The sequence below is a fragment of the Bombyx mori genome, chromosome 9 (genome assembly GCF_030269925.1).
Source record: "Bombyx mori chromosome 9, ASM3026992v2".
NCBI classification, from domain to species: Eukaryota; Metazoa; Arthropoda; class Insecta; order Lepidoptera; family Bombycidae; genus Bombyx; species Bombyx mori.
Window position 1 is genome coordinate 13752852 of NC_085115.1, and position 288358 is coordinate 14041209.

General features: G+C 37.7%; 5 protein-coding genes, 2 long non-coding RNA genes and 1 other non-coding gene across 14 annotated transcripts; 5 read left to right on the forward strand and 3 right to left on the reverse strand.

The window, feature by feature from the left end:
• The first annotated feature begins 11928 nt into the window (after positions 1-11928).
• LOC101736902 (tolloid-like protein 1) lies at positions 11929-150836 on the forward strand. 3 transcript variants are annotated; one of them, XM_038012762.2, is made up of 21 exons: positions 46924-47050; positions 58570-58765; positions 68194-68453; positions 108027-108268; positions 108643-109190; positions 113873-114173; positions 115707-115930; positions 117509-117687; positions 124592-124822; positions 125217-125357; positions 136707-136910; positions 137242-137354; positions 137968-138116; positions 139084-139289; positions 140121-140293; positions 140807-140935; positions 141557-141783; positions 142289-142403; positions 143634-143814; positions 144642-144892; positions 145838-150836. In XM_038012762.2, exons 3-21 carry the CDS (start codon positions 68261-68263, stop codon positions 146078-146080), a joined length of 4050 nt encoding a protein of 1349 aa, XP_037868690.1. In that variant the 5' UTR covers positions 46924-47050; positions 58570-58765; positions 68194-68260; the 3' UTR covers positions 146081-150836. The 3 variants fall into 3 exon arrangements, with proteins under 3 accessions (XP_021206905.2, XP_012550225.2, XP_037868690.1); XM_021351230.3 differs by lacking the exons at positions 46924-47050; positions 58570-58765 and adding an exon at positions 11929-12026; XM_012694771.4 differs by lacking the exon at positions 58570-58765 and having other exon boundaries at positions 46917-47050.
• Positions 150837-151840: 1004 nt separating this feature from the next.
• On the forward strand, positions 151841-156964 carry LOC733039 (cysteine-type peptidase). 2 transcript variants are annotated; one of them, XM_012694654.3, is made up of 4 exons: positions 151841-152430; positions 153428-153600; positions 154945-155103; positions 156585-156964. In XM_012694654.3, exons 1-4 carry the CDS (start codon positions 152043-152045, stop codon positions 156792-156794), a joined length of 930 nt encoding a protein of 309 aa, XP_012550108.1. In that variant the 5' UTR covers positions 151841-152042; the 3' UTR covers positions 156795-156964.
• Positions 156965-162856: 5892 nt separating this feature from the next.
• Positions 162857-193288, reverse strand: LOC101739472 (calcium-binding mitochondrial carrier protein Aralar1). 2 transcript variants are annotated; one of them, XM_004931136.5, is made up of 14 exons: positions 192722-193288; positions 186856-186994; positions 184990-185166; positions 180900-181186; positions 180136-180374; positions 177337-177427; positions 175257-175332; positions 170660-170868; positions 169266-169346; positions 168856-169068; positions 167469-167591; positions 166879-166981; positions 165605-165695; positions 162857-165048 (listed from the first exon to the last, which is right to left on the reverse strand). In XM_004931136.5, the coding sequence occupies exons 1-14, from the start codon at positions 192770-192772 to the stop codon at positions 164880-164882; spliced, it is 2049 nt and encodes a 682-aa protein (XP_004931193.1). In that variant the 5' UTR covers positions 192773-193288; the 3' UTR covers positions 162857-164879. The 2 variants fall into 2 exon arrangements, with proteins under 2 accessions (XP_004931193.1, XP_012550190.1); XM_012694736.4 differs by lacking the exon at positions 192722-193288 and adding an exon at positions 192119-192208.
• On the reverse strand, positions 170896-175248 carry LOC134199403 (uncharacterized). Its single transcript, XR_009973893.1, has 2 exons — positions 174347-175248; positions 170896-174148 (listed from the first exon to the last, which is right to left on the reverse strand). It is a non-coding gene; the product is annotated as an uncharacterized LOC134199403 (long non-coding RNA).
• LOC134199404 (uncharacterized) lies at positions 189457-191710 on the forward strand. The gene is made up of 2 exons (XR_009973894.1): positions 189457-190015; positions 191285-191710. It is a non-coding gene; the product is annotated as an uncharacterized LOC134199404 (long non-coding RNA).
• LOC100329145 (gamma-glutamyltransferase) lies at positions 192186-209155 on the forward strand. 3 transcript variants are annotated; one of them, XM_012694646.4, is made up of 3 exons: positions 192252-192316; positions 205644-205811; positions 207321-209155. In XM_012694646.4, exon 3 carries the CDS (start codon positions 207388-207390, stop codon positions 208966-208968), a length of 1581 nt encoding a protein of 526 aa, XP_012550100.2. In that variant the 5' UTR covers positions 192252-192316; positions 205644-205811; positions 207321-207387; the 3' UTR covers positions 208969-209155.
• Positions 209156-246110: 36955 nt separating this feature from the next.
• On the reverse strand, positions 246111-246229 carry LOC119628951 (5S ribosomal RNA). The gene has a single exon (XR_005245056.1). It is a non-coding gene; the product is annotated as a 5S ribosomal RNA (ribosomal RNA).
• Positions 246230-267297: 21068 nt separating this feature from the next.
• Positions 267298-275764, forward strand: LOC105842327 (uncharacterized). Its single transcript, XM_038013076.2, has 5 exons — positions 267298-268110; positions 270098-270197; positions 271122-271211; positions 272605-272760; positions 274700-275764. The coding sequence occupies exons 1-5, from the start codon at positions 267338-267340 to the stop codon at positions 274751-274753; spliced, it is 1173 nt and encodes a 390-aa protein (XP_037869004.1). The 5' UTR covers positions 267298-267337; the 3' UTR covers positions 274754-275764.
• Positions 275765-288358: the final 12594 nt, after the last annotated feature.

Below are 288358 nucleotides of genomic sequence, written 5' to 3' on the forward strand. Positions count from 1 at the left end.
GATACAATGATTTTTTATACAACAGATATGATATCTTCATAGTAACTGACTCTTCAAATCTGATCGCGCCATATATATCTACATACCTACCGATATAGTGCACACACATGTTGACAAGTAGCATTAATGAAAAGTACAAAAGATGGGATAAGCGCGTGAGTAAAAAAGATAGCTATAATTGGAACGATTGCACTTGTTATATTATTATTGCATTTGCTTAGACGCGACCAATAGACGAAACGTCCCAATGGGGTTGGCCGGTTAAAGCTTTTCTCAGATGTCGCCAGCGTAGCTTGTTCCCTTGTCACAGAGAGCTGCCATTTTGTGTGTTTTGCGTTCATGCTATTTCGGCATTTTGTGACTTTGATACGGTTCTTATTACTTTCTAAGTAGTGCTAAACAGTTTTACAACATGTATTCCAACTGGATAGTTAAAGAATTAAAGGAGGAGTTGAGAAAACGTGGTGCATCTTTACGAGGAAAAAAACTGGATTTTGTCGAAAGGTACAATGTTGATGTTTTATTTTAACTTAGAAAACTTCTCTCAAACTGTTTCCGGTAGCTATTATAATAATAATATTAAATTGTGTACCTTAGGAACTTTATTCCTTGTAGCATGTGCAAAAAGAATTGCTCATATTACACACATTACCTACCAATTAATGTATTATTTAACTTTTTTCAGATTAGAGCTATATGACCAAAATTTTAATTTTGAAACAAAATGAAAAAATTGCTCTAGCAAAATATGTTAATATATATGATTTGCTAGTGGAGCCATGTGGCATTTTCATTAGCCAAGAGCGCCCATATCTTGCTGCATCTCCTGATGGTGTGTTGGGCGAAGAAACTATAATTGAAGTGAAATGTCCATACGCTAGCAGAAAACATGAAATAAATATAACAACGGTGCCTTACTTAGAACAATGTAACGGGATATTGTCTCTAAAAAAACCTGGCCATATTATTATCAAATCCAAGGGCAGTTATACTGCTCAGGCAAAACATACTGCAAGTTGGTCATTTACACCTGCAAGGACACCAAAGTGATTTATGTTGAAAAAGACAATAACTTTATAAATAATATGTTAAATAAATTAGATATCTTTTATGAAAATATTTTCAAAGAAGCATTGTATGAAAAATATCTGTATTATAACTAATACACACTTGTCGAAAAAAAAAAATCAGGAATATTTTTAATTATTTTTATTGACAATTCCTTCTCTAAAATTACATAACATTACACATATGAAATTAATCGTTCTATGTGAACCCTCTGACTAACTAATTTTTGGTCTATCTTTAACTGAACACCTGGGATTTGTGATTTACCTTTTAAAAAAGATGGAATATTTATACTAATTCCTTTAGAGGCAAACAGATCCTGTACATTAAAACCTGTCTGTCAATACTATCTCCAGAATCACAAATCTGCAGCAGCTTACTTCGTTCTACTATCTGTCGATCACTTGCGGAACCAGCGTAGCCATTTGAAACATATGATAATAATCCCCCTGGTGAAGCTCCTACCAAAAATTTCAAGGTATTTTTATGTTTATAAGAACTAAATGACGCTTTTTGAGCATCAGGTTGACTAGGCTTCTGTATGCCTATTTCAGTCCCATCTATAATCACCCTTGTGGAGGGATAATGTGTTCTAAAACAATTAGGCATATAATAATTTACTAAGCTAACTAGGCCAAATGTCAATTAGGCTCTAGATATCACTGACAAAATTTATCCATGTTACAACAATATTAGACACTTGAGTTTTACTTACACCAAAAATTTTACTTAACTCAAAATCTGTTGTGTTTCTTCTAAGCTTAATTAGTAACATTAAAAATTGATCTTCTATTGATATGCCGACCACTCTACTCCAGCGATACCTTATATCATTTGCCATTGGCAAAAGTGTGATTAAAACTAATGAAAACTTAGATGCTGTTTCCAACCCGGTGTAGTATTGCACTGTCTCATCGTCTGCAAGTAATAGCTCTGTAGAGAACAATCTTAATATATTGGATGTTTGAGTTCCAATAGTAATATGATGCCTTGTAATTGTTTCATCTATACTAGAGTTATTATTTTCTATTAGAATTTCTTGAGAGACATTTGAATCAAAATGCACATTGCTGTGTTCTTCAAGGGGTACTATATCTTCACAGTATTGGGAAGTGTTGGGCAGGCTAAAAAGTTGTTTTTTAAGGTTACGAGTTTGTAACCTTTGTTCTCTACTTTTTGTTTCTTCAGAAACTGGTTTCATATTCCATGAAAATATATATGGTACAGCACCTTTCTTCAGATACTTATGTTAATGTTTGACACCTACAACACAATGAATAACATTTAAATATACTATAACAAGGAAACCTGACCATAGTTTCAAAATATTTGTTATTACAATGGATGCAGCGATTTAGATGGAACTTTCAATAGTAACAGCTGATAATGAACAACAGCTCATGAGGAATGTGTTTCCTCCAGTCTGATTTTGTGTTTGTTAAAAGGTTCCTTACAGCATAAATCTACTTGCAAAATATGTTAGCAACTAATAGTGTGCCTAATTAATTATTATTGGATTTTTTTAATAAGAGAACAAAGATGTTTGCTAAACCTAGTCATGCATTATAAATATTTGACAGAAAGAAGCATACCTGTGTATTTACCAATGTTTTCATAGTCAGATTCCACAAAGTGTTTACGACATAACCTCGAACTTTTTGTGGGAGTACTTTTTTCGCGTCAAATGGCCTTTAACCACAATCTTCCAATTTTCTTGTCCTTCGGGCATTGATGTACTCCAATTTCTGAGCATATTGGCACAAAGCAACGCGTCATTGTGTTTAAAATAATTTTTAATCAAAAATTCCAATACAAATATTGAATGTTATGGGAACAATGCACACCAGCGCCACTTTGACAGTTGCCAACCCCATTGGCCTGTTTTCGAGTCTTCACTTGACGTGCGCTTGTAACATATCTGATTCTTTTTACATATAAAATATCATTGGTTAGATATAATTTAAATTGCACTCAAAAAATAAATTTGAATATACAATTTCAATTTCAACTTTATCGTCTCCTTGTAGAGGGATTAAAAAATGGCGTTAGGACTTTCTACTGAAACTGAAATAAAATTAGATAAACCCATTTCGTGATTCTGTATAATAATAATATATAGGTACGTGGGTTTTCTTTGAATTCTAGTGTGGACTGGAACTCGTTCGTTTATTTCACTCCACACATAATTCTTATACAGGAAGAATTTAATGCCACTACCTCGGAACGTGTTATTTTTGACGCCAAAGTCAAAACATGATTAAATTCGAAATTTTATTCAAAATTAGTTATAGGTTTATATATTTCATATCGTTGATCGTATGAATTTGAAGAACATCGATATCATTGTGACCTTCCGATTTAATCTAAATAGATTATTACATTAATTAGATAGTAAATACACTGAGTATCTCTGAATCCCGCTGGCAGGTACCATTTTAACTACGCTTTTATTAGCTAAACGTAAGTATGTTAATATGTAACGGAATTTTTGAACATGATTTTGACCCCCTTCAAAATGTCGGATTAACTCGAAATTCGGTATACTTATTAAGGACCGATAACAATTAAATAAAAAATAAAAAAAAATAAAAATCAACTAAAAAATGAAAAATAAATAATAGTTTAATAAAACTAACAAAACACGCTTTTATAGAAAATCCAACTAAAAATAGAAAACAAATTTGAATTAAAAATAGTGTAAGAAAAAATGATTTTATTATAAAAAAGCGTCTTGGATTAAAGCGTATTTTGTTAGCTTTTTTTAAACTATTATTTATTTGTAATGATATACATACTTAACAAATATTCACAAATGACTGCCGGGCTAGGAATAGCATCGGGTAATAAAAGTGTTTAACATTGCAAAAAATATAAGATAGTCTGTGTAATTACTGGTGCTAAGGCGTTTTGTGAGGCAACATACAAAGTGAACTGTTTCGAATGGAACAACTTATATTCTAATGCATTTTAATGCATTTTCGGAAGTAGATGCTAAAACACAAAGAGACAAAGAGAGAGAATAATTTAATGCAAATCAAAACACAATTTACATTATACACCGTCAATAGCCAGTCTTCTCTGTAAATGCGATCTCTTGCAGAGAGTCGTTTTCACGAGTGTTGCGCTATACCAAACAATTTTCAGATAGATCAATCAAAATGGACGATACGATTAATAATATTAATAAAAGTATATGATTTATTAAATAAATACCTAAACAGCTGTGGATTGCCACATGCACTGAAATAATAATAAATAATAAACGCCTATGTAGTCCAATTACTTAGCAACTAAGGGACGCATTACATAATATTTTTTGCATGTATACAATTTGATCAATACCATTCAAGGTATGAACATAATTTTGTTTTCATCGTAAAATTCGAGTACCTACAACCTTAAAATCACTCGTCAAGGGGATTAATTGTGAAAGGCGAAGCGAATGAACCCAAATGAATTTATTGTTCAATGAATAAGACAATTTAATTTACTCGGTTGCTTTAGAAATACTTAAGAGTTTACGAGAGATGAAATTTTGTGAGAAATTTGTTTAAATTAGCATCGTTTCATTTTAAATGTGATGTTCTCTTTCAAATAGATAAATAGAATTAGGGACGAATAGTTAAGTATACTTTTGCATATTATAATTCTTGACTAACTTTTTTTTTGTGAAAATATTCGTGGCTTAGTGTATGTAGCTAGTACAAAGCCAGTTTCAACCTCTTGGCTTGCTAGCTTAGTCGATATTATTTCTTGTTATTTTGGTAAGATACTAGATCAAAGTCGTCGTGGCCTAAGGGATAAGACGTCCGGTGCATTCGTGTTGAGCGATGCACCGGTATTCGAATCTCAGGCGGGTACCAATTTTTCTAATGAATTACGTACTCAACAAATGTTCACGATTGACTTCCACGGTGAAGGAATAACATCGTGTAATAAAAATGAAACCCGCAAAATTATAATTTGCGTAATTACTGGTGGTAGAGCCTCTTGTGAGTCCGCGCGCGTAGGTACCACCACCCTGCCTATTTTCTGCCGTGAAGCAGTAATTTCGGTTTGAAGGGTGGGGCAGCCGTTATAACTATACTGAGATTTTAGAACTTATATCTCAAGGTAGGTGGCGTATTTACGTTGTAGATGTATATGGGCTCCAGTAACCACTTAACACCAGGTAGGCTGTGAGCTCGCCCACCTATCTAAGCAATAAAAAAATTCAAAGCATCAATTATCATTACAGCTGTATCTTTTATAGAACTAATCTGTATTTTAGATCCAAAATACGTACCTACTATTAAAATCTTCATATCTATGGAGGCTAGAAGTGAAGAGCACCATCTCAGTGTATCTATTAAAAAACCGCCGAAAGGGAGCCAATTAAAGTGGCGCTGAAGGATCAATTGGAAATATTTTAAAAACAGCGCCATAAACTACCAAACTTCACTTGAATCCAGCACGATTCACTCTGTTTAAAACTATTATAATCATATAATTTCCCCTTCATACACTAGCGATATTATCTTGCTGGATACCGCTGGGCACTTTTTTTAACTAATCCCCTGTGCAAGATACTGCTTACCTCTAGCCTCCATAGTCATATCGCAATATAATAACACAATAATTGTAATAACAAAATTAAAACTTGTAAAATTACGATAGTCTTCCACACGAAATTCGTAATTAAATCTTCAATTAAATGTCACGAAATAATCTCACTATCCACAGAACGGATGGCGGGACTTACGTAACAGACAGGACATTAGCTCATAATCCATTGGGATTAACAATATTTATTGTTCGTTTTCTTCTTTTGTTAATCCGGAGACATTTTCTGGGCTCGTTGTGGCCATTCTAGGTGGTTATTCAGTAAAATCTGTATTTGAACGACCATCGTTCGTTTATCGCTACAAAGTCGCTGTAGTTCAACTTGATTACATTTTGGTACCGTCAACAGATTAATCGTGTTCTAGGTTTTACCGGCAGTCGTGCTTGCCTTAATATTGAAAACATCTATTCTATGGGAATCGTACTTCTAAGTTAAAGGTGCTCTATGTACAACATGTATACAGGGTTTAATGTAATCTGTTGACTAATTATGAAAGTATAACAAAAAACAAACTTCCGTAGAATCATGCTACGTATTTTAAAATACGACTTAGAACTGACATTATTCATAACCTAATCGATAATTAACATAGTATATTTCCTCAACAATGAATGGATACATATGTTTCTAGCTTCAGAGCTGAAGACTGGCTGTCGTCTAATTCCACTTTTAACTTCCACTTGGTGATGCTTTGTAGTTTGTTTTAGTGGGTATGACATATTATAATTATGTACTTTAAACGCCATGATAATCTGGAGCCGTTAAGATATTCCACGAGATTGGCAATGCCAATATTTTTCCGCCGAGAATTTTCGTATTTCTGAATATTAAGTCCATCATTTTGAATGAGCTTCATATTTTTTAATTATTTAATAATATATTAACTAACGAACACTGTAGTAGTAAATGTTTCATTTAATCGAATAAAACATAAAAAATAATTATGGCATGAAAATATTTCTAGCAAGCGACGCTGTCGATAAATAAATCTAAATTGAATTATAGTTCAATTCTAGGAACTCTTTCAATTTTCAATTTGAGCTCTCACTCGATTAAGCGTGGGGATCGCGTCCCGGATTTTTTCTGGATAACAGTCGAGTATTCCGGCTTGTAGAAGCATCACCGCTATGACGTCAACCACTTGCCACCAGGTTGTGCATTCGTCTGCTCATCTGTGCAAGAAAAGGCCTGATATTTTTCATCATTTATCTCATACTTACACATTCCACATTAAGTGGAACATTTACTAGTGGTAGAACCTCTTGTGAGTCCGCGCGGGTAGGTACCACCACCCTGCCTATTTCTGCCGTGAAGCAGTGATGCGTTTCGGTTTGAAGGGTGGGGCAGCCGTTGTAACTATACTTGAGACCTTAGAACTTATATCTCAAGGTGGGTGACATCTACGTTGTAGATGTCTATGGGCTCCAGTAACCACTTAACACCAGGTGGACTGCGAGCTCGTCCACCCATCTAAGAAACAAACAAAAAAATTAAGTAAATATATATCGATTTTTCGATTGCAAAATGATTTTATCAATTACACGAGGCGGTCGCGATTATCTAATACCCTTAACAAATAATGCCGGCCCCTTTGTCGAGATAATTGTAAGGATTATCGCGGAGATGCATAGAAGACTAAAGAAAATTATGGCTATCGTACAATTTCGAAAAATCCCTTTGAGAAGGAAGAGCTCTGCTTTATCCACGTTAATAATGTTTTCTAAGACGGATTTCGTGGTTCGATCATTCGAATTAATCATACTGGTTCTTTTACAAATTGCTGCCTTCGGAAGAGGAAAAAAGATGTGAAGATTGAAACTGAAACCATCCCAGTATGATAAAAAGGCGATTAAAAGTGCATTATTTTCTTAAAATATGTGGGAGATAAAGTAGGTGAAAGTATTAATAGTATATTGTCCCACATACCCCAGGTTCTTTTTATTGCCTTTACAGGCAAACGAGCATACGGCCCACCGAGCATACGATAGTAAGTGGTTAAGTCGTCGTGGCCTAAGGGATAAGACGTCCGGTGCATTCGTGTTGAGCGATGCACCGGTGTTCGAATCCCAGGCGGGTATAAATTTTTCTAATGAAATACGTACTTAACAGTTGTTCACGATTGACTTCCACGGTGAAGGAATAACATCGTGTAATAAAAATCAAACCCGCAAAAGTATAATTTGCGTAATTACTGGTGGTAGGACCTCTTGTGAGTCCGCACGGGTAGGTACCACCGTACTTAGTGTCATGCAGTCATCGACGCACACACTGATCGCAAATGCGTTAAATTTTATTCTCGCCTATTTCATGCTAATAGCAACCGTGCTTGCCTATTTAAAAGTTAAAGGCGTTGTACCAACACGACTGTTACTTCCTCTATTATCTCAAGTTGAACAGCGGTTTCTAACCTTTTGTAACCTTTTAACATCTAGTACGTGTGAGCTACTTCCTCTTCCTTGGGTCGATAATCCTCAAGGCTGAGGGTCGTGGCCTCCTCTAATAACTTTCTCCTGGATTATCCTGCGCTACTCCTGCCTATCCTTGGCTGTGTAGAGAGCAAAGTGAGCTACTTAGCCAAAAATAATTAGAGTACGCACGTTCGTAAATAATGCTTAGAGCAGAGCGTCACAAAAAATTACTATCCTGAATTTTGTTCAAGAAGACTATAGAACAAAAAAGCATATTCAGTTATTTATTCGATACGAAAAATATATTTTCGATAAATCGATGAATCACATCCGAAGTATTCTATTAAAGTCTACAACAAAAGTACTAGATCTCACGAAAATTCAAGAAAATCACGCTGAAAAGGCGCCCATTCACGGCCTTCTGAAGGACGGGAACAATCACCGATAAATATAAAAACGCCTTTCACTTTCTCGTAATGACACCTTTTCAAAGGTAGATGACAATGGCTGTCTGCGCTTCGAAGCACCTGTTTTTATTTTGTCACAGAATTAAAAAAAAACGTAGACGGTTTTTCGAATTCTCGGATACACATTAGCCAGTACCCAGTAAGTACCCTTTGCTTTTTACAAAATATATTTTTTATTTTTCGTTACACAATGTCATTCCAGACTAATCTGTGGAAATAATAATTACCGTACCTATTTGGTTTTTTATACCTGTTGCAGTATTGCAGAGATTAGTTTGGAGTTTTCACAGGAACATTGATATCAAATTTCAATTTTAGTCTACGTAACACAGGATAAATTCATGACATTACCAAGTTCAGAAGTACTATAATGTGAATATATTAGTAAATTATTAGGCATGCCCTTAATTAATGTATCTGTCATAGTTATTCTCCTGCCCTTCTCCCAATCACCAGGGGTTGGCGCGACAAGTTTTCTTCTTCCATACTCCTGTATCATATACTATTTCTTCGCTCACTCCCCTCTTACACATATCGCCTTTCATGCAATCCATCCAAAAAAATTTCTTATGTCTATCTGTGTACTATTTTAAAGTTTGACCATCAACCTGACATTAAATAAGCAATTTTGAGGCTTGGCTTCGCGAAGCAGGATATGAATTGATAGTAGGGCTTTACTGTCCAAAAGGACAATAAGATTTTCATTTTCTAACAGCATTATTATACCGCATGGAAAATTGATTGCCAATTAGTGGTAGCTTGAAAAGGCTGATCAAATATCCATATTATATTACAACAATAGCTGGATATTAATTGGGTGCAAAGAACTTTTGACGTTTCAAACGAAAACTGCCGTTCTGCGAATAATTCTAAATTTAATTCATCACTATGGACGGAGGCTTTCAATTTAGTTGATATCAGAAAGGCGAAAATTCTTTAACCCTCATAAATAAGTTATTGTAGATAAAATACTGTGATACCATAGATGTTAGTTATGAGTTTTTCTTTAACCCTTTGACTGCCATGTAGGGCACGGGTGCCCTACGTGGCGCACTGAAGTAATTATGTCGATTTCTGTTGCTAAATTTTAATGTAGGTATGTCTCTTAGGAATAGATTCGTCTTTCACAGAGTCTACTAGATATTCCGGCGCCTTAGTAAGAAGATCTAATGGAGAAATCGACAGACTAGCATACGATAGCCTTATCGTTGCCGCCGCTGACTACTCCCTAATCCTGATCATGCAGGAGCAAGTCACCGTCATCGCCCTGGACACGTCCTTACGGATCCATCAGATCCAATAACTTTTGCATTAGACACCTTCAGCTCTAACATTAGGAGCAGGCTTAGGGACCCCGGTAATCGTACTCGTCAAACTCGGCAAAGAGTTCGACGTGCAACCCATGCATCAGCCCGGTGAGTTTCTCGGCGGATCTTCTCGGGGGGTCGTGATTCCGATCTAGTAGTAGATGCATTCACGAAGCAGCTGCTCTTGAGTTCTTAGGTCTTCTTCAGAGGCGCTCGGGCAGCCGTTAGCAAATCCCACCCCCCCTGGCTGAGCCTTTGCTCGCCCACCTGTTCTGATGAAACTGGAAAGGCCTTCGGGCCACCAGTAATTCTTCAAATATAAAAATAAAATAAAACTAGCATACGGATCACATGAGAGTAATGGATTACTATCGCTCATGGATGTCTGCAATACTAGGGGCAAAGTCAAGCCGATGCCTACCGTACTAAGCCGCTGTCTGGAAGAATTCGCTCTCAGAGATAAGACTGCCCATCGTACTTTTGTATTTAGTATTTATGTATTTATTTGGTGTGCAATCAAGTATACTCTAATCTCCACTCCCTTCGCTGACTTTTGCTGATTGCTTTTCAGGGTCACTACTCAGTCCAAGGCATCTTTGATTTTCAAATTGTCGTTAGAATACTCAACAATCAGTAATACAGCATGACATTATAAAAAAAAATTGTTTAAAAAAAACAAAAAAACACGCTTTATATAAAATTCAACTAAAAAATAGAAAATAAATTTTAATAGTGAAAATAGTGTAAATACGAAAATATGTATATTTTATTGTAAAAAAGCGTGTTTTTTTAAAGTATTATTTATATTTCATTTTTTAGTTGAATTTCAATTTTTTCAATTTTTTTTTCATTTTTTTTAAATATTGCTTTGTCATCGATAAATTTACAAAGTTTGAATGAAATTTGGCCGTTCAAAGTGGGCCAAAATCGCGTCTAAAGGAGTCAGTTACAAACATACAAACATACATACAAGTGAAGCTAATATAAAGCGTGTAAAAAGTAAAATGACATTATCTATATTTTTTTATTGCTATTTTTTTTTTATCTTTTAGGTAGACAGACATACAGCCTACCCGATAGTAAGTGGTCACTGTTGCTCATCGATTTCAGCAATGCGAGGAACACAACCAAGGTGACCTCCACTGCAAAAAAACTAAATGAAAGTAAATTTCCAAACAAACTCAAAGTTTTCAAAATCAGCGTAAAATATGCAAATAAAGTTTTATTGTTGAGAAAAGTGACAATCAATCCGCTATAAATATTATGAGGTACTATCCGCCCACGCGCTTTCACCAACTTAAAGCTCCGCAAGCATGGTTGGGGCGGGAAAAATTCGCTGGGTTGCAAGACTTAGAGACAATGCGAGAATATGTGAATTTAATGACTCTACAGGAGTGTATATAAATACTGTTAAATACGTATAAATTATTTGAGAGAAGACAGCTACTAAAAATAATGTTTATAGCAAGTACTAGAGTTCGTCAGTAGGTACTAAGAAGAAAAGAAAATCGGTTTAAAAACACAGGATTTTTTTATTTTTTTTATTGCTTAGATGAGTGGACGAGCTCACAGCCCATCTGATGTTGAGTGGTTACTGGAGCCCATAGACATCTACAACGTAAATGCGCCACACACCTCGAGATAATATAAGTTCTAAGGTCTCAAGTATAGTTACAACGGCTGCCCCAGCCTTCAAGCCGAAACGCATTACTGTTTCACGGCAGAAATAGGCAAGGTGGTGGTACCTACCCGTGCGGACTCACAAGAGGTCCTACCACCACCAGTGTTAACTAAAGCCCTATTAATAAATAAACGAAGAGAATAAAGGGGAAAGAAAAAGGAAGAAAGAGGAGCATAAAAGAAGTAGAAAGATGAAAAAAAGCATGTTCCGTTTTTCATCCTTACCTCAATAGGCAATTCCATCGGCCCATAGCTTAAGCAGAGGGGATTGTCCCGAGGTCCGATCCGTACCCCATAAGTAGACAAGACGACCCAGCGGATGTAATAAATACTCGATTAAGCATAGAGGATGCTTTCATCTGGCAACTTTTACTACATTCAATCGCCCTCAGTCAGACGGCGGGCAGTGTTGGCGGGGTGCGCGCGTGCCGCCCCAAAGCTACCGAAATAACTTCATTCGTGTTTCGAGCTCCTGCATCATTGTATTAAATAGGTAAGTTTTGTTTTAATTATCGTAATGATAATGTTTAGTTCGATTACGAATGCTTTCGGTGTGTCTAAATAAATTTGACGTTAATTTATCTTTATTTTTAAAGTAGTTTTTACACTTAAAAAACCTGTAAGTTATTATTTTTAAGGGCCGACTTATTTAATATTTTAATTGAAAATAAATATATTTTAATCTAAGTATGAAACTAATAATTTTGTTCGACTCTTTAATTAGCAAATGATAATTAATTTTAAATTCTAAAAAAGTCCGTAATACAATAATTTCTAAGTCTTTCACGAGTCGTAGACTTTTGCGGCTTATCTCCTGTTTTTTATTCGCATCCGCCAACCATACTGTGAGAAGTATTTGAAACGCCGATAACAATAATAAAAAAGGAAATAAGGACTATAAAAACGAGAGATCCAATCGTAAATGCAGTTTTAAATGTAATAAAGAGCGTGATATGCGTCTTCAGTACTGGCGTATTAAGAAGGTACGAGCGTCATGTCGATTCCAGCCCCAAATCGTGCACGTGGTTATATTTTAAGAATTAATGAATTGTTAGACGCTCTTCCGGTTCGCTTGTTGTTAGACCTATGGACATCACAGCGGGAATATCACTGCCCACCTCGAGATATTAGAGAAAATTCTTAATTGCATTAAAATAATTGTTATCCTATAATAATTGGTACCTACTTAAATGTATGCGTGGAAGTATAGAAAAAAGACGTTTATTTGAACTTAGGTAACTTGACATTTCTGATCATGATGGTAGGGCGTATTGTGAGTCCGCACGGGTAAATACCATCGCCATGCCTATTTCAATCGCGAAGCGTCGTGGTCTAAAGGATAAGACGTCCGGTGCATTCGTATCTAACGATGCCCGGTGCATTCGTTCCCGCAGGCGGGTACCAATTTTACTAATGAAATACGTATTCAACAAATATTCACGATTGGTATCACCACCCTGCTATTTCTGCCGTGAAGCAGTAACGCGTTTTGGTTTGAAGGATAATGCAACGGTTGTACTATGAAACAGAGGCTTAGAATTCATGTCTCTGTGATGGCTCCGGTAACCACTAAACACTGTGCGAGCCGTGAGCTCATATTCTTCCTTCTCTTCTTAGTAGCATACTTCATTTCTGAAGTCTTTGACAGGTCTTTCTGGCTCTTTGTAAAATCATTTTCCACTTCGTTTGGTTTTCGGCTTCCCTTAGGGATTGGATGGAGGGACGAGCTCACGACCCACCTGATCTTAAGTGCTTACGGAGCCCATAAACATCTACAATGTAAATGCCGCCACCCACCTTGAGACATGAGTTGTAAGGTATCACGTTTAACAGTTCGATCTCCCGTTCGCTTCTTCCTTGATCAGTCAGTAAGCAATCCGAGGTAGATAAACTCGCCAACAAATTCTACATCTAGCTCGTATCCATCCAACGCAATGAAAAATGTTTGTATTTTTTTTTCCGTTTAATTACAAATTATATAAAGAAACAGTAAATCGGATCATCAGTCACCATTGTTTAACGTGTAAATAACTATATTAATACACGTCAGACGTGATGTCAAGAAGGGGCTTACTTAAAAAACTATATTGATGCACGGCAGAGATGTGAAGAAGGTGCTTCCTTAAAGGACTTAAATGACCTTGTGAAAGAGAAGAATGCCAAATGCCGGGATGATGTATAATAGGCCTGAATGAAAAAAGAGAATATCCTGCGCCGAAATCACATTAATATAAGAACTCGAAGAAGAAATCTATTGGTACAATGCATATTGGGATAGCCCACGTTGGGTTACTCCATTCGAAGCGTGTTTGCACTTTCATAACGACATTGCTCATAGCCAGTATGCTCTGTCTTCAAGTGTGTTCTATCCCGGATCGACATTGAGGGGACCTGAATGATTTAGAGGCAGTTAGATTATAGAGAATCCACTTGGTGGTAACTATCCGGCTATGGAATGAGCTCCCCTCCACGGTGTTTCCCGAGCGCTATGACATGTCCATCTTCAAACGAGGCTTGTGGAGAGTATTAAGCGGTAGGCAGCGGCTTGGCTCTGCCCCTGGCATTGCTGAAGTCCATGGGCGACGGTAGCCACTCACCATCAGGTGGGCTCGTCTGCCTACAGGGGCAATAAAAAAAAACTGCACAAAAAGTCCTGTTGAAAATATGTGTGCACTACACAGCTCTCTGGTTTGTCTTTGTGCTTAATTCAGAATTATTACATGAATTATTATTTAACGGAAGTTATCACGATTTTCACTCTCTGGTCTATGGACGAGCCGGGACCGTTCCGATCCAAACTAAACAGAGCTTTCTACGTATATACGCGCGGACGAATTCGCAAGCTCAGCCGGCTCTTAAATAATATCTCTTTGAACCTAACTGAAATTCACACAAAGTAATCAAGTTATAAAAACGTTATAAACCCAAGCAAGGGGGGCGGCAAAACGTTTTAAATATTGAATAATTTCCATTTATCTGAAGACCTCTCACTCGAAGGCGAGATTTCTTTAAATAACCGGTCAAGTGTGACCCGGCAGTCTGTTGTAAGATTCTGTATTGTTAAGAGAATAATCGAATTTTGAATCGGATCACTTCGCTTACAGATTTATTTGACAGTCAATTTTGAAGTATGCACCGCAGTCACAATACCGTGGATTCCGTTGCCTATGCTAAATAAACGAACAATCTAGTCACATAGCTTCAAATAAGTTTCATTGTTACATAACATTCGAACTTGACGAAAAGTTCAGTATCTTAAGCGATGCAATGTTTTTGCTACGATAGATGTTAACAGGTTTTTGAGGTTTAGCCCCGTGGAATTGCCCATCAGTCATGGTGAAGCCATTATCGCCCCTCGAGGCTATTGCCAGAAAAGTAGACCAGATCGTTACATGTCATTAAAATTAGGATTTTAAGCAATTAATATTTCTTTTTATTTTTTATTCAGTTTCTGAAATAAAACGCAATTAAATCGCATAATGCGATAGTAATTGCGTTTTTTAATTTAATTTAATTAAAAATAATTTAATAATAGCAACGAATCTTGTTTTAAATTTCAATTCAAAATGGTCGCTGCACTAAAACGATAACTTCACACATTAACCTCCATTAGGATAAAGCGGCTTTGTTATCCAGTTCATCATTAAGGTCATCATTATTAATTAATTCAACCAAATACGCAGAATTATAGAAACACAACAGAAACTGGTAGGACCTCTTGTGAGTCCGCACGGGTAGGTACCACCACCCCGTCTATTTCTGCCGTGAAGCAGTAATGCGTTTCGGAGTGAAGGGTGGGGCAGCCGTTGTAACTGTACTGAGATCTTAGAACTTATATCTCAAGGTGCAACTAAGCAATAAAAAATAAAAAAACGCAGTCACAGAAAAAAAAGAAACCCTCAATATTAATTTAATTGGTTTTCCTTGATGCTCTCAATTTAAACCAATTTTTGTATGCGACATTTATTTTTAAAAATGTATACTGAATCCGGATTATCTTGGACACCTTTCGGACTTTTCAATTCTACTAACGAGGGTTTCATCCAATGAAGCTCTTAAGGCGGAACCCGTAAAAATTAAAATGTACCCTATTAAATTCTAATCTAGGACGAGTCTTGGCCTGTCATCATTCTGTAATGGGAAGGGAGAGAGAAAAAAAAACCCGATCGTATCTCTAGAAGATTCAATTTTCCGAGACTTGTGGGATTGCCTTCGAGTTGAAATTAAAGAGATCTGTAATCCAAATGGTCGGCACGAGTCTTTGATTCGTTTTAGTTAATTCATTCGGATGCTGCGATATTTCTGTGCTCATCATCTGACACCATAGATTTTTTTTTATTGCTTATATGTGTGGACGAGCTCACAGCCCACCTCTGGTGGTAGGACCTCTTGTGAGTCCGCACTGATAGGTACCACCGCCCCGCCTATTTCTGCCGTGAAGCAGTAATGCGTTTCGGTTTGAAGGGTGGGGCAGCCGTTGTTACTATACTGAGACCTTAGAACTATATCTCAAGGTGTGTGGCGCATTTACGTTGTAGATGTCTATGGGCTCCAGTAACCACTTAACACCAGGTGGGCTGTGAGCTCGTCCACACATCTAAGCAATAAAAAAAAAACCTGGTGTTAAGTGGTTACTGGAGCCCATAGACATCTAAAACGTAAATGTGCCACCCACCTTGAGACATAAGTTCTAAGGTCTCAGTATAGTTACAACGACTGCCCCGCCCTTCAATCCGAAACGCATTACCGCTGCACGGTAGAAATAGGCAGGTTGGTGGTACCTACCCGCGTGGACTCACAAGAGGTCCTACCACCAGTAAGAAGAAATACGCAAACAGATAGATTACTTAGTTCGGTATTTAGCCTGGGATGGTAATCGTCATCTTAAGAGAGGGAAAATAACTCAAGGATCGACTCATGATAGACCGTTACAGCCTTCATCTCCAAGACTCAATTGTGTTACATAAAGGCCCTTCCACCCAAAAACCAAAAACTAAGAAAATAGGTAGGATAGCCATACCTGCATATTAACAATATACCCGAAAATATGCCTATAAATATCGACTACAAACTACAACAAATCTTCTATATGCTGAGAGATAAATAAGTGATCGCAACGCTGAAACCCAAATAAATTACTACCCTAACGTAGGCGGAAAACATAATTAATTTACCAAGCTGATTATAAGAACTGTTTCTACTTTTTTAAATGCGTGGAATCGTAACTGAGCTTATGGTCCGAAGCCCCTAAGCTCTGAGAACTATACATTTTTAACTTTTATTGTCCTTCACGAGTCTCAGACATAATTAAAACTTATTTTATGGATTAATCACGCGTTTATTATTCTAATTTTATTATCACCGACATTCTGATTATTGTCATATTTTTGGAACGAAGTTCCTTAATGGGACGATGCGGAGGGGTACCCTAAAAGGGAAAAAACGTCCATTGCGTAAGATTTTTATTATTTATGTATAGTCTTAGTATGATGGCTATACAGTGTCTAATGTATAGTCTACGTGATGACGGTTATTATTATTATCTTTTATCTGGACATTATTCAAGTGTCGACTTGTATCAACTTAATGACCAGAAAATTGTTACTGTATCCGAATCGCACAAAAAAGATAAATGAATATTTTAAACCGGAGAATGAACCGTAAAAATAGTTTTAATTTAATTAATAGCTAAAGCTATTTGTTGGTTCATCTCTAAAAAAAATCCATTGTAATTTCCTTGCACTGTATACAAATTGGATACGTTAATCTTCCAACTAATCTAAAGTTCGCACGATCTCGACACAAGGAAACTTATTTAGTGGCAGAAAATTAAGGTGGATTGGCTAAATAAAAAGTGCCTCGTCTTAAATTGAGTGTTTTGTTCAGTGGAACAGGCTAGAGAAATTCAATCTTAGCGAAACGGCTGTTCTCCGTTACAGCCCCGATGTAAGGAGTAGGGTCCAACGAGCTGGAAATTTAGCAGGATCATAAACAATTTTGAACGTTTAACGCTAAGACGAGAGATGTCTTTGTGCGAATATATATTTTAGATTAACTTAAACGGAATAAATAAATGACTAAACCTTTTTTTGGGATACGTTCGGTTCTACGACTCTTTTTTTTTTTATTGCCCTTGTAGGCAGACGAGCATAGGGTCCACCTGATGGTTTTTTTTTTATTTCCTAGATGTGTGGACGAGCTCACAGCCCACCTGGTGTTAAGTGGTTACTGGAACCCATAGACATCTACAAAGTAAATGCGCCACACACCTTGAGATATAAGTTCTAAGGTCTCAGTATAGTTACAACGGCTGTTCCACCCTTCAAACCGAAACGCATTACTGATTCACTGCAGAAATAGGCGGGGCGGTGGTACCTACCCGTGCGGACTCACAAGAGGTCCTACCACCAGTAAAAGTGAGTGGTGAGTGGTCATCGTCGCCCATGGACCTCAGCAATGCCAGGGGCAGAATCAAGCCGCTGCCCACCGTTAAACGACTTCAGGATGTTATTATGACAAAGATACTTTAAAGGCCGTCGTTGGTTAAATGATTGCTCTTGAATTGTTAATATGTTTTCTTAAAAAAAAAACTATGTCCTGGTTAATTGAATCAGTTATTTCCCAAAGCACCAGTTTTATAAGCCGAGATTTATACAGTATATACCTAAAATTACATACAAATATGTATAGGTATTATACCGAGGCATCTTTTTTATTTTACTTTTTTTTATTGCTTAGATTGTGCGGTATTAAGTGGTTACCGGAGCTCATAGACATCTACAACGTGAACTTCGCCGCCCGATTTGATACAAGAGTTATAAGGTCTCAGTTTTTATAGTGCAATTGCTGGCGAACGCTTCAAATCGAAAATATTATTTTATTGCTTCACGGCCGAAATAGGCAGGATGGTGGTATCTACCGTGCGGACTCACAAGACGTTCTATGACCAGTAATTAGGCCGTTTATATAATTTTGAGGGTTTGATTTTTATTACACGATGTTATTTCTTCACCGTGGAATTCAATCGTAAACATTTATTGCTAAATACGTATTTCATTAGAAAAATTGGTACTTGCCTGCGGGATTCGAACATAGCGGCATCGCTCGATACTAATGCACCAAGCATCTTATCATTTAAGTCACAACAACTTCACTTTCATAATCAAGATCAAAATAATATGATTGTTGATTCGTGAACTAGTCAACTTCTGATTCCACCACGGTGGGAGCTGAACTACAGGTACTAAAATGAATTTAGAGCCTAGAGAGTAAAATAGAATAGCAATAATGTCCCAACAATTTTAGAAAATTACTGTTCTAAAATGTAAAGTAAAATCATGTAAAGGTCTTTCAAAATTCTAGCCAAATACATACAATGTATTGCATTGAGTTTTAGGGATTGTGCCTTGTAACAACAATATTTGGCAAAAGATGTTGAACTAACATGATTTACTGTCTATTTGGCCTATCTAGTACCCAAATCTCTATCTAGTACCCAAAAATATTATGTGAGCATATTTAAAATGCACCGTAGCATCCGCAAAAACACACATTTAATACACTGTATGCACACTTCTAATGTAATTTATTTACCTCTATATTTCTCCACTCCTACGTAGGTATTCTAGTGAACTTAACTATATTTACTTTGTTCAAAATTTAAAATCGAAATTATTTTCGGACTAACGAGAGAATACGTAACGCTTCTGAAATAATGTAGCTGTGGTTACCTATTTGATAAATATTTAAATATTTACTCAACGTGAGGGTGACACGCAGTTTCGGGTATACAAATATTACATTACACTTCGCATTTACATTTTACATGACAAGTTCCCTACGGATAACATCAACTAAGTGTAGTCTCGCCCTTATTCGGTCCACAGTTTATTGGTTTAGGTCAACATTCCGCTGGGATTCACAAAGAATACTAAATCCTATTGAAGGCGACACTCCTTTGTGCAACGTAATTAACATATCAGAAGTTTTCTATCGCTATTTTAAGGATTTCTTTAACTTACCGAAATCTTACAGATGAAACTTATAAATAATTAAACTTGTAATAATAATATTTAAATATTTATACAATTGAAGATGTTTCTTTATAAAGTAAGCATTAGTAAAAATAATCACAGCATCTTTAATTATTTATTTTTTGTGCCGAAGAGGTTTTCCACCTTTACAGCTTTTTTTTTTTTTTATTCCTTATGTGTGTGGACGAGCTCACAGCCCACCTGGTGTTAAGTGGTTACTGGAGCCCATAGACATCTACAACGTAAATGCGCCACACACCTTGAGATATAGTTCTAAGGTCTCAGTATAGTCACAACGGCTGCCCCACCCGGTTTTACTGGTGGTAGGACCTCTTGTGAGTCCGCGCGGGTAGGTACCACCGCCCTGCCTATTTCTGCCGTGAAGCAGTAATGCGTTTCGGTTTGAAGGGTGGAGCAGCCGTCGTAACTATACTGAGATCTTAGAACTTATATCTCAAGGTGGGTGGCGCATTTACGTTGTAGATGCCTATGGGCTCCAGTAACCACTTAACACTAGGTGGGCTGTGAGCTCGTCCACCCACCAGAGCAATAAAAAAAATAAAAAAAAAAACCCTTCAAACCGAAACGCATTACTGCTTCACGGCAGAAATAAGCAGGGCGGTGGTACCTACCCGCGCGGACTCACAAGAGGTCCTACCACCAAAAGCTACTGAGAATACCACTCCCCTCTGAAATAATATAAGATAAAAGTGTATGGGTTAAGCGGTTACACGCTTTCAATGGTTCTTACCATCCGCAAAAACCTTGTAGGTTGCTTACGTCACTTGCATAAGCTAATTTCCAGGAACATTTTTCGTGACAAATTCGATCTGTGTTACAAATTCGATAAAATAAATTTCAATTGAAATCCACTGATCTGATAAACATACTTAATTTTGTTTTAGATTAATCTATTCTACTGTAACTAAGTGTTGAAGGCCTAAATTTAAACAACACCAAAACATTGTTTGACAAGATATAAACTCAAGAATGAAGCGAGCCCTGGGTTGGAATTTGTCAGACGCGTCGATCGCTACAAAACTGTCCCGGATTATCTTGGTAGAGGAATTCCAATAATATTTCACTAGCCGCCCACTGCGGGGTTGTGCGTGGCCTGTTTGTCAGGAAATAGCGATTTTGAATTAAGTAACTTTACTAAGAACTGAATTATTTCTCTTTATGTACGTGAGCATGTCACTGAGCTCCTAAACGTCTGGACCGATTTGAATTTTTTTTTGTATGTGTTCGGGTGGCCCCCTGCACGGTTTAGATTCACAAATCAGCCCGGCAGATGGCACCGCAGTCGGTATGTAGGTTATTTATTTATACTGCAACTAAACAGGACAGCAAAACGGCTGGATCAACTTTAATTAATTATTGTGTATGCATTCACAGGACGATGTCTGTCGGATCCACTAATTTGGATGTAAGTTTCTAAGACAACACCCAATTGCACGGGAACATAGCTTCTTCATGCAAAGCTGGAAGCATATATTTGAAATGTTAAGCATATAAAATTAACGGGTAAAACTTAAATTAAATTTTATCATTAATTTATAAATTGATGAACTAGAGAATTGAAATTTTTAACATATATATAAATAATCCACAGAGAAAGACCCAGAAAAGTAAAAAATAAAACAATATAATAATAAATAAATAAAATAATAAATAATACTTAGATCTTTGGATTTGTTTTCGAGATATGATAGTCCTGGAGAAGTTTAGTGACAAACAACAATGTAAGTCATGGAGGTAATCGGAAAACGCTATCGCTTACATTTTGCCGCTAGCAGGGCGCCTCGCCTATCCACAGTGGGTCCTTTGCATTCGGAAATCTGGCTGCCACTGGCGTACCATTAATTTGTGTTCAACTACCGCCCATTCCGTTTTCCAACAAAGGTTTTCATTTGGCAGTTACTAAAGCGTACTTCGTGAATTTCGAAATTCAATTAATATATTTCTCGAGCTGAGAAATCAATCAGGCTCTACAAGATATTAAAAGATTTCGGAGAAATCTTGAAAAATATTTTTTGTAAAATTTTACCTCCACAACTTGAAGTCCACAACTTAATAACAGTAAGACGGTATTCGACTCATCTTTTTTATAATACTATATTTTCTTTTGCTCGCTTTTGAACAACGACTATTTTGAGAAGAATTTTGTAAGTTTCCGAAGAGCTGAAGATGTGTGAGATTTTGAACAAAGCTCCGAAGAATCTATTCGTTTTGAAAACATGTCAAATTATACACTTTTCATAGATCAAATTATTCATTACTAAGATAGCTAGGTACCTAATAATAGTTACTAGTGGCCCCCGGTAGTCGAAATTCAACTATAATTAATTGAAATTATAAGTTTATACAATATTAAGGTACTATTGTCAAATACTGTTATAATTCTTTAATCACAGATCTCGCCAAGACTACACTTTAGACAAATAATGTTAAAGACAAACAATATTTAATCTATTCTCCATTTAACAACAGACTTTAAGCAATAAGAAAAGTTTGACAATAAACAAATTGCGTGTGTGTGTCGAATACATGGTAGTGTGTGTAATGTTTTTTTATTGATTTAATGTATTATTTATGCATAATTTAAAAAATATATTAATACTCTGCACTCCTTCTCTATATTCTCTATAAGTGTGGGAAATTTTATACTCCTCCGTCCGCGTAATTTACGTAAAAATGGGTACAAAGTTTTTGCTTCACGTATTAATATATAGATATGGTTTCAATGTTAAAAACTGTTCTTATTATTATTATGTTACGTACATATTTGTTCGTACATCATAAATCAAACACATATTAATATTTGAGCCCTGTCTATAAATACACATTTTTTCAATGAAACTATTCAATTTTACCATTTAGTTAAATCATAACTAGCCTCACTCGCCCGCTTCGGTGGGCATTTAAAATTAACATTATTAATTATTGTCATTATTATTAGGGAGTCCAACACTCATATAAATATTAGCCTATCCATTAAATACATGTATTTTCTACATGGGGACCAAATTTCAAGTCAATCAGATGCATGGTTCAGTAGTTATAACGGAACATCCGTAAAAACCACTGTAGATTTATACTTATAGATATAGATTGGCATGCAATAAAGCTTACCATATTCTACGTTTAAAACGCAACCGTCACCCGTGCTATTAAGAGTGAAATTAAAGTACTAAGAAACTGCAAACTGCGAGCATATCCTCTGAATTTTATACTGTATGTTTCCCTGAGGATTTGCCTGAGACGCTCTTGCTTTTTTTTACAATAGTGCCGCTCAATACCGTAGCAAAGTATACCCATGCCACTTAGAGCCATTGCGTTTGACCACAGTGCAGATTCCAGAGGTCTATCTCGCCACGTGTCGTACAGTTTTGGGATGAATTTCGCCTTCACGTGTTTCCTGTTTTATACCATGTTAAACGGTAGGGCCAACGGTAAAAACCTCGTGGCCCAAATTCCATGCGCTGCACTGATCAAGTAAAAAACCTTACCACTTAACTAGTGCGCCAAGCCTCAGTTCGCGAATTATTATTTGAAGTCGTCGTGGCCTAAAGGAAAAGACGTTCGGTGCATTCGTATCTAACGATGCACCGGTGTTCGAATCCCGCCGGCGGGTACCAATTTTTCTAATGAAATACGTACTCAACAAATGTTCACGATTGACTTCCACGATGAACGAATAACATCGTGTAATAAAAACCAAACCCGCAAAATTATAATTTGCATAACTACTGGTGGTAGGACCTCTTGTGAGCCCGCATGGGTAGGTACAACAACCCTGCCTATATCTGCCGTGAAGCAGTAATGCGTTTTGGATTCGGTTTGATGGGTGGGGCAGCCGTTGTAACTGTACTCAGACCTTAGATCTCTTATCTCTCAAGGTGGGTGGCGGCATTTACATTGTAGATATCTATGGGCTCCGGTAACCACTTAACATCAGGTGGGCCATGAGCTCGTCCACCCAACTAAGGAATAAAAAAAAATGAAGAACAGCTGTCAAGGCTTTAATAAACAAGGGTTCCACATGACCACGACTGCTCGGCCAAGAGTTAGCTAATATGATGATGATGATGATGATCATGTTCTTATTAAAACCGATTTGAAGATAGTTCTCAGCAGTAGATTGGCTGAGCTCTCGTCATTATCACATCGATCACTCACTATCAATATACTCGACTACCAACTAATGACAATATAATAAACTTCACGTAACAAACATATTTCGTGAAAGTTTAAGAAAACTGAAGACACGAAAACCGAAAACGTAGTCAAAAATGAAAACCAATTAATCCGCTTAAACCAGAAATACAATACAATATTTGCATTTTCTCAAACCAGGTAGATTTTGAAGTTTTTACTGTTATAGGTTATAGGTGGATAGAGACGAAACCCGCTCATTCATTTTTACTGGTGGTAGGACCTCTTGTGAACCCGCACGGGTAGGTACCCCCACCCCGCCTATTTCTGCCGTGAAGCAATAATGCGTTTCGGCTTGAAGGGCGGGACAGCCGTTGTAACTATCGCATTTACGTCGTAGATGTCTATGGGCTCCAGTAATCACTTAACACCAGGTCGTCCACCCATCTAAGCAATAAAAATAAAAAAATGCAATCGAATGAGGTATTCTACACCATTTAGAGGATTCAGTGGCCAGTGGCCAGTGGCAGGATTCAATGGCCAGTGAAACGGTTGATCACTTCACACAAACTTGATTCTTTATTTCGTCTTTTTTTTTTTTTTCCTACCTATGCTGATAGCCTTGAGAGGCTATTTCAGCTTCGCCCTAACGTTTGTAGGTGAGCTCGCGGGGCTCAACCGGAGAGTTGCTAACACTGACCCTAGCAAGAGCAGTGCTTCGCAAAATCTACCACTGGATCGGAAACGCGACCTACTGAGAAGATCCGGCGAGAAACTCAGTGGGCTGTGTCTATGGGTTAGTTCGCTCGTCGAGCCATTCGTCGCAAGCGACGGGTTCGACGAAGACGGTGACCGGTAATTCGTCTTAATCTATGTAACTCAAATACAAACGTCTTTCGTCTTCAGGGTTACACCGCGTCTGTCTGCGGTCGCGTCTGCCAACTACCCTCTTCTCGCTTAAAAAATAAAACTAAGCGTTCCGCATTCATTCGCCGTCTTTCTTACTTCCTAACACGATATCTCCTATCTCTCTCACTCAGTCATGCTCCATATCTGTCATCCATTCATACTGTTCCGTTCCATTCCTACATACATTTAGATAAATAATCACTACTACTTGAATGCAAGTTAATAACGGTAGACAGTGGCTTGGCTCTGCTCCTGGCATTGCTGACGTCCATGGGCAACGGTAACCAATCCCCATCGGGTAGGCCGTATGCTCGTTTACATACAAGAGCAATAAAATAATAATAATAATAATAAAATGAAAAGTAAATGACTTGGTTGGTGGTAATAATATAAAATTGATTTAGTTGGTGGCTTTATGAACTAGAGGACATATAATATATACCGATCCGGTTATAATCTAGTAATTTTTTTTACCTAACTACAGTTTCGTTCTAAATTCTATGCTTACCGTCGCAAAACATATTTTTCATCTAAATAATGTTATATATTTACCATTCCCATCTTATATATATAAATATGAATTGCTGTTCGTTAGTCTCGCTAAAACTCGAGAACGCCTGGACTGATTTGGCTAATTTTGGTCTTGAATTATTTGTGAAGTCCAGAGAAGGTTTAAATGGTAGATAAATGCTGCGGAATGAAATAATAATAACAGTTTTGTTTTTCCCGGATTCCTTTTGTTTGTTTTAAGTTTATTTTATATAAAAGTTTAGGACTTTTATTTATCGATTGAGGCACTACGAAGTCTGCCAGGTCTGCTAGTTTACAAATACAGTAAATTAATTAGATATATCAATTTCAGATGGCGTTTTAAATGGTTTTCTTACTGTCGTATCCATGCACTTTGACGCGTTCAATTAAAATTCTTATTTTTGTTTAATTTTTTCGACTTATCAAATACAATTCGCACATTTCCATATTATTCTGATTTCAAAGGTATCTGGCACATTTAATATGTAATAAGATTTTTATTCTTCAATAACACAAATGTTCTGTGACGGATTCTCCCTGTGTCGTTGGAAACAGGGCTTACTAGTGAGTAAGCTAGTACAAGTGTCGAAATAAGATCCCGTGGGAACGGTGCAGATTGAACGAAACTTTTATCTTTGTATCCGATGACAAAGAGGAATTACGATGCTAGAACTGTTTTTCTGATGTAAATAATATCACGTGTAGTACGTAGATACGTCTCGGATTCACAGGGTGTTGTTTGAATAATTTAAATTTATACTTGTACAGACAGTAATCCACAAAAAAATACTGGTGGGGTAAAATTGAGTGTAATGTGCTCACGCAGGCGACTTTTCACTGACCCAGTCCATTTTAGACGCGAAGCAGTAATTTGTTAGCGTTTGGAGGATGAATGCCATTGAAGTAGTATTTTTTATTTTATTGTTTAGATGGGTGGACGAGTTCACAGCCCACCTGGTGTTTAGAGGTTACTGGAGCCCGTAGACATCCACAACGTAAATGCGCCACCCACCTTGAGATATAAGTTGTAAGGTCTCAGTATAGTTACAACGGCTGCCCCACCCTTCAAACCGAAACGCATTACAGTTCTCGGCAGAAATAGGCGGGGTGGTGGTACCTACCCGCGCGGACTCACAGGAGGTCCTATTCACCAGTAATTACGCAAATTAAAATTTTGCGGGTTTGATTTTTATTACACGATGTTATTCCTTCACCGTGGAAGTCAATCGTGAACATTTGTTGAGTACGTATTTCATTAGAAAAATTGGTACCCGCCTGCCGGATTCGAACACCGGTGCATCGCTACACACGAATGCACCGGACGTCTTATCCTTTAAGCCACGACGACTACACGAACTGTTGACATTGTAAATTTGAAGTGACTCACGAAATAATAATATTAATGTAAAGGTTTTGTCTTGCTTACGGCGATGAAAGAAAGAAAGAAAGAAAGAAAGAAAGAAATCATTTATTCGCCAAGCATAGTGAAAATGAGATATATGTATCTTATTATTGATGTAGTAAGGTATATTATCATTTCCAGTCTAATCTAACCTGTGTGCTTAGTGCGAGTTTCTAAACGTTCTCGATAGCGTAAAAGTTAAGCCAATTTTGTATGCAGTTGGAACAGCGCCCCTAGCGGCAAACGCAGGCAAATGTTTCAACTCCATACAAATATGAGGTAACTTTCACGCTATCGAGAACGTTAAAAAACTCGCACTAAGCGCTCTGAATACGAATATTTTTGCCACGCACGTTCCGTCTCTAAACTGAATTCCCCTCTACGGTATTCGCAGAGCCCCCCATGCCAAAGTTTGAAGAGTGTTCTTAAAAAGCGGTATTAAATTAAATTACGTAACGGTGTCGCGCAAAAAAAAAAAATACATCTCCAAACATAAAGTTTGTACCATATGCAAATAATTAGAGTTTTCCCGTTTGAAGAGTAATACAGATAATTAGAACAAGTTTCGCAATTTGTTTGACTCGGTGTGTAGCGTCACTGACTGCATTTGCATCGAGGTTCGTGGGTTCGATTCCCACATCTGGAAAACATTGTGTGATAAAGAAGTTTGTTTGCTTTTGAAATGAAACTACTAATGTGACTTCCAACGTTTAACACTACTTTGCTTAGATTGGTAGACGAGCTCACAGCCCACCTGGTGTTAAGTGGTTACTGGAACCCATAGACATCCACAACGTAAATGTGCCACTCACATTGAGATTTTAAGTTCTAAGGGGGAACGGGAGAGGGAGAACTCTTCTTCCCTCTCGGCGCTGTGCCGCCGCTACCGAGCCGGGTGTCGGAGGAGGGCGTTTGTCCAGCTCCGGCCCCTATGAGGAGGCAGTCTCCTCCCGGTGATGGTCACGGGGCGACCTAAGGGGGTTAAGGCTGCGCCGCACGCTACCGTCACTCTAGCGTGCTGGCATCAGGAGAACGGGACGACGCGTCGACGGCTGCGGACTGCGATGTGGTCCGCATTTTCGTAGTCGCTGTCGTCGCCGAACATACTGTGGAAGAGCAACCCGGTCGGCGGTGATTCGCGTTCTGACCCGGCAGGCTGGTTCTGGCCCAGCGGGGTATCCCGGAACACCAGCGGCGTAGCCCGGGCGGCCTGGTAGGGCTGCCGTACCGCGGAGACCGACGTCGTTGGTCGTCGACTATCGCCTCGACGACCCGTCGGTCGGGCGTCCTCGGGGTGGCGCCGCGTGTCTGGTTGCAGTGTTGACCGCGGGAACCCCCCTACTCTGAAAGGGTCTTGACCCCGGACGGAGATCGGACGTCGGGTGTAAGAGTGCAGGGGAGTCGTTTTGTGGGTCGGCCCTAAAATTCCTTGGGCCCGCGGTCTGCTCCCAACACCTTGCAGATCGTCAAGTCTCACATACCCCGCACGCCCCATAGGCGCGGGGACCTCGTAGGAGGTTCGGCCCCGGGCCTCGGTTGTAAATTATGTTAGCAGTTCTTTTAAGCAAAGGTATTATTTTTCAATAAATTTTTAAATAAATAAATAATCGTTAAATTTATAATATATTTATAATGAAGCCCTTAACATTACATTCCATTCAGACCGCTATTGCAAGTGTACATAGTCAGAAATTTCATTAAAACTTTTCACTTTGACTGAACAGTTAAACCATTGGTAGGATAAACGATTGAAGTGGTTTTTTTTATATGTCAGAAATTTATTTTTACATAATAAATAATGAAAATTAGTGTTTCAAATAATTTGGATATTGTTTATGAATTAAAGACATTACCTACGTGAATTTTTACCAAGTCCTGAAAGCATTACCTATTTTTTTTTAATTCACTAAATACATTTCACATTGCTATCTTACTTACTAATAACTTTACCAATAATGAAAATTAGTGTTTCAAATAATTTGGATATTGTTTATGAATTAAAGACATTACCTACGTGAATTTTTACCAAGTCCTGAAAGCATTACCTATTTTTTTTTAATTCACTAAATACATTTCACATTGCTATCTTACTTACTAATAACTTTACCAATAATGAAAATTAGTGTTTCAAATAATTTGGATATTGTTTATGAATTAAAGACATTACCTACGTGAATTTTTACCAAGTCCTGAAAGCATTACCTATTTTTTTTAATTCACTAAATACATTTCACATTGCTATCTTACTCACTAATAACTTTACCTCTTGTATTTGGAGTTGAGAATTTAATGATAAAAGATTAACGTTCCTACTATTTTTAATCGATTTCAAAACTTCACAATTTGACACCTCGTGCCCTCAGAACCTATTTCTAGATGAACCGGTTTTGATGAATTTTTTTTAAAGTTGAAATATTTAACTTCACCGTTTTTCTATTTATTAAAATTTCGTGATAAGTTACAATTTCTTTTATGACATGAACTGAATTGAATGATTCTTGGCTCTGCACGGATAGTTTGAAGTTTAATCGTCGTCGCTGACGCCAGGAGTAATCGTGTCGAGTGAAATGTACCTATACGGATCAAATCCTGTAGACAGATTACACGCATGCTCACGAATTACTTTCAAAATGAAGAATAACGTCATTTAATTAAATAAATTACTCGTATCGTGAGCCCCTGCTAGCTATTTTTACACTATACTGCCTATTTCTATCGGAAAGTAGTGATATGTCCCACATTGAAGCGTGAAACGACCCCAATTGAGACCTCAATCTCTCCTTATATCTCAATATAGACCGGACAACAATCAAGCTATGATATACATGACACAGTACACACATATATCAACGGATTTGTCGTGAGATCTTTTTTTTATCTATACTGGTAACCTGAGAGGGTAATGCCAGCGTAATCCGGCGAGTAAACCACACGTCATTTCGGATCCTCCCAATCCACTAACGGTGCTTTTAGGTACCTCAAGCACCGGTCATCGTTCTCGTCGAACTCGTAGCTTGCGATGAAGGACTCGACGAGTAAATCAGCCCTCAGACACAGCCCACTGAGTTTCTCGCCGGATCTTCTCAGTGGGTCGCGTTTCCGATCCGGTGGTAGATTCTGCGAAGCACGGTTCTTGCTAGGGTCAGTGTTAGCAACGTCATCAGGTTTGAGCCCCGTAAGCTCACCTACTAGTTAAGGTTACGCTGAAATAGCCTCTCAAGGCTCTCAGCTAACTAGGAAAAAAAAGGCGACTAGGTGAGCTCACGGGGCTGTAACCTATTACTAGCTAGCGCTTGTTAACACTAGCCCTAGCAAGAGTGAGATCGTCTTTCCCAAGCCCAAAAAAAATTCTAATATCCCACATTAATTTAATTTCACTCAGTAATCCTTTTAGAGGTTAACCCAAAATTAATAATTCGTGAATAGCATTCTAAAGGCATGACCACATTATATGTATTTAGGTATCGTTACACGCGAACCGCGAACCCGCCTGCATTTGACAGACCATTAATTTATATCGATACAACAGCATATCGATAAATAATATCGATAACAAACAATTTAGGAATTGTAACGGAACTATTGAGCTGCTTTTGAGGGGTTTATTACGATAATTTAGTATAGAACGTTGCAATGTTTTAATATTAATTTAGTTTAATAATAATAAAATGGTAATAATTATATCATATACTCCAGACAATAAAATAATTGCGTTTTCTGGAATATAAATACGAAAACAACATTTAAAACCCTTAAATATCTCCACGTAAATTATTATTTTAAACAATATTATTTCAATTATGTAAATTTAAATTATTCTCTTCATTCAATGAGAGGTGAATGAACTTGTGTAAGAAAAATCTTTTTAAAACTAAATAACTTTATCTTTACGTATATACGTAAATAGTTTAGATCAGTCTTTCCCAAAGTGGGCGATAACGCCCCCTTGTGGGCGCTGCAGACCTAATGGGGGGCGGTAAGAGACCCAGAAAAAAATGGGGGTCTTGTGTAGAGGCTTGGGAGCCGATTTTTAATTTCATCTAGAAGGATTCTTAGACACGACTGAGCTCTCGCTATAGTGGTTTTTAAGTAGGTAGAAAAAATTGGGGGCGCTAAAAAAGAATTTATTCTTAAAGTGGGCAGTAGACAAAATAAGTTTGGGAACCACTGGTTTAGATGGACCAGCCGTGTTTTGTACAGCCCAAGATCCTAAACTTTGTAGACAATCGTTCGAGTCGCGTTCCGAAGTTCTATTCTTGTTACTTTATAATGTTCTTTACAAATAAACTTTCTTCGAGGAAAATCCAACGCCTTTAGCTGTTCAACGTGATATGAAAATGTTTGTATTTTTTGTTTTTATTTTCAAATACAGACATGATGCGTCCTATAAGTCCATAAAGATTAGTTACAGCTCGACCAAGCTAAGTTTGCACCTCGCATCGATTACGTCACACTGCCGCTTAGGTACGGTCTAAAACAAAAGATTCGCTACGACTTTAAAAATGTAAAACAATATTTGTTAGATTTTACTGTGCATTTATTGTTTTTAACAATATATAGGTACATATGTACATAGGTACATTAGAATATGGCGATATCGAGTTTTTGTATTAAGACCAGCCGGGCGTTCTTGCACTTCTTAAATTTGTATCCCAATTGCTCAGTAATCATTTTCCTTTATGTTCCTTTTTCCTACCTACACTACCTACCTACACTGATCGATTGAAGTTTCTACGCTTTTCGTTATTTCTTTTACTGGTGGTAGGATGTCTTATGAGTCCGCACGGGTAGGTACCACCGCCCGGCTTACTTCAGCCGTGAAGTAATACGTTTCGGTTTGAAGGGTGGGACAGCCGTTGAACTATACTGAGACTTTAGAACTCATATCTCAAGGTGGGTGGCGGTAATCACGTAATACTTGTCTATGGACTTCAGAGAATATATAGAGCAGACAAGGTTGTATGGGCTTAGATCCCCTTGTCTTTCCTAACAAGGAAAAATTGTACCAAAAAAAAATAATGTCTATGGACTCTCGTAACCACTTAACACTAGGTGGGCTGTAACGTTATCCACCCATCTACGCAAAAAAAAAGGACAAGGTACTTTTTATGGTCAGTGTCGTTGGCGGAAATAAGCAAAAACAACCAAAACCGTTGCATATAGCCGAGAATTGTTTTCAAACTCGGCTCAAAAGAAGTACGTCCTAACACTCAAGAAAATACCGTGGAGGGAAGTCATTACGGAGTCGGGTCTGTGATTGGGAACAGCTCTGACTATCAAATAGACCTGAATGAACGCTTTGCGGTAGAAATAGTTGGTAAGTAGTAACTAACGGTGCTAACATTTTTACTGGTGGTAGGACCTCTTGTGAGTCCGCGCGGGTAGGTACCACCACCCTGCCTATTTCTGCCGTGAAGCAGTAATGCGTTTCGGTTTGAAGGGTAGGGCAGCCGTTGTAACTATACTGAGACCTTAGATCTCATATCTCAAGGTGGGTGGCGCATTTACATTGTAGATGTCTATGGGCTTCAGTAACCACTTAACACCAGGTGGGCTGTGGGCTCGTCCACCCATCTAAGGAATAAAAAAATAAACTCACTAAAATTAGGGGCTGTGGAGTTAACTTGGAGAATATGGTGGTGAGGGCAGCACTGAAACAGTAACTGGGATAAGACGGCGTTAAATAGCCGGTTCTTTTTTTATGATAGTAATCCGGATACCCGGTCTATGGGTATCAGGCCGGGCTATGTCAAGCGGCCAGACCTTCTTTCTGGTTATATCATCATTATTATTATCCTGCCCTTCTCTCAGCTATCTGGGGTCGGTGCCATATGTTTTCTCCTTCCACACTCCTTTATCATATGCTATTTCTTCGCTCACTCCCCTCACACATATGTTCTTTCTAGTTAATGGCCAGAAAAAGTATTCACCAACACATAATTAAAGCTACTTTTACGGTTTAGCCTCGGTGATCTGCAATCACGAGCACTGTAAAGTGTTTAATGTGTTATGTTACTATATATAGTATATATTATGTACATAGTAGTATATACAAGGCGAGATTAAATCGTATAAGTAGCTTTAATTTTGTTTACGAATAACTAAAACCGAAGAAAATACTAAACCTTTAACACAGTTACTAATACTGTACTATACTGAGACCTTAGAACTCATATCTCAAGGTGGATGGCGCATTTACGTTGCAGATGTCTATGGGCTCCAGTACCACTTAACACCAGGCGGGCTGCGAGCTCGTCCACCTATACAAGCAATAAAAAAAAAGTTACTACTGTTATTTATACTGTAAGAAACGATAATTCATATCTACATTATTTGTCGGACGTGACTGTGGTTATTAAGTCTGTATCTCAAAGGAATGTTATCGTTGACATCCTCAAGCTTGAAAATGATGACAGGTAATGCAGCAAGGCAGTTTTTCGGTTAAATTAACAACAGGCCCTAATCAGATCTGCCGTCATACGTACGTCAATAAAATGATGCCTGAGTTCGGAGTGCAAACGGGGTCGATGGATGGGCGTTTATGGCCGCACGTGTCGTATCTTCATCATCGATGCTGCAAGACCACTAGATGATTGATCTGGATCGAATTAAATGAAAGAATCAATCAAATCTTTAGAAATAAACAAGAATCAACGTAATCAGTAAATATGCAGCTAAGATGTTCACGAAGGTTCACCCTCCAAAGTTACAAAACTCAAGCCCAACCTTAAAAACTTCGAAAAATCTCACAAAGCAAAGTCGCGAATTAAAAATTATAACATACAATGTTAGAACCCTATCATCATACGACCGACTACGAGTATTGCAACTAGAAGAATGTTTAAATAAAATTAACAATAATAACATGGGGCTTTTGGAAGTTAGACAACAGGGTAACAAAATAGAGGAACACAACACTTTTATATTTTGCTACATTGGAATTTCATCTGGAATATGTAGGTTGGGATTCTTAATACGTAAGTTTTTGGAGGAGGCCTTTAAGCTATATTGATTACAAAAGTCGTATTTGTTGTTTAATGTAATACAAGTATTATAATCCACCTAAGCTTGTAAAACAAGAAATAAAAAGGCTTATTATTATTATGTTCACGGAGGAGTTTTTGAGCAGCGTCGTTTTAAAAAATATAATCTTTCTATTTACAAAATTGTTTTTTCATACACATTCTTAGGAGTACAGAAAAGGAGATAATATGTAGGTACTTTTCATTGTTTTTTTTCTAAAATGGTAAAAAAGCACTTACTTAAATATTTAGTAGAACTTTTTTTGTGCTCAGTAAAAATATCTACTAGTTAACAGTAATAGAATAGAGAAGGCCTCACATTGCATCTGCTAACACTTGAATATCCGAAGATATCGTTCAGTTTGATCTTCGTTCTTAATTGAGCGAAAAAAAATACGTTTCACATCTCCATTCGGAGTTCTGCTGACGTATCGTTCGCGTACTAATGATATAGGTACATTCAAGTTTTTTGTTTCATTATTAGGTATTTTCTTTTGGTTTTAAGCGCTTATCATTTGTATTTCCTTTGGTTTTAAGCGCTTATCATTTTCGAAGTTTCAGAAACTTTGAAGTTTACGTGGTCCCGGACTATTTGCGGTAGTATTCGTCGACATTTGAATATCGTACCGACTACCGTCATATTTCTTTTTAAAATGTTCTCTGACATCTACTTTTCTTTTCGGACTAAAAAAAGGGTCAGTAATAATTAACGCTAGTGTAAACCATCAGGACTGCGATACTTTAAGATAATTTTTTTTGTATGGAAACTAGCGACATCTTTTAGCGGATGCCCTTAAACTTATATGTTGCTAAATATATGGCATTTAATTATTGTATGACACTGAAAATAATAAATAAATAAAATAAAATAAAAAATAATATAAATTCCCTCAGACTATCTACCAATATAACTAAAAAAGCATTCCCCTAGAATCAAACAATGGCATGGTTTATACGTTTACTTGGAGCATCTAATAAATTAAGTCACGGGATTCCGACCTAAACGAGCTTGAAACACCTTGATTAAATTACGGAAAGGAGGCGGAAAATAGTTCATTTTTATACAAAGGTGTGTGAAAACATCCGAATTAAATATTGATGTGATATCTATTTATAAATTAAACAAAGGAATATCTGTTATCAATCTACGACAGATGATGTCATATTTCGATTTACATTACCTAAGTCCTTTTGTTTATTTCAAACAAACGACGCAGTTAAGATTTTCGCTAAGTATTTTCCAACGATAGAACATAGAACGTCTGCCGGAAACGAGGCTAGTTTTGTTATATTGCAGTGATTACGTCACTGCTGTGACGTCATCAATCCCGAGACGAACAATGAAACAAGCGTAATGGAAATTAACATGAATGCACCTTCTGAGGACTTAGAATTAAGAGATTTTGTAAAGAAATTCTTGTGACTTAAAATTATGTACTATTGAATCATTGTTAACACAATTGTCTGTTTTATTTTGTACTTAGTAAGGTTCGAAATCCATGAAATATAGATTAAGGCAGTAGGTACATATAAATGATAGGAAAGATGAATTGGCTTTTTTCCGCATTGGAATAGATTTCTAAAAAAGTATTCTTTGAGACGTTAGCTCTTGAGACACGAGACACATCGGAATCATATTCTTGTCCCTGCACATTTTCTAGTACTCCTGTCCAAATAATATTACGCTGTGACAATTACGAAATCGGACTTTAAGCATTTATTTTTTTATCAAGATTCTGTTAGTTTATGTTTTTTATGTATGCAACGCAATCATCGAACGATATTTACACCCACGCATTACTGTTTCACGGCAGAAATAGGCAGGATGTTGGTGTGTGGACTCGCAAGACATTCTACCACCAGTACAAGACGTAGATTACTGGGGGTAGGACGTCTTGTACTCGTGTGTGTGTGTGGTGTGTGGTGGTTTGTATTTCTTCAGAGTATTTTTATTGTCTATAAAAGCAAAAACCCAATTTTATTCTCTTCACAATCACTGTCCTGATCACAGGACCTTTATTTCTATTACGTTATAGTTAATTTTCTCTTCGTGAATATCAGAAATCTCAAAAGTTTTAATTAAAAACGTATTTGTTGATTTTTTCAATCGGGTTTCTTCTTAGGCGATCCACATCGCCCACTCGTGGCGGAGCTAAAATCTCTTTTAATCTTATTGAGCAGTTTGGCATAATTTAAAAATTGATCGGAGAAAAATTTAGAAGACTTTTATAAAGGGGCTCGAAGTAATGAAAATGTTTACTTAATAGATAAAGACAAAGTTTTTATTTTGTTGTTGTGTGCAATGAAGAGTATTTTGTACTATGACCAAAAATATTAATTAATTAAAATAGGTGATAATTACAATTTATTATGGTGGTAGAGCGTTTTGTGACCTCCATGGATACCACCACCACCAGGTACCAGCCCCCTCCCTGTTTATGCCGCGAAGCAGTAATGCGTTCCGGTTTGAATAGTGGCAACCGTTGTACTATAGAACTTATATTCACAACTCATGTCTCAAGGTGTCATTACGTTGCTGATGCCTATGGGCTCCGGTAAGTATTTAACACGAGGTAAGCCGTAACCTTGTTTAAAACGTTAGCGTCTGTCTTCATTATGAACACTTTAATTAACAGATTCTCATCACGATTTTCATTTTAATTTACCCGATATTTACAAACACTAATACTGGATTCCATCTCAAAAAAAAAATCAATCAATCAAAACTATTTGTTTATTGTCAAGCTTTTGTTATTGCTTATAGTCTGTGGTCAAATTGAGAATAGATTAAATATTGGTTGTCTTTATTAATATTTGTCTAAAGTGTAGTCTTGGCGAAATCTGTGATCATAGAAGTAGGTATAGTCTTCTATACTTCTATACTAATATTATAAAGAGGAAAGATTTGTTTGTTTGTTTGTATTGAATAGGCTCCGAAACTACTGAACCGATTTGAATAATTATTTCACTGTTTAGAAGCTACACTATGCCCGAGTGACATGGGCTATAATCTTTTTTGAAAAAAAAATAAGGATCCTTACTAAAACCCCAATAATGTAAACCAAGGTGAAAAAAATTACATAAAATATTCTTTCGCGTGCCCTGCGAAAACTATTGATGATAGAATAGAATGTACTACGACTTTGTAGAACACATTATTATTTACAAAAAGTGTCGCCACAGCATATTTCTAACTATTATAGTTATGCCGCAATAAGTGTTCTTTTATTTAAAAAAATAAAACTACGTCAAGTATCGTTGGAAATTTCGTTAAAGACCCGAGCGGAGCCGGAGCGGGCCGCTAGTTGATAATAAAACCATAATAATGTCCAAACTTATAATTTCAATTCATTATAGTCGAATTTCAACTACTGGGGGACCACTAGTTTTTATAATTGGTCTATCAAATAGCCCATTAGAACCCAGGGAGGTACATAAGTGAGTACACAGTTACTACGGACGAATAGAAACAAATATGTTTTTTTTATTGCTCTTAGGCAGACGAGCATACGGCCCACCTGATGGTGAGTGGTTACCGTCGCCCATGGACTTCAGCAATGCCAGGGGCAGAGCCAAGTCGCTGCCTACCATATGTAATCTGTTTTGATGTCAGTTGTTGAGCTCTGGCCCAAAACATCACAGACGATGAACATAATGAAATATTCTCACGTTTATAAGAATTACGTGTTGATTAATAACGCAATTAACGTTCGTCACTTCAATTATCCTTGCCCTTAGCGTCGACGCGTTCTTCGGGACGGTTTTACGAGTTCCCGAACAACTTCCGTCATAGGGCACCGCCGTTTATAAGAATGTATTTTTTTTTTATTAGATACTTTTATGTGTAAAGCGTTTGTAAATGTTCGAGATGTTTTTTTTCTTTAACCTTTTTTTTTATTGCTTAGGTTGGTGGACGAGCTCACAGCCCACCAGGTGTTAAGTGCTTACTAGAGCCCATAGGCATCTACAATGTAAATGCGCCACCCACCTTGAGATATAAGTTCTAAGGTCTCAGTATAGTTACAACGGCTACCCCACCCTTCAAACCGAAACGCATTACTGCTTCACGGCAGAAATAGGCGGGGTGGTGGTACCTACCCGTGCGGACTCACAAGAGATCCTACCACCAGTGATTACGCAAATTATAATTTTGCGGGTTTGATTTTTATTACACGATGTTATTCCTTCACCGTGGAAGTGAACATTTGTGAAGTACGTATTTCATTAGAAAAATTGGTACCCGCCTGCGGGATTCGAACACCGGTGCATCGCTACATACGAATGCACCGGACGTCTTATCCTTTAGGCCACGACGACTTCGACAAATCGGTGAGGTATTTAATTACTAAGAGGTCAAAGCGCTGAATGTTTTCAACTATAGATTATCATTTAACCTTAAGTAGGTAAGCATAACAGATTGAATCTATATATTAATACGTGTCGCAAAAACTTTGCACCCCTTTTTACGAAAAATGAGAAAAAACAAATACATTAAATAATATAAAAAAACATTACACACACTACCATATATTTGATACAACACATAAAAATAACTCTGTGTTTATTATCAAGCTTTTTGTATTACGGGTAGTCTGTGGTCAAATTGAGAATAGATTAAATATTTTTTGTCTTTACTATTATTTAATTTTGTCTACTCGTATAGTGTACCTGGTCTAGTCTTGGCGAAATCTGTGATTAGTAGTATAATAAATAGTCTTTGACAATAGAACCATAATAATGTGAAACTTATAATTTCAATTAATTATTATAATAGTCGAATTTCGACTACTGGGCGGCCATTAGTAGATATAAACAGTTGTCCCACATCACGTCATCTCGGATCCTCCCGATCCACTAACGGTGCTTCTAGGTACTTCAAGCACCGGTCACCGTTCTCGTCGAACCCGTCGCTTGCGACGAAGGGCTCGACGAGTAAATTAACTCCCAGACACAGCCCACTGAGTTTCTCGCCGGATCTTCTCAGTGGGACGCGTTTCCGATCCGGTGGTAGATTCTGCGAAGCACGACTCTTGCTAGGGTTCGTGTTAGCATCGTCGTCAGGTTTGAGCCCCGTGAGCTCACCTACAAACGTTAGGGTTACGCTGAAATAGCCTCTCAAGGCTCTCAGCACAGGTAGGAAAAAAAAAAAAAAAGAGTCCCACATTATATTTATTCTATTCGGTTTTCACTAGTCGCAGACATAACGGGAATTGCTTTTACGGTTTAATTACACATTTTCTATTATGATTATCTTTAATCCGTTGTCATGAACACAAAAACCGTAAAATATCCGACACTTCGAAAACAATATTATTATGATGACAGTAAAAAAGAACGCAAGATTAAACTTCAAAAATAGTTTTGATAATGTTGTCCTACACTTTAAGGCGTAAGAAGTAGTTGTGGAAATATAACTGTTTATTTATCTATCTATGAGTGCAGAGACTTCCACATAAGACATGGGCCTGAACATAGGTCTCTCCTAAGTCTCGCCACAACGATTGTTCCTGCGTTGCTTGCATCCAGCGTAACCCCGCGATCCTCAATAGGTCGTCGGTCCAATTTGTGGGAGACCTACGCTTTATTCTAATAGAGGTTGAAGTGTGAATCGGTTTTAGTCCAGCGGCCATTTTGAATTGAAATTTAAAACAAGATTCGTTGCGATGTATAATATAACGCATATAAATAACGCGTATATAAATATAACGCACTATGCGATATTAATTTCGTTTTACTTCAGAAATACCAAGAAAAATGAAAGAATGAATGAATGAATAAAAATACCAAGAAAATTTAGCCGCGAACTTCAATAGGTCATCGGTCTGCCTGGTAGAAACAGCCCACTGAGTTTCTCTCCCGTTCTTCTCAGTGGGTCGCGTTTCCGATCCGTTGGTAGATTCTGCGAAGTACTGTTCTTGCTATGGCCAGTGCTAGCAACACTCCGGCTTGAGCCCCGTAAGCTCACCTACACGTTAAGGTGAAGCTGAAATAGCCTCTCAAGGCTAGGTAGCATAGGTCAAGCATAGGTAGAATAAAAAAAAATGGTGGGAGGCCTTCTCAAGTCAAGTTTTTCATTACGCGATCGCCACTAGAGAACTTTTCGGCCCTTTAAGAATAAAATTATCAGATCAACGATATGCCGCTTAAATTTTACATAGCTCAGTTTTATGTGATGACATATAACTAAACTATGTCCAGTCGAGAATATTAGATTTTTAGCCCGAAAAACACGCGGTGGCATGCGTTGACAACTAATCTTCTAATATAAATCACATAGTGATTTTCATATATAGCGGTACTTAATTATATAATATATTGTATGTATGTATGTTCTTCAATAATGTAGGTATGATTAATAGTACACCGCAACATACCTGCTTTTTTAGAATTTCTGTTAATTAAACGGTTGTGTGGAGGAAATCGCTTTTAGCGATAATACCGCCTATTGTACTAACGTATCTGCTTGTTTACTGTTGTTTACTGTCTTCTAATGTTAATTGTATTTTAGTGTGTAATATAGTTTGTTCTCTCTCTCTCTTTCTCTCTCTCTCTCTCTCCTCTGAACCTCAAGAGGAGCGAAACCGGTCTTATTTGACGAAAAAAAATCATGTGATTTAAAAAAAAAATCGTCACGAAACGCTCATATAATTCGGGCCCTATCATTTCCGATCTCGAATGACACGGGTCGCCTATTATTCAGTATTAATATTGAATTTTACAAGCACTTATCACTGTTCCTGCGAAATTCGTTATTTATTGTGACGTAAGTATCTGGGACGGAGATGGGGATTTTAAACATACCTACATACCTAATGGGTTGGGGAAAAATGTGTGATTTTTGTTTATTTTTCGTACTGTCAAGATGAGTGAATCTAATGAATAAATTCGTACATTTTAAAATTTGACTAGAAAAAAGGTAAAAATGCAACTCAAGCCGCGAAAAAAAATTGCGATGTTTATGGACCTAGTGCAGTGTGTGTGAAAGTACCTACCGGATAAACTTAATTGAATTAAATTTAACGTTTTAAGTGAATTAAACTCAATTTAAAACATCGAATTGTGGATACTAATACCAAATAAAACGGACCTTAAATTACAAAGATAAATGTGGCGTATTAAGAGAAATGTCGCTTAAGCCAAATAGCCTGTCACCCCTCGATATAGTATATCAAAATATACCAAAGGCATTTCTTCGTAGATTCTTGATATTTGACTGAAATATTTTTACAGTTACAGTTATTATACCTCTAAAACTGTCGTTCAAAATTTGGGTTACATACAAACAAACATACATCTGCACCTACCTAATGAAAGCATGTTAAAAAGATCACAAACCAGATATAGGCCATATTTACTGGTGGTAGGACCTCTTGAGAGTCCGCGCGGGTGGGTGCTACCACCCTGCCTATTTCTGCCGTGAAGCAGTAATGCGTTTCGGTTTGAAGGGCGGGGCAGCGGTTATAACTATACTTGAGACCTCAGAACTTATATCTCAAGGTGGGTGCCGCATTTACGTTGTGGATGTCTACGGGCTCCAGTAACCACTTAACACCAGGTGGGATGCGAGCTCGTCCACCCAACTAAGCAATAAAAAAAAATTAAAAAAAAATCCCGAGACGTTTCAACAGAAAGTTTTGATCCGTCTTTCAATTTATTTGTTCCCTTCGAATCAAATGTCAGAGAAGCTTCGTGTAATCTCCGAGTTTATTTTTGGCGCTGCCAGTATATTGATTGACAGATGACAGTTGGTTGGGTGGATCTGTGCTCTCCGAATTATTGAATGATGAAAATCTTCGGCTGTCTCGTCATTCTTCAATTTCATTTCATTAGTCCAATTGGCCCAAAGACGAAATACTTCTAAAAAAAAATTTTTTTTTTTGCCCTTATAGGCAGACGAGTATACGGCGCACCTGATGGTGAAAGGTTACCGTCGTCCATGGACTTCAGCAATGCCAGGGACGGAGCCATGCCGCTGCCTACCGTTAAATCAATTTAATTTATTTCATCAAACATAACATTTATTATTATAATTATCTATAAGTATACTAATATATAAATCTACAGTAATCTACAAAAAATATACAGTGGTTTTTGTTACGGATGTTCCGTTATAACTACTGAACCATGCATCTGATTGACTTGAAACTTGGTATCCATGTAGAAAATACATCTACTTAATGGATAGGCTAATATTTATTGAGTGTTGGACTCCCTACACCAGTTGCGGGGGCGTTAATGATGAAAATCTTTGTGGGGGTGAGAAATAATAATGTTAATTTTAAATGCCTAGCGAAGCGGGCGGATACAGCTAGTAGTGTATAAGATCATCAATATAAATATATATATCGTAGTAAAACAGCAGAATCCGGTGTCTTTACATGAAGAAAGGCAATAAAAATATATAGAAAGTGAACTATAAAAGAGAGATGGATCAAAATTGACCGATTTAATAGCTGTTTTCTGTCTTTTTATTTGTTCGCGCACACCGTCCGAACTATTCAATGGACTTACTTGTCTTAATTACTTACTTGTAATTGTTACTTGTTGGACTTATAGTTTTAAAATATTTTTAGAATTTGCCTTCAGTAGGTGTTAAAAGTTACATATTAAAATAATTAATATTATTCTATAAACTAAATAAAAATTGTTATGCTTCCAAGTTCAAAACACTAAACCGATTTGTAAAAAAATCAGTATTTAAACATTACGCATTCTAGAAAAAAATGTATGCTCCTGTTGATCATGGGTTTCAGCCTACGCGATATAAACTGTAATTCACGCAAGCGAAGTCGTGGACAAAAAGTAATAAGTCATTTTCATACAATTACATTCACGGAAATTACCTACCAGAAGTAAGATAGGAATTACTTATGATATAGGCATATTAATCAGCAAACAAAAAAATAGCCCACAAGTTTTCACAATACCATTATGACCATCACAATTGATTTCATTTTGCTCGGATTTTATTTTTAGTATTTTATTAATGAAACTAAGAAGTAAAAGTGTGTTTTAAATTTTACTGTATTTCACCTTTCTTCTACTAAAAGGGTCTGTAAGGTTTCCTTGTACATTGCGGATAAAGGAGTTAGTAGGCTGGTCTATCTTTAAGAAATCTAGGGTCTACGCAATTTACATTCGTATGGTAAAGTAACTTGGGTTATCGTTTTACGACCATCTTCTAGGTTGTCGTCCATGTACCTAACGGTTAGATTTGCTAATAAGGGTTGGAAATACTGGAAGATTTGTGTTTGTAAAAGACGACGTTGTTGGACGAATCAAACATTTATTGTTTTTTTTTTTATTGCCCTTGTAGGCAGACGAGCATACGACCCACCTGATGGTGAGTGGTTACCGTCGCCCATGGACTTCAGCAATGCCAGGAGCAGAGCCAAGCCGCTGCCTAAAAAGATTTAAAGTAAAGCTTCAGTAACAAAGTCTAGCCGAACTATCTACAATATTACATTATATTAATTAATTAATGTTTGTTACCAAGCCAATATAATTAGATGTATCTCTTCCTAGCGTCAATTAAGTTTGTTTACAATTTGAGAACAAGATAAACTTTAACATGATAAATGTGTTGTTCTGTGTGTTTGATGGACGCTCGAATAAGGCCGCTCCGGGTACTGTCGTGTAGAAAAGTGTTTCACGCAATAACGCGATTCTTAATACCTTTTTTTTTGTGGCAAAAACATTTCTAGTTAAATACGAAATTTTGATATTTTTCAATTAAATATATAATTTTATTATGCAAGATGAAATGCAGTACTAAAAATTGTTATTGCAAAGCTTAACGAAATGCAGTAGCAAAAATTGTAACTGTGAAGTTTTTTGAGGTGACAACGTCTTATAATTCGATGGAGCCGGCTGCACGCACGAAAAAACATGACTCATGCGGCGTTAGCTCGCTCTGAGGCGTACATGTTTTCGTCAAGAATGAAGTTCAGTGGAAAGTGAATGTGGTGTCAATTGTTTATAGCAACGTTAATTGCGATAATTGATAAATGAAACCATTCCATCAGTATTTTCTTATGACGTTGTCACGTTCAACTATCGTCAGTAAACCGACTTTACAGACAACCGTTTTTTTTTTTAAATGCACATGACATTTTTTGTAGGAGGAATGAAATTATAGAAAGTGCACGTTTCTTTAATAGATTTATTTTTTGTAGTCTACAAAATGTAATGGTTTTCAAATGACAATTTTTTATGTTTAGTTTTATATTAGCACTTAACAATTGTTATTTAGACAAATTGGTGTGGAATAAAGACAGGAACAAGCTAATCCCAATGGTAGTGAGGTCACACGATAAATAGATTGTTTCTGACGTAATCAATAAATTCATTCATTACGTCATCTGTCACTACTTTAGAGGCGTTAGCTGAAAGTTAGTTCCTATTTAATTTTAGTTCTCTTCTTATCTGAATACTCATAATAACCAACTTCTTTGTAAAAAAAGTACTATCTTAAAATTATTGAATCTTCGAACCATCAGAAACAACGATGCTCTAAATTGATGGCATAGGTTTTTATATAAGTTTTAATTCAATATTTTTGGTTTGTATATTTGTTTACGCTGTGAAAAAAGACACAGAGTATTATCATTTGATTAGCAATTGTATATCAATTTTATAATACGTATATTATCACAGGTATTCTGAAAATAAAATTCGCTCTTGTGAGTCCGCACGGGTAGGTACCACCACCCTGTCTATTTCCGTGAAGCAGTAATGCGTTTCGGTTTGAAGGGTGAGGCAGCCGTTGCACTATACTGAGACCTTAGAACTTATATCTCAAGGTGGGTGGTGGCATTTACGCTGTAGATGTCTATGGGTTCCAGTAACCACTTAACACCAGGCGGGCTGTAAGCTGCTCCATCCATATATGCAATTAAAAAAAGGCTAAACAAAAATCAGACCTTTTAGATTACATAAAACTGTAGATGTACGAAAACGGCGCGTCGAATTTCGGTTATTAGGGGACCGGTGGACGGACATTTAACGTCATGATGATTCTGTAATTTGAGATCTCGGTTGTTACCTTATTTCGCACGCCCATGTGATTACCCAATAAAGCGAGGTGAACCGAACAAAGACTTTTGTAAAAGAGATTTGAATGTTTATGGGACGACGAGACGATCAATTATGAAGGTTTTTCGGTCATTTGAGAACAGGAGTAAGATGTCTTGAGAAATAAATTAGTCATTTGGGAACAGGAGTACAATGTCTTGAGAAAAAAAATACACTTCTCTAATTGAAACTGTATTCGATGATGATGATCGAATTTATTCTTTTATTAGTGGTTATTCAAAAGATAATGATGACATAGTTGGCAGGTTCATACTTTAAGCACAAGTTTAGTAACACGAAATAAAATACACGAGCTTGTTCTTTTTTTGTTTTTTTACCTTTTCCATGTGCTTTGATTATTATCAATAATCTTTATTAGTCTTGTACTTACTAGATTTGTGGATTCCAGTTTCAACGCGTTTTAACTCTTCAACATATAGGGAATAAGAAATCAACTGTCTGAATCTTGTTTTACTGAGCATGTGAATATGTAAATTAAATTATAATTGTCATTAGCGCGATTTGGGTTTTTGTTGAATATTTTCTTATGTGTGACAACCCTTGTAAAAGTCTAACCGTAAAATCTTGAGTTTTAATTAGTACTTTTATTATTTTGATAGCTTTTTTCCCCACCTATTCGCTGGTAACCTAAGAGGCTATTCCAGCCACGCTCGGACGGCTAGGTGGGCTCAACCTGAGAGAATTTGCTAATACTAGCTCTAGCAAGAGCAGTGGGTCGCAGAATCTACCACAGACTCTGAATCTACCACAGGCGAGAAACGCAGTGGGTGATTTTGATAGCATAGTTTGGCATGATGTATCACCGCTCACTGTCCGCTATCTACTTCCAACATATTCTCACGTACCTACTTCAGTCATGTCGCTCGTAGAGACCCTGATAACTTAGAGAAGGTGATGGTCGTTAATCAGGTTGACGGGAGAAGATCACACAGACGCTCAAATACCCGCTGGTCTGATCTGGTAAAGACGCTCACCGGCCTGCCAATAGCAGAGGCTAGAAAGACCGCCAAAGACAGGAAGACGTGGGGAAGCATGGTGCATCGAGTGGTCAATATTTCAAACTAGACACGACCTTCAGCAATGAAGAGACTGACTCTGAAGAAGATCACCGCTCACCTGGTGTGATATGATTGCTAGAACCAATAGTCACTATAATACCACCGCATAGAGATATGAGATCGAAATCTAAGTGGCAGAAAAATAAAGTGTGGGTGTTATTAGATACTATGAGATCACGAAGCAGTAGTAATAATATACCGAAGAAGGCAACATCGTATACATATTTGTATCTTCGGATTAATAGTTAGACAAATAGTATCATGTTTTTTTTCTGTTCTAGAGCTATTGAGGGACTTCAGTGCTATCAATAATAAAAATTGAAGATGGTTTTTCTCCCATCTGATTATTTGAAACCATCTTGGCTTTTAGCATACTAATGTTTTTCAAAAATAAATAATTTGCATTTATAACATCTGAATTCGAGTAGTACGTCTGGAATATTGAGTGATGCGACTATAGGTATTGGGAATCCTTTCAAATAAAAGTTCATATCCAACAGCAGTAGAAAAAAAGTTGTTCTAAGAAAATACGAACTCAACACGTGTTCACAAATGACCTCCACAAAATAACGTCGAGTAGAAAATTTTTAACTCGCTAAAATATAAAATGCATACTTAACTAGCACTAGTATTGTGGACCCGGATGGGTACCAACATTCTGCCTATTTCTAAGGAAAAGCAGATATACATAATAATATGTTACAATTTGAAGGGTGCGAAAGTTGTAAAATAATACAATCAATTAATCTTAAAAAAATATATGGATAAAAGTCACTCTGATATTTTTTTTAACAACAGTCTGTGTTTGAAATCTGTTCGCTATTTTATTATTTAAGGATTTTATTTTAATTAAAAACCCGTCTAAAAATGAAAATTCAGGTTACATCATAAAACTAAACAAATATCATTCCTTTTATGGTTTAAAATCGCGTTTTTGTTGTCACTATGTTTTTTCACACGTTTTGTATAATTCACAGTTTTCACATATTGGCACAACATTAAAAAATATCCATGAATAACACTTTAATCGTCCGTGACCATGAAAATTGTAAAATACAAAAATATTCAGATTCAGAAAAATCGTAGACAAAAATTAAATAGAATAAGGTTAAAATGTTTTTAATGAAACGCTTTTCTACTCGTCAATACCCAAGAGTCCTGATTGCAATCGTTTTCGCTCAGTGCTCCAAGGGAACTCATCGTAACTGACCGTGTCACTTATTTTTATACGTCACAAAACTGCATATTCGTGTTGTTTTTAATAAAAAATCACTGTTTTTATCGGGGTGCCTTCCAAATAAATATAAAATTAGGTGAGTTTTCTTTGTTTATTAATAGGGAATAACATATTATTAAGTTATAAAATTATTAGTTACTTTTTTTATGATTAGTGATCAAGACTATTTAATGAGTTTTTTTTAGACTTGTATTATAATACTTCAATTACTTGATTCGATTATTTTTTTTAGTTTAATATTATTTTTCTATACTAGAAAATAAATTGAAACTGAACTTAAAATGAAAGTAATTATTTATTTATTTCAATTTTTATTATTTATTTCATAAACAGTTCGGGGCTTGTAACTAAATAGAAACGTTGTTGTATTATTTATCATTTCTTTGTGTTTCGTATTTGTTCGTTGAAGAATCACGCAAATACTACTGAGCCGAATAAAATAAAATAATCTGTATTTAAGAGCAATTATTTGACCGAAGAATTGGTTTATATATTATCTTGCAACGACTCGTCATCACAAATAAGTATGGACGAATTTAAGGCATTTACATCAACCAAATAAATAGATAAAATCTTCGTAGGAGATATTACTCGATGCAATTTCCTATTGCGTAATTAATATTATCAATTAGTACTATAATATACGCCACAAAACAACGGGGCTTATTTGAAGCTTTTTTTTTGGTAAATCTAATTATTGTGGGATCGAGCTTGCAATCCGGCTGGTGTTAAGAGGTTAACAGATATCGATTCAATTCCAAGCATTTTTTTTTTTATAATTACGGACCAGGTTCGTAAATAATTACATTTTTATTACAATACTCTATAGTATTGTGGTTTTACTTTGTATTATTTTTCATGGCTTAGATGGATGGACGAGCTCACGCCCCACCTGGAGTTAAATGGCAACCAGAGCCTATAGACATCTACAACGTAAATGCCGCCACCCACTTTGAGTCATGGGTTCTAAAGTGACACTTTTTACTGTACAACTACTGCCCCACCCGCATCCAAACCGAAACGCATTGCTGCTTCAAGTCAAGAATAAGCAGGGTGGTGATACCTACTTGTGTGGACTCACAAGATGTCCTACCAGCAGTAAATTTTAACAGATCTATATCGACCCATGACATTTGCATAGTGTTATTGCATTTGTATAAGCATACATACATACATACATAAATACTGTGTGGTGACTAGATTCAGTGAAGACCTGCTTTTGCTTGGGCCAAGGTTAGCAAATTTTCTCAGGTCGAGCCCGTGAGCTCACCTACCGGTCTGGGCGTAGCTGAAATAAACCCTTAGACTACCAGCAATTAGGTAGGGAAAATAAAAAAAATACAGTTATGCAATACGATTGAGGATTCGGCCTCATCTCTTAAAGTGGCGGCATTAACGTCTATGGGCTTCAGTATTTTTTATTTTTTTTTATTGAATAAGTGGGCGAATGAGCTCACAGCCCACTTGGTGTTAAATGGTTACTGAAGCCCATAGACATCTACAACGTAAATGCCGCCACCTTGAGATATAAGTCCTAAGGTCTCAGAATAGTTACAACGGCTGCCCCACCCTTCAAACCGAAACGCATTACTGCTTCACGGCAGAAATAGGCAAATAGTATCTTCGATACACCAGACGGACCGCAAGCTCGTTCACTCATCAAAGCAATGAACGGTTCATACACCAATATTTAAGGTTGAAAACTTCAACGAAAAGCACACTTGTGCAAACAAACCGCTTAAGTCCCCGAATTTAATTTTAAACAAGCACGAGCTTTTAAAGGCTGAAGCGAGAGTTAATTGTGATTAATTTACACCCGGAGATGCGAAAATTGTTCATAATATGCTAATGAACGTAGTCTGTGGTAACGGATGCGGTGGTGGCGTTTCCGTTTGCAATTTTCTATAAAAAAAAAGAAGCTGGGAATTTAGGGTGCTAGTTTATTGTTAGCTCTCTCGCTTAAGGAGACGGCGGGGTGCGGGGTGCGTGAGAGACGTACAAGCTCGCCGCCGCCGAGGGGGGCCAGGGAGGCAGATCGCGCCCAAGCCCTCTCTAAGTGTTTCGGGTCCCCCTCATATGTCGATCGGTGCAAGCTGCCTTGCACGCGTTTTACGCAAGAGCATCCGGGTGATGAAAGGCTGGCTATCCTCGACCCGCGCCGGTTCTAACTCAGCGGGGTATTCCGTAGCACAACCTATTCTAACCGGCGTCATCTAGGCGGGCTTCGGATAGCCTGCCGACCGAGAGGACTGGTAGTCGTGGCGCTCACTTGTGTGGTGGTCACTTTCCCCCCTTTGCCTTTTTATGAGTTCTGACTCATGCGAGATTCAGACGCGGGTGGTTGAGCGACAGGAGGTTTTAGTCAGTTAGACTCCGACATGCCCCGCCCCCATCCCTAGTGGAGGATGGAAGACCGGTGGTTCCCTCTAGGCAAAAAAAGCTCTCTCGCTTGTTCTTAATATGGATCTCGTATAACAACGTCGATGCCATTAACTTTGAGACATGATTTCAAAATGTCAGTGGTAGGATAATCATGCGGTCTTCGAGACGTGAATTAGAGAAACTTATAATTTATGGATCGCTTAGAAGGCAAGCGTGCCGTGGGCAGAGCACCGGCTAGATGGTCAGATCCGGTTAAGAAAGTGGCTGGTGGTAGTCTATATCGTACGATCTATGCCACCCATGACCCAACACTATGGATGAATGTTCCATGTGGTCGCGATCCACAGTGAGGGAACGATGAAGAAGAAGGAAAAACATTGTCCGATATTTCGTCAAGGACCACTTGGATGGGAAACTTGAGCACACATTACACTCCTACACAAAAAAAAGGAGTACCGTAAATTTTTATACATGTTACTTGTTTGATTTTTATAATTTAATATTCATTGCGATCGAAAACTTTTTGAATCAGCCGGTGTGCTTAGTGTGAGTTTTTTAACGTTCTCGAAAGCGTAAAAGTTAAATTTGTATGCAGTTGGTACAATTTTTTTTTTAATGAATCACGTGAAATACAATTTTTTTTTTATAAAATACGTTCTTAAGAAATGTTCTCGATTGACTTCCACGGTAAAGGAATAGCATCGTGTAATAAAAATCAAAACCCGCAAAATTATAATTTGCGTAATTAGTGGTGGTAGGACCTCTTGTGAGTCCGCACGGATAGGTACCACTACCCCGCTTATTTACGTTGTAGATGTCTATGGGCTAGAGTAACCACTTAACACCAGGTTGGCTGTGAGCACATCCAGCCATCTAAAATACAAATAAAAAAATAATAAAAAGTACTCGGGCAGCTCTTAGGAAATGCCAACCCTTCTTGCTGAGCATTTGCTGCACAAATCCTGGTGAAATTGGGAAGGCGTTAGGACCACCAGTAATCCTTCCTTCCTGAAAAAAAAAGTACAGATACAATCGATGTCCATTTCTAAGAAAGTAAATTGGTTACATCTTTATTGATATTATGCCAAAATCTTTTATCCAAAATCCAATTTAAATGTTTCAATTAGAAAAACAACAATTCTTAACAGCTCACAGCATCTACGAAGATAAATTGTTATTTGTATATTCTCAGTCTACGCCCCAGCGACAAGTAATATTCGTAGTAATTCACGTGTAGCGTAAATTTAACTGTCACGTATTAAATATTCTGCTCGCGCGCTGATGTGAGCATGCATTAATTTATCGCGAGTTCAATTAATTACGGGGGACGCAGATATTCTTGATTTAACCACTCAATCAGAACTTAATTGGGTAAGTGTGAATCTGTTGACGAAGGATATGATTATTTTTTTTATTGATTAGATGGGCGGACGAGCTCACAGCCCACCTGATGTTAAGTGGTTACTGGAGCCCATAGACAGCGTAAATGCGCCACCCACCTTGAGATGTAAGTTCTAAGGTCTCAGTATAGTTACAACGGCTGCCCCACCCTTCAAACCGAAACGCATTACTGCTTCACGGTAGAAATAGGCAGGGTGTTCGTACTTACCCGTGCGGACTCACAAGTGGTCCTACCATCAGTAAAGACATAGTATTTTATCTGTTTCAAGGGTTTGTGAAGCAAGACTGTTGAGGTGAAAAAACTAATGACAAAGTTGACATAAGAAATAATGAAGGAACACCTCTTTTGGATAGTTAATATATAGCCAATCTCATAGTCCTCCAAGTTATAATTACCAATGCCCTTAAATACCAAACATTGACAAGTTACAGGAAGTCTTAGTTTTTTTTGCTCTTTTAGGCAGATGTACATACGTCCCATCTGATCTGTGAGTGGATACCGTCGGTCATGGACGTCAGCAATGCCAGGGACAGAGCGAAGTCGTTGCCTACCGTACATCGGAAATTGAATGGGACCTGAACCCTAATTTCGCCCTTGAACCATAACTATTCGCCGTAGAAAATCAAAGACAGTTATTTTGTGGTAGTGACCAATTATTGTTTACAGCTCATTTTTGGCGCGCAGTTTTCTTTCGCGTTTATTACACAATTGAGCATTAGCCTCGGGGCTTAAATACGATTGCGATTTTCCTAAAAATCCGATAACCACATACGACCGTGTAGCATTTGAACTTCAACCGATATGCAGCTAAAAATTTACCATTGACCTACGCCAATGGCCTGGCCAATTAGACGCAGTATACATACGCTTAAAAAATATTAGCTACTAGCTGACCCGACAGACTTCGTAGTGCCTCAATCGATAAATAAAAGACCTAATCTTTTGTATAAAATAAACTTAAAACAAGCAAAAGGAATCCGTCCGACGGGGGACACATCAAAGGAAAAACAAAATTGTTATTTTTATTTATTTCCGAGCATTTTCATATTTATCTACCTTTTAAACCTTCGCTAGACTTCCACAAATAATTCAAGACCAAAATTAGCCAAATCGGTCCAGCCGTTCTCGAGTTTTAGCGAGACTAACGAACAGCAATTCATTTATTTAGAGACGAGACGGTTTGAGCCCCGTGAACTCATCTACACGCTAGGGTGAAGCTAAAATAGCCTCTTAAGGCTATGAGCATAGGTAGGAGAAAAAAAGCTATGAGAGATTGTTAGAGCTTCGAAACCACAAACTTCAGTTTTGATCTTTTCTAAGTGCCATTTCATTTTGCAATCTTCAGGTCATTTAAAGTTTAAAAATCTCTGCACCCGACACATAAATTGGCCGTTGAATTAAATTGATTTTTAAAAAAAATCTGTTTATAATTTAGCTTTCGAAAAAAGGAAATTAAAAAATCGACAGAACTCATTAATTCTCCACGAATTGAATCTTGCAAAATAAAACGTTTTCTGAGAGATTAACATGAAGGACTTCTTTGAAAAGCTTTGAAGTTATTAAACGAATCGAAATAAATATTGTATGTATTTTATTTATTAAAAACGTGGATTATGTTTAGCCGAGCTATTGGTATCATTTTAAATGCGCGATAAGAATAAAAAACGTGTGAATGACGTGTGACGTGTAGAGTGTGTGAATGATATGAGAGTGATATGTGATATGAGAGAGAGAGGAGTGAGTGTTGAGATGACGGCTGATAGAAGAGAATGGAAGAGAAAAATTAGCTGTGCCGACCCCACTTAGTGGGATGAGGTGGAGAAAAAGAAGAAGATAAGAATAAAAAACGTGCATTCAAAGCTGTTATTATATTTCTTCTTTTTTTTTCGTTTTTATTTAACCCCTTCAGCGCGAATTTTGAAAGTATAATAAAACAAGAACTTAAAGAAAACAATTCGATGAGTAAAAGTAGTGAATATTCACCATTCTAATTCAATAGGACGTCTAAAAGCAATCTATTAAGAATACTAACGCTAATTAAATAAAAATAGCTACTATATAATAATATGCCTTTGCTGGTTGCTAGGCGGAAAATCTCGGGTTCCTATAATTCTTATAAAGGGAATCCAAGGGTCACATGACTGTGTTGGTTTTGTCCCTAATTAATCAATATTTTATCATTTTTATTGTTGCTTGGATAGGTGATCGAGTTGACAACTCACCTTGAAGTTGAATGGTTATTAGAGCCCATAGACCCGCCTTGAGACGTGAGGTCTAATTCTCAGTTTTATAGTACAAAGATTGCTCCAACCTTCAACCAAAAATGCATCTAACCATGCGCACTCACAAGACACCCCATCAGCAATTACGAAAATTATAATTTAGACGGTGTATTTCTTCATCGTTGAAGTCATTCGTGAGCATGGGTTAAGTTTTTTTATATTTTATTATTGCTTCGGTGGGTGAATGAGCTCACTGCCCACCTGATGTTAAGTGATTACCGGGGCCCTGAGTCACCATAATATGGTTGCCGCTCCTCATATTGAGCTATGACATCAACATGTCAATTTCAGGGGTCATGTTACGACTGTCCCACTCTATAAGACGGAACGCATGACCGCGTTGCTTCGAGTAAAGTCAATACAGTGATACCTACAGCACGACATGCCGCCAATAAATCTAATAAATCTGCTAACTACTCCCCAATGAATCCTTAGTCGATTCTTACGACACCCACGGAGAGAGATGGTTTTATTTTACGCCGACACAGATGAGCTACACAAAACCTGAAATTACGATAACATACTAATGTTTATTAAAAACTAAACGTTGATTAGATTCGCGACCTAATGAACAGTGAATAGCAACAAGCAACAACAGTAAATAGACCGTAGTTAGCGCAATATTCAATTGTCTGGACAAACATCTTAGTCTATCGTGACTACAAAAACTGTAAGGTATGTGAAGCGTCGGAAATAATATAAAGACGATAATAATGACGAGATTAAACTGTAAAATTAGTTTTAATTATGTCTACGAAAGAAAAACTGGTGGTAGGACCTCTTGTGAGTTCGCACGGACTCTGCCACCACCACCCTGCCTATTTCTGACGTGAAGTAGTAATGAGTTTCGGTTCGAAGGGTGGGGCAACCGTTGTAAGTATACTTATTTCAAGGTGAGTAGTGGCATTTACGTTGTAGATGTCTATGGGCTCCAGTAACAACTTAAAACCAGGTGAGCTGTAAGATCGTCCACGCAACTAATTAATAAAAAAATAAAATAAAAAAGTTTACTCTGTTGTATACGAAAACACTAAAATTTCAGTATCTTAAATAAATATTTTTTTAAACTAAAATGGTGATCACGAAAGAATAAATTGTAATTTAGTTCGTCAAGCAATTGGAAACATTTACAAAAGATATTGTTGATTTATTAATGTATTATAATGGTAATGATTTGTGTAAAATCGAAGAGCATAACAAGCAATCACTCCCTAAAAATATTAGTGGGTTCATTAGAACAACTATGATTAAAAAAAAATTAATTTTTTAAACACATAAACACTTGAAAAGCTATGTTTTTTTTTTTTTTTTTTTTTTATTGCTTAGATGGGTGGACGAGCTCACAGCCCACCTGATGTTAAGTGGTTACTGGAGCCCATAGACATCTACAATGTAAATGCGCCACCCACCTTGAGATATAAGTTCTAAAGTCTCAGTATAGTTACAGCGGCTACCCCACCCTTCAAACCGAAACGCATTACTGCTTCACGGCAGAAATAGGCGGGGTGGTGGTACCTACCCGTGCGGACTCACAAGAGGTCCTACCACCAGTGTAAGGTATAATCAGTAACTAAATATTTCCCCCTCTAGCTATTCCAGCTACTTCCAATTCTCTTGGTACACCAACACCTATACCCCGTATTCAAGCTATCAATAAAATACAGATAAGTTGTGTTTCATTGTGCCTTTTTTTAATACGCTTTTATTAGCTTCAGACGTATGTATGTTTGTAACGGAATCTTTAAACAAACTAAAAAATCAAAAATAAATAATAGTTCAAAAAAACTAACAAAATACACTTTTATAGAAAATCCAACTAAAAAATAGAAAATAAATTTGAATTAAAAATAGTGTAAGAAAAAATGATTTTATTGTAAAAAAAAAGCGTGGTATCAGTAGTTATAAATATTTTATCAACAGATAGAACAGGAGAAAGGTTATTTTGATAATATCCTGAAAAGCACCCCACGCTTTTTTACAATAAAATCATTTTTTCTTACACTATTTTTAATTCAAATTTATTATAATTTATTTATTTCATAGATGGTTGGACGAGCTCACAGCCCACCTCGTGTTAAGTGGTTACTGGAGCCCATTGACATCTACAACGTAAATGCCGCTACCCACCTTGAGATATGAGTTCTAAAGTCTCAGTATAGTTACAAATTTATCAAATATTATATATCATGCTATTCACTAATAGAACTCGAATAGCAAAATAATCGTTCACACAAAACGGTGAAAACATTACATTATGTTCTAACTAATGCAATCGAGAATGTCTAATCAGACAACGTTCTTTGACCTTTACCCTGAGAAGCGTCTCGTAAGTCCAAACAATACATGCACCGAATTCACGCTTTAGCCTAATAGCAATAACGGAGATAATAGCTTCAAAACTATGAGGACGTTAAGTCGTTTTCGAATTTAATGTTCTGAGAGCATCGGTCACAGTTATCAGCTGTGATAATAGCAGTAACATGCCAATAATAATACTGTTGTCTTTCTTTGTCTGGCTTGTCCTGTTTGCGGGAAAAAAATACTTTGATTTATACAATGGCATTTACGTTATGATGTCACCGCTGACCTAAGGGACCATGTACCGAGAAGTCGTTTAGCTGTATGCCCGTATATAATCAGTTATACCGGGAAAGGCCACGTGAATGTAAAATACAACAGACGCATTAAACACCAGAAGTCTAGTGTTTTTTTAGAATTGCCCATTTAAGAATTAAATCGAACCCTATCTAAATACAAGGGGCGTTATATGGGATCCAAATACCTACGCACGAATTCTATAATTAGTGATAAATCGTTCTGATTATTGTTAATAAAGCGTTACGATTTGAATTCGCCGTGGCCTAAAGGATAAGAGGCCCGGTGCATTCGTATCTAGCGATGCGACTGTACCGGTGTTCGAATCCCGCAGGCAGGTACCAATTTTCCTAATGAAATACGTATTTCACACTTCTACGGTGAAGGAATAATATCGTGTTACAAAAATCAAACCTGCAAAATTATAATTCGCGTAATTACTGGGCTACATCTTGAGTCCGCACGAGAAGGTACCACCAGCCTGCCTATTTCTACCGTGAAGCAGTAATGCGTTTCGGTTTGAAGGGTGGGTCAGCCGTTGTACTGAAAACTGAGAGTTAGAACTTATGTCTCGAGGCAGGTGGCGGCATTTAGGACTATGGGCTCAGGTAATCACTTAACGCTTTTTATTAATTTATTTTGATTGCTTAGATGGGTGGACGAGCTCACAGCCCCCAAGGTGTTAAGTGGTTACTGGAGCCCATGGACATCTACAACGTAAATGGCGTCACCCACCTTGGGATATGAGTTCTAAGGTCTCAGTACAGTTACAACGGCTGCCCCACCCTTCAAACCGAAACGCATTACTGTTTCACGGCAGAAATAGGCGGGGTTGTGGTACCTAACTGTGCGGACTCACAAGAGGTCCTACCACCAGTAAAAAACGCGACGTGGCCCCTGACATTGCTCCCACGTCGACGCAATAAAAAAATAATTTAGCTTTAATAGTATACTTATTAGGTGAGCGGGATAAAATAAGACAATAAAACATTGCAATTTGGTCAGTTTACTACACTTTTATTTGTCTTCAAGTTTTAACTACCGCTACATCTGTGTCGTTTTTCAACGTTTTGTGAGTCAACTTAAAGAACGTTCGAGATAAATTTGATATAATTTCGTCACAAAACTACCCATCAAGTCATTTAAGTTACAATGTAGACGAAATGAAGATGATATCGTTTGAATTAAAACAAACTTGCCGACAATGAATTTGTATCGGACGTATAAAGTTTACGATGCAGCAAATTAGGAGTGTTTGCTCTTTGGCGTCTAAACTATTAATGACTGTAGATTATATGGTATAATTAATAACATTAAGGATAACAGAATTAAGCTATCGAATGAACAATGAATTTTAAACCGCATCTAATGTTGTTATAAACACCCATCATAGGGCGTCCATTAAACTCCATAAAATTCGAGGAACATTAACGACCATTAACGTAATTATAATTGGTTTTGAGCAATCAGACACGAATTACAAAATAATAATTAAACAAGAAGGTGTAATTGACAGCGCGGGAATTTCAAAAAATCAGTGCCTGTTTCATATTATATCAATGAATGTGATTAGATTTCTAAATAAATTACTTTACAAGGATGATATTATTGTCGTAAATATTTTGTCACAGGACATGTTCGTTATCAATCGACCGTGACCTTTCGTTTTATCACCAGAGTTCACGACCTCAACAACAGATAAATTTTGTACGTCTGTGTGACAAAATTCTAAGAAACGTTCCAAACTTATGTCCCGATGTCGGAAAGAGAGAGATATGTATCGCTTTACACTATAGGGGACGTTAGTAGAAAGATCTTCCGCAAAACAATCCAAATGCTGTTATGTTGTTATGGAGAGTAATTAGAGTGTTCTATGCAGGTTTATCTTGAAAATATTGTGAGTACGGTTTGATCTGAGCTTTTTTTTATTGCTTAGATGGGTGGACGAGCTCACAGCCCACCTGGTGTGAAATGTTTACTGGAGCCCATATACATCTACAACGTAAGATGCGCCACCCACCTTGAGATATAAGTTCTAAAGACTCAGTATAGTTACAACGGCTGCCCCATCCTTCAAACCGAAACGCATTACTGCTTTTCGGCAAATATAGGCGAGGTGGAGATACCTATCCGTGCGGACTCACAAGAGGTCCTACCACCAGTAAAAAAGCTCTCATGGAATACGATGGACTGTGGAAAAGTGATGGACTGGATGGGAGCATTGGACTGTAATGGAACATTGGACTGTAGAGGACCGATGCGGCATTGAGGGTTGGTCAGCTGCGATGCTGATTTGCTTTAGGGAGGCTGTTGTTTGGTGCTTGTGAGCTGCAAGAGTCCACGAGCTGTAGTTTTCAAAGTTAGTTAGGCGATGATGACCTTAGTGCCCAAGCTTCAATTTTTACGTCGTTTGTATGATCTTCCATCAGCGCATCTCAATGCTCAGTAGACGGACAATTCTAATGTATTCCTTTATTTAATATTTCTAAATGAAATGCTGTCTTTGTTATGAAATTGACGTTAGCGCGATTCAGGGTATTGTCGGATTTCTTTTTTTTTTCTATGATTATAGAGCGAAAGAGAGACAATATACTGTATTGAACACCAAAGTATAATTTTCATTGAATATATGTATTTATATATCTGCAAGGGGGAAGCAGACTAAATTTTGATCGAATCAAAATGGTGGCAACTCGGATTCAAGCTCTTTTGATGGAAAACAAATTCAACATAATTGCGGGCAGTTTGAGCATGAAGAGAATTCAAATTGTCAAATGACGTCTCGTGTCGAAATATGCTTAAAGCAAACAATATAAAATTCTGTGTCAACATATTTATATTTGAATGTTACTTAGACATATAATCTAACACTGTAAGCCCGAGTCTGCACAACACTTAAGACAAATTCCTCCACCCGTGATTAATGCTCCGCAGGCTGGTGCATTTTGGAGCCAACACCCCGAAAAACCGCGAAGCCCAACTAAAACAGAGAGAAACTTGCTGAGGAATTACAAAGCGTTTACTCCAACTAATCTTGGGTTAACTCGACCAAAGTTTGGGCCAAGTTGTTGCCAACTAGTTTTACGGCGGCCCGTTAATCGTCATATCAAAGATCTAACTGATGTTGCGGGTAAAACTATTTGTTTACATAATTATACAGTAGCACGCTAACATAAAAAAGGCATTCACCGCCTATTTCTGCCGTGAGTCAGTAATGCGTTTCAGTTTGAAAGGTGAGATAGCCGTTGTAACTATACTGAGACCTTAGAACTTATATCTCAAGGTGGGTGGCGCATTTACGTTGTAGATGTATATGGGCTCCAGTAACCACTTAACACCAGGTGGGCTGTGAGCTCGTCTACACATCTAAGCCATAAAAAATATATATATATTACGTCCTTGTTAGCACCGTATGCACGAACACCCACGATGAAGGATTCTTTCCCCTACCTTTTTCCTAATAGCCCAAGGGGCTAATCTAGCTAGGCGCGTATGGATGAAGGAATGCTAACTTATACTAAAACGAAAACAGCTTTCTTTGCATCGTAAATGAGAAGCCAATTCTGAGTGACGTGTACCAACAATCGAATAAGCCGGCACCCACGTCAAATTCTCCCGCGAAGCACACATGCCTTTTGATTCGCAGAGTAAGATTGCCCTTGATGTAATAATTTTAAGATTTCAATCAAATGATCCAAAGGTAGCATGTTGATGAATATTATACAGTCATTTCAATAGTTCTTTTGCATTACTTACAAACCAGAAAATCGCAGAATGTGCAATTACAGAGACGTGTATATAAGATAAGAATACATTACTATATAGGTATTCAAAATGTGAATAAAAAATAAAATATTATGTTGAAAGTATTGAATATCTAATTAGTTAAAGTGATATTTTATTAAAAGGAAACTATACTTTAATTATGAGTTATAGTTGCCCCTCTAGGCAAACGAGCGTACGACCCGATATAGGTGAGTGGTTACCGTCTCTAACGGATGTCAGCAATAATGCCAAGCGGCTGCCTACCGCTAAATACTTTCTGCAACTCTCGTTTGAAGAAGAACATCTATAGTAATATTATAAAGAGGAAAGATTTGTTTGTTTGTTTCGAATAGGCTCCGAAACTACTGGACCGATATGAAAAATTATTTTTCCATTAGAAGCCGACATTGTCCCTGATGAACATAGGCTACTTTTTTTAATTATTTTTTTATATTTTTTTTTTGGTTTCATGTGTGTTTTAATGTTTCCGAAGCGAAGCGAGGGCGGGTCGCTAGTGTCATAATAATACTTTACGGAAATACCGTGAAGGGGGGTTAATTCAAAAGCCGGATGGTACGTGGCAGTAACGATCTGTGGAAAGGCACTATGGATGAAGACAGTGGTTCCAAGTAGTATGGACGGTCATAGCTCCGGTGGCGGGCGGTGCGATGGTAGAAACAAGATGATGGGATAATCTCAAACAATTCAGCAGAACATAAAGCTACTATTTCCTCTGACTATATTTTTTTATTTATTTTTCTAGACTTCTATTCTTATACTGGCTTGATAAACCAAGGCCTATGATTCATAAGTGGTTTGATGTCAGAGAGATCAAAGTTAGACTAAAACATCGATAGCTATTGTGCCGACAAATTTATTTAAAAACATGCGGATTATTATTTAATGTTTCTCATGTAACTTCTCATGTAACTATTCTTTGAGACCTTAGAACTTATCAACTCTCAAGGTGGGTGGCGCATTTATTTTGTAGATGTCTATGGGCTCCAGTAACCACTTAACACCAGGTGGGCTGTGAGCTCTGTGATGTATTAAACATTCCCATATAATCTATGTTAACCTACCTAATGTAATCGTAAGTGTAATCCTATATAAACTAAGTGTGTATCAAATAAAGAGGAGTATTATTCGGACTCTCGTTGGTTTGATTACAAATAAATACCTCCGACGCAACACCTTATATGGCGACCCTGCCGACGGAGTCATCTTGCGCGCCGCGAATGTAAGACTATTAAAACTTTTGTTCAATGTTGTGACAATGAATGCAATGAAACTTTATTATTTTGTCATATCACGCGTTATAATAAATAATTTTGACAATGGGTGCCCAAAACTCTAAAGAAGAGACACTGATCGTGCATTGTACTTTGTATACAAATTATACAAAAAATGGCATGTAAAATGGATAAACCGTTCAGCCACGAGAAGATCGATTTTTCGTCGTCAGTACCAACCACGAATTCCAAGACCGAGAATGAATTAGGGCGAAAAAATACAATTGTGCGGTAAATAAAATGTGCGTAAAATTAATAAAAGTGTAAAGTGAAAAAAAAAAAAAAAGTGCAAACTAAAAGTAAATGTGCAATAACAATATTTAAGTAAATTAACTAAATCTGATATCGAAGTTGTAATAAAATATTGCATCGCGACCCGTGATTATTAACTTTGAAGAATGCAATAAGAGATCATTGTTTTGGAAACCAACTTAACCTTGGGACTATAGTGATATTTCTGCGTATTATAATTTAAAACCGAAACTAATGTTTAATATGTATTACGGATACTTAGTTATTTTTATTATTGGCGCTATGGTGGTAAGTTATGGATATTATTTTAACACTTTATGAGGACTTAAAGAAAATAAGAATTTACTTAATTAAATTGGGACCACAGAGAAGGACCGAAAAAGTTAATTTAATTAAAAATAAATTAAAAGAGGTTGCTGTAATTTATAAGCAGTATGAAAATTGGTTAATTGATTTTAATAACGCAGTTAAAAATAAATATTATAAGAAAGAAGATATATTATTAATAGAAAATTATTGTCATTTATTTTTAGAATTGCATAAGGATATTATTTTATTGTGTGATTGCGCTCAGTCCGAAGCTGTTTCCGAAATGTCTTCGTTTGATTTAAAGACCGCTCTTAACTTGTTACCAGTTATGACTAATGAGGTGGAGAACACTAAACAATTAATTGATAATATTGAATATTATGATTGTATATTAAAGGATAATGCATGCAAACAAAATTTAATAAAATTTGTGTTGAAAAGTAGACTGTCTCAGGAAGCAAAATTAATGTTGAAATTAAACTATGGTTCAGTTAATGACTTAATTATTGACATGAAAAATGTTTTATTGTCAAAGAAATCTGCAACTGCAATACAAAATAAATTACAAACAATTAGACAAAATGAGGCGTCTATTGAAGATTATGGGAGAGAAATCATAAAATTATTTGTGGACCTTACAATTTCTCAAGCCGATGGCAATGAACAGTGTTATAATATTTTAAAACCACATAATGAAAAAATAGCAATAAAACGATTTGCCGATGGCTTAAGAAATCGTAGGCTGAGTACAATTATGTCAGCTAGGAATTATAGCTCGCTTAAAGATGCCGTTCAAGCTGCTCAAGACGAGGAGACTTCAACAGCTGCGACTACTGGAGAAATTTTGAGTATGTATAAAAAACCTTTTAATAATTTCAATCCGAGCAGAGGCCGTAGTTCTACCTACAGAGGACAACGTGGAGGTCGTGGCAGACCGTTCAGGGGACAGCCACGTAACCAAGGTTATACAAACTATTACAATACTCGAGGAACATGGTCTAGAGGCAGAGCTGATGGCTACAGACAACAAAGAGGTAATTTTCGTTTCAACAATACCAAATATCAAGGTCCGCGAAGTCACAACGTTAATATGATGAATGAGTCTGCGCAAAGTACTGAAACGGAACCCCAAGTATCATCATCTAATCAGTTTTTTCGTGACCAATAGAAATAATATGATTTTAGCTAGTGATAGTAACTGTTTCGTTTCGTTAAATTCATCGTTAGGTCGTGGAAAAGTACATTATTTTCTAGTAGACTCGGGTGCGTCATTATCGGCGTACAATTACAGTGATGCGCTTGAATATAACATTCCAATCCATAAAGAGAACATAAACATAAATGGATTAGGAGGCACAGTCCAAGCAATAGGATACGTTTATTTACCTTTGACTGTGGGTGATCGAAATATAAGCCACAAGTTTTATTTATTTAATAGCCTACCAATTAAGGCGAGTGGAATTTTAGGTCGTGAATTTTTAAACAAATACAAAGCTCAATTAGACTTCTACAAAAACATTTTAACACTTTTCATCGGTCAAATACCTATTTCTTTGCCATTAGTAAATGAATGTAAAGTTGTTTTCAATATTCCTGCTAGATCAGAATCCGTACATTATATTCGTACAAATATGATAGAAGACTGCGTAGTTTCATCAAAACAGATAAAAGAAGGCGTATATTTAGCCAGCTCCATAGCTACTCCTAAAAATGGGTTAATACCAATTCGAATACTAAATGTCACAGAAAATAATGTATCATTAACGGATTTAGAAGCGAATATAGAAAAGCTTTGTCATTTTGATATTTGTTCATTCAGTAAAACAAAAAATAATTCAGATAGAGTCAAAACATTATTACCTTTAATGAAAATGACACATTTAAATAAAGAAGAACAAAATACGATCGAAAATATTTGTGCAAAGTATGCGGATATATTCCATTTACCGGGAGACAAACTCACTACTACAGATATTTATACACATACTATTTCTATTAAACCTAATACGATTCCTATTTTTTCAAAACAATACCGTTTACCTATATCTCAAAAAGATGAGGTGAAATCTCAAATAGATAAAATGTTAAATGAAGGAATAATAGAGCCTAGCAAAAGCGATTGGTCGAGTCCGATATTACTGGTACCTAAAAAATCTAGTTCAATGCAAAATAGTGAATGGAGATTAGTAATTGACTATAGAAAACTGAACAATTGTATAGAAGATGATAAATTCCCATTACCTGATATTACAGACATTTTAGAATCCTTGTCTGGTAGTATATATTTCACTCATTTGGATTTACATCAAGGCTACTATAATGTTAAATTAGAAGAGAATAGTCGAAAATTCACTTCATTCTATTCTGGACAATACCAAATGACTCGGATGCCTATGGGATTAAAAACGAGTCCAAGTTCCTTTTCTCGCATGATGAATATAGCTCTAGCGGGTCTCACTTACGACAAATGTTTAATTTATTGCGATGATTTAATTTGTTTTGGCAGAAATCTAGAAATGCATAATAAAAATTTACAAGACGTTTTCGAAAGATTGCGGAACGTTAATTTGAAATTGAATCCTGCTAAATGTGATTTCTTAAGAAAACAGATTTTGTATCTAGGACACGTTATTTCAAGTGAAGGCATAAGGCCTGATCCTCAGAAAATAGAAACAGTAAAAAACTATCCATGTCCTAAAAGTATCGATGAAATAAAAAGATTCGTAGCTTTTACAAACTATTACAGAAAGTTTATTCCAAAATTTGCAGAAATTACATATCCTTTAAATATGTTAACAAGAAAAGGTGTGCCCTTTGAATGGAATAGTGAATGTCAGAAATCATTTGAAACATTAAAACAAAAATTAACATCCCCACCTGTTTTAGACTACCCTGATTTTTCTTTAAAAAATAAATTTATTGTACAAACTGATGCTTCAAAAAACGCATTGGGAATAATCTTATCAAATGAAAATGGTCGACCAATAGCCTATGCTAGTAGAAGTTTAAATAAAGGAGAAAGAAATTACCCAATTATTGAGAAAGAACTACTCGCGATAGTTTGGGCTCTAAAATATTTTCGACCGTACTTGTATGGCCGACCTTTTAAGGTACGCACGGATCATAAGCCTTTAGTTTATCTATTCAATATGAAAGATCCTTCAAGTAGGCTCATGAAATTTAGATTAACATTAGAAGAATATAATTTTGAGGTAGAATATGTTAAGGGATCTGACAATGTAGCTGCAGATGCGCTGTCAAGGATCACTATAGACGATTTAAAAGAAATGCATGAGAGTGTAGTAAACGTAATGACTAGAGCACAAGCGAAAAAACTAAATAAACCTGATTCTGCAGTAGATATAGTAAACACAGACTCGAGGCCTGATCAACCGAGAGCCGTGAATACTCATATTAAACCAAAGGAATCAGTTGAATTAAGATTTATTAATGCAGGTAAATTAGATAAATTAAGGAAAATGGGAAAGATATCAAATGAAAATAAGATATTTTGTTATGTGGATAATGAGAAAACTATTTATGTAAAATTTCTAAACTCTCAATCGCAAATGACGCGAGACGCATTTGTGAGAGAATTAGATGCATTTTGCAATTCGTTAAAGTTAGAAGAGATATACATATTGAAAAATAAAGATAATAACATTTTTGTTAAGAAACTATTAGAAGAGATAAAAGAGAATAATAAAAGAGTAGGACCGCGGTTATGCATATTAAGTGATGTAGAACGAGTCGATAATAAAGACGACAGACGAGTTATATTAAATGACTTTCATCTCTTACCGAGTAGTGGCCATGCTGGTATGAGACGTATGTCAAATAATATTAAAAAATATTATTATTGGCCTGGTATGGACAACGATGTTCAAAAATTTGTAAAATGTTGTGACAAATGTCAACGACAAAAATATTCAATACCAAAGAAAGAGCCAATGATTATAAGTAGCACAGCAAATACTGCTTTTGAAAAAATCTATTTAGATCTTGTTGGACCTTTACAGACCGATAGCAATAATTTTACGTACGTATTAACGTTGCAATGTGAATTAACAAAATATGTGGAAGCCTATCCATTAGTATCTAAAAAATCTGAGGAAGTGGCAAAAACATTTGTTAATAATTTTATTCTTAGATATGGAGTTCCGACAGAAATTGCAACAGACAGGGGAAAAGAATTTCTATCAGAAATATTCCAGGAGGTTTGTAAATTACTTAATATTAAGCAACTAAACTCTACAGCTTATCATCATCAGTCGCTAGGAGCACTGGAGGTGACACACAAAAACTTGAATGCATTTTTACGCATTCAAACTGATAACCATCCCGAATTATGGAGTAAGTGGATTTCTTTTTGGTCTTTCGCCTACAACACGACAGTTCACTCAGAAACAGGTTTTACCCCATATGAATTGGTATTCGGTAAGAAATGTTCTCTACCCAGTAATTTATCAAAAGACTTAGAACCATTATATAATTTTGAAAATTATCCCTGTGAACTAAAATACCGGTTGCAACTTTCTCAAAAAGAGGCAAGAAATAATTTATTAAATAGTAAAGTTAGTAGAAAAATTAGATACGATCAAAATATTAATCCAATAACTTATAAGGAAAATGATTTAATACTTGTTAAAAATGAAATACCTAGCAACAAATTAGATAACGTGTATACTGGTCCATATATAGTAGTAAAAGATATACCACCAAACGTAGAAATTATAAACAAATATGGAAAAAAAGACATAATTCATAAGAATCGCACAAAACCTTATTATAAAAATGCACTTATTTTGTATTTTTCTTATTAATTAATTAGTTATTTTTTCTTATTAATCACTAGACATGTAATTCCTATATTAATTTTAAGTTCAATACATAAACAAAAAAAAAAAAAAAAAACTGTAATTTTTTTTCTTTTTCTTTAGGTACGGTGATGTGATGTATTAAACATTCCCATATAATCTATGTTAACCTACCTAATGTAATCGTAAGTTTAATCCTATATAAACTAAGTGTGTATCAAATAAAGAGGAGTATTATTCGGACTCTCGTTGGTTTGATTACAAATAAATACCTCCGACGCAACACCTTATAGCTCGTCCACCCATCAAAGAAATAAAAAAATTAAAAAAAGCTTTGGATATCTTTTATATATTACCGACGGCGCTTCCAAAAACGAATTAAATCACTTTCTTGACATCAAAGTTTAAGGCGATGCCGGCAAACTTGTAGCTACACTTTCATACATCAAGTCGAGCCTAGAGATGATTAATATTCGTTCCACAATAAAGTGGAGTGAGCATTTTAAAGCTTCGGGCGGTCGCTTCTAAGCGCTTACAAAGTTTGAGTGAAAGGAAAATTAGTCGGATCCTTGTTGCGCTCGATTTAACATTCGCCGAGTCTGATACTTTAACGAAAAGTTTCTTTCGATGTACTTAATACATTTGGTTTTTATTTTCTTCGAAATTTATAATATAAGCGTTTTGTTTTTACATTTTCCTAAAGCTGGCAGACGAGATATTACTGGTTTTTGTAATTAATCATCACTCAATCAATATTCATTATCAAAATGTTATCAATACTTATCAACTACCATGAGTGAACATTTAAAGCCCTTAAAACATTACAGTACGTGTGTAATTATTTATAAAAAAACTAATTGGCCCAGCAAACGTGGTTTTGCCCTTATAAATTATTTCTAGGAGAGATAAATAACCTAGATACCGACTGTAGCGCCATCTTCCGGGCTGATTTGTAAATCTAAGCCATTCTCGAATCCACCTGAACGTACACAGAAAATTTCATTAAAATCGGCCCAGCCGTTTAGGAGGAGTTCAGTGACAAACACACGCACAGAAGAAATATATATATAAGGACCAGCTGTTGGGTATGCAGCATGTCACACGTGTCAAGAAAGCGAGTGACGTCAACCCGGGTTGGACCGGTTTATTAATCTTACAAGATTTCTTGAAATCCTATAAGACGCCGGATGCCCGTCTCGTGGCTATTATTCGTGTCAGTCAATGTAGGGTCCTGAGGTGTACGATATCGTACAAGCTCACTCGAAATTAAACTCAAAACTTCGCTACTGACCACCTACCGACCCTCGACCGACTTATAAAAATTATAAAATTGCAATCCAGAAAACACAAAAATTATTTACGAACTCAAAGAGAAATAGCAATGTTATAAAATTATTTTAGAAATTGTGTTGTACTGTTTGTAAGGAGCAAACACAACGTACGAGCAAATATAGAAGTTTAGGAGTTCCGCCCTTAGGTCTGTAGCGGATGCCGCTAGAGAAATATCTTATTCGGTCAAAAACGTTAACGGCTTTTTTTTTTGCTTAAATTAGTTAACGAGCTCACAGGCCACCTAGTGTTAAGTGGTTACTGAAGCCCATAGACATCTACAATGTAAATGCGCCACCCACCTTGAGATATAAGTTCTAAGGTCTCAAGTATAGTTACAGCGGCCGCCCCACCCTTCAAACCGAAACGCATTACTGCTTCACGGCAGAAATATGCAGGGTGGTAGTACCTATCCGCACGGACTCACAAGAGGTCCTGCCACCACCAAAAATATAAATGTTTTTAACGAAATAAATGTTTCTGTCGTTCAACTAGTTTTAAAATATACATATTTCAATACTACATGCATATAAAATGTATTAATTTCGAATGTACATTGAAGGATAAACGGGCGTAAAATTTTTATTCGAAATTTTTTTGAAGAAATTTTTCTTATTGATTTGTAGGAAGTTAATTTGAATGATGACTTTTTCGAATTTCCTAATAGTTGAACATTTTTACTGTACACTGTATTTTTTCCTAAAAATTACGTTAATTCAAATACATAATTATGTAAATCAATCATGGATCCAGAAAAAAAAAAAATTAACATATTATATTTGTGTTTGTTACAGATAAACTCTCCGAGCTTCGCACAATGTTAAAGTGTTCGTAGTATAGTAAAATATAAACTACTTAAATATGACTGCAAATTGTATACGTGTAGTGCCGGCGACGGCTGCCGTTGTTATGGCTTTAATTGTTTACGCAACGCTACAAGTAGCCTCGGTGGAGGGGAGGAACGAACCGCACAAATTTACCGTGGACGAGTTATTGTCTGCGCATTTTGAATACAAAGAATCAGGAGACATCGGAATGGACCCTTGTAAAGCCGGTGAGTGGATTTTAATCTTTTCTGAGAGCATCGAAATGCAAGTGAAGCGTTCAACTGAATACAATAAAATCGTTCAGAAGAAAAGATAAGTTCTAAAACGGCAAATGTTATAAACTTGATACACGTTGTAAAAGTCTTTGTATTTTTTTTTTTATACGTTTTGCTTAATAACCGGTTCTTGTATTTCATGTCCTCATTTCGCGTTGTCAAGGCTTTATGTCTTGATAACAAAAAAAAAACAGTATTGCTATTATGCTATTTATATCATACTAGCGACCCGCCCTCGCTTCGCTTCGGAAACATTAAAACAAACATGAAACCAAAAAAAAAATATTAAAAAAAAAATTAAAAAAGTAGCCTATGTTCATCAGGGACAATATCGGCTTCTAATGGAAAAAGAATTTTTCAAATCGGTCCAGTAGTTTCGGAGCCTATTCGAAACAAACAAACAAACAAATCTTTCCTCTTTATAATATTAGTATAGATATAGAAAAGACATTTATTGTTAAGGCCATATGTTAAGGTTGATTTTTTTCCCTACCTATTCGTTGGTAGTCTAAAAGGCTATTCTAGCTATGCCTGAATAGGTAAGTAAGCTCACGGGCTCAATCTGAGAGAATTTGCTAACACTAGCCCTAGCAAGAGCAGTGGTTTGCAGAATCTACCACCGGATCGGAATCGCGACCCATTAAAAATGTCCGGCGAAAACCCAGTAAATTGTGTCATGGGTTAGTTTGCTCGTCGAACTCTTCGTCGTAATCGACGAGGACGGTGATCGGTGCTTGAGGGATCTAACACAGCACTAAGGATTGAATTATGGCTATGAACTATAACACCAAATTGTACTTTATCGGTCCGCTTATATCAGTTTAAAATGTCATACAAAAGTGAACCTTATCTCCCTATCTTTAGGCTGACATGAAAATCTCGTTTAGTAAATATTATACAATTCCTCAATTTTCATTTTAATCATATTGTGCGTAAAATTCATACTGATGTGGGGGATGTAAGAAAAAAAAAACATGCGGAAATTCTGTAGTAAATTGCGTAATAATGTTTTAAAGCCGTATTACTTTGCTTTCTTTATTCGTTACTGAAAATGGGAGGGGACTTATCATCTCAGCGCGTTTTAATAGTGAGGGCTCACGTCGGAGCGAAGCTTTTATTAAAACAAACAAATCATAAAACCGGTTTCGCATTTCGTGAACTCGATCTTGCTGTGACACGTTATAATTTTCGCTGATTACCTCACTAAAGAAATTTATACGGCTTTTTGACGCGGTCTGAGGTGTGGACGCGTAGGAGTTTCAGTTTAAAAACTAATCGAATGCGGTCGACTATGATGGCCGATCTTTGATGTGACTCTGATCCGAGCACTACCAAACTTACAATTATAGGATTATCTGCCAGCCCAATTTGAAGGTTTACTGAAAATTTCAGCGAAATCGGTTCAGCCGTTTCAGAATCTCGACATGCACACACACACACACACACACAAACACACACACACACACGCACACACACACATCGAATTTTATATGTTTACATAGATAGGTAATAGTTCCATATTTATCAATATTTCTTCGTTAAAAAAGTAGTAAAAGATAATTGCTATTTATATAATACAAAAGATAATTAATTACAATTCCAGTCATCGTTTCTTTAGGTGCCCAGGCCACTGAGTTTCTCGCCGGACCTTCTTAGTGGGTCGCGTTTCCGATCCGGTGGTAGATTCTGCGAAGCGCTGCTCTTGCTAGGGCCACTGTTAACGACACCGCCGGTTTGAGCCCTGAGATTTCACCTACACGCTAGAGTAACGCTGATAATATAGATTTTCAAGGCTATCAGCATAGATAGGAAAAAAAGGTGCATAATTACGAAAATACGTAAACGACAAACTTTCACGATCGCCTACCACGATGAAGGAATAACAGACGCGTAATAAAAATCGAACAACGAATTTTTGTAAATTTCTGTGATCACTGGTGGTATGGCGTAAAACGTGCCCGCATGGGTAAATATCGCCTTCCATTTTGTCTATTTGGCCACAATGAAACGATGCGTCGTGTGTTTCTAATTGGCATTTAAGACAAAAATGGAAACTCTTTTCTTACGTATTCAGTGCAGCCTTCTTCTATATCGTTCCCTCCCTGCTGAGGATCGCGACCACATGTGATGTTTCTCCACAGTGTTCGATAATGGGTGGTATGGACCGCATGATACAGTCTATCACTAAGTACTTCTCTTACTAGATGTGACCATCTGGCTTGTGTTCTGCTCACGGCGCGCTTGCCCTCTATCTAATGTGGCCTACTACTACTAAAATCTTTATCCTGAATTTAGGCTATTAAAATAAATATTATTTAAGCATACGCTTATAAGCGTCATATTGGGCCAGATTCGTCGCGCGCGAGAACACTGGAAGGGTTGGTTTTTATCGTCGCTCCGTTGATTTCTGTTTTAACGCTTTTTAATGGTTCCGCACGAAGCCGGCTCCAAATACCCACATTGTCCATTGGACAGTTGAAAACGGAGTTTTAAAATCGTTGTTGAACTTTTTTGTTTTATCTATACCGGTTAAAAGCGTGTGAATGCAACGTTCGCTTTTAGCAGCTGTGTTACGATGATTTTAGATTGAAATAAATGTAACACGGCGTTACCACCCATCTGGTATGTTTTCTTTATGGGTTGTGGGCCTACGAGGTCCCACGCCTAGGGGGTGCGTGGAGTATGTGGGACTTAACGATCTGCAAGGTGTTGGGAGCAGACCGCGGGCCCAAGGGATTTTAGGGCCCTACCGCACTAAGCGACTCCCCTGCACTCTTACACCCGACATCACAAAGCCTACATCTATTGCGAGATGTGAGATCTATCAAATTATACATAGACTTTCAAACAGGAAGACAGAACTTTTTCGCAAGCTTCAGTTTCGGCCGGCTGGTAATCACCAGCAACTACGCAATTTTATACAATTTTTGGATTTAATTTTATACTTCAAGGTTAATTAAGTCAACTACTGTGTGTGTGTTTTCTCGAAGACAACCTCTTCTTTTAACTTCAAATGATCCTAGCAATATTTATGTCGATTTTTGGCTGTTGATTTTACTCGTTAAAAATCAACAAACTGTGATTATTACGTAGCTAAAACATGTAAAAAGGTGAGATGTAAGTATGAATATGTACAACCCTGAACCAATTCACGTATCCTCGACATTTATTAATAAGAAGAAGTATCAACAGACGAAATATAAAAATATTTAATTCCACTTCTCCGAACGAAATGTTTTATAGACAAAAATGCAATTATCACTCCCAAAAACGTCGAAGCTCTGTACGTACGGAAGGGACGTAAATTAAAATCCGTCACTCAACAAACCTTTCAGTCAATAAAACAAATCCTCGTTTGGTTGGTTCCTAAAAATCGGATTCGAAACGATTTATCGGGGTGCGTTGAGTTTATATCGCGACCCAGTTTCTACTGCAGAATTCCTATGAGCTAGAACTTTTAAGGGCCTTTATGATTTGTCACGGATACCAATTTCAATTTGACGAACCACCTAATTACAAGTAACTGCCTCTACTCTACGTCAATGACTCCATAGTGCGCTTTGTCGTTCAGGGCAAATTAGAAGGCACTAGATCGCGTGGAAGGTTGCCCATGCGATGGACCGACCAAGTCAATTCGGCAGTTAGCCGTTAGATAGAAGCGGCGATTGCTCGTGAGGCGCATTGCATCTGCCCACAGCAATGATACTGAATGACGATCACGACCGCTCTGACAAGAGTGATACGACAAAGGAGCCACTACTTTTGAGTACGCTAGGGAAACTTTACTGAGGGTAACTTTACTAGGGTAACTTTACTGAGACCCTAGAACTTATATCTCAAGGTGTGTGGCGCATTTACGTTGTAGATGTCTATGGGTTCCAGTGACCACTTAACACCAGGTGGGCTGTGAGCTCGTCCACCCAATTAAGCAATAAAAACTAAAAAGACTAAGACTTCAGTCGTCGTCGTCTTAGCCGAATTAGGTTCACAGTACCAATTAATAGCTTAATATCAATCTTATCATTGGAGATGCAAATAAAGTCATATACATTTGAATATGCAATTTCGAAAAGGGCACATCTCTGAAAATGTAAAATGTTCAGGAAATGAAAAAAAAACTGACTATTTTCTAAAGCAGTGTAAAGTTTAAAATATTAACTTTTGAGATACATTTTAGTTTTAATTAGCAATTGAAAATTATTGGAATTATTATAAAATGGGTGTAGGTAAGCCTCAAAACTACATGGATATGAAAAAACGTATTTGACAAAATATGCGACATGTGCCCTTTTCGAAATTGCATATTCATTTAGTTTCCAAGTGCACATTCTCATTGTTCGTTGAAATTAATTCGTAGAGCCTACACTTCGTAGCAAGCACTACGTCAAAACGCGCTACGAAGCCGTATTCTCGTAGCGAATGGTTGTAGCAGGCTTGATTCCGAGAAAATCTCCTGAAAATCCTTTGTGCGGTCTCTTTGATGCGCGAACGTCGAAATGAAAAAAAAAAACTCCCAAATAGTAAATTCGGGCTTGAAATTTGAGTGCATTTCTAGGGTTGTGAAATACGCGAATTTTAATGATCATAAATACATACTACATTGATTTTTTTTTTATTGCTTAGATTTGTGGACGAGCTCACAACCCACCTGGTGTTAAGTGGTTACTGGAGCCGATGGACATCTACAACGTAAATGCGCCACCCACCTTGAGATATAAGTTCTAAGATCGCAGTATAGTCACAACGGCTGCGACACTCTTCAATCCGAAACGCATTACTGCTTCACGGCAGAAATAGGCAGGGCGGTGGTACCTTCCCGCGCGGACTTTACAGAGGTCCTACCACCAGTAAAAAATTATATTATACATATGTCATATATGTACTTATTTCACACAATGTCATTCTTTCATTGTGGAAGTCACTATTGAGTACGTGTAATGTTTTATTTATATACGAATGGACGAACTCACGGTCCACCTGGTCTTAAATAGTTACCGGAGCCCATAAACATTGACGATGTAAACATGAAACCCCATTTTGCGTCACGAGTTCCAAATCCCAGTACAGCGGCTGCCTCACCCTTCACACCCTTCAAACCAGAATGCATTACTGCTTCGCGGCAGAAATAGGCGGGGTGGTGGTACCTACCCGTGCGGACTGACAAGAGGTCCTACCAGTAAATTGTGTGAGAACAGTCAAACTTTGACACCGTAATTATTACTAGTGGTGTCCCGGTAGTCGAAATTCGACTATAACTAATTGAAATTATAAGTTTCTACAGTATTATGATCCTATTGTCAAAATCTATTTTTTAAGGGATTTTATGACCTGGTAACTAAGGCCTTTAAGTCATGTCTTATTTTCTATAATCACATATTTCGGAAAGACTATATTAATAAAGAGTAACAATATTTAATCTATTCTCAATTTAACTACAGATTATAAGCAATCAGAAAAGTTTGACATAAAAATATACTCGTAGTATACATGCGTGTGTGTGTCAAGTACATGTGTAATGTTTTGTTTTATTGATTTAATGTATTTTTTATGCATAATTAAAAAAAAAAAATTAACATACTGCACTCCTTCTCTATATTCTTTATATGTGTGGGAAATTTCATTCTGCTCCGTCCGCGCAATTTTCGTAAAAACGGGTACAAATTTTTTGCTTCACGTATTACTATATAGATAATACATTTTATAACACACGGTTTTAATAGTATTTTTTCAATTAAACAGGCATCCTTGTTATCTTGGCCTACCACAGGAACTCCGATTGGAGCAACCGTTAATTCGTTGTTATTTTTTCGACAAATCTTTGTCTAACACAATTAGCACTAACGGGGATAACAATAACGTAGATAGGTGTAGTTGGATACTGCAATTTAAACACGACTTAATCGTAACTGCTTTTATGGTTTAATCTCGCATGACCATCGTTACCGTCAGTCGTATGTGGCCACGAAAACTGTCAAATATTCGAAACCTAGGAAATAATAGTTTTATTTTTTACTATTTTTGTTTAATACACTTCATGTAAAATTTACACTAGCGGACTTAATGCCTAAGGCATTTTCTACCAGTCGATCAAAGGTAGTGCCGAGTAAATAGTGATAGGTGCAATGAAATTTATATTAAATTACTATAAATTACATAATGTCTATTAACGCGAGCTCACAGAACGTCGTACGAAGAGTTCCAAATTTTAGAATTTTATGTGATTACCGTTTCTCTGCCGACAAATATATGTACGTATGTTTAACCCCAATGGCAGGGTGTCGAAAAACTCGTTAACGGGTCAATGGAAGGCGTGCTGTACAATAATTAAGACTAATGTGAAACGCCCAACCAATCAAAACGGCACATACTGTTTGTGTAACATTTGTTAGGGTATGACACAAACTTGCATGTACACACATAAATATTTGTGTCTTACGTATTTAATTAGTATTATTAGTTGGATAGCCGTTACTCACAGAAAAACAAGTAAAATGTAATATTTATGACTTTTCGAAGTTTTTTTTTTATTCTTTATTAGAGCCATACACTTATTAGGTTAAGTCGGCTAATTTGAAGCTCCAAATTTTTGGTCGTGCAGAAATATCATTGAAAAGTAATGACATCGTTAACACTGGCTAACTCTAGGGAACTTATAAACAAACTTATCATAACAGCCCTTTCGGAAGACTCAGCTCAAATCTGCGATCCCGTAGGAAACCAATAATAATATAATACCTCAATCACTGCCCCGAAATTGTGGAGGAGACTTCTTACAGCTGTCGCAGGAATTTTCCCTGTCTATGCTGAATATTGCTTTAACAACGTAAATATATCAAGTTGTAAATTATTTCCACTTAATTATAATTATAACAATGAAATCATTCAAGGCACAAGAGCATTATATAAATAAGAGCACTTAAAAATAATATGGACTTACAACCTAGCAAAAATAAAATTTTATCACATTTTGACACAGCTGTGCTAAAAGTATTATTTTTTATCATCTATTAAATCTAATTTTGCTCAAAGGCCAAACGGGTCCGCTTAGTGGACGTCGAATATTAATATTGAAGGCTGATGGTGGCGACGTCAAAATTAATAGCTTACAGGTTTCGCCCTTTGAGTTTCCCGTGACGACTCAATTAATTCGAAGCTATTTAGGTCCTTATTGTTACAGCGAAAATCAGTACGAAATTGAGTATAATAATTCAATATATTTTTAAAATTTTCAACTGGGTTCACTATACAATAAAAATTACACAAATAAACAAAATATAATATGCATGAGTCTTTTTGTAGCACTGTGGTGTCAAAAGCATTTCTGTCTATTTATATTTAATCTATACTAATATATAGGTATAAATCTACAGTGATTTTTACGGATGTTCCTTTATAACTACTGAACCATGCATCCGATTGACTTGAAACTTGGTATTCATGTAGAAAATACATGTACTTAATGGATAGGCTAATATTTATATGAGTGTTGGACTCCCTAATAATAATGACAATAAATAATAATGTTAATTTTAAATGCGCAGCGGAGCGGGCGAGTATGCCTAGTCGCTTGATATAGTCAGTCGTACATAGCCCACCCAACACTTCAGACGCTCATGACAATATACGGAATAAAATCGGAACTAACTTGTTTTATTTATAAAGGACAGTTAACACCCTTTACTTTGGATCAGGAACCGTACATATAACATATTGTCACATCTATACTAATATTATAAAGAGGAAAGATTTGTTTGTTTGTTTGTTTCGAATAGGCTCCGAAACTACTGGACCGATTTGAAAAATTCTTTTTCCATTAGAAGCCGACATTGTCCCTGATGAACATAGGCTACTTCTTTTATATATATATTTTTTTATTTTTTTGGTTTCATGTGAGTTTTAATGTTTCCGAAGCGAAGCGAGGGCGGGTCGCTAGTAACATATATAATCATGCGGACGTAAGCATAAGTAATGGAAAATTCGCCGCTTTGCAATTCTTACAACGATGTTGTAATCTCATTTTAAATAATTACAGTTGAAAAATGTATCTAAATGTTAATCAGAGTACACAATTACTTCTTATTTTAGCGTCGTATTCCCAAACAATATTAGACGCTAACTAGTTTTATTGTCAACTTCGTTCACAAGTTAAAGCGCCATAAATCACCCAGATTTAGTTTATTTTGACTGAAACATATATATAGGTATATCATGATTAAATTTATTTGCTCTTTGTCTGGGTGTTTACTATCTATATTATTATGTTTATATATTTAAACGTATATACGTATGTATGTCAGCCTCTGGTAGCAACAAGAAACCTAATTTAGGACCGGATGACCATGCGTCATTGTTCCTCACTGGTGGTAGGACCTCTTGGGAGTCCGCACGGGTAGGTACCACCGCCCCGCCTATTTCTGACGTGAACCAGCAATGCGTTTCAGTTTGAAGGGTAGGGTAGCTGTTGTAACTATACCGAGACCTTAGAACTTATATCTCAAAGTGGGTGGCGCATTTACGTTGTAGATGTCTATGTGCTCTAATAACCACTTAAGACCAGGAGGGCTGTGAGCTCGTCCACCCATCTAAGCAATAAAAAAAAGTTATTATTATTACCATATTTAGAATTTGTCTCGCTTTCTCAAGAAGAGTTACATCACATATGTGACCAAAAAACTACCAAATACATGTTTATATTATACCTAAATAGTATTTAAAACGCGTCATTCACTCAGGCTACGCATGTCTGAATTTACATCACAGCACACATTGTCATATTTACAAGTCGACCTAAATATAAATAAATAAATAAATATTTACTAAAAATCACGCCACGTTAACTGGTCCCGTGATAAGTTCGTAAAGAACTTGTGTTACAGGTACCAGATAACGGATATAAATGTAAGATTTTTATTACACACATACATATATTTAATATACATCCGTAACCCTGGAAAACACATTTATATTTATCATACAAATATCTTCCCTTGGCGGGATTCGAACCCGCAACCCCCTTGTGTAGTGACCATGTCACTTACCACTACACCAGACGGCCGTTAAATATTTGAGATCTAATGTGCGTACAATATTTTTTACAATTCCAAACACGAATTACGTTCATACGAGCGAAATGTTTGGTAATTTTTCTTCCACTCCAATGTCCTTTGTGGTGTAAAAACGATTTTCCTCTTTTAATGTTTTCAAAATTTAATTCACACGTTTGTTTGTACGCTAATGTAATGTGGAGGCTTCGTTAATTTAAAATTTGTTCACGTGAAAAGTGTTGCCTTGAAAGTTCAAAAGAGGTCAACTGATGACAGATTATTAAGTGGCTTAGATTAACCAGGGCTAGGGCTCGGCAATGCAACTTTTTAATACGCTTTTATTAGCTTCACACGTATGTATGTTAGTATGTAACGGAATCTTTGAACATGATTTTGACCCCCTTCAAAACGTCGGATTAACTCGAAATTTGGTATACTTATTAAGGGCCGATGACAATTCAATATTAAAAAAATAAATTTAAAAAATTGAAATTCAACTACAAAATTAAAAATAAATAATAGTTTAAAAAACTAACAAAATGCGCTTTTATAGAAAATCCAACTAAAAATAGGAAATAAATTTTAATAAATTTGAATTAAAAGTAATGTAAGAAAAAATGATTTTACATATTTTAAAAAAGCGTGGGGTGCATGGTATCAGTAGTTTATGAACAGATATGAGTAGAAGGGTTATTTTGATAATATCCTTTGATGATTTGATTAAGAAAAAAATAAACACAAACAAACGGTAGGCAGTGACTTGTCTGTGCTCCTAGCTTTGCTGAGGTCCTAGGGCGACAGTAACCACTCACCACTAGGTGAGCCGAGCACTCGTGAGCAGACGAGAGCAATAAAAAGAGCAATAAAAAAAAAACTACTAGACCTCCAGCTATTTCTGTGAATAGAAATTTATATGGATACTTATATGATGGTCGGACCTCTACTGGTGGTAGAGTCCGCACGGTTAGGTACCACTATCCTGTCTATTTCTGCCGTGAAACAGTAATGCGTTTCAGTTTGAAGGGTGAGACAGCCGTTGTAACTATACTGAGACCTTAGAACTCCTATCCCAAGGTGGGTGGCGGCATTTACGCCATAGATGTCTATGAGCTCCGGTAAACATTTAACACCAGGTGGGCTGTGAGCTCGTCCACCTATCTGTGCAAAATAAAAAAAGTTAAGTCATTCAGATCCCAACAGCCGTTTAAAATACAGTCATATTTAACTCCGAAACTTATTTATTTTTGTAGTCTACCTACAACCCTATTAATCTCATTGGCCACCAGCATACCGCCATCAATATTCTGTATTTATGAACTGTGTGTGGATACATGCCTTATCTCTATCAGGGGTGCGGGCGTGCATGAGTTAATAGAATTTTGAAGTGATTATCTTAATTTGATGAGAAAATCATATCATCATGTGTTGATATACAGTTTTTATTGCTGTTGGATGTTACTTAATCTCACGGTGCGTCTGGTGTTAAGTGTTTACAAAAACTATTACTAGTTTTAACTAAATTACTGGAGCTAGGTCGTCTTGTGAGTCCTCACGCGTAGGTACCACCGCTCTGCCTATTTCTACCGTGAAGCAGTAATGCGTTTCGGTTTGAATGGTGGGGCAGCCGTTGTAACCATACTGAGACCTTAGAACTTATATCTCAAGGTGGGTCGCGCATTTACCTTGTAGATGTCTATGAGCTCCAGTAACCAATTTAGACCAAGTGCGCTGTGAGTTCGTCCACTCATCTAAGCAATAAAAAAAGTTATTAATATTACTATATTTAGAATTTGTCTCGCTTTCTCAAGAAGAGTTACGTTGTAGATGCCTATGGGTTCCGATAGCCACTCAACACCAGGTGGGCTGTGAGCTCGTCCACCCATCTAAGCAATAAAAAAAAAATCGCAATGCCAACAGCTGCCTCCAATGGAGGAACATCGCTCGACATGTGGCTGCCTTGGAAGCGAGCGGCGATAACGAGACGTAACCCTGTCCGTTGACAGCCCCGACTACTCTGCCAAGAGCATCCGACTAAGCAATGTATTAAGGTACATGTCAGTATTCGCGTCATGATGTCTATAGGCTACTAAATCACTCAATACCAGATGGCTCACGCTTGGTCTGTCCACCTAAGCTATTAAACACATTAACAATATGAAATTTTATAATACAAACTAGCGACCCGCCCTCGCTTCGCTTCGGAAACATTAAAACAGACATGAAACCAAAAAAATAAAATAAAAAAAAATTAAAAAAAGTAGCCTGTGTTCATCAGGGACAATGTCGGCTTCTAATGGAAAAAGAATTTTTCAAATCAGTCCAGTAGTTTCGGAGCCTATTCGAAACAAACAAACAAACAAATCTTTCCTCTTTATAATATTAGTATAGAAAAGATGTGGTTATTGAAAAATGTTCACTATTGTCGAGTGGTAATGAAAAATTCACTTTGACGGCCGAGTTAGGATTATGCGAAAACTCTCGTAAGGTATTTTACGAGTCGCCGTGAAATTTTCCAATAAAATTGAGCGGCTTGGTTCTTTGGGTTTTTTGCTTCCTCGTTTTGTGTGTTCCCCGTTGATTTTGGCCTTAGTTTCGTATCCTTTTATACCCAAATGCCAACGAAGACAATTATTTTCGACCTATAGATTACCTTATGATTTTCGTGGGTCGTAGATATAACTAAAACTGCTTTTACTGTTTAATCTCGGCTTTGTTATTACATGATTTGCCACGTTTCGTATAATGTAAAATGATTGTGGCCACGAGCGACTAAAGTGTTATTGAGCTATTTAAAGTTTAAAGTTATTATCAACATTTGAATAATCACTACATAGTATAAGACAAAGTCGCTTTCTCTGTCCCTATATCTGTCTGTCCCTATGTATACTTAAATCTTTAAAACTACGCAACGGATTTTGATGCGGTTTTTTTTAATAGATAAAGTGATTGAAGAGAAAGGTTTATATGTATAATAACATCCATTAAATAGTGGAGAAATTAATAATAAATTACAGTTTCCGAAGCGAAGCGAGGGCGAGTCGCTAGTTAGTTAATATTTTTAGTAATAATTTGAAGTGCTCTACTGACTAATCTTTTGAAGGATTTCAACCTATGAGGTGCCATTACATTCGATTGAGCTACGAATGTGACATGGGATGTTTCATTTTTGAAATGGTGTCCGCGAAAAGAAATGAATGAATAATTATTATTTGCAACGCTTTATAACCCAAGCGGTTTGAAATAAATACTAACGCACGCTTGCATATGGCGTACTACAGCCAGTAAAGTATTCTATGGAGTATGTAATCTAAAAAATACATTTCAATCTCAAAGCGTAGACAAATATAAATCCATAATTCTCACAAAATACAAATTACCCACATAATATCAATGTTATTCGAATAAAAACATTCCTTTGCCGTTTTCATGAGACCATAAAATATTTCCGCCTTATTTTAATGGAACCAACAATACTTGGCCTTTGAAAATATGCGTACAAACAGACAGCCGTATTCGTGCAAAAGAAGATGACTGTTTAACTTTTTTTCGAGTAGAAATGTCGAGTGCGGAGTCGAGACACACTGTGGGATCGTTCCGCCAATATTAGAACAAACATTATTAATTTATAATTAAAGCAGTATTTTGATAAAATAAATCTGAAATATGTAATGAGGTTAAATAAATATGAACGTCATCGGAGATTGCACTTTGGAAACGAATTAATGAAAAAAGTTTATGTAACTTTATTTTTTAAATAGGCTTCAAAGCAGGATTTTTTACTTTTTTAGGTTCAATTTTTTTTGTAAAAGATCATTGGATGGAAATACTTCTGAATCAGCTAGTCTTAGTATTCATTTAATAAATAAAAAGAATCAGGCATTTAGGTACTTTAACTATTCACGTCACAGTTACCAACAAGGTGCCTTAGCACAGAAAAAAAAATCGTAACTCGAAAACTACCAAAAATCGCGGAACATACTGTTCTGGACTTCGGCTTGACACTATTTTTTGGGACACCCTGTATAAGGACTTTGACACGACATATCATCAATAACATCTAAATGAGTCGTCTATTATCAAAGGTGGCAATATGTGCATTTGGACAAAAAAATGTTATTGATATGTCAATACAGATTGATTTGAATATAATCGTCTCCCTCAAAGAATACGGTTCAAAACCTGCATTAAATAAAGGTTAATACTTAACCTGTTATTTATCTAAGATGTCGTTCAGAAGAGTTTTGTGACTGCCAATGGAATACAAAGTCAATAATTCGTTTTTCTGATTTACCAATAATTGTCTAAAAGTCACGTTGCCGGCTTTGATAATAGTCGACTCAAATATTATATTTGGTTTATCCGCTAGGACATTGCACGTTGTAAATGTCTGTGTGTCAAAAATTTACCCTGACATTTGAAAGAAGCTCATATCCTGAGAGAGCGAGTGTCACTCGAGCTGCGAATGAGACGGTGATAAGGGATGCGATTACTTTTAAAATCCACCCCAAGGGTTTGTGTCCGGCTGTGCGTTTACATCAACAGCCCTACAAACGTATTAGATTGTCTAAAGCATCTGGAATTTATAGGTATACAATTTTTTGATGTTTCCTTGCTTGGATCATTACTAAAGAAACTAATTTGGCTAAGCTAAGTAACTAATATTAAATGGGAGCAAAACACGCATGGTCATTCGGCGCCGATTTAGGATACACGGTGTTATATACCAGATACAATACCAGAGACTAGAGTATTTTTACTGGTGGTAGGACCATTTGTGAATTCGGGTAGGTATCACCACCCTGCCTATTTCGGCCCTGAAGCAGTAATGCGTTCCGGTTTGAAGGGTGGGGCAGCCGTCGTAACTATACTTGAGACCTTAGAACTTATATCTCAAGTTGGGTGGCGCATTTACGTCATAGATGTCTATGGGCTCCAGTAACCACTTAACCTCCACCTATCTAAGCAATAAAAAATAAAAAGACGATAATAAACACCCTGATAAAGGACAAACAGATCTGTTCATCACACGAATGTTTGCCTGATGTGTGAATCAAACCCATGACCCTCGGCGCAACAGCCAGAGGCGCTGAGTACTGCACCACCGATTTTCATGGAGATTTCACTGTGTAGTATATTCTCCAGTTTAATTTGTTCATAAACAACTGGATTCGCCTAACTTTTTTTCTGTTTTTTTCGGGCCGGGAGCCGAACCTCCTGCGAGGTCCCCGTGCCTAAAGGGGCACGCGGGATACGTGGGACCTGCTGATATCGGGAGCAGACCGCGGGCCCAAGGAGCTTAGGGCCCTTCCGCACTTCCTAACCTTACCGAAACACATAACTGCTTCGTGGTTGAAAGTAAACGCAAAAATAGCCCAAAATGTACATGTCAGTTTTCATTAGTAAAGGTCTCATTCAAAAAGAAGCCCTAACCGAATACATAAAACATCATTTGAAATTATTCAAAACATCCGACCTTATGGCCTTCGAAAACATAATATAACATTATTTATCTTTAGCTTTATTTGCGCTTAAAGTCGTTAACACGATCAATTAGGATGTTTGTAGACCCTTTCACAGTTCACTCGGCTCCCGTCGAGGGCATGACAAATGAGCGGTCAAACTCAATTTAGAAATGGTATGCCTTTTTAAGCCCTATGGCTATACACATTGAGCTTCAATTTAACTTTTGAAATGTCTTCCGGATGTATGTTCCAATTTGTCAATATTTATTTTGCCGTTTTTTTTAAAAGTTAAACCTTATGTACCTCTGTTTTGTTCTCAAATTAACGAACAACAAAAATAACGAAGATAACGATTGGAAAAAGTACGATATACTTTTACCTATTAAGGTCGGTCTAAAATCCCATCAGTGTGGACGATGAAAGAACAACATTTTGTGTTAATAATAATATATAAGATATATCATAAAACCCAAACTGTATTAAGGAGACCAGAGACTGATATTGTCATCCGTCCATAGATGTCTACTGCTGGACATATCCGATCGAGGAGGGTAACAGATTGAGTTATGTCGAACTTTGGTGATCCACCAGGAGGATGGGACGATGCGTCGGCGGCCGCGGCCTGTGATTTAGTCCGCCTTGTCGACTCTGTCGTCGCCGAACATACTGTGGAAGAGCAACCCGGTTGGCGGTGTATCGCGTTCCGACCCGGTAGGCTGGTTCTGACCCAGCGGGGTATCCCGAAACACCATCGGTATCGCCCGGGCAGCCTGGTAGTGCCTCCGTACCGCGGTCGTTGGTCGTCGGACTATCGCCTCAGCGACTTGTCGGTCGGGCGTCTTCGGGGTGGCGCCACGTGTCTGGTTATAGTGTTGACTGCGGGAACCCCCCTATTCTGACCGGGTTCTGACCCCGGACGGAGATCGGACGTCGGGTGTAAGAGTGCAGGGGTGTCATTTATTGCGGTAGGGCCCAACATCAAGTCCCATATACCCCGCGCGCCCCCTGGGCGCGGGGACCTCGTAGGAGATTCGGCTCCCGGCCTGAGATAAAAAAGGACTTTAATGTTGCCCTCCGCCTTTAGGTTCGCCGTAAAGGTCCTGGGCCGGTCACATCCACTAGATTTTAATAAGCTGTAGTAAGTCTTCGGTGCACCGCTTCGGTCTACCACGCACGCTACGTCCTCCTTTGAAAATGTTTTGGCCCCAACGCAATGCACCTTGCCCACTACGATGTGTACTTACACATCCGAGGTTTGATCCTCGCTTGTTTAGCTTGTCTACGTGTAGATGAATCTCTTTTTTTTTTCTTTTTTTTTCCTACTTATTCTAGTAATCTCGAGGGGTTATTCTAGATTCGCCGAACTAGTAGATGAGCTCACGGGGCTCAGACCTGACGACGTTGCTGACACGAACCCTAGCAAGAGCCGTGCTTCGCAGAATCTACCGCCGGGTCGGAAACGCGACCCACTGAGGAGATCCGGCGAGAAACTCAGTGGGCTGTGTCTGTGGGTTAATTTACTCGTCGAGCCCTTCGCCGTAAGCGACGGGTTCGACGAGAACGATGACCGGTGCTTGAGGTACCCAAAAGCACCGTTAGTGGATCGGGAGGATGCGAAATGACTTGTTTTGGGCGACGTCGACTGCTTTCCATTCGGTCCACAATATCGGGAACTGTTTTCGTCCAAACCTTGTTTCATGCGTAAATGCACCGCGCATAAAAACTTATAAGTATTAAACTATATCTCAAGATACGGTAATTTACAAATAATTGTCTAACAAAGACAGAAAGTGACCTTTACAAGAGTTTATCGACTATTTATAGTCACGTTTCACATCAGACGGAAAAAATTGAGAATATCAGTACGTCTTTGTTTTATCATGTTACAAGATAGCTTCATGTACTCAATTATGAACATTAATTGTTTTTGCTGGTTTTTGTATGAAGCGACCATGCGTTGTCCCAGAGCGAATACCATGATGACATTTAGATTCCTCATGTTTCAAGATATAGAGAAGAAGTATTCATATTGGGATACGTCATCCATGCACCCCGATAGCCACTAGAACAGATTACGGGGTTTCGTATTCTTGGTTCTTATTGTAGTTCGATGTTTCATCTTCCGGGCTCTATTTTGGGTTTTTTTTTATTGCTTACATGGGTGGACGAGCTCATAGCCCACCTGGGGTTAAGTGGTTACTGGAGCCCATAGACATCTACACCGTAAATGCGCCACCCACCTTGAGATATAAGTTCTAAGGTCTCAAGTATAGTTACATCGGCTGCCCCACCCTTCAAACCGAAACGCGTTACTGCTTCACGGGAGAAGTAGGCAGGGTGGTGGTACCTACACCCGCGGACTCACAAGAGATCCTACCACCAGTAATTACGCAAATTATAATTTTGCGGGTTTGATTTTTATTACACGATGTTATTCCTTCACCGTGGAAGTCAATCGTGAACATTTGTTGAGTACGTATTTCATTAGAAAAATTGGTACCCGCCTGAGATTCGAACACCGGTGCATCGCTCAACACGAATGCACCGGACGTCTCATCCTTTAGGCCACGACGACTTTATTTATAATTTTATCTTATCATTTATTATAATTACAGAACAAAAGGAAATACCAAGAAAATTCAATTTGGGAGAAAAACATTTCCTCAAGCACTTCATTTTAATCAAGAGGCTAAAACTGCTCTGAACCGACTCTCGGCGGGAAGGAGTTAACTGATTAGTGCAAAGTAAAAATGATTGCAAAGGACTCTCGAATTTCATTAACGCGGCGAAAAAATAACGTTACTTGCTACCAAGAATGGCATTAATGACTTTTGTTTACACTACAATTTGTTACAGAAATATAGGTATTTTTTATTGCTTAGGTAGGTGGACGAGCTCATAGCTCATGGGTTTGATTCACACATCAGGCAAACGTTCGTGCAATGAACAGATATGTTTGTCCTTTATCAGGGTGCTTATTATCCAGTCTTTTTTATTTATTTTTGTTGTTTAGACGGATGGACGAGCTCACAGTCCACCTGGTGTTAAGTGGTTACGCGAGCCCATAGACATCTACAACGTAAATGCCACCATCCCCTTGAGATATGGGTTCTAAGGTCTCAGTATATTTACGACGGCTGCCCCACCCTTCAAACCGAAACGCATTACTGCTTCACGGCAGTAATAGGCAGAAATAGTACCTACCCGTACGGTCCCACAAGAGGTCCTATTATCAGTAATTACGCAAATTATAATTTTGCCTATTTTTATATATATTAGACTTCCGCTCAGATATGCTTACCGTAACCCAATATAAATATTTGACGTCAGACTATAAAGAGTTCGATATGTTAAGATTGATTTTATATGAACTCTGTTTAATGATACAAATCAAATTCATCTCTCGCAGTAATATCTGTCCGCGTCCTTTTTTTACATTACATTACGGGGTGACAACATAATTATTTATTTATTATTTTATTAATACTTTATTTCAGTTTTTTTTTTTAAACCATAACATTTTGTTAGTAGTAATTACTTATAATCTATGTTAGTAACTTAAACAATCTAACACATAACTATCATTATATACATTTTATACCATTACATTATTATTTTTTTCTCCTTCCAAGTGCCTACTGCAAAGGCTATTGATCAGCAGTCCCACGATCTTGCTCGATATGATTCTCAAAAAATGTACGCAAGGATTGTGAAGTTAGTAATAACTGCGAGTATTGCAAACAATAATTCGTATAATGAATGTGGTTATCGGTATACCTATGTAAGGGTTGTGGTTTAATATCGATACATTTCGACCCCACAATGTACACTTCTAATATCTCGACATAGACGGAATACATGAAGGGTGAAATTACAAGGTATTACTTCAATCTCAGATCGTTGGCCGTATATGTCCGTAATGGTTTTGACATCAAATCTTTTTTGTTAGATATATATGTCGGAGAAACCACAATTATTAACATCATCGTCAGACATCGTAGGGGCGAATAGGGTGATCGAGCTACGAGAAATATTGAGTACACAAATCATGTTTGTTGTCTTATTTTTTTTTTATTGCTTACATGGGTGGACGAGCTCACAGCCTACCTAGTGTTAAGTGGTTACTGGAGCCCATAGACATCCACAATGTAAATGCCCCACTCACCTTGAGGTATAAGTTCTAAGGTCTCAAGTATAGTTACAACGGCTGCCTCACCCTTCAAACCGAAACGCATTACTGCTTCACGGCAGACATAGGCAGAGTGGTGGTACCCGCCCGCGCGGACTCAAAAGAGGTCACCAGTAATTACGCAAATTATAGTTTTGCGGGTTTCACTATTATTACGCGATATTATTTCCTTCACCGCGGAAGTCAATCTTGAACATTTGTTGAGTACGTATTTCATTAGAAAAATTGGCACCCGCCTGAGATTCGAACACCGGTGCGTCGGTCAAAACGAATGCATCGGACGTCTTATCCGTTAGGCCACGACGACTTTTTAGAACAATTTAGAAATTTTCTCTTAAACGAAAACGAATGACAGTTCTTAAGACGGAGGCATCGCACACCACCGGCCACCGGAGCAGAGTTCATCCAAATTACTTAGAACCAGTTCGTTTCCAAAGATATTTTTTGCCACGTACCGCATCGGCTTTGGAATTAACTCCTCTCCAGTGTTTTTCCATTCTCCATCCTCTCCATTATACAAATAACTTTACAGTACCCATTTAACTGTACGTAGCGTTTATAATAAATAAAGTTGTGTAGTGAAACCGCCCCTAGTTGGTTTCGTGGTCGCCCGCCAATTAGGAGATCGAGCTCTTGGTAAATACTCACTCGACCAAAAGGCTCGGATAAACTAGGGAATTTAATAGCACGACATTTTATTCACAAAATATGTTACGCAAATTTATATCCGTTTTTGTTATTATACGATAGTGATAATTCTTTATGTGTTTGTAAACAAACTACCATAACTATTTTATATAAAACTAGTGGACCCAGTGAACTTTGTTCCACCACATGGTTTGTTTCAAACACATCAACCCGTCAACTTCAAAATTCTACTATAATTAACCATACATTACGTTTAGCTGTCAGTTGCGTTTTGTTATTCCATATCAGTTGCGTTTTGTTATACCACGTTTCATGTCGCGTCCCACGGGAACGTGATAAAAAGTATCCTATGTACTTCTCTTTGTTTTAAGCTACCTCCTCACCAATTTTCAGCCAAATCAGTTCCGCCGTTCCTGAGTTATAAATAGTGTAACTAACACGACTTTCTTTTATATATATAGATTACGACTGTAGTATTTTTGCCAAATTATTCAAATGCCGGTGCATAGCACCTATAAGCTGCTTTCAGACTACGATTATAATAGCATATAGTATATAGCTCATGGCACAACAATATCGCGCACCGTACATTGTTATGGACACGTTTACACTATACTACCTATATATATATTATTAGTTAAGTATAGGCTGCTATACTTTAGGGCCCTATAGTATAGCGTAGTCTGAAAGCAGCTTCAAAATATGCAAAATGACCGAGATTATCTATACTAATATATAAATCTACATTGGTTTTTACGGATGTTCCGTTATAACTACTGAACCATTCATCCGATTGAATTGAAGCTTGGTAACCATGTAGAAAATACATGTATTTAATGGATAGGCTAATATTTATATGAGTGTTGGACTCCCTACACCAGTTGCGGGGGCGTTAATTATGAGAATCTTTGTGGGTGTGAGAAATAATAATGTTAATTTTAAATGCCCAGCGAAGCGAAGCGTACAGCTAGTACTTACTCTGAAAACTTATTGTGACTAACGTTGTCAGTACAAAGTCTTTTCAAAAATAGATGCATCACACAATTGTGTTCAAGATATAAACCTACATGTAACATAATAATTATGTTTAGCTATTTGTAATATTTTTCCGTTGTTCGTCAATGTTTCCCCTCATCCCCTGTGGGAATAACGACGAAGGGAAGATGTTCGACCCTTCTTGAAATTGCTCGATAGACCGACGATACGAATGTTGTTGTTCGGAACATGTATATATGCAAGCTTATCTGAAAAATATCACAAGTGAGATTTAAGCACCTGTCAAATACCACGTGTGTTCTATAATGGCTACTACCATACCCCGCGCAACTTTGTGATATGCTGTTCACGAATACATATTATTTACTGAATATACTTATATATTATTAAGAAATCGTACGAATCACAAGCAATAACCGGCAATGGACTTGTTTTTTTTTTTATTATTACTTAGATGGGTGGACGAGCTCACAGCGCACCTGCTGTTAAGTGGTTACTGGAGCCCATAGACATCTACAATGTAAATGCGCCACCCACCTTGAGATATAAGTTCTGAGGTCTCAAGTATAGTTACATCGGCTGCCCCACCCTTCAAACCGAAACGCATTACTGCTTCACGGCAGAAATAAGCAGGGTGGTGGTACCTACCCGCGCGGACTCACAAGAGGTCCTACCACCAGTAGTTGTGTATTAGTCCTTATTGTCCTAATTAATAAAATTTATACGGTTTAATTTCGCATGTATTCTTTTAATTTTATTATTTTCAACTTTATCAATACTTTAGTTCTCGTGATTACGTAGTCATTCGTAAAGTTGTTTCTAATTAAAATCTATAACATTTCCTCCGAGTATGTTGGTATAGGTGGGAGATTTGGAACAAACTTTTGGGATGCTGCGGTCGTAAACACACGTTATCTATAACAACAAGATTTAGCTTTAGACATATTATTATATTATCAATTTTCATATACAAGCTCTTTTTTTTATTAAGTAGACGGCTAAACGAGCTCTCAACCCTTATGGTATTAAATAATTACCGAAGCCTATAGACAATCACAATGTGAATATCCCCACCCAGCTTGAGGCTTGAGGTCTCGAATTGCTTTTTATTACACGATGTTATTTCTTCATCGTAGAAATCATTAGTGATTACTAGTTTTGACTATCTGTTTCATTAGAAAAACATGCTAAATTTGAAAACTGACTGAGTTGCATTGTTCAATACGAATGCACTGTGTGTCATTCAGGCCGCGACGATTTATTGTTAGATATATCAATTTGTATATAAACAATGTTTTTTTTTATTGTGTAGACAGGTAAACAAGCTCACGGCCCTCCTGGTATTAAATAATTACCGGAGCCTATACACAATCGCAATGTGAATGTCCCCACTCAGCTTGAGGCTTGAGGTCTCGAATCGATTTTTGCACGATGTTATTCCTCCATCGTAGAAGTCATTCGTGAATGCTACTTGAGTATTTGTGTCCTTTGAAAAATGTAGCTCAGTCGCATCGCTTAACAAGAATGCACTGGTCGTGAGGGCTGTGTAAACTTCTTGTGGCATCTGTAATTATACTGAGACCTTAGAACTAGTGTCTCAAGATGGGTGGCGCATTTTATTTTATAGATGTCTATGGGCTCCAGTAACCACTTAATACCAGGTGAGCTGTGAGTTCGTCCACCCATGTAAGCAATAAAAATGAAATAAAATTACATACAAACACAAAATGATTTGTAAGCATTTGAAGGCGCATTTTTATTATCCGAGCTAAGTGATTAACTATTTACCTTGAGAAGTTTAATCTACAATAGCGAGATGGTTGTCGTTCACAAGGAATGACAGGATTTATTTTTTCATATTCCTTCAATGACCATATTTTCGTGACAAAAAAAAATCTATATGTTAATTGCTCTATACATGTGGCAACAAAGACTTAACATTGAGGTTTCTAAAATTGTCATTTTTATGGCAAATTTCAAGTTAAATGTTAACAAGCAGATACCATTATTTTGTGTCTGGGGCTGAACCCCTACGAGGTCCCCGCAACTAGGGGGGCGCGCGCAGTATGTGGGGCTGGACGGTTCGCAGAAGTTCGCAGAAGGGCCCTACCCACGACTCTCTTCTACTCTTGTCCAAGCGTCCGATTCCCCATGTCAGAACCCGGGCGGTGTAAGGGGGAACAAGTGCACACTGTGTTTTTTTTTCCTCCTCCGCTTCTGCACGAGGCTTGTCGTGAAGTTTTTTATTACCCTTTATTTATTTATTGCCCTTGTAGGCAAACGAGCATAATGCCCACCTGAGTGCTGCATGTGACCTGCTGAGTGGTTAACGCAGCTCCAACGTGTCAGCAATGCTGGGAAGCACAGCCAAGCCTTTTTTTTTTAACGCTGGGGAATCCGTTTACGGATACCTGGTCGAGAGGGGTAATAGACCGGGTTATGTCGGACTCCAGCGCTTCCAGAGAAGAAGAGGGAGAAGAGGAAGACCAAAGTCCTCCTCTTCTTCCAATTCCTACCGGGAGACTACGCCTTGAGAAAAGCGCGCGAGGCGCTGCGTGGCGTCAACCGGCAGGACCCGCCCCACAAAACCGACTACCGACTAAACCCCATCGAGCTCCAGCACTCCGACTCCACGAAACCTACGGTACCGCACAGTGCGCGCCGAAGGTTCGCCGTCGCCGGTACCCGTCCTGATAATAGGACAGGATTCCATCCCCGGTAAGATCCCGCAGGACGTCGTCTCGGGAGACACACCGTGAGCGGCGCACAGGAGCCACCTTGCGCCGCCTCACCCACCACGGAAGCACAGCCAAGCCTAAACGTTTAGGCAGCGGTTTCTTAGGACATTAATCTGTGTGAACCCGAGCAGCAGTGAATACGAACATAAGTAGTAATCCTGCTGATTGTTAAACGAAACAATAAACCGAAAAAACTCCTTAAATAAATACGTAAAACATTCTGTTAAGTTTTGTTGTACATTGCACTCAAAGAAACAATATAAAATCGTTCGAACACGGATTTAATGTAATGCGAAGATTACATTGTTGGATATTACGTTAAAGTATCTTCCTACTGTTGGTTTTGTGGCCCATTATCAGCTCAAATACTTCGAAACGTGAGAATTTAAATATGAAAATCTGATAATAATTTCGGTAAATATTTCCACATTATCTTATTACTTCCCAATAAAATAATTTAACAGCATAAAATCCGTTTCGTATCGATATACGTACGTCCTCATAAAACTCTGAATGTGTATACACAGCCGAGCAAAGCCGCGTCTCGTTTAACGATATTGTGTCAACATTAGTGATTGCATTGAAGAAAACTATCGATAAATAAAAAATAAAAAAATGGTTTTCTGTAAAGTGGGTTTATGGACGACAGCTTTACGTCATAACGTCAGTAGCAGAACTATTCGAACTGCTAGCTCCGACGCCACGCGAGAAGCAAGATAAATGTGTCACAAGCCAATGCCTGGGCCGATCGTGCCTCTCTATCGTTTGTTCGGCGCTCTCGCTTGCACGCTCAGGCTCAGGCGGAACGTGACACTTTTTTAATACGCTTTTATTAGCTTCAGACGTATCTATGTTAGTATGTAACGAAATCTTTGAACATGATTTTGACCCCCTTCAAAACGTCGGATTAACTCGAAATTTGGTATACTTATTAACAACCGACGACAATTCAATATTAAAAAAAATTGGAAAAAAAACTAAAAAAAATTGAAAAAATTGAAATTCAACTAAAAAATGGAAAATAAATAATAGTTTAAAAAAACTAGCAATATGGTATCAGTAGTTATAAATATTTTATGAACAGATATGAGTAGAAGGGTTATTATGATAAAATCCTGAAAAGCACCCCACGCTTTTTTTACAATAAAATAATTTTTCTTACACTATTTTTAATTCAAATTTATTAAAATTAAATTCGCTATTTATTAGTTGGATTTTCTATAAAAGCGTATTTTGTTAGTTTTTTTAAACTATTATTTATCGTGCCTGCAGCCGATGTTCAACGATTTATAAGACGTTCAAATACTTAAATAGTAGAAGCGAGTCATTTATCCTACATTACCTTTACCTCGGAATAGACGCATCACTCGATATAAGTCACATCGGGTGACTTATCCGCTAGACCAGTGGTCGGTAGCCCACGGCTCGCGAGCCGCAAGTAGCTCTTTTACTCCTCGGCTACGGTTTCCTTCGCGAATGTTTAGTTCAGAAACGAAATATTACTTATTATCTTATCTTGTAAAAGACGAGTAATCATTATTGAAACACAAGGCTATAAAAATAATGTTAGAAAAATGGCTATTTTGGTTGACCACTGCGCTAGACCGTGACGCAATCCGCTTTGAAACGTAGGATATGAGCTATACTAATATAGGTACTGACTCTCAAGCGTACTCGCTTGTAGCCTTGAGGGTCTATACTAGCTACGCCGGTTTTGTAAGCGAGCTCACGGGGCTCAACCTGAGAGAGCTTGCTAACACTAGCCCTAGAAAGAGTTGTGCTTGGCTGAATCTCGGACCGGAATCGCAATCCACTGAAAGGATCCGGTGAGAAACTCATTGGGCTGTGTCTATGGGTTAGGCTGTACCTCGAACTCTTCGTTGCATTCAATGATTTCGACGAGAACGGTGATTGTACTCCGTAAACGCAAGACGAGATCGACTACGTTGCTTAAATATGGATCTCTCTCATCATTCTCATCTCTCATCATCGCGACGAACCCGTCTAAGCCTTTGTAGGGTGACTTGCTTGATAACTATTTTCCTCCGATTTCGCGTTTGTTCCTCCAAAGACCAAAAACAAAAAAAAAACTATATACTCATAATAAAACTATCATAACATTATTATAAATAACTAGCTGACCGGGCAGACTTCGTAGTGCCTCAATAAAAGATCTAAACTTTAGTTAATTCCGAGAATTTTCATATTTATTTACCTTTTAAACCTTCTCTGGACTTCCACAAATAATTCAAGACCAAAATTAGCCAAATCGGTTCGGCCAATCGTTCTAGAGTTTTAGCGAGACTAACGAACAGCAATTCCTTTTTATATATATAGATTGATTGTTCGTTTTCTATAACTGAAAACACAGAGGACAACGCGCTTCGCGTCAAAGGCGAAACGTCAGATACTAAAACATTAAAGTGTTACTCGATTATGAATCACAAACTCTTCAATGGAAACAAAATAATATATTGATTGGTTGATTGAAAATTCTTTATTATTCAAAAACATTGTACAACGGGCGAACTTAAAGCCATGCAGGGATTCTCTTCCAGTTAACCCTCGTTGATGAAGTGAAAGGTTCAAGAAGTGCGTAGCTGTGATAAAGTTAGTACATAGCGATAATTTAAAGAATTATAGTAGACATGATTGAAAATAAACACTAGGTTATAATTACATTATCAACTAAATACATTAAATACAATAGATATACATGCTTAAATACAAACCATATCCATACAAACCATTTATATCGTGTATTTTATATTGCATTGTCATAATTTATTTACTGAATAATAGATAACCTCTATTATCTATCTATTAACCTTTATTTTTCATTACATTGAAGTTAATTTTAGAAAAAAAAAAATATCGTGAATCTGCCGAGTAGTAAATTTAATTAATAATATTACTTTCAATCTTGATTTTTTAATGTTCTTTTATTATTATATCCAATTGTGCCTTGGTGATCACGAAAGTACACGAACCTTCGGAAATATTATTCATTATAATAATATTATACAATAACAATAAAACACGAGATTAAACCGTAAAAGTAATTTTGATTAGGTATTTCTACGACTAACAAAAACTGAAAAACAATCTGATATTAATTGTGTAAACATAAAAATTCGTCTCATTGTTAAAGGTTAAACCGTTAAAATTTTTAATAAATTTATTGTCAAACTTAAATATTATTATATCGATAAATTTTAAAGTCATCCCATCACTACAGCGTCCAAGCCGGAAGCGAACGTCACATTAACGATCAACTCTGTCCTGTGTCCGCCGGCAGACTATCCCCGATCTATAAATACAAACTGTCAATTGTATTGAATGTAATGTCGCGATCTGCTGTGTCCGAGTTTTTACGAGCTTCGAATTAGGACGTAAAGCTTTTTTATTACGTTGAAACACGTTTCACTCGTTTAGTTTTACCCGTGAATTTGTTCTGTGTGCTTAGAGCGAGTTTTTTAACGTTCTCGATAGCGTAAAAGTTAACTCAAATTTGTATGAAGTTGGAACAGCGCCCCTAGCGGCGAACGTAGGCAAACGTTCCAACTGCACAACTTTTTTTTTTCCGGGCCGGGTTCCGAACCTCCTACGAGGTCCCCCGCGACTAGGGGGCGCGCGGGGTATGTGGGACTCAACGATCTGCAGGTGTTGAGAGCAGACCGCGGGCCCAAGGAATTTAGGACCCACCCACTAAGCGACTCCCCTTCGCACTAAGCACACCTGGGTCAATACCTCAAAAGATGCTCACAAACTTATGTGTTTAGACATACGTGTTTTTTTTTTGTAATTGTATACCTTATTAAGATTGCTATCAAACTAACAACGTTGGTGACCTATTTATTGACAGTACATTTATTGACATTGCTAGCTAAATACGATACAGACGTGCGTTACAACTTGAAGTGTGGGACAGACTTTGGATAACGTTATTCATTTTATGATTTCTTCTTCTTCTTCTTCGTCGCTTCCTCATTACTAAGGGTCGTGACCACCTTGGTCTAGTTTTTGCACCAGCTTCCTCCAATGTTGTCTGCATTCGGCCTGCTTGATGGCGTCCGGGACGCTGGTGTTTGTGGCCTCCTTGACAATGTCCGTCCACCTGGTTGGCAATCTTCCTCGACTTCTCTTTCCTTCCACGTGACCTACAACTATTAGTTTGACGATTATTTATAGATTATTTATTATGACGTCTACGGATGTTTTAAAAACTTTACATCAGCTCGTTCCTATATCTACTTCTTCTCAGTCGTTTGCAATCTTGGCTGGGTAGTCGTTGTCATCATTTTGGGTGGTGGTGCTCTTCACCAGACGTCGCCATTTCGTACCGTGGCCCTTCTTGGGCACTCGTTGACTGGACCGTTTAGAGCTGCCTTTATTATTATTATTTTTTATTGCTTAGATGGGTGGACGAGCTCACAGCCCACCTGGTGTTAAGTGGTTACTGAAACCCATAGACATCCACAACATAAATGCGCCACCCACCTTGAGATATAAGTTCTAAGGTCTCAAGTATAGAACGTCTTCAAAACTTATTTAGTACCGACCATCGTAACGGTGATCTGCCGCACCGTCTTGTACCCTCTATCATATTCTTATTGCTACGCAATGAATATATAAAAACAAACGAACTAAATGCAGTAAGTAATTAGTGTAATCGCGAGAATTTACGCATTCCAAATTGTAAAATTTATTTGATATTTGATACTTTAGTCGCATTTTTTTTCTGATTGCCTTTATAGGCAGACGAGAATACAGCCCACCTGATAGTGAGTGATTACCGTCGCCCATGGACGTCAGCAATGCCAGGGTCAGAGCCAATCTGCCGCCTACCTTTAACTATTCTCCACAAGCTTCAAGGACATGTTATGGCGGTCGGGAAACACCGTATAGACACTCGCATGTGTCAGGGTCGTAAGCTCGTTAAAGCTTGCCATTAATTCGACCCCTCACTCGCTCATCTATGATATCAAAAACAACGTCTAATCAAGTTACTAACAATCTATCTTTAAAGGTGTGTGCCGAGAATTTTCACATCGCCTCCCCAAATTCTTCCGATGATGAAAATAAAGTTAACCTTCGTTATAAGTTGAGTGATGGCCTTTTGTAAGATCCTTAGGATACTTGTTAAAACTTGAAAGCGTAAGCGATATCCTTAGGAGAGATTTCTTTTAGCATTTTTCGTAAAAACTCATTTACACAACTCGAATTCATATATTATATTAATATTAGTAAAATTTAAGTCGTCGTGGCCTAAAGGATAAAGACGTCTGGTGCATTCGTGTTGAGCGATGCACCGGTGTTCGAATCTCAGGCTGGTACCAATTTTTCTAATGAAATACGTATTCCACAAATGTTCACGATTGACTTCCACGGGGAAGGAATAACATCGTGTAATAAAAACTAAACCCGCAAAATTATAATTTGCGTAATCACTGGTGGTAGGACCTCTTGTGAGTCCGCATGGGTAGGTACCACCACCCCGCCTATTTCCGCCGTGAAGCAGTAATGCGTTTCGGTTCGAAGGGTGGGGTTGCCGTTGTAACTATACTGAGACCTTAGAACTTATATCTCGAGGTGGGTGGCGCATTTACGTTTTAGATGTCTATGGGCTCCAGTAACCACTTAACACCAGGTGGGCTGTGAGCTCGTCCATCCATCTAAGCAATAAAAAAAAAAAAACGTGAAGCAAAAACTTTGTATTCCTTTTCACGAAAATTGCGCGGACGGAGGAGTATGAAATTTTCCACACTTATAGAGAATATAGAGAAGAAGTGCACAATGATAATTTTTTTTTTAAATAATGCATAAAAGATACATTAAATCAATAAAGAAAACATTAAACACACTACATACCATGTATTTGACGCACACACGCATGCATACTATTTATTGTCAAACTTTTGTTCTTGACATCTGTGGTCAAATTGAGAATAGATTAAATATTGTTTATCTTTATTAATATTTTTTTATAATGTAGCCTTGGCGAAATTTGTGATTATAGAAGTATAAAATACAATCATAATAGTGTACAAACTTACAATTCCAATTAATTATAGTCGAATTTCGACTACTGCGGGACCTCTAGTATTAAATTTACAGTTTTCTGCCACGCACAGTAAATCTCTGGAATTCGTTGCCATCAGCGGTCTTCCCCAACAACTGCGACATTGGGTTATTCAAGAAAAGAGCATATTCTTATCTGAAGGGTAGGCAACGCACTGGCGTAAACGCTGGTGACCGTGGGCGGCGGTGAATCACTTACCATCAGGTGACCCGTCTTGCTCGTTTGCCTCTTAGTTGTTATAAAAAAATAAAAAATAAAATAATATATATTACTACGTTTGTTGCACGAGCTCACAGCCCACCCAGTGTTAGGTGGTTACCGGAGCGCATAGACATCCAAAGTAAATGCCGTTCTCAACTTCAGACGAGAGTTCTAATTCTCAATTTTTTTACAATACAATGGCAGCCCTACCGTTAATACCGAAATGCATACTGCTTCACGGCAGAAATAGGCAGGGTGGTGATATCTACCCGTGCGGGTTCACAGGACGCCCTAGCACCAGTAAGATCTTCGTACAAAAAACATAAATGCTTATACCTACCCGAATTCGAGAAACAATGGTCGCTTTTGACGACGCAAACCATTGTATATATTAGTAACTAGCGACCCGCCCTCGCTTCGCTTCGGAAACTGTAATTTATTATTGATTTCTCCACTATTTAATGGATGGTATTATATATACAAACCTTCCTCTTCAATCACTCTATCTATTAAAAAAAACCGCATCAAAATCCGTTGCGTACTTTTAAAGAATTAAGCATACATAGGGATATAGGGACAGAGAAAGCGACTTTGTTTTATACTATGTAGTGATTCGAAAGAAGAATTAAATTATTAAACACTATATTAAACTGTAAGGGTAGTTTTAAATAGAACTTCGTAAATTTATTTGCCTCTATATCCGATGTGCTTTTTAAAAACTTATATTTCCCGACACAATGGGCGCTCGATGCATCGATACTCTGATGACAGTTGAGAACAAAGAGACGCCGCCTCGCTCTGTGTAGGCTTTGTGCTACCGCGCCCAGGTGATCCGTAAAGTGTTTGTTAACAATCGACTTTATGGTACATTTTTTGCTTACTAAATCCTCTATATAACTCTATTTATCTGTATACTAGCTGACCCGGTAGACTTCGTGGTGCCTCAATCTATAAATAAAAGACCTAAAGACTTTTTGTATAATTTTTTCACTTAAAACAAACAAAAGGAATCCGTCCGATGGGGGGGGGGGGGTGACATCAAAGGGAAAACAAAATTGTTATTATTAATTAATTCCGAGCATTTTCATATTTATTTACTCTTTAAACCTTCTCTGGACTTCCACAAATAATTCAAGACCACAATTAGCCAAATCGGTCCAGCCGTTTTGAATTTTAGCGAAACTAACGAACAGCAATTCATTTTTATATTATTATATAGCCGTTTTGAATTTTAGCGAGACTGACGAACAGCAATTCATTTTTAGGTATAGATATAAAATATATTAAAAGGTGAAGCAAAATCTTAGTACCCTTTTTACGAAAATTGCGCGGACTGAGGAGTATGAAATTTCCCCCACTTATAGAGAATATAGAGAAGGAGTGCAGAACGCTATTATTATTTTTTAATTACGCATAAAAAATACATAAAATCAATAAAAAAAATATTACACACACTATGTAACATATTACTATTTGTTTATTGTCAAACTTTTGTTATTGTTTATAGTATGTGGTCAAATTGAGAAGAATGTTGTTTTTCTCTAATATTATTTGTCTATAGTGTAATCTTGGCGAAATCTGTGATTATAGAAGAATAATAATAGTCTTTGACAATAGAACCTTAATAATGTTCAAACATAATTTCAATTAATACCTATACTCGAATTTCGACTACTGAGGGACCACTAGTCAACTCAATTGTGCTAAATTAATCATTAGACATCTCAGACCGTCAGATACAGCCCACTGAGTTTCTCGCCGGATCTTCTCAGTGGGTCGCGTTACCAATCCGGTGGTAGATTCTGCGAAGCACCGCTCTTGCTAGGGCTGGTGCTAGCAACGTCCTCAGGTTAGAGTACCGTGAGCTCACCTACTCGATCGGTGAATCTAATATGACCCTTCGGGTCTATAGAATAGGTAGCAAAAAAAATACATCTTCAGCACGTGCCTATCAAATACCAGTGAACTATTATTATCAGCTAATCACGATGTTTCAATTTGAAGGCAGACTGACGTCAGGGTTTGAATGAGAATTGTCAATTTCGTTTGGTGTCAGCTAGGGCCAAGCTACACTATTGGTGGCCAACCTTCAACTGTGCAGAGGCAACTTAAGGCGAAGAATCATTAGACTTTTTTCATTGGAACTTTTGATGCCCTTTTGCCCACCATACTGTTTTACTGGCAGATTAATTTTAGTAATTGAAATATAAGCGTTGCCCGTTCCAATAGCTTAAAAACATTTTTCCTTCTGAATGTCCAGAAATCTTCACAAGTTTCCAGCTAACACAGACATTGTATAGCAAGTAAGACTACGACTAATGAACATCAAATAAGTAGTGATACACGTCGACTTTAATATAAGCCCATTTGAGCAGTAAAAAATATTTATAGCAGCATAATCAACCATCTGTCTGTTGGTATAATTACGTAGCATTATAATGAAGATGAGTAGAACATAGAACCGGATTTGGAGCCAGACAAAGGCTACTTCACGGTTCTCCGGCTTCCTTTGCATCTGGACTGTAAGTAACGTGGCCATTCAAGGTTTCCATAATTGTAGGCTAGGTTATCAAATGATTCCGCAGTTGTTGGACTCCGAAAAGTCTCAACTATGCGTTTTCGCTTATCAAATTGTTGAAGAAGATCAAAACAGCTTTTTTTATACAAATTTATTGCAATTTCTTGCAAATTTTGTGTAAAATTTGCGCAAATTTTGTGCAATTTTTTTGGGCCATATGCAATCCTGTTTCGAATGCCGGAAAAAGCTTACATTTAAAACGATGATGCATTTTATGTATATTCCCCGGCATTGCTGATTCCCTTGAACACCGAAGATTGCTCTCCAACTGATCTTAAAAAACTTGGTGTTACGTAAAAAAAATTAGCAGACATAAAAACGACCTGAAATGGGCGACAATGAAATTCGACATTCGACAACTTGTCATTTGAACCTGTTTTCCGAATTCCAGATCGAAATTTCCACCGTCACCACATTGTCAGGCCATAACTGGATAGTTCTGGATTTCACCGCTTCGCACTGGCATTAACGGGCGGCCGTTTGGTGGCTTTAGGGACGATTTTAAGGACGTATATTTTAATTGGACGTCCATTGAGTGTCGTTCGCAAATTGTTCCTCTTTCCAACGCCTGGTATCCATTTAAATTTACTGGTGGCGGGATCTATTGTAAGATAGTAAGGGTATCACAATCTAACTTTTTCATGAGTAGTATTCGTGCGACGCGGTCTGAAAGGCAGTATAGTAGTGTTACAATAGTATTGTGACCGTCTACATCTGTCTAAAGACTGTCCATTTTTTTTTATTGATTAGATGGGTGGACGAGCTCACAGCCCACCTAGTGTTAAGTAGTTACCGGAGCTCACAGTCCACCTAGTGTTAATAGTTACTGGAGCTCATAGAGATTTACTACGTAAATGTGCCATCCACCTTGAGATATAAGTTCTAAGGTCTCAGTATAGTTACAACGGCTGCCCCACCCTTCAAACTGTAACGTATTTCTGCTTGACGGCAGAAATAGCCAGGGTGGTGGTACCTACCCGCGCGGACTCACAAGTGGTCCTACCACTAGTAATTACGCAAATTATAATTTTGCAGGCCCATCTTGAACCAGTTAACTGGCTTGTTCCTACCATCTCTGATCATCTCTCTCCCTGGTCGTGTTTTCTTCGGTTTTTACGAGTTGTTGACATATTTATAGATAATTAGATGGTAGTTAGCACAATGTTTCACATCTTAATCGTTAGTGACCACGAAAACTCTAAAATATTGAAACATTGGAAATAATACGCGATTTTGAACCGTAAAATTTAGATTTCGTAATGGTTTCGGATGCTTTGCTTTCTCTAAATGGTGGTGGCGAATGGAGATAGTGGTACATTGTACATCCCTATGTATATGATATTACTTAGAAAGAGAGATACGAGTCCAAAGGGGCTTAGTTAAAAAATTTACTAATTAAAAAAAAAAAACTGAATTACCAATGAATTAATTGCCTTGAGATATAAGGCTCGACCCTTAATTATATTGGTGCACTAGTTTCTTTCAGGTCTTGCCTCCTCGATTTCTCTTATATATCTGTCTGTCTCTGCTATCCGTCGGGCAAAAAATCATAGAACACTTTTCCATATCCTAACCGCGTACCAATACTGAGGAAGTAAGTTCAAAGCGTGCACCTGAACTAATCTAAGTTATATGTAAGTTTGATCGAGTTAGAAGGGTGGTGAGATCAAAGGTTTGAGATTTCAGCGGTTGTTTGACAAGGAACCCGAACACGGATACACCTGTTTTCTCGGGAATTGATAAGCTTAAATTGTTTGAGAATTTGCATTCCGAAGCGCTGAGGTTTAACGGTTTTAGCGAGCTTTGTAAGGCAGCTTCGTATTGGTGTAAGTTTAATAGGCGATTTTTTTCCGATATCTGAGGTTCTTGTTAAAATCAAATGACACGTGTACGTCTAGTAATAAGTACAATGTTTTGTGACTTGTAAGCCCGCACTGATGCTGAAGTCTTATTAAGCTGCGATGAGTGAGAACGAAGCGAAGAATCAAAAGAACAAGAAGAGAAACTATACGAGCTTCAAGTCGCCGGTGTAATGTTTTTTTTTTCCTTCCTATGCTGATAGCCTTGAGAGGCTATTTCAGCTTCGCCCTAACTTGTGTAGGTGAGCTCGTGGGGCTCAAACCGGAGTGTTGCTAACACTGACCCTAGCAAGAGCAGTGCTTCGCAGAATCTATCACCGGATCGGAAACGCGACCCAATAGAATATCCGGTGAGAAAGTTCAAAAAAGATCAGTTATGTGTTAATGATAATAATTGAAATTAGTTGTACGGTTTTTACTCTCATGCAATGCAACTGAGGCTTCGTAGGAGGAACTTCTAAAAAAATTGCATAAAATCGTATTTCTTTATCTGGTTCTTATAAATAACATAATGGACGACCGTTGTATTAAAGTAAAGACATGTAGACATCATACAAAAATAGTTCAATAAGCAAATATCACGTAGTTGCGTAGTCGAATGGTTAGGGTTGAGATTATCAACTTTTATTTATTTTCTGATCGGCGTATTTCTTAGTTTGTCGTTTATTAAGGCTACATGAGAATGAAGTTTCATTTGAGAAATTATATGTTGCATAATAAGAAAAGAAAAAAGAAGGGAAAATGTGATAACTCTATTATCATCATTTCAAATATTCGTTATTTATTTATTTCTTTTGTATTTAAATAAATAACGAAATACATTTAGAGCAAATATTCTACTAAAATTTCGCATTTCTAGAACCGAGAACAGTTTTGTGTATTTATTTTGAGTATTTATCTTATACCTTTAAACGATTTTCATAAAATTTATTATACAGGAGATTTCGGGGGCGATAAATCGATCTAGCTTCGATTTATTTTCAGAAAATTTTGTTTTATTCGTGTTTTCAATAATCAACTTTTCCCGACATCTATTGGCGAATAATAATACTATTTTTCTTAATTGAGGGCAACTAACCGCTTTAAAGACACAACAAGAGGGCGCTATCAAAAAAAAACCAAGCAAAGCTCGGTCATCATCTAGTTAACATTATAAACGTAAGGAGCCGATTGACAGCCTCCTTCTATTGGAGATGTTCGCGACACTGAACTGATACTCACAGTCAGTTATGCGCATTAGTGTTGTTCGATCAGAGCCCAACGGGTCCGGAAACCAGCACGAGGTGCCCGTCAAACACATGCCGCGAACCGCGGCGCCGTATGTACTTTTTTAACAAAATATAGTCTAATCACTCACCGGATGACTCACCTATTCTTGAATTACGCCGTATCACTTAGGAAAGGAGGCTTCAGGGCTGGGATTTGGCAGGAAAATTATGGATGGCAAAATCGTAGCAAGACCGTCACACATGTGGGTATCGTCCCGTTCGAGAAGCAAGCAGAAGTGACAGATGTCAAGTCGCGAAGGCACCGAAATCGCGACCCGTGTTGCCGTGGTAAAAACTCAAAAACCCACAGATTGGTATCGAACAAGTGTCCTTTATCTATATAAACGTTTGAGATTCTAACTGGGACTTAAGCCTTTGTCCTGTTAGGCTAAGAACATCTTAAATGCTGTTAGCTAAGTAAGGTTTAGTTGCGATGTCCTACTTAATGTCGTATTCAAAAATAAAAAATTAAAACAAACTAAAAATTTTTTTTGTCGCAAACGTATTTCAGTCGTCGTGGCCTAAAGGATAAGACGTCCGGTGCATTCGTATGTAGCGATGAACCGGTGTTCGAATCCCGCAGGCGGGTACCAATTTTTCTAATGAAATACGTACTCAACAATGTTCACGATTGACTTCCGCGGTGAAGGAATAACATCGTGTAATAAAAATCAAATCCGCAAAAATTATAATTTGCGTAATTACTGGTGGTAGGACCTATTGTGAGTCCACACGGGTAAGTACCACCGCCCTGTCTATTGTACCACCGCCCTGTCTATTTCTGCCGTGAAGCAGTAATGCGTTTCGGTTTGAAGGGTGGGGCAGCCGTTGTAACTATGCTGAGACCTTGGAACTTATATCTCTTGGCGCATTTACGTTGTAGATACTAAGGCGTAAATTTCGACGCTATCTTGAAATATGCGTTTCAATTTGTTGCCCAAAAAAAAATTCATTTCGATACCTGGTTCAACCCTAACACACAGCCTCAAGGCATCTACGTGCTTTCCCTAGACCCGTACGGTTTACTGCCCGCGGCTCATTCTCAAATCACACTCACATATATTTATAGGAATTTTATATGGCCGGATTTATCTTGCAAATAAATTTCCTAACAATTATTATATCCCCTACATAAAAACACCATACAAAACGCTTAACAACAACAGGCACCGATTTAATGGCTTAAGCAGGTGCTGTGAATATTGAGAATTAATTTTTTTAACATTCAGGTTATATTTGACATTATCAAATTGAAATAAACAGTTGAATAAAATATCGTTATTCTCGAAGGTTCTCGTTTCGTTTTCATAATATTGCCATCGTTCTAATCATGATCTAAATGATATAATTTCTAAAGCAATGCAATACAACAATGGATGCCTATGCCAGCAACGAACGTCAATCGATAACAATTGTATGCAATGCGGCGCGTTCTGATTGAATTGTACATTGTAATGCGTTGTGGTACAAGCCAGAGACATATAGAGATTTATATACTAGGAGTGAGTTACTAGAAACTAATGGGGCGCAGTCACAATCCTAAGTAAACACGTTTTTCCAATACCTGAAGGGTGGTAGGAGGATGTTTCTAATAGTCCTTGAAATTAAATCCAATCGTGCCAACCGAATCGACTTCTACGGCGAAGGAATAACATCGTGTAATAAAAATCAAAACCGTCAAAATTATAATTTGCGTAATTACTGGTGGTAGGACCTCTTCTGAGTCCGCGCAGATAGGTACCACCACCCTGCTTATTTCCGCCGTGAAGCAGTAATGCGTTTCGGTCTGAAGGATAGGGCAGCCGTTGTAACTATACTGAGATCTTAGAACTTATATCTCAAGGTGGGTGGCGCATTTGCGTGATGTCTATGGGCTCCAGTAACCACTTAACACCAGGTTGGCCACCAGGTCGTCCACCAGGTCGTCCACCCATCTAAGCAAAAATAAAATCGGTTTATCGCTTTAACGTTTAAAAAGACATCGCCCAGCATTAGTACTTTTACCCCTAGCTATTCGTTGGTAGCCTCAGAGACTATCCCAGCTACGCCCGGACGACATTGGTACTTTTGTACACACTTTGTTGTCCTAGGTCTCCGGCTGGTGTGAAAGACTGGCATGTTGGGGCTTTTGAGTATTTCGGAACCCTCTGTGTTTGGGGTCTAGTAAGGGAGGCTGAAAAAATCGCTGTGTAAGCTCGCACTCTGAGAACTATGCTGGTTCTGGCACAGTAAGGCATCTTGTTATTACAAGTTGGTGGCGGACTTTGTGCGGATTTCAAACAGCACAGCAACCGGCAAGCCCGAATGAACCCCAAAGATATCTGGTTCCATGTCCTTCGGGAATTCGGGCTACAGAGAGTGATTCGCACAGTGTAAAAAGTGTCACCTTGCCCCAGCTTGAGTGATCAGGGTAGAAAGTGAAAGGTCACACTTTTTTTTTAATTACTTAGATGGGTAGACGAGCTCACAGACCACCTGATGTGAAGTGGTTACTGGAGCCAATAGACATCTATAACGTAAATGCGCCACCCACCTTGAGATATAAGTTCTTAGGTCTCAGTATATGTAGTTACAATGGCTGCCCCACCCTTCAAACCGAAACGCATTACTGCTTCACGGCAGAAATAGGCAAGGCGGTAGTACCTACCCGTCCGGACTCACAAGAGGTCCTACCACCAGTTAAAGATGTATCTGGAAAACCAGCGTTTTCCATCGGAAAAAAATTACACGTTAAACAAAACCTTCAAGAAAGAAGAATAAGATGGTCAATGGTGGTCTAGACGTACAGTTTGACCTGAATACATTTTGTAAAGTGTTACACGATAACGTTTGAAAACAGGCTACATGACTAGTCAAAGCCAACCGCAGACAAAACCAGCAAAACGCAAACCCTGGCGCGCTATCCGTAATCAAATTCAATCCAAACACGACCAAATCATGAATATTCATAGCGCACCTATCGTAAACCGCCATGTCCAATACCGGCTGTGTAAGCGTGCATAGTCGATTAATTAATTGCCGGCCAGCATTGTACACCATACGGGTCATAGACACGGGCTGGTCGTTAAGTTTTACGATCGCGCCAGATGTACTGGTACACTGGTTGTTAATGGCCGCGTGCGTTCTCGTCGAATTCAAATTTGGTACTAGAGGCCTCTGTTATACGCTTCTCAACTTGAGGTATGCTGAAATTCAATTTTGAAATACGCTAATTCTAATTGAAACTAACAATGAAATGGGGAAAGTATGTTGATTTCTATTGTGAAAGATGTACAGTCTTACTTTCGTCGTAAAAAACAATGGGAAAATAAAGACGCTAGATTAAACCGTAAATAAATTGAAAACTGAATTAAAATTGAAAATTTGAAATGGATGGCGGGCGGGGCATGTCGGAGTCGAACCGATTAAAAACTTCCTGTCACTCAACAGCCTGAGCACAATAGCATGTCTTTCTTCAGACGAGGTATTCGAAGAGTACACAGCACTAGGCAGCGGCTTGGCTATGTCCCTGGCATTTCTAACGTCAACGAACGATGGCAATTCACCATCGGATGCGCAATAAAATGTACAATTATTATTATTATTTATTGCTTAGATGGGTGGCCGAGCTCACAGCCCACCTGGTGTTAAGTAGTTACTGAAGCACATAGACATCTACAACGTAAATGCCGCCACCCCCTTGAGATATGGGTTCTAAGGTCCCAGTATAATTACGACGGCTGCCCCACCCTTCAAACCGAAACGCATTACTTCTTCACGGCAGAAATAGGCAGGGTAGTGGTACCTACCCGCGCGGACTCACTAGAGATCCTACCACCAGTAATTACGCAAATTAAAATTTGCGGGCTTACATTAAACTTTATCATTTTTCTGTCGCTCTTAAATTCATATCAATAAAAAACTTTCTCCAGCCACAAGAATCTTGTTCACAACAATTTAATTACAATCAGCAGCGTCGAGCGACGCTTAATACCGAATATGATTGCATAACTACCTCTCTCATAAGCCCGACGAAGTTATAAATTAATAACTTGCTTACAACTTGCAGGGAAATAACTGTCGGTGAGATAAAATTATAATCGATTTAAGCTACGCTACGGTATGAATGAGTACTTTGGTATCCGATGTACGAATGGTATTGAAAATATATTCGTATTAGGTAGTAGAGCATTTTTTGAGCCCACAAGGGTAGGCACCACGACCCCGCGATTTGCAACTATTTCTGCCGCTAATATCACAGTAATTCGTTCCGATTTTAAGGGTCGTAACCGTTGTATTATAGACATTTACGTTGTTGATGTCCATGGGCTCCACTAACTACTTAACTACAGTTGGGCCGTGAGCTCGATCACCCGGCTAAACAATATAACATGAAGCAACATAAAGTACGCCACTCCTAACTCAAAACTCAAACCTTACACTGCTATAAATTACAATCCTAACCCAAAATCTATTTACAGGAAACTTCCAAGGTGACATTGCGATCCCGGATTCAGATCTTTATAAAACGGCGACTAGCCCTCCGGTCAAGATCGACAAGTCCTTCCAAGAAGAAGTTGAACGACTGAAGAAGGAGGTTCTGCTCGAAGGTCTACAGGTCGAGGAGGAAGGTCTTCCGGATATATTAAGGAAAAGGACAAAACAGCCCGTCCAACTATCTCAAGACAAGAAGGGTTACAATGACGCGGCACTTATGAGTGAGGTAAGCAATTAGATTTGGAAAGTTATATATATTTTTTTCATATAGTTAAGAAGTAGACTTGAATATACTGAGTTCGTTGTTTGATAAAGATAACAGATCAGCTGTATGTCTTTTTTCGTCTTCTCCATTTTCTTCTTTTGTAGAAGAACGGTAACGACCTCATGGGTCACACTCGGTGCTAAGTGATTTACGAAACCCGTGACTTTTTTGTAGCAAAAACAGGCACTATCGTGTTACCTGTTCGGGGCGAATACGCCTTAACACCACTGAAAAGATAATATTCTAGAAATTTCCAGAGACATAAAATGTGTTATGTGCCTGTAAAACTCTTGATGAAATTGTGTATTTGTTAATTTTGTATATTTTCATTGCAGTCACTACCAGAAGGAGTAGACAAGTCGCTTGTGCTCAAAAACGGCAAGCTACTTCCAGAAGAAATCCTAGATAACAGTACAGAATTTAACGAAACCAAATCCGATGTGCACATTGCAAACAGGTCCAGCGTAGAGAACATTTCCGAATCTGAGAGCCTAGAGCAAGACGGCGTACTGGTTGTAAACATATCTACTGACAACATCCTCAATTTGGACGAACTGTATCCTTTTATTCAAATATCAAATGCCTCAAGGAAACAGGACGAAAAGACAAATAAAATCCAGAGCAACAGCCGAGAAATAACAGGAGATTCAAACAATATACAGTTCAAAGACATACCAGAGAACGTGACGATGGCTCCTGCTCCCACAAATGGTTTTTTATCGAACAGCGACCAAGACGACGAAAAGGAAATCAATAAAACTGAACGGGAATTAAAAGTTAAGAATATTGATTTATTGAAACCCACAGAAAGCTTGCAAAATTTGACTCTCGAGAATCCAGGAAGAAGGAATCGAAGAAGACGCAGACACGGCAATCGAAGAAGGTATCTAAAATATTATAACTTACAGTCTTATTTTCTGTAATTTCTTTCTTTTCGTCTTTCTGTAATTTCTTTCTTTCGTCTTTTCTTTTTTTGTACTGATATTTTTTTCCAACGTGTCTGAATGAAAAACCTACTCAACTCCTTTTAAATATCACTTATGGATTACATCGCTGGCTTATATAGAATCCTCCGTGCTTGCCAATTGATGGTCGAAAAAGATAATTGTGACCAGTAACTTCTCCTTCCATTAGCAAGAGCCTAGACTACGTAATGCATCGAAATTTCATGATGCATGAGTTATTGGAACTCATACCACAAGAACTGTGCCCCTGCTCAGCTTTAGATATGAATTCAAATTCTCTGTTGCATTGTAATGACATTATTTCTATATTTCAAATTGGAACGTGGGGATGGAACTGCGAGACTATTTGGGACATGATTTATGTATGGGACGATATAAGTATGAAAATGAAGTGATAATATTCCTACAGCTGATGAAGTAAACAGGAACCACAGCTCGCGGTGGTCATATAGATATTAACATCTTTGCTCATATGGCCAACTTAAAAATTTAAGGCCATACGAAATGATTTATAAAGACCTTATAGACCACAAATTAAGGTACAAATTTGAAGATGCCTTCAAGTGTACAATTAACCATTAAATTAAAAACTATGGTACCATACTCCAGACCATACTAAGCTCCAGAAGCGTTATTGGCTTGTGAAAAAGAAGACATGGCAAAACTATTATTAAACGTCAAGTTACTATCAAAATTTATAATATATAGGATAATTTTAGTTGGTTTAACTTCTTAACCAGGGGACATTGCGCTAAAAGCGTCATTAATATTGCAAAATTCTCAGGCAGCGAGAAACTCGTAGAAGATTTTACCGTTAATATTTCATGAGTGTTCAAAGTTTTGGGAACCTGCCTATGTATTGGTTTTGTAATGGGCGCGACTCACTAATAGTTGTCTGATGAAATAAATCTCGCTTGGGGCAGCTCAGAAATACATCTCTTATTCTGCTTCTTTTGATCACTTCATATACGAGCTTAAAAGTCGTCGTTGCCTAAAGGATAAGACGTCCGGTGCATTTGTATCTAACGATGCGGTACCAATTTTTCAAAATTAAATGTTCACGATTGACTTCCACGGTGAAGGAATATTCAAATTCAAATTCAAAATCATTTATTTCAACTTAGATGTCAGTATAACACACTTGTTGAATGTCAAAATATAAATAACCATGTTAACTCTACCACCGGTTCCAAAAAAAGGCACAGTCCTGAGAAGAACTGGCGAAACAAACTCAGTGGGCTTTTTTTTTTGTTTGTATTTCCTAAATTTTTTTTTAAATGAGTAAATATATTTACAATAAACGAAAAAACAAGTCAAAAAATACAATTAAAAAAAATTAAAAAAATTATGAAAAATGAAAAGGCCAGGACCGAGCGCCTCATTCCCACGTAGTGCCATCTAGTAAACAATCCTTAACTTTATAATATGCCTTGTTGCACAAACGTTCCTTGACAGTTTTCTTAAATCTATGAACAGGTAGTAATTGAACGTTTTGTGGGATCTTGTTGAAAAGTTGTACACCCAGCCCCCTAAAAGAGTTGCTTGTTTTCTTAATTCGAGCCGCCGGCAACGCAAGCCTAATTAAATAACATCGTATAATAAAAATTAAATCCGCAAAATTATAATTTGCTTCATTACTAGTGGTAGGACCTGTTGTGAGTGCGCACGGGTAGGTACCATCACCCTGCCTATTTCTGCCGTGAAGCAGTAATGCGTTTCGGTTGAAGGGTGGGGCAGTCGTTGTAACTATACTGAGACCTCAGAACTTATATCTCAAGATGGGTGGCGGCATTTACGTTATAAATGTCTATGGGTTCCGATAACCACTCAACACTAGGTGGGCTGTGAGCTCGTCCACTCATCTATGCAATGAAAAAAAAAATCTGTGTATCGTGAGCCGTCCTGCCCATTTCTGACGTGAAGGAATCCCATTTTACGGTTTGCGTGGCTGTACAGACGCTTTAACAAAACAGATTTGAGACTGCAATATCATTTTTTCATAGTTTGTTTGTTTCATAGTGACTGTTACGTAATTTTCATCAGTCGCTAAATATACAATTTAAGCACATATATATATATATATATATATGAGTCAATATGAGATTTGATACGATATGACTATACGACACGACGACATCCAATTCCTTCGTTTTTAAATAAAAATAAAAATACGTATTCGAATAATTTCCACGGCGTTTTAATTCCGCTCTCATTCACATGCCAAAGGATCTTTTCGTCCTGTGAATAAGGCTCGTTATCCTTTAATTGCAGCGACCGAACCGCTTGCTTCAAGCACCGGTCTTTTCGTTGACGATGTAAGGATTCGAGCCTTTGATGTTTTCAATGAGTGTAAATGTTACGTTTGCAATTTCATTTTTTTTTATTTATTGCTAAGATGGATGGACGAGCTCACAGCCTACCTGGTGTTGTTGTTGAGATATAAGTTCTAAGGTCTCAAGTACAGTTACAACGGCTGCCCCTTCAAACCGAAACGCATCACTGCTTCACGCCGGAAATAGGCGTGGTGGTGGTACCTCTCCGTGCATACTCACAAGAGGTCCTACCACCAGTGATAACGCAAATTACAATTTTGCGCGTTTGGTTTTTAATACACGATGTTATTCCTTCACCGTGCAAGTCAATCGTGAACATTTGTTGAGTACGTATTTCATTAGAAAAATTGGTACCCGCCTGCGGGATTCGAACACCGGTGCATCGCTACACACGAATGCACCGGACGTCTTATCCTTTAGGCCACGACGACTTCAAACATACATATGATTAAATGTAATTAAATTCGTGTGGCATTAAATGATACGGAACCCAGGTCTACTCGTATTTCATGATACTAGTATTCGTTATAGCCAGAGTTTTCTTTTTGTACATGCTACTATTTTTAGGATTTTAAAATTAAAACATGTATAAAACTGTTGTTAATTAGAAACACCAAGATGAAAACTAACAGAATTAAATAACTTTTCAATTCATTTTCAATGTAAATAAATATGAATAAAATTGTATAAATATGTTTTCAGTAGTTTAAAAGAAGCGATGCTTACTTCATTTACATATTTAATGACAATGGCATTCGAAGAGTTAATATATTGTACTCCAGCCGCGCATCCGAACTGACACGCAATTTTTAATTTATTTGTAATTCGTTATTCGTATAAGTCGATAGTGGATGATGTAGGATTAAATAAAGCGGTTTATAAAAACTTTTTACTTTCCATTTCGTGTTTTATTTACTAATAATATTTAAATTACGTACCCTCAAAGCGTTTTTAAAATCTTCCTAATGTCTTAGGCTAAGTTCACATGACCGCGCGGTACAAGATCAATCTAAGCAGTGTTTATTGTTCGCATAATCGCGCGCTGCCGCGCGGTACCGCTCGGTGCGCTGCGGCCAGCGCGCGATTTCTTGTACCGCGCGGTACAGGTTCTGCAAAACTGTATCTACCTGTTCAGCTGATCCGCGCGGCTTGAGACGGACAGAAGCATAGATCAAAGAAAAATGAGTACCAAACGAAGACGATATCGTCTCTATCGATTTTAAATAGTTTTCAACCCAATCACATAAAAAATCAAAAGATACAACTGACATTAAATTAGGTAGTTCAAGTTTACAAGGGCAATAAAAAAAAAAGCCAGACTCTCGCGTGTACATATTCTATCATGTGAACGGTTCCATCACGCGGTGACGCGCCGTACCGCGCGATCATAATAATAATATTATGAACTTAGCCTTAATGTAATTCGTCGCTATTAGCGATGTGCCATCTATCACAATTAAACATAGCGGTAGCCGCCTACCTGGCCTCATAAAAATTTGTTATGCTGTATTTAAAATATAACAATCGATAACTTATAGATAAATAACCACATAAATACTCCTTATTTCTTAAATAAATCTCTCCTGTGATAGGCCGATCAGAATAATAATAAAATACAATAATTATGAGTGAGTTCAAAATATGTTTCCACCATGGAAATTTATTGTTTATATTATATTATATTGAATAAAAATAAAATGAAAATAAGCGAGAGGCATGAAATATAATATAATTTTTATAAGAAGATTATGAATTATTAGAAATGGTTGCGGAAAAATATAAGCCGGCTTAGGTGCTAAATAAAGAATGGGAAATAATGGAAACAAAAATAAACATGTTTGGAATCTTATAAATATAAATAATATTATTAGAACAGGAAATCTTTACAATAATTTAATTGCTTTATAATTATTTATACAGGAAGTGCTAGTAGGATTTTCTTATTTTAATCAGAGAGTTATTAAAAACAACAAAGAAAAGAAAAAAACAATGTAAATATAACAACTATTTAAATAAAATTTACTGTCACATTTTAGCCATAATTTCCTTCATGGATCACTTTTCTTTTGACTCTAAATGTTATAATTTAAAAAACAATTACGTACGTAACAGTCCTTTGATTTCACTTGGACTATGAATGTACACCGGTGAACTGAGATACAAACAGAGCAACTAACTGCCTACCCAACCAATAGTACCGTTAACAGTTTTTCTTTTATTTTCATTTAACACTTCGTATTCGCTTTAGTCTATTTTTTTCTTCACAGACTAAGAAACATAAGTTCGGGCGAAAGGATTTCACCGAATTCACTAAGCGAAGGACGCTCCTTAGACGACCATTTCGCGAGAAAGAAGTTTTTTCGTCACCACAAGAGGCACAGCGGCAGCAAAGAGTACAGGAGCTCGGAAAGGAAACTCGAAGTACCGGAACACGAATTTGAAGATAAGTTCGAAGTGAAACCGCCGCCGAAAAATCTAACGGAATTCGATCCGTTTAAAGACATGGTCTTTCGGGACACCGAAGAAGATTTAATGATGGCCGAAAGTAACCAGTACAATTCCACCGGGGTGATTATACTAACATCAATAATGAATGAATGAATGAATGAATGAATGAATGAATGAATGAATGAATGATTGATTGATTTATTTTATATCAGACAACAACATATGTGTACATAGTATCATTGAAACATACTTAAAATTAACAAAACCAATCAAAAAAGATACATTTATTAAAAATAATTATCAGTTGAATACATTTTAAATATTCCATTCAACTGATACTTACTTCGAACCAACCACCATTATAATTATTATTATTATTATTTAGTCTGCCAAATTTTATTTAATATCAAACCCATTTAATTTCGTAATGAAATCGGCAAAAGCCAAAATGCTGTTAATACTCAAATTAAATATGGCCTGATTTACGTTCTACAAAAAAAAAGCATCCCATCACTCTGAATTTCTTGGAAATTTACTCTAATGCAACGAAAAAGAAAGAGCAATAGTATGCATATTCATAATAAGTGACTAATAATATTATCATTTAGGTACTCTTCCACTGGTATTACTATTCTCTGCTAAAATGCTCAGCTATTTTTAAACAGGAGACATACGGTATACCTTCCAGTATTTTTTGTCTCTGAGCATTAATTCTTAACCCTTGGCTAACATCTTCATCAGTAATCTTTTTTGATGAGACCCGACCATTTTCCCTTTAGCGATAGTGGTAGATAAACGTTACTTAAATTAAGCTGATCAATTTTATAATAAACACTCAAATGTAGATAACCTTTAAGCATATTCTGCAATACTGCAAAATAATACCAGCACAATATTCAAACCTCGCAAAAATTAATTCAAATCCAGCGATACTGTCACTAAATAACATCGATTAGCATTACTGCAGTCCGACCGTTTAATTGTTCTGCGTCAGCGTAGTCGTCTCTTAATACTAATCTGCATAATAATACCGGGCTGGAGCCAGGGTCTTTGCACTTGGCCAATTACGCGAATTAACCTACTTACGTTGAATTTTATCTAGGGGATCTTTAGCTCCAATTATCTGTGGCCTTGGACGATGCGGATTTGCGTTTCGTGGGCACGCTTTTGGGAATTGTCTGCCATCACAATTTACTCTAATTTACTCTGAGCGTTTATTTTTCTATTAATTTTGTGTTTAAGGGTGTTCAGGGTGATTATGAGAGATTTTTGGGTTTAAAATTTGATGTGAAATGTATGATTTCAATCGTGTTGTACTCGTATTAGTTACTGTTGTACACAATCGTCCCTCCTTTCAAATTGAAACGTTCGCGACAAAAGTAATTAAGCAAAGAGGCCATACCTATCCGTGCGAGGTCAAAAGGCATGTCATTGTAATAGGTTGAATATCATAAAACTCTATAACATTAAATCGATTCTAAAGCATTTCATTCACGCACACTTCATTAAAGTTTAGCAAAAAAAGAAAAACCCTAATTCGTCGACCCCTCAATTTCGTCAATCACTGTACAAAAACAATTCCCACAGAATTTCATTGTCCATTCATTCCCCGTTACACTAACCCGGATAATAATGAGAGTGTTATCGTGACAGCCTAAAAAGCGACACCGCACGATCCGGGCCGCCACAAACCGTAAGGAACGTATCTGGGACAACGGTGTCATTCCTTACGAGATAGATGGAAACTTCAGTGGCGCCCACAAGTCATTATTCAAGCAAGCTATGAGGCATTGGGAGAATTTTACTTGCGTCAAATTTGTCGAAAGGGATCCAGAAGTGCATAAGGATTACATTGTGTTCACGGAACGGCCTTGTGGGTGAGTAGAATAACTATATCTGAAGTGGAATTTAGCGGGTTGCGATTAGAGTTTAAATCTCAATCTTATTACATTTTTTTGGTATTCGCATAGCAGCGTGAGGTATGGATATTATTACGATATTAGTAACAAGCATGCTCATTTAATACAAAACAGTAAAAGTAAATGATAATTATAATACACTGACAAACTTACGTAACGTTGCGAAAATAAGACCACGTTGTAGTCATACTTGTTATGTCATCTCAGACTAGAATGGAAAACTCTAGGAAAATTATTCAATTCTGTAGTGTAAAGTGAAAGTATAACAATAAAAACGCATAAGAAAATTGAGTAGTATATTTTTAAGCTATTGCATAGCTTTTATCGCGGGCTTTAAGTGCGGCGACCGAATCAAGAAATTCCGTAACGAAAATAAAACCTAACACATTCAACACGTTGCGCTTTTGTAGTATTTGTGAATAAGCACGCGGCGTGACGTCGCACTACATGTGCATCATGAAAAGTCTGCCCATCTCTCTCTCGCACTAGTTTTAGTGAAGGAGACAGTAAATGGTTTGCTTTTGTTAATGTTTATAAATAATAAACTAAGACCACGCTATATTAAATTATTGTTGTCTAATTATAATTGCATAAGTTGATAAAAAATGCTATGCAAAAGCTTTATTGCGGCAGTCCCCGAAAGCCACACGTTTTTTTTTAAATGATGATGTTCGTAATGTGATGATGCGTGGGTATAACGGCCTTGTATGATGTGGGAAACGCCCGTCATCTGTCTTTAGTTTCGATTACGTCTTAGGAAATATACTATTTAACACGCTTTCATTTGTTTCCGTTGCGGAATCTTTCAAAGTAATTTTCACTAAATTCAAAACGTCCGACCAACTTGAAAATCTGCACACGTACTTAAGGTACTTTCTCGTTCGCCTCTAAAATACGTCAAGCCGCCAGAAATTATTCAAATTTATAAAAAAATAACAATGTACTTATTTCGGTTAGTAAGTGAAAAGTGATTTGTTATTCGCGAGGATTTAATGAAAATAAATAATAGTTTAAAAAAAAACTTAACAAAATACACTTTTATAGAAAATCCAACTAAAAAATAGAAAATAAATTTTAATAAATTTGAATTGAAAGTAGTGTAAGAAAAAATGATTTTATTGTAAAAAAAGCGTGGGGACCATGGTATCAGTAGCTATAAATATTTTATGAACAGATATGAGTAGAAGGGTTATTTTTATATAATAATATCCTGAAAAGCACCTGTAAAAGCTTTCTATAAAAGCGTATTTTGTTAGTTATTTTAAACTATTCTTTATTTTTCATTTTTTAGTTGAATTTCAATTTTTTCAAATTTTTTTAAAATATTCATTTGTCATCGTACCTTAACTAGTATACCAAATTACGAGAATACGTCTGAAGCTAATAAAAGCGTATTAAAAAATCACTTTAAAATCTGCGACGCGAGTGTGTCATTAAAACGAGAATATCAACTTGAAAACAACCTTTAAATAATCATGAAAGAGTGAAATCAGTCTGACCTTTATTTACCTGAATCTACAAACCACTGCTTCGTAGCTGCTGCTCATTCGTCGGCAAAAGGGGCGCAGGCGCCCAGGCTATATCAATTGGGAAGAACTGCGACAAATTCGGCATCGTGGTTCACGAGCTGGGCCACGTTGTCGGCTTCTGGCACGAGCATACGAGGCCCGACAGGGATAACCACGTGCAGATCATACGGGACAACATCATGCTCGGTGAGTTTATACCTAAGATTGGCTAAATCTGGTTGTAGCATCAAGAAGGCTATACCTAGTTTTAATAAAATGAAATCGGCTACACCTAGGTTTAAACACCGAAGTGCGGCTACACCTAGTTTTAGCCGGCTAGAACTATGTGTAGCCGCATTTCGGGTATTTTTTTTTTATTGCTTAGATGGGTGGACGAGCTCACAGCCCACCTGGTGTTAAGTGGTTATTGGAGCCTATAGACATCTACAAAGTAAATGCGCCACCCACCTGGATATAAGTTCAGTACACCGGCTGCCCCACCCTTCAAACCGAAACGCATTACTGCTTTACGGCAGAAGTAGGCAGGGCGGTGGTACCTCACAAGAGGTCCTATAAAAATGATATTAAATTTTGAATCCCCAATATTAGTGTCGATAATAAAAATAACGGCAACATTATGAGAATAACGATAAAAAAAACCATCTTATATTCTTAACATTCCAATGATGCTTAAAGAAAAAGTCATGATATAACAACAATATTACAGTAATGTGTTTATTTTGAAAATAGAGGGTAGTTAACAACATTCGCATTGCGATAAATAACACTAATCGTCCGTGAACACCGAATAATTATGCAAAATGTTCGGAAATAATATAATGACGATAATGGATGCGATAATCCACCCTAAAATTAGTTTTAATTGTGTCTGTATTGCTACATATCAAAATTTAAAGGATCAAAACACTCGAATAAGGGCACTCAGAACGAAATGCGTGGCAATAGCGCACGTACAATGACTTACTCGCACACGCCCGACGTACTTGACCCGAATCCATTTGAAATGTCCTAAGAAATCTTCACAGCTGTGATGTTACACCGTAGCGTGTAGTTTCAATGCACGACAAATCCGTGAACATTGAAATTTTTTCTTTTTTTTTCCTACCCATGCTGATAGCCATAGAGGCTATATCAGCTTCGCCCTAACGTGTAGGTGAGCTCACGGGGCTCAAACCGGAGCGATGCTAACACTGGCCCTAACAAGAGCAATGCTTCGCAGAATCTACCACCGGATCGAAAACGCGACCCACTGAGAAGTTTCGTTGAGAAACTCAGTGGGCTGTGTCTGTGGGTTAATTCACTCGTCGAGACCTTCGTCGTAAGCGACGAGGAATATTAAAAGTGAACTAGTCTCAGAACTGACAGATTTAAAATCAAAGCTCCTTAAAAATGACCCTATTTTTGTTTATTAAAACTATTTTTAAGGTAAAATTTTATTACAGTTAATTATTTTCACTTTATTGTTTACGAAGTTTGAAATGCTCATCGTGGTCACTCACGGATGACTTAGATGTTTTTCACCGATATTTAAATTTCCTTTCCGGTTTTACTCTACTCGTATCCAACGCTCGGCCGGAATTTGCCAGTTATCATATCATTACCATCAGTCGCAGACATACCGCTAGATATAGGTTTCTATCTAGGATCGCGATAGTGTAGATAGTACTCGTACTCAACTGATTCTTGCGACCGTCAACAGCTCGTTGGTAAACGTTGTGGCAAGGTCTTCATACTTTATTCAAACTATACAACAAATATCAGACTTCGGTGTCAATGTCACACAGCAGTCGCAGCCGTCGTGTCACCCGTGACGTCTGACGCATAATCTCGCCACGCAACACGGAAAAGCGACGCTCTTCCTGTTTATTTACATAACATTGTAAAGGAGCCCTTACGATTGCGAAATATCTTCAAACTATTTTATGCATGACCAAAGATTTTTATGCGTTCGGTATTATGATGATTCGCGAAATATGGCTAGACGCGCCAATGTTCGGAGTTTGTTGGGTATTTGCGGGATATGTCCACTGCTTCTGTGTGATCAAGATTCACGGCGTGGTCCATGAAAAAACTGAACTGAAATTAATAGAAAAACACCAGTAAGCGTAAGGATTTTGATTCCGATATCCTTCGGCGCAGTCTTCTTTTTTAATTTTATTATAGCTCCAACAGTATCCTGAGCATGATCGCAAGCAGGCTGGACTGTATATACATGGGTCGCTGTGGTGCCATCTCCCATGGGATGTTACCACAGTAATTCATTGTGATGTAAATATAACTACTAACATAGGTCTAAGTCTTATTAACAATTTATATGAGTCATGGATACTTGAAATAAAAACATTATTATTATTATTATTATTGCTTCTATGAGTGGACGAGCTCACAACCCACCTGGTGTTAAATGGTTACTGGAGCCCATAGACATCTACAACGTAAATGCGACACCTCAATCTCGTGAGAAAATTCGCACAATAATAATGAGGACTATAGCGTTATCACCGGGCCTATCACGGAATTATCCGGTTAAATGTTACGGTCATTACCCGATTACGTAATCTGGACGTTTGTCCTAAATCCGTAATTTGATAGCGTTCTCGTGTATTTAGTTAGTCGAAACTTGGCGTGTTAAAGCATTGTTAGGCAGACTTCACCGATTTCGGTGTCATCTGTAATACACAGTATTATTAAATTTTATTCTTGTTTATCTTTGTTGGATGGACGGGTGAACGAACTCGCGTCCCACCTGACGGTAAGTGGTTCCAAGTGCTCATAGACATTACAGTGCGAATGCCATCAACTACATTGAGGGGCAAGGACAGTTTCCATTGCACGCATCACGGCTTCTCGTCAGAAATAGTGTGGTAATCGTAGTAATACATATTCAGACACATAGTAGGTAACACATTTTCTTGATTTTGTTACACGTAGTTTTATTCTTTCATTGTGCAAGTCACTTTTGAACGAATGAATTAGTTAAGCGAGCGATTTATTTGTAAATTTGGTATCTGCCTGCGGGATTCGAACAATGGCATGATCGCATCGCTGGATTTACACCGGGCGTCTTATCTTTCAGGCCACGAGGATTTCAATTTCAATACGATTCAACAAATAGAAGGAAAATTTAAGTGGGTATTTTTGTAATTTTTTATTTCGGTTTAGACAGACGAGCCTACAGCTCATTTAATGGCGAGTGGTCACCGTCATTTTTGTCAGCAATGCCAGGACCAAACATTTCGGAAGCTTATCGTTCAGATATCAAAATAATAATAATATAATACGTGAAGCAAAAACTTTGTATCCCTTTTTACGAAAATTTCGCGGACGGAGGAGTATGAAATTTCCCACACTTATAGAGAATATAGAGAAGAAATGCACAATGCTAATATATTTTTAACATAATGCATAAAAGATACATTAAATCAATAAAGAAAACATTACACACACTACATACCATGTATTTGACGCACACACGCATGCATACTATTTATTGTCAAACTTTTGTTGTTGGCGTCTGTTGTGAAATTGAGAATAAATTAAACAATGATTGTCTTTGTTAATATTTTTTATAGTGTAGTCTTGGCGAAATTTGTGATTATAGAAGTATAAAATACAATCATAATAGTGTACAAACTTACAATTCCAATTAATTATAGTCGAATTTCGACTACTGCGGGACCTCTAGTCAAAATAATAACACAATTTTAATACAAAACAAACGTTTATAATATCAGGCGTGACGTATGCTTGTTCAATATGCTCGTCTCCACGATGACAGTATTAAAGCTCCGCCTAAAACTAATATCGCAAAATTAAATGACAATATTGAAAGGAATTTGTTAAACTAATAAATCAGGTCATTGTTTTAGAGAGCGCAGATAGTTAAAATACCAAGGAGAAATACTTCAGACATGTTCCGTTCTAAATGTAAAACTTAACAAGGGAAATTTCACTTGATTTTCTAGCGGTTAAAGCTTAAGTTGGCTTGTTCGTAATTGAAAATAGCGAAGCTTCTGAATACCGCTCAAAGTTTCCGTAGTTGACGTTGTAAGCTTAGAATAAACGTGTTTAAATTTCAGTTTTTGAACAATGAAAGTTATTGAGTTATTTTTGTTCGTATCGAATTAACTTTTAATATAAATATTGTTATTTACCAGATTCTTATCACGATTCTTGCCTATTCGCGTAACTGTGCTCACAAACTTAGGTACGTACTTTTGCGGTAGGCAGCGGCTTGGCTCTGCCCCTGGCATTGCTGAAGTCCATGGGCGACGGTAACCACTCACCGTGTGGGCCGTGTGCTCTGCCTGCCTACAAGGGCAATAAAAAAAAAACGCCAAGACCGCGGGTAGATTGCCGATTATGAATGGAATTTTTACTATCTACCCTCTATCTGGTGCGTTTATTGCTGCATTATCTTAATATACCATGTTAGAGCTTAAGTTGGTAAAAAATATAATGTGCAATGTAAAAGTGTTTTTGCTGCCTATACTAGCTACAAACTTATTGGCAGTAAGGCGTATTATATAGCAATACGAGTAGCTACTACCTACTGATTGTCTTCATAGACAAAGTCCATTGATATTCTCGTCGGATCTTCTCAGTGGGTCACGGTTCCGATACAGTGGTAGATTCTGCGAAGAACTCCTCTTGCTATTTTTTTATTTTTATTGCTTAGATGGGTGGACGAGCTCACAGCCCACCTGATGTTAAGTGGTCACTGGAGCCCATATACATCTACAATGTAAATGCCGCCACCCACCATGAGATATGAGTTATAAGATCTCAGAATAGCTACAACGGCTGTCCCACCCTGCAAACCGAAACGCATTACTGCTTCACGGCAGAAATAGGCAGGGCAGTGGCACCTACCCGCGCGGACTCACAAGAGATCCTACCACCAGTAAGAAGGGCTAGTGTTAGCAAATTCTTTCAGGTTGAGGCCGTGAGCTCACTTATCCGTCCGCGTGTAGCTGGAAAAACCCCTAAGGCTACCACCGAATAGTTTCGGAAAAAAACTGACTAATTAAAGGATAATCGTTTTGTAGATTGCAATTGAGGCTTCGACATCATGACATCCGAGGATTACTTGGCGTCACTTGGTTAGAATTTGTCGTGGCCTAAAGGATAAGACGTCCGGTGCATTCGTGTTGAAGCGATGCACCGGTGTTCGAATCCCAGGCGGGTACCAATTTTTCTAATGAAATACATACTTAACAAATGCTCACGATTGACTTCCACGGTGAAGGAATAACATCGTGTAATAAAAATCAAACCCGCAAAATTATAATTTTCGTAATTACTGGTGGTAGGACCTCTTGTGAGTCCGCACGGGTAGGTACCACCCCGCCTACTTCTGTCGTGAAGCAGTAATGCATTTCGGTTTGAAGGGTGGGGCAGCCGTTGTAACTTTACTGAGACCTTAGAATTTATCTCCATATGGGTGGCGCATTTACGTTATAGATGTCTATGGGCTCCAGTAACCGCTTACCGCAGTACCGCCAGTAACACCAGGTGGGCTGTGAGTTCGTCCACTCATCTCCTCCTCCTTGCGTCGGTTTCCTCATTACTGAGGGTCGTGGTCATGGCCTTGAAACAGTTTAAATGTTTCTCTGTCCATGACTCTCTTGGGATGTAATTGTGGTGGGTTCCCACGTCCTTCCACATCAGTATTTCTAAGGGATTTAGTCCTTCACGGCAAACTGGTCCCGCTCCGGGTTTCTAGTTGTATCCGGGGGCTGGATTATTTCCCGCCGCCCAGTGCTCGGCGTTGACGTTTTACGGTAGGAATGTCCAGCTCTACTCAACCCTCCTCTTTTCTCATCCGGGCTTGGGACCGGCAATGGCAGAGTTAAACTCACTCATCTAAGCAATAAAAAAGGGTCATAACTTTTCCCATCCACCAATACAAAAGTGTCTATTAATTAACTGAGAATTCAATCGAAATACCGTTTACGACAGCAACAGCTGTTCGCTCGCGAAGCCCACTGACTCGGGACTTACACAAGATTCGTAACTTTAAAGTCTTCAACTCAATTCCAATTATTAATAATTATTCGTCGAGTTTCAATTTAATTTCATAAATGTTACTGTAGATTTATACACAGAATTTACCAAATGAAATCTCTTAAATAAGTAGGTAGGTATGTTCGAGTCGATTTGATGTAAAGTTGTTTAAGAAGAGAATTGAATTCTTATGGCTATTGACTTTCTTGGTAATGCAGGGTTTTAACTATGCGGATAGTTGGATTTTTACCCGTGCGTGTCGTAAATGGCGACTAAAAGATTCAGTGAATAATCAGAAGCAACCTTCTCTGAATGTTATCAGCGTACTTCAATTGTACTTAACCACTTAACACTAGTTGGACTGTGAACTCGTCCACCTATCTAAGCAATAAAATAAAAAAAGGTCAACCAGCATTTACTGCTGGTATGATCGCACGGGTCATATCAGCCATAGGTACCGGTCATACCTGCCATTATTCGAAAAAGCGTCACGACAACCTTCTTGCCGCCTCTAACTACATATCCAAATAAGGCGATGGGGCCAAGCAAAGCCGTCGTTGCCCTAAACATGTCTTGTAGGATCCCCCGGATCCACTCTCAGTGGTTTTAGGCCCTTCAAGCACTGGTCACAGCTCTCAACGAATTCGTCGATTACGACAAAGAGTTAAACGTGCATCCTAGCGCATAGACACAACCCACTAATTTTCTTGTCGGATTTTCTCAGTGGGTCGTAAGTCCGATCCGGACGTAGATGTAGCCTCCACTCTCCAGCTCCACTCTTGCTTCGGCTAGTGTTAGCAAATTCTCTCAGATTGAATCTGTGAGCTCACTTTGCCGTCCGTACGTAGTTTGCATAGTCCTTGGGGCTACCAGGGTTTAGGTAAAGAACCAATCCCGCCAGTCATTGAGCCGTCGAAACAATCATTCGTTTGGATTTGAAGACACAGCCGTTTCAGACTGTGAATTCCTGTCTTAAGGGGCTTCAGTAGACATTTAAAAATCACCTGGGCTAAAACATCCGCCTACGCAACAAAAAAACATCATCCAATCGATTACCGCTAATTTAATAAATATTCCTTCGCAGGCCAAGAATACAATTTCAACAAGCTAACAGTTGAAGAAGTAAATTCACTAGGACAAACGTACGATTATGATTCAATAATGCATTACGCACGAAACACGTTCAGTAAAGGATCATTTTTGGACACTATCTTGCCGTTGGAGGTGCACGGAAAGAAACGACCAGAGATCGGGCAGAGAATCAAACTTAGCGCCAGTGACATAGCGCAGACTAATCTATTATATAAATGTGCCAGTAAGTATGCATGTTCTGGAGGGTTTTATGGTCAATATGACTTGAATTATTTTATAGTAATTTCACTGTTTGAAGTAAAACTCCAAATAAAGGTTGCTAATTACTATTTTGACTACTAAAAATTACAACAAACACAATTATTGATCGCAACTTAGAATTACCATTCAGCCTACCTCTAGCGTGAATGTTTTAATATGTTCTGGATTGAAAGTTGTATCAATTAAGACTACAACGGGAATGATCAGTAACGTAAAATGTGTCCACCTTTAACAATAGGGTATTTTTGGCATTGAACCGCAAAGAAAAGTTAATAAAGAACCCACCTTTTTTCCAATCCGCAAATACCCGTTTTCATAATAATGGGAATAAACCCAAGTAATAACTTTTGCTACAGAATGCGGCAGGACATTATTGGGCAACTCTGGGTGGTTCAACTCGCCTGGCTGGGGAACCGAGCCAGCGCCCACAACACCAGAACGTTGCGAGTGGAGGATCGTGGCTACTCACGGAGAAAGGGTCGTGCTCAATATCACTGGTGAGTCTAAAATGAAAATTTAATTATCTTGAGGATCTGTTTGCTGTGGTGGAAATTCTGTAAAGTGGCTCAAAACACTATAGGAAAGATTTTAAACATAACATAATTGAAATGTCAATAGTAGCATGAGGTCTTTTAACAAGTGTCTATGTCAAAGCGTTCATACATATACATACAAGAAAATATATATTTTGTAAGTATTAGTCGCTGGCACATCATAGACATCGTTCGAATTCCACCACTCAGCTTAAGATCAGACCAGACAAAGGCATAAATGATTCGCGATAGAGGCAGGCAGGGTACATACCCGCGTGTGTTCGCATTTTCTAAATCCTGCCATCCATATCCATATTTTGCGGGCTTTTTATTTCTTTAACGTAGAAGTCGTAAGCACCTGTTAAGTATTTCTTTAGCAAGAAGTTGTATAGCGATGTAGTCACTTCACTAAACTATTGAATGTACCATATTAAAGACGGGATCTGAAGTACTTAAAGTGCCATTGGACAGTCGGCGCTCGATCTTAGCAAACACTCGACGAACTATCAACAGTGCTCTTTTATGTGTTGTAGCTACAAAGTTTGCTATTAACTTGTTATTGTACGTGATAAACTAACGTTAAGACGTCATGCACTTGGCTTGACTATAATTTGAAATGTTTAACTACTGTTGTAACTTGAATTGTAGTAATGCTTTAAGAAACGCGAAGTCAAGGTACACTGAAATGTGTTTACATTGCATTTTGGACTTTGAAACACCGAAATGCTTATCTAAGATGAAAATCAATTAAGAGATTAGCCCAATTGTTCCCGGATGGACAGGTTATGCTAGACAACGAAAAGTTATTTTTGCTGACAAATTCATGCATATTTGATAGATCGTTTACCTTCCAATACGATTCAAACTTCGGCTTATTGTCTTATGAATGGCATAGGCATTAATAGCTTTAAAGTATAAAGCACTCACCGGCCTGCCCGTAGCTGGAATTGCCCCTTAGACTACCAGGCTAGCGTGGAAGCAGAAAAAAAAAGAATGTTTAAGTACGGAGACATTAAACTGTAAAATTTTAGTTAGTCAAAGCAATGTAATATTTCCTTCAATTTAAGGATTCGGTGCAGTTTTTTAATACCCTATATTAATGATCTTTACAAGACGCTCATCTCTCTCTGATAATAAGGGTTCGAATGTAAACAGCTTGCAATATAACAATGTGCAGAAGAACATACCTTTTTGGGTATCCTCGAAATGTTTGCTAAGGACTTCGATTGTCCAATTTCAAGAAAAGTGGCCACTCGAGACACGACTCTCGTTTCCGAGCACCGGTTTGACTAAGCACGATATTTATCTACTGTACTAATGTATAGAGCATATATGTATATATGTTGAAGAATGTTTGCCATTAAATGTTTTGAGAGAAAACTGTTCCTTGGTGAAAATGAGTAAACACACATATACTAAGACATAAGTGTCGTTAATAATTTATATATCGGTAGTGTGTGTGCTGATAGATATAAAAAAGTATTATACAAACAACTTCGTAGTGAATGAAATTAGGTTCAATCGATTAAGCTACTAACTATAATTTGTAAATGACTGGACCAATTTGACTATATTTGACGATTGAGATGGTTGTCTGAATCTAGTTGAGGCAACATTTTTAAATAAGCATCCCCAAAAAATTGGAAATTTGACAAATATGTGAAAAGATCACTGGTAGATTTGTAAAAATTGGGGCTAAGCAATATGTTGGCTTAGCTGATCCGTAACAATCTTTGACATATCAAATAAATGTAGAATCGTAGGCAAAAAAAATTGGTACAGAATAGTGTTAGAATAACTGGATCTATTTGGAAGGAACACGTTCTGAAATATTTTTTAACACGACGCACCCTTTTGCTTCACAAGCATTCAACATTTTTACATGCGTCTGATTCAAGCAGTTTTGTTATCTCTCTTGCAATCATAGCTGTCATGTTATCCTTTTTATATTCCTATTTTGAAGAAGCTTAGCTAATTTGAATTAGTGAAACTTCTTAATTTAAAATTATAGGCAATGAAATAACGACTGCGTCATTGCGATTAGCCAAGTCATAGACACAATACATGCTGAATTTTGATGTATTTTTGGTCGAGTACTTTCTGTTTGTGGCAAATAGTGATTCAGCTTCGGACGCCTCTGAAGCAGTACAATCAATCATATATCTTAGATAAAAAAAAGTGTGACAATAAAATCTTGCCCCTTTCTTACAAAAAATTTAATTTATATTTCGTATCGAAAAGCAATGTGGTTCGCGCGAGAGATTCGAAGTGATTTTTGAGCTGTTTGTTGAATTTGAGAGTAATTTATAAATTGACGTGTGTTTGCGAGCATTTAGCATGTAGCAGTTTAATTTTGACATTGTTAATGCCATGAACAATGATTACGTTGTAGGCTTCTTTTGTAATGTGTCAAGGATGTCGATTGATGATGATTCTGACTCATATATGAAGATTCAACGTGTAGTGTTAGACTTGATTATGTTTCATAAAGGCAACCCATGCCTATCAGCTTTCATATTGCTGAAGGTTTTGTTCTCGAGGCTCCAACTACACAAGCACATGCTACAACATTTAAGAGTCCGTGAGTTCATCTTCGGTGTCCAGTAAATAACCTGTATTCAACACTTAGAACACTTAAAACACTTAAAACACTCAAAAACACTTTAAAACACTCAACAAACACTTTAAAACTTTCAATTCGCTTGTTCCGCTTCGCTTCAGGTGATCCGTTCGCTTCGAGTAGTTCCGATTACTGACTGACTGCATGCCATCCTTACAGCGCTTTTATAGCCGATACCTCATCCCTAGAATTATCGAGAATAGTCTACACATCTCTAGTAGTAGTTTCCGATATTTGTCAATAAATGGCGTTGTACTTCTCGAGCGTTCTAGATCCTTCGATATTCGTTCGACTATTCGGCGATAGATGGCGTTACTCTTACCGGAGTAACAGTATTTTACAGTGGCAGCTCCCTTTCCGTAAAGTAAATAGTAAAAATAGTGTCCCATTAATCTTCGTCAAAGTAACATCTGCCGCCGAGACTATTAACTCTATAAACCGTTCGAAACGAAATAAAATGCTCCGTCAGCCTGACCAGTTCTGTAGACGTGGCGTTATTTATTACTTACGATAATTTATACGGTTAATTATTCAGAAGTTTTCGATATGACAATGATTATAGTTAATTGATAGGGCGCGAGCTTTAGAGCCGGATCCTTAGAATGCGAACCGTCGACAAATCGACTCTCAATGATGCGTATAGAGAAGAAGCGTAGGAATATCGACTATTTTCTATTCTATTACCCTTTTTTTTATTAATTAAATACAGTCGTGTATTTCGACGAACGAAAATCCGAACGAAAATATTTGCAGTAGGCAGCGGCTTGGCTCTGCCCCTGGCATTGCTGAAGTCCATTGGCGACGGTGACCACTCACCATCAGGTAGGCCGTATGCTCGTCTACCTACAAAGGTGATTAAAAAAAAGAAGAAGAAAAAAGGAAAATAACTAAAATTCTGTGCACACTTAATTAATAAGGTACCTACCGTTTTTCAAAAGTCAGTCCATAAGGCAGTCCGTCCAGTCCATCGAAATATATTTCAAGGTCACGGACAACCGAAGGAGACAGTATGAATGTCAGGAATGAACTTTCCTCTCCTGGTGAAATTGGAAAGGTCTCCGGGCCCCCAGTAATCCTTCAATCATAAAAAAAAGAATGAACTTTATTCATGTTAAATGTTAGCTAGATTTGATAATTTCAAACATTACAACCATTTAATCTCTAGAATGGACACCACGATCTCTTATGAAGCTTTGTGAGTAAATTATCTTCAGTTGTCATTTGTCATCCTGGTACTAAGGTACCAAGATACCCAGTACTTCCTGGTATTAAGAGTTTAACGACCCCCACACCCATACACTGATGGCCTCTGCTATAAGATTTTGACTCCATACAGAGGAGGGCCGTTCGGATTGTCGATAATCCCGGTCTCACGGATCGTTTGGAACCTCTGGGTCTGCGGAGGGACTTCGGTTCCCTCTGTATTTTGTACCGTATGTTCCATGGGGAGTGCTCTGAGGAATTGTTCGAGATGATACCAGCATCTCGTTTTTACCATCGCACCGCCCGCCACCGGAGTAGAGTTCATCCATACTACCTGGAGCCACTGCGGTCATCCACAGTGCGTTTCCAGAGGTCTTTTTTGCCACGTACCATCCGGCTATGGAATGAGCTCCCCTCCACGGTGTTTCCCGAGCGCTATGACATGTCCTTCTTCAAACGAGGCTTGTGGAGAGTATTAAGCGGTAGGCAGCGGCTTGGCTCTGCCCCTGGCATTGCTGAAGTCCATGGGCGACGGTAACCACTCACCATCAGGTGGGCCGTGTGCTCGTCTGCCTACAAGGGCAATAAAAAAAAAAAAAAAAAAAAAATATTTTAATACGGTTATCCTTCAGATCGAAAAAACAAATGCTTAATGCTGGACGTGGTTGTGGTACCTATCCGTGTGGCCGCACGGAACATGCATAATAAATGCAAATTTTACGCTATTCCGACTTATAACAAATATCTTCTATATTATTACTGGTGGTAGGACCTCTTATGAGTCCGCACGGGTAGGTACCACCACTCTGGCTATTCGTGCTGTGATGCAGTAATGCGTTTCGGTTTGAAGGGTGGAGCAGCCGTTGTACTGTTAAAACTGAGACTAAAACTCATTTATCAAGGTGGGTGGCGGCATTTACGTCGTAGATGTCTATAGGCTCCGATAACACCAGGTGGGTCTTGAGCTCGTCCACCTATCAACGCAATAAATAAATAAATCGGCTCTGCTCTCGCACTCTGCATAATTCCTTCTCTCTTTTGCGAAAACTACAGAAAGAAATCGAAAACTTATGTTGTATTTTTTTAATAACGTGCCTCTGAACTGTGCTTACAACTGGCATATGAGTCGACTATTATCAAAGCCGGCAATCTGACTTTTGGATAATTATTGGTAAATTAGAAAAACGAATTATTGACTTTGTATTCCATTGGCAGTCACAAAACTCTTCGGAACGACATCTTAGATAAATAACAGGTTAACTATTAACCTTTATTTAATGCAGGTTTTGAACCGTATTCTTTGAAGGAGACGATTATATTCAAATCAATGATCAATGTATTGACATATCAATAACATTTTTTTGTCCAAATGCACAGATTGCCACCTTTGATAATAGACGACTCATATGACGTTTGCTAGAAACCACATCGACAGGCATTGATGTGCGAGCCTAACTGAATATTTCCGAGTCGCTGAACAAGAAATCGGTCCAGTTCGACGTCTATTCAGATGAAATGATGCAACCACCGTGACGGATGGGAGTGTTCGGTTGGTAATAGGTGTTTTCGCGGCCCATAGCTCTCGGGCCGCCGATCTAACTCAACTCAATGACAAAGAAAGTCTGCCCAAAGCAAATGATAAGTGAACAATGAAATGTTGCTTGAATGACATATCCCTATTTTTTGGCTTGGGTCACTAAACTGTCGGCAGTATCGTCTGCTGAATTTCAACAGTCAACAGAAGCTCAATTTTTTTTTATTGCTTAGATGGGAGGACGAGCTTACAGCCCACCTGGTTTTAAGAGGTTACTGGAGCCCATGGACATCTACAACGTAAATGCGCCACCCACCTTGAGATATAAGTCTAATCTAAAGTCTCAGTATAGTTACAACGGCTGCCCCACTCTTTAAATCGAAACGCATTACTGCTTCACGGCAGAAATAGGCAGGGCGGTGGTACCTACCCGTGCGGACTCAGAAGAGGTCCTACCACCAGTAAGTAAGATGAGTGGAGCATTAACATTGCCTTGTCTAGAGACCCTAGTATTCTTGTGGGGATACATCGTCATGGTGGTGTGACCACGAAAACAATGAATTTATAAAGTTCGTAAAATAAAATTAAAAGACACAATTAAACCAAAGAAGCATATTTTGTCATGATACAAGCCCGGGAAATAGCGTGAATAAAACTAAAAACATATTAAAGTTTTTGTTTCATAACAAACAAATGAATAATAAAATTTACATACAAACAGATACAGAACTTAAATGACTAATTTTTGGTTGCCTCTAATGAAGAGACGAAGTTACAGCCTACAAAGTGTTAAGTTATTACACGGGACAGATGTAGAATTCATAACGTAAGTGATATCGCAAACAAACAGAGACGAAATTAAATGGTATATTACAAGTTCTATTCTTGAAGGCAGGAATAAGCAAAATAGTACTTATGCTTCTTACCGATATTTTAACAAAACGAACTTGGTTATCAGCAAAAATATATTTAACACGAAACGATGCCTCCAATGAACATTACTCTAACTCAAAATTTTGAAATTTTCATTTTTCACGCATATCGCTTCACTATGTTAAAAGTACTACAATTAATCATTATTGATGGGGTTCGAAGCAAGAGTAAATCAGCTAGTTACACAAAAAAAACCATAAATATATCTGCAATAATAAAGATTTTATCAACTTTTTTAGTTTAAACGCTCCTCCTGTAAATCTACGAATTTGGAGTTAGAGTAGTGTTCATTGGAGGCATCGAAAAGGAAGTTAGCCGTCACGGCATGCCTGGCAGAAGTGACATCGAACTTACCAAAGAGATAATAAAATTTATAAGCAATCTAAATCATTAATGAAATGCCGAGTAAAACTAATTAGAGAATAATAATGGAAATGAGGTATTAGCATCAACAATACGATGTTTTTAATTCGATTTCAATTATGTTTACTCAATGCACATAGCTGAAAAAGTTAGTTTTTTATCATATTTTTTCAACATTTTAAACTTTAAATGGTTCTCTTGTAAAGTTGCGAAATGTCACTTAAACTAAATAGTTATACGGAGCATTTTTTTTTATTGCCCTTGTATAAAAAAGGAGATGAGGGAATCATCTCAAACAATTCCTCAGAGCATGGAACATACGGTACAAAATACAGAGGGAACCGAAGTCCCTCCGCAGACCCAGAGGTTCCAAACGATATTGTAAGCCCTAACTTATATAACCAACCAGTCGTCCAAAAAATGCAGTATCGATAGGACGTCCCGTCATTGATCTATTCTTCATTAGTAACAACAATAAGATCACGAGCTACCAGACTTGGTATCATAACATTGCCACATCAGCAACACATTATATAAGATATTAAGAATTACCTTAAGTAACAATTTCCTCACTTTCAAAGGACCGATTCTTTGTTTGAGTGCGAACACAAATGGATTCGGGCGAATTAATGAATTTATAGCTAGCATTTATTTTAAGTGCCACCGTACGTACGGCCAGTCAGTGCCGCCCATAAATCTTTCCAAAAGCCCTTACCACCGCACTGACTTGTTTGAACTAGGTACCACGTTAAATATATTTTTAGGGTATCTTTCAAGTACATTTCGGGACAATTTTTTTTTTTTGTCAAATACAAACATAATTTTTTCTCAAATTATTGTGGCGGGTAGCCATCATACAACGCAAGATAATTAATTGACAGATGCCTGAATCTCGCTTACGACATTTTCAAGATAAAGCGCATATATACAAGTTCCGAACAACAAGATGCGGACCGTCGGTCTACCGAGCAAATGTTACCCGCTCGGTGGAAGATCTTCCCTTTGTCGTATATCTCCCCAAATTATTAAGAAATCCTCATGTTTATTTACACATAGTAAGTTTTGTTTTTAATATCATTTATAATATTTAGGTACCTAATCATAAACGCGATATATGTATTTAGGTAGTCTAGGTAAACTTAATCTCAAAACCACGATCTTTAATGTTCTAATGAAGACACAGAATGTATTCTCGTTTTTTATTATTTTTTCATATATCGATCTCATAGGAAATCATAGACGTCACCAACATATTGAGCCATTTTGAGACATAGATTTTTTTTGTTGCTTTGATGGGTGGACAAGCTCACAGCCCACCTGCTGTTAAGTGGCTACTGGAGCCCATAGACATCTACAACGTAAATGCGCCACCCATCTTAGCAATAAAAAAAAACTTACAATAGCAGCTCGACTGTGCCCCTGGTAGTGCCCACTGGTTTCTCGCTGGATCTTCTCACTACTTCTCAGTGGGTCGCGTTTCCGATCCGGTGGTAGATTCCGCGAAGCACGGCTCTTGCTAGGGTTCGTGTTAGCAACGTCGTCAGGTTTGAGCCCCGTGAGCTCACCTACTAGTTAAGGTTACGCTGAAATAGCATCTCAAGGCTATCAGCTTAGATAGGAAAAAAGAAATAAAACCTGGTAGTAGGTACTGATAGGCACGAACAAGGATGATCACCTACCACTGTTTCAGGCAGTGGACTGCACTTTGTATTGGGTTGGATTGGGTTGGCAGGCTGACTTTAATGCAACATGATTTAGAAAGAAGGCCTTTTATTTCTCTTGGTACACAACACAAAACATATGCTAAGTCCGTCAGAAATTTTGTACAACTTCAACGATTAGTGTTGCCATTTATGTTAATGTGTTGCTACACTATAAAACAATTATATATAAAACTAGCTGACCCAGCAGACTTCGTAGTGCCTCAATCGATAAATAAAAGACCTAAACTTTATATAAAATAAACTTAAAACAAAAGGAATCCGTCCAACGGGGAACACATCAAAGAAAAGAACAAAATTGTTATTTTTATTTAATTCCGAGTATTTTCATATTTATTTACCTTATAAACCTTCACTGAACTTCCATAAATAATTTAAGACCAAAATTAGCCAAATCGGTCCAGCCGTTCTCGAGTTTTAGCGAGACTAACGAACAGCAATTCATTTTTATATTTAAAGGCTAGCGGACCTGACAGACGTTGTCCAGCATACATAAAAATTCATTCAAGTCGATCCAGCCGTTTAGTTGCAGTATAGATAAATAACATAGATACCGACTGCAACGCCATCTGCCGGGCTGATTTGTGAATTTAAACCATCCAGGGCGCCAACTAAGCGCATACAAAAAAAATCATTCAAATCGGTCCAGCTCTTTATGAGGAGTTCAGTGACATACACACGGATTAAGATGTTATGTTTATGATTGCCCTAAACACCACTATATAGTTGGGGTATACAAGCGAGTTCAAACATCAACAAAATTAGATGTTGGCGTTTCGGTTTGAAAGGTGTGGGAGCCGTTGTAACTATACTGAGACCTTAGAACTCATATCTCAAGGTGGGTGTCGGCATTTACGTTGTGGATAGACATGGGCTCCGGTAACTACTGAACACTAGGTGGGCCGTGAGCTCGTCTACTCATCAAAGCAATAAAAGAAAATAAACAAAAATATTTGAACTTTTTTATTACTTTGATGGCACACGAATATTGGAGCAAAGACCTAGTTTATAGGATCTTTGAAATTCAAACGTTTCTAAGCTAATTTCTATATTTCGAATGCTGAACGTAGATACATAAGTCGTCGTAAATCTTCGTTGGGCAAACGAATTGATAATAGTTGTTACAATGACAAGGATCTGAACAAAGGGGCGCGAGTGATTTATTGTTACGTGGACCTATCTGGTCCTGTGTTGGGCCGGGTGCATTGTATCTACGGCATCCACACTGTCTTTTGTCATGCCACTATTGTTTCCACCGCCCTTTTAATCCCGGATGTTTTAGTGTGGTAAGTTTCATGCAGAAGATACGCAATTGCTTCACGAGGAATATTTTGATATTTTAGCGTGGTAATGTTCATGCAGAAGATACGCAATTCCTTCACGAGGAACGTTTTGATATTTTAGCGTGGTAATGTTCATGCAGAAGATACGCAATTCCTTCACGAGGAACGTTTTGATATTTTAGCGTGGTAATGTTCATGCAGAAGATACGCAATTGCTTCATGAGGAACATTTTGATGTTTTAGCGTGGTAGGGTTCATGCAGAAGATACGCAATTGCTTTATGAGGAACATTTGGATATTTGCGGTAAGGTTCATGCAGAAGACACGCAATTGCTCCATGAGGAATATTTTGGTGTATATGGCTTAGAGGCTACGTTTTTTTTTCAAATGACGTTGAGCGGTTTCCAAAGGCTAATAATTGAATATGATCATTGGGAATGCCTCTTTAGATATGAGGTCTTTGTTACAGAGTTTAACAGAGTAATTGGATGAACGTATGTCCCGTCAGATGATGGTACAGTAACGCTTTACTGGTAAAACATTGTGTTCTATTTCAATATTACATCAGCGAAAATACACTTTGGCGTGATGTTTCCGCTTCGATTCGCCACCGTTAGCAGCTATTAGGAAATCTTCGTAGCTCTCCCATTTAACTCAGACCCCTTGAATTCTCAAATTCTAGCAGTCGTTGAACTACAAGGAGCAGCTTGGACAGCTCAACGTTTGTTAGTTTCCTATTAGTGATCGTAAATTTGTTCTATTCGCAACGAATTTGTTTTACGATTGCGGTTCGCGACTTTAATTCGTTCGCGACAACAATGATTAAGAATTGTTAACTTATAAATAATATATAAAAAAATATTATTATAAAAGTTGACACATTGGATTTTTGCGTAGAATCACTATACCTTATGCAATAGGTTAGGAACAATTCAGAAGGAAGTAATTTTGTAGAATAAGAACGCTTTTTAGAAATTTGTGTTGATAATTGTAAAGTCGTCGTGGCCTAAAGGATAAGACGTCCGGTGCAATCGTGTCGAGGGATGCACCGGTGTTCAATTCCCCAGGCAGGTATCAATTTTTCTAATGAAATACGTACTTACAAATGTTCACAATTGACTTCCACGGTGAAAGAATAATATCGTGTAATAAAAATTAAGCCCTTAAATTAAATTAATTAAATTAATTAAAATTATAATTTGCGTAATTACTGGTAGTAGGACCTCTTGTACCACCACCGTGCTTATTGCCGTGAAGCAGTAATGCGTTTCGGTTTGAAGGATGCGGCAGCCCTTGTAACTATACTGAGAGATAAGCATATTTTGAGTAAGAGCGTAAGCGCATACTTTGGTTGCCCAAATTTAATATGTGATGGCCGCCCCACCCAATTAACTGGAAGGGTTTATTGCTTCAAAATGACAGTACTGTTGTGTTTTTGACACGACTGTGTGACAGTGTTTGTTTGCGGGATTTTGACACCGGGATTTTAATATCGTCCTTTACGAGTACACTGGTCATTGATCCTTTATATTCCTGTAGCATGATCTTCGATTTTCTATATGTATTTGTTCTTGTCTCATATATTTTCAAGATACACAAAAAGATCTGGGCTTAGATCATGGAGTCGAAAATTTTATAATTTAAATTCTTCCGCAGAAATTGACATTCACAAGTCTGAAGACTGCCGTTCGGAGTGGGTTGAAATACGAGACGGCTATATGCCCGACGCTCCAGTTTTGGGCAGGTTGTGCGGGTCCGGAAAGGGTCCTATGATGAGGTCTACTGGATCAAGACTCACTGTGGTCTATCAACCGGGCTTGAGGCTTAAGCCGCATAGAGGATTCCGAGCATTCTACGAAGGTACGACTCTATGAAGAATTAAAACGAAAACCCTATTAATATAATTATATACTTATAACATGCAGAGTCCTATGTGAAGATTACTTACTATTATATTAATTGATATATTGCCTTTGAGTTATTAATGTTTTTCTGTGGACGTTTACGTTATAACTTTAACATGCTAATACAATTTAATATTCAGTGCATCAACATCATTTATAAAATTTATATTTGTATTTGGCAATGACAGGAGATTGATTTATTTTCGACTCCAAAAGTTATGGATTAATCATATTTTGTTTATTTAAATTTTCTTATTTATCTAATCTTCAATTTTGATTTTTGTTAGCCGTTTGCGGAGGTGATATAGAAGTGGATTCGAATGGACACCTCGAATCGCCGAACTATCCTGACGATTACCAGCCTAACAAACTATGTATCTGGAAACTATCAGTACCACAGGTACGTGAGCAATGATCCGATCGTTTTTACCCAAGAAACGGTGGTACATAAGACACGGATCAATTTTAAAAAACATTATTTTATGTCCGTGAATATTATTAAGAAACTAAGAAAATTTTGTTACCGTGAAGCAGTAATGCGTTTGAAGGGTGGGGCAGCCGTTGTAACTATACTGAGACCTTAGAACTTATATCTCGAGGTGGGTGGCGCATTTACGTTGTAGATGTCTATCGGTTCCAGTAACCACTTAACACCAGGTGGGCTGTGAGCTCGTCCACCCATCTAAGCAGTAAAAAAAAAGAAAAAAAGAAACATTACTGGTGATAGGTAGCGGTTGGGAGCTTCCATGTGTGTATTAGAAGTCGTCGTGGCCTAAACACACCGCTGTGCTCGTGTCTAGCCATATTGGTGATAAGGCGGTATGCACCACCACCCTGCCTATTTTTGCCGAGAGGCAGTCATACCTTCATGCTTCCGAGTAGAAACAGCCGTTAAGCTCGATAACCGAGAGATACATCCCGTGTCTCAAGATAGGTTGCATTTACATTATCCATGGTGTCCAGTAGTACAATATTCATATTTAGAAGAAATTTTAATTCTTTTCCAATTCCAGGACTACCAAGTTGCTTTGAGGTTCCATTCGTTCGAAGTGGAAAACCACGATACATGCTCCTACGACAAAGTCAAGGTCAGAGACGGCGATTCAATGGACAGTCCACTTATCGGCATGTTCTGTGGACATAAGATACCTCCCGATATAAGGTAAGCCTCGTCTAATATTACGAATCTAATTGATTTCCCGCCATTGTGTTCTTGGTGGTCCAATAGACAACTTTTTAGTACAGACCTCTTCTCGCTACGCTTCTGATCTTACAGTCACCAGAATTCAACTGACAGACATGAGGTCTAGCTCATAATCGGAATAAAAAAGGGCTGGGCAGATTAATTCCCTAATTGTTAAATTTATTTATTTTTTATTTATTTATTAAATTACACACAAAAAAGAAGATATAGTACAGAGTTATAGGAAAATTATATCTTTTTCATTCTAGTATTAATCGAGTATTATGTAGAGTAGGTATTATATATTATTACTCGAGTAATAATGAAGTCTCACCTCAAAAGGTGTGAATGAGTATGAGGTAATTCCCGATCCTGCGGACAGAATGGAAAGCAGTCGACGTCGCCCAAACGCCCACGTCATTTCGGATCTTCCCGATCCACCAACGGTGCTTTCAGATACCTCAAGCACCGGTCATCGTTCTCGTCGAACCCGTCGCTTGCGACGAAGGACTCGACGAGTAAATTAACCCACAGACAAAGCCCACTGAGTTTCTCGCCGGACCTTCTCAGTGGGTCGCGTTTCCGATCCGGTGGTAGATTCTGCGAAGCACAGCTCTTGCTAGGGTTCGTGTTAGCAACGTCGTCAAATTTGAGCCCCGTGAGCTCATCTATTAGTTAAGGTTGAAATAGCCTCAAGGCTATCAGCATAGGTTGGGGGAAAAAAAGGGTATGAGGTAAGACGCCCGGTGTTAGCAAATCTAGCGACATGACAAAAACAATGCTGCTGTTTAAATCCTTGTTAAATTTATACATAAAAGTAATATTATTTATTATGTATAACGTGTACATATGTTTATTTTACAATAGTTGATGTTATAATCGATTATTGTATACTCAAAGTTTAGTCGATAAACGATAAACAAGAAGAGATCTATTTATATTCAAGGTCCACATCGAACAAGCTTCTGGTGATTTTCGAGTCGGACAGCACAGTCCAGAAAGCTGGTTTTTCAGCCACGTTCATGAAGGAATTCGACGAATGCGCTTCCATCGATCACGGCTGCAGCCACTCCTGCGTGAACACCCTCGGTGGATACGAGTGCGCGTGCGACATCGGATATGAACTCCATTCGGACGGAAAGAAATGTGAAAGTACGTTAGATTTAAAAAAAAAACACTTAGGTGTTTCCCGAGCGCTATGACTTGTCCTTCTTCGACCTGCTCGACCGCCTAAAAGGGCATTAAAAAAATAAAAAAATGCTGCTGTCCATTGACAGTAGAGTCTGACTGAACCACACCCTGTTTACAATATTGCTAACTATAGGCAAACTAAAACAAGGATTGTAATTTGTTCCAAATCTATTTATTTCAAGGTCATTTTGAAAAGAAAGCTCCAGAGCACTACGATACCAAAGTGCAAATACTTATTCCAATTTAAAAGGTCATATTAATTGAAGAGATTAATTAAGCAACCTACTGAAAACTACAAACTTTGTTCGATTATTTTTAAGTCATAAACTTTGAGAAACAGCTAAGGTTTCATTTTACAACTAAATTTACAGGTCGTTAACACCTTTATTCCAATTGCACACAAAAACCATTCGTATACTTTAGACACACGGTCATATTTTCGAGTCATTCAAGGGGGTACCGTGGTATGCTTTTTTATTTATGGCATAGGTCGTGACATCATCAGGTGGGCCACCGCTGCTACCACCAGTTCTACAACGTAAATGCTGCTACGCTATGCTCATGAGATATGAGTTCTAAGGTCTCAGTACAGTACAACGGCTGCCCCGCCCTTCAAGCCGAAACGCATTACTGCTTCATCGCAGAAATAGGCAAGGTGGTGGTACCTACCCGTGCGAACTCACAAGATGTCCTACCATCAGTACCCTTATACCACCCTGTATATAGATTAGACGAAGAAGAACTGGTATTCTAAGTTGTTTCAGTAAGATAAATGTGCTCATTATCTGATAGACGCATGCGGAGGAGCACTCTACGGCCCCAACGGTACGATCACATCACCTTCCTTCCCCGAACTGTATCCTCCGTTGAAGAACTGCCTCTGGGAGATCGTGGCGCCGCCCCAGCATCGCATTACGCTGAACTTCACACATTTCGACTTAGAAGGGAACCATATGTATCAACAGGTACCTCTAGGTTCATTATTATTATTATTTATGATTGAAGGATTACTGGTGGCCCTTCCCAATTTCACCAGAACAGACGGGCGAGCAAAGGCTCACCCAGGAGGGGTGGGATTTGCTAACAGCTGCCCGAGCGCCTCCGAAGGAATCCTAACAACTCAAGTCCCTTAGCCTGCTCCTAGTGTTAGAGCTGAAGGCATCTAATACAAGAGTTATTGGATCTGATGGATCCGTAAGGACGTGTCTAAGGTGTCGACGACGGTGACTGGCTTCTGCGTAATCAGGATTCGGAGAGTAGTCAGCGGCGGCAACGATAAAGCGATTATCATGACGCAGGCTTATTAAGTCTTGTCAACTGGATCCTTGGGTCTTACATTTCTCGATCAGTTTCTTGTACAGCTATTTTAATGGAAATACCTAACACTGGATCATATTTTGTAGAATGTGAAAGATTGCATAGTCCCGTATAATCCACGGTGAATTTAATAATCGCCGACTATCATTGTTTTCTTTCAGGAATGTGAATATGATAGTGTAACAGTACATTCGAAGCTAGGAGCTGATGTGCTCAGGAGGCACGGAGCGTTTTGTGGGACCGCCTTACCACCACCGGTCACTTCGGATGGATCGGTTTTGAGAGTTCAGGTAACATTTCTGTTTTGTTTCCATTACGTACTAGCTACGCAAACTATTCACATTAATTAATCAGGTTGAAGGCAGACAATCGATTATTATCGCCCCTCATAGTGTCTTAAAACCTACCAGCACAGCACAGCATCGCTTCCTACTCCTGAAGGCTCGTTTCAAATCTCATTTCAAGAAGAACATGTCGCAGTTTTCAGGAATTACCGTGGTGGGGATTTCATTAGAGAGCCGGATGGTACGTGGATTAACTCTACCAGTCCAGATGGTATAGATGAACCCTGTCCTAATGGTAAATGGTGCGAGCGTAACCGTAAAGTTAACACGATAGTATTTGTTGGCTGTGTTTTTTTTATACTTATAACTGGGAACATATCACGCACGGTAATCCGGCCCCAATTTAGGATTCCCTGTTATCGACACCAGAGACTGATAAAGATACTAATATAGGTTGAAATATATACATATATAAATAATAAGCACCCAGACGAAGAGCAAACAAACCTGTTCATCCCACGAAATGTTTGCCCGATGTGCGAATCCTGCACCATCGAGTCAGTCATCATCAGTGTCTTATCATCTAAGATTTCTCTTTAGCCATCTTTAAATCAATTCTACTTTTAGTTCACATCAGACGGCTCGGTCCACCGGTCCGGTTTCGCGGCAGTGTACTACATAGACGTGGACGAATGCGCCGAGAACAACGGGGGATGTCAGCACGAGTGCCACAACACGCTGGGAGGATACGAGTGCGCCTGTCACAGCGGCTTCACTTTACATCCGAACAAGCACGACTGCAAGGAAGGCGGATGCAAGCATGACGTTACATTACCCCACGGAACTATTTTCAGGTATTCAGTAGGAATAATGTGAATTAATACCTTTATTAGGCGTCCTTACGCCTAAAGACGGACGGAGCCTTATAACATCTGTAACGTAAATGCCGTCATCCACCTCGCGAAATGAGTTCTAGTCTCAGTTTTGGCAGTAAAACAGCTGCCTCACCTTATAAGCCGAAACGCATTAGGGCTTATAGGCAGGGTGGTGGTGCCCGTGCGGACTCGGAAGATGTCCTACCGCCAGTAATTACGCTAATTATAATTTTTCGGGTTTGATTGATGCGAGTACCAGTGATTTAGTGATGCTGTGATGATACTCAATATTTTCAACTCTGATATGTTGAGACGCTACAATACGATACGTATCGTGACGACCAGCAGAGTCTATCAAGAAACTTATTGTTCGGGGTAGGGTCAATGGTAAGAGATCTCGTGGACGAATCCCCATGCGCTGGACTGATCAGGTGAAAGACCTTACTGGAACCCCACTTTTTAACAAAAAACTTTGTTATTACAGTCCGAATTATCCGGCCGCGTACCCAGCAAGGAAAGATTGCGTTTGGCAATTCTCTACGACACCCGGTCATCGAATTAAACTGATCTTCAACGTCTTCGAATTAGAGCCTCACCAAGTAAGCTATTTAATTATATATATCAAATTACTACATTTGAATGCTTGATGCAAGCAACGCAGGACCGATTATTGTGGCGAGGCTTGGGGGAGGCCTATTTCCAACAGTGGACGGCTGTGGGCTGACGTGCTTTTTATTGCGTACTCGAGTTCACGATTCGCCTATTTTAAAGTTATCACTGGAGGCAATAGACATCACAAAATGAATTCTGCCTTAAGATTTTCTTGGCTCGAAGTCTCAACTGTATTGTTTGAGGACTGGCCCACCCAATTAAGCCGAAACGATTGGCTGTTTCGCGGCAGAGTTTAAATGCAGAAATAGGTTTCATTTTTATTACACGATGCTATTCTTTCATCGTGGAAGTCATTCGAGAATATTGGCTTAGTGCGTATTTCATTTAAAAACAATTGAAACTGCTTGCGGAATTCGAACCTAACCATAGTTGCATGGCTCGGTTTGAGTACATCAGACGTTTTATCTTTTAAGCCACGACGACTTCTATCTTCATTCAAAACTAAGCAGCATAATCTATCTATACGAATATGAAGTCGTCGTGGCCTAAGGGATAAGACGTTCGGTGCATTCGTGTTGAGCGATGCACCTGTTTTCGAATCCCGGGCGGTTACCAATTTTTCTAATGAATTACGTACTCAACAAATGTTCACGATTGACTTCCACGGTGAAGAAATAACATCGTGTAATAAAAGTGAAACCCGCAACATTACAATTTGCGTAATTACTGGTGGTAGGACCTCTTGTGAGTCCGCGCGGGTAGGTACCACCGCCCTGCCTATTTCTGCCGTGAAGCAGGAATGCGTTTCGGTTTGAAGGGTGGGGCAGCCGTTGTAACTGTAACTATACTGAGATCTTAGAACTTATATCTCAAGGTGAGTGGCGTATTTACGTTGTAGATGTCCATGGGCTCCAATAACCGCTTAACACCAGGTGGGCTGTGAGCTCGTCCAACCATCTAAGCAATAAAAAAAAAGAATACATATATATAAATCTATAGTGGGTTTTACGGATGTTCCGTTAACTACTGAACCAAGCATCCGATTGACTTGAAAATTGGTATCCATGTAGAAAATACATGTCATGTACTTAATGGATAGGCTTATATTTATATGAGTGTTGGACTCCCTAATAATAATGACTAAATAATAATGTTAATTTTAAATGCCAAGCGAAGCGGGCGAGTACGGCTAGTCTAATAATAGTAATAAAAAACAGGAATGCGCTTACGACCACGTCACGATCTACGACGGAGCTTCGGCCGACGTAAAAACGCTCGGCATATTCTGCGGCAGTAAGCTCCCGCATCTGGTCATGGCATCTCAGAACCAGATGTACATGGTATTCAAGAGTGACGGCTCTGTGCAGAGAAAGGGATTCTTGGCTACGCATTCTACTGGTTAGTGAATATTAGATTGTAACGTCATAGTTATAAGAACTTAAGTCGCGTGAACCGGCACAATAGCCTAGTTTGAGAAAATGTACAAACTACTCTTATCATAGTTTACGACAAAAAAAATCAAGGTTTAAAAATAACTCGAAATACCTGGCAACGCTACTATGCCGCGATCATAGCAACCTTGTTTGTTGAGCTCCAATCCTCAACGAACTATTGGGAATTCAAACTCGTTATACTCCTCAAATTCGATCATATCTTCGTCAACATTTGCCTCTTGGTCATGCCTTCTTTTTCAATTGACAATTGAATTCGAACACTTTTTGTATAAATATGCTATGAATAATAGTGATATTTTATCTATCTGTAATTTTTACTATTGCTATCGGGACTTTTTGACGGGAACGCGAGGAGTGAAGTTGTGTGATTTGTTTTATTTTGTCTACTTAGTGTTTCTTCCGGTTTAAATGTGTAATAACGGTGGTTTATTAACTATTTAATATCTGTGAAAGTGCACAAATGTGGGAAAGTTAAACAAAGTCGCTGGACGTAACTTCTCGGGATCCTCCAAAAAGTCCACTAAAAAAATTTCAGTAAATGACCACCATTTTACTGAGGTTATATTTTATTCCATACCCCCTCATCTCATTTCATTTCATGTCATTCCAGTTGATTAATGTCTCAAATTAATCATCTTCATTTCATTTCATTTCACTCCATATTTTTCATAAAAATAAGAATATAAAATAAATAAATAAAATAAGACATGACTTAAAGGTCTTAGTTAGCAGGTCATAAAATCCCTTAAAAAAAACTATTACTATCCATAGCATGTGGAGGGTATCTCTCTGCGACGGAAGAGGTGAAGCATCTCTATTCTCACGCGCGCTACGGAGACAACGCCTACGAGTCCCGGGCTGATTGCGATTGGAACATCGAAGCTCCACGCAATCACTTCGTTAAGCTCACCTTCCTGACCTTTGAGCTGGAGAGGGAAGCGAACTGCAGATACGACTACGTCCAAGTGTTTGGTGGTTTGGGAGGAAGCGGCGGGAACTATGGAACGTTCTGTGGTATTAAGGTACGCTGTGAAGTATAAGCTTAGAATTGGACTTAGATTGAGATGTTATCAGTGTGCTTAGTGCGAGTTTTGTAACGTTTTCGATAGCGAGCGAGTTACTAGCTAAAATTTATATGCAATTGGAACAGCGCCCCTAGCGGTAAACGTAGACAAACGTTCCAACTGCATAGAAATTGGAGTACACTTTTACGCTATCGAAAACGTTAAATAACTCGCAATAAGCACACTGGTAAACACTTCGTTGGTAATCGAATATCTGGCCGATATATTTGTCCTTTGATATATTTATTATAAAGAACATTTTTTAAGAATATTTTACATTTGTGGATAGATAAAAAAGTTACGAACAAAATCGACCACGAAATTTTAGAGTTTTTTTTATGTGTTCCCAACACAAATTATCGAAACACAATGTTTTTTTTCTTTCTCACTCACTATGATGATTAGACCTTACGAATTGCATTAGGCTTTCGCGATAATCTACGTTATGCATTTTATACATTATTATTAGAATACATTTAAAATGCTTTTACCAGGATTTCATGATTCCATGAGCTCCTGATATTTAGGGTAGTACTGCAAGCGCCATGATCACTCGTGTATGTATATTAACGAGATGAGAGATGAGTCATCGAGTTTCAAAGGTAGCATAGCAAATAGGACTAACTAGAAAGAGGGTAGACAGATTTTTATGTTCCTAGCCTTCCTACCCCCAGCTTTCGGTCTACCCATGATCACAGCGTTTGCAACAACGCTCGATTATCAGGAATTCCTTAAATATGAAAATCTTGATTGATTGATTATTGTTTATGAATGGGAACGTGCTCATGGTAAACCTATTGATAAGCGATTATAGACACTATGAGGTCATCGAACTTCTTTCTTACAAGATCTTAGGAAGTAGACGGATGAACCGAAAATAATACTCAACTTGTTTGTTTCCAGATGCCACCTGAAATCGTATCAACCTCAGAGGCCTTACTAGTCAGATTCCGTACCGACGATTCCTTGGTCTTCAAAGGCTTTTCGGCATCGTATCAGATGGTAAAACCGACTTGGAGCGACGAAGACAGCTTGGAAGGCGGAGAATATGAGGCTGAGGAGGAGGACGAGCGCATGCCTCCCCTGGTGGTGGGGCGCAGGGGGCTCCGGACCCCGGTGGCGCGGTTCGTGCGGCGACCCACGTGACGCTGGCCGCTACCCCGCCACCCGAGACACAGGCGGCCGCATCGCACCCTCAACAATCGATCTTAATCGCGACGGATTTAACGGTGTTGTCTGGAATGCTTTTTTTTTTGGGAATATTTTGGTTTTTATTGAATTCGGTCAAGTTAGATGCTCACAAATTAACCGGATAATGTCCTAGCATAACCCCTTGGGAGTAAAATAACACTTTTATTACTTTATTACTGGTGGTAGGGCCTCTTGCGAGTCCGCGCGGGTAGGTACCACCACCCTGCCTATTTCTGTCGTGAAACAGTAATGCCTTCGGTTTGAAGGGTGGGGCAGCCGCTCTGACTATACTTGAGACTTAGAACTTATATCTCAAGGTGGGTGGCGCATTTAGGTCGTAGATGTTTAAGGGCTCCAGTAACCACTTAACACCAGGTGGGCTGTGAGATCGTCCACCCATCTAAGCAATAAAAAAAAAAACATAATAACTCGTTTTCTTGTATGTTCGAGTGGAATTCACTAATCGATTTAAAACTACACATCTGATCAGCTCAAGACTTGACATTTGGACTATTACGCGGAATCGGATAATAACGCAAAAAAAATGCGGAGTTTTTTTTTTGTTTTTCAAAATGTGTTTTTTTTTTATGATTTACATATTTCTTAACTGCATCACTATAATCCCAGATGATGCAATAGGGATGTTGTTATTAAAAAATAATGTTTGTCAATAGCGCGTGTAGCAAATCTACATGGCACATAAATCAATTACAAGACAGCCAGATTAGGAAGTATTTGACTTGATATTTGAGTGTTCAAATTGTTTTTCTTTGAAAATTTCATTTATGTGCATAATAATATTGTATGTAGTAGGTATTTTGGTTTTTATTTTTTAATCAATTTTTTTTTAGTTTGCTTTATGGAGGGTAGAAGTAAGAAGGAGGATATATAGTGTGCGTTGAAAGGGAACCAATTATGGTGGCGCCACAGTAGCATGTGGAAAGATTTAAAAAACAGCGCCATAAACTATTAGAGGCTCTTAATATTAAATTAAGAAGGAAAGAAACACTTCCTACGTAAATAGTATTCAAAACAAATAGTTGAGGTTGAAAAATTACACGAGTCACGAAAAAAAATTAAATTTTTCAACCCAACACGCTTCACTCTGTTTCAAACTGCTATATTCATATCATTTCCACCTTTATATACTAGTGCTATAATGGTGAGTTTGCCTTGAGTATAACTTGCTGTTTACAGATGGACACTTTTTGGAACGAAGTTCCTTATGGTACGATGCGGAGGGGTACCCTAACCGGGAAAAAACGTCCGTAACGTAAGATTTTTATTAGTAATGCACACAGTGTACGACTTAACTTTGTAAAAACGTACAAAAAATAACATATTTTTTTATCATTCATTGACCACGATCTCAGAGCGTTCGTTTGCGCAATACACTAACTCTTATGCAAACAACCGTGAATGAAGTGTACCACAATAAGTTCGCACGCTACCAAATGACCCTGGGTTGTTGCGAAACCTCCAGTTTTATTTTATTTATACCTCGAATAGAACTTAAAATTATTATTTTTATAATAAGGAACTTCGTTCCTATCTAGTGTCCCACGACACCACACATCTTTTTTTTAACTTGTCCCCTATACAAGACGATCCTCCTTACTTCTACCCTTCATAGTTTGCGTTTGACATTGATGAGGTCATTTCTCTCGCTAAGAAAATTCACAATTACGTTTGCGACTGAATTATGTAAATAAGCGATCGATCGCTCCTAGTCTAGTTTAGGTACATTACTTAAATAATCATTTACCAAAGATACTCGGGTTACATATTAATTTATTTTCATCGCAAGCGCGATCCAAAACATTCGCGATTTTTACCAAAGAAAAATGTACCTACTTTAATATTCCAATACTGCTGATTTATAAAATAATGTTAGTTTATTATAAACGCACATACTCAATAATATAAATAATAATAATAATATGCATTTTATTGTAATAATGTTTTTTTTTTGTATGAATCGTACGTAGCATAGGATATCGTGACAATATGTAATGATAAGATGTAATAGTGTTTGTTAAATGTTTAGGTGTTCAATTCCATATCAATTGAATGTTAATATTAATATGTATTGATGTATAATATCTCATATAATCAACTAAGTAATGATCATAGCCTTTATGTTTTTTCATCCAACTGAAAAAGAGATAAAGACTTGTTTCTTTAACTGTTTTTCAGTTTTGAGCATTTTTGCTATTCGCAATAAGATTCATTTTTCGATGAAGCTTAGTGTGTTTTCTGTGGCTCTTAATATCAATCAGCTATCAGTCATTTTTCTGTGCAAAACCAAAAATATAAACAATAAATAGCAAGATGACCATCCAAAAGCTGGAAAAACAGCAAATAAAGTAGGAAATTATGCGCTCCAGTTTGAAAGTTGAGACATCGGTTAAGCCAATTAATTGAGACTTCGGCCTCATATCTCAAAGTAGGCATTCAAGTCGTAATGTATAGGGACTCCAATAAGCACTTTACACAATCTATTAGAAACTTGTCGTTTTTTTTTGTAAATTTATTTGTAGATTCGAATTTGCCCGACATTACGTGCTGTTGTAACTAAAGAAGCACAAATGAACTATTACTGTGTGCACCAACAATCATCTTCGTTTTCGGGAAACATATCGGAATATAAAATATTTTATCAACCTACATACGTCCACTATTGGATATAGGCCAGCAAAACTCACCATAAATCGGTTTTATTCTGCCAACATCCAGTAAACAAAACATTATGTTCTTTAATAAAATTTGCGTAATTACCTACTAGTAGTAAGGCATTTTGTGAGCCCACACGGGTAGGTATCACGACACTGTCTATTTCTGTCGTGAAGCAGTACTGCGTTTCGTTTTGAAGGATGAGGCAGCTGTTGTACTATAAAACCGAGAATTAAAACTGCCGTTTCAAGCGATATTTACACTGTCTATGTGCTCCGGTAACCACTTAATACCGGATGAGTCGTGAGATCACCCAAGCAATAGCAGACCTACTAAGGTCCAGTGATAGCCTTATATAAGGGTTACTTTTATACCATTGACGGGTTAACTGTGTTCCAGAGCCCATAGATCACAATATAAATACCTTCACCCACATTAAGACTAGGTTGTAGATTCGATTGCAGCAACAGCTCTCCGACTGCCTTGTTGCCTAAATTGTTGATTGGTAGGAAGCGGCTTGGTTCTGCCCCTGGCATTGCTGATGTCCATGAGCGACGGTAACCGCTCACCAGCAGATGGGCCGAATGCTCGTCTACTTAAGCGGCAATAAAAAAATAAAACATAATGTTGGCACGAATTATTTGGCACTTTTAAATTTTTTTTGCGGGTTTTGTTTTTGTTTTACATAATCCTTCAGCCACGGAAGAGCATAGTGTAGATGTTTTAGGAAAATTGGTATCTATGTGAGGAAATTTAAATCCGGTAAAGTCACATCGCTTGATGCTAACAAAATAAAAAAGAAAACACCACTAATAGCAAAGTTATAAATGTGTCCAGTTTTCCTTCGTACTCTGTGGATGTGTGTAATATGGCCCTTTTTTAATTTTCGCGCCAAGCTACCAGTTGACCATAGAGGTAAACAAACATTTCATAAATAATTACCTACACACAAATGTAATTGAAACAATAATTTTCTTAAGAGTTTATTCACAAAATGTTAGGAAAATTAAATTTAAGAAGTATGCACGTTACAAGTACGTACCTAATATTGTAAAGAGCGCGCCATTTTGTATATTTTTGGAACGAAGTTCCTTACGGCAGGCTTGGAGGAGATAGGGATTTTGCTGCACGACCGAACTGAAAAAAATGTGGTAGTAAAAACCGTAAGAAAAAGTCCGTGGAATAAGGCCTTGTTTTCCGCACAGCGATATTTCACCGTGCGATTTTTTTCTCGTAATTCTTTTTTTTTTTTATATGGAACTTCTTTCCTATCCGGTGTCCCACGACACCATACATCTTTTTTATCTATAATACCTAATTAATTTTGATAGCTCTTATTGCATCGATCAAAATTCTTTCATACATTTAATATAAGTATTTTAACAATTATGTCCAGGAATTGTTATGTACAAAATTTTATTGGGTGTTTTGCCTTAAACAAAAATGGTTTTGCCAGAGAATAAGACAGAATTTCCAACAATGCCTTCCATAAATGCAATTTGGATTACATTACTGATTTACTTAACCTAATTCACTTCTTCCATTAAGTTAGTCTGGATGGTTCATCATATTAATTAATTTAGGTACTTAATTTAAATGATAGTCGATAGTTTAATATAATATTTTGCCTTAATACGAATCTGAGGATCGACCATCAAAACGAACCTTAATTGTGCTTATTCCTACTTAAGTATCAGTATCTTAAATTGCAAAATTTCAGTCTACTAAACCGTTGCTACTCTACCAAAACGTTATAAAACAACTCAAAATTTACACAAACTCAAAATTTAAGTATAATTGAACTTTGTTAGGTGTAAGCGCCATTAAGTAACGATTTAATAGATAACTTCATTTTAGTGAAATGTGTTCGAATCAAGAGTCTCAGATTTATAGAAGATTAATTATTTGTGCCAAAAATCCACTTGTAGCCAATGTTAAGTACTTATAGCTACATTAACATTTTGTATCTTAACATATTTAGGTATACGTATGTGTAATGTAGAAACGTTATTTTATTAAAAGCCAACGAAAATTCAAATGTTGTTTTATTATTTATATTATTAAGCGTTTACCTTCTTAAATTACATTGTTTTTTAATGTTCATTTAAACCTTAGACATAAACCAATTAGAACTAATAAAATTATCTAGAACTAATAAAATTTAAGACTGTATGTACTCTTTTCAAAATCGAAGGGTGGGGTAGCCGTTGTAACTATACTGAGACCTTAGAACTTATATCTCAAGGTGGGTGGCGCATTTACGTTGTAGATGTCTATGGGCTCCAGTAACCACTTAACACCAGGTGGGCTGTGAGCTCGTCCACACATCTAAGCAATAAAAAATAAAAACACTAAAATGAGTTTTTTTATACTGAGAGATACTGAAAATGAAAATTCTGAATTTTGATAGAATACCCGTCCGGGCGTCGCTGGAATAGCACTTAGGCTAGCAGCGAATATATAGGAAGAAAAGAAAAAAAAGTAGAGTATTATGGGACTACTTAGTCTTGTACTCAGCATTATTCAATATTAAATTATATATATTTCACTATTACAAACAGCCAATTTTCGTACCTATGTTAGCCATTGTACTAACACAATATATATAAATATTTTTATTAAATCACACACATTCGTTTGGCCTCATTGAATTCTTCTTTCTGAATTCGTTTTACTATGAGAACCGGAGATGATACCCGATATAGGTACACACATAAGACACTAAACACGTACAGACCTATTCGTCAGACTAATGTTTGTCCGATTGTGAATCGAACCTATGACCCACGGTACAGTAGTCAGAGGGACTAATTATTGCCCCATCGTGTCAATCAATAAAAAAAGGCAACGTAGTTCACGTAATGGTATTCATTGACTAATAAGATTGGGGGTCGGACGCTCACTTACTTATATTACTTATTAGCTTATTTAAAAATATAAAAGTTTAAGCGGAGTTTTGATTTTTTAAAAGTAAATGTTATTATTTTTACAAAAGAAATATCTTGAGTTGACTTCGGCCATAGATGTCTTAGCTTTCAGCCTAAAAGAACAAACTGTCAAATCGAGAAGGTCACGGTAACTGCCAAAGTCAAAAACATTTTATTGTTTTGTCATTTTATCATTTGAAAAAAGTGAGGTACCGTACATATTCGTACGTAATTTATTTGTTGAAATACTCATGCATTTTGTGACCCAATTAAAATACAAATAAATTATAGAACGAAAAAACACGAGTCAAGTAAAGATGTCTGCATTAGTATTCAAAATTAAAAGTAAAAACGGACAGCAAGTTTTGAAAGATTTGACCTCAGAAAGTACTGTGGGCGAATTGAAGATGTTTTTGTCCAGCATATCCGATATTAGCATTGAAAGAGTTAATATATTATGCGGGTACCCTCCTAAGGCATTAGACACGAGTGATAATAGTAAAACATTGAGTGAATTAGGACTAAAAACTGGTGAAACTTTGATTGTGGAAGAAAAAGCTGTGACCAAGATTAATGCGACGCAAACCGAGACACGACCTTCCCAGAACGGAGTAGAGTCTCATGAAACAATAGAATCATGTCGACCTGGTATATTAATGAAAAAAGTAGTTCCTTCTGATAATTCATGCCTTTTCACTAGCATAGGTAAGAATCTTACTTATCTTTACTCTATGAATCGATATTACTCTTTGTATGTAGTATAATGACCTTCAAGGGTGATCCCTAAAGTTTATTTAAATAATTGTAAAACAGAGGGATAGGAATTAGATATGATATGAAATGTCCAATAGAGCTTTATTTTGAGTGAGTTGTCATAGTATGCTTATTCATACACATTTTAAATAGAATGTGTACTATATATAGTAGGCAGTATATTTTCAATTTTAATGAAATATACTATTACTAGAAATACTGTAAAAGAATATTCCTATATTTGACAAATATTATTTTATAACTACTATCTTTTAAATAAAAAAATCAACAGTCTAAATAGTGCTTTGTGAGCTAAAGTTGTAGTCGTTGTGGCCTAACGGATAAGACGTCCGGTGCATTCGTGTTGAAGCGATGCACCTGTGTTCGAATACCGCAGGCGGGTACCAATTTTTCAAATGAAATACATACTCAACAAATGTTCACGATTGACTTCCACGGTGAAGGAATAACATCGTGTAATAAAATGAAACCTGCAAAATTATAATTTGCGTAATTACTGGTGGTAGGACCTCTTGTGAGTCCGCGCGGGTGGGTACCACCACCCTGCCTATTTCTGCCGTGAAGCAGTAATGAGTTTCGGTTTGAAGGGTGGGACAGCCGTCGTTACTATACTTGAGACCTTAGAACTTGTATCTCAAGGTGGGTGGCGCATTTACGTTGTGGATGTCTATGGGCTCCAGTAACCACTTAACACCAGGTGAGCTGTGAGCTCGTCCACCCGTCTAAGCAATAAAAAAAAATAAAAAAAGCTAAAGCTTGGACTACGGATCTGTCAGTATGAATTTCCTAAAACTTATACATTATTAGTGAAATTGTTTATTTAATCTGAAATTTAATGCTATTCCTAATAAAAAAGGGAGATTGCAGGTGTGAAAAATTAAAAGAACGTATATTTTTTAAATTTTTCATACATATAATTACATTCCAGGTTTTGTTTTAAATGGTAGCATAGACACATCAGTACATACATTAATGAGGCAAATAATAGCTATGGAGGTGGCCAGTGACCGCGACACATACAATGAAGCAATGCTTGGCAAACCAAACGCTGAATATTGCGATTGGATACAGCAGCCCAGCTCTTGGGGAGGAGCGATTGAGGTAATAGTCAGGCATAATGTATCCATTAAAACTTTCTCGGCTATTAACATTATAAACACTTCTTATAATGATCTTTACATTTAATGAGTTTCCGATAGTAAGTGGATATTATTGGGGTGAGTCATCAAGTTTCAGTGGTAACATAATGGAAATGGTCTATAAAGAGAGTACATTGATTTGTATGCTCTTAATATCCTACCTGCAACTTTCATTCTATCTATGGTCATGGTGCTCGCAATAGTGCTAAAATATCACCTTACTATAACATAAATTAAAATCATGTAATTACTCATAGCCTAGTTCAAAGTACTTATTGCTAATACACAATCAATATTTCCTTGTTATTCTTCGAATAATAAGGTGAAATTGCATTTCTGAAATGCATAATATGAATGTACTTAATATTGAAGTAATTTGTTAAGGTTTACTGGTGATGGATGAGTTTTAAGGCTTGTGGGCTACCAAACTACAATTCCCGGGGTCTTAAAACTATCAATGACTTAAACGGCAAATTACTTATTCATATGTAATACCCACCCTATTCACTATGAATGATACTAAATAATAATTAAGTTGGTTACATATTATTTGGACCTTGTTAAAGCATGTTGATAATATTGAACTTGCTAAAGCATTTGATTGTGACATGCTTATGCCATAACAAGTAAGTAATTATTTGTTTAAATTAATTCACAATAATGATGCATAATTTGACAGACATTCCAAATATTACTTAAAATCATTACACAATTTGAATATGAGTTTGCACGGCTTGTTTTATTTTGTATCAGATGAACTATGGACTTAAATAAATAATCATTATGAAACATTCTTATAACTTTTAAGAACTATCTATATGGTACATTTGCTGTTGATTTTTCCATTTGTGTTATTTGAGTTTTACTTTCTTTTTTTATTGCCTTTGTAGGCAGACAAGCCCACTCAATCATTAACCTGTGTGGGCATCATCGCATCGATTTATAATATGTAGGAAGTACACTAAATTAATCAGTCCATAGATATATAAAGATCTATCAGCAAATGAGATGATACAATATGTTCAATTCTGCCCTGAATGTCTCAATGGCCTCGGGACATATCAAAATCTTTATAAGTGCCGATATCTGTGAGGTTCACTGTCGAGGCACATGCACTTAGATAAAAGTCTCCGAATTTAATAGACTTATATTTTACTTATTTACATTTAGGAAGCTCTCTATTTGCGAATGAAAATCTTTCCAGGATGGGTGGCGCAATTTTCGATATTAGTGCGGACAAACAAACAAAACGTGTATTTGGAGCTTGCCCTATTATTTATAACGAATTCACTGCTCTTGTTTCCAGGTAGCCATTTTATCTCGATTTTACGGTTTAGAAATGGCGGTGGTCGACACTCTAAATGCGATCATCAACAGATTCGGCGAAGATAAGAATTATGGGCAGCGCGTCTTTCTGCTATTTGATGGAGTTCATTACGATCCACTATATTTAGAACAATCCGACGTAAGTCAAATCATATTTTTATGAAATAATAGATAAACACTAGCATTACCATTACTATTGTTTTTTTTTTTGCGGAATACCAACATAATCACTGATAGAAAAAGGTTTAGATAGATATGGAATTTGGAAAGCTCGAACCCATAGACACAGCCCACTGATTTTCTCGCCGGATCTTCTCAGTGGGTCGCGACTCCGATCCGGTGGTAGATACAGTGTTAGCATATTCTCTGAGGTTGAGCCCGTGAGCTCACCTACCAGTTACAACATAGCTGGAATAACCCCTTTAATCTACCAGTAAATAGGTAGGAGAAAAAAATCAAAAGCTACTGGAGAAAAAACATTAGGAGAGACTTGTACTTAATTATCTTGTATTGGCCTATTTATTTAAAGATAATTTGATATTTATTTAGAGTACATTCGAATACTTTATCGCGGACATAGCAGGAAAATACTCACATAGATTGCTTAGGTAGGTAGGTATTGCGGTAGGCAGCGGCTTGGCTTTGCCCCTGGCATTGCTGAAGTCCATGGGCGACGGTAACCACTCACCATCAGGTGGGCCGTATGCGCGTCTGCCTACAAGGGCAATAAAAAAAAATTTGGTTCTTCATTACGGAATAATAAAAAAATAATAAAAATAAAAACTTTCTTTTATGGTCCGTCGATTTTTGGGTCTGGGTGGGGGTGGGGAGAGGGAGGGGGCAAGGGCTTACACCCTGCACCATCCCCACCACGCGGAGCCCCCTGGCTATGAAGATATCCACGGTTAATGCTTTGAGGCTAGAATAGCACTAGTTAGTAAAAATAGGATAAAAATTTCAATTATGGTCCATCAATTTTTGATTTGACGAGGGACAGGTGTAAGGACTTACCTTCTGTACTGTAAGTTTCTTTCTTTTGTGGTACCAATCTGTGATCAACAATTTTTTTTTCAAGAAATCTTGTACTTTCTGCTCAGAGCTAAAATCTAAGCTATGTCCCGTCTATGGCTAATCTATGTCTTTGTTCAGACTTGTACAACTAAACATGCATTTTTGCCGTCGCGTCGCAGTGAAAATATTACGAGTCGACTAGATACGACGCTGTATAATATACAGCCGATTGTGTTAATTGTGCTACGGAAAGCGACTTCGCTGTTATTTCAATGTAATAGGAACTTTGATCTTATATCTCAAGGTATGAAGTGCATCTTGGGATGCATTCGATTGTGGTGTCTATAGTTTTACTAACACATCCTACGCGTCAAACTGCATATTAAATTCAGAAAAGGCATACACAGACATCTGTGTGCTTAGTGCGATTTTTTAACGTGCTCGATAGCGTAAAAGTTAGCTCATGTTTGTATGGAGTGGAATCGTTTGCTTACATTTGCCGCTAGGAGTGCTGTTCCAACTGCATACAAAATTGGGCAAACTTTTACGCTATCGAGAACGTTAAAAAACGCGCACTAAGCATACTGATATAAAAATGTATTTAATCAGGGCGGACTTCAAACGATATTCCCGGCCGAGGATATGGAGGTTTACCGGGAGGCGGAGCAGCTAGCTCACGAAGCGAAATCGTCGAGACAGTTCACTGACCTTAACAAGTTCACGCTGAAATGTATGATCTGTGACAAGTTCCTGACCGGGCAGGCGGAGGCGCAGAAACACGCTAAAGAGACAATGCACACTAACTTCGGGGAGGTCTAGCGAATAGTTCACTCGTAGTACAAACGAGTTGCGATATTTGATAATATTATTATTGTTTTGGTTACATAACACCCGTGTCCGCATATATACGTTTTGAAATGTATTTTAAGAACCGCCGTGAAAGGTCGGACTTATGATTTTGAATATTAAATAAAGTTTGTGATTGTTAATTGTATATTTACTTTTGACTCGGCGTGATTTGATTGAACGTTTCTTTGTTTATGTTTTAAATGTCAGAAAAAATGAAATGTGACGTACATTTTTAAACAAGAATAAAATATATTTTATTTAAGTCAATAGAAAATTGATAAGTTGATTTACAGCAAATTATTAATAAATTTACGTAAGAATTTCTAGTAAGTAATTCGTCGGAATTTATTACTAGAATTTCAGTTATAGCCCGTGTTTTATGAACAGCTGAAGAAGATGGGTGTCGCCATCTTTGTTTTAATACCGATTGATCGAAACTATGGAGGGTAGAGGTAAGGAGAACCGTCTCATATGGGAGAAACTTGAAAAAGTGTCCCGCTTTTTCCGCACTAAATTCCGCACTAAAACAGTTCAAAAATCTTCCAGAATGGCGCTAGCATAGTCACAGGGTATGATATGAATTGAGCAGTTGTTAACTGATTGAAGTATGCTGAGTTAGGAAATTTAATAGTGTAATAATGACTAGAGTAGTTAGTGACAGTGTAATATACAAGACCTCACATGTTTACGTAGTCCAAACTAATTTCGTCAATATAACCTAAAATAATTACTGTGGTAAAACGTGGAGACATCGATTGCATTTTCTTGTCAGCTTTAAATAAAATACTTTTTGTGATTTTGTAGTGCCTACAGTTCTTTCGTTCTTTTTTATTTCTCTATCTAATTCTAACAACTTTCAGCGCTTTTTTTAAATTTACCCGGTTGCTACTGTAGCGCCACCCTTATTTAGCAGATTTTAACGGACACTTTTTCACAACAGAGACGGTACTCTTTACCTCTATCGCAACCCATATCGAATAGACGTGGAAATTTTTATTTTTAACGCAACGAGTTTCATGTTTCATTAAAAAAACGATTTTAAAATAGCTGTTCGAAAACGAAATGATAAAATTAACGAAATATTTTCAAAACCAAACTCTTCCGGTATCATCGATATCTCATTTTTAGTATGACATTAAATTTGTTCATCGCCAATGCTTTCCATACTGTTTATTTACTTGCGCAAGAAAGAGATGCAAACAACTCTTTTTTTTTCGGAAATTTGTCTTTTACTGAACACAACTTACATAATAATATGAAGTTAAGCCAGCCAATAGCTTAATAAATAGTATGATTTTTTCTATCCTCGAATTTTAAAATTACCTACCTAACTAGATACATTTAAAACGTAACTTTTTTGTGACTATTTGATATTTATTCTACACGTATTTAATTTCGAATAATGCGAGAAAACTCAGAAACATATAAATGGTAAAACGACCGAACATCACGTTTTTGTACTACAGACGACCAAATTATTCGAGACACTTCTTTAAACAGTAATTCTTTGGGTCGGCTGTATGCGATTGCAGCCTTGTTTTATTATTCTTTCTTTTGTTTTTCTTCAAGTTGTACGTTGCAAATAGCTTAACATAAGACTGTTCCCATCGATGTTCGTAACGTGATTGTGTGATATTCAAACGACACGTTTTTATCGCACACAATTCAACCGCGGCGAATCGCTCCGATATTAATTAAATACTAGGTGAGCTCGTCTACCCATCTAAAATCAATTTATTTTTCAAAACTAACGGCTTAATTTATACTCTTAAATGAATTAAATCATATCAAAATAGGCACAGATTAATAATCAAACAAATACATTTTTTTTCGTGGACAAAATAGTCGGCAGAGGCAATCGCAGATGTGTTGTAGATAACTTCATTTTATCTTGGCGGCAGATACAAATTTTGGGCCAGCCTAAATGATTTAATTTAATTTCCAAATGATTGCGTTTATCTTTCAGTGTCTAATTCTTGCAAATTCAGTAACCAGCCAGTACAAAAAATAGCTTTCTATACATTAACAAGTGTTTCGTTCAAAATTCATGCACTCAAATTCGACATTGAATATTCACGTCTTTATTACGAATTGCTCTAACGAGATAAGGAACGATGCCTTAACAAAAAGCAATTTTTTTTTGTACAATGACAGAATATTGTCGATGTTAAACGTCATAGCATTTTAGCGGGAAATTGCAAATTTTTTAATTTATTTTATTGAAGATAAATTAAAAAAGAAACCTCTTCAATCGTACCTATCAAACGTATAACTAAATTTACAAATGCTATAATAATATTAGATTTACGTAAACATCACAAGTTTTAACTCAGAGACTCGAATGAATATACAATGAAAACCAAAAAAACAGTGGACACAATTAGACGATAAATAGTGTAATATTATTGTAGTTTATTATTATTTATATATTATAGTTTATTTTTAAATTATACACTGATAGTAATTGTTAAATTATTTTAACTGTTTTATAGATTCTCAAATTAATGATCGGAACGTATTGTTCTGTTGCTTGAATTGTCAAAAGTACTTTCGAATATAATTATAAATTGGTTTTCAAAATGGCCAATTGCTTTTTATATAAAATAAGGTATTTAAATATAAAAAAGTAATTAAATATAATAATGATTAAAATTTTTATACAACATAGCTTATTCTGAAGCCGTACCGTCGTGTTTCAACTGTGGAACGAAGAAATCAATTTTAATAAATTTGGTGTAATTATTAGTGATATGGTATATTGTAAGCCCGTGAGGGTAGGCGACATTCTGCCTACATCGACAGTCGCTTAATACAATAGCGATTTCGACCTCACTCAACAGCAAGTGGTCCGAGAGCGCATTTATAGCCCATTTACAGCAATAAATAACGTTAAAACGAAGTCCACTATTAGTATAAATAAAAATCTTAACATAGCACGTCTATTATCAGTTTTCTTTTGCCTATTTCAACTTACATAAATTTCTGACGACGCCCCAAATCCACTATGCTTTACCGACAACAATTGGTAAGACCGAAAGTAAAAAGAATCGCTCAGTTCAAACGTTAATCGTAAAACAGGCGACTGATGAAAGTAAATTTGTTCAGAAGATAAAATTAATAGACTTAAACATCATGTTAGACAGAGAGCGCTATATAGCAAAATATGACATCAGATTTAGAACGCATTACACTTGCAGTTATTCTAATAAATATGTAGGTAACGAAGCTGTATTTCCAAAGTAACTTTACTCATATTCATCGTCATGCTTTTTAATTTAAATTTAATTATATTTTATTCTATTCGTAATTTGCTACTCGCCTTCAAACATGGCTTGATTTCCTCAAATCCAAACCTTGTCAATTTCGAAGTAAAGATATAATAAGGGTATAAATATCCGGTCACGACAAAGAGATTGTATTATTCTAGTTATGCTCGATTAAAAAACTTCAGTATTTTATTAATAAATTAAAAGAAGCAATATTGTTAAAGTAATAGATACATCTATGGTCTATAAGACAATTGAGCTCAGCAATTTAGGATTATGTTACTTAGTACACAATCGCTCGATGGTATAGTCTGATTATATTATATATTTCCTATCAAAATGTTAAACGCATTATTATTTACCGTGTTTGTCTTAAAATATCTAGATCGAATATAGGTTGTATGTAAATATGAACATTTTAAAGGATGTATATACATACATTTAAACATTATTTAATAAATTGACAATGACGTGTCTGTCAACAGAAACTATAGCTTGCACCGAAAAGTCATGCAAGTCGAGCGTTGGCAAGAGATTCTGGAAAGCGATGTCTATGTCATCAATAATCAATTTGTGGTACTGGTGGTAGGACCTCTTGTGAGTCCGCGCGGGTAGGTACCACCGCCCTGCCTATTTCAGCCGTGAAGCAGTAATGCGTTTCGGTTTGAGAGGTGGGGCAGCCGTTGTAACTATACTGAGACCTTAGAACTTATCTCAAGGTGGGTGGCGCATTTACGTTGTCTATGGGCTCCAGTAACCACTTAACACTAGGTGGGCTGTGAGCTCGTCCACCCATCTAAGATATAAATAAAAAAAAATGTATGTACGTCTTTTTTAAGACGGATATCGCTTTTTAAGTTGTCTCTTCTAATGCTCGATCTACATTATTCGTCAGTAAGAGTTGATATATTTTTACACATGTAATATATATAAAAAAAATATATAAAGTAAATGGATAAACTGCCTTATCTTTTTTAATCCAAAATTATAACTTATAACGGTGCAGTAATTAAATATGATAAATGTTAAGTGATGTTTTAAGACGTGATTGATCTACTAAATGGCATGCGAAAAGGACTAATAGAAAAACTGGTTTACGATTACAAATATTTGTGGAGAGAACAAGAAAATGTTAATTTCGCTCAAATTCAAACTAATGAGATTTACTAAAAGTTGTAATTGAATAAAAATTTAACAAATAAGAGATTTATTAAAATTATGTATTATACAAATCACTTTTGTAACACGTAACAACAATTAATGAAATGTCGAATCTAAAATTGTATTGTTAAATTACAGGTGATGCATAGTTTTTATTGGAATCGGTTGAAATTTTTTATAGATCTTAACGCAATTTGATTTTGTTTGAAATAAACATTTCATACCAGAAATTTTAATAGTAAAAATAAATAAATTTTGGCAACATTAATTTCTTTTTTACCTTATTTCCCTTTAAGCAGGACCTTTCGGAAAACTAGGCAATACATGTTATGTAAACGGCAAGTCTCCAGTGTGCTCAGGGCGAGTTTTTCAACGTTGTCGATAGCGTAAAAGTTAACTCAAATATGCATGCAGTTGAAACAGCGCCCCTAGCGGCAAACGTAGGCACAAGTTCAACTCCATACAAATTTGAGTTTTTGAAAATTTTACGCTATCGAGAACGTTAAAAAACTCGCACTAAGCTCACAGATTACCGGCCATCGGAATCCGCAGAAAGTTTTTGTCGTCCTAGTACTTAGGCTGACGAGCATACTTACGGTGAGTGGTTACCGTCGCTCAAGTACGTTAGCAATGCGAGGGGCAGAGCCAAGCCTCTGCCTACCGGCTTTGCTATCAATGTGCCTATAACCTTTTACAATAGTCAGCTATAGGCTCAACTGCTTTTGTGGGCAACAAATCACATCTAGCATTATTCTCCCTAATACTGCCGTACAGCATTAGCCTGCGAAAGAAAATAGCATTGTGTAACAAAATTTTCACTGCCCTTGGCAAATGCTATTAGATTATGAATTTTAAGATTAATTTTGGTGGCATTTTTATTGTGATGCATGTAGGCTTTGATAACTACTTAATATCAGGTACAATCAGGGCTATTTGTTTACAATTTAAAACATATTGTGATATTGCTATAGCTCTAAATGGAAATTAGTCTGTACTGAAAATCTGCTTTCACAATATTCATTGCTCCGAATCATGAGTTGATTTCCACTTAAATGCTGGTATTTAGGCTGTAACAGATTAACCAACATTGTTTGCTTCGCAACACTTCCAGTTACCCACTATGAATTACATTATGGGGATATGGAGGTTAGAGGTCAGAAGCACCATCTTGTATAGGGGACAAGTTGAAAAAGTGTCCACTTGTAAACAACAAGTTATTGTTGGAAGACTCACTGACATAGTACTAGTGTAGGACTATGTCGGGAGTGCTAGTGGAAATGACTAATGAAATCAGATATATTTTTTTTTAAATATAAATGAAAGGACATACTTCTTGAACGGCATGTCTTTTTTATTTTAAATATTAGATTTTTTTTAAATATTCATAAGAAAAAGAAATTCATAAGCAATTTTAAAGAAAATAAAGTGAAGACTAAGTGTACATAAGGTACTTTATGGCGTTGTTTAAAATCATTCCACTTGCTACTGTGGCGCCACCTTAATTGTCTCGTTTTCTGAGGGCACTTATGAATACACTGAGATGGTGCTCTTTACTTCTACCCCTCCATAAATTATATACAACAATGAAAAAATAAAACAATAAAATATTTTGTTCGATTTTATTTATAACACAAAAATATCAATAAATAGTCACATCGGTTCACTATCACTTTCATAGTTAATAATTATATTTCACAACGTTGTCATACATCGTTGTTACGCAGCGTACATTTTCTTCAAAAAGTTTTAATTTACTTTATTGGTTCACTTTGATACGATTATATCGGCCTGTTAAAAGGGCGGAGGTGCATTGCTTCGAAAAAAAAAAGTTTCGTTTACGAGCTAATATAAGAAGCTTAAAATGTCATCGATTTTATAAGATTAACAGTGATAAATTACTTATTCATAGCTTGTTTTTGTTTCACAAAGTTTCATCTTGCTAGTAAGAAACTTACATAGAAAAAAGTGATATCTGTGTAAGAATATTTTATTCATAACTAATATTTCGCTTGCTAGTTAATCACAAATATGTCGTGCGATCCCAGCTTTAGTTTAAAGTTATTTTATTTACTTAACCATTCAAAGTTACTACTTCAACTTTGGGGCATTTTATGAAAAGAAAAATTTTACTAATATTTTATTTACTTTTTTCATTTTAATTATTTTTTTTTTATTTTATATTTTAAAAGTATTGGTGATACAATTTTTAATTAATATCTGTGATTAGACCACCCGATTCAAGAACCACCTTTCAGTTATTGACTTATGTTATATTTTTCTATCTTTCCCTTCCTATCTACAGATATAAAAGACAATCAACATTTCCAAAACTATACATGGCCCTCGGTCGAGAGGTTAGCAATTATATTGGCAATTTTCGTATATGTAGGATATCCTTGATAAATTACTTTGTGGGATTTAGCACTAGCTCGTGCGTGATTGATGAAGATTATTAAAAATACTAGAAATATTATTTTTAAAGGCATGATTGATTTTTTATGAAAAGTTATTTTAATCTTGATTACTATAGTTGAGAGCTTTAAAGTATTATAAATTAAAACTAAAACGGTAATTTAGCAAAATGTGTTAACACATCTGACGGTATTTTTTAATATATATTTCGTTGAGAATTCTTTGTTTAATTTTGCCACCGGCTTCCCTTTAAATAAGTTTTATATGCACCATCTTTTATTAACACAAATTTCTCGGTAATCTGTCAGTAATTATGAAAAAAAAAATCAATAGGCCTTACATTAATTAATTCGTATAGAATTCTCAACTCAAATAATAGCTCAAACTCAACAGCGGCACATTAATACACGGAACTTTGCTCTTAAAACCTAAAATAAAGGATTTCTAAATGTAATAATATTAAAAAAAAAAAAAAAACTTCAATAAATCATTAAAATGTCTTCAAAGAACATGAATAATAATCTCGAGGGCAGTTTGACTGGCCATTACTCGTTTTTTTTTATTTTTTAAATTCTATCTAAATATTCAAAATGTCGATTTTTTTACTCGATTATATTACACTATTGTTTTTTCTTTGTTATTTTATTTCTATCTATCTAACTTACTATCGAAGTGCAATATCGTCTTATCGAATCGTTTATACAAAAATCGATATCGCAGGTAAGCTAGGCATTTGTAAATATGATTATATATTTTCAACATCACATTTGGCCAAATTCCGTTAAAATTTATCGATATCGATAAACATTTTATCGTACGCGAGCGTGTTATCAAAGCAAGTTTTTTTTTTAAATACAGTTTGGTCACTCTTAAAACTGATTAAACCGTTAACAATATACAAATCTGAAAGTAAACACCGAATCTCAATTGAACATCCCAATATCGATACGAGGATGACGAACTTCACTATTACAATGATATACAATTTCAATTACACAATAGTCGATATTATAATCGAACAACATTCTCACTGACACGTTTCTGATTCCACAATCGATATAGCGTTATAGTTTTGTTAAACCTAATCGATTATCAGAATCGATTTTCACAATCGATATAGCGTTATAGTTTTGTTAAACCTAATCGATTATCAGAATCGATATTTAGAAAAAAATATATATGAATGTTTCTAATCGATTATTCGGCTAGTGCTCACTCATTGCTGCGCTGGTTTCGGATACGAGAACCTCGGCAGGGAGATTCCGAATTTGGTTTCGAGTCCTGTCAGTACCGGTAGGGCCACTTGGTAGCCGCCGATGTGGTGCGGCTTCTTTATCGATTCCTCGATGGGGGTCGCCACGTGGAGCTCCGAGCCCGTTGGACGACTAGAAACCGAGTGAAGCGTTAGTTTCCACTGACCCTAGTGCGGCTAACCTAACCTGAACCGCCATACATTTCGAAAATCTCGATTCGAATTTGAAGGCGTCGTGGCCTAAAAGATAAGACGTCCGGTACATTCGTATCGAGCGATGCGATTGCACCAGTGTTCAAATCCCGCAGGTTACAATTTTTTCTAACTTATAACACGTTTACGAACGATTTCCACGATAAATTAATATAATTATCATTGTGTAATTTTAAAAATGAAAATCGCAAGAAAAATCACAATTTTCGTGCTTACGAATATTTAGCCTCGCGCGGGAAGGTATTGCATCATCCTGCTTACTTGTTAGGGGTTTTGAGAATAGCTGTTCCACTATAAAACTGAGATTTAGAACTCATGTCTACTGGTCGGTGGATAGGGGCTTATTTACGTTGCTAATGTCTATGGGCTCTGGTAGTTAGTGAAAATTTCATTTTATATGACAGCTCCTCTCATCCTATTCCAAACGCCACTTGCAATGTAAGCTCCGATATTTAAGACCCATGTTTAATACTCACGACCCTCCGAAGTCGACGTAGAAGAGTCGCTGTAATATTTCGTAGGTGACCAGCGTGACGCCGAACTGCGGCGACGAGCGGAACACGCGAGCTGTTCATTTAACAAACACAATTAATTGCTTTAATTCGATATTAGTAGCATACGGAACATTCGTGTGAGGCATTTGTGCTGGGGCTACATTAGCGGGCGAAGATTCGTGTCGCGTTGATGCGATACATCGTGCCGGGTTGTGTTGCGGTCTGCTACATATAACACTCTCTATTTCATACGATTGAATGAATCCCAACACTTTTTTGTTACTCCACTCCATGGTGTACAAGAAAACAAGCACGTTCGTACCGCATCAAAGTCTGGTCGACACTGAAGCGACGTAGGTATAGCCATCAAAGCGAATATTGTCGCGACAAATCTCTTTGGTATGCGCCAGTTTACCGACAATGCCCCGATATTACATCGTCTTAGCCCTCACTTTGAGAAGGCGGCACGACATGAAAGCCTTCTTGTCGTGGCCGCTGGGAATTACATACCCGATCCGACCGAATGGTATACCCGATCCGACCGAATGGTATACAGTCGACGTCGTCCTAAGCACGTCATTACGGATCCTCCCGATCCATTAACGGTGCTTTTAGGTACCTCAAGCACCGGTCACCACGAGGGGCTTGACGAGTAAATTAACCCATAGACACAGCCCACTGAGTTTCTCGCCGGATCTTCTCAGTGGGTCGCGTTTCCGATCCAGTCGTAGATTCTGCGAAGCACTGCTCTTGCTATGGCCAATGTTAGTAACACACCCGGTTTGAGCCCCGTGAGCTCAACTACACGTCAAGGAGAAGCTGAAATAGACTCTCTCAAGGCTAGCATCAACATAGGTAGGAAAAGTCTTCGCTGGAATACTACGCGTTGCAACGATCCACTCGGCCACACTCATCGCGATAGCACGAATATTCGCCGCAACCCGCTAATGTAGCCCCAGCACTATACGTTTTAAGAATGCTAACGTGCACATAAACCTTTATAAGTCCTGAGTACATACATACATTCTGTATTAATATGAATATGATGAATGCGAAAGTGTTTGTTTTTCGACTTTTTTTAAATGATAGTGTTAAGTTAGGACAGTGATAACATGGGCTATCTTTATCTCGAAACAACCTCGCATTTTCACATGGAACTACATCGACAATTTATCTTCACGATGCGAGTAAGCCCACGGGTAACGACTAGTCTATATAGAATTGTAAACAAGGGTGGGTATCATCACAAAGCTCACCGATAGCGCCCTTCCAGAAAGCTCTGGCGCCTTCCTCTGCGTATATCTTCCTGGTCGCGTCTATAACTCCGTTGTAAGTTGTTTGTCCGGACCGCGCCACCACCTGCAATGTACAGACAACAGTAGTCAAATATCATATATCAATAAAAATCAAACCCGCAAAATGATAATTTGCGTAATTACTGGTGGTAGGACGTCTCACAATAGGTCCTAGGTGTGATTACGCAAATTATAATTTTGCGGGTTTGATTTTGATTACACGATGTTATTCCTTTACCGTGGAAGTCAATCGTGAACATTTGTTAAGTACGTACAATATTTCATTTCATTCCTCCATGAAATATAAAAACTGGTTTAAATCGTGCAAGATAATTCCTATTTTATTGCTCGGTTAATTATTCTCAATATGTACATCTAAAATTAGCTTAACTATCGAAATTCAATTGCAATTACGGACATCTTCAAAGTGTTCTATTAATTCTATGAGCAATGTTACCTTTGAAAACGTGTGAAAAAGACGTGTTTAGGGCATAAGCACACAGATAATATCCAAGCAGTCTGTCCAAGTGTTGTGTATTGATATAGCGTACCTGTAATCTGGTTTTGATGACGTCAGCGGGGGTGACGAGCGACGCGGCGGGGATGCCCGCGATGGCGCCCGCCGCCAGCAGCGTCAGGGGATGGTTGTAGCCGTTCTCATCCGCGAACTTAGCCTGCGACCAAACGTTCGTGGTTGTTATTTGTATTCTCGGGATATTATGCTCCGAACACATAAAAGTCAAACACACCAATTTTAACAATATAATAATATAATATGTGTACAATGTTCTATTATAAAGTAAAAAGAGTAAATAAGTCGCTAGGCACTACAAGGCACAAATTAAAACTAAAATTATAATACGTTTTACAATCAACTTAAATCGACGCGCGCGAATCTCGTTTCATGACGTCACGGGACACCTGCGCGTTCGGGAACTCCGATCGCATCCGATGACGCCCGAGTGCGACCGAATGCTGCAGCATCCGATGACGCCCGAGTGCGACCGAATGCTGCACGCTACAGGTTTCATCACAATTATCAGGTTCGGCGTTCGCGAATCGCAGACGAAATTAGACTTTACCGTCTATGTATTACGGAGGTATTCGAATCGTAAATACCGTTACGCGCTGAGGTTCGGGATAAATAAAATTTTCACCCGAGTACAAATTAAAACTCTATTCAACACTTAAAGCACTTAACTCCTTGACTGCCATGCCGGTCACCGGTACCCTACGCGGCGCACTGAAGTCATTCGACGATAGATGGCGTTACTTTTACCCGCGTAACAATACAATAATCAACCGTAAAATTAGCATTACCGTTCGTTGTGATTTACTAAATATAAAAAAACACAATTTAATAAAGTGTTCGATTTGGCGACGAGATATTTTTAACACAACACACACACACCCACACAAATACGATTTTTATTATATGTTTAAAATATTCGCTACCACACTTGATCGTTAGCAGAATATTTAACATGTAATAGGAAATAATACTAAAAATAAATATTTTAATCAAAAAATACCATTGACAGTGTTGCAATGGTTCAAAAAACTAAACAATGAAAAAAGTAAAGAGTCTCGACTATTTATTATTACGTGTTTGTTGGTGGAACAGCCTAATTTCTATTTCCTTTTTAGAATCTTCAGATCGCGATTATATTCTTAAACAAGGGCAGTTTATTTCTTTCCATATCCATGCCGTATCCAACAGAGGATCAACATAATTTTGTTACTGTATAATTGAGAATCGACCGTAATTGCTGAAGCCTTAAAGTTCATTTTCTCTTGATGTTATTCAAATTATATACAAAACAAGTATTTAAAAAAAATTAACAATAAGACGGACAATCAAGAGAAGAAAGTATTTTTTTAATACAAAGCTTGGGTACAAATACCATTATCCGTCTATTTATAGATACAGAACCTTACCTTAACATGAGCATAGGCCGGGAAGTATATGGCGCTGAAGGGCACGTCGCGGAGGAGGCAGGCCTTCGCCCCCTTGTACAGTCCGAAGAGCCCGAGGTCCTTGACGACGGACCAGGCCTTCACTTTGGTCCCCCCGGCTATCTCGCCGGCGACTTGAAGACGAATTTTGACAATTTCCAGGGGATTCGTGAACACCACTTGAGAACCGCCCGCCTGCGATATAATAACATAGTCTCAGCTAAATTATTCACAAGCAAACGTAAAAAATTTGAAATTTTTAGTTTATTTAAATTAAATTATTTTTTTATTGTCCTTGTATGCAGATGAGAGCATACAGCCCACCTGATGGTGAGTGGTTCCACAGATTTAAAACTAAATTATTATATTTTTAATTTGTAAATAACACTCACACATGCGCCGGCGATGATCTCAGCGTACAATGATATGTTTCCTTTTTTGTCCATGAATTTATCGCGAACTAAATCGTTGACCTGTTACCAATATAACATTTGTAAGTAAATAAACAATTTGATCTAAGAGCAGAACCGAATGTAAAATTCATAATCTCATAAGGATTATTTTGACTTGAACTCTTCAGAACCATATCTGTAACATTATTTTTCTTTTTTATTATTTATATATTTAATTAAACGTCACATACGTATGGACCGATTTTTTTAAATTAATATTCACTATGTTTTGTTTTATGTATTATTTTCTTATTGAATTTTTTTCAAATTAAATTGAACAAATTACAATTTGGACACTACACATTACAATGATCAACTAACTTCATGTTGGTACTTTAAAAAAATCGTCCCTGAAGAAGTTATATATTGAAGAATATTAATGTATTTTCATCGGTCCTTGATGTGTGCAGATATTGAAAATAATCTGGATGTGTTAAGATCGGTGTAAATTAGGTTAAAAGATTCGGTTATATAGATATATAGATTATTAGTATTTTAGAAAGAAATGTCTATAATAGTAGCCAAGAATTTTGTCAAAAATGTACCAATAAAATAACATTGACACATACGAAAAGGACAAAATTCTTTATTTTTATGGTTTGAAGTCATGGTTAATCGGTGGCAAATTAAGGGTCATCGTCTTGGGCCAGACTCGTAGTTTGGTTAGTTTTAGAATGAGGAACGCGCTCCACAACTATATATTTTTTATCTTTATTGCCCTAGTAAGCAGCCGAGCGTACGGCCCACCTGATGGTGAGTGGTTACCGTTGCCTATTGACTTCAGCGATGGCAGGAGCAGAGCCAAGTCGTTGCTTACCGTCTACTATTATTTTCCATCTTTTTTTTTTAATTTTATTGATGCACGAAACAAATTACAATAGTTACAGTACATATTAGCTAAATCGTACAAGTAGTACTTAGATCTAATCTGAATCGCAATCTAAATAGCAACATGCACTCAGCAAAACTATTTTAATGTGCATAGCTTTGGCTATTGAAAACACAATTGAAATTACAAATATTGATAACTAGCCATTGTTAAATAGGATATCCTTCAGACATTTAACAAATCCCCTGAGCCTAGGTTCAAAGATTTCAAGGTTACCGTGACATTTAGCCAAATCATTATACTGCCTGACCATTCTTACCATTGGGTTATAGTATGATATATTATTACCATAGGGTTATAGTATGACATATTATTACCATAGGGTTATAGTATGACATATTATTACCATAGGGTTATAGTATGATATATTATTACCATAGGATTATAGTATGATATTTTATTACCATAGGGTTATAGTATGATATTATATCAAGAGGGTAGTCACCGTTAGCTTGATGGCTTTCTCCGGGGCGACGCCGATGAGCTGCGGCACGAGGCCCCGGTACAGGCCGAACACGCCCTCGTGCCGGATCACCTTCTTGAAGCAGTCCCACGAGTTCCGGTACGCCACTTCGCCGATGAACGAGCCGGTGCGCTGGTTCTGCATCCGGGTCTTGACTAGATCTATCGGGTACACCGCCGAGGCTCCCACGGCTGTAACAACCAACATACACATTACAGACGTTATATATATACATATGCCGCAGTCTCAGTGACTGCTTATCCTGTGGACCGAATGGTAAACAGTCGACGTCGCCCTAAACACGTAATTACGAATCCTCCCGATCCATTAACGGTGCTTTTAGGTACCTCAAGCACCGATCACCGTCCTCGCCGAACCCGTCGCTTGCGACGTAGGGCTCGACAAGTAAGTTAACCCATAGACACAGCCCACTGAGTTACTCGCCGGATCTTCTCAGTGGGTCGCGTTTCCGATCCGGTGGTAGATTCTGCGAAGCACTGCTTTTACTAGGACCAGTGTTAGCAACACTTCGGTTTGAGCCCCGAGAACTCACCTACACGCTAGGGTAACGCTGCTATAACCTCTCAAGGCTATCAGAATAGGGTTGAAAAAAAAAGTAAATGTTATCAATTAAGTTTAGTCGGAAACGTAAAGTCGTCCACTTGAGTAAGGCCGATACAGCGATGGCAACACTAGTTTCCGACAGTTTGACGTTTGGTACCGTTTGACAGTTGACGTTGGAGATGTACCATAAAATGGGGCGATTAGGGATTGAGAGGCGAATTGGGAAAAAACCGGGAAAATCTTTCGACGCTCAATATTAGTTTTATATTCGTTGCAAAATCTTCCATTTTTTGTAGTTTAATAGTAGAATGTTGAAAGTTTACAAAACAACTCTGAGTATGCATGATAATAGCTGCTAACTTATAAAAAATCGCGTTTTAAATTAACTTCCTGTGGTGGTAATTATTTTAGTGCTAGAAACTTTGCTCTCTTTTATTTATTTGATAATAATAGAAGACGATTGTGATTTATAAACGTTATTTAGTGTTTGAACCATCATATATATTAAAGGTAAGTCTCAGTTGTTATTGGTTTTAATGTATTTGATAAAATAAAAATACATGTACAAATCTGTTGTTTTTGGGGATATTGGGGACGTCTTAGGTACAGATAACAACGAAAAAGGGGTCAATTGGGATGAGAATACGTGAAATGGAAACGACCTAAGTATAAATAGGTACAGGTTTGTAGGGTTGTCTATGTAGTTATAACAATATTTTTTAAATTTGTTGGTAAAAATCTGGTTTATTCATGATGTTTTTGTCTAGAACTTTTATTCAAAATTATCAATGTGTTATTTTATTGTTTGGTAAATATTTATATTATCAGTTATGTATTGTTTTCTATTTTTAGATATGCTTCGCGTGTACGAATCAAAGAGTGCAAAGCCTTATAAGAGATATGATCCCTTAATATTAAAAACAGCAATAGAAGCCTATGAAATTGGGAATAAGTCTTTAGTTGAAATAGCTAAGCAATTTAATATAAGTAAGTCGATTTTGCACAGACATGTAACAAGAACAATGAAATCTCAATGTGGACAAAAATGTCTAAGTAATACATAATAAAATATTTAATATTTGTTCAGAGTAGGGGTATTCATCTGATTAATCCATGGAATAACCGACACACCTAATCTCTTAACCCGGATAAAAATATCAGCCCTTAAGTACTTACCAAGAACGAAGAAATATAAACCGTTTATAAGAAAGCCCACTCGTTCGAATTTAGGTGCTTGCTCTCCTTTGGGACTACAATAATGTCCACGGTAGCGTGGTCTCCGTCAATGTTCATTCGGAGTTGTCCGATTGCGCTGAACTAATTTTAAGTGATGAAATAGATGTTTTTTTTTATTGTCTCACAACTTACAGGACAAATCTGTCGCGGATCATTTCCCAAGTAAATATAAATTAATCATAAGTAAATAAATGTAATCAAGTTGATATTGATCACTTTGTTGGTGCAATTAAATAAATAAATAAATTAAAACCAAGTAGTGCCAATCCTAGCAAATTTCTCATTTCGTCCCAATTAACCGCAATTTCCGGGTAAATAGGGATTACATCTATTTTTGCTTTTTTTGCTCAAACTGGAATGCTAGTTGCATAGTTTTAAATTGGACAACAAAGTTGCCCCCAAGACTCAATCATTTTGATCCTGATATAGCATTATATTATACATCAACAACTACCTTAAAATTGGTCATAAAGTTGGAATCTGTCCCTAATCGCCCCATTTTACCGGTAGTGTTGCGGTAAAGAAAATACCGTGATAATTCTGTACGAGAGCGCCGATCCGAACGGTCGTTACGTGTTAAGTCACGAGAGTCGCTGTAGCGAACTTGCCGCGTTTCTCGACCAATCTCAATCTATCCGTTTGATCATTAGTGATACTCTATAAATTTGTTTGCTACAGCCTTCGATCAATAATAGTACTAGATTAAGGATCAGGAACAAAAATAAGACGCTCCAGTGGCCACGTTTGCAGACACGAAAACATCTTCATTTCTTAGAAAAAAGTTTAATAATGTTAACGACTTCAGTTTATTATAAACCTTAATGCTTAAACATAAAGTTTAATTACCATTGCAAAATATATGTATTTAGGTCCTTTCGTCAGAAAAAGAATATTATGGAATAAATTTAAAATGTCACTTGAACATAAAAAGTCATCAGTACAAAAATATTTATTCTAAAATGATACTTAAAGCCTAATTTATAAGGTTAAAAATATTTGTTTAAAATTTCGTGCTTATTGTATTGTGGAACTAGATGTAGTTCTTGGTATTACATTTCAATGCTCAGAACACAGTAAGTATTGAAAGACATAGAGTTGCAGAATATACATATTTGTTTTAGGTTTGTTTTGTATGGTCGCTACTATTTTTGACCGATTGAAAAAAGTAGTAGATAATATTTTACATTGCCGCTATTACAACAAATAGGTGATAAAAAATAAAATTGAATAAAGTAAAAAAAATATGAAAGGAAACACGAAACATGTTTTCCACGTATTCTTTATACAGAAGTAATTAAAACAATAATGTAGGTTTAATTACCTTTAAACAGATTCAGTTTGTTATAAAGCTGTCTTTTAGAAGTCATTTTTATATGAGCGGTTTCTTTTTTACAAATATAATGTAATCTTATATCAATGAATTTTTTTATAATCAGTTTAATTTAGGCTTATTTTATGGCTGTGTTCGTTTCCCCCAGAAAACAAATCCTTTTCAGCATATACGCTTAAAATATTTACACATACATATAAAGTTTTTTTAATACTTTTTTGCATTGATTTGCCACCACCATTGAACAATTCTAGAATTTTTATAAGGGTTCTATATTTCTTCTCTTTCTTTCGCGACAATATATATCCATTGTGCACAGCGACAAGGGGCTACTAGGAAATCTACAAACAAAAATAACATTATAAAATAATAAAACTACTCTATGCATTCCCTGTCCAAGAATAGGTGATGTTTGTTACAATAGTTGGTGCCTTGTTGCAAACATTGGCCAAACAATTACAATATTCGTAAATCGTGTTTTATTTACAATATAATTGTGTTTATTATTTTATGGAAAACACTTAATAATATAAATTTACCAAAAAAAGATATTCCTTCCAAAACCTTGGTGTTACGGTGGTTTTTTACTCAGTTTTTGAACACGCATTGCAGCGTTTTGACGTCTTAGTGTTGGCTATGATTGGACCATACTAATTTGAAATAAGACCACAAATTTATTTGTGGTCTTATTTTTCGGGCCGTTTTTGAAGCGCTAATCGCGAATCTAGTAGTATTATTGATCGAAGGCTACAGCGAAAATAAACGTTTGTTTTGATAATCTCAAATATTATTTTGAGTTTTCGGCAATGTGTGACCACACTCATACCATCACACCCGCAAAGCAGCGCAAAAGTCAGCGCAAAAGTGGCCTAAGCTTACCGTAGTTAGTATGGAGATAATGAGGTTCGAATTTACCTTTACAATACTTCGTAGACAAAAAAATACGCGCTAAAATGATGTTTACAAAGGCATCTATTATCTATCGATGATTTTACATCAAAATTTATTATGTTTCAAATAAATTGCAATACATAAGCACGAATATGAATTGTGGGTTAGGCCACTTATGCACTGACGGCCTCATATATACTTATTTGGTACTCTCTCTACGAGTATATTTTTTGTTTAAAGCAATTTTGGAGCACAGGACAGCCAGCTGTGTTTCTTAAGTCTATGTCGAGTGGTGAAAGGTTATTTGGTATAAGCGACATTTCGCTTAATACGCGACATGTTTCTTTGGTAACAGCAATTCGATGTTTTTAATCAATTATGTTTACACCGTTCAAATAGCTTAAAACTTTTTTTTATTATGATATTTTTTCCATATTTTAAACTTTAAATGGTTCTCATGTAAATTTGCAAAAATTCGCTTAAGCCAAATAGGGGCTTTCACCCCTCGTTATAATGGTTTTGAATTTATTAAAGTTAGCTAGTAGTGCGACAACTCACCCCCGGCTACGGAACCTAGCGTGAATCTGTACGTGCTCTCTAGGATTTGTATTAGCACACCTCTCTCCTCCGGGCTCTGCAACAAAAACAAAAGTATTTACCGCTTTTCTAAAATCTACGAATATTTTTGTACTATGGCAACACTTATAAATACTCGAAATAAAAATAACGTGAGTGACACTTTAAAAAGAGTTATCCTCAAAATGGCTTTGAGTATGTGTTTACGGTAAAAATATATATATTCCACTTGGTATACTTGTAAATGAAGTTTCAGTATATGTGATAAATTTGTCATGTATGAATTGAAGCTTTTTTTTTTAAAGTTTCTATGGGTAGACGAGCTCACGGCTCACCTGTGGTTAAAAGGTTACCGGTGCCCATAGGCATCTACAACCTAAATGCTGCCACCCACCTTGAGATATGAGTTCCTTTTTGGTTTTTTTTTATTGCCCTTGTAGGCAGACGACCATACCGCCCATCTGATGGTGAGTGGTTACCGTCGCCCATTGACTTCAGCAATGCCAGGGGCAGAGCCAAGCCGCTGCCTACCGTCTAAAGTATCTCCGTATAGTTACGTGTTTATGAGTTGTTATCTACTAATAATTATTTAATTGAATGTATATTTAGAGAAACTTAACAAACAGTATAACAATTATTTGAAGACATATTCAGATTGATAACTATTGTGAGTGAGAAAAAAAATCCTTTAAAAAAGTAAATTACGTTCAGTGAAATGGTCAATGTTGAAATATAGCAAATGGTGAATTATTTAAAAAAATATTAAAATCAAATGTCGTTATTTTTATTGGTTTTCGCGAGTCGTAGAGACATAACATTTTAACTAAATATTTAAGCGTTCAAACAAACACCAGTTGCAACCGTTAAAGTGGTCTTAATTTAAATTTTCGTCATTTGAATTGTGATTTAAGCTACAGCGTGTTTAATGATTATAGTTATCTGAAAATAGCTTTTGAATACTTTCACAGTTGGCGTGCTCACGGACGAGAGATGGAATCGAGCGTGAAATTAAATCGCAATAGTTTCAACTAGGAGATGTGTGGAAATGGTAGTCCAAGATAGAGGGGGAAGAGGTCGATCGAAGAAGACATGGATGGAGTGTATGAATGTCGATATGAGAAAGAGAGGAGAGAGTGTTGATATGACGGCTGATAGAAGAGAATGGAATAGAAAAATTCGCTGTGCCGACCCCACCTAGTGGGATAAGGGACAAAGAAGAAGGGTTTCAACTACGTATTATCATAGTTCAGTTCTGGCACAAAACAAATAATGTGTTTTATCCAATTCATCCCAATTAATGAAGAAGATATTCGAGGTCCGTGGACAGGTATGAGCAAAGCGCTGACAGTTATTTTACAGAATTCTAAAAATCAAAGTCATTAAATAGTTGAAAGAGAATAACGCGATGGCACAGAGGAAGCGGGAATATTATTCTAAAGGTGTGACCATATTTTGTAACTTTAGGATGACAATATTTTTACAAGTCTTCTATAAAATTATGGATCATCTATGGACTGATGAATGAAAGGTGTATGAAAATTCACACGATACAAATCGGTCAAGATCTCAGTAAAGTAAGTCATAGAAAAATGAATTATGGCTTCACCAAAAGTAAAAATGTTATTATTTTTTTCAAAAAAATCTAGTTTATATTACAGACATTGCATTTATCATTGGCAACGGATAACGTCATTTTTATTTTTGGTTATTTATTTAGTTGTACTAAACGAGCAACAAACGTGTCAAAATATAATTGAAATATATATATTATATAAATATATAACATAAAGGACCTTTTTAACCAGGACTCACCATTAATTCCATACAGTTTACAAAACGGTACGGTTTCCTACACATATTTACCTCCTCCTTTTGCGCATTGAAAGAAACAAAATACAGACCTGTCAGTTAGTGACGTTTCTATGGTTTTATACTATGGTTTTATTTAATATGAATAGAAGCTATTACAACTTACTTAGTCTATAATTACATTAACAATCAATTCAGTTGAGGTCGGCCTCTGGCCGGACAATATTGAGTTTTAAGCTTTTGAATTACTTACGGAAACAGCTTTAATTTCTGCTACTCTTCGTGTAACCTGCTTGAAGTATTGCTCTGGCGTTATGGAGTTCAAATCGTTGTACACAATGCGACTGCAAGAGAAACAATAGAATTTTAAGTCTAATAAAATAATCTTAATATATAAAAATGAATTGCTGTTCGTTAGTCGCGATAAAACTCGAGACCGGCTGGACCGATTTGGCTAATTTTGGTCCTTGAATTATTTGTGGAAGTCCAGAGAAGGTTTAAAAGGTAAATAAATATGAAAATGCTCGGAAATAAATAAAAATAACAATTTTGTTTTTCCTTTGATGTGTCCCCCGTCGGACGGATTCCTTTTGTTTGTTTTATTTTATACAAAAGTTTAGGTCTTTTATTTATAGATTGAGGCACTACAAAGTCTGCCGGGTCAGCTAGTAATGTTATATTATAATAATTTAAATTTAAATTTAGCATTGTACTATTGTTGTATTATATTTAACTCATCCAAAACGAAATCAAAATTGCAACATTTGCTTTCATGTCATGATATAGTGCTTTGCAACCATGATACGCTTTATGGAGACAATTGAAATGCAGAAATGCTTATCTCCTCAGTTGTCTTATCTGCAATTATTATATATTACAGTTATTTATTGAATGTACCAGAACAATGTCGACAAAATAGTAAAATTTATGATTAATATTAAATACATGGGATATCTTGGCTTTTGAAGATTTCCATACTGATAATTAATTATGCAATAATGTTATTGGAGAAAAATACTTGTTAGTTATAAACAGTATCATGACAAATATCTCAAATAGAAGTAGTCATAATATAGAAGAAAATTTGAAGAATGTTAGGTTAATGTCAATAAATCAGAAGGCCAAATCTATACACGCTTTTGATACTCTATAGATCATAACTTTAAATATTATATGTGAAATAAAGTAGGTGCCTAAAGCAGAGTTATTATAATTGTTTTTTATTTTTAATTCTTATTATAATATCACAAATTAAATTGCCGTTATTATTGAAGATTAAAAAAATCAAAATAAATCACCCAGTTGAAATATCTTGGTGTAACATAACCAAGTTATTTTTAATTTTTCAATAGTATATAATTCAAGTTTCCTTCGATTCCATTCAATTCAATCGACATGCTGACATGCGTCATACAAACTCAGTTTCGATGAGATTTTGGACTGTGCCTATTTTCTCAGCAGTTGGACTATCATCCCTCTTGTTTCCCTTACACCTAATGGATTATGTAATAGTAATTTTTTCTGATTTATAGAAAAGAAAGAAATAGGAGAAGAAAAACAAATAAAAATTAATCGCCTAATAAAAATCAATCCGGCATAATTGTGATTTGCGTAATTACTAGTGGCAGGACGTCTTGTGAGCCCACACGGGTACCACCACTATGCCTCTTTCTGCCGTGAAGCAGTACTGCGTTTGGGTTTGAAGGGTAAGGCCGCCGTTGTAACTATACTGAGACCTTAGAACTCATATCTCAAGGTGGGTGGCGGCATTTACGTTGTAGATGTCTATGGGCTCCGCTAGCCACTTAACACCAGGTTGGCCGTGAGCTCATCCACAAATTTAAACAATAAACAAAAAAAAATTAAACGAAAACATCTACAAACTTTTACATCCATTTAATAAGTGTTTGATATTTTAAATTGCATTATCTAGACATATCTTGCCTTTGTTGATGTGAATGTGTCCTAAGCCACGTATGGGATAGATATTATGTTTAAAATTGTCGGTTGGTAATTTGAGCGTAGGGTAATATGTTAATGACATTATATGTCTTTTTAAGCATTCCTGGTTGGATTGGATGAAATAGAGCACCTGTTGTGTCTATAGACGACTGAGTAACATGGTGACACTATTATCTGACAACGATGTGAGCCAACCCTATTATTATTGTTGAAAAGGCAACGATACAAAATTGATTAATATGCAAATCAATATCAATTCATTCAATGAATTCAAATGCTAAAGTAGTATAAAAAGATCTCCGGCGTTTTTGTTTTGATAAGTCGATATTGATGATAAGAACGGCAATGATAAGACACGAACGTAGGTAGTGAATAGAAAATCGTAAAACGATAAGATAGTTTATCCGAGCTTTTCTTTGACCAATCTATTGTCGATGCGATACTTTTATTAATTAGGAAACGTGACGTCTGAAACGCTATCTGCGTAATTCTTTTAAATTATTTTACAGCTGGTAACACTTTGCTTTTACCGCCAAACGATTGCGAAAATGGAATTATGAATTGGCTCGGTATTGGCCAGATACAAATTAGCGAATGTCTCTTTTCTTTTTTTTCTTTATTCTTTATTGTACACACAGTTAATACATCTTTATCTACCATCGTTATCTACCAGCTAATCATTCTTAAAGAGGGAGAGCTTTACATTAGCCCTTCAAACCGTTCCTATTCGAAAATCTAAGACTAACTTAAGCCATGACATTCGGAGCTGTGAGTGTCTGAAATATCAGCCAGATAAACATTTATCGGTTCCGAACATTAGTGACAAGAGTCTCGGATTAGTTTTCTATTTAAAAATCTGCTAAAGGAAGATTCCAGAACATTTTCTTTTGTGTAACGGTAATTATTCTGGTCGATCCAATTCCAAATCGTTGTTGCATTTTGTTGCTTTGGACTTGTCATTTTTATTTATTATTTACTTTGTGTCCCCAACATCTCTACTAAGAGGTTTTCAGGATTATCCATTCTTTCTGGGACACCCTGTATTTATATATTTTTTTACCACAGGAAATTAATATCGATATTGGCTCACCCATTTGTATGGTGCAGAATGTCGCACAAGTTGAACAATATGTCCACTTCTAGGGGCGTGATTTGACTCATCATCTGGGCAGAGTGCAGAAACTCCTCTTTGGTGACCTCTTGCGTGCGATGGCCGTTCGTGGCGTTTAGGTACACCCTCTTGATTAGCTCCATGTTGTTTAATAATGAATTGAAGGCCATATAGTAAGGGAAACTGATCTTTCGCTCGCCTTGCGGAAAACCAGAGGCCTGGAATAGAAAATTTTAAGAATTACTGCTTTTTATTGTTTGAAGTGAAACTTCGAACAAGGTTGCGTTAAACGTTTAACGCTACCATACTAGAAAGAGATAGAGCGAGAGTCAATGCGTGGCACTCAAACACATGCGCGCAGTACACCTGTAATTACAGGCCAGCGCGAGCTTTAGCAACGAGTATCGTCCAATATTTTAATGAAGTATTTAAAAAAATATATAATTTATTTTTCTATCTATAATTTAATATATATATATATAATATAAATGTTACAGATGTCGCATCTCTTATACACAGCATTCCCTTATTACAAGAGCAATCTGATTCAAGAATGAAAAATGAAGAAAACCATAATACTCGAAGCAGAAGTTTCACTTCATTCACTCACACCGTTTTTATTTTGTTAACTAGCAAACCATGAAGTGTTTATCAAATATTGTACACAGCTTTTTATAGTATTGGTCGCCGGATTGGTTCAGTATTTTAGGGAGAACAAAAGTTTTGAACGATGCTATACTCACAGTGATGACTTTACTTTTCAAATCCTTTGTGAGAAGATGGCTCTTCACCGACATCATGATATTTCTGAAGTCGCCGGCTGTGATGAATCCGGTGCCTTCCTTGTCGCATTTCTTGAACGCTTCGACTCCGTATTCTTCGTGGAAGTCGTGCAAGAACTGACTGAACTCAGGGTAGGTTACGAGCCGCTTCTTATCCTTGCCGAAGTACAGGCGAACGAACGTGCTCTCCATGTTGAAGGGCAGCTTCTTGTGGAGGGCCGTTTTTCGCATAACCTCGGCGAATTCGTCTATAAAATTTATAGGTACAGTAATGATATCGAATACTCCAGAATGAATTAATACAATAAAAGACAATTACATTTTTTTTTATTGCTTAAGTGTGTGGACGAGCTTACAGCCCACCTGGTGTTAAGTTGTTACTGGAGTCCATAGACATTTACAAAGTATATGCGCCACCCACCTTGAGATATAAGTTCTAAGATCTCAAGTATAGTTACAACGGCTGCCCCTCACCTACTAGCCCGATGACGCTGTCATGGTCTCTCTAGACCATAAAAATAGATTGAAAAAAAAAACAACAACTTTATAGCCCTTTTTACGAAAATTGCGCAGACGGAGGAGTATGAAATTGCCCACACTTCAGAGAATATAGAGAAGAAATGCAATATGCATCATTTTTTTTCATATGTGCATAAAAAATACTTTAATAAATAACCAAAAACATTACACACACTACCATGTATTTGACACAACACACATATATAAATTCTATGTTTATTGTCAAACTTTTGTTATTGTTTCAAGTCTGTGGTCAAATTGAGAATAGATGCATATTGTTTGTCTTTAATATCACTTGTCTTTATTGTAGTCTTGGCGAAATCTTTGATTAAAGAAGTTTAGTAATGTTCAAACTTGTAAGTCCGCGGTGGTAGGACCACTTGTAAGTCCGCGCGGATAGGTACCACTGCCCTGCCTATATCTGCCGTGAAGCAGTAATTCGTTTCGGTTTGAAGGGTGGGGCAGCTGTTGTAACTATACTGAGACCTTAGAACTTGTATCTCAAGGTGGGTGGCGCGTCTACGTTGTAGATGTCTATGGGCTCCAGTAACCACTTAACACCAGGTGGGCTGTGAGCTCGTCCAACCATCTAAGGAAAAAAGAAAAAAAAATTCAGTCAATTACAGTCGACTTTCGACACATATAAAAATCATTTTCCAATTATTCCGGTAACACCAGTGGTATTTTCCTATATCTTGATCCCTTTTCAATCTAAATTGTTAAACACTAAAGCAGACAGTTTTCTGTTGATCATTAATCTTATCGGTAGATATAATGGTGGTTTGATACTGATAGTGCGTCATTATCAGTGATTGAGTAAGCGCATTTGCATGATGAATTGTAATGACAATTCAAATAAACAAACACGGCAGGCGCACGCTACGGGCATCGAGTTTCGTTGCGATGACAACTTGCGCAGAATTTACAAGCTTATCTTTATTTGAAGCACTTTATTCGTAGACACAAAACTGCTTTTACGGTTTTTTTCTCGCATTTTTTACTGTGATTTATTTTTTCTGACGTTTCTAAGTATAAGGTATTATTATTAGACATTTGAATGTTGTTTTGTTGCGAGATTAGTACAATAAAGGGAGAGGTAGAGTATTATTTATTATTGTATTTTTTTTTCAAGATTCTATTATTTTTGTCACTGGTATTAGAAAATGGACGTAAAGTATCATAGAGCATGTAGACAGCGGCTGGGCTCTGCTACTGGCTTTGCTGAAGTCCATGGGCGACGGTAACACTCACCATCAGTTGGGCGGTATGCTCGTCTGCCTACGAAGGCAATAAAAAAAGGATTCTTTTGATTACTAATCATGGTAAACGGACCTTCTTGTATTAGGTAAATATAATGTCTGATGGAGATCAATTATCGCAGTGGCACAGCGAATCACAGCGTAACCAAACTGGGCGCGTTCTGACAATACTCAACAAATGTGTAATTGATAAAAAAACCTATCTATGCAGTGCGCTTAGTGCTAGTTTTTTAACGTTCTCGATAGCGTAAAAGTTTACTCAAATTTGTACGCAGTTGGAACAGCGGCAAACGTAGGCAAACATTCCAACTCCATACAAATTCGCTATCGAGACCGTTAAAAAACTCGCACTAGGCACACTGGTAAGCTACGGGGCTAGACTAGCGTAACCGGGCGAGTAAATGAGCTCACGGAGCTCTAACTTTACGAATTTGCTAATACTAGCCCTAGCAAGAGCAGTCCTTCGCAGAATCTACAACCGGATCTGAAACGCGACCGACTGAGAAAATCCGACGAGAAACTCATTTGATTACAAAAACCGTAGTCAGTATGGACTTTGTGGAATATCTTTTTTGGAATGGAATTTACTGGAGCGCCAGTTTTTTTTTTCCTACCTTATCTGAGAGCCTTGAGAGGCTATTTCAGCGTAACCTTAACTAGTAGGTGAGCTCATGGAGCTCAATCCTGACGACGTTGCTAACACGAACCCTATCAAGAGCCGTGCGTCGCAGAATCTACCACCGGATCGGAAACGCGACCCACTGAGAAGATCCGGCGAGAAACTCAGTGGGCTGTGTCTGAGGGTTGGACCGCCAGCCAGTAGCAATCGTAACACAGCAGTATATACTATGAAAAAAAAAACTGGTTGATAGTGAAACGAACCAACGCAAAATAAATTAGGCAAATGCTACCGTGTTAGATAATGGCATCCGCGAAGACGGCTCCCCACTAATTGAAAATAGCTCCTTCAAGATTAATAGTTCGGATATTGGATTATTTAAAATTAAAATTAAAACAGGTTTGGTTTTGTTAAGAGCTGTTACGAGTTTATCGACAAGAGCATATGTAAATGACGACGAAGCATAAATACGGAATCTTTTAAAAAATATCTCTTAATGTACGGATAGAAATGGATCGACAGGGTTATAACACCTTGCGCGTATACCAATGAATACTAAATACAGTCCAGACGTTGAGGGAATGCGATCGGACCAACACCAAAATTAGCGGAAGATTACAACATTTATCTCATGTTGACGCAATAGCTTATTTTTCAGCGATAATCGTTCAGTCAGTAGGGTAAATAGACAATGAAATTCAAAGTAAACATATAAACACAACGCCACCTCAAAGCTATATCATCTAAGGACTAAGGCCTGCCACGAACATATTCTTTCAGCGGCCGGACTATAATAGTCTATTCAAATATCGTCGTTGTCAAACCAAAATCTGCTATGTGCACTTTTTGAGATTTTTACTTTTTGACCTTTTCGTATGGTTCACAGCCCTATCTACCGGTTAAAAAACTTGTTATGTGTTTATAGCTTTAATAGTTATCTATAGCTTTCATTTGATACAGTTCTTAAAAATTCACCTTCATATAAAATTTTATACGAAAATGTTTTTACTCGTTAATTCAAAATAGAGTTTTTGCACATAGCAGATTTTGGTTTGACAGCGACAATATGCAAATATGGACTATAATAGAAATATGCAAAAAAGGCCACCACACCAATACCCCAAGACCCTTCAAAGTATCTTTCTTATATTCGATTTCTGTCTGTTTTCACCGCGAAGCTGCCATCCGTTACGGCTTAACGAGTAAAACACTAGTTAAACAAGATCATTGAGAATTCGACCTTACGCATCACCGTGGATGGTGGTGTTCACAATGCAACGTCTTCTGGTAACGATTTCACATAAAGCATAAATTAATATTAATTCTATAGACGTCGTGGCCTAAAGGATAAGACGTCCGGTGCATTCGTGTTGAGCGATGCACCGATGTTCGAATCTCAGGCGGGTACAATTTTTTCTAATGAAATACGTACTCAACAAATATTTACTTCCACGGTGAAGGAATATAAAATATCATGTAATAAAAATCAAACCCGCAAAATTATTATTTGCGTAATTACTGGTTGTAGGACCCCTTGTGAGTCCGGGCGTGTAGATACCACCGCCCTGCCTATTTCTGCCGTGAAGCAGTAATACGTTTCAGTCTGAAGGTTAGGGCAGCCGTTGTAACTATACTAGCCAGATCACGTACTTACCAAAAGCAACAAGTCCATTCCCATTCGTATCGAATAGTTGAAAGGCGGTTTTGTACAGAGCGTCCGGCACGCACAGCAGACCTTCAAACGCCTGGAACTCGGAGAACGATATGTAACCGTCCTTGTCCATGTCGACGATTCCAGCGATGAGCTGGACCGATTCTTTGTTGAAATCATCTGCAATTAATAATTTTATTAAATCGATTTTCTACGGTTCCCTAATAGTAAAAGGTAGTAATGGTACAAAATCGATTCTGGTGACCACTTTTTTAAACGCGAATCAACAAAATTTATCTTGCTTTTGAATGTGGTGCAAACTATAGCCAAAAAAGGCGATTTTTCTGTTCTCAATTCAACGCACAATTTACGTGAACTTATTATAAGAATGCTATCTATTTAAAATCCATCATCCCAACAGTTTTAATACAAAAACCTTTAAAACGTATCGCAACAATAGCTACTTACGTCCTATCAGATTGGCTAATTAATCAGCTATTATATATTGGTCGGTAACAGTAGCGGTAAGCGATCGTAATTACATTCGAATTTAACATCGGTTTTTATCGATGATTTCCTTTTCTCCACCGTGCATTTATACGAAATTATGACTCCAAATAACGATGCCACTAAGAGCTATGACCTAACCTTTAATAAGTGTGGGAGCCTAAATGACCTAACAAAACTAAAGTTGTTTGGCGAGCGCAATTTATTTTATTTTATTTTTTATTGCTTAGATGGGTGGACGAGCTCACAGCCCACCTGGTGTTAAGTAGTTACTGGAGTTCATAGACATTTACAACGTAAATGCGCCAACCACCTTGAAATATGAGTTCTAAGGTGTCGGTTACAAAGGCTGTCCTACCCTTCAAAATGAAACGCATTACTGTTTCACGGCAGAAATAGGCAGGACGGTGGTATCTACCCGCGCGGACTCACAAGAGGGTCCTGCCACCACTATGACACCGCTATGACATGTACTTCTTCAAACGAGGCTTGTGCAAAGAACTTAACGGTAGGCAGCAGTTTGGCTCTGCCCCTGGCATTACTGAAGTCAATGGGCGACGGTAACCACTCACCATCAGGTACGCTCGTCTGCATATAGGGCAATAAAAAAATAAAAAATGAACTGTAACTCTATTCTCCTGGAATTGCAGACTATTACTAGTTTTGTAAAATAATTACAAAGACAGTAGGTACTAAGAATAATAGTATTTCTGAAATCTGCCACATTATACAGAGATTTATTTAATTCCACTTAATTTTAACATTAATTGCGTCGAAAATAACTCGCATGGGCAACAAAATAAGTGAACCCATATTCCCGTATATACTTAGTACATGTCTTATCTATGAGACAACTGATTGGAAATATACAAGGAAACCGTTGATACTATCCACAAACGTCAACTGTTAACTATGGTTTTAATTTTCAGTTAATCCATAGAAGATTAGCTGTTTTAATGCATTTCTATATCAATGAGCTTTAGTTATTAGTATAACCTAGCATTTACCAATCCGATCCCTATCATGTAGGTCAATGTTTACTATTTATTTATTAGTTTTTATTTTTATTTTATTGCTTAGATGTGTGGACGAGCTCACAGCCCACCTGGTGTAAAGTGGTTACTGGAGCGCATAGACATCTACAGCGTCAATGCGCCACACACCTTGAGATATAAGTTCTAAGGTCTCAGTATAGTTACAACGGCTGCCCCATCCTTCAAACCGAAACGCATTATTGCTTCACGGCAGAAATAGGCGGGGCGGTGGTACCTACCCGTGCGGACTCATAAGAGGTCCTACCACCAGTACAAAATCTTTATTTACTTATTGCTGTCTTCTAGAAAGTGCAGTACCGCGTCTTACCTTCGGAGAATAATCCTAGATATTTTCTTACAAAATCTTCGCTTGTGATATGCTTCTCACCGTTCTTCTCAACGGTGGCGTACTTCAAGAAGATCTCATGTAGCTTCTCTGAATCAGCCCGTTTCAAATAACCAGCCCCCTATGAACAAAAAAAAAAATTATGGAAAATCTTTAACTAAAATAACCAAGCCATCTCTTAATTTAAAATTAAACAAAAACTTTGACATTCGTCATTGTTTTGATGTAAGTGCTCGTTTTGTTGTTACAAAAAGGAATTACGTAATGGATAATACGAAAAACAAATGGCGATAATAAACGATATTTAACATATAAGCTATAAAAAAAAAAAAAAGTATAATAAGTGTATCTTTCTTGAGAATTATATAGGTATATTTTTATTGCCTTTGTAGGCAGACGAGCATGCAGTCCACCTGATGGCAAGTCGGCGCTCATGGCTGTCAGCAATGCCACAGGTGCACAGCCAAGTCGCTGCCTACCACTGTCACCACTTAGCTTTATTATATCCGCAGTACACAACTCAAGGAAGACGACCGGTTAAAGTACCTAATTGAATATGCAATTTCGAAAAGGGCACATGTCGCATATTTTGTCAAATTCAAATTCAAATTCAAAATCATTTATTTCAACTTAGATGTCAGTATGACACACTTGTTGAATGTCAAAATACAAATAACAATGTTAACTCTACCACCGGTTCCAAAAAAAGCCACAGTCCTGAGAAGAACCGGCGAAACAAACTCAGCTCAGACAAATACGTTTTTTCATATACATGTAGTTTTGAGGGTTACCTACATCCATTTTATAATAATTCCAGTAATTTTCAATTGCTAATTAACACTAAAATATATCTCAAAAGTTAATATTTTAAATTTTACACTGCTTTAGAAAATAATTAGTTTTTTTTTTCATTTCCTGAACATTTTACATTTTCAGAGATGTGCCCTTTTCGAAATTGCATATTCAATTAAAGCTGACCGGTAAGGTTAAGTTTCGAGTCAAAGATGACTACTTAGGATAGCAATGTCCTCTCTTAATCTATCTCGATTATCACTGTGTTCACGATTTTGACAAGCTTTATTAAATTTACATATTTTAATAACAGGATACAATAAATGAGCATTATTGGATTGATGTCAAACTGAAATGACACTTATTAGTATGGGCCTTACTCGGTTATAACCGATTCAAGATTTCGCCTGCATATTTACGCTTTTTTAAAAACGTGGCTAAGTACGTCTCTGTTTTCATCCCATATCATCTCATCTCATTTCATATAATCTCATCCCATTTCATTTAATTTCATCACAGTTGATTAATGTCTCAAATTAATCATCGTCATTTCATTTCATTTCATTTCACTCCATATTATCATTTTTCATAAAAACAAGAATATCAATTAAAATAAGAATTGACTTAAAGGTCTTAGTTCCCAGGTCAAAAAATCCCTTTTAAAAAAAAGCAACCGAGAGGCAAGAACCTACTATGCTAGGGGGCATAGGCGCCAGTTTCTAATCACGTAACTGGTTATCCTTTCCTCTGCGTCACAGATAAAATGACATTTATATTCATCGGTAGTGTGCTTATTATGAATTTATTCCTCATGTTAGAGCCCCGTGAGCTCACCTAGACACTAAAGGCTACCAGCATAGGTAGGGGAAAAAAAACATTAGATTTTAAATGGAGGTATAGTTCAAAACAGAACCAATATAAATATTAAACCAAACAATAATGTTAAATTTTCTTAAGTTCGTATCGCGTTTTTTTGTTCTCTATTTTATTATTTTCGACGTTTCGAATACTCCACAGTGTTCGTATACATGGCCGACGTCAATCTATCTATATATATAAAAATGAATTGCTGTTCGTTAGTCTCGCTAAAACTCGAGAACGGCTGGACCGATTTAGCTAATTTTGGTCTTGAATTATTTGTGGAAGTCCAGAATAGGTTTAAAAGGTAAATATAATTATGAAAATGCTCGGAATTAAATATTGAAGTTTATTTTATACAAAAGTTTAGGTCTTTTATTTATCGATTGAGGCACTACGAAGTCTGGCGGGTCAGCTAGTCATAAGTATAAAAAAAAGAATATCCTATCTTTAATCGGCTATGTATTTAGGGTTTACTAATAGATACATTAGGGCCATTAAAGATCATGTCAATACCTTTTAAGATCCACCATGTTGTCGAGTGTGTACTGCACATAACGAATGACACAGTAACTTTGATTCGAGTTATTTCCACATCACAGTGAAAATTATTTCATAATTACACCATATTTTTGATAAGATATGTACGTAAGTATGTGATGGATTCGTGACATTGTGTGACACATGTCGTTTTTAGATTATGCAATAGTTGTTCAATGTCGTAGTCTGATACTACGCGAGAATTTAGCGTCACGGTTTAGACGTCACGCGATGCGAGACAGCCCAAGCCAAATAAGTGGTCAGCGTGCACTGAAATGGCAACATCTCAAAGTTTAGAAGGAAAGTTGGTTGCATGAATATTTTTTAGAACATAACGGTAGGATTAGAATTAAAATATAGTAGGAGAAGCTTGAAATTCTTGGCAACAGGACGTGAGTTTGACTTTGAGTCAATACCGTCAGTAATTACAACGGAGGGAACGCCAACATTTGAACACGTTAGATATACATTAGCATAGATTAGCATTGTTGCAGATTAAACAAGGTCACCGAGAGCCTTGACTTTTAGTAAAAAAAAAATTAAATTAAACCATAAAATTTCTCCACAACTGTAAGATAGATTTTCAAAAGGAAAATTCAATTTTACGACCCAGTATTTAACATTGGATACTGCCAATCGAATCAAAGCGTTCGTATTTACGTGCTATGTCTAAATAAAGAAAAATCCACGTATTAACGGTCCACAGTTAAAACGAGAAGTTATTTGCCGCCAGTTGTCAAAGGATACCAAAAAGAATGGCTCAATTTTAAAGAAAGAATTTGATATTACAATACCTACATAGATAACAAATTTTATTGGACTGATTTTAAAATAGTTAAATGTTTAAAAAAAAACTAATTTAGTTACTATCTTATGTAATTATTGGTAGTTTGCGCACATGTGTTCTTACCAATATATTGCCTCAAAACAGTCAAGTGTTCCAGTTTAAAGGGTGAGACAATTGCTATAGAATGCAACCGAGACTTTGGTATAATGTCTCAAGGTGACATTCACATCATGATGTGAAGGGATTCTTGTAACCAATTAACACCAACCAAGCAGGACGTGAGCTGGTCCACGCATTTACGTTATTATATTATAATAATAATGAGTATTTATTATAGTAAATCTCTCACACAATCTCTATTATTAGTTAGCAAGTTTTTTGCCTGATTTGTATATAGACGGAATCTATGAATATAATTTTCAACAACTTTAAAACAATTGATTAACTTGAAACTTTTCACGTCCACAGATAACTATACCTAATAATTATCATTACCTTTGCCTAATACACTGACCAGGAATATGAGGCAGGCAAAAATAAATTATCTCTCAATTTTACTTAGCATACTTTAAAAAAAACAATAATTTAAAAAAAAACAGGCTGCCTTATGTTTCGATTATGACAATATTAGTTAATAAGCCACTCATGTGAATTTCAAAACTAAAAACAAAGTAGTAGTGTAAGTTGTTGTACCTTAAAGTGTCAAAGTGAACCTTGTAAGTAGTATATTAAAGGTGAAATTAAATATACGGTTTACATAATTTTTTTTTTATTGTTTAGATGGGTGTACCAGCTCACAGCTCACCTGGTGTTAAGTGGTTACTGGAGCCCATAGACATCTACAACGTAAATGCGCCACCCACCTTGAGATATAAGTTCTAAGGTCTCAATATAGTTACAACAGCTGCCCCACCCTTCAAACCGAAACGCATTACTGCTTTACGCATAATGCATAAACTGCAAATTCATATGAACTTCTGTTTTTTATTATCATTGAATGCATAAACTCAGCCACAATGTAGGGCTTGACAGCTCAGTTTATGTATATAATGTTATCTATAAAAATGAGTAATATGAAACAGTATCCGGGGCAAAATTATATAAAACTTTGTTTGAGGTGTGGAGAATTGAATTTAAAGGAAATGTTCTTGGAGAACTAGAGTATGAGAGTTGAGTGTTTTATTCAAGACCTTATTTAGTTTAGTTATAAAGATTCATTGTAAAAAAAAAAAAACTATTTATCTTGAATGTACTTCTATATAACTAGCACATTTAGTATTCAATATTTAAAATGCTGACATATATCCCCCTTGTCTTATATTCCTCATTGCTGAGGAATGCACCCTTCCATGTCACTTTCTCTCGTATGATCTTTCTCCAACTGTTTCTGTCTCTGTCTAATATATTATGTTTTAAATTTTTTGGCTTTTCCAGAATTAAACTAAAATTTGACATAATAGAGATGAGGAGGATAAAGACAGCAAACAGAAGATTTTAATCATATCATATTATTGATAGGTCAATCTCAGTCAAATTTATTAAATACATGATTAGATTTTCATTCTCAGATTCCGTTAAGTACTTTAAGGTACAATATATACTTATTGTCAGAATTCACACACTCATATTTGGTTTATATCGTACTATCTTCTGAATTATAAATTTAGCAAGCTGTTGTTTATACGCAGCACTTAGTAAAAGACTATAGCCGAGACTGTTTTTAAGCAACACATAATAATTAGAATATCTGTCCTCGTTACTGTAAAATGGTGATTTTATGAAACTTCCAAAAAGTACTCCAACACTGTATTACTTTTTTTTATAATAAATAAACATCATATTTTATTATATGCCTTACCATTCTGATAGTTTTATTTACTCACAAAAAGGAAGCTTACTTTTCTTTTTGTAGATATACTTGACATAATATATCTTATGTATCATAATAGATAATTTAATATCATTTATAAATGTTGGATTTTTACCAATTTTTACCATGATGTTGGTTTACCATTTTTTTTTAATGGAAAACACAAAAAACAACCTTATCCTTTTTATCATAAGCTATACAATTGTATTAAATGCCTCCATGAAATGTACATTCGATACATATCGATTACGATTTCTTTATTACACTTTCTGCCAAACTCTCCTTCATTACATTTCACATATTTACACACCCACACCACTTATTACACCACTTTTCCCAAAAAAAAGTCCGAAATAGCACCTTAATTCTATTTGTAATTTAAAAAATTATAATTTTACCCGACGAGAAGTCATTTTGTGTTGAAGAGATAAATGGAACTAAGTTGGCGGTCAACAACATGTTGACGTAAAAGATAAGACATTCTTATCACATAGCTGAAGTAATATTATACTTATCAAATAATTTCATATTTCGGTTTCACCTTTCATTAGGGGATGTCATTTTTATGATAATAATTATTGTATTTTTTTATTCTGGTGAGTAATTTTTTCTTCTTAATAATGTATTTGAGATCTAGTGGGGAATATGCGACGAACTAACTAATCTTGAAGTATTGTTAATAAATTCCTATCCTTTTTTTGTCCTAAGGTCAAAGAGGTTAGGATGGTTATCTAACAGCAATATTGTAAGCGACTAAAAAACATGATTTGATTAGATGTTTTCGTGTATTTCCATAGTAATTAGCTAATTTTTGTTAGTCTAACGTATAGGTATAAAACTATGACAGGACGGACCGCAGTGACGTCCCCACGTAGTTCAAGGCCAGGTAATTCAAGGACACCGAAAGGTTGGCAAAAAAATTATCAAATCTATGTGTCAAAGTCATATTAATATTTAAATAAAGAAAACCCTCAATAAGTACGATAATAAAACTTACCCACCTCTTGACAGCTGGCTTGAGTTAACAAGGAGCCGAACAAAGATTTAAACATTACAGTGTTTTTACGTCAAAAATTTAAATTTTTTGAAAGAAAAACGTAATATTATAAGTCTTAAAACAGTTTGGTGAAGTTCGTTTGCTGTGATAACACGTCGCGATACGTAAAAATGTTTGAAAATCTATTTTTGTTGGACACGCAGAGCGCTCATGTTCATCTAAGCCGCCCGGCTGGTTTAGTACTGCTTAATTAGACAGTAGTTTTTTTCAACTGGGCAAGTTCAACAAAATAAAGATTCTTAAAACGGTCGCATTATCAATTCTTTTATAACGAAATTTGACGTATTAGGTAGTGATGCGCGATAGTAAATAGTGTTCGAACATATTTTAAAACCAGATATCACAATTCACAATTGATGCAGATTTTTCAATCGTCGTACTTTCATAAAAAAATATTAGACAACTTGTTTGCTACATAAAAAAATTAACTATCCACATTGTATGTTTTAAATTATTTTTTATGTATCTAAGCGCTATTTATATTTGTTTTTTTTTTAATAATATTTAACTCAACAGAACTGAATTCCTGTAGGTGGCGCTTCGATCTTCCAACATCGAAACATTGAAAGTTCAGTTAGAACTTATTGTCGCAACTAGATGTCGTTATTTCGATTTTTACCAAGCTGAATCTTTGACCATAATTTATGATATAAGTTTGAGGATTCTAGATTATTGCAGTTTAATATTGACAATGGTACCTAATTGATTTGTTGTGAACGTGATAATAAATTATTATTTTCGTTTTCAACACAAGTGGTACATATATACCTAAATCGAAATATATTTTTAATTATTTATGTACTTTCATCTTTCTGGTTGTTCCAACAGGACGATACGAAATATGCTTGCTATTACGATATTAATTACTTAAAAACAAATGAAATAACTACATATTTTTTTAATAATTTACTTAACATGAATAATATTTTCAAAAAGTATAGGATAAAAGTAATAATATAAGTAGGCATTACCCTTTACTAATATTAACATAAGTAAAAGATAATAATATGTTATTGTGTCAAAAATGTTTTTTTTTTTTTATATATTTTGTTACATTAACGGGAAAACCTTTTAATTTTTGACTTTCGGTGACCCGGTGAAAACAATATGAATGTTCTGATCGAAAAACATAAAATTTTACATCAAATGACCAAGAGCAAATGTCAGCTAAGTTGTTCGTCACTTATAATATTATATCATCATTGTGGAACGTGTTAACGAGCTATCCAGTGAATTATGAACCGCAACTCTAACCTCAACACGGTCTCCACAGCCAACTAGTGCAAATGCACAATGCGTTGTGCACGTACAGCTGTGCAAACGAATTCGAAACACGAATAATAAGTTCGTTAGCAGACAACCCATGCTGCGGTTGCGACTATAAACAAATGGACATCATTATTTAGACCTAACGAATATTTTCGAATGAAGCTCACAATTGAAACACGCAATTTTTCACAATAATACGGTTAACATAAGACAGAGACCAAACAACAGCCGCCTAAGCTACCCGCATGTGGCTAATTACATGGAATAAAAGGCATTAAAAGGATACCTATATAAACACAGTTTTAAATAAATAGATAAAGACAAACCGGTATTGGTGGTAAGGCATCTTGTGAGTTCACACAGGTAGGAACCACCACCCTGCCTATTTTTGCCGTGAAGTAGTAATGTGTTTCGGTTTGAAGGGTAGGGCAGCCGTTGCACTGTCAAGACTGAGTCCTTAAAACTCATAGCTAAAGGTGGAGGGCAGCATTTACGTTGTAGCTGCTTATAGATTCTTATAACCACTGAACACGACAATAGTGAGATAGGAGCGATTGGACATCAAATCGAACTAAAACTCGATATGTGGGTAATTTCATTCGTATTTCAATTAATATATAGCATTAAATAGCTGGTTGAATTAAATGATTGACAGGAATATGAAATGAATAATATATTAAATAATCATCAGTATCATGTATTAATTTGGTAATTAGGTGTTTTTAACGTTTCATTATAAATTGTACAAGGGAGCTTATGCCCAGCCTTTTTTTATATTTTGGAACGAAGTTCCTTAGGGCACGATACGGAGGGGTACCCTGACCGGGAAAAAACGTCCGTAACGTAAGATTTTTATTAGTAATGCACACAGTGTACGACTTAACTTTGTAATAACGTACAAAAAATAACATATTTTTTTATCATTCATTGACCACGATCTCAGAGCGTTCGTTTGCGCAATACACTAACTCTTATGCAAACAACCGTGAATGAAGTGTACCACAATAAGTTCGCACGTTACCGAATGACCGTGGGTTGTTGCGAAACCTCCAGTTTTATTTTCTTTATACCTCGAATAGAACTTTAAATGAATATTTTTATATTAAGGAAGTTAGTTCCTATCCGGTGTCCCACGACACCACACGTTTTTTATTGCCGTATAGGCAGTTGAACAAACGACCCACCTGATGGTGAGTTGTTACGATAAACTCTACTCCGATGGCTCCGATCATCTCAATCAATTCCTCAGAGCACTCCCCGTGGAATATGGTACAAAATACAGAGGGAACCGAAGTCGCTCTGCAGACCCAGAGGCTTCAAATGATCAGTGAGAATGGTATTATCGCCAATCCGAACGGCTCTCTTCTTTAAGGAGTCAAATGGGAGTAGCTGGTATTTGGGAACCCCGGCCCAGAGGTGGAAGCAGTACTCCACTCGAGGCCGGACCTGTGCTTTGTAAAAGAAAAGTCTTTGTCCAGGCGTGAACTACCGCTTCGCTCTGTTGAGAACTCCCAGTAGCTTTGACGCCGACTTGGCTTTGCCCTCCAAATGACTTCGAAATTGGACATCGCTCGAATGGCGACCCCAAGTATCCCGATACTCTTCGAAGGTTGCAAGGATACACCTTGGAGATATCTAGTGTCAAGTGGTTGCTAGTGCTAAGTGGAACCCGTAGACATCAATAGCGTAAATGCCGCTACTTCTTTAGTTATGAGATCAAGTCTCAGTTCTATAGTACAAAGGCTGCCCCATCCTTCAAACCGATACATATTAGGCTGAGATACTTCCTAGGCAGTGATACCTGCCCATGCCAGTTCTTTAAACTTCTTACCACCTGTACAAGCGGAGTTACGGAGCACACGTCTAATCTATATTACAAATAAATAAAATTGGAGCGTATGTTTTTAATATTAAAATAACCGCTTTGTAGTAAACATGCACGGCTAATCTCTGGAACGGCTGGACCGATTTCGACGGGACTTTCCCCGGCAGATAGCTGATGTAATAAGGAGTCACTTAGGTTACTTCTATTTTAGACAAATTCTAAAATTATTATAAGATAAATTCCACGTGGACGCAGTCGCGAGCACAAAAACTTATTACCTAATTATTAAGCGTGACAAACTTTTGTTTACTATACACCACGCTGTTATAGTTTATTTCATTTTGAAATAAAATAAGCCCTTAAGTAGTGTTATCTACTAGGTATTACCAATATTATGCGTATGGGACTAGATAATATAGTGCTGGCCACAATAGCGGTTATCATTTTAGAGACAAATGGAGACAAACGACTCGTTCCGGGAAACATACGGCACGTGCACAGAGTATACTCGTTAGTGTATTCGGTTCATTGACATATTGAGAAATCGTGAAACAGTTCAAATAATTATAAATAAATATTTAATCAAGTCAGTAGACATTGCGAAGTGATGACTGTGAGATAGCCTAAGCTTAAACGGTAATTGTACAACCGGTCCCCATCTGTCCTCCCTACCCTTCAGCTCCGAAAGTACCTAAGATTTCGTGCCAAAAACGGACAAGATTACGCACCCGTATAGTCCACACCGCCATTGAAATACGAAACAGATTACGCCTAGATTATCATTAAGAATCGGTGTCATTCAGCAGACAGAGATTCTGAGCTCTGGGGCTCTGTATTGTTACGGTCTAGAATAACATCACGCTATTTCTTCTCGTGGTTCTTGTGGCGACAAATATATACACTGAATAATTTTCATCAGCTTTCTCTTAGGATTATGACAACGTATTCCGACCCTTAACTGGCAACTGGTGGTGAGGGGTAGGTTTGATTATTTTTGCCGCAAGCCAGGCATGGGTTCCAAGTCGAGGGGGCGACAGCTGTTTTAGAACACAATCAAGAATACGTCCTTATGTCTAAAATTTAGAACAAAAGAGTAACAAGACGCTTAGGGCAAAATATCTGGTGTATTATTTTATCTATAGTGGCTATGAATTTGATGGACTACACGAGAATCTACTACAGGTAAAGGAAACTAAAGGACATCAAATATTTTACAGCGCTCCTTGAAAGTGCATTTTGTAGTAAGAGTGTACACCTCAAGTACACACTCTTGAGGAAATTTCCATAACATTACATAATACATTAAGCTTTAAGGGAATTTTCGGAATGAGCTTTCAGTGGCCACCTTTATGGTTCGGGCATAGTCTAGAGCGGGGACAAGAGAAGCTTTCGTGTGTATTAAAATGTTGATAGTAAAATGAAACCGTTTTCAGTGTATTTTAAGGTACCACAGTTGAGTAAATTCGCAGTTATGATACATTATTGTAAAGATTAGGATAGGATTGTTTAACGTGATATTGTAATAATATCATGAGGTCAATCAAACAAATCAATGAATTGCGCTTAAATATAGAATATAATTTAGGAAATCCCCTAAAACATTGTTCGTTTAACGCAAACAATTACGCAAATAAATATTTTGTGGCGAGCGCGCAAGGAGCGAAATTGTTTGAACTGTTTTATTTTGTTCTTTTAGTGTTTTTTCAGACTTAAACGTGCTTATTAACGTACTTTTACGTAACGTTACGTAACGTTTATTAACGTACAGTTAGTAACCGTTTAGTATATAGTATATAGTGTAGTAGTCGTAGTACAGGGTGGCCCATAAGTCCTTTGATATGAAAAAAAATTATTAAAATAAAACTAATTACATTATGAATTAAATTTTTATTTACATAAAAAGCTTAAAAAACGGGAATTATTTTTTGAAAATAACATCTCCTAAATGTAATCCGTTGCGATCACGGCACTCTTGCAAACGACGTCTAAAATTGTCGATGACTGCGCGGCACGTCACTGCTGAAATGCTTGTCATTTCTCTGCGGATGTTTTCTTTTAGGGCCTCAATTGACCGCGGGTTTGTGTCGTATACTTTAGCCTTAAGGTAGCCCCACAAAAAAAAATCCATCGGGGTCAGATCTGGACTACGTGGAGGCCAGGAAATGTCTCCTCTCTTAGAGATAACTTTGCCAGGAAAAAGTTGACGGATAACGGGCATAGCAGTGTTAGAGGTGTGAGAAGTGGCCCCATCCTGTTGAAACCACGTCCTGGCATTAAAGCCTGAAAAGTTTTGCAATTCTGGTATGAAAAACTCTTCGATCATAGCCACATATCGCTTACGAGTTGACTGTGTCGGATTTTCGCGAATAGACTGTGTCACTGTGTCTATGTTTTGTTCCGTACGTGACGTCCTTGGGCGACCCAACCGCGGTTTATCTAACGTCGAACCGGTCTCCTCGAACTTAGCAACCCAGTTCTTAATCGTTTGAAGAGTTGGAGTGTCGTCAAAGTTGTGTAAACCTTTGTGTTCTCGAAATTTACGCCGCGCAACGGTTGCCGAATTGTCGTTTTTATAAAACTCGCGCACACAAAACGCACGGTCCGCTCCGGTAAAACGCTCCATCGCGACTAAATTCCCAGAAACCGAAGTTACTCCCCACGCTTCCCCTGCACCGCTCACGCGCGCCCTGTTCGTTTTATTCAAATTTTACTTTTCAAAGGACTTATGGGCCACCCTGTATATAGTAAAAGTGCATAAATCTGGGAAAATGAAATAAAGTCCTTGAACGTGGCCTATCAGGTTCCACGAAAAAGCCCATTGAAATCTCAATATATCCTCATGATTTTATTGGGACGTTATTTCTCTTTATTTAGTTATCGTGGCCTAAAGGATAAGACGTCCGGTGCGTTCGTATGTAGCGATGCACCGGTGTTCGAATCCCGCAGGCGGGTACCAATTTTTCTAATGAAATACGTACTTAACAAATGTTTACGATTGGCTTCCACGGTGAAGGAATAACATCGTGTAATAAAAACCAAACCCGCAAAATTATAATTTGCGTAATCACTGGTGGTAGGACCTCTTGTGAGTCCGCACGGGTAGGTACCACCACCCCGCCTATTTCCGCCGTGAAGCAGTAATGCGTTTCGGTTCGAAGGGTGGGGTAGCCGTTGTAACTATACTGAGACCTTAGAACTTATATCTCGAGGTGGGTGGCGCATTTACGTTGTAGATGTCTATGGGCTCCAGTAACCACTTAACACCAGGTGGTCTGTGAGCTCGTCCACCCAAGAAGCAATAAAAAAAAAATAGTCTCGTTACAATATAACTAGTCAGGTCATAAGTATTGTCACACAGTAAAAACTTTTCTTTTAGAATGCTGGCAACAAAAAAGTTTATTGAATTCGAATTTCGAATTGTTCATGAAAATAAAAAATGTATACTTTTAGAATTTTACTCATTTTTAAATATGGAGTGGACGCTTAAAGAAGACCGTGTTGCAGTTATTGCGTTGCATCGTTGCGGTTACGCGCCAATTCAAATTTTTAACATACTGAAAAATTTGAATATAAGCAAAAGATTGGTTTATCGTACCATCAAACGATACAATGAAGACTCTAGTGTAGATAACAGGTCAAGAAGTGGTCGCCCTCGGTCTGTTAGGACTCCAGCAGTGATAAAAGCTGTGAAGGCGCGAATTCAAAGAAATCCCAAACGTAAGCAGAAACTGTTGGCCCTTCAGATGGGGTTAAGCAGAACCACGGTAAAAAGGGTGTTAAATGAAGACTTAGGGCTTCGGGCATATCGAAGAAAAACAGGACATCGTTTGAATGCTCGTCTAATGGATCTGAGACTGAAGAGATGCCGCGCTTTGTTGAAGCGGTATGCGGGAAAAAAATATCGGGAAATTCTTTTTTCGGATGAAAAAATTTTTACCGTAGAAGAGAGCTACAACAAACAAAATGATAAGGTGTACGCACACAGTAGTGAAGAAGCGAGCGACCGTATTCCGCGTGTCCAACGAGGTCATTTTCCATCCTCGCTAATGGTATGGTTGGGAGTTTCTTATTGGGGCTTAACAGAGGTACATTTTTGTGAGAAAGGTGTAAAAACGAATGCAGTTGTGTATCAAAATACAGTCCTGACGAACCTTGTGGAACCTGTTTTTCATACCACGTTCAATAACAGGCACTGGGTATTCCAACAAGATTCGGCGCCAGCTCATAGAGCGCAGAGCACACAAGACTGGCTGGCGGCGCCTGAAATCGACTTCATCCGGCACGAAGACTGGCCCTCCTCCAGTCCAGATTTGAATCCGTTAGATTACAAGATATGGCAACACTTGGAGGAAAAGGCGTGCTCAAAGCCTCATCCCAATTTGGAGTCACTCAAGACATCCTTGATTAAGGCAGCCGCCGATATTGACATGGACCTCGTTCGTGCTGCGATAGACGACTGGCCGCGCAGATTGAAGGCCTGTATTCAAAATCACGGAGGTCATTTTGAATAAACTTTAGTGTCATAAGAATCTATGTTTTGTTAAGTTCATTTTGGTATATGAATGGTTACATAATGAATAAACTTGTTTCAATTATTTTACATTAAACATGTGACAGAATTTATGACCTGACTAGGTATATAAAAAATTGAAGCTACTAGTTTATTTATGAATTGAAAACACTGGCGCAGCACTGTCACGGCAACGGCATCGCAAGAAGCCAATTGCCATAGTGAAAAAATAAGAAGATATTCTAGATATTCCGGCATCTTAGTAAGAAGATCGAAGAGAGAAATCGACATAATTACTTCAGTGCGCCACGTAGATCACCTGTGACCTACGTGGCAGTCAACTTGTTAAGGTATGAGAAGTTAGAATGTCTAACAAGGCTCATAAATAAATAGCAAAGTACAATATGAATACTTTTGCTTTTGCGAATCGAAAATATTTTGTCAGTGTTGCATTACCGTTTTGTAGCGTAGTTACATATTTTCTCTGTATGTGTTCCGGTGGCTACCATAGAACATAAGATGTTCCATAGATGCCTGAATATCGTTAACGACGTTTAGAAGATATCTTTCCATAAATATATACCAGTTTTGAACAATAAAATTTTGACGGTCGGTATACCGAGCAATTTTGTCCGCTTAGTGTAAGATCTTCCCTATTTTCTATCCCCACATATGCTTTAGATCTGCAGAAACATTTTCGGGCAAAGCGTGCTAAAGTCCGTTGACCGTCGGCTTCTCATTTGAACAATGTACATTCAAAAATTTTCCTTTTAAAAAAGCTATCACAGTCGGTCGTTGTCTTCAGCGTAAAACCAGTTTACGATTATATTATTTTGTATGGGGATCAACATTGTGTAGGTCAAATCACCATCTCCGTCGTACTTATCGTAAAATCATTTATGTATTGCGTATCGTTCAAAAGATATAACGCTTATAGTCATTATTCCCTGGCCGTAACAAAACATCTTCATATTGGTGTATACAAAAAGCAAATAGTTTGCTCCGTAACTCATATTTTGAAGTGGAATATGTATGGTTTGGCATCATTGTTCTATCTACAAAATATAGTCTTCGATTTGGAGTCGTTGAGACGTCGAAGTCAAAGAGTGGTCAGAAAGCTACGTCAGTTAATTATGTTCTAAGGTCATGCTGCGGTAACTAGATTGGTGGAATCAAAAAATTGAGATCTTCCATTAGGCCGCTAATGGACTGATGGTTTTCATTAGAATGGAATACGGATAACTCGTAATCCGAAGGCCTTTGTAGCTTCGCCAGGAAGGGTGGGCGAGAATGGGTTCGGCCAGGAACAGTGGGATTTGCTGACAACTGCCCGATCGTGTCGAAAGCAGACCTAACTGCTCAAGAGGTATTGCTTCGTGAATGCATCTACTAATGGATCGAAATCGCGACCTGATCCGATGAGAAACTCAGCAGGCTGACCCAAATGTTGTCGTTTTGAAGCATTTCTTAAAAACGTCAATAGATATATAAAAAAAAAATTACAAACATCTTCTGTTCTATGGCAGCAACTTCTCAGAGAAAAAAGAATGTATGTTGAATTTCACAGAAAAAAAAACTAAAATGTTTCTCCTCAAAGACACTTTCAAGTCTAAACAATTATTAGAAAACATAAAAGCAACAGCAATCACTTGTAATAAAGTCCTAAGTATCTTCAGAGCATTACTGTGAACAGAACAAAGCTAAAAGAACTAGTTTCGTTCGGTAGATGACTTCAAAAGTCAAGTCCAGTTACGAAATGTAAAGGCGGACGAAAGTTCCATAATAGTGATTCTCAAACTTTGAAGTTTTATGGGGCGATGGCGGGACAATAGGGGGCTTCAAGTTAATAAATTCTCGATCATGTGTTGGACAGAAGCCAAGAGTCTTCTCAAATTTCGAAATACAGATAAGTCGATGTATTTTTACTTAGATTACAATTAAATCACTATATCATAATAATATGTTAAATAAGAGAAACAAAAAATTTACGTTGAAAACGGTGCTTATTATTGCTTGAAATTTTTTTTTATAATAAAATGTAATTATGTCAAGAAATGTATTTTTTTATGTACAGTCAAAACCGTTTACTGCGACATCGTTTAATACAACATGCCGGTTATAATAACCTAGAACAAAGGTCCCGGCTGAATGCCATATGACCGCCTTATTAAAAATATTGCTTTCTACGACATTGGTAATAACGACATACCTCATAAAACGACCACATTTAACTAATATTTCGGAGAATTAGATCTGTTAGAACGACCGGTTAAGCTGTATTGTAAACAATTTGAATAGGTATCCACATTTGTCTTCAATGGCTTTTAAAATCAGGAAAGAAAACAATAGGATTTAGTTTAGTGTAGGGTCTTTTCTAATTCTTAGAAACAAAACACGTGCATGCGGTAGTCAAAGCCCGATTCTTCATATCTCTTCAGTTAGTTTGTTACTTATCTATACACAAGACGCACCAAAACTTTGTGGAGTTATTCGTGAAACTTTCAAAATGTCGCAAAGAAAAAGAAAACAAATTAATATTGAAGAAAAATCGCGTATTATGTAAATATATTTTTCCAATAATTCCCTATCGATTTGTTTGTACTTGCACGATACACATTAAACATCACCGGTTGTTACGACTATCGGTTTTTACGACTGAATGTGAGCAGTCCCTTCGATGTCGTTATAACAGATTTTGACTGTATTTCATTAGATAATTTTATTTTATGTGGGATTTGAACACCAGTATAGTCTAATCGCTTGGTACGAGTACGCCAAGCCCCTTATCCTTGAGACAACGACTGTAAACATTTAATAAATAACACATATTTAAAATTTTCGCACTTATTATTACTGTTAAATTTTTGCCATTATTCAATTACATTTTTAATGCCGTTCGTGGCGTAATACAAATGTCAACGTAATGTATTTTTAAGACTGCACGTAGTATTCAATTTTGTGGAGAGAAGGACAGTATTTTTCCTTATTTTAAAAAGAAACAACTCAAGTCACTCTGATTTCGGACTAAGTTTTATCCGATGTTTTTTTTACTGCAGATTTTTAAGCCACTGGCTTAAAGACGACCATCGCCCACTCACGCCCGCCATTATCAAACGTGCTTGGCCCCCTTGGGAACCACTGGATTATATAAATCCAATTTTGTTTGTCACACAGCTCCGGGACTAAACTTTCTTTGCACAAAGGTTGCGTTGTAAAGTTTCTATTATTGTTCGAAAGAAATACTAAGATTTTATTTGTTTTGACGTGGACGATCTTGTTAAGACTTTTTTATGTCACACTGTGCGATCGAGCTCACGGCTCACCCGGTGTTAAGAGTTTATTAAAGCCTAGAGATATGAAAAGTTGTATGGAAATGGATTGTATGGATGTATGGAAATGGTAGAGCAAGGTTGAGGGAGAAGAGGTCAACCGAAAAAGACATGGATGGAGTGTGTGAATGACGATATCTGAGAGAGAGAGAGGAGTTACCGTTGAGATGACAGCTGATAGAAGATAATGGAAGAAAAAAAAATAAAAAATGTGTGCGTGTACTAGTGTACACACGTAAGAAGTGAAACTTCTTTATGGCCTTATTTTTCGAAAAATGATCTACATGCAACTTTCTAGAAATTGGTTAAATAAAGTTAAATTAGATAAAGTTTAAACAAAAGGATTTTATTATCATAGACATGAATACAAAAAAGTTAAATTAGATAAAGTTTAAACAAAAGGATTTTATTATCATAGACATGAATACAAAAAAGATGGCGCGTAACGGAAAAATGTGACGCGTAACCGAAAAATGTGACGGTAAATTTTTTTCCAACGCCGATAAGGAAGTTTCACTTCAATTATCTGTGCCGACCCCACCTAGTGAGATAAGGTGAAGAAAAAGAAGAAGATATGAAAAATTGCAATGCGCCTCTTACCTTAAAGAAACAGGTCTAAGTACAAAATGGTGTTGTATTATGTTCAACCCAAGATTTAAATAAATAAATAAATAAAACCCATATTTGGAACAAGAATATATTTCACAACAAGAACACAGATTCACGGCATAAATATGCAGGGTTGTGGTACCTACTCAACCCAAAGTACACACTATTTGTTAACTATGCCATATTTTAGAATTTATAACTATACTGAGTTTATACAGTATTTGGCACGTCTATTTCATTGGCCGATACGGTTGGATTAAAAAAATCACATCCTATTGTAGTAAAGTTACATACTGAAACTTATTATTATAATGTATAGTTTAAATTAATAAAATCGGTAGGTTGTCACCGGACTGTCATGAGGTAAAGGCACATACACTGAAGTATATGGGCACATAGTATAATGTCTGTCACCAGCTGTTCACCTACAATGGCATAAGGCCTTATAACCTCATTACCAAGAATTATATTTATTCAAAGCTTAATTCACATGGTCATAAAAACATACCTCTTAAATTCAGAAAAACCTTCTTCGTTCTATTTGAAGTCGATTAATACACAACTCAATGATTAATCTTCATAAAAAATCATACAGCTTATCATGATTTAAACATTCATATTAATTATAACGACAAATAGTTAAATAACAAACTGTAACAGTAGGAAGGTCGAATTTCATTGGGGCAACCTCCCCCAGGCGGGACCACAATGAGAAATATTACGCCCCGAAGGCATATTAATACGCGGCAAACATACTATGCCGTTACGAACAATCTATTACCGACCTAATCTTTATTACAATGTATTTTATCGAAATGCTACTGGAATGCGAAGTGTTTCAGGCAATGTTAATAACGACTGAATGATTTTTTTCGTGGAATATTATATCGTTAAAAAAATGTAAAAATATTAATTTTTCTCGTTTATTTGACAAGCAAAGCTAAAATTTATATTACGAAAATTTAAATATTGTTAAATTCTCTCGTTTATTCGATAAACAAACCTCAAATTAAAAGCACGAAAATTAAGTTGAAAGACCCATATATAAATATTATGTAGATAGGTAGATGCCATTATCAAAGTCAGAACTCCTCGTGTTCATGACCACAACGCTCAGCTAGGGATTTTTCTTAAACATATGTCGTAAATCGGCAATTCGAAGGGACGGTAGCTGGTCACCGTCACCACATTTACTCTAATCCACAGAGTTCGCCGTCGACAGTCGAATTTTTTGTATCATACATAATTGTTGGCTTACTTTAATCACTAATTGCGCTCGGTTAGAGAAAATATATGTGTCATTTTTTTATTGCCTTGTTGACAGATGAGTATACGGACCACCTGATCGTGAGTGGTTACCATCGCCCATGAACTTCAGCAATGCCAGGGGCAGAGCCAGGCCGCTGCCTACCGCTTAATACCTACTCTCCACAAGCCTCGTTTGAAGAAGGAGAATTTTCGAGCAAGCAATTGTGACTCTTAGGATGTTTTCGTTAGTATAATATATTAGTGATTCGAATTTTATAATAGCCAATTAGGTATCGTAATGGGTGTCCTTTTTTTGTACAACCTGTCATTGTAGCAGATTTTATCCTTAGCGCTTGGAACCGCGGGGTTTATCGACTGTTATAAGGCATAATATTTGCCACCCTCCATTCAGTTCTGAACGAACTAGTCTCTCCCGAACAGTACTGGTGGTAGGACGTCTTGAGTCCGCAGGGGTAGGCACCACCACCCTGCCTATTTCTGCCGTGAAGCAGTAATGCGTTTCGGTTTGAAGGGTGGGGCAGCGGTTATACTCTAAAAAACTGAGAGCTTAGAACTCATATCTTAAGGTAGGTGGCGGCATTTACGTTATAGATGTCTATGGGCTCCGGTAAGCCCTTAACATCAGGTGGGCCCGTCGACCCATCTAAGCAATAAAAAAACAAGTATTATATTACCGTCTACAAAATTTAGTACGAAAGTAGTCCTTTTGATGAAAAACAAGACATTTCATAAGAAGTCTTTCTCTAAAGTCTTAAAGCAACGGACTCGATCTCCACCGTATTTCACATTTAGTACACGCGAGAGCATTTTTGCCGTAACTGTACTGTACGGCTTTGAAGCTATCGTTGTTTATGTATATTAAGCTTTATATTCTACATGCGAATATTGATTTTGAAGTACTGAAATTAGTTTTACAGTTTGATACCGCCATTTTTCATATCATTGTTTTATATTATACGTTTGTATTTTTCATACCATTAGCGTAGAAATTGCTTCGATAAAAAAAATGAAAATTGTCTCTTTTGCGTATCTTTGATTAATACTGCATGTTTTTATATTTAATAACGATATCATAGAATGTGATTTTTTTGCAAACCTTACATACTTCTCGTATTGGCGAGTCGTAGATGTTTATTTCTAAAATAATTATGAATATTAGTTTCATTTAGGAGTTTTGGAAAAATGATATCAACGGTATTTTATGCTAAATATCCTAATATTTTTTTGGAAGACAGTAAAATATCAACAACAGTTATCACATCCTAGATATATCCCTAGTTTCATGTTGTTTCTAGTCTAGACTGTTTTCCGGTGAAAATCTTTCAGACCGCTATGTTTGTTAGGCGACTTTTTTTATGTAAACCTAAAAAGATGTAAAGTATTATTGGTTTGTCATAATAAGAAAATAACTATAATTAACATTTTGCTTGACATAATTTTATTAAATACTAGCGACCCGCCCTCGGCTCGCTTCGGAAACATTAAAACACACATGAAACCAAAAAAATAAATAAAAAATAAATAAAAAAAAAGCAGCCTATGTTCATCAGGGACAATGTCGGCTTCTAATGGAAAAAGAATTTTTCAAATCGGTCCAGTAGTTTCGGAGCCTATTCGAAACAAACAAACAAACAAATCTTTCCTCTTTATAATATTTTATTAAATTATTAAATTAAATATTAAATTAAATTATTAAATTATTAAATACGTAATGTTATTTTGTTATTTTCAGGTAATATAGTATTTCAAGCTTAGAAACATATTACTGTGATATTGGGCTGATTTCTTCATAGGCAACAATGCAAAGTAAATACGCGCCACAAGGAATGGTGGTGGCACCTCACCACCTTGCTACTCAAAGTGCTATTGATATCCTAAGAGAAGGAGGCACAGCCATAGAGGCAATGGTCGCAGCGGCGGCGACTATATCAGTTGTCTACCCTCATATGAACAGCATTGGAGGTGACTCGTTTTGGCTAATAGTACCACCTCATGGTGATCCCATAGCCATTGAGGCATCCGGCACAGCAGGAAGTTTAGCTACTGAAGATTTCTTCAAAGGCTACGACAAGATTCCGTATCTTGGGCCTAAGGCAGCTATAACCGTTGCGGGCGCTGTCGGAGGTTGGCAGGAAGCCCTAAATTATGTTACCGAAAATGGATACCAGAGGATTTCAGTATCTCGATTATTAGCTGATGCTATAAGGTATGCTGAAGAAGGAGTCTCAGTAACACAAAGTTACATCAGTAATTTAGAAAAATTTAAAGATTTGAATGTATCTAGTGAGTTTCGGAGAATTTATCTATTGGATGGTAACAATCCTAAGATGGGTGATATTTTGTATCAAAAGGAGTTAGGTACTACCTTAAGGCGTCTAGCCGAGAATGGATTAAATAGTTTCTATAAAGGGGAACTAGCAAGAACAATAGCAGAAGACATGGCCACTGTCGGTATGCCGATTACGGAATCTGACTTACAAAACTTTACGGCAATTCGAAAAACTCCCTTGCGACTTTTACTAAAACAAGGAGAAGTTTTCAATCTTCCACCACCTACCCAAGGTTTGGTTTCGTTAAATATCCTTGGAGTGTTAGAAAAACTTAATATAGATGGAAAAAATGAGGGCGAACTTGTGCACGCCACAGTCGAAGCCACAAAGCAAGCTTTTGAAATGAGAAACGATTACATAACTGATCCAAAATATATGAAAATCGATCCCAATTCATTACTGACTAGTCAGCACTTGTCCAAAGTTGCCAGTAAAATAAGTTTGGATAGAGCCGCTTCTGTAGGACAGGGGAAGGGCCCAGGGGACACGATTTGGATGGGGGCTATGGATAGCAAAGGCTTTTCGGTGTCTTTCATTCAAAGTGTATACCACGAGTTTGGAAGTACTGTCGTGTTGCCCAAAACTGGTATACTATGGCAAAATAGAGGAGTTTCTTTCACTTTAGAAAAAGATAAATTATTGACTCTACAGCCTGGAAAAAAACCTTTTCATACGCTAAACTTGGCTACAGCAAGGCTAAATGATGGTAGAGTAATGATATTTGGGACTAGAGGAGGTGACGGACAACCTCAAACCCAATCAGCTATCTTTTACAGACACGTGGTTCAGGGTTTGAACTTACAAGCCGCAGTATCGGCACCGAGATGGCTTTATGGCCGCATCGCAGGGGATGCTGAAGACACCCTGAAAATCGAAAGCAGATTTAGTGAAGAAACCGTGAACTATTTAAAGGAAAGAGGTCACGATGTAGAGATTTTGCCAGAGTTTTCTGAGAAGGTAGGTCACGCTGGTGCATTAGTGAGACACCCGAACGGTGTGATGGAAGGCGCATTCGATCCTCGGTGTGATGGCAGTGCATCGGGATTTTAACAATGATTTAATTCAACAATAACATTTAATTTTTATCCGATATCTAGTTTACCTTTTTAATAGTTCCTTAAGAGGAACTGTTTTCAGCGACGCTCAATAATTTTAAATTCGCCAGTCATATTGAAAAGTTCGAACGAGAAAGTTTTGAATATATTGCGATTAAATAAAAATTCATTTCGTCCATTCACCGGAACTTTCTATACTTCAAGGGCTTCTGCCGGCGAAAGTTTCTTAAGTTATTGGCGCCGTCAAACCTTTAGCTGGCATTTAAGTACTTTCCGAAAGATCATTTAGTTGAATATCGTTTTTGAAGTCTCTACTGTATGGCATTGAAATCTTTGTGCTTTTATTATAAACTAGCGACCCGCCCTCGCTTCGCTTCGGAAACATTAAAACACACATGAAACCAAAAAAATTAAATAAAAAAAAATAAAAAAAAAGTAGCCTATGTTCATCAGGGACAACGTCGGCTTCTAATGGAAAAAGAATTTTTCAAATCGGTCCAGTAGTTTCGGAGCCTATTCGAAACAAACAAACAAACAAATCTTTCCTCTTTATAATATTAGTATAGACTAGCGGCCCGCCCCGGCTTCGCTTGGGCGGGCCTTCTTCTAAAGTAATCTACAATGTAATGGGTTGGGGAAAAAGTTTCTTCGCAATTTTTTAAGAAAATTCACAGCATTTTTTATTATAGCTTATTTACATTTAACTAAAGTATGTTCGATATCTTTTTGCCATCTTGTAGGTAGGGACATGATCCCATTGCTATAGAAATGTTGGGGCTTCTGATCAAAATACCGCGACAATTGGTTTTGGCAGTCCTCTCGTGATGTTAACCTGACACTGCCTAAAGAATTCTGAAGAGACCGAAACAGGTGGAAATCTGAAGGTGCAAGGTCAGGACTATACAGCGGATGCATTAACACCTCCCAGCCAAGCTCTCTTAATTTTTGCTGAGCGACTAAAGATGTTTTTTTTTTTTTTTTTTTTTTTTTTTATTGCTTAGCTGTGTGGACGAGCTCACAGCCCACCTGATGTTAAGTGGTTACTGGAGCCCATAGACATCTACAACGTAAATGCGCCACACACCTTGAGATATATAGTTCTAAGGTCTCAGTATAGTCACAACGGCTGCCCCACCCTTCAAACCGAAACGCATTACTGCTTCACGGCAGAAATAGGCGGGGCGGTGGTACCTACCCGTGCGGACTCACAAGAGGTCCTACCACCAGTAATTACGCAAATTATAATTTTGCGGGTTTCATTTTTATTACACGATGTTATTCCTTCACCGTGGAAGTCAATCGTGAACATTTGTTGAGTACGTATTTCATTAGAAAAATTGGTACCCGCCTGCGGGATTCGAACACCGGTGCATCGCTTCAACACGAATGCACCGGACGTCTTATCCGTTAGGCCACGACGACTTCTCAAAGCTTCTCATGTGTGAGGTCTAGCGTTATCATGATAAAAAAAAACCATACCCCTTCTGTTGATTAATTCCGGCCGCTTGCTCTCAACTTCGTGCTTTAATCTCATCAGTTGTTAGCAATAGAGTTCAAGATCGATGGTCCTGCCTGGTGGTAACAGCTCGTTATGAATAATGAATGCCCTTCCAATCCCACCACACACACAGCATCACCTTGTTGCGAGTTAACCCGGGTTTCGCCACAGTCTGTGAAGCCTGACCGGCCTTTGACCATGACATTTTTCGCACGTTCTTGTCGTACGTGATCCACTTTTCATCACCAGTTATCAGCTTTTCAAAAATGGGTCGGTTTCACTACGTCGTAATAAAAAATCACAAATGAGTACACGGTTCATTAGGTTTCTTTCAGTGAGCTCGTGAGGTACCCAAATATCGAGCTTTTTTGTGTACCCAGTTTTTTTCAAATGGGCCAAAACTGTTTTGTGGTCAATTCCTAGTTGCTCAGCTACGTCATAACTACTGACATGCCTATCTTGCTCCACTTTTTCAAAAATGGCATCCATTTTATCCGTAATAGGGTGACCAGAGCGACGTTCATCTTTGACATAAAAATTTCCGGATTAAAAAAGCTTGAACCAAATTTGTGCTACTCTCACAGACACTGCACTAGGTCCATTAACATGGCAATTTTTTTTTTCGCGGCTTGTGTTGCATTTTTACCGTTTTTGTAATAAAATTTTTAAATGTATCGCGAATTTCTTCATTAGATTCACTCATCTTGACAGTACGAAAAATAAATAAAAATCACACATTTTCCTAACTTGAATTTGGAATTATCTTCTTCAAAATTTAAACTTTTATTTAATGATACCAAAACCAGCCAGATACAAATAGTATAGCCAAAGATATTTTATTACAAGTTCATACATACTACCTATATAATGCGAAAAGACTTTTCCCCAACCTATTATATAAATGTTTTATATGTATATAGTATATTTATTGGATTTATTTAGCGCTATATGTTGTAGTTATCATGTATGTATTACTATATATACTGTGTGTAAGTACTCATATATTATTTGAGTTTCTGTATTCATCCATAATAGTTGACAATAAAGTAATGACTTTCAATTCAGCCCTCGGTTGATTTGTGGAGAAGAGTATAGGCACTAGAACATTTTGGCATAAATTAAATATTTATATAATGAAACAGTAACGAGAACTTTGAATATTTATTTTAAAAAATCAGCCATCGCGGGAAATCTGGCTGATGTGAAACATTGATATTATTTTGCACAGGTACAGATGTGAAAAAGGATAGCTTAGGACAGGACATTCATGTGGCGTAATGAAAAATAATATATTTTTTTTTTTTTATAACAACTAAGAGGCAATCGTGCAGACGGGTCACCTGATGGTAAGTGATTCACCGCCGCCCACGGTCACCAGCGTTTACGCCAGTGCGTTGCCTACCCTTCAGATAAGAATATGCTCTTTTCTTGAATAACCCAATGTCGCAGTTGTTGGGGAAGATCGCTGATGGCAACGAATTCCAGAGATTTACTGTGCGTGGCAGAAAACTGTTCATTAATATTAAGAAACAGCTTCCACGCCGTACACATTATTACTTATTATAGTAAACTGTAAATATAAAAATATACTATAATAGATTACGGCGACGCGTCGCCACGCCAGCGATCCATTTTACGTGCGGCTATAGATGTTTCAAAAACGAACGACATCGTGTTAATCAAATAACTCATTTTTATAATAGTAGGGTATTGGTATGGTATTTTTTACTGGCGGTAGAGCGTCTTGTGAGTCCGCACGGATAGGTACCACCACCCTGCCTATTTCTGCCTTGAAGTAGTAATGCTGTTCGGTTTGAAGGGCGGGGCAGCCGTGGTACTGTTAAAAATGAGACTTTACAACTCATGTCTCAAGGTGGGTGGCGGCATTTACGTTGTAGATGTCTATGGGTTCCGGTTCCTTTAAGGTGGGTAAAAATCAGGCTGCTTTTTTTTTTTTTTTTTTTTTTTTTTTTTTTTTTTTTTTTTTTTTTTTTTTTTTTTTTTTTTTTTTTTTTTATATGCCGGCCTCCCGTAGAGCAATGGATGGCCATAACTCACATTTATTGGAAAGATAAGAGTGTCAAATGACGACATTTGCCCGCTAAATCAAATGTAACCAATTTTTAATATGATTTTCAATCAGACCGCAGCTGTGGAAAGTAAGTTACAAAAAATAAAGGTCTGTGTAGAGAACCGCTGTTTATTTTGAATCTCGTCTTTGACTGATGGTGTTTTTTTTTTTTTTTTTTTTTTTTTTTTTTTTTTTTTTTTTTTTTTTTTTTTTTTTTTTTTTTTTTTTTTTATGAATTTAAACTTGATTTATGTTTACAATTACTATGAATTTGTATCTCGATACAAATGCACTGTTTGTCGTTCAAGCCGCTAGTTGACCGACCAGTGTTTTAAAGGAAAAAAAAATAAAAAACCTACAAATAATTCTGAATACTTATTCCACATTTTTTCACTCACGGAGAGTGAAATCGTTGTAGGTTCTTATCATCTATTAGGATAATACGATTAGTTTTCAGATTTAAGAAATATTACGGATTTATATTGCATAATATTATTTATAAAAAAAAAAAAAAAAAAAAAAAAAAAAAAAAAAAAAAAAAAAAAAAAAAAAAAAAAAAAAAAACAATACATATTTTAAATTTTAAAATTAAGAAACAATGAATAGAAAAGGACCAACATATTCACGACTGGTTTTGTGATTTTATATAAGTTTCTTTTTTTACGGTGTGCTTTATTAGACTTAAAAGTGCGATTAACATGTTTCAATTATAAATTATAACAAATGTTACGAATGTAGATTTAATTTCCGTTCAGAGATCAATACGATCTGGAAAAGGGTTTTATATAAATTACGGGTATATTTTTATAATAAAGTTTACTCCGTTCGTTTCGATATCGAGTAGAGGGAACTCGTTCTCGTCCCCGTCAACTGACTGCCGGAGTCCCGCAAGGCTCCGCGCTCTCCCCGTTATTATTTAGTTTGTATATCAATGATATACCCCGGTCTCCGGAGACCCATCTAGCGCTCTTCGCCGATGACACGGCTATCTACTACTCGTGTAGGAAGATGTCGCTGCTTCATCGGCGACTCCAGGTCGCAGTAGCCACCATGGGACAGTGGTTCCGGAAGTGGCGAATAGACATTAACCCCACGAAAAGCGCAGCGGTGCTCTTCAAAAGGGGTCGCCCTCCGAACATCACTTCGAGCATCCCACTCCGTAGTAGGCGCGCAAACACCTCCGCCGTTAGTCCCATCACTCTCTTTGGCCAGCCCATTCCGTGGGTCTCGAAGGTCAAATATCTAGGCGTCACCCTCGACAGAGGGATGACATTCCGTCCCCATATAAAAACGGTACGCGACCGCGCCGCGTTTATTCTAGGACGACTCTATCCAATGCTTTGTAGTCGAAGCAAACTGTCCCTCCGTAATAAGGTAACTCTCTACAAAACTTGTATACGCCCCGTCATGACGTATGCAAGCGTAGTGTTCGCTCACGCAGCCCGCACCCACTTGAAATCCCTTCAGGTTATTCAATCACGATTCTGCAGGATAGCCGTCGGAGCGCCTTGGTTCCTTAGGAATGTGGATCTCCACGACGACCTGGAGCTCGACTCTTTTAGTAAGTATCTACAGTCGGCATCGCTGCGCCATTTTGAGAAGGCGGCACGGCATGAGAACCCTCTCATCGTAGCCGCTGGAAATTACATACCCGACCCAGTAGACCGAATGGTAAACCGTCGACGTCGCCCAAAGCACGTCATTACGGATCCTCCTGATCCATTAACGGTGCTTTTAGGCACCACAAGCACCGGTCACCGTCCTCGTCGAACCCGTCGCTTGCGACGAAGGGCTCGACGAGCGAACTAACCCATAGACACAGTCCACTGAGTTTCTCGCCGGATCTTCTCAGTGGGTCGCGTTTCCGATCCGGTGGTAGATTCCGCGAAGCACTGCTCTTGCTAGGGTCAGTGTTAGCAACTCTCCGGTTGAGCCCCGCGAGCTCACCTACTAACGTTAGGGTGAAGCTGAAATAGCCTCTCAAGGCTATCAGCATAGGTAGGGAAAAAAAAAAAAAAAAAAAAAATAATAAAGTTTACTATTTTAATTAAGGAAGTTGTTTTATTTAAACACCCAGATGATCTTCCGAACAGGATTATTAAAAAAATATTAAAAGAGCACTGTGGAGAGTACTTAAAGGTAGGCAAAGGCTTGGCTCTGCTCCTGGCATTGCTGAAGTCCATGGGCGACGCTAACCACACGCCATCAGGTGGGCCGCATGCTCATCTGCCTCTTGGGGCAATAAAAAAAATAATATATCCTCAACTCCATTTATGGACTTAAATTTCATGACATTGTTTGTTAGTTTAGTGGAGCATCACTACAATTTGGATACGGCACGATATATCTTGTATATATTGTTTATTTTGTAGTAAGACGAACGAGCTCAGAATCAGCGTGAATGCCACTTCCCACTATCGGACTTTTTTTTTATTGCTTAGATGGGTGGACGAGCTCACAGCCCACCTGGTGTTAAGTTATTACTGGAGCCCACAGGCATCTATAAAGGTTTCAAGTATAGTTACAAGGGCTGCCTCACCCTTCAAATCGAAACGCATTACTGCTTCACGGCAGAAATAGGCAGGGTAGTGGTACCTACGCGGTGCGAACTCACAAAAGGTCCTACCATCAGTAATTACGCAAATAATAATTTTTACGGGTTTGATTTTTATTACACGATGTTATTCCTTCACTGTGGAAGTCAATCGTGAACATTTTTTTAGGATTCATTAGAAAAGTTGATACCCGCGTGGGATTCGAACACCGGAGCATCGTTCAACACGAATGCACCGGACGTCATAGCCTTTAGGCCACGACGACTTCAAGATTGGCGGCACCAGGTCCTCGTTGCAAGAAACCTACCGTACCATACCGTCAGTAGTGCCGACTGGTGAGTCCTTAGTGTAACGTCAGCGATGCTCATTAGTGATTTCGTAGAAACATGAGGCGATGCGTGAGCAAGAGTGCATCCATCGATATTGAGCCAAGTTCTTCGTAAGGAGATCCAGACGACATGTAAGTTCTATACGCGTCTTGCGAAGCATCTCGGTGATTGAAGACCGCCCCTCCCCTGACCGAATTACCAAATTATGGAAGGGAATCTCAAATCACTTCCTACGTCCGTGACGTTCTGCATTAACATATATTAGAAAAGGTTTCGAACTTATCTTGTAAGAGTGGCCATAAATCTATTAATTTGTCAACGGTCCCTTAATGTTAACGAATGGTCCAAACATTACCGGCAAAATTAAACTCTCCGAATAATGAAGTGATCACATTTGTCTTCATTTAACGGATAGGACTAGGTTTATTAGTTGTGTATTAAGTTGCGTTTAGTGTCGTGGTACGATTGCGAATACCGTTGTTTGTTATCGATTGCGTTGCAAATCGATTTCGAGGAATCGTTTGAAAAAAAAATCGATGTTTATAAAACTTCCATAGTTAAATAATAGTCTACAGTTTTCCAGTGAAATCTATAGCGCTTGTTCATTGAAACATATCGAAAATATTGTTTGTTTATCCTGTTATAAATATTGTTGTGCAGTCATTGTTGTACGCTATCCCATTATTTTTTTAAATCCCTTGTAGGCAGACGAACATACGGCCCACCTGATGGTAGGTGGTTACCGTCGCTCATGGACTTTAGCAATGCCAGGAGCAAAGCCAAGCCGCTGCTTACCGTCAAGTACTCTCCACAAGCCTCGTTTGAAGAAGGGCATGTCATAGCGCTCAGGAAACACTGTGGAGGGGAGCTCATTCCAAAGCCGGATGGTACGTGGCAAAAAATATCTCTGGAAATGGACTGTGGATGAACGCAGTGGCTCCAGGTAGTATGGATGAACTCTACTCCGATGGCGGGCGGTGCGATGGTAAAAACGAGATGGTGGTATCATTTCAAACAATTCCTCAGAGCACGGACCAGATCTAATTTAAATCCGGTTTCCCTAGTATCTCATATATACTCAATAATTGTTAAAATAACAATTTTTCGTATTTCTAAAATTCTACAATTAATAACAGACACGGAACCTAAGCGTTTCCGCGTCTACCTCATCACTATTCGATAAGTTCCCCCGGACGGTCGCAGTTCGGTCGAGTTTGCGATGAAATTGTTTGACAGTTTTCGGCCGAATTCGGCCTTATTATGCTCACTATTCATAATGAAATGTTTCCTTTGTTTGTTTATATTTTAACAGCGACCAGTGTGAATAAAGTTTACTGAATGTTAAACAAGTTGTTGGGTTTTTCATCAGCGCCTAAAGGTAAGCTATATTATATACTAAGCCAGTTTCAGGTGAACGCGCTTGAATACAAAAAATGGCAAAACATCTCATTCATTATAGCTCATTGTGTTTATCTATATATTAATACGTGAAGCAAAAACTTTGTACTCCTTTTTACGAAAATTGCGCGGACGGAGAATTATGAAATTTCCCACACATATAGAGAATATAGAGAAGGAGTGCAGAATTCAATTTTTTTTTTAAATTATGCATCAACAATACATAAAAAAACTATTAGACACACTACCGCGTATTTGACACACACACATATATTATTAAATACTCTTTGTTTATTGTCAAATTTTTGTTATTGCTTAAGGTTAAAATTGCGCGTACGGAGGAGTATGAAATTTTCCACACTTATAGAGAATATAGAGAAGAAGTGTACAATGCTAATATTTTTTTAAAATAATGCATAAAAGATACACTAAATCAATAAAGAAAACATTACACACACTACATACCATGTATTTGACGCACACACGCATGCATACTATTTATTGTCAAACTTTTGTTCTTGACATCAGTTGTCAAATTGCGAATAGGTTAGTATTGTTTATCTCTAATATTATTTATCTATAGTGTAATCTTGGCGAAACTGTGATTATAGAAGTATAATAATAGTCTTTGACAATAGAAATATAATAAAGTTCAAACTTATAATTTCAATTAATTATAGTCGAATTTCGACTACTACGGGACCACTAGTATTAATGTGTCAAAATGAAAAAAGACGAAAAATCAATCCGTTGTATAATGAGATGATAAAGTTAATATTTCCTAATTATAAATAATTAATAAGAATTTCACTTCTAATGTACCGTTAATAAGCACGTATGCGTAAGTTTCGCAAAGTATTTACGGCGGGTTAGTAAGTTCGTGTGGAGTATGCAGTGCTGTGCAACTTACGTGACTAATGTCAAAGAGTGTAACACCTAGTATCCTAGTAGTGATATTCCTATTCCTATTGGTCCATTAACAGTATCCTTTATTTTTCTTTATGCTCAAAATAAATACCAATTATAGCAATGCTACATTTTACCTACAACACTGCACTGTGATGCTTTCACTCACACAACGATAACCATGAGTAATCTACGCATCGCCAGCCCACTACGACGTCAACGATTACTACGTAAGAGGCCGCACCGCGCCAGTTATGGCATTCGATAGCTAGACGGCAACGAGTGCGATAGCCTCCCAGTCCACTTGTTTATCTAAGCTTGATCTGAGCGGTAACCCCACAGCCTTCAGGAAAAGCATCAGCTAGGAGGCTAAGGAAAGCGGTAGCCCCGAAGCCCGTTCCAAGGACCACCCTTAGGAATTTGTATGATTACCCTAATATCTACGTATCCGTATGTTTTTGTTACATGAACGAATAAAACTCCTGTTTAATCAGACATCAGTCATTTTAATTCCTCTGGCAACATCATACAATATTTTTTGGTGAAATCTGCTTGTCAATACTAATTTTCCGATTTTGAACTATGACTCTACCCGTGCAGACTTTAACTGTAGGCACCATCATCCTGAGTATTTTTGTCACGAATCAGTCGTACAATCTGATTTGAACAGTGAAACAGCCGTGAAATAATCGACCTCCGTCCGCGCGTAGCTTAAATAGCCCCTAAGGCTACCAGCGAATGGGCAGGGAAAATCGAACTCCCCGTCTTGGTTCAGTATTACGTCCTTTTCGTAAATACTAGATGATTTTTTTTGATAACGCCATCTTGTTGTGTCTTTAAAGCGGTTAGTTGCCCTCAATTAAGAAAAATAGTATTATTATTCGCCAATAGATGTCGGGAAGAGTTGATTATTCAAAACACGAATAAAACAACATTTTCTGAAAATAAATCGTAGCTAGATCGATTTATCGCCCCCGAAATCTCCTGTATACTAAATTTTATGAAAATCGTTGGAGCCGTTTCCGAGATTCAGATATATATATATATCAATATACAAGAATTTGTCGTTTAAAGGTATGAGATTTTCGTAACGCTTAGCATAATACAAAGATAGTTGGCATGTACCTCCCGCGGCGGTAGATTAGCGAAGCTCTTGCTAGGGTCAGTGCTAGCAATTCTCTTATGAGCTCTATTGAGCCTGTGAGCTCATCTGCCCGTTCAGGAGTAGTTAGAATAGCACCTTAGGCTAGCAAAGATCAGACAGGAAAAAAAGCTTCCACGGCCTGTCAAGACGCTAAATGTGGCATGTCAGTTGATCTTTAATTATTATTGTCTTGCATCGGTAGTGGTGCGAAAGTATTAATAGAATATAATTAAAGATACTATTATGGCGTAATCTTGCGACTCGAATGACTAATGACGGTACCTTGACCACGAAAACATTAAAGTATACACATTTTTGGAAAAAAAAGAAACTGAAGATTAAGCCATAAAAGCAGTTTCAATTATGTTCTATATTTTAGGGAAACCGAAGAAAATACCAAGTACCTGTTTTCGTTCGAAATAAGTTTTTTTTTTTTTTTTTTTTTTTTTTTTTCCTACCTAAGCTGATAGCCCTAGCGGCTATATCAGCGTAGCCCTAACTTTAGTAGGTGAGCTCACGGGGCTCAAACCTGACGATGTTGCTAACACGAACCCTAGCAAGAGTCGTGCTTCGCAGAATCTACCACCGGATCGGAAACGCGACCCACTGAGAAGATCCGGCGAGAAACTCAGTGGGCTGTGTCTGAGAGTTAATTTACTCGTCGAGCCCTTCGTCGCAAGCGACGGGTTCGACGAGAACGGTGACCGGTGCTTGAATTACCTAAAAGCACCGTTAGTGGATCGGGCGGGTCCGAGATGACGTGTTTTGGGCGACGTCGACTGCTTTCCATTCTGTCCGCAGGATCGGGAATGTAGTTACCGGCGGCCACGATGAGAGGGTTCTCATGTCGTGCCGCTTTATCGAAGTGCGAAATAAGTCCCGTACGCTTGTTTATATATACCTACTCTATTTATCAACTGATGATACTATTATGTGTAATGAATAATATTTGTTCGTACTAGGTAGTTTCGATACTAGGTATTAGAAGCTACAGTTCGTATGCCCCGAGTCTCGTAGCAATGGAGATAGCCAAAAGTTTCAAGTTCCACTTGCACTAACGTTAATGAGTACGCTTTTGTGAATAATTAAACCAAGTTAGAGTTCAGTCATTGGCATTTCTTGGTATATTAATTAAAATATATATTTGATATACCAAGTATTATAGGTATAAGACTATTAATTTGTCACAGTGAGGCATATGCTGTATAGAAAACAATAGTAACGTATATAGGATAAAAACTATACTTACTATACTTATTTACTGGTGGTAGCACCTTTTGTGAGTCCGCACGGGTAGGTACCACCACCCTATTTTTACTGTGAAGCAGTAATGCGTTTCGGTTTGAAGGGTGGGGTAGCCGTTGTAACAGCTGTGGGTGGCGCATTTACGTTGTAGAGTAACCACTTAACACCAAGTGGGCTTTGAGCTCGTCCACCCATGTAAGCAATACCAAAAAATTTGAACTAGCGCTAGAGTATTTTGTGAATCTCCACAAATTGATACCATCACTTGGACATTGCATCATGGGACCAATTCATCTAGTTATTATTATACTACGAAGTAGGCTTTTGATTAATAGTTTGATTCTTTCTGAATGAATCAAATGACAATAACTTATAGCAAATCAAGTCACTGGTGGTAGGACCTCTTGTGAGTTCACACGGGTAGGTACCACCACCCTGTCCATTTCAGCCGTGAAGCACGAATGCGTTTTGGTTTGAAGGGTGGAGCAGCCGTTGTAACTTTATTTGAGACCTTAGAGCTTATATTTCAAGGTGGGTGGTGCATTTACGTTGTAGATGTCTATGTGCTCCAGTAACCACTTAACACTAGGTGGACTGTGAGCTCTTTAAAACACCAAAGCAATAAAAAAAAAATAATAAAAAAACGTTACTTCCAACAAATTAGTTTGTTTTAATTGAACGTTAAGTTATTGTTCCTGAGCTCCGATGTGGAGATTTTATCCCGAAAGGTCACATGCGATATCAATAGACGATACCCGGAGTGGAGTGAACAATGGCCAGGCTACGGATGCGGTAACTGTACGAATTTATTGTGCTAGTTCGACGAGCCCATTGTGCACGCCGAACGTATATCAACGGGCGATTTGTGACTGAGATTGGCTTCTGGAACCTTCGCGTAATATAATTGGGCGTTTGGCACGGACGAATACGTTACATAGATTTATTTTGGTAATAGTATCTTTGTTGACGTATTTTTTTAAGGGCAATATTGTGGAGTGGTTTAATGATATTTAGTTTAATTATTACTGGTGGTAGGACGTCATGTGGGTTGACACGGGTAGGTACCACCACCCCGCCTTTTTCGGCCGTCAAATAGTAATGCGTTTAAGCCTGAAGGATGGAGCAGCCGCTATAACTATACTGAAACCTTAGAACTTATATCTCAAGGTAGATGGTGCATTTACGTTGTAGATGTCTATGGGCTCCAGTAACCACTCAACACTAGGTGAGCTGTGAGCTCGTTCATCCATCTAAGCAATAAAAAAAAAACTATTTACAGTATAATAGAGTAGTAGGAACGAAATTACCTAGGCCCAGCCTTGATACTTTCCTGTTATTCGTGCGAATACCAAGATTCCCGAGCACGCTACAATCCAGCTTAGTGATAGATTTAGTTAAACTGTGAACTTCAGAACATTAGATGCAACTTTATTTACTTTACAATGAATTGTAAGTTCGTCGTCTTCAGAGTGGCGCGAAGCACTCATGCGTTCATCTATGACTTCTAATTCATATGTTATAACCGGTTGTATGACGGTATTGATCTGTAGATCACATTACGGTACTGAGGTCGTCTACTGAACTTTACTTAAGATCTTTTTTAATTATATATCTTCATCGCTATTCTGCATTGGTTGCGAGTCGTAGACATAACTGCCCCACTGAGTTTCTCGCCGGATCTTCTCATTGGGTCGCGTTTCCGATCCAGTGGTAGATTCTGCGAAGCACTGCTCTTGCTAGGGCCAGTGTTAGCAACGCTTCCGGTTTGAGCCCCGTGAGCTCACCTACACGTCAAGGAGAAGCTGATATAGTCTCTCAAGGCTATCAGCATAGGTAGGAAAAAAAGAATAATTGAAATTTGTCTTACGGTTTAATCTCATATTTTTACTCTCATTATATTATTGTTTCCGACGTTTTGAATACTTTACATTTCCGTGGTCACGGACGACAGTCAGGAACGTCTAAAATAATACAATATTGTACAAAAATCAACGGGATATTAAACCGTAAATTTAGCTTTAACTATGCTGTTCTAATTAGTTCCAATACCTTATTATCTGGTTCTAGTTTGGTATTGAGTATAATTCTATATTTATTCTAGATACCTTTTTTCCGTTGGTATCTTGAGGGACTATTCCAATTAGGCACAGCCTGGCAAAATAGCATCATGCTATCTAAGGTCTTCTCTTTGACGTCAAATTCAACTCATCTGAAATATCGTTTTTAACAATCACGCAACGTTAACTGGTCCCGTGCTAAGTTCGTAAAGAACTTGTGTTACAGGTACCAGATAACGGATATAAATGAAAGATTTTTATTATACACATACATATATTTAATAGACATCCATAACCCTGGAAAAGACATTTATATTTATCATACAAATATCTTCCCTTGGCGGGATTCGAACCCGCGACCCCCCTGTGTAGTGACCATGTCACTTACCACTACACCAGACGGACGTTTTTTTTGAAATGTCTTCCAAAGTTAGGAGAAAAAAAAACAACGGTGCTTCCCAAAAAGAATCACCAATAAGCTAAGTAAAGGCCGCAATTTCTCATTTCTGCCTCAATTAGCGAATGGCAATGTTTCCTGAAAGTTGCCGACAAAGGTTCGTTTGGCGTGTCGCGCCAGGTAATGTAAAATCAGAACTTGGACGATTAATCACTCGATTTGATGACATCTTGTGTCGTACCTTCCACGATAAAGTCTGACGTAGAAATTTGTGGTATCAAATTTCGTTTCTAGTTAGTTTTGTTGAGTTTTCTCTGACGATAACAAAGAATGCTTCTGAAATTATTATTGTAAAGTTGTATTAATGAACGCTGATTATTGAATATTATATTTAAATATGTTTTTATGTTTCGGTAACAACATAAAATCAAGTAAGTGTTGTTTAAGCTCATCAATCCATCCAAAGTAAAAACAACCCGCTCAACTCACTATAAAATATCGACGATGAATTAAAAAGTTGACGCTAATAATTACTTACTTCGGAAATCATTTATGGACAAACGTTAGGTGAATTTTCCCGCGGAAAACTAGTAGTTAACGCTTTTGCCGTATCTATGTCGCGTGTAATCTATACTAAGCTAATTAATCTGTAATTCAATTTAAGCTAATTACTCTGTAATTTTAATATAATCTGTATATAACTACTCTCTGTCACTGACAAATTTTACGAGGGAAACATACCCGCTTATCTAGTTCATTATTGAACTAACCACGGTGAACGAATGACGTCATTATTCTCTTACCCTTCTCCCAGTCACCTGGGATCGGCGCAACATGTTTTCTCCTTCTATACTCTTCTATCATATACTGTTTCTTCGCTCACTCCCCTCTGACACATATCGTCGTTCACGCAATCCGTCCATTTCTTCTTAGGTCTAGCTCTTCCCCTAAGGCCTAAAGGAAGGTGAAAGGTGTAGGAATAAAATCCTATAATAAAAATGAAAACCACAAAATTATAATTAGCGTAATGACTGGTAGACGTCTTGTGAGTCCGCACGGGTAGGTACCTACCATCGCCCTGCCTAGTTCTTCCGTGAAGCAGTAATGCGTTTCGGTTTGAAGGGTGGATCAGCTGTTGTACTTTAAAAACGGAGACTTGAGATATCTCAAGGTGCGTGCCGTTGACGTTGTAGATGTCTATGGGCTCCGGTAACCACTTAATACCAGGTGGGGCGTGAGCTCGTCCACCCATTTAGATGGAAATAAATAAATGCAAAAAAAGTGAAATACATGCAACTCTAAATAAAATATTGTACAAATATAAAGAAAGTCGCGCAAGCAACAAAACGGGATGTCAGTGTATCATTAGATACGCTGTGTATGTCATTAACGACAGCTATTTGAGGACTTTTTGGCGGGAACGCGAGGAGTGAAGTTGTGTGATTTGTTTTATTTTGTCTATTTAGTGTTTCTTCAGGTTTAAATGTGTAATAACGGTGGTTTATTAACTGTTTAATATCTGTGAAAGTGCACAATTGTGGGAAAATGAAACAAAGCCGCTGGACGCAATTTCTCGGGATCCTCCAAAAAGTCCACTGAAAAAATCTTAGTAAATGACCACCATTTTACTAATCATCTCATTTCATTTAATTTCATCGCAGTTGATTAATGTCTCAAATTAATCATTTTCATTTCATTTCACTCCATATTATATTTTTCATAAAAATAAGAATATACATTATAATAAGATTCTGATATGACTTAAAGGTCTTAGTTATCAGGTCATCAAATCACTTAAAAAAAAAAAAACAGCTATTTGAAAATCCCATTTCTTTCGAACTAAAATATGAATTTAGTTATATAATTTAATGAACTATAATCAAACTTATTATAATAGCTCTCGGAAAACACACAAATGATTGTAAGTACACGTTTTTAATACGTAACGTAAACGCGGACTTCTCCTAACTAATAAGTATAACCTAAGAAAGGATCTTTTGTTTGCACGAGAACTTGCTTTTTATTCCCTTTGTACGGAACAATGGCGGAAGTTCTAGCGCCCGGGGCAATTTCAACATATTTAGCTAACGAATTAACTTGTAAGTGTTATGTGATTAATTTCGCGTGTACCTACTACCCACACAGTTTGGGTCGATTTTCATAAAAGGTTTCATACAAAATTGTAATCGTTAATTTTGGACCATAGTAGAAAAATAAGCTTCATAAGAAAATCGAAATAAAAAATAAAATTGTCATCGTGTCTGTAAATCCTGGGATGTCCTAGTTTTATTTATTCATTTATGGTTTCTATGGGTAGACGAGCTCACGGCTTACCTAGTGTTAAGTGGTTACCGAAGCCCATCGACATCTATAACGTAAATGTCACCACCCACCTTATGACATGAGTTCTAAGGTCTCAGTTTTTACAGTACAATGGCTGTCTCGCCCTTCAAACCGAAACGCATAACTGCTTCACGGCAGAAATAGACAGGGTGGTGGTACCTACTCGTGCAGACTCACAAGACGTCCTAACACCAGTAATAAACCACCCCTAGTCGGGGTATTACAAATTAAAACATTCCAGGGAATCTTGGAGTTGGCGAAGATTACGTTGAAAGATAAAGACACACAATAGATTAGTAAGTAGATAGATAGTTAGCTAATAAAAACGCGTTGAAAATCCCAAAGTTTTTGTCCAATCATTTTTAATTTATTTGCGATTATGTCTGATACGCTTATTACATACCTCATTGAGATGTGAGTATTGACTCGTCTTTCCCGCAGTGTGAATGAAAAGGAATTAAATAGGCCTTAATAATCCCCGATACACTGTAAGATCGCACTTTTTTTTTTTTTTTTTTCCTACCTATCCTGATAGCCTTGAGAGGCTATTTCAGCTTACCCTAGCTTGTGTAGGTGAGCTCACGGGGCTCAAACCGGAGAATTGCTAACACTGACCCTAGTAAGAGCAGTGCTTCGCAGAATCTACCACCGGGTCGGAAACGCGACCCACTGAGAAGATCCGGCGAGAAACTCAGTGGACTTTGTCTGTGGGTTAAAGATTGCACAAGCTACCCTGGAGTACAATTGAGATATAGACCTCATGTCTCAAGGTGAGTGGTGGATATCTATGGCTCCGGTAACCACTTGTTACTAGATTTGCTGTGAGCTCATTCAACGGCAGAAACGGTACGTCTCAAAGTCTTCGATGAGCGGTTTCGACCACTTTGAGACAAGAAGGTAAAACCTATTTACGGCCTGTACAATTATATGCGATGTTGTTCCACATTTAAAATTTCAAATTCCATCCACTCCATCCATTTTCCGGTATTTTTATTTCCTGTCGATCTTCCTAAAGAATTGATATTTCATCAAATATTGTATAAATATTATATTTCATTTTCCACTCCGTACCTATTTACAATGCAGGCAGCGGCAGAATCAGAGAAGATGTTTTGAAACCAGAACATTTTCCAATAACAAGTAATACAGTTAGGAAGTTATTACGAGTTGGAAATGTTCCGGGCTGGGCTCCCGATCGAACAGGACCCGTTCGGAATACTGCATTCAAATTCAAAGTTCACGCCTCTGAGGCTACCTCTTGTAATATTTCTGATGTAGAACGTTAATTACATAGGTTCAACGATAATTAATTATTTCGAATAATTAATATAACTTTATATTAATGGGGCTTTAAAAAATTGAAACGCTTTGATTTAATGGAAATTTTTATTGCATAGATTGATGCATGAGCTCACAGCCCCCCCGGTGTTAAGTGGTTACCAGAGCCCATAGACATCCGCAGCGTAAAGGCCGCCACTTATCTTGACCTTCAAACCGAAACGCATTACTGCTTCACGACAGAAATAGGCAGGGTACCAGTAATTACGCAAATTATAATTTTGCAGGTTTGATTTTTAATACACGATGTTATTCATTCACTGTAGAAGACGATCGTGAACATTTATTGTTAAGTACGTATTTCATTAGGAAAATTGGTACCCGCCTGCGGGATTCGAACACCGTTGCATCGCTAGATACGAATACACCGGACGTCTTATCCTTTAGGCCACGACGACTTCTTGTTATTTTATATTACCATTTTACTGATATTTTTCTTACTATACCTAGCTAATAGTCAAGTTGTATTTTTAAGCCACTTATTACGTTATTGATATCATACATGGATGCAGAACATAAAGCGATTGTCGCCTAAACATAGTCTTGTATGTGATTCGTTTCATAGATAATAATAGCGTTCGATTAAAAAAAAACTGAACGCAATAATTTACGTTCTATATCTCGAATGCAATGCCGTATCAAACATGGCTCCTATTCCCAGCGCTCATTACTATGCAGCATTTTATTTTAAAAAAAAATCTTTAATCGCAGTTTCATTAAAAATATTGTGTCTGAGTTTCCTTGGTCTTTCCAGGGAATACTTTTAAAAAGGTATTGATTTTTTAAAATTTCAATACATATAATATATAAATATATTTTATGATTGAAGGATTACTGGTGGCCCGGAGGCCTTTCCAGTTTCACCAAGACAGGTCGAGCAAAGGCTCAGCCAGGAGGGGTGTGATTTGTTAACAACTGCCCGAACGCCTCCGAAGGAGACCTAACAACTCAAGAGCAACTGCTTCGCGAACGAATCTACTACCGGATGGAAATCGCGACGCGCTGAGAAGATTCGCCAAGAAACTCAGCAGAGCTGATGCATGGGTTAGGTTGCACGTCGCCCTCTTTGTCGAGTTCGACGAGTACGGTTACCGGGGTCCCTAAGCCTGTTCCTAGTGTTAGAGCTGAAGGCGTCTAATGCAAAGGTTATTGGATCTGTGGGATCCGTAAGGACGTGTCTAGGGCGTGACTGGCTCCTGCGTGATTAGGGTTCGGGGTGTAGTCAGCGGCGGCAACGATAAGGCGATTATCAGGATGCATTATCAAAGTACCGTTCCGAAGTTGATTTCATGTACATATTTCCGGATTGATTCGAGGCCCAGGTCGTCGTGTAGGTCAACGTTCCTCACGAATCACGGAATTTCAATGCAACGAAATGTGGTCTGCCTTGTCTTATTATGTTCGCACAGGGTGAAGGCGTATAGCCAAATAGTCGTATTTCTGTTATATATGTAATATTTTTTATTGCATTGCAGTTTTTACTGTGACGGCCTAGCAACAAAAATAATGTAAATCATGGATAATACTGCGACCGTCGTTTGAAGATGAATAGGAAAGGGCAAGGGGATCACGCAAAAGGTCTTAAAGATTATTTGTTCAGTTCCTGATGATTGTAATATTTTAATTTTATTTATTGTAGAGAGGTACATGAGCACACGGCCTGTCTGGTGTTAAATGGTAGCTGTCTATTTTGAGGCATGAGGTCGAAGCCTCAATTGAATAGTCTATCGGATGTCCCACCCTTATCTACGTACTCGCGCGATATACGAATTACGCAATTTATATGTTTTCTGGTTCGATTTGTATTCCAACGTTTTCTATAATTATGCTCGTGATCAGATGTCAATTACTTATTTTCTTAGATTCCTTTTTTTGTCTCCTTTTTTTTTTTGAGCAAAGGTATAGTCGGATCGCTATATACGAGTATACCGGGCGTCTAATCTTTTAAGCCACAGCGTCTTTAGGTTAATTAAGTGAAAGAATAGCCAAAAAAGACCAAGTAATAGAGATTAAATTAAAAACCTGAACACGCTTTAAATTTAGTATTTAATTTTAGAGCTCGCAATGCCGTTTATATTTAAATCCCATTGCCTTAAATTCCAATAAAATTCTATTTGATTATCATCGAAATCGAAGTCCGCAGTATTCCGAGTTTAAAATAACAATTAACCGCCAAAACACAATGCATTCATACGACCAATAAACCGACCGTTTCGGGTGAAACGTCGCCTGCACGTCCACGCAGCGAAACAATAGCTTTCTAAAACCGTCAGTCTAATGCCCTGACTGTGGTTCGAATTTTGCGCTGCGCTTTTGAAACGTCACAGTCTAGATAAATACATATGAGAAAGTGCAGGTCTTTGATTTTCGTATTAATGAAGTTTTTGCTCTATGTCTGATACTGAACGTAAAATGGAGGAGAGCCATACGTACATAAAGTTCCTATATGTTTGAACGTTTGTTATCGGTCAGACATTAATGTTATTTAATTAAAGCCGTTTGAAATCGGTAGAGTAGTGTTCCATTCAATATTCTGTGTTTATCCAATTTGCTGTTTGATCTGTGTCATTGAGAATTATTCCATTCATTCATTTTTGAAAGAAAATACTTTACTTATTTTTGGTAAGCACTGCTTACTTAAATAGCACCGATCGCTATCAGATTATGACTATAAAAATATTGTTAAATAAACACTAAGTACCATTTATATGTCTAAGGTTATCACTGGTGGTAGGACCTCTTGTGAGTCCGCACGGGTAGGTACCACCACCCCGCCTATTTCTGCCGTGAAGCAGTAATGCGCTTCGGTTTGAAGGGTGGGGTAGCCGTTGTGACTATACTGAGACCTTAGAACTTATATCTCAAGGTGGATGGCGCATTTACGTTGTAGATGTCTATGGGCCCCAATAACCACTTAACACCAGGTGGGCTGTGAGCTCGTCCACCCATATAAGCAATAAAAAAAAAGAATAGTGATATGGTCTATCTGATGTTTATGCAGTAACCTAACTTTAGTTATTAGTAGGTTTACCGTACAAACTTAAGTACCTGGTTCGCGGCAGATTTATTCTGGAACGTGACGCCTCTTACTGGAGCAAACCCACACATCATCACAGACAACACTCGCAATTAAGCCAATACCTAAAACTCGTTTGCTAGTCGAAATCGTATATTTTCATACGAACGGACGAAAAGAGAATAATAAAAATTAATTAACGCACGACGGCCTGGGTCCCGAATGACAGTCGACGAGCCAAACAAATCAATTGTTCACATTGTCGACGTCGCCACGTTAATTATGAACACGCGAAATTTACTTTCGTTTTTCCGCGGTGTTCTTTTTATTGGTGATAATCTAGATTTTTATACGAACATTTTAAGCGATTGCATAGCTTTTGTCGCGGGTTTTGAGCGCGGCGACCGAATCAAGAAATTCTGTAACGAAAATAAAACCTAACACCCCCACTCTGCCTACCATGTAGCTGCGTTCAACACATTCACACGTCGCGCTTGTGTAGTGTTTTGTGATTAAGCGCGCGGCGTGACGTCACACTGCATGCGCATCATGAAAAGTCTGCCCATCTCTCTCTCGTGCGGTCTAGCTTATGAGTGTGAAAGGGACAGTTAATGTTTTACTTTTGTTAATGTGGTCTTATTTTATTATTGTTATAATATAAAAATTTTATTTTCTAATTATAATTGCATAAGTTGATATAAAATGCTATGCATTAGCTTTACCGCGGCAGCCCCCAAGTATTTGCCACACGTGTTTTTTTTTATATTAGAGCAGCCCTGTGTTAAAGACGCTACACAGGTCGAGACGGGGTCAACGTATCCATTGTATTAGATAAAGTTCCATAGTTAAAATCGGACCACATGATCGTTTCTCGGCTGATATAGCTAGGAAGGTGATATTCAATGCGATTTTAGAATAGAACATATCTATAGCATAGTTTTCTTTTTGACGAACCTCACGAGTTAACTGAAATACATTCGTAAGCCGAAAAGTTCCGAGAAATCAGGATATTTGTGCGCGGAATAATAGCTATGCATTAAATATTATATTTGTAATATAATATAGAAAACTCATAAAGCTATACTGTATGATTGATAATGTAAACCTCATGTTGCTTACATCAATTATTTGAAATGACTTAAATTTATTTAAATCGAATACAACGTAATCGAGTTTTATGAAGCGGTTTTATCCGAGCGAATAAAACAAATAAATATTAACATTGTACACAGCGGAATGTAAATTGTGCGCGTGTGAAATATTCTGTTTTTCATCGGATAGGTTGGGGTTGTGGTCGACGCTCGGTATCGGGTATTCAGCGAAATGGCCAAAAACCAGTTTGGGCTTTTATTTTTAATGCACAGCTTGGCTTCGATTTTGCGTAATTGATTTTAACGTTAATTTATTAAACAATATTATTATTTTCAAATGTTTAAATCTATTTAATAAAATTATTATTTATTTTTCGAGTTTTAGTATTATAAACATACATACTAGGCTGCACTAAAAGTATCGGGAATGGAATATTTCCACTGTTCCTGTCATATTAAATTTTTTTTAATTGAAAACTCCTTAGTTTTAAAAATCGAACACCATTTATTTATTTAAAAAAAGATTCTCGGTCTTGTCACGAAGTTTTGTCAAATTTCTTTAGTCGTTGAGAAAATGGAATTGACTCGAGAAAATTCAAGAGCGATGATTTATTATTACTTTCGAAGTGGTTTAACACAAAAACAGTGTGTTGACCGGATGATTTCTGAATTTGGTGTTGAAGCCCCATCCAAAACCACAATTTATCGCTGGTTTGCTGAGTTTCAACGTGGACGTGCCAAGCTCAGTGATGATCCCCGTCAAAGTCGTCCAAAAACTGCAGTCACCCAAGAAAACATTGATGCTGTGCGTAAGCTGATTGAGGAAGATCGACATGTGACATACCGCGAAATTCAGGCAACTTTAGACATTGGCATGAGTCAAATACAAATAATCTTGCATGAACAATTAGGTGTAAAAAAGTTGTTTTCCCGATGGATACCGCATTCGCTCTGTGAAGAGCAAAAAGCGGCTCGCGTTACTTGGTGCGTCAGAACTCTCGAAAGATTCCACGCAGGATCCTCAAATGCTGTATACAACATTGTATCAGGTGACGAATCCTGGATATACGCGTATGAATCCGAAACAATAAACCAGTCACGAGTTTGGGTGTTCGAAAATGAGTTAAAGCCAACAAAAATTGTTCGTTCACGGAGTGTTGCAAAAAAAATGGTGGCCACGTTTGTCTCCAAAACCGCCCATGTTACGACTATTCCTCTTGAGGGACAAAAAACGGTTAATGCAGAATGGTATGCTAGCATTTGTTTGCCACAGGTCGTTTCTGAACTCCGTAAAGAGAACTGCAACCACCGCATCATCCTCCATCACGACAATGCGAGTTCTCACACCGCGCACAGAACAAAAGAGTTTTTAGAGCAAGAAAACATAGAATTATTAGACCATCCGCCGTACAGCCACGACCTAGGCCCTAATGATTTTTATACTTTCCCTAAAATAAAGAATAAATTGCGTGGATAGAGATTTTCATCACCTGAAGAAGCTGTGGACGCCTACAAAACGGCCATTTTGGAGACTCCAACTTCCGAATGGAATGGTTGCTTCAATGATTGGTTCCATCGTATGGAAAAATGTGTCAAATTTCGCGGAGAATATTTCGAAAAGCAATAAATACATTTTTAAATAGCAATGTTGTGTCACTTCGTTAATTCCCGAAATTTTCAGTGCCGCCCTCGTACAGGCGCGTCAATCGTCGCCTGTCTTAAGATGTTTGGTAATTTTAAGTTGGATTAACTACAATTTTGAATAAGAAATTACTATTGCCTTAAATTTTCGAAGAAGCAGCGTAGCAGCACTAATAAAATAAAAGTAGCTTCCTTTAAAAGTTCAAAGCTGCTCAATTGTCAATAGTTCAGATTTAAAATAAAACAGGTTGTCCATGATCTAATTCTATGATATTTATGGTAAATACCAAATTGTTCTCATAGGCTCTCGCTAACTCTAGATTATGTGTGGAAGCGATAGTTATAACAGGTATCTCAGCGACTGTATTAATCACCATTCACTTTGTAAAGATACAGAGAAGATGACACAGATATAACAAAAGTATACAAAAGCTATTGACAACAGATCTCCGTCACCAGACATGGTTGTACCTATGTTCTTCTTTTAGCCCATCATTCTTATCTTCCTCGATATTTTAGGATCACCTTTTTACAAAATATGCTTTGAATTTATGTACAGTTTTCATACTGTCTATGTATCCTTTTTCGTCGAATTTCCAATAGTCTACTGTAACATTCTCCTATTTAGCATATCAATCAAAATCTTGTTTTATTTTAGTAAGATTAGCAACAGAAATAGCAAGCGAACAAAAACATTAAGTTGAATTACCATGTCTAAGCTTTGAAAGTAAACACGATTTGATTCCTTTCAAACGACTACCTGCTTTGATTTATTCATGAGTCTTGCACCGGAAAGTTGGGAACTTCACCTTCCGAGTCGAATGGCCACTGTTTAATCGCGTAATCTAGTTCTGATTGTTTTACAGGAGTTCTTGAATCTGTTTTGAATTATGTGCCTTTTTTTGTATAATTTGTTGTAAATTATGAAAAAATCTTTTTTAGGGTATTTGAGAACTAAATGAATGGGGATGGAATTGTTGATCAAAGCAAGTGCAATAAGTTATGGCTAAAAACCTTTTTTTTATAGATGATTTTGTATCTGTAAAAAATTCTGTCACTTCGAAAAATAGATTGGTTTTTACCAACATTTCCTAACTTCTTACTCGATATTCAACATAAAGTAGCAGCCGAATGATTAACCTTTCCATATCCCAGTTGGATTCGTTGCAAATTAATGAAATTCATCAGCATGCATGGATCAGTCACGTACTTGCCACATGGTCGGTTCCCATCATTGTTGCAGCAGACTACATAGAAGGAGATTTTCCACAAAGTTGCGTGCAACTGTTGACTTTGTAGTAGTTTGTAGTTTATACTGAACTCACTCAAATAGGGATGGGTCTTACAATAACGACCTTTATTCCAAATGATCAATATATTTTATGTATTTTTACCGATGCTTCCATTGAACATCATTTCCTAAGTAAAAACTATAAGAATGTCCACGGTTGTTGGCCATCAGTTCAAAATAAGAGGGTTTACTATAAAAATTAATAAGACATAATTATGTTTCATCCGACCAATTTTTTATTTATCTTAACAATAAATATATCGTTCAAAATAAATAAATGCAATAATCTCGCTAAATAAACTTCAGCTAATAAGAATTTCTCTATATCGTTCCCTCACTGCTGAGGATCGCGACCACATGTGACGTTCTTCCTCTGTGTTCGATCATGGGTGGCACGGGCGGCATGGTACAGACTACCACCAAGTGCTTCTCTTACTAGATCTGACCATCTGGCTGGTGTTCTACCCAAGGCGCGCTTGCCCTCCATGCGACCCGCAATTATGAGCATCTCTAATTCATGTCTGGGAGACCGCATGATGAGTCTGAAGAAGCTCATGACACGTTCCCGGCAAACGGAACAGTGTCTTTTTCGGATGTTTAGCTCCCTTAAAATGGACTCGTTAGTTCTCATGGCAGAATAAATAGCTGTTGTCAATTCTGAATACTCACCTCGAGCTTTTAGACTTGGATGATCAGTTGGATGGTAAAGAGAAGAAATACCGAATCACAGAACAATATATAGAGCATTTGTTTTAAAAAAAAAAGCTAGAATTCTGTGACCCTATATTGTATATGAATATTAATAATATTAACCTTATTCGTTATTGTTAAACAAAATAAGACTCATCTCGAAATAAATTCAATTTTGATAGAAAACAAAGTTATGCGTTTCACGACGAATTACGAGTAAGATCTCAAAGGTAAGATCCGAATTAATTTAAGATTCATCCGACGAAACACGAAAATTGGTTTAACCTCTACAATGGTATTCTTGCTTTCTTGATTTATCTAAATTTGGTGAAAGGTATAACTAAAGTCTATTGTTGGCTTTGAAATAAACAGGTTTGAAGACGATGTATTCTAAGCATCCAGATATTTATCCTTTACTAGTGGTCCCGTAGTAGTCGAAATTCGACTATAATTAATTGAATTTATAAGTTTTAACATTATTATGGTCCTATTGTTACAGATTTCGCCAAGACTACACTATAGACAAATGCTCGTAATATTAAAGATAAACAATACTAACCTATTCTCAATTTGACTACAGACTTTAAGCAATAACAAAATTTTGACAATTAACAAAGAGTATATGTGTGTGTGTGTGTGTGTCAAATACATGGTAGCGTGTGTAATGTTTTCTTTATTGATGTAATGTATCTTTTACGCATTATTTTAAAAAAATATTTACATTGTGCACTTCTACTCTATATTCTCTATAAGTGTGGAAAATTTCATACTCCTCCGTCCGCGCAATTTTCGTAAAAAGGGATACAAAGTTTTTGCTTCACGTATTAATATATAGATTTGATAGGATCCTAATGAATACTAATGAAATCGGTTTTCTTTCTAATTACAAATACTGCAAACACTCTTTATATTGATAGTAATCACTGATACTATGCGTTTTAGTTTATGCGTTGTCTGTCTATGGGCTTCGATAACCACTTAATACCAGGTGGGCCGTGAGCTCGTCCACCCATTTGAGCAATAATTTTTTTATTGCTTAGATGGGTGGATGAGCTCACCACCTGGTGTTAAGTGGTTACTGGAGCCCATAGACATCTACAAAGTAAATGTGCCACCCACCTTGAGATATAAGTTCTAAGGTCTCAAGTATAGTTACAACGGCTGCCCCACCCTTCAAACCGAAACGCATTACTGCTTCACGGCAGAAATAGGCAGGGTGGTGGTACCTACCCGCGCGGACTCACAACAGGACTCACAACCAGTAAAAAAATAAAAGCTTGAATATTTTTATTACCAAACAAAATTTAATTTTGTTGATATGATAATCGGAAACTACCCACAATATTAGGAATCCTTATAAAAATCTGAACATCATAAGAAAGCAGACTTATAACCTACCTACCCGATGTGAAATGGTTGCCAAAGGCCTGAGATACCACGTAATGAACCCTATTGTCCATTTTAAGATCCAAGTAATTTTATAGATGATGTAAAATTAAGATTTTCCGACGAATCTACTTGGAGCTGACTAATCTACTAGTGATTAGTGGAGCAAAGCCCAGAAAGGCCAACCCGCTGCTGACAAAGTTACAAGGCAAATTCTATTGTACTATAAATACGGCTATTCTACCCGTCAAGCCCAACTGATACTTCACAACAGAATTAGGAATGATGGTGGTATGATACATGCAATCCTACTCACACTTACGTTGATAGATCAGCTGTTTGGCCCTTCAACTCAGTGCTATTATTGCTTTGTGACAAAACAGTGAGGATTGTGGTACCTATCCGTATGTGTGAATGCACTAGCACACACAATCTAACTTTATCACTATCAGTGCTCCAGTCACCGTCCTCGCCGAACCCATCGCTTGGGACGAAGGGCTCGACGAGTAAATTAAACCATAGACACAGCCCACTGAGTTTCTCGCCGGATCTTCTCTGTGGGTCGCGTTTCCGATCCGGTGGTAGATTCTGCGAAGCACCGCTCTTGCTAGGGCCAGTGTTAGCAACACTCCCGGTTTGAACCTCGTGAGCTCACCTACTAGCTCGGTGAATTTAGGATCATCCCTCGAGGTAACTAGAATAGGTAGGAAAAAAAATATCATTTTGAATCTTTAATATAGATAGCATCTAGATATAATACGAAGTTGACTAATTAACGCTGCAATTGCTCCTGAAACTAGAGTTTCTATAAAACTGAAATTCACAGTTGAGAACTCAACGCAACACTCTAAAGTCAAGAGACAATTTCGTGAATACTTAACCCGAGCACGAAACTAGTCTACGATTCATTCTGTTGAGAATTTAAATAAATTTGTTCAGCTCTCGCAGTTCCAATGTAGACAAAATGAAATGGCCGTACCTACTGAGCGATACGAATGATAATTCATGCATTACTAATTATTGTGCGCGACAACGTGAAAACAAAACAAATAGTAACTATCGTAGTTGTGCCGAGGAACGATATTGAATTACTCTAATTGAATTTTGTTTATTAATCTTCATACCGGTATATGGTGAGATTGGATCGAGAATCAATAGTATGCTTCGAGATCATGTGATTATTCAAAATTGATTGTTAAAGTTAATTAAATATGTGTAGCTCTCAATTTGTAAATGCTTTGTTAATTTACATAGTTGATTCATACGAACGAAAAAAAAAAGAAAATCTATTATGGATCATCATTATCCTGCCCTTCTCCCAGTCACCTGGGTTCGGCGCAACATGTTTATACCATATACCATTTCTTCGCTCACTCCCCTCTTACCCATATCGTCTTTCACGCAATCCATCCATTTCTTCTTAGGTCTACCTCTTTCTCTATGTCCTTCCACATTCATAGTTAACATTCTCTTACCAACCTCATTTTCATTTCGTCTCATCACATGTCCATACCATCCCAAACGCGCACTTCTCAGCTTCTCTGTCACAGGTGCCACTTTCAGACTTCCTCTAACATATTCATTCCGTATTCTATCCATTCTCGTTACTCCACACATCCATCGCAACATTCGCATCTCTGCTGCATGCAATCGCCTTTCATCCGCCCCTTTAGTTGTCCATCTACTATGAATAACTGTTTTATATATTTGTTTTCCATTTTCGTCTTCGCCACACAAATCGCGACTCGTTATATCCAGCATTGTCATCTAACAAATAAAATTACACCACATCTTTACGCCTCTACACTTCCGATCGAAACTGGAATACCCCTTTAGGCTACAAGAGAATAATCAGGTGTGGCGGTAGCCATCATACAACACAAGATATTTGACAGATGCCTGAATCTCGCTTACGACATTTTCAAGATAAGCTTGATATATACAAGTTCCGAACAACAACATTCGGACCGTCGGTCTACCGAGCAATATCACCCGCTCGGTGGAAGATCTTTCCGTCGTATTTTTTTTATTACCCTTGTAGGCAGTCGAGCATACGGCCCACCTTACGGTGAGTGGTTACCGTCGCCAATGGACTTCAGCAATCCCAGGGGCAGAGCCAAGCCGCTGCCTATCGCTTAATACTCTCCACAAGCCTCTTTTAAAGAAGGACATGTCATTGTCATAGTGCTCGTATATGCCTACATAGGGAAAAAATCTTTGTCACCTCAATGCTATGGGTGCGGGCATACAAAAGTGGCTTTCCGGGTTATGCGTTTCGACTTCGAGAACATTCTCAACATCCCCTATACTTCGTTTTATTATCGGTCCGTGAATAATATCGTCACGCCGAATACCCCTCTACGTCTCGCCTGAGAACACTTTACTATTCAATCGACCGTCCCTGGCAGCTGCTAATTGGACCTGTTTTAATGAATATCAATCGTGCTCGAGAGTCCCAGCGTTACACGTTAAATAGTTCTCTTCGACTTCAAAATAGCTGCTTTCGGCAATTACGGAGAGATGTACCTTTGAATGTTTTTGAGTTGCAAATTCAAAGAAATTTAATTTTTTTTTTTTTGCAAACGTATCCATTTTCGGGTACGGCGCATAATGTAATTGTTTTTTTTTTCAAACAACCTAATTTATATCAAATACAATTTTGTTGACTCGCAATAAAAACTATAAAAACTTCAACCAAATAAAGACGTCAAGTGAAAACTTTTTAAGTAAAACTGATGTACACACATTAATTTAACGGTCTGTACTTATATACCTACGAAACTACTGGTGGTAGGACCTCTTGTTGCACGGGTAGGTACCACCGCCCCGTCTATTTCTGCCGTGAAGCAGTAATGCGTTTCGGTATGAAGGGTGGGGCAGCCGTTGTAACTATACTGAGACCTTAGAACTTATGTCTCAAGGTGTGTGGCGCATTTACGATGTTGATGTCTATGGGCTCCAGTAACCACTTAATACCAGGTGGGCTGTGAGCTCGTTCACACATCTTAGCAACAAAAAAAAAACCAGATTTGACTTTAGTGAAATTGTTTTTGTTAAACGGTGATAATATAGAAGTTACAATTCTATCTAGGGTCGCGTGGAATTCTTCCACCACCCAGTGTTTAGCACCACCCAGGGGTTGATGCTTCCCGCTTCCGTAGGTTTAACCCGCGATTCCCTACAAGTAACCCCTGGGTGGTGCTAAACGGGAGCCGAAAACACAATCGGTGGTAGGACCTAGTCCGACTGGCTGGCGACCACTCTCCAACTAGAGTCTGCCGCCAAATAGCCTAGCTGTGTTCCGGCATGTGGGTTGGAGAGCCAGTTCTATTCCTTTCCTTTCCTCCTCCTTGTTGGGGGTGAGTCTTGGTGATGCTTGGAACATGCAGAGCAAACGTGCGCGCAAGTCCGCGGGGCGTGGGTTGCTGACGGGGGTATAGGGAGACCCAGTGAAACGGTGCCTGCCGCCGCCCGCCGGTCAGTAGGGGACCTGAACCTGGGTGTCACAACTAAACTCCGCCCCAGGAAGCTGTCCCGCCAACCGGTGCAAAATCCTGTCATGCGGTCGTCGTGCCGGAGTCGGAGACCGGAGTGGGTCCCGGCGATCGTATGCAGGGTGGACTGGGGGCCCTTCCATGCCCTGCGTCAGCTTCTCGCGCAACCCCGGATCGAGTGTTCATTGTGCCCTGCGCTTTATTCAGGTATTGCCTTGATCTCACCTCTAGCATCCTACCTCTCCAAATCCTTACTCTCCAACTAAAATTATCATGAAAGTCGACAAAAGAAAAAGAGTTTTTTCGGCGGATCCCCATTCCACGTTTAATGTGGATTTCAGCAATGTCAGGGGCCTACACAGTAACCTTGACGCCGTACATCACCACCTTGAGACGGCGCAGCCTGCCCTCTTTTTCCTGACTGAGACGCAGATATCTGCCCCGGACGATACGTCGTACCTCGGATACCCCGGCTACGCATTGGAGCACACCTTCCTGCGTAAAGCCGGGGTGTGCGTGTTTATCCGGGAGGATGTCTGCTGTCGTCGGCTTCGGGGCCTCGAGCAACGGGACCTGTCCCTCTTGTGGCTACGCGTGGACTATGGGGGCTGTACCAGAGTCTACGCTTGCCTGTACAGGTCTCACAGCAGTGATGCGGGGTCAGCTCTGTTTGAGCATGTACAAGAGGGGACTGACCGCGTGCTTGAGCAGTACCCATCTGCGGAGGTGGTGGTCCTTGGTGACTTTAACGCTCATCACCAGGAGTGGTTGGGGTCCAGAACCACTGACCTCCCGGGTCGGGCTGCCTACGATTTCGCCTTGTCCTACGGCCTCTCACAACTGGTGACACAGCCCACCCGTGTCCCAGACATTGAGGGGCACGAGCCTTCTTTGTTGGACCTTCTGCTGACCACTCACCCAGCTGGATACAGTGTGGTGGTCGACGCTCCACTTGGATCGTCTGATCACTGCCTTATCCGTGCTGCCATACCACTCTCTCGTCCTAGTCGTCGAACGACGACCGGGTTTCGAAGAGTTTGGCGGTACAGGTCAGCAGACTGGGATGGATTGCGTGAATTTTACGCATCCTACCCATGGGGGCGGCTCTGCTTTTCCTCCGATGATCCTGACGTCTGTGCGGACCGACTTAAAGACGTGGTGCTTCAGGGAATGGAATTATTCATTCCTTCTTCTGAGGTGCCCGTTGGGGGTCGCAGCAAACCCTGGTATAATAAAGCCAGTAGGGATGCTGCACGCCTCAAGCGGTCTGCATACGTCGCATTTAATGTTGCTAGGAGATGCCGGGATCCTGATATCTCGGAGAAAAGGCGGAAATTTAACGCCGCCTCTAGGTCCTATAAGAGGGCTATTGCCAAGGCGAAGTCGGAGCACGTTTCCAGAATTGGCGAGCGACTGAATAGCTATCCCTCTGGGAGCCGTGCTTTCTGGTCGCTAGCTAAGGCTGCAGAAGGTAACTTCTGCAGGTCTAGCCTTCCACCACTGCGTAAGTCCAATGACAGTCTGGCTCATAGTGCGAAGGAGAAGGCTGACCTTCTGGTCAAGCTCTTTGCCTCATACTCGACTTTGGATGACGGAGGAGCCACGCCGCCCAACATCTCCCGGTGTGACAGCTCCATGCCTGAGATTCGCATCACACAGCGTGCGGTCAGGCAGGAGCTTTGGCTTCTTGATGTTCATAGGTCGAGTGGGCCAGATTGCATCCCCGCAGTGGTTCTAAAAACATGCGCCCCTGAATTGACACCCGCGCTAACGCGTCTATATCGCCTCTCGTACAATACCAACAGGGTTCCGTCTTCATGGAAGACTGCTCATGTCCACCCTATCCCCAAGAAGGGTGACCGGTCGGACCCCTCGAATTACAGACCTATCGCGATAACTTCCTTGCTTTCCAAGGTGATGGAGCGAATCATTAACATCCAACTTCTTAAGTATCTTGAGGATCGCCAGCTGATCAGTGATCGGCAGTACGGTTTCCGTCATGGTCGCTCAGCTGGCGATCTTCTTGTATACCTCACACATAAATGGGCTGAAGCCTTGGAAAGCAAGGGCGAGGCTCTCGCTGTGAGCCTTGACATCGCGAAGGCCTTCGACAGGGTCTGGCATAGGGCACTTCTATCGAAGCTTCCAGCATACGGGATCCCTGAGGGACTCTGCAAGTGGATCGCTAGCTTTTTGGATGGACGGAGCATCGCAGTTGTCGTCGACGGCTGCTGCTCCGATACCATGACCATCAACGCTGGTGTTCCACAAGGTTCGGTGCTCTCCCCCACGCTTTTCATACTGCATATCAATGACATGCTATCTATTGATGGCATGCATTGCTATGCGGATGACAGCACGGGGGATGCGCGATATATCGGCCATCAGAGTCTCTCTCGAAGCGTTGTACACGAGAGGCGATTAAAACTTGTGTCTGAAGTGGAGAACTCTCTGGGGCGGGTCTCCAAGTGGGGTGAACTGAATTCAGTTCAGTTCAACCCATTGAAGACACAGGTTTGCGCGTTCACTGCGAAGAAGGACCCTTTTGTCATGGCGCCGGAATTTCAAGGAGTATCCCTGCAGCTTTCCGCGAGTATCGGGATTCTGGGGGTCGATATTTCGAGCGATGTCCAGTTTCGGAGTCATTTGGAAGGTAAAGCCAAATTGGCCTCTAAAATGTTGGGAGTTCTCAACAGAGCGAAGCGGTATTTCACGCCTGGACAGAGACTTGCGCTTTATAAAGCGCAGGTCCGACCTCGCGTGGAGTACTGCTCTCACCTCTGGGCCGGGGCTCCCAAATACCAGCTACTTCCATTTGACTCCATACAGAAACGGGCTGTTCGGATGGTCGATAGTCCTGCTCTCGCGGATCGCTTGGAACCTCTGGGTCTACGGAGGGACTTCGGTTCTCTCTGTGTTTTATACCGCATGGTCCATGGCGAATGCTCTGAGGAATTATTCGAGATGATTCCCTCATCTCCTTTTTATCATCGCACCTCCCGCCATCGGAGCAAAGTTCATCCATATTATCTGGAACCGCTGCGTTCATCGACAGTGCGTTTCCAAAGATCTTTTTTGCCACGTACCATCCGGCTTTGGAATGAACTCCCCTCCACGGTATTTTCCGAGCGCTATGACATGTCCTTCTTCAAACGAGGCTTGCGGAGAGTTCTTTATGGTAGGCAGCGGCTTGGCTCTGCCCCTGGCATTGCTGACGTCCATGAGCGACGGTGACCACTCACCATCAGGTGGGCCGTATGCTCGTCTGCCTACAAAGGCAATAAAAAAAAAAAAAAAAAAAATTCTAAATTGGGGCCTAATGACCGTGCGTGATTTGTTCCCTGTTATTATAGTTATTAGTTATTGTTAATTATTAGTACGGTTTGCTACTTAAGCGCGTTTTGTTTAGATTTTAAACTACATAATAAATGCTTTTATTTATTTTTTATTTATTGTTATTGCATATACGAATGGATGAGTTAACGGCTCACCTGGTGTTAAGTGGTCACCGTAGGTAGCCTATAGACATCTAGGACGTAAATGCCGCCACTCACCTTGAGATATCAGTTCTAAGGTCTCAGTAAAGTTACAACGGCTGCCCCTACCTTTAAACCGAAACGCATTACTGCTTCACGGCAGAAATAGGCATACTCGTGCGGACTCACAAGAGGTCCTACCACCAGTAATTACGCAAATTATAATTTTGCGAGTTTGATTTATATTACACGATATTATTCCTTCACCTTGGAAGTCAATTGTGAACATTTGCTAAGTACGTATTTCATTACAAAAATTGGTCCCCGCCTGCGGGATTCGAACACCGGTGCATCGCTCAACACGAATGCACCGGACGTCTTATCCTTTAGGCCACGACGACTTCATTTATTCAAAAACGAACATGCAGTTACTTATTATTTAAATAAAAACAACAATTGTTACATATGAATACACAATACTCTAAATAATATCGCCTGATAGTCGTGCTTAAGAAAAGTTCTTTTGAATTCAAACACTGCAGATAGCAAGGGTGAACATCAAAACGGCTTTACTATTCGGAATTACGTTGAATCCTTCGTTGGATTTGACAAGAGAGAATGCTGAGAACGTCGCCATACAGTATAAACAGATCGGAGTTCTAGTCCCCTACATGTCTTTGTAAGTCTTAAAACTGCTTACCAAAAAATGTATACAACAAAGCTTTCCATTCAAATGTTTCTCTTGAAGACGGAACGACTTACACTGAGTGCTTTTTGCATTCATAAGATTAAAATGTTCCTTTGAACTTTAAAGTTTCAGTAATGGTTTGTTCTTACATCTTTTGAATACTGAACTTTTTCGTGGCTTCGGGTAGGTGGATGTCTTCAATATCCACCCAGTGTTGAGTAGTCTATATGCATGAATGTCGTCACCCACTATTAGCTTAAGAGCTCTGAGTTGTCAGATCGCGATCATGAGGTCGAATCTCAATTGTATGCACAAACTCAGCCCTGGTGCTAAGCCAGTATCGAAGCTCATAGATTTTAACCACGCGAATGCCACTGCTCGCCTTGAGACTTGAGGTCCATATCTCAATTGTGTGTCAATTCAAGACCAAAATTAGCCAAATCGGTCCAGCCGTTCTCGAGTTTTAGCGAGACTAACGAAGAGCAATTCATTTTTATATATACTTACTTATAAGTATAGATTATTATTCCTTCACAGTGGATGACATTCGTGAATATGAGTTATGTACAGATGTGTATGTTTGATTAGAAAAACTTGCCTATAGGATTTAAACAAGTAACAACGAGCAAGGTCGCAGTGCTTTATCACAAGTACATCGTCACTTGGAGAACTTAGTATCACCCCTCGAGGTTACTAGAATAGGTAGGAAATTGAAAAAAACGTGCGTCTTATCCTTAGGTTGGGTTTTGTTCCTACGTAATTGTTATGCACGTTTTTTTGCAGTATATGTTTTAACGAATGAATAGTGGCACATAAATTGTACATAGAACCATTCACATGTCGTTTATACTGCAAAAAATCGTACACAGCTTATGCGTTTAAATGAATACTCAACGGACTTTTCAAGCAAATCGAATGAGCTTTATGCGGGATTTACATTACGAAATTATTGTCATGCATGTTGAGCTCAGTTTCACGAAAGTAGTTTCGATATATGCGAAAGTAATTTCGTCAAAAAATTTGTGTCGCGAAATCCACAGTATCGCAGTAACCAGTTCGCCATATAATAATAATTAAGCTTTGATGGTGATCAAAGCTAAATTCTATGCTATATGCTATATTCAATGTAGCTAAAGAAATGCTTATATACCTATAAACTTAAAAAAAAGACTATCAAGAAAAATAATGTTGGTAGATTCGAGGATGGTCAACAAGAAGGCATTTAGGTGCAATGAAGTTAGTCTCTGAATTAGCAGATGAAGATCCTGAGAGTTATAAAAACTATTATCGAATGAGTGAATATAATTTTGCTTTTTTACTGTAGGTGTTTCGGGTCCCAGAGACACCGTTGTCGCTGATTTCATTAATAAGATCTATATTTTTATCTGTACTCCATCGTTGGTTGGCCATTTTCAACGTTTGAAGCGCGTCCGAACTAACAATACACACGTCCGCACAGCGCAGGCCCTTTCGCGACATTAGTTTCACGTCGCGTTTACACTATGAAATTAGTTGCATGACATTAATTTCACCAAAAAATCGCGCAGGGCACGAAACTAATTTCCATGCATGAAATTAATGCATGCATTACGAAAGTATTAAATTACACGTGAAACTGTTAGTAAAACTAATGTCACGAAATTAATTTCACGCCACTAATTTCGTAATGTAAATTCGCCTTTAACGTTGCAGTGGCGCGTAGTATAGCTCTGTCTCGTTCACACGTTCGCTTTTACACGAATGGAAATCTACCGTATGAACACCCGGGTGATTGTACGTTAAAATAACGAATACAAATAAAACGTGCAGCACAATGCCGTACGAACCTTAGGCTACGACGACTTCGCTAAAACAACTGTTTCACAGATTAAACTGGAATCTATTACTGTTTCGTGACCGAATTCGGAAAGATGGCGTAACTTAGCCACGACGACTTGCCTCATAACTTCCAGTTAATAAAAACGTAACACATAACTGTTTATGGAAACAGCGGATATTAATAACAACACTCCGCTCATTTATCTTCAGTCAATTTTTCTTCCAATATCGAAGCTGCTGGAACAAAATAAAATACTCATTAATACTAGCCTCCGAGTCCGGAGACTCGGTCTCTCAGATAACACCGGACGCTTAAGCATCTGTATTAGGCCGTACTCGGGGTGCTAGAGTAGGGGGCTGACCCCCCGATTCGATAAAAAAGTGTATAGGCATTTCACGTATCTCAATACGTCCGGCGGCAACAAGCGGTATCAGGTGGGCAGAAATATATGAACAAAATAATAATCCAAAAAGATGTGTGGTGTCGTGGGACACCGGATAGGAACGAAATTCCTTATTATAAAAATATTAATTTTAAGTTCTATTCCGAGGTATAACGAAAATAAAACTGGAGGTTTCGCGACAACCCACGGTCATTCGGTAACGTGCGAGCTTATTGTGGTACACTTCATTCACGATTGTTTGCATAAGAGTTAGTGTATTGCGCAAACGAACGCTCTGGTTAATGAATGATAAAAAAATGTTATTTTTTGTACGTTATTACAAAGTTAAGTGGTACACTGTGTGCATTACTAATAAAGATCTTACGTTACGGACGCTTTTTCCCGGTTAGGGTACCCCTCCGCATCGTCCCATAAGGAACTTCGTTCCAATAATATGTCTATATTAAGAGTTTGTTTCGCTGATCTTCACTGGCCCCTCGTACTTAACATAGGCATTGAAAAATATTTCTGAAATTAGACCTTCTAAAAGTCACGGGAATCTTCTCGATGCAGGGTGTGTCGGACTGCTTATTGTGGCAAACCATGGGGGGGTCTATGTCCAGCAGAGGACGGCCATGAGCTGAAAAAATAAAAAGAAAAATGTATCTATAGCATGGTTAATTATTAATTGCATTGTAATGTAATTTTGAATTCGAACCAGTCAGCTGCTTCGTTAATTTTCTTTCGAAATCAAACTAGCGCTCTACTGTGCTCTGTAAAATGCTTATGTACATTTTGACAAATACGAATGATGTTTTAGTTATGTAATGTTGTTGTTTATTCGGCTGCAATACGTAGATATTTTATCGAGATAGTCTTTATACTCAACATTACGTGGTGTTCCCAGGCGGTCACCCATCCAAGTACTGACCACGCCCGATGTTGCTTGACTTCGGTGATCGGACGAGAACCGGTGTTTTCAATATGGTATGAACGTTGACAAATAGTCTTTATACTCGGCTTAACACTTTCGATGTAGAATACATTGAGTTTTGAAATTGTTTACGTAGTACAAGCCTTGTCAAGTTTCTTAAAATCGTCTTCATACATATAACTCTCGATAATGATACAGTATTCAAAAATGTTACTGGTGGTAGGACGTCTTGTGAGTTCGCAAGGGTAGGTACCACTACCAATTTTTCTAATGAAATACGTACTTAACAAAACATGTTCACAATTGACTTCCACGGTGAAGGAATAGCATCGTGTAATAAAAATGAAACCCGCAAAATTATAATTTGCATTGTGGTAATTACTGGTGGTAGGACCTTTTGTGAGTCCGCACAGGTAGGTACCACCACCCTGCCTATTTCGGTCGTAAAGCAGTAATGCGTTTCGGTTTGAAGTGTGGGGCAGCCGTTGTAACTATACTTGAGACCTTAGAACTTTTATCTCGAGATGGGTGGTGCATTTACATTGTAGATGTCTATGGTCTCCGATAACCACTTAACACCAGGTGGGCTGTGAGTTCGTCTATTCATCTAGAGTCTAGACAATTAAAAAAAATTATGTCAATCTTCGAAATTCGCATGCAAATTTAGCTGTGCTCAAAATAGACCACCTAAATTGTTCGTAAGTTCGTTCCTGCCTTTACCTTAGATAAAGACCCCCATTATTTTTCCCATTAGTCGACGTGCCCGCGATATCGCCCTATTACTCCACTGTGTAGGTGTTGATTGCTTCACTAATCTTTCCCTTCATTGGGAAAGATTATAAGATAAGTGATGGACGCCGGAATCCCTATATGATAGTCGGATAATGTGGGGGATGAAAAATAGATTTACGTGAGGAGTGTTGATTGGGTATTTTTCTGTTTCGAATCTTTTCTATTGAATACTAGCTGACCCGGTAGACTTCGTAGTGCTTCAATCGATAAAAAAGAAGATCAAAGGAAAAACAAAATTGTAATTTTTATTTAATTCCGAGAATTTTCATATTTATCTAAATCCTTTTTATCCTTTTAAACCTTTTCTGGACTTCCTCAAATAATTCAAGACCAAAATTAGACAAATAGGTCCAGCCTTTCTCGAGTTTTAGCGAGACTAACGAACTTAAAATTCATTTTAAGTATAGATAGATTAAAATACATTCGTCGTCATGAAGTCATCATGGTCTAAAGTATTGAGCGATGCACCGTTGTTCGAATCCCCCGTACTTAACAAACATTCATGATTAACTTCCACGGTAAAGGAATAATATCGTGTAATAAAAATCAAACACGCAAAATTATAATTAGCGTTTTATATAATTATTACTGGTGATAGGACCTATTGTGAGTCCGCACGGGTAGGTACCACCACTGTGCCTATTTCTGCCGTGAAGCAGTAATGTGCTTCGGTTTGAAGGGCGGGGCAGCCGCTGTAACTATACTGAGACCTTAGAACTCATATCTCAAGTAACCACTTAAATATATACGTTATATATATAAAGATATTGTAAATAAAAATTTACTAAGCAACACTTTAAAGCTATTTCTTCGATACATAGCTAACTACTTGACATATTTCAAACAGTTCTACTATAAGTTATAATAAACTTTATATCTGTTAATAATAATGCTCACGAAGCACTTAAAATGACTCGTTACCTTTAATCGCAGCCGACAGACGCCCTAATGAGAAAAATAATGACGGGAAAGCTTCTCGTTTTAATCAACACTCTGTAGAGACAGTCCTCTTCTCTCGTAAGGCTTCATGGATTTATAAGAGCTTTTAATAAAGCAAAGATGTAAGTTTGTTGCAGGGAACATGTATTCTGAGTTTGAGATTTTTTTAAATATCGCTTATACTCGTACATAGAATATTAATCTGTGTTAAAAGCATTATTGTCATCGTGACTAAGAAGAAAATCAGTATTAAATAAAAATAAATAAAATAAAATCAATTTATTTCGATTAGTTGCAGTAAAGGAATAAATATTTAACAACTAAAATGAATTATATAAAATTATTACAATATTAATTACAATATAAAATTAAACTATGGCATCGATTGAAATAAACTAGGTACGTATAATGAAAAAAATATTTAAATTTAAAATAAAATAAAAATATTTACGAAAGATTTTCCGAAAAATCAGAAATCTAAAATCAAATTACAACGTAAATGCGCCACCCACCTTGAGATATAAGTTCTTAGGTCTCAGTATTGTTACAACGGCTACCCCACCCTTCAAACCGAAACGCATTGCTGCTTCACGGCAGAAATAGGCGGGGTGGTGGTACCTACCCATGCGGATTCACAAGAGGTCCTACCACCGTAACGGGCTGTCCTATCGTTAATTACATTCAAGTAAATGCTTTATGTTAAATACACGTTCGAGTATAATGAACATTGTTACTGTTTTTATTTATTTATGAATTATGGATTACTGGTTGCGCGGAGGCCTTTCCAGTTTCAATAGGTCAGGTAGGTGAGCAAAGGCTCAGCCAAGAGGAGTGTGGTTTGCTAACAGCTGCCTGAGCGCTTCCAAAGGAGACCTAACAACTCAAGAGCAGCTGCTTTGTGAATCAATCTACTACTGGATCGGAATCGCGAACCACTGAGAAGATCCGGCGAGTATTGTTACTGAGCCACTAGACTAAATGAATACAGTAAATTCGAAGTATTTTTTTTTTTTTTTTATTGCCTTTGTAGGCAGACGGGCATACGGCCCACCTGATGGTGGGTGGTTACCGTCGCCCATGGACTTCAGCAATGCCAGGGGCAGACCGACTGTGGATGACCGCAGTGGCTCCAGGTAGTATGGATGAACTCTACTCCGGTGGCGGGCGGTGCGATGGTAAAAACGAGATGCTGGTATCATCTCGAACAATTCCTCAGAGCACTCCCCATGGAACATACGGTACAAAATACAGAGGGAACCGAAGTCCCTCCGCAGACCCAGAGGCTCCAAACGATCCAAGTATATCAGTATACAACATTTTATAAGAATAGGTAATTAATTAAAGTAAATAAAAACGTGCGGCACTCGGGGACTGCGGTAAAGCTATCGCATAGCATTTTTTATCAACTTATGCAACTATAATTAGACAATAATAATTTAATATTAAAATAATAATAAAATAAGACCACGCTATGTTTATAAACATTAACAAAAGCAAAACATTAACTGTCCCCTTCATACTCATAAGCTAGACCGCGCGAGCGAAAGATAGGCAGACTATTCATGATGCGCATGCAGTGCGACGTCACGCCGTGTAAATGTGTTGAACACGGGCTACATGGTAAGCGGAGTGGGAGTGTTAGATTTTATTTTCGTTACGGAATTTTTTGATTCGGTCGCCGCGCTAAAAGCCCGCGATAAAAGCTATGCAATAGCTTAAAAATTATATACATTGATTTATACAAATTTTTAATATAACCGTTTAACTCATATCACATTCTTCAAACTAGAACGAATGACTCACTCATGGCAGAAATAGGTTGTACGGTCTATCAGAAATATTCTCACGGCCCACCTTATATAAAGAAGTTACTGAATACGTGCTAAGTACGTATTTTCTTGAAAAAATTCGCACACGAATAGAAATAACGGCATAATCGCATCCTTGGATACGAGCACACCGGGGCCACTTATCCTTTAAGCCACGACGACTTCTAAATGGTTTTTCCAACATTCAAACCGCAACTCACGACACCTTCGCGGCAGAAATAGGCAAAGCTTTGGTATTTTCCTCCATTGTTATTTATAAACATGCCAGTCAAATCTTTTGTTACACATTAATATTTTGATTATGCCCATCCTATAAATCATTTGATATTAAATTATTTTGACAGAATTTTCACTTAACGCCACGGGTAAAACGTTAATTACTTACTGTCAGAGTTTATTAAAACAATAAATAATTAATCGGAAAGATAAAATTGAGTGAACTTCTTGGTTTAATTAAAAGCATGTGTGTACGGAGATTCGAAGTTTATGATCTTACAGTTAAGTATGCGATGAGCTTCGTAAGTCGCGTTCATAAAATTTAATAAAATGGACAAAATCGCTGAGGAATTTTTATCATATTTTAATTTAACTTTACGCATGCTTACCGTTTACATTTCAAATTTATGGATTTATTTACTGTCCAACATACTCGTGAATTGAATAGACTCCGTACTTTTTATAATACTCTGAACTGTGACGTAATAATAATAACTAATGGTCGCCCGGTAATCGAAATTCGACTATAATTAAATGAAATTATAAGTTTGTACACTATTATGATTCTATTTTCAAAGACTGTTACACTTCTATTATCACAAATTTCGCCAAGACCAAACTATAGAAAAATATTAACAAAGACAAACAATATTTAATCTATTCTCAATTTGACAACAGGTGTCAAGAACAAAAGTTTGACAATAAACAGTATGCATGCGTGTGTGCGTCAAATACATGGTATGTAGTGTGCGTAATGTTTTCTTTATTGATTTAATGTATCTTTTATGTATTATTTTAAAAAAAATATTAGCACTGTGCACTTCTCTATATTCTCTATAAGTGTGGGAAATTTCATACTCCTCCGTCCGCGCAATTTTCGTAAAAAGGGATACAAAGTTTTTGCTTCACGTATTAATATATAGATATAACAAAAAAGATCATAACCCAAATAATTAAAAGCCGTTATCGGAAAGTGGTAACCAAAATAAATGTTATTCATACTAATGTGTAACTTTTATTTTTCGTACGCTATCACACAGAATTGGATGAATGGATTTAGATTTGGTAGCTTCCAATGAGAGTTGACATCCGGAGTTTCTATATAGGATACTTTTTATCAGGCTAAATGATATATAATAAACCGAGCAATTCTAAATATCAGCTATAATAAATACGTAAGCGTGTTCATATTTTTTGAGTTTCTACTTACCAATGGATCAAAAGCAAACAATCTACGAACAAATTGATTTGTGGTTTACGGTTCAAAGAGCGATAATTACTTTTATAAATAAACTAGCGACCCGCCCTCGCTTCGCTTCGGAAACATTAAAACACACATGAAACCAAAAAATAAAATAAAAAAGTAGCCTATGTTCATCAGGGACAATGTCGGCTTCTAATGGAAAAAGAATTTTTCAAATCGGTCCAGTAGTTTCGGAGCCTATTCGAAACAAACAAACAAACAAATCTTTCCTCTTTATAATATTAGTATAGATAAATGATTGCGAACAAATCACACATAGTAATCTAGTCGAAAACTAGTATTCTCTCGACTGTAGAAACTAAAGACTATTATCGATACTTATAAATATTTAATTATATACACACATATAATGATAATACTCCCACACTCACAAATACTCCAGAATTAATGAGCAATAAAAGACTTAATCGCGTTTTCTGTAATATAATAAGAAAACAACATTTAAAGCCATTAGTCTGTTTTTAAATTAATATTTTAAACAGTATTATTGTACTATGCCAAACTGAACTACACTCTTCACTGAATGACACACAGGTGAGTTAATCCGTCTAAGAAAATTATTTTTTAAAACTAAAGACACACAGGTGTGTTAATCCGTCTAAGAAAATTATTTTTTAAAACTAAAGAGTTTTACATACTTAAATACTAAAGGTTTTACTTTACATACACATGTCTATGAAACTTTTAAATAAAGAGCAAACAGATCTGTTCGTCACACGAATGTTTGCCTGATGTGGTAATCAAACCCACTTTCAAACACATCAGATGTCCGTACCTCTATCGGTGTGTTAAGTACATTATCACTGAGTCAGTCAGGTATTAGTCTACAATAGACTTAGATGAAACTGTATGAGAGAGGATATTCGAGAGAAAAGTGTGATTGCCTAAATGACAAATGATATACCTGAATGGAAAAAGAGGACATGCTACTTTGACCTTAAAAAGTAAGAAAAAGATATTTCGTGTTTAAATAATAATACGGCACCGCAGATTTGGGCATTGAACTAAATGCGCACATAATAACCAAATGCTTCTTTCAAAACTATTTATGTGATCGTCAAAACATTCGAATCATTTGAAACAAAACAGGAATGTTCTTGAACGTCGCTCTTACATTGACAATCACGAGTAAATTACGTGTAAAGACTCTCAACAAGCCACTGTAAAATCTTTTACGAGCCAATGAATACTGTTCCGTGGAAAACTACACAGGATTACGTTTATGAGGTACGTAAGTCTTCGGAACGTAAAAATCAAGGAAGTCGCGGCAAGAAATGAGATAATGTGTACCTTTGTTTCAACCCGACCCAGCCTTTACTCTTTGCGACCTTTGACTTGTAGTGTGGTACAAGCATTAATGCTGGTTAGATTATACCAATCTCCCTAAAAAAAAGTATAGTTTTAAATACTGATGCAAAGTCTAGCGTGGGAGACTACGTAGAAGTCAAGTTTTAATTTTTATTTATGAACTCCAATGGAAAAACAGTTGCTTCTTCAAGGTAATTACTTCTGTCTGCCTCTCAATATTTCTTAGTAATGTTTAATCTCATAATTGTGAAATAGTGTGGTTTACACAGAAATGAACTGATTTAATTAATAAATTAGAATTTTTTTTTATGAAATAAACGAAAAAATCTCAAAAATATAGACTTTCTCGTTTATTTGGATGTTTTCGTTTCAAGGATCATCAATGTAGAGGCTAGCATTTGTATTTTGATGGGCTTTAACTGACGTTCTTTCGAAATATGTACGCATAGTATTTTTAATTTTGCAGGTCATCCAATTGCGGTTACGAGTTATGATTTATGATTAATTATAATCATCGCGATATTGGCCCCCCTAGCAAGGACATCGCTCGATTTTATCTCGATTAATTGCTCTTCGAGATACACGAAATTTGAATACAATGGCGTAGATTATCGGCGGCCAGAGTCGACTGTTCAATTCTATTTTAATACCGGCTGAATACCCTGAAAACCGGAACGTACCTTTTTTCTTCAAGCTCTCTGATGAGCACAAGTATCACTGATGAGCTCACGACACAAACGGTGTTAAATGCTACCGAAGCCATTTTTTTTTTTCATACCTATTCTACTAACCTCGAAGGGTTATTCTAGACTCACCGGGCTAGTAGGTGAGCTCACGGGGTTCAAACCTGATGACGTTGCTAACACGAACCCTAGCAAGAGCCGTGCTACGCAGAATCTACCACCGGATCGGAAACGCGACCCACTGAGAAGATCCGGCGAGAAACTCAGTGGGCTGTGTCTGTGAGTTAGTTTACTCGCCGAGCCTTTCGTCGCAAGCAACGGGTTCGACGAGAACGATGACCGGAGACATTAACAATGAACCGCCAAAAATATGAACCACCCCTCACCTTGAGACATGTGTTTTAAGTCTTAGTTTTTATCGTGAAACGACTGCCCCAATCTTCAATTCGAAATGCTTCACGACCAAAATGTGCAGCATGTATCCATAGGATAAGAACTATCTATGCAGTTATCAAAACAGTGACCCATTGAGTTTGCATGGATGACTTCATTCAATTGATATTCAAATGTGCTCGTAGATTTTAGTTCGGTGTGTATAAAAAAAATAGAATTCAAATGTAGTGTGACTTCTGGTTGAGTGTTTGTTTTTTATTTCGACTGTGTTCAATATGCGCTTTAAATTTAAATGGAATTTTATCGAATCCTGTGCACGATTCGTTTATTATTTATTATGAAAAACATTTTTTTTTAATTCAATATTAGGTTATGGTCATCCTTTTGCTATTTTATCTGAGAAAAATAAAAAAACTGTTTCATTTTACAGAATATGGGTTTTTATCTTCTGGCCTTAAATACAAATGAGAGCCCAAAGATATAACGGCTGACGTGCAAAACGGCTGCTCGGTGGTGATACCTACCCGTGTGGGCTCACACGACGCCCCACCACGAGTGATTATGTAAATTACAATTTTTGCGGTCAAATATTAATTATTGCGGTCTTTTTTTTATTGCTTAGATGGGTAGACGAGCTCACAGCCGACCTGGTGTTAAGTGGTTACTGGAGCCCATAGATATCTACAACGTAAATGCGCCACCCACTTTGAGATATAAGTTCTAAGGTCTTAAGTATAGTTACAACGGCTGCCCCACCCTTCAAACCGAAACGCATTACTGCTTCACGGCAGAAATAGGCAGGGTGGTGGTATCTACCCGCGCGGACTCTCAAGAGGTCCTACCACCAGTAATCTCAAATATTAAGTATTTGCGGTTTTGATTTTTACTACACGTTATTATTTCTTCACCTTGGAAGTTAATCGTGAATATTTGTTAATTCCTTTTTTAATCCAAAAAATTGGTACCTGACTGCGGGATTTGAACAGCAGGATAGTCGCATCGCTCAATTCGATTGTACCAGCCATCTTATCCCGCAGACCAAGACGACTTTGATTTATTTATTTTTACACAGATTAGATTTAATGCAATATCTTCAAATTCGTTTTGAGCACGGCACATCATTATGTAAGTGGCAAATATCCTCCAACTTAATAAAAGTCTAGAGATATTAGCCTAAAAAATTTAAATATGCTTAATAAAAAAAAAGTTTAGAACAACATTGTTTTGGTTACTGCTATAATAATATATTATGTCGATAGGCTTTATACGAAGCAAAGAATTAAACTGTAATGATTTTTAGTACCTATTCTATATCACATTTGTTTTTTTCACAGGACATTCAAAATTACATTATCACATCACAAAAATCACATAACAATCACAAAAATTGCTTCATGATCGACAAAAATGCTCAGAAATTGAGACAAGTTGAAAGCAATACTCATATCGTGGGATATTTTGTTTTAAACTACAATTCACCTTAGCTTGCTAAAGTGTTGAAATGCTGTAAATGACTGAATTCTGAAATAAAACCACGACACCATTTATTTTTATTTTCATCCAAAAGTAAGCTTAACAAATAGAGCCATTGCGTTCAGAAAAGCTTGTTAATCAACAAAACTATATGTAGTTTCATTGCGGTTAATATGCCCCACTAATAAGTGCAGAAAGTTTTAACTTTTTTATTTTATTTGCCTACCTATTGCTTGTAGCCTTAAAGGGGTAATGCTAGCTTCATTGGACGTGTAAGGGAGGTTACGGGGCTCAGCCTGGAGGTGCGAAGCGAAATGCCCCCTTTGGTGGTAAGACATAACAATGAACGGAAACAAGGACGCGACTCTGGTCATAAAATATTCCCTAACAGCGGTAACAGTCCCGATTACTTCCTCTTTCCAAGTTTTTCATTCATTTTCCTAATTGTCCTATTAATAGAACGTATTGTAAGCTTCACGGATAATTGCCAATACTTGCCTTACACCTGTCCCTAAGCATACTTTTCTGTTCAAAGGCCAGTCGGACATAGTGGAGTATCAATAGCACATCAATAGTTTTTTCCAAACACTAAAAAATCACAAAGTACACGGTATATATACTCAGCAGATACTCTATAGATCTATACATACTCAAGATAGAATTAGGCTACATTCTTATGGCTAAGATATCGCAATATAAGCTTCTCTATTAGAGCATAAAGTGAAAAATATCTTAATTACCTGACATCAAAATTCGCTGTTCTCTCAAACTTGCACCAAAATCCGGGAACCAAGCAGGCGTAGGAATGGAACGACCTTCCGAATCCCGTCTGTAAATCTCGTAAAAAGGATTTGCCCCTTGTATCCAACGCCGATTTACAACCGCTGTACAGAGCTCCCTCTAATTCACAATCTAGTTTTCGCTAACTTGTTACTGTTTTATCTGCTTAGTTTTGCTTGTATACGCTTGCTACTATACTCGCAGGTGAATCTTTAACTTCTTTTCTTTTTTTTAAAACATTTGTTCGTTCTTATTATTCAGATGTTGTTCTAAACTCAAACCATATTTTGTTTCGTTATATCCAACTAAAGATTCAGTGGGATCGGAACGAAAAACAGAATGGTCATTAATTTTATTCTATTGTTACTATTTAAAGTTTCGTACTGTGTATGATATCACTAAATAGGAACAACTCAACAAAATTTTGATCGCGTATATGGCATATACAGAGTATCTTGCATATTTACGAGTTAATAATATGATCCGCCAAATATTAGGGGTTAAAGTAGGAAATTGCCGATTTGTACTGAAAATTTGAAATTCGTTTTTTTTTTTTTCATTTAACATATTATTTATTTAATCAAAATATCTACCATTATTATCTATATATTGCTGCCATCTAATTGGAAGGTCATATATGCCTTTGCGGTAGAACTCTGGTGATCTAGATTCTACAAACTATGTGAAAGCATTTTGTACTGGCTCCTGGGAAGAAAAGTTTTTATGACGTAGAAAATTGTCCAAATCGTAGTCCGTTGGAGCAAGGTCTGCCGAATACGGAGGGTGGCGAATGGTTTCTAATTACAGTTCCTGTAGAGTTAAAACGGTTTCTCGTGCTGTATGAGGTCTCGCGTTATCATGGAGCAATCATGGTGAAAGTCGATAATTGAATGTTGCACATTTTTTAAAATAAGAACCTCATAGGTACCTTATAAAAGAAGTTTTATTCAAAAATCTCAAACCATGAAGGTTCTATGTCAATTCGAAGTACCTATTCCAATAAAACGGCAATTTCATAGTTTAAGCAATAACATATGTTCGATAGAGGATCTACCAATGATTGTACGTTTTATTCTAAGCTTACGCATATCTGTAATCTTTTAGAGTCTCGTGAGCTCCATATAACACCAAAAAAATTTTTAACGATGTTTTACCAAACTCGATATTCAACCGTGTGGATAGCTTCTGAAACTGATATTTTCAGTTTATCGCTTCGGCTACCTCTGACCTTTCAGATTGCCAATCAATAAATTTTAATAGTTTTTGATTAGCTGCACGAGTACACTAGTCAAATGGAAATTTTAGAATTCTATGTTTATTAACATCCTCAACATGACGCAGCAATGGTGCGTGGTTAACAAATTTGCTTTTGATTATGTTGGGTTCATTTTGTTAATTCGGATAGATAATAATTAATAGTAAGATAAAGCTTTCCATTTGCTTACAATAGCTACATAACTCGCTGGCAAAGTATCAGGATATTCATATTTTATGTCAGAGTGAATAATAGATTTTAATTTGATTTAAAAATAGTGTAAGGAAATTTTATTTTATGGTAAAAAAGCGTGGGGTGCGTGGTATAAGTAGTTATAAATATTTTATGAACAGATATGAGTAGAAGGGTTATTTTGATAATATCCTGAAAAGCACCCCACGCTTTTGTACAATAAAATCATTTTTTCTTACACTATTTTTAAATAAAAATTTTTAAAATTTATTTTCTATTTTTTAGTTGGATTTTCTATAAATGCGAATTTTGTTTAAACTATTATTTAATTTTAATTTTTTAGTTGAATTTCAATTTTTTCAATTTCTTTTTTAAATATTGAATTGTCATTGGTCCATAATAAGTGTACCAAAATTTCGAGTTAATCCGACGTTTTGAAGGGGGTCAAAATCATGTTCGAAGATTCCGTTACAAACATACATACATACATCTGAAGCTAATAAAAGCGTATTAAAAATGAATCAGAAAATGTCTAAAGCATTTATGTGTACACACTCATATCGCTAATGCTAATGCTAAATGTCTAAGCAATTTACGATTTGAATATTTCAATACAAAATGTCACTTATCAACGTAAAATATTCAGACATTGAATATTCAAACAAACTTCGCAAATCCATAATGGGTAAACAAAATTCCGACACGGGCCAACTTTCGCGAGACATTCGTAAATAAGTTACTATGTCAAAATTTACCTTAACTCAAGCTCGTGTTTGAGTTAACAGTTTCATCAATTATGTAAACAGAACTTTAAGCACGATTCGTGGATTACCCACTCAATGATCGGGGGCTTAAAGCTTTTGTACTAAATTTGGGTGATGAAAGAAGAAGCTTCATTTTAGGTTAATTTTATTAGGAGCCTTCCAAAGAGAGATAATTAAAAGGTTCCTTTAGTGATACATTACTTTTAGGAAAATTATAAGTTTTTTTTTTTTTTAAATATATATTTAAATGCAATTAACAAACCACCCATTCATCAGTTGGTGACGTTTGTTTCGTTTGGAGCAGCTTCCATTACCGCGCATGTTCAAATACATTCGTAGCGCTGTCTACGGGACGAAACAGTAATGGATTTCTGACGTTAAGATAAATGATAGATCGCTGTACCTCGATGCATTACCTGTGGACAAGCCGCTCATAGAATCAAAAATCGGAGAAGAGACTAAAATGTTTTCCTTTTTAGACTAATGGAAAAACAAAAAAAAACAAAAAATGGCTAATTTCGATGACTTTGGTTTCCTATCAAAGGTCACAGATGCTACGTTGCCTACCAAGCAGAAGTGTTAGTTGGTTACTGAATGAAGAATGGAAAATAGTTGCAGCTAATAATTGTTGGAGCTGAGCCCGAGAAGTGGCTAATACAAAATTTTGCTTATCCCTTGGGGCTGTCTATCGAAATGTAATTGGCTTTCAATAAACGAGAAAAGGATATTGGTACCAAAGCTTTATAGGTATCTAAAAATATATATCTTATATATCTTAATATACAATTATGATTGGGCAAATGCACCATTTAACATTCAAATAAATATTTCCCAATAGCCCAATGAGACAGGAGTAAAATAAGAAAAAAAATTACTTCTATATTTCCATCATATTTTTATGATAAAATTAATTGATTTTTAAAAATATTGCACAATATTACGTGGTAACAGGATAGGTCTCATTTTGTGACTTAAACTCCAGACACATTATTAAAATTTAAAACATTACTTACATTACTACAAACTTATGTTTTTGCTCTACAGTAGAACATTATCGCCTTAAATTTCATTGCCGATCCTGCGGACAGAATGGAAAGCAGTCGACGTCACCCCGAACACATCATTTCGGATCCTCCCGATCCATTAACGGTGCTTTTAGGTACCTCAAGCACTGGTCATCGTTCTCGTCGAACCCGTCGCTTGCGACGAAGGGCTCGACGAGTAAATTAACCCTCAGACACAGCCCACTGAGTTTCTCGCCGGATCTTCTCAGTGGGTCGCGTTTCCGATCCGGTGGTAGATTCTGCGAAGCACTGCTCTTGCTAGGGTTCATGTTAGCAACGTCGTCAGGTTTGAGGCCCGTGAGCTTACCTATTAGTTAAGGTTACGCTGAAATAGCCTCTCAAGGCTCTCAGCTAGGTAGAGAAAAAAAACTAAAATTTTCATTGACTAGTCTGCATCATCGTATTCTTAAAGCACCACACATTTGGCGAATGCGAAATGATTCGAAGCCAAAATAAATCTATTTCAAATAAAGTTTTCCGTTCATGTGCGCAGACATTTGACTTTGTGTCATCCATCACGCCGTTATATGGGAAATCGAATGATGGAGTGCGCTCGACTTATACAAAATATGTTCACGTTATAACATTATTTGGGTTTTAGAGTGGAATAAAGTTTTCATGTTACTTTTTCTGGTGGTAGGACCTCTGGGCAGTCCAAGCGGGTAGGTACCACCACTCTGCCTATTTCTGCCGTGAAGCGTTTCGGTTTGAAGGGTGGGGCAGCCGTTGTAACTATACTTGGACCTTAAAATTTATATCTCAAGGTGGGTGGCGCATTTACGTTGTAGATGTCTATGGGCTCCAGTAACCACTTAACACCAGGTGGGCTGTGAGCTCGTCCACCCATATAAGCAATAAAAAAAAAAAAAAAGGTAATACCGGTAATGGGAAATCGAGCTCACGGCCCACCCGATGTTAAGTGGTTATAATAAGACTATTAATGGAGCTGACATTCGAAGTCTCAATCGCATTGAATGACGGCTGCTCTATTCTTCGGATGGGAACGCAAAACTGCTGCGTGTCAGTTATCTGTAGGATTGAGGTACGCACCCGTTCGGAAACGTATTAAGCCTCCATAGACATTAGTAATTGCACTAATTTTTACAATTTTTTTTTTATTGCTTAGATGGGTAGACGAGATCACAGCCCACCTGGTATTAAGTGGTAACTGGAGCCCATAGACATCCACAACGTAAATGCGCCACCCACCTTGAGATACAAGTTCTAAGGTCTCAAGTATAGTTACAACGGCTGCCCCACCCTTCAAACCGAAACGCATTACTGCTTCACGGCAGAAATAGGCGGGGTGGTAGTACCTACCCGTGCGGACTCACAAGAGGTCCTACCACCATTTTGCGACTTCGATTTTCCATAAATGATATTAGTCCTTCATCGTGTAGGTCGTTTGTGAGAACTCGATGAGCATGTATCTTGTAAGATAAATCTGTACCTGCTTCCGGAATTTGAACCGCGGCATATCTCTCAATACTGGTATACCTGGCGCATTATCTCTTAGGCTACAATGACTGGGTTATTTAGTTTAGAAACGGACTATAGTCAAATATGTATACGAGCAATATTTTTTCCACATTACAAAATCGCTGGATCCCTACCCGCGCGGAGGGTGGGGTATGTGGGAGTTGAACCTCACTAAAACTCCTACTGCTCACAGCCGGCGCCCTACCCCGGACCGGGCCGGAACCCAGTCGGGGTTATTGAGACGGCGGGATAGGGTCGATGCAGAGCATACTACATCCATCCCGCTGTCCCCAGATGCGATACCACGACCGGTTTCCTTGGTCGACGGGCCGGGAGCTCACCTTGATGGACGTGTCTGAGTAATAATATACTTTTACATTAAAGAAAGCCAGATCTTAGTTATACTGTTTAAAAAACTTTTAAAAGTTTCAGTGCAATGTTATGTGAAATTTTCCTCTTGCCATCGAAGCATAGTTCATCCATATTATATGGTATCGTTGCGATTATTCGCAGTGCGTTTCCAGACATTTTATTTTCATTACCATCATTTCAGTACCATCCGGCTCTGGAATGAACTGCACCACTGAGTATGCAGAGCGCGATGAAATATCCTTCTTCAAACGAGGCTTGCGAAGAGTTTTCAGTAAAAGCAGCGGCGGCTGTGTCCTTAACATTGCTAACGCCCAAGAGCCCCAGCGACTACTTACCATAAGTTGGGGCGTAACTCGTCTACCAGTAAAGGCAGTAAAAAATAATGAATATAGGTACGTGCATTTTTAAAATACATCCAAAACATTTTGTCCCTACACCCTCTGATAAGCTACAGGAAAGTTCCTATAGCTGTATCGAAAAAAAGTCAATTTGAATAGTTGCGGCATTTAGTTGAACCTTTATGTAGGTTAATGATACTGGCATAGTTCATCAGTCGCTGCCCTGAATGATATACAAATTTCGCATGTGAAAAAAATCTCGCATCTCAAGGTGGGTGGCGGCATTTATGTTTTGATGTCAATGGATTCGAATAACCGATCAAAACCCGGTTGGACTGTAGTTCTACGGATCTGGCGTGGAGGAGCAACCGGTTGGCGGTATATCGCGTTTCAACTCGGCAGGTTCTGGTCTAGTGGGGTACTCCAGGATAACATTGCTTTACCGTGGTTTTATGGTTTGAGCGCAAGGGGTGTCGTTTAGTAAGTAGGGCACTAAAACACCTTGGGCCCGCGGTCTACAGCCAACATCTGCAGACCGTCAAGTCCTACATATCCCTTGGAACTTTTAGACGCAGGCTCCTCGTAGGAGGAACCCCTGTCCGTCTAAGTATTAGAAAATACTATTCTACAACTACAGTATGGTGGAACAAATTTAGTTTTGACATTTGAATTCAGATCATTGTAGTCTGAAAGATAAGATGCATATTTCATTAGTTGAAATTTATTTAATATTTTTTTTTTAAACAGACACTCTCCAGTGTTTTTATATCATAATCGTCAGCGTCAGCAAACTAGAAGTAAAGCGTATTTAAAGCCCACACATACTACCTTGCCTATTTTTACTTGGAGTTAGTACGACAATCGTTATTAAAAGCAGTTGCAACCACAATCTCATGTTCAAGGTAAGTAGCGACAATCTCGTTGGGATGTGTATGGTTTGGAGATATAATTTTATAGTCAGAGTAGTATATGCGCTTCTGCTCACTGGAGAGATTGTTAGTATCTAAGGTCCGACTTCAGTGGCATAACATGCAAAGTTTCTATGCCAATTATCCGCTAATACTCTTCTACAAGTTCTTCTTTTTTAAGTATAGCTATCGGATTCTTTCACTGTCTTTGTTGTCAATGTCCGGCTCGTAAAAACCTTCAATTATTAATAAAAATAGATCGCAATGAGATACAGTTGATTTATCTGTAATCGCAATCAATTGGGATTAAATTAAATGAGACGTAATTAAGCCTGCTGAGACGAGATGAAATAAAAAAATGGTGCGGTAAAATATTGGAAATTCTTTGAGACTTCAATGGACTTTTCAGAAGAACCCGAGAAGCCGCGTCCAGTGAATTTGTATTTATTTTCCCACAGCTGTGCACTTTCACTATTACCATATACTTAATAAACCACCATTATTGTAAGTTTGAACCTGGAAAAAATAACAAAATAACACAATTCATAAAAATTCGCCTCCCGCACTACCTCCAAAAAGTCCCGTGCGATTATTTCTTCTATCCGGGGATGTAATGATTAAGTAAGAGACGTTTATAGCCTGCATTATTAAAAGGCATTAAGTAAGCCGTCCAGCATTTAAAGATTACCTACACCAGAAAACATGGAGCCAGTGTTACTTTAAAATGAAAAAGTAATAAATTTTCACCACCATCATAAGCTGTCGGACTATAGTCTTAGCAAGCCCGTGAGTGATAAAAATCTGGATGTGGTAAAAGTAAAAAACCTCTGAATTTATAATGGAGTATTTAATTAAAATTGAAGCTCAAAAGTACTTTATTTATAGATATGTTGATTTATAGACAATTTGATCAACAGATATATATTGAAAATAACCAATCGATAAATTGTGGTCATGTCCATGTTATCTGGAATGTTATTAAATCGATTTTCACGGTTTCGTGGTCACGAACGACTAATGTGTAAAAAACAGAGGGGATTTTAGCCACAAATTTGTGTCTAAAATACCAAGTTTGTGAAAGATGCCATATTCATGTTCACTTCATTCGTCACGGATCTCTCATTACGGTATCCCAGTTTACTCAACGAATACCCCAAAGCCTAGGTATTCTGCATAAAGAGAAGCTAATTTACTGCGTTCGTCAGTCGGTTTTCTCGTCTCCACAATTTTTAAACACTTTATAATGAAACTTTTTTCCTGTTTATGACGAAAGCCCGGAACAAAACCGCGAAGATGCTAGGAAGAATCTTTCTTTGGTAAGTTTTCTTAATTATTTTTGAGATAGTAGTTAACTAATCTAAATGTTAAAGTTCGTTTTATTAACATTAAAACTTTTAGGCCGGTGTATTTAAGAGCATTCCGTAGTATTTCAAAGGATTTTTGTTCTTGAGGATCTTCGTGAAAACCCTGATAGGAATTGGTCGTCAAAACAAAAACGCCGATAGGCTTGGAAACTTAGGAGGAGAGAAGCCTATTTTAGAGTTGATCAATTAAGCATTTTTGTTACTAATTATAAATGCATTGCAAGTGCTAAATTATCGCAGGTTAAAAAAGCATATTTAGTTATTTATTGCGTAGATGGGAGTAAACGAGATAAGATATTTTTTTTGTTATTGCTTAGATGGGTGGACGAGCTCACAGCCCACCTGGTGTTAAGTGGTTACTGGAACCCATAGATATCTACGACATAAATGCGCCGCTCACCTTGAGATATAAGTTCTAAGGTCTCAAGTATAGTTACAACGGCTGCCCCACCCTTCAAATCGAAACGCATTACTGCTTCACGGCAGAAATAGGCAGGGTGGTGGTACCTACCCGTGCGGACTCACTAGAGGTCCTACCACCAGAGAACGCTGCTGAACATTCTCCGGTGAACCGTTTGGTCAGTTTTATTAAATTTATTTATTGCTTAGATAGGTGGATGAGCTCACGACCCACCTGGTGTGAATTGGTTTCCAGAGCCCATACACATCTACAACGTAAATGCCGCCACCGATCTTGAGACATGAGTACTAAGATCTCAGTTTTTCCCGTACAACGGCTGCCACGCTATTCAAAGCGAAACGCATTACTGCTTTACGGTAGAAATATGGGTGGTGGTACCTACCCTTGCGGGCTTATGATAAGCCTGTTTTTTTTTTGGTCAGGAAGAAATCGCCGGACTTCCGCCCTCCACTGGGGATGAGGGGCAGGGCATGTCAGAGTCGAACTGACTAAAACCTCCTATCGCTCAACAACCAACGTCCAAACCTCGCATCAGACAGAACTCATGAAGACGCAGAGGGGGAAAGTGAATGATAAGTCCTACCACTAGTGTTTAGTAGTAAGGCGTCCTACTTGGAATAATAAATAAATAAATATTTTTACTAACAATCACGCCACGTTAACTGGTCCCGTGATAAGTTCGTAAAGAACTTGTGTTACAGGTACCAAATAACGGATATAAATGTAAGATTTTTATTATACACATACATATATTTAATATACATCCATAACCCTGGAAAAGACATTTATATTTATCATACAAATATCTTCCCTTGGAGGGATTCGAACCCGCGACCCCCTTGTGTAGTGACCATGTCACTTACCACTACACCAGACGGCCGTAATGATGACGGCGATAATGAGCAGGATCTGTGCCGAAGATCAGAAAACATACAAAACGAAAACAGCATGTTAAGAATTTCGTCACTTCGACAGACTGCCTTAAAAATATTTCATTAAAAACTCTAATATCAGACACGCAGTCGGGAGTTTACGTCGTAAATCTATTATGAGTCATTATTCTCTTTAATTTTATCTTGTGCGGAGCCTTTACAGTTTTACGTTAGCTCGCAGTTTTAATTACTAAAAGCTTAACTGCGCCCGTATAACCGGATATACGGTTAAATGTTTACAGTTTTATAACAGTAATAACCGGGTCACCCGGTTTTAATCAAAAGATCAACGAATGTAGCGCACTATGCTTATTTAGGTATATTTCCTTAGTCCATTAAAGTATCAAGTTTATATTGTTGGTATGTACAAAGATATTATAATACCAGCTTTTGCTCGCGACTTCGTTCGCGTGGAATAATTACTTTGGCATAACGCAAAATTTTACCCCCCATTTCATTTACGTAGAAAGTGAAAATATTTTTGAATTATAGAATGTTAAGGAACTATTTTGAAACATTATTTATTGGTGACCTTACCGTCATGTTATATAGCCTTATAGCCTTCCTCAATAAATGGGCTATCACTGAAATAATTTTTCAAATCAGACCAGTAGTTCCTGAGATTAACGCGTTCAAACAAACAAACTCTTCAGCTTTATAATATTAGTATAGATAATATGTCAGCTCCCGTTAATTAATTAAGATAACAAATTATTTATATAAATTTACTAGGTTATGTGCGTAAATCATTTTAATTCAAATAATGTGTTTTTTAAGAGTAATGATTATTTGTAAGTGAGTACGAAAGGGTGCTAATGACATGTCAGCTTGTAAATTTTTAAAGATAGGCATATATGACTGTCTATATCTTGGACAGGCAGGCAGAAAAAAATCGAAGATCGATCAAAAATCGAAGGAAATGCTAATTATTTTCCCAGTTGAACCAAGGTAACCATTGTTTTCGTGAAATTTTAAAAAATTACCCGAACGTTCTAAATAAAAGCTTAATGTTTCGTAATAAAGTTAGCATGCTGGCTTATTTTAACGAAAGCTCGAGAGAGACATTTTTAATTACATAAAAAAAGCGCCTTAAAAGCCGCCCCGCCTTTGAACCATAAATCTTTTTCAATAGCCGTTTTATTGGCACTGAAAATTATTATTGCTATTTTGAAGTTGGCACTCTAATTATTTTAATGGTTTCGAGTCATTCAAAATTGGATTTTAATTGAATAACTTTTTATCGGAAGTCGAATCTATGCCGATTGAAACAAGTTTGAAAATTGTTTGAAAATCGTTCGTGTAATGCATTTGAATTGATAGTCGTAATTGTATGGAGCGATATGAAATTGTACAGGTTATTACGGAGTTAGGCGTCGAAAGATTAATTACTACGATTGGATAATAACAGCTGTGCTGTCGGTACAGTCGAGAACAAAAAAAAACTATAATATAAATTTCGTATCGTTTATTTATTTATTGAACACATTAAGAACAAATAGGAATACATAACATAAAAGGGACAATTTGGATGATACAAAAGGGATGGAAAGGAAAAACAAGAGATTAACATCAACACGATTTCTTGAAGAAAACCAAATTAGAGTGAACTAGTTTAGAGGCGGAAATGTGTGTAATAAGAACAGTATATAGGTAATTTATTAAAATTAAAGTATTTCATTTAGTGAAAATAAAATAATAAAACACATTTGTCGTTGTGGCCTAAGGGATAAGACGTCCGGTACATTCATCGGTGTTCGAATCCCAGGCGGGTACTAATTTTTCTAATGAAATACGTACTCAATAAATGTTCACGATTGACTTCCATGGTGAAGGACACGATAACATCGTGTAATAAAACCCACAAAATGATAACTTGCGTAATCACTAGTGGTAGGACCTTTTGTGGAGCCGCGCGGGTAGGTACCACCATAGTGCCTGTTTCTGCCGTGAAGCAAGCAGTAATGCGTTTCGGTTTGAAGGGCGGGGCAACCGCTGCAACTATACTTGAGACCTTAGAACTTATATATCAAGGTGGATGGCGCATTTACATTGTAGATGTCTATGGGCTCCAGTAACCACTTAACACCCGATGGGCTGTGAGCTCGTCCACACATCTAATAAATAAATAAAAATTTTTTTTCACGAAAATCTAGAAGTCGCAGCCCAATTGAATAATCCGATAAAATTCACTCTAAGGCAAAGATAGATGGATGGTTAGGGAACGCATCAATTCGTTTCCTTACCTTAACTTAATATTACAATATTTTCATAAAAACATTGTCACAAAATGAAAATAGACTTTTTTTAAATTAAGTAAACCTACAAACCACAATTCGTAACGATAGTACATTACGTAACCATTAGAATAATCAGAAAACTTTACCTACTGACAGAGACGCTACGCTTGCAATGGCAATATTAACAGATAAAGTCTTGAAAAAATATATACGGACCCCTGGGCAATGGAATGAAATCGACGAAATAATGGCACCTGCTCTTCTCGTCCAAAGATTATTTGGCCAACAAATATTGGACCCAGATTGGAGTTTGAAGAAGCACGCAAGTCATCAGCTGTTCACAATTTTCCTAGTAATCTACGTGATCTGTGGCACTTTGGATTTCCTTAAGACCACGACCGACCAGGGTCAAATTGTGGAAGGATATTACACGTTAATTATAATTTCATCATTCATAGTCAAGTACCCCCTTTTCTTTGTGAACAGAAAACCGATACAGAAGTCGTATCTCATAGCCAAAACCACACTATTTGATTTGATCAGGGAAAATGGAGAAAAAGCCCAAACTTTATTGAAATACTGCAGAAATCTCATCTTACTGCTGTTCATAATGATCTTGCTTCCATTTGTGTCTTATATATTGACGGCCATGTACTACTACGCGATTCGTTCAAGGGTGACATTATCCAAAACGACTTCAATACTGGTTCCTATGACGTCACCGTTTTACGAAATCGGATTCTTGCTTCACGCAATATTCATGTTCGAAATAGCGTTTTTGCTGCTGGTGGTTGATATGTGGTTCGTTTTCTTTATGTTCTTTTACTGCATAGCTTGCGATAGGCTCGTGGAAATCTTGGAGGTCAAGAGAGATGTAGGAGTTTATGAGATTGAACTGAATAGAGCATTGAAAAAGTTTTACATTGCTCATGATAATCAGATGAAGTAAGTGTTTTATTTTTTCAACACAAAATCTTTAGAAATGCATGTCCTATAAACTAATAATGTCTTAGATAAATTATTTAGAAGCTTTTTTTATTATTAGAGCTCATACATTTATCATCAATCACCATTTATACATCACCAAAAACCTTTAGTGCACTCAATTGAATATTTTTTAATTCTTTTCCTGTACAGTACACCCTTATTGCTTTGATAGCCTACTGCGATAGTAGAGCCTGTATCAATAGCTCATAGAATACACTTTTTTATTGCCTTTGTAGGCAGACGAGCATACGGCCTACCTGATGGTAAGTGGTCACCGTCGCTCATGGACATCAGCAATGCCAGAGGCAGAGCCAAGCCGCTGCATAGCATTAAGTACTCTCCGCAAGCCTCTTTGAAGAAGGACTTGTCAACACTTTCTTGCCGTTTCATAGTTATTCGCATTTCTTGTCACAGCTTACCTAGCTAATTTATTTGTGGGTAAATTTAATTATTTTATTCAAATATTTAATGAATAAAATAATTTTGAAACACGGAACGACGAACATTCGGGAACTGAAAATCAGCTATCCGGTTTTTGATCTACTGATCAGGATTGGAATTGTGGAAGTACAGTGTGGAGGATTCAGTAATTATTCTGACGTATGGATAGAGGTAGTTGATTAAATTGTTTATTTATTACGTAGATTAGTGATATAGTTCACGAAGCACCTGATCTACATTATCACAACGTGAATGTTGCTACCCATCTTCAGACTTGAGACCAAAGAGTCACTTGTGTCGTTTAAAGGTTGTCCCACTTTTTCCAAACTGTCCCAAACCAGAACGCATGAATAGTGTATGATATAAATAGACAGAATGATGGTCCTCGCGCCGGCTTATATAACACCCTACCACTTAGTAAAGGTTTCGAATTTTGCTAATAAACCATAACGTGAATTCGAAGTCAAGACTTTAGTTCTTTAAATATCTTTACACAGTTTATAGTTTGAATCTTAGGTTTTTTTAATTACGTAATAAAATTTTCAGTTAATTTACTGTTATCATGGTGACTGCAGGCTTGAAGTACGAGGGTGAACCTGCATCCATAAACAGCATCAACTTTTTCTACTGCAAATTAACATAAAATTAATTTAAAATGTTAAACTAAAAAAAAACTTATTTTATTGCACGGGTAGGCATACGAGCATACGGCCCACCTGATGGTGAGGGCCTACCGTCGCCTATGGACTTCAGCAATGCCAGGGGAAGAGTCAAGCCGCTGCTTAAGTACTCTTCACAAGCCTCGTTTGAACAAGGATGTGTCATAGCGCTTGGGAAGCACCGTGGAAGGGAGCTCATTCCAAAGCCGGATGGTACGTGGCAAAAATATCTCTGGAAACGCACTGTGGATGAACGCAGCGGTTCCAGATAATATGGATGAACTCTGCTCCGATGGCGGGAGGTGCGATGATAGAAAGGAGCTCATTCCAAAGCCGGATGGTACGTGGCAAAAATATCTCTGGAAACGCACTGTGGATGAACGCAGCGGTTCCAGATAATATGGATGAACTCTGCTCCGATGGCGGGAGGTGCGATGATAGAAAGGAGATGAGGGGATCATTTCAAATAATTCCTCAGAGCACTCCCCATGGAACATACGGTACAAAATACAGAGGGAACCGAAGTCCCTCCGCAGACCCAGATGTTCCAAACGATCCGTATCATCTCAAACAATCTCTCAGAGCATTAATTTCCCTTACAAGCTCTCCTACAGACATTTACTTCAAAACAACTATGAATATTGTGTTATAGCGTAATATAGCTCGTATAGCGTAATTATGAATAAGCGTAATAAGTCGCTCTCTTCTCTATCAGATATTTTTTAAAGTATTTTTAGTATTTAAGTATTTTTTTTTATTTTATAATTTTTATTTTATTTTATATATTATATATTATATATTTTAAAAAGTATTTTTATTCAATTCTGTATTCGATTTGTTTACAGATATTTGAACATTATAAGTGCGATTTACAAATGGTCGACATTGATACCTTTATGTACAGTATTAGCGAGCATATGCATAATCATGCTTCAAATGACAGAGGTAGGTTGTGAAATTTAAATTCCCGTGGTCTAGAGTGAAGACGCTTGGTACATTCGACTCAAGTGATAAAAAATATGTTAGAGAGTGGCATGACACGATTGGCTTTCCACTCAAACCTGCTCTGTATATTAAAACAGTAAAACTTATTAAGTACTTTGCGTAATGAGAGCGGTCGTTTTGTGAGCCTGAATGGAAGAATCTCTGGATTCGGGTAACCTTGTACCTGGTGGATTTCGTCAATTCATTTGTGGCGTACAAAAATACAATACATTATATAATCTGACATACATTTTTCTAAATCTGCAAGTCTTTCAAATGACTCAAAGCCCTTTGTGATCTATCGTAAAATCCCTTTAGCGAAAACTATGATTGAGTTTTTTTGTATAATGTGCTTGACCGAAACTACAAAAAAAAAATCGGAACTCATAGACATCTACAACGTCAATGCTGCTACAGTACATCGGCTGCCCCACCGAAAAGCACTGCTTCACGGCAGAAACAGGCAGGGTGGTGGTAACCATCCGTGCGGACTCACAAAACGTCCCTACCACCAGTATATTTGCGACGTTTAAATCTTTTATCATTTCAGCAGTGACGTATGAATTTACGTATGAAATTTAAATCGTAAATGATTATAGCCGAACTTTAACAATTTACTTTTTTTCCCAACCTATTCTAGCAACTCGAGGGGCTATTCTAGATTCACCGAAATAGTAGGTGAGCTCACGGGGCTCAAACCTGATGTTGTTGCTTACGCGAACCCTAGCAAGAGCCGTGCTTCGCAGAATCTACCGCCGGATCTGAAACGCGACGCACTGAGAAAATCCGGCGAGAAACTTAGTGGGCTTCACAATTTAAAATGCAGTTAGCGTTGTTTCAGAAAACATGTAAATTTCAAATGTTCTAATTCGTGAATTGTTTCAGAAAATCAACTGGATCTTCGCTACTAATACGGTACCGACTCTAGCCGAGATCTTCGCTTACAATTGGTTTGGGGAAATGGTCAAGACAAAGGTATATTTATTAGGTCATTTTATCAATCTTTGGCACACAATCCTTTGTGCAAAACGGATGGGCCACTCAACTTCAGGCCCAATGACTAACTATAATAAGATCATAAATAAGACGAGGATTTCAAAGAGGGCCTACCTACTAAAACCCGTGTGCTATATTACTTTTGTGAATGTCTAACATCGCAGATCTGTTTTTTTTTATTGCTTAGATGGGTGGACGAGCTCACAGCCCACCTGGTGTTAAAATTGTTACTGGAGCTCATAGACATCTACAATGTGAATGCGCCACCCACCTTGAGATATAAGTTCTAAGGTCTCAAGTATAGTTACGACAGCTGCCCCCCCTTCAAACCGAAACGCATTACTGCTTCACGGCAGAAATAGCCAGGATGGTGGTACCTACTCGCGCGAACTCACAAGAGGTCCTACCAATAGTACTTACGCAAAAAATAATTTTGCGGGTTTGATTTTTACTACACGATGTTATTCCTTCACCGTGGAATTCAGTTGTGTACATTTGTTGAGTATGTGTTTCATTAGAAAAATTGTTACCCGCCTGGGATTCGAACACCGGTGCATCGCTCAATACGAATGCACCGGACATCTTATCCTTTAGGCCACGACGACTTCGAAAGTATTACTGGTATTTGTAAGAAGCCAATGAAAAGGGGTAGACGAAGTTAATGCGTACCGGTTTTCGTATATACACCTAGTATTTTAAGATTATACGTAACAAACAGAAAAAAAACATTGGTTGTTTGCAACGTCGGTTTACGTGATAACGTCCGTAGCAGAACTATTCGAACTGCCAGCTCTGACGTCACGCGAGAAGAGAGATAAATGTGTCACAAGCCAACGCCTAGGCCGATCGTGGCTATCTGTCGCTTGTTCCGCGTTCTCCCTTGCATTTTCGGGCTCAGGCGGAACGTGACGTGATTTATAAGACGTTATCACGTCAAAAACTGTTAAACAATGCTGTTTCTCTTAATTGTAGGTAGTGAAAAATGACCTCAAGCAAAGCAAAAACATTTACAGTATCTGATCATAAATATTGCACATCGATCGACCTTTGGAAAGAGACAATAGGCTAATTTTGGCTTCGTGTAGTGTTGTCTTTGTCGCACACCGCCTATGTGACGTTTATCAGGCGTTACTAAAATGTAATAGTGGTCCTAATAGATACTCGGTATCTATCTCTACTCGGCAGGTTACAACTACGGTACCCGCTACTACTACTACGGAATCTATCTATTACTCTACTCTGTCGGTGTTTAGTGGGACAGAGATGACGTCGATATAGAGTCCAAATTAGCCTGTCTCTTTTCAAGGGTGCAATATATTATATCATCATGCTGTGCACCATTGTTTTGATGAAAGATCCGCTTACTTCTCAGGCTGAGAACGTCACATTGGCATTATTGGAATTCCACTGGACCGGTTTGCGTTATAAAGACAAGAAGAACTACCAAATTATAATATGCTACACCAACAAGGCTTTTGGAATTAGGACCGCATTCGGAAACGATCTGTCTATGTCCACTATGAGCGCTGTAAGTTTTTTTACAACTCTTAGTTTTGCTTGAACTGAATTCTGTTACTACCGGTTAAAACTGGACCGTCCATTATTACAACTTATCCATACTATCTACAACTAAAGACATCCGTCAATAGCTTTTTTAATACGTAAGCGAAGTCAGGTAACATCTAACTCTAGACTGAACTACTCGAATATGTTATTTTTTTTGTAGCCTTCGTAGGCAGACGAGTATACGGCCCACCTGATGGTTAGTGGTTACCGTCGCTCATGGACGTCAGCAAGGCCAGGGACAGAGCCAAGTCGGTGCTTGCACTAAGCACTCTCCGCAAGCCTCGTAGTCCTGTAGTCCTCGCAGTACTTTCAAACGCAGTCCAGTAGTAAGCGGCGACTTGGCTATACCATTGGCTTTACTAATATCCACGATAACCATTCGCCACCAAACTTCACCACAGTCGTAAGTTCGCCTGCTATTGACAGCAAAAAAAAAGTCGAGAAATATTATTCATGTCTAGTCTTGCGATGCATGTTCATTAGGCTATACCCATTCCGACAGGAGCCCTCTTCTTCGATATAGCGAAGGCGTTCGACAAAGTCTGGCACAACGGTTTGATATACAAACTGTATAACATGGGAGTGCCAGACAGACTCGTGCTCATCATACGAGACTACTTGTCGAACCGTTCGTTCCGATATCGAGTCGAGGGAACGCGTTCCCGGCCCCGTCACGTCACAGCCGGAGTCCCGCAAGGCTCCGCCCTCTCCCCGTTACTATTCAGTTTGTATATCAACGATATACCCCGGTCTCCGGAGACCCATCTGGCGCTCTTCGCCGATGACACCGCCATCTACTACTCGTGTAGGAAGAAGGCGTTGCTTCATCGACGACTTCAGACCGCAGCTACCACCATGGGACAGTGGTTCCGGAAGTGGCGCATCGACATTAACCCCACGAAAAGCACAGCGGTGCTCTTCAAAAGGGGTCGCCCTCCGAACACCACGCTGAGCATCCCTCTCCCGACTAGGCGCGTCAACACCCCCGCCCCCGCCGTTCGCCCAATCACGATGTACGACCAGCCCATACCGTGGGCCCCGAAGGTCAAATATTTAGGCGTCACCCTCGACAGTAGGATGACATTCCGCCCCCACATCAAGACGGTACGCGATCGTGCCGCCTTCATCCTAGGTCGTCTCTACCCGATGATATGTAGGCGAAGTAAAATGTCCCTTAGAAATAAGGTGACACTCTACAAAACTTGCATACGCCCCGTCATGACCTATGCAAGTGTAGTGTTCGCTCACGCGGCCCGCATACACTTAAAATCCTTTCAAATTATTCAATCCCGTTTTTGCAGGATAGCCGTCGGAGCCCCGTGGTTCGTCAGGAACGTCGACCTCCATGACGACCTGGACTTAGAGTCCATCAGTAAGTATCTGCAGTCGGCGTCCATGCGCCACTTCGATAAAGCGGCACGACACGAGAACCCTCTCATCGTGGCCGCCGGTAACTACATTCCCGATCCTGCGGACAGAATGGAAAGCAGTCGACGTCGCCCTAAACACGTCATCTCGGATCCTCCTGATCCACTAACGGTGCTTTTAGGTACTTCAAGCACCGGTCACCGTTCTCGTCGAACCCGTCGCTTGCGACGAAGGGCTCGACGAGTAAATTAACTCTCAGACACAGCCCACTGAGTTTCTCGCCGGATCTTCTCAGTGGGTCGCGTTTCCGATCCGGTGGTAGATTCTGCGAAGCACGACTCTTGCTAGGGTTCGTGTTAGCAACATCGTCAGGTTTGAGCCCCGTGAGCTCACCTACTAAAGTTAAGGCTACGCTGAAATAGCCGCTAGGGCTATCAGCTTAGGTAGGAAAAAAAAAAAAAAAAAAAAAAAGGCTATAGTGACATATATGTATTTTAAAAAGTAAACAATTACTATTTCCAAAATTTTTTCAGGTATTCAAAGCCAGCTATCAAGCGTTCGCGGTCATGAAATCGATGCAAAATTAATCTGAACGCAAAAGCCGGTCGCACCCTGTATAATTGAATTAGTTTTTTTTTGTGCATATTTTGGTTAACCGAAATATTCGAGGGAATATTCGCGCGTGTTTTATGTACTTTTAGAACTACAGATGCACTCAAACACGATAGGGAAATAGAAATTCGTTTAAATGCACGCTGGTGCAATTGAATATACAGTAGGTATACTGTCACCTCACGGAGACGTGGTGCATGAAAAGCCGCGATATCAAAAAAATCGATGCCTTTGCGGAGGATGCTACGAATACCGTGGACTGCCATGAGAACTAACCAGTCCATTCTAAGGCAGCTAAACATCCGAAAAATGCTCTCATCCATCTGCCGGAAACGTGTATGAGCTTCTTCGGACACATCATGCGGTCTCCCAGACATCAATTAAAGAAACTCACAATTGCGGGTCGCATAGAGGACAAGCGCGCCGTGGGCAGAATACCAGCCAGATAGCTCAAATCTAGTAACAGAAGCACTTGGTGGTAGTCTGTACCATGTGGTTCATGCCACCCATAATCGAACATAGTAGAAAAACGTCACATATAGTCGCAATCCTCAATAGTGAGGGAACAATATAGAAAATACTGTCACCAAAAATAACACCAAAATAATTCGAAATGTCGGATTTAAAAAAAACAGCACTCGATCAAATGGATTTTATTTATTTAAATCACAAACATACTCTTCTAAACAATGCTAAAGTTCTACAACTCTTGGTGACGAGAGTCGCTAACACTTTATGCATGCTTTTACTACGAATCTACTATAACATATCTTTTGTGATAAGATTTAGCGAGAATATTACGCTAAAGACATCGACATGACAATACCCTTGATATTGTCAAACGCCAGCTGCGTTATCCAAGGCATTAAAATAAACAAACACTGAACTTTACACGCGATACGGATGCATAAGCAACATTTTATTTCTAAACCACTAACCCGTAATGCCCCTCTTTTCGATACAAGAGAAAAATAAATATAAAAATGGTAAAAAAAAAAGAATATATTATATTGTACATTTTCATTTCCCCGAGCGCTTTCAGCGGCCATCAGATAGCGTTTGCACAGTCCGATTGAAAAGAAAGAGAAGTTTATTACTCAAAACGGACATTGTGATACGGAAATAGTGATGTGAAGTTGCTTTTTTTTAACGATTCATTTTTATAATTAATTTTAACGCGGCCTATTCACAATCTTTGGACATGTACTTATCGGTAATTGAACACACGCATATACGTTTTAAAAGCTTTCGAGCTTTATCTCGGGAAAACTGTTGATAGAACCGAGTGAGGTAGGAAAAGCCACTGCGGCCAATGGAATCTTGGGCTAAAGATACATTGACCATCGATGGCGGTTTTGCTACTATTGTGGGATATCCTACTGGAACAGAACCGGTTTGTCGGATCGGATAGCGCTATGCCGCAAATAGATCAGTCTTTAATAACAATATATGCGGCGTGTTGAACTGCACGTCGCATGGCCTGTATTTCTCCCTGATCAGGATCACCGATTGAGGTCCTCTTCAAGCGTGAGAATTAACCGTCCTTAACTGTAAATATAATTATATTGCATCTAGTATGCTTAATTAGATTGTTTTTATGAAAAAAGACCATACACTTATATTCATAATAATAAATTGAAAAATGCGAAAACAAATCTTTTATTTTACAAGTTTCAGTGGCCTACTCTTTTACTTTCTTTTATTATCAGTGATGAGTAGGCGAGCCTACAGTCTACCTCCAGTAAACATGATACCAAGGCAACTTAGAAGCATGCGGTAGAAATTACACTAGTATTGCAACAGGACTGTAATCTGAGCTAATAATAATAATTCCACCAAAAAAAAAACATCGACAATTCCATTCGCAATCCCTATTCTATTGTTATACGTCAATAGTCATAGTCGAGAATCTAAATTCTATTTTTATCGACCAGCCAATAAATCGTAAATGGTCCCCGTCACTATTGGACATTGAAATAGGTAAAGATACATCTTCCTGGTACAAAGTGAACAAATTCGAACGAATTATGTCAGGTTTTTTTCTCGGAAAGATTTTCAGATAGTGTCGCGGGACGTCGAATGGGCCGCACTCTGATATGTAAATACTTTTATTTTCGGGCGGCGTTTTGCGAAGTTATCATTGTGGGATCTGTTAGTATTCGAGGTATCAATTTTAGGGAGTTTGAAATGTTTTTTTTTTTTTAATTGGTTTGGCTGCTATCGGTCTTTTGTGTTTTTAATAATGCATATTATAAGTAGTATATATTAAGTAAATATTGTAATAAGGGGCAATGTAAGCTTTGTTAGCGTTGAAATTTTAATTTTTTGGTCCAACGAATGGACTAGGTGAAAGCTCGAGTCGCGATTACAAATAACGGTTTGATATATCACAAAACTGTTTGCATATCAATAAGGTACGCTTTAGGCTTACTACTTTTGTGATGATTTTTATCATGGCTAGGTACTTAAAAAAAAAGATACAAATCACGTTCTCGTTCTAGTGAAGGTGAAATAGCAGGCCACAGTAATCTGCCAAACATAAAAAAAAAAAACAAAAAAAAAATTCTCTCTAGCTATTCGCTGGAAGCCTAAAGGCTACGTCCAGGCTATTCCAGCTACGTCCAGACGAGTAGGTCAGCTCACGGACTTAACCCAAAAATCACTATTACCGGATTGGAGTCCTACTGAGAAGATCCAGCAAGAGACTCTGAGGGCGAAAAAGAAAACGTAACGCTCTTGATCTAAACGATGTTAGCCTGATTCTCATTCAAGTAGTGGCATTTTCGACATTACATTATGTTACAAATCTACCCGAGAGACACAAGACTACCGTATATTATTATAATGATATGGGTATAACTAGTATCCGTCTATAAATAGAATTTGCTAAATTTACTTTTAATGTATCACATTTCCTATTTCTGATAGGAAGCAATTATGCTTGGATAGTGGTGATTCTATTGAAATTTAGCCTCAACTCTATACCTAAAATATCTTAACGTAGACGGTCGCATTCGTGATGTCTATAATGCTTGCTCTTCTTCTTCTTCTTTTTTTTCTCCGCCCTATCTCACTAGGTGGGGTGGGCACAGCGAATTTTTCTATTCCATTCTCCTCTATCAGCCGTCATCTCAACACTCAGTCTTCTTTCTCTCATAACGTCATTCACACACTCCATCCATATCTTCTTTGATCATTGATTTGGTCGACCTCTTCCCCCTTAACCTTGCCCTTTTTTTTTGTTTTTTCGGGCCGGGGGCCGAACCTCCTACGAGGTCCCCGCGCTTAAAGGGCGCGCGGGGTATGTGGGACTCAACGATCTGCAAGGTGTTGGAAGGAGACCGCGGGCCCAAGGAATTTTAGGGCCCACCCACTAAACGACTCCCCTGCACTCTTACATCCGACGTCCGATCCCCTTCGAGGCCAGAACCCGGATGAGGTAGGGGGTTACCGCGTCAACACTAACACCAGACAACGCGGCTCACCCCAAGAACGCCCAGCCGACGGAGCCTTCGAGACCAATCGAAGGCTCTGAAACGTCGGCCGTCTCGGTACGGCAGCCCGTCAGTCCGCCCAGATGGTGCCGCTGGTGTCCCGGAATACCCCGCTGGACCAGAACCAGCTTGCCGGTTCGTATCTCCTTGGCAGCGCGCTAGAGTGCTGGTAGCGCGCCGCGCGGCCTCTACCCCCTCAGGTTGCCCCTTGCCCTTCACCGGGGGGAAGCCGCCATCCCTTTACCTTGTCCTACCATTTCCATACATCTCCTAGTTACATGCATCTCCTCTTTACGCATCATATGTCTATACCACGTTAACCGTCCGCTCTTTAATTTATCAATCACTGGGGCTACTTTCACACTTCCTATGATATACTAATTCCTTGTATTACGCATTCTTAATGCATGCTATGTATACAAAACAGACCTTCTCACAACGAACAGAAAATATAATTTCGCAGAGTTTTGTTGTTTTTCGTGTTTATTGAGCAACTTTAATTACAAACATCAAAAAAAAGCTTCGCGAACAAAAAATTCCACGCAATTCCCCGCTCATTAAGATGAGCGGGGAATTGCGTGGAATTTTTTGTCCGAATTCCGGAATTGTTTGAATTCCGGAATCACCGGCTAAGGCCGGTGATTCCGGAATCGTGACTTAACCGATAAGTGATCCAGCAGTGAAATTCGGTTTCTAACTCGCTCGAAACTCGATTACCCGACGCAATGAAAACTCAATCGTATAAAAACATTTTCGTTTGATTTGAATGATGCCGTTATTTGAATTGGTTCCACTGAATATGACTCTAACCGGTTCAGTGCGGTTCGTTCCGGATCAATGCGGAATGCATTCTAGGCTTTACAGTAATGAAATTTGATTCTGTATGTGTCTATTCCTTGAGATTTGCTTATATCGCTAAGTGGGCGGACGAGCTCTCGGCCCACTTGTTGTTAAGTGATTACCGGAGCCCATAGATATCTACAATGTAATGCCGTCACTTACCTTGAGATATTAATTCTAAAATCACAGTTTTAAAAGTACAACGGCTGCCCTGCCCTTCAAACCGAAAAGCCATTACTGCTTTACGGCAGAAATAAGCAAGGTACCACAACCCTGCTACCCGTGCGGACTCAAAAGACGCCCTGCCACCAGTAATTATGTAAATTATAATTTTGCGGGTTTAATTTTTACTAACATACCAACGTAATCTGAGCTTCAAATATTTGTTCCAAGTAGGGTATTTGGTAGTGGGGAGTAGCAGCACTCTTTCTGTAGCGTCGTAGAAGTAGTGAGAGATTCATCGGAGAACGGGTAGAAGCCTTTTGTTTAAAAATTGCCTTTGTATATAGGCAGTGTACGGCGCATCAGTGTGCTTAGTGCGAGTTTTTTAACGTCCTCGATAGCGTAAAAGTTAACTCATGTTTGTATGGAATGGGACTTCTTACGTACTGTTATGGGAATTCTCTCTGAGGTCGTTTTAAAAAAGGAAAACTCTCAGGATACAACTATTTATTGGATTTTGAACAATATGGATAATGACTCTCAGAGTAATCCCGGCAGCCGCACCGGTACTCTAACACAGTTCACTGACTACTGCCCGTTCTCCGGTCTCCTATCAAGTCTCTACCTCGGACCGTCTAGTCAGCGGTTCGAGGGTGTCAGCAGTTTAGGATTCGGTAGGAATATATGAGTCGACTATTATCAAAGGCGGCAATCTGACTTTTGGACAATGATTGGTAAATCAGAAAAACGAATTATTGACTTTGTATTCCATTGGCAGTCACAAAACTCTTCGGAACGACATCTTAGATAAATAACAGGTTAACTATTAACCTTTATTTAATGCAGGTTTTGAACCGTATTCTTTGAAGGAGACGATTATATTCAAATAAATCTGTATTGACATATCAATAAAAATTTTTTGTCCAAATGTACAGATTGCCGCCTTTGATAATAGACGACTCATATAACAGTACGTTTGCCGCTAGGGGCGCTGTTCCAACTGCATACAAATTTGAGTTAACTTTTACGCTATCGAGAACGTTAAAAAACTCGCACTAAGCACACTGATGTTGATCAGTCACTATCGCTCATTAATAATTCTAGGGGTACAGGAAAACCGCTAAGTACTCTCCTCCAGCTTGAAGAAAGTCATATCGTAGGCTGAAAGGCAATTTGGTATAATTTTTACTGGTGGCAGGACCTCTTGTGAGTCCGCGCGGGTGGGTACCACCACCCTGCCTATTTCTGCCGTGAAGCAGTAATGCGTTTCGGTTTGAAGGGTGGGGCAGCCGTTGTAACTTTAAACCTTAGAACTTAATTATATCTCTAGGCTCCAGTAACCACTAAACACCAAGTGGGCTGTGAGCTCGTCCACCCAATTAAGCAATAAAAAATACGCCACATTTATCTTTGTAATTAAAGGTCCGTTTTACTTGGTATAAGCGTCAGTAATACGATGTTTTAAATTGAACTTCAATTAAGTTTACCCTATTTAAATGGCTGAAGAAGTCCTTTTTTATGATATTTTTTCTAAATATTAAACTTCAAATGGCTCTTCTGTAAAGTTGCAAAAATATCGCTTAAAGCAAATTTCCTTTCAACCCACGATATAATAAACATTCGTATCATGAACGGGATAATTACACTTCGTCCGTGTTTTTGATATCCACATATTTATTTAAACGTTTATAATTATGTACATCCGTCTCTGTTTCCCGTGTTACAGATAACCCTAATTTAGGATCTGATGACCGCGTATTTAAGTCGTGGTGGATTAAAAGATAAGACGTCCGGTGCATTCGTATGTTGCGATGTAACGGTGTTCGAATCTTGCAGGCAGGTACTTACTATTTTTTCTAATGAGATACGTACTTAACGAATGTTCGCGATTGACTTCCAGGGTGAACAGAATAAATAGCATGTAATAAAAATAAAACCCGCCAAATTACTGGTGGTAGGACGTCGTGTGAGTCCGCATCAGTAGGTACCACCACCCTGCTTATTTCTGTCGTGAAGCAGTAATACGTTGCGGTTTGAAGAAGGGGTGGCAGACGTTATACTGTAAAAACTGTGATCTTAGACCTCATATCGTAAGGTAGGTGATGGCACTTATGTTATAGATGTCTGTGGGCTCCGGTAACCACTTAACAACAGGGGAGCCGTAAGCTTGTCCACCCATATAAGCAACTAGCTGTACCCGTCCGCTTCGCTGGGCATTTAAAATTAACAGTATTATTTCTCACCCCCACAAAGATTCTCATCATTAACGCCCCCGCAACTGGTATAGGGGGTCCAACACTCATATAAATATTAACCTATCCATTAAGTACATGTATTTTCTACATGGATACCAAGTTTCAAGTCAATCGGATGCATGGTTCAGTAGTTACAACGGAACATCCGTAAAAACCACTGTGGATTTATATACTAACGAGCGACCCGCCCTCGCTTCGCTTCGGAAACATTAAAACACACATGAAACCAAAAAAAAAAAATAAAAAAAAAAAAGTAGCCTATGTTCATCAGGGACAATGTCGGCTTCTAATGGAAAAAGAATTTTTCAAATCGGTCCAGTAGTTTCGGAGCCTATTCGAAACAAACAAACAAACAAATCTTTCCTCTTTATAATAAATATTAGTATAGATATAGATATAGATTTTAAAAAAACTTGAAAGTAGCCCATAAGAATCGAAAATTTTTCCTCTTTAAATGTAATTGACTCTTTTTCATACACGACCGGTTCGATCCGGATCGATGAGAATTGCAGCGAGCGCCGCGCGACTGTTTTACGATCATCGCTACAGTGAACATTTATGATCGCACTAGGATTCTCGCCTTTACCAAGAGACTGAAAAAACATTTACCATTTTAACTCGATAGGAGGTGTGTTTGGTGAGTTTTGTTTTTGTGAATTTAAGTTTACTTTTTTTTTATGTAATGTTCCAAAACCTAGTTGCGACACAATGCTAGGATTACAATCTAGCTCAATAAGGCTAATAAGTTATTTAAATTTAATGCAAACTACTATTTTACCAATTTCTCTAAGAATAAAGTCCACTGACCTTAGTGTCTCTTAAGGCTTTGTTCATGTATTATTTAAATACGTCACTTTCACCGTAACACTATTTCGAATTAACGACATACTAACTCAAAAGGCTTAGTCCTCTTGAGTCTTCTCACTAAGCCGTGAAGCAGTAATACGTTTCGGTTTGAGGGGTGGGGCAGCCGTTGTAACTATACTGAGATCTTAGAACTTATATCTCAAGGTGGGTGGCGCATGTGCGTTGTAGATGTCTATGGGCTCTAGTAGCCACTTAACACCAGGTGGGCTGTGAGCTCGTCCACCCATCTAAGCAATAAAAATAAAAAAGCCTGTGTTGTCGAGGAGTACCATCAGAATGCGAAGGACGTATTGTAAGTCCGCGCGGGCGTGTGCTACCGTCCCACCTATTTCCGCAGCGAATCGAAGAGTAGACCTCAACACAACTGCTTTTGTACAATCCAGTTGAGACTTCCAGTTCATGGCTGAAGTTTGCTGGGGTTCACATTTTGATGTCTATTTTCTTCAATAACCACTTTACATTAAGTGAGCCATGAACTCTTTCACTCATCTAATCAATAAAAATAGGAATCTCCATAATATTTATTCCAGCGTCACCAAGCTTTACTTTTTGGCGTCCAAGATCTACCGAACACCATACGTTCGTCCAATCAACTACTTCAACAAACTAAATAGCAGGACAACGCTCTTTCGAGTTCAAATAGTAGTTTCACTCTATAATCCCACAGGATAAGTGCAGTAATTCAAACGCTACCCACCGCGAGGACCGTTGCGATGATTGAACCTAGCTACGTGCAGCTGAAGAATGGTTTCTATTGTGCAATTCGCTTTGAACAAACAGAGCGAGGTGCGAGAGATACAATGTTTACTTACCTACTTCGCTGTATTCAAAATGAAGGAGTTCGAATAGTAAATAAGTTAGTCAGTTTGCAGCGCAAATGAGACTAACTTATTTGTTATTAGAAATACATTATCCGCAGTGCTTGCGACATCTCACACAGATGACTGCTTTGCAATAATTTGGAAGCGAAGTGCATCGTTATTGCGTCGAGTGCGTGACAGTAGCAAGTGGGAACGTTCGATGTTCCCGTATGCACATAAACTCTATCCAAGTTATCCAATTCCGACGATCTAAATTAAGAACCGATACTAAGTATCTTAAGGTGGCGTCAGAACGCTACTTTGATACAGCGGTGCGAAACGACAACCCACGCATCATGGTCGCCGCTAATTAAACATCCTATTCAGGCGACGAGGCAACGCGAAGCCGCCGTCACCCAAACCATCTCTTGTCGAATCTACACTCGGTGTTATTAAGCTCTTCAAACACCAGAAACTGTTATCGCCGTGAGTTTGACGAGCAAACTAACCCATAACACAATTCACTGAGTTTCCCGTCGGATCTTTTCAGTGGGTCAAGATTCCGATCCGGTTGTAGATTCTATAAAGCATTGCTCTTTTGCTCGGTGTTGCGTTAGAAAATATTATCGGGTTAAGCCCGTGAGTTAATCTACCCATACGCGTGTAGCTGGAATAGCCCTTTAGAGTAATAGCGAATAGTTAGGGAGACAAAAAAATGATAGCATAAACGATTCAAACTCAAAAGATACTAACTATCCTGAACTATTCTTGTGTATTTTATGTTCAAAAAAACGCAAACAAACACAGCTCACATTTCAGGGAATTTTCATGAATTATTAAAACTACGAAATTTCGGTCCCAGGTGCAATATTTAAGTTATAAATGTATTATGACAAACAAAAACAGTCTAAGAACTTTACCGGAGTGCAGCTGAAAGAAAAGCGACATTAAAAACTTTTGAAAATAAAAACGCTGTAATGAGCCCTCGGGCATAGGCACGAAGCGCACAGACTACGGATTTCTCGGAAATATTATTCATATGAAATTACTGTGGACGTATTGGCTTTTGATACCGTTAAGTGGTGGAAGCTGTGGTTGGTACTGACGGAAATGGATGTACCGCAACATCTTGTACACACCATCAGACGTCTGTACGAAGATGGCACGGCCGCTGTTCGTGTTGTCAGTATTGACTCCGAACGCTTCAGCACACAGGCAGGCGTTAGGCAGGGCTGCATACTATCTCCTCTTTTATTTAATATATACACAGAGTATATAATGCGGATAGTTCTTGAAGATTGGGATAAAGGAATATCCGTTGGCGGTCGGAAAATATCAAACTTGAGATACGCCGATAATACTACCCTCTTGGCGTCAACCAGAGACGAAATCGAGGTGCTTCTTCGCCGGCTGGAGACTACAGCGTTGGATTTTGGACTTGCGATCAATCGTGATAAGACCAAAATGATGATCGTAGATCGTGCTAACATCAACCAACCGGAAGTCCAACATATAGCGGGATGCGAGGTAGTTAATAGCTATGTATATCTAGGCACCACTATCACCAACGCTGGAGGCTGCGAAGATGAGATCCGAAGACGTTGCGCCGTGACAAGATCCTCAGTTGAGAGGCTAACAAAGATTTGGAGAGACCGCAGAATAACCAAAAATACAAAAGTTCGGTTAATGAGATGCCTGGTCTTTCCAATTTTTCTGTATGGGGCTGAGACGTGGACGCTGAGGATGCAAGACCGTCGTAAGATCGACGCACTAGAAATGTGGTGTTGGAGACGTCTCCTCAGAATTCCGTGGACCGCGCACCGTACCAACATTTCGATCCTGAAAGAGCTCAACATCAAGGAGAGACTATCGTCAACAGTCCAATTACGAATCCTCAAGTTCTTCGGGCACATCACTCGTAATGAGGACTCCATTGAGCGGTTGGTGGTGCAAGGGAAAGTCGAGGGCAAAAGATCTCGCGGACGATCTCCAACATGATGGACCGACCTCATAAAATCTGTTACTCACTCCAACATAAATGTTTGCTCTCACTCTGCGAAACATCGTGCCACATGGCGTCGCATCGCGAGAGCATCGGTATCGCAGGATCCGACTGATGCATGACCACGACCACTCTGTCAAGAGTGTACGAATAGGAAGAATTCGCGTAAAAGTGAATACAGTAACCACCCGACAATAAATATTGCACATCGACTTTTGGAAAGAGACTATCGGCTATTGTCTAGCTCAGGGGTTCCCAAACTCATTTTGTCTACTGCCCATTTTGAGAATAAATTATTAATTAGCGCCCCCATTTTTTCACCTACTTAAAAACCACTATGGCAAGAGCTCAGTCGCTGTCTAAGAGTCTTCCTAGATGTAATTACAAATCGCCTCCCAAGCCTCTACACAACGCTCCCATTTTTTTCTGGGTCTCTTACCGCCCCCCTTTAGGCCTGCAGCACTCACAAGAGGGCGTTATCGCCCACTTTGGGAAAGGCTGTCTGTTCGTAGAGCGCTATCTCTGTCGTCTATATTCATCTAGATTCAGTGAGCATTGATTTGACTAAGATCTAACGACATGTAGCTCGCAGCTTTAAAACAATTTAACATATTCAGACTGTTTTGGTCATGTTGACGGGAGAAGATCACGTGGACGCTCACCTACGCGCTGATCTAATCTAGTAAACACCCTCACCGGCCTGCCAATAACCGAGGCTATAAAGACCGCCGAGGACAGGAAGACGTGGGGAAGCATTGTGCATCGAGTGATCAACATTTCAAATTAGACACGACCTTCAGCAATGAAAAGACCGACTCAGAAGAAGAAGACTGTTTTATCTCTTTTTTGGAAACTTCGTAATGAGGAGTCTTAATAATAAATAAAATCTTCCAATCAATCGCAAATAATAATCCGTTCATGTGACTCACATCTTTCTGCCTCATCGGCCGTGATGAAAGATTCTCGAGTTGAGACCACGTACTGGTAAGCGCAGTATAAGACGGCCACCTATCAGATGAACCGGTGACCTAGTGAAAATCGTTAGGTTACGTTGGATGCAGGTGTCAACGGACCGGCCGCACTGGACATCAATTGGCGAGGCCTATGTTCAGCAATGTATAGTGGACAGGCTGAGATGATGATAATGATGAAACCACTCACAACAAATTTAACACAATTTAAACAAAGAGTCGCATGAGCAATCACGGATGTGTACACACTTTTCGTATCACAAAAAAATCTACGCACCGAATTTGTTGTTTAATCGTCTGTACTTGGCTAGTATGTAAATGAGGCATTAACAATAACAGTTTGATTAATGGCGGATGGTGATTATAATGAGTTTGTTTTACCAGTGACAGGACGTATTGTACCTGTACAAGAATACCATAACCCTGCGTTGCCAAGTCAAGAGTCCTTTTTTCCCCTACCTATTTGCTAGAAGCCTAAGAAGCTTTCCAGCTACGCGCGGGTTGGTAGGCGAACTCACAGGCTCAACTTGAGAGAATTTGCTAACACTAGCCCTAGCAAGAGCAGTGCTTCGAATCTACCACCAGACCGAAACCGCGACACCTAGAGAGAGGAGTTCTGGTTTGAATGGTGGGACTGCCGCTATCCAATCAATCGAGACTGACCAAGATTAAATCGGGTAACGGCTTTTACGTTTTGATGTCTATGGGCTCTGTTAATGACATATCCAAGTGGGTTGCGAACTTGTCTACACAACCAGAGTAATAATATTGATAGCTAATTCGAAAAGAAAAATGATAAATTAATCGTATTTTTTTAAGAAAATAAAGCGGTATTGTGTTTCTCCTGAAAGGTGCACAATGCAGAAAATCTATTAAAAATGCTTCACGGAAAAATATTTTTTTAATAATAAGCAAACTAGAAAAGCTCCTATCGTGTGTTTTCACCTTTAAAGCACAGAGTCATGAAAGCTCGACAACAAAGGTTTCATATTTGTTCACACCTCTGTGACTAAGCTGTGATAAAGTTATGCAACAGTGTCGTATTTCAAAAGAATGTTGCAGAATTTTCAGGACTTTTTGTTTACCTGAACAAAGGAGACTTTAGAAATAAATAGTGGCTATTTATTTGCGAGTGATACGCGTTTGGTTATAATTCAACATTAAAGTTTCTCTGACGCTTTCCAACGTTTTGTTTGTAAGTGTACTTTTTTATTGCGGAGACGGGTGAATGACTTCACGTTTTATCTGCTGATAACTAGTTACCGGAGACCATACACATCACCACATTAATACTGCACCAATCTTGAACCTTGAGGTCTACATCTCAATTTGTTATTATATTATATCATTTGAATCAAAGAAGACATTAATTACTTATCTGTGGCGTTATTTTGTGTTTAAACAATATGGATGAAGATGATTGTTCTGTTTGTTCTTCTTTCTTACGATTGCAACCTCATGAGTGGAGTCGTCGTCTGAGGATAGGTGGCGGCTTCTAGTTGTGATGTCAGTAAGGTCCAGAAGGATGACTTTAGTGCATTAAAAAATAGAAAACCATGAACTTCACCATTATCATTATCTAGAAGCTTCAATGACTGCTTAATACAAGAAGGACCGAAATATCGCCTACAGAAAAAAAAAGCTCAAATGTCCTTCTAACTTAATTATAACTTAAGTTTAAAGAAACTTTGCGTGACATACGTCTGCTAAGGCAGCTGTCTTTTTAAGTTCGTTCAAAGTTTAACAGCAGCCACGACTTTAATTTGTTTTAAAACTTACATCGTACAGAATATTTTTAGAAGTTAAACATCCCTTCTCTTTTTAATATGGAGCTCTTATCCTTCAATGTATTAGAGATTCGTGGTCAATACACATTATGTAGCATGAAATATGTTCACGGGGGATCATGGTTCTAATCTAACTATTAACCAACAGGGACACATATAGGATACAGGGCTGTTCGCAGAACCTCTAATTACTAACATTTAAATTAGGAGCTAAACTAGGATATTACATACACAGAGAGAGAGAGAGGGAATACATTTATTGCACACCAAAACACAATTTACATTCAAAAACAGTCGACAAGCAGATACACTTGCATAATAGGCGGTCTTAGAGCTAACAGCGATATCTTCCAGACAACCGTTCAATTTACAGCAATTCTGGAAGAAAACAAAGATATAGCA

Excerpts from the sequence above, each read along its gene's own strand:
- LOC100329145 (XM_012694647.4), top strand. The coding sequence starts at position 207,388 with ATGCAAAGTAAATACGCGCCACAAGGAATGGTGGTGGCACCTCACCAC.
- LOC101736902 (XM_021351230.3), top strand. The coding sequence starts at position 68,261 with ATGACTGCAAATTGTATACGTGTAGTGCCGGCGACGGCTGCCGTTGTT. Across the intron at positions 109,191-113,872 it reads AGACACGGCAATCGAAGAAG|ACTAAGAAACATAAGTTCGG; the intron begins GTATCTAAAATA and ends TTTTCTTCACAG. Across the intron at positions 117,688-124,591 it reads ACGGGACAACATCATGCTCG|GCCAAGAATACAATTTCAAC; the intron begins GTGAGTTTATAC and ends ATTCCTTCGCAG.
- LOC105842327 (XM_038013076.2), top strand. The coding sequence starts at position 267,338 with ATGGCAATATTAACAGATAAAGTCTTGAAAAAATATATACGGACCCCT. Across the intron at positions 270,198-271,121 it reads TCATGCTTCAAATGACAGAG|AAAATCAACTGGATCTTCGC; the intron begins GTAGGTTGTGAA and ends GAATTGTTTCAG. Across the intron at positions 272,761-274,699 it reads CTATGTCCACTATGAGCGCT|GTATTCAAAGCCAGCTATCA; the intron begins GTAAGTTTTTTT and ends AAATTTTTTCAG.
- LOC101739472 (XM_004931136.5), bottom strand. The coding sequence starts at position 192,772 with ATGTTTAAATCTTTGTTCGGCTCCTTGTTAACTCAAGCCAGCTGTCAA. Across the intron at positions 180,375-180,899 it reads TGAAAAGTAAAGTCATCACT|GCCTCTGGTTTTCCGCAAGG; the intron begins GTGAGTATAGCA and ends TTTCTATTCCAG. Across the intron at positions 170,869-175,256 it reads GCTAGGTTCCGTAGCCGGGG|CCGTGGGAGCCTCGGCGGTG; the intron begins GTGAGTTGTCGC and ends TGGTTGTTACAG.
- LOC733039 (XM_012694654.3), top strand. The coding sequence starts at position 152,043 with ATGTCTGCATTAGTATTCAAAATTAAAAGTAAAAACGGACAGCAAGTT. Across the intron at positions 152,431-153,427 it reads ATGCCTTTTCACTAGCATAG|GTTTTGTTTTAAATGGTAGC; the intron begins GTAAGAATCTTA and ends ATTACATTCCAG. Across the intron at positions 153,601-154,944 it reads CTTGGGGAGGAGCGATTGAG|GTAGCCATTTTATCTCGATT; the intron begins GTAATAGTCAGG and ends TCTTGTTTCCAG.